At 36.6% G+C, this 226,914-nt stretch overlaps 3 protein-coding genes, 6 long non-coding RNA genes and 1 other non-coding gene across 13 annotated transcripts in view; 1 reads left to right on the top strand and 9 right to left on the bottom strand.

Moving 5' to 3' along the window:
• Positions 1-10,328: 10,328 nt before the first annotated feature.
• On the bottom strand, positions 10,329-119,123 carry col5a1 (procollagen, type V, alpha 1). Of its 2 annotated transcripts, none has more exons than XM_048166198.1 (66): positions 118,745-119,123; positions 89,556-89,723; positions 81,471-81,684; positions 80,734-80,896; positions 66,147-66,278; positions 61,068-61,181; positions 58,948-59,544; positions 57,656-58,090; positions 56,701-56,757; positions 52,383-52,424; positions 50,765-50,827; positions 50,406-50,480; positions 47,954-48,046; positions 47,811-47,867; positions 47,678-47,731; positions 47,501-47,554; positions 47,328-47,381; positions 47,080-47,133; positions 46,213-46,266; positions 46,060-46,104; positions 45,446-45,499; positions 45,214-45,258; positions 45,069-45,122; positions 44,926-44,970; positions 43,676-43,729; positions 43,383-43,427; positions 43,235-43,288; positions 40,997-41,041; positions 40,590-40,643; positions 38,472-38,579; positions 38,007-38,060; positions 37,630-37,683; positions 36,144-36,188; positions 35,985-36,038; positions 35,371-35,415; positions 35,220-35,273; positions 35,080-35,133; positions 34,945-34,998; positions 31,736-31,843; positions 31,526-31,615; positions 31,219-31,272; positions 30,029-30,136; positions 29,831-29,938; positions 28,735-28,788; positions 28,452-28,505; positions 28,251-28,358; positions 26,850-26,903; positions 26,645-26,752; positions 22,976-23,029; positions 22,756-22,863; positions 22,490-22,543; positions 22,345-22,398; positions 22,209-22,262; positions 21,999-22,052; positions 21,796-21,903; positions 21,049-21,102; positions 20,904-20,957; positions 20,602-20,709; positions 20,442-20,495; positions 20,044-20,079; positions 19,876-19,929; positions 17,873-18,134; positions 17,349-17,461; positions 15,329-15,397; positions 12,831-13,064; positions 10,329-12,740 (listed from the first exon to the last, which is right to left on the bottom strand). In XM_048166198.1, the coding sequence occupies exons 1-66, from the start codon at positions 118,845-118,847 to the stop codon at positions 12,594-12,596; spliced, it is 6,117 nt and encodes a 2,038-aa protein (XP_048022155.1). In that variant the 5' UTR covers positions 118,848-119,123; the 3' UTR covers positions 10,329-12,593. The 2 variants fall into 2 exon arrangements, with proteins under 2 accessions (XP_048022155.1, XP_048022156.1); XM_048166199.1 differs by lacking the exon at positions 15,329-15,397 and adding an exon at positions 15,208-15,276.
• A 1,303-nt stretch (positions 119,124-120,426) lies between these two features.
• Positions 120,427-129,641, bottom strand: LOC125252690. The gene is made up of 4 exons (XR_007181256.1): positions 128,600-129,641; positions 122,471-122,645; positions 122,063-122,307; positions 120,427-120,571 (listed from the first exon to the last, which is right to left on the bottom strand). It is a non-coding gene; the product is annotated as an uncharacterized LOC125252690 (long non-coding RNA).
• A 5,710-nt stretch (positions 129,642-135,351) lies between these two features.
• LOC125252993 lies at positions 135,352-138,087 on the bottom strand. The gene is made up of 3 exons (XR_007181321.1): positions 137,939-138,087; positions 137,145-137,213; positions 135,352-136,785 (listed from the first exon to the last, which is right to left on the bottom strand). It is a non-coding gene; the product is annotated as an uncharacterized LOC125252993 (long non-coding RNA).
• A 2,549-nt stretch (positions 138,088-140,636) lies between these two features.
• Positions 140,637-147,055, bottom strand: LOC125253385. The gene is made up of 3 exons (XR_007181428.1): positions 146,987-147,055; positions 141,110-141,222; positions 140,637-140,893 (listed from the first exon to the last, which is right to left on the bottom strand). It is a non-coding gene; the product is annotated as an uncharacterized LOC125253385 (long non-coding RNA).
• LOC125253386 lies at positions 146,904-154,110 on the top strand. The gene is made up of 3 exons (XR_007181429.1): positions 146,904-147,085; positions 147,632-147,718; positions 153,422-154,110. It is a non-coding gene; the product is annotated as an uncharacterized LOC125253386 (long non-coding RNA).
• Positions 147,109-151,592, bottom strand: LOC125253384. The gene is made up of 3 exons (XR_007181427.1): positions 151,370-151,592; positions 149,980-150,132; positions 147,109-148,337 (listed from the first exon to the last, which is right to left on the bottom strand). It is a non-coding gene; the product is annotated as an uncharacterized LOC125253384 (long non-coding RNA).
• Positions 154,111-171,821: 17,711 nt separating the features above from the next.
• On the bottom strand, positions 171,822-178,762 carry LOC125252113. 2 transcript variants are annotated; one of them, XR_007181157.1, is made up of 4 exons: positions 178,413-178,762; positions 177,339-177,460; positions 176,331-176,486; positions 171,822-176,222 (listed from the first exon to the last, which is right to left on the bottom strand). It is a non-coding gene; the product is annotated as an uncharacterized LOC125252113 (long non-coding RNA). The 2 variants fall into 2 exon arrangements; XR_007181158.1 differs by lacking the exons at positions 171,822-176,222; positions 176,331-176,486 and having other exon boundaries at positions 177,255-177,460.
• A 4,412-nt stretch (positions 178,763-183,174) lies between these two features.
• cenpt (centromere protein T) lies at positions 183,175-192,025 on the bottom strand. 2 transcript variants are annotated; one of them, XM_048167036.1, is made up of 14 exons: positions 191,055-192,025; positions 190,605-190,704; positions 190,375-190,516; positions 188,623-188,710; positions 188,408-188,550; positions 187,460-187,559; positions 187,116-187,264; positions 186,352-186,923; positions 186,006-186,177; positions 185,201-185,518; positions 184,676-184,775; positions 184,449-184,595; positions 184,241-184,345; positions 183,175-183,564 (listed from the first exon to the last, which is right to left on the bottom strand). In XM_048167036.1, exons 1-14 carry the CDS (start codon positions 191,141-191,143, stop codon positions 183,435-183,437), a joined length of 2,355 nt encoding a protein of 784 aa, XP_048022993.1. In that variant the 5' UTR covers positions 191,144-192,025; the 3' UTR covers positions 183,175-183,434. The 2 variants fall into 2 exon arrangements, with proteins under 2 accessions (XP_048022993.1, XP_048022992.1); XM_048167035.1 differs by having other exon boundaries at positions 186,006-186,923; positions 191,055-192,024.
• Positions 191,923-192,050, bottom strand: LOC125253658. The gene has a single exon (XR_007181520.1). It is a non-coding gene; the product is annotated as a U6atac minor spliceosomal RNA (small nuclear RNA).
• Positions 192,051-196,031: 3,981 nt separating this feature from the next.
• The window catches only part of LOC125253538 (formin-binding protein 1), an 80,881-nt gene continuing 49,998 nt past the window's right edge, over positions 196,032-226,914 (bottom strand). The window contains 13 exon segments of the mRNA XM_048167547.1: positions 196,032-196,710; positions 198,738-198,773; positions 201,787-201,945; positions 203,524-203,678; positions 203,979-204,106; positions 204,201-204,333; positions 205,665-205,774; positions 207,770-207,784; positions 215,867-215,933; positions 215,935-216,011; positions 216,014-216,055; positions 221,699-221,893; positions 226,577-226,723. Coding sequence (XP_048023504.1) covers positions 196,703-196,710; positions 198,738-198,773; positions 201,787-201,945; positions 203,524-203,678; positions 203,979-204,106; positions 204,201-204,333; positions 205,665-205,774; positions 207,770-207,784; positions 215,867-215,933; positions 215,935-216,011; positions 216,014-216,055; positions 221,699-221,893; positions 226,577-226,723 — 1,272 coding nt within the window. The 3' untranslated portion in view covers positions 196,032-196,702.

Raw genomic sequence — 226,914 nt, 5'->3', positions numbered from 1 at the left:
TAAAATAACACTGAAGCAGAGTTAAAGTTAATGAGATAATTAAGCTATTAATTCAGGGATGATTGGAGATTAATGATGAACACCTGCTGTTAACAAGCAGAATCACTGAAGAAAAGAGAAACACAAGAACTATAAGTGACTTCAGCCAAAACTATTTAATTGAAATCAACTGAAGGTAAAAGACATTAAATCTCTCAAGATATGATTTACTTATGACTAACCATACTGACTTTATTTCTGTCACATTTCTAAATAATTTCTTATTGAGAATTAACATAGGTTTAGATGTTGGTGTTTTATTGGTCAATAAATTATGCCACCATCGTGTTTTAGTTGGGCTCTTGACCTTTTTATGTTTTTTACAATAATTTGTGTTTGAGCAATTGCAATAGTGTTTCACAGCAAACACTTCCCAAATGTCCTCTTTGTAACGTTCTCGCATGACCATAAAATAACCAAAATAGAACGTCACCCTAAACTCATATTGGGAACGTTAGTAAATGACCAACAGAGGACCGTGTGGGAACGTTCAGTTAATGTCCCAAATATCCTCTTTGTAACGTTCTTATGTGACCATAAAATGAACCAAAATGGAACGTCCCCCTAAAGTCATAGAAGGAACCTTGAACTGCAGCACTTTCAACACCAAAAGAGGATGTTTTAGGAACGTCCCGAATGTTCTGTAAAGTTTCAGAATTTTCGTCACCTTTAGAGAACTTTTAGGCAAAGTTATTATTTTATTATTAAAAAATAATAAAGTTTGAAGTCACAGTTATTGAGGAGAGCATTTGCTTTAGATGGACTCTTGATTCTTGATATTTTAACATTAGATTTTCTCTGGCTTTATTAACTGTGTTTTCAAAACACGCTTATTATAGCAAAAAAAAAAAAAAAAAAATGCAAGAGAAAGTCTGATCAGATGAATTTGGTTATTTAGTGATTGTGATTCACTGATCCTCTCCAGAAATTAACTCTGAGTGTGTTAACTGTTAGTTTTTTTTTCTTATTTTACAGGGTTTTTTTTATTTTTTATAAATGTATTATTGAGTTTTGAGCGGTGTCTTTTAGACTCACACAGACATCATGAATCAGCGTATGATCCTCAATAATGGTGACAATAAACAAAAATCTTTTTTCTGACTTCAGTAGCTTGTTTTGTGATGTTCAGAGTTAATCTGTTTATCTGAAAATGTTGTCACCATTGTTGAGATTCATACGCAGACTCTTGATGTCTGTGTGAATCTACATGATCTTGTCTGAATAATTTCTGCACAATGATAAAAACTTTCAAAATATCAAAGCAGGACAGAATTTTATGCATTACCATAGATTTACAACATGAAAGAAATGCCACACTCAAAGATCAGTGAATCAGGCCACTGTATGGTGATAAAATCATCAGCAATCAAATCCATTTGATCAGACTTTTTTTCTCACAATATTTTCTTTTTGTAATAAATGCTTTAGAAACACAGTTACAACAATTGGTAAAAAATTAAAGTTAAAACATCAAGGGTCAGGAGTCCAACTAAAGGAAGCGCTTACCTCCGTAACAGTGACATTTATACATTTTGGTAAAACATCAACACCTCATTAAGAAGATTTGTATGAAAGAAACAAAGTCAGAGTGGTTTGTAATAAGTGAAGATGCAGAGATCTAGAGAGATCTGTTAGTGTTTAATGTTTCTGTTACCTGAGTTTTGTGAGGTTATCATTGTGCTGGAGAGTAGCTCCTGTGCTTCAGTCAGTGATGATCCACAAACACTGATGTTCTGCTGCATGCTGCTTTATTTGAAGACAATAACTGTGTAGTTGCTGATGCAGTGATACAGCAGTTACATTAGCTCATGCATGTGCTGTTGTCAGCTAATGACTTACTGCAAGAGTTTTGCGTTTTGAAGAAAAGGTTTCATAATATTAATCCAGGAATTACCTGTGAAGAGCTTTTTTTTTTTTTGTAAGACATTTAAGAAAAACTAGTTTTTGTTTGAACAGCCACTTTTGTTAGTCATGTTTCGCTCTAATTTTCAATTCAATTTTTTGACAAGGGCAGCAGGGACGTTCTGAGAACATTTCCAAATAAAACATGGTTCCCTAAACGTTCAGAGAATGTCTTGAATGTTCTGTGAAGGTCCACCAAATAACGTCCCCCAAACCTTAAAAGAACTCCACATCGTGACCGTCTCTGAACACTCTGGGAACGTTACAAGACAACATCCTTAACACCAGTGGGGATGTTCTGAGAATGTTCTGGGAACGTAAAAGTTCTAGCGGGGTAGATAGATAGATTAATGTGGTTTGATTGTAAATGAGTCTCTAAGTCTCCAGAGACAAACATCACAGACTCTGATGAATTTACACATCAGACGTGTCTCTCCTCCTGTATCTCTCTCTCTCTCTCTTTCTGAGTTCATCCTTCCAAGTTCCACAAGCTGTGATAGAGAAATGGTCTCTGGCTTCTCTTAATGTGAAGCACATTCCTTCAATTCACTTTCAAAGATACTCCTGCATGTAATATCGTCAAAGGTGCATTTTCCATTTCAAAGCTTTCCTCTGTCTTTGTGAGAGTGATCGCGCCCCAGTGTCCTCGCTGTGTGCATTCATTTCAAACACTCCTAAAGGCCATGTTTGCTGTTACAGCTTTATTCTTTCATTCATGCTGTACATAAATTATAGAAATCTTTATTTCTGGAGCTGTCCTTTATGACGTCCTCTCTGTTTAGATCACTAGCTGGACATCTAAAATGGCATTAAAGGGTTAGTTCACCCAAAAATGAAAATTACCCCATGATTTACTCACCCTCAAGCCATCCTAGGTGTATATGACTATCTTCTTTCAGATTAATATAATCAGAGTTATATTAAATAATGTCCTGGCTAATCCATGCTTTTTAACAGAAGTGGGTAATCCAGGGGTCAGAGAGTAAAAGTCCTGCCATATTTTTATTCCACCCACTGAAGCATTAATGAGATAAATAAGTGATTAATTGAGTGATGATTGACCATTATTGAAGACACCTGATGATAACAAGCAGAATCACCAAAGGAGAAAATCACAATTTTTAAGTTACCATCATCGAGGTCAGGGTTTGCTTTAGTTGAGCTGTTGACCCTTGACTTTTTAATACTAGATTTTGTTTGGGCAGTTTTAATTGCTTTAAAACCATCCAGACAAGCAAAGTTAAAAGATGATGGAGTTGGTTATGTTTTCACATAATCATTATTTGATCTGAATCACTGAACTCATTTAGAGCCCAATCTCTGAGTTAGATTTACATTATTGATTACAGCAGCACTGTGATTCTACAGCACAAGATCAGCTTTTACAATACAGAATTTAAATTTTTTTAAAAAGTTGTCCTTATCACAAAAAAAAAAATATTTTAGGCACACACAGACATCAAGACTCAGCGTATGAATCTCAACAACGGTGACAAGCAACAAATTCTGATAAACAGATCAACTCTGAACATTAAAAAACAAGCTACTAAAAAGTCACAGAAAAACAGCAAAATTTAAATAGTGAGAATAAAGAAAATTACTAAGACAATTAATCTCATAATTTATTCATGCAGCAATGCATGATGGGAGGCATGGATGAATTTTGATTGGTGGCACCCAGAATGCATTGCAACATGCTTTATTATTCTCACCATTGTAGAGATTCACAGACTGATTCTTGATGTCTGTGTGTTTAAATGATCTTTGTTTTTTTTAAATCAGAACTCTGAAAAAAAAATTGTATTGATCTTGTAGCTGATCTTCTGCTGTAGAATCACAGTGCTGCTGTAATCAATAATGTAAATCTAACTCAGAGATTGGGCTCTAAATGAGTTCAGTGATTCAAATCAAATAATGATTATGTGAAAACATAACCAACACCTGATCATTTTTTAACTTTGCTTGTCTGGTTGGTTTTAAAGCAGTTAAAACTGCCCAAACAAAATCTAGTATTAAAAAGTCAAGGGTCAAGAGCTCAACTAAAGCAAACTCTGACCTCGATGATGGTAACTTAAAAATTGTGATTTTCTCCTTTGGTGATTCTGCTTGTTATCATCAGGTGTCTTCAATAATGGTCAATCATCACTCAATTAATCACTTATTTATCTCATTAATGCTTCAGTGGGTGGAATAAAAATATGGCAGGACTTTTACTCTTTGACCCCTGGATTACCCACCTCTGAGAGTGAGTAATAAATTACAGAATTTTCATTTTTGGGTGAACTAACCCTTTAAGGTCTTTTTGATGAAATCCGACAGCATTCTGTCCCTCCATAGACGGCCTTCTCAACTGGAATTTTTACGCTTTAAAAAGTTCATAAAGAGATTGAAAAACTAATCCACATTATTTGAGTTGTTTAGTCCAAATTTTCTGGAGAGACTCGATCGCTTTATATGATGAACAGATTGAATTTAGGCTTTTACTCACATATAAACATTGATCAGCAAACATACACAGAAGCTCAACCGAACCTGAACGACGCACAAGATCCACAAACCTCTTCCGGAAGCTCAAACGTACAGCGTAACCAATAGGGCTTTTCCCACTGCGCTTAACCCCAGGTTATTGTCGTTCTAAACACCTCTTTTAACCCCAGGTAAAGGAATGTTTCACACTTGTAATTTAGATGTGGGGTTAGCACCGCTTTTTATTTTTATTTTTTAACCAGGGGAAGTCATATTGAGACTATAGTCTCTTTTTCAAATGATCCCTGGCCAAGAAAGGCAGCACTTAAAATGTATCAGCACCCCATAAACCATACTACAACACCTAACAATGACAAAAATTAAATACAACAGCATGACACAATAACATAACCAGGACAGGCAGAAAACAAAACAGAACAGAACAGCAGCCTATCACACTTATAGTTGAAGGTTTCTGTGACATAATTTAAAATCATTACGTGGGATTATAGTGCCAAGCTTCAACTGTTTCTGCAAAGCATTCCAGGTTGAAGGGGCATTGTAACGGAAGGCAATTTTACCAAATTCAGATTTTACAGCAGGTATAGTAAAAAGAATGCTATTTTTTGACCTAAGATTGTATCTATTGTTTTCTACCAAAGAAAAAACTGATAAATGTGGCGGCAACAATCCTATCACTGCCTTATAAATAAAAATAAGCCAGTGATGCTGTCTACGAATTGACCCACACAGCAGGGGACTCCTAGGCGGATCCGCATTCAAGTCGCCAAACCCGCGTGACTGTCACATTCGTTTTGACGCCGCCCAGAGGATCAGGTCCGCATCCGGGCGGTGCCATAAATTCTACTGTCAATCAGCGGATCTTGAGCGGACCCATGTCGGATCCGCGGACGCGCACGCGCCTTTACTGTTACGGTTGTATCAATTTGCGGGTCCCAAACGGACCCGCCACGGAGGTAAGGTTTTAATCGCGGATGCGGAGCGGATGCAGTGCGGAGCCAAGGCGGGGTCCGCGATCTGCCTTCGTTACAGATCCGTCACTGCGCGCAAGTGGACTCCGATACGGGTCCGTTCGTGGCAGAGGTGGAAAGTCCAGGGGTCAGAAAGTAAAAGTCCGGCCATATTTTTTTTCCACCCGCTTAAGCGCTGTTAAAGTTAATGAGGTAAATAAGTGATTAATTGAGTGATGATTGACCATTATTGAAGACACCTGATGATAACAAGCAGAATCACCAAAGGAGAAAATCATTTTTTTAGACACCATCACAGAGATCATGGTTTGCTTTAGTTGGGCTCTTGATCCGTCACTTTTTAATATTAGATTTTGTTTGGGCTGTTGTAACAGCCAGACAAACAAAGAGAAAAGATGATCAGGTGGTGTTGGTTATGTTTTCATATAATCATTATTTGATCTGAATCTCTGAACTCATTTAGAGCCCAATCTCTGAGTTAGATTTACATTATTGATTATAGCAGCACTGTGATTCTACAGCAGAAGATCAGCTTTATCAATAAAATATGAAGGATTTCTTAAAAGTTGTTCTGATCAAAAAAAAAAAAAAAAACAACCTTCTTTTAGTCACACACAGACATCAAGAATCAGCCTGTGAATCTCAATGACGGTGACAAGCAACATATTCTGATCAACAGATCAACTCTGAACATTAGAAAACAAGCTACTAAAAAGTCACAATTTAAATAGTGAGAATAAAGAAAATTACTAAGACAATTCAGCTCATAATTTATTCATGCAGCAATGCATGATGGGAGCCATGGATGAATTTTGATTGGTGGTACCCAGAATGCATTGCAACATGCTTTATTATTCTCACCATGGTTGAGATTCACAGGCTGATTCTTGATGTCTGTGTGTCTAAATAAGAGCTTTTTTTTTTTCTAAGAACAACTTTTGATGAAACTTTTGAATTATTTTGAAAAAAAAAAAACTGGATCTTCTGCAGCATAATCACAGTGCTGCTGTAATCAATAATGTCAATCTAACTCAGAGATTGGGCTCTAAATGAGTTCAGTGATTCAGATCAAATAATGATTATGTGAAAACATAACCAACACCACCTGATCATCTTTTCTCTTTGCTTGTCTGGTTGGTTTTAATGCAGTTAAAACTGCTCAAATAAATTCTAACATTAGAAAGTCAAGGGTCAAGAGCTCAACTAAAGCAAACCATGACCTCTGTGATGGTGTCTTAAAAATTGTGATTTTCTCCTTTGGTGATTCTGCTTGTTATCATCAGGTGTCTTCAATAATGGTCAATCATCACTCAATTAATCACTTATTTATCTCATTAATGCTTCAGTGGGTGGAAAAAAAATATGGCAGGACTTTTACTCTCTGAGCCCTGGACTTTCCACCTCTGCCGCGATACCTCCGCAGTGGATCCGCCACTGAGTCCTTTTGCTGTGTGGGGAGAGTGGAGGCCAACCTGATAAACTGTACAAACTACAATGATGTGTAGAATACTCGGCTTTAGTAACAAAGCGTAAAGCAGACTTTGCTGCATGCATGTGCAGAATATCTCCATAGTCTATAACAGATAAAAATGTAGCATTTTACTCAGGGTTTTGAAACCCTGATCCGCAACAGGGTTAGCTCCACTTTTGTTAACCCTGCATTGCGGTACAGTGTGAAACAATGCGGTGTTATAATGTTACAGCTAGATGCTTATCAACAGACAACCAATTCCATACTCATATTTGGACAGTCACAGAAACAGCAAATTCAACATTTTGAGAGGAAATAGTATATTTATTTTTGGAAATAGGTTGCATAAATGAGGAATTAAGCAGGCTTTGTAGTTCTGTGCTGGTTTTGTTGTTGATGTCATTTGAATGATCAGTGTAGCTAGTATATTTCTCAGCGGTTCACTTTGGATGTCAGTTGTTTGATATTTCAGAAGAATATTACGCAAACTATAAAACTGCATTTGAATAAATATTGCAAGTATATGGATTTTAGGCCCAACAAAAACACATTGTGCTTTTTCACCAGAGGTAACACTGGATAAACAAGATTTTTCAAGCATTAAAGGAATGCGATTAATTTCATTCTTAACTGTTGGGATCAGTAACAGCGAGCTGTGTGATTCTGGTCTTTCACAGCTGAGACCTGCTGACGTGCTGGATATGTTAATGTTCTCTGCTCCAGCGCTCCGGCCTGCAGTCGGGGCTGTTTGAGATGGATCTAGGCCAGTGACACGGGGCTCTTGAGAAAAAGACTCCAGTCACTGAGCTCTGGGTTATTACAGCTGTCTCTGTGCACTTTACTGTAGTTTAAAAATGTCTGGCTTAAAATGAACCCAAAATATGTTGGAACACCTAATTCCTAGAGGCAATCAAAGGGTCAACATTTATTAATAAGCAATTTAATAAATGTTTATTGTTTAATTATTATTCATTAAACACCCAGCATTCATTTAACCCAGCATTTTTTAGAGTGTACCTTCTTTTATAGAGAATTGATCCATTATTGATTTGATTTATGATTAATACTGGGCAAATAAGAAAGACTATGGAAGCTTGTTTCCACCATTAAATAAAAAGGTAATTGCAACTTTTATTTCACAATTCTGACTTTTTTTCTCAGAATTGTGAGTTTATATCTCGCTATTTTGATTTTATAACATTCAATTGCGAGTTATAAAGTCAGAATTGTTAATTCACAATTGCACATAACACGCAATTCTTTATATCACGCAATTCTGACTTTATAACTCTCAATTCTTACTTTATATCATGCAATTCTGAGAAAAAAGTCAAAATTATAAGATATAAACTCGCTATTGTGAGAAAAAAAAGTAGAATTGTGAGATAAAAAGTCGCAATTACCTTTTTATTTTTTAAACAAACTTCCATAAAGACTGTAATTATATTTCAGGCCAAAAAAAAAGAAAAAAAGTTTAAGGGGCTATAAATCGAATTCAGAAGCCATTGTTATTAGCGACACTTGTGGCCTGCTCTCACTTGTGCACATGCACTCAAAAAAATAATTTTTTGAGGCTGTTCACTTTATTTAAACAACTTATTTTGAAACAACACCATTGTATCAGGTTTCTGGTTCAAATTTAATTGCTTCATGTTAAATTGACTTGAAACGATTACTCTTTGACTTAACTTGATGTTTTCATGTTGGAATAACATGTTTCAATCAAATAAACTCAACCAGAACTCAATCAAACAGGACTTTCACTTCCCATCATGCTTTGCAAAGGGGCTGAACTGGGAGAGTAAATGTTGAAATAAAGTGTTATTTTAAGCAGTTTTTAGCAAGATGAGAAAATGGAGAGACTTTTTAATGTTTACTGTTCTGTTATGTTGGAATTTAAAAGTTTCTGCTATGTTAATATTTTTAGGGTTACGATTGTGGTGAAGTGTTGCACTTGTGCTTGGGTTGAGGACCTGCTAACAAAATTTCAAGTTACTTTAATAATAAAGTACTTACTATGGTAATGTTGTGGACTCTATTTCCCAAAAGCATTGTAAACTTAAGTTGATCGTAGAATCATTGCCATCAATGGAACTACAATCAACGCTACTTTGAATGAAAGTATCTACAGTATCACTTCTAGACTGCCATGACAAAAGTTATGTAAATCATAAGACTAAACAAGAAGCATTAATTGTAGGATTATTTGTAAAAAATCAATTTATATGAAAACTATTTATTTTATTTAAACTAAAACCATTCATTCAAGTTAAATGAACACAATTGATTCTAGTTAGTTCAACATGGTTGATTCTTTTAGATTTTTCTTGTTTCAGTCATGTGGAACCACTGTCCATGATTGAATTGAGTTGGTTGGACATAGCTATTTTACATAGATTCTTCCTCAGTCAGTTGTGTTGTCACAACTCGAGGATTTTGCGTAGAATTAAAATAAACCTTTAAGTTGGTTGTGTGGAACCACAGTCCATAATTGACGAGTTAAAGTATCATTTTTTTGAGTGTGTATAAATCACTAGACTGTATTTCTGACTATGTGAGACTATAGTTTGAATGAATCGCTATTCTTTGCATAACGCTCTTTCGCACTACACTGAACATTGTATAAGCATTCGTTTTATGCATCATAGAACAGAAGAGACTACCAGGAGTGCGTGTAAACATCACATCCCACCAAAAACGTCCTATCATTCTACAAGCTTACATAGGCAACCAATTAACATATTCATTTTTAACTTATTTCCAGAAATATTTCTGAAAAGTATTATATTTAGATATAGGCTACAAAAATGCCCACGGCACGTTCAATGATCTGGTTGTCAAAACTTACTGGTTTCCAAAACTGTAAGATCACGTCGCAAACTTTAAAAGTTGAACATTTTATGTTTTATAATGTAAGTCATCTAATATGTAAAATAAGAAATATAGATTTTAGGTGTCTAATCACACTCTTTTAGCCGGTCAGATTTTCTGATTTTGTTCATGTCAAAATACTTACCAGGAGGATTTCATGCAATGATCATTCCAGCTGAATGTAAGCCATTTTTTGTTGAAATGTGTTACCTCGATTTTTAAGAAAAGCTTTTTCAGGTGTGTATGAGCACTGATCATCTCTAAATTTCATTTCACATGCATCTCTACATAACGTATCACACTGATAACAGTTCAGATATAAGGATGTATATCTGATATCAGATATATATTTATCAGATATCAAGAACACTACTGGTATCAATTAACATTTATTATTTTTAAATAATACAATAAATATACTACAAAAGGAACATGGGCTTTGGTAGAGAGTTACAACAAACATCGCTCTCTCTCCATTTCACAATGAAGGACAGGCCTGTTTTCATCTGAGCACTGTGAGGATGTATCAAACCACTGATAAAAGAAATTGTGGCTGTGGGAAGAAACATCAAGAGAAAGCTTAACAATTTCATGCATACAGGAAAGTTTTAATGCTTCAAAAGACATACAAGGGTGGGTGTGGACACAGTAAACTTGAATTTATTGACAAAAAAACCAATATCTCTTCTATCTGCTCGTACACAGGTTTGACACGACTGCAAAAACAAACAAACAAACAAATAAACAAACATTACAAAGACAAAAAACAAAACAGAATAAACTTTATTGGCAGCATTACTGCTGGTTTTGAAATATACAGAAGAATCGGTTGAAATTCGTTTCGTTTCATACTGATAAAATTGTGTCAAAACTGCATATTCCATGTTGAATCCTCTTAAAAGAAAAACAGTTCAAGTCATATTTAATTAAAAATTGGAGAGCAAGATTTTGCAGTAGCAAGTCTAGTGGTCAAAAGCAGAACAAAAGGGTGCAGGAAAGTGTGGCAACAGATGATAGATGAATATCAAGATGGCTCTAGTCAATGACAACAACTCCTCACAATTCTAACAGGTGAAGAAGGAATATATGCTAGCGAATGTACAACATACTTGAATAATCACACAAGACAATCTGATTCTTGGTCTTCAAGTCTCTTAAGTTAAGAGAAATCTCTTTGGAAGGAAAGCTGAAATCGGCAGTGACGTTAACTATTCATTCCTCTAAGCGTTTTGGTTAAAATATTCACAGAACCCTCCAAAAATAGCTAATCAAAAGGTCCCAAGCTAATTCTCCAGAGCGGTTTCAAATGCTAAAACTTTTAGTACGTGAAAAGCTTTTGATTTTCATTTTCAAGCTAACTAGAGTAACACTTTACATTACAGGGTCCATGTTACACAACAGCATTAACAGTAATTGTGCTCCATTTAACCATTTCAAATGACAAAGTACTTAATGTAAATAGTCTGCGATATACAGTATGAACGTTGTAATGCAAAGTGTGAGCTAAAGCCTTTGGAAGACCATAAATTATCTTCATATGTAACAATCTGGACATTGTCAAATGTGCTGAGGAATGATAACAGAAGAAAACGTGTTCTCATCTATAAATGAATATGATTTTACGGCATGCATAAAAGTACTTCGCCACCTCGGGAAGCAAAGCTAGGACTTTGACAGAGGACGTGGAACCGCTTGGGCATCACCGCAGAGCCGTTTTCAGTTACAACAAACAATTACAGGAAAAAAGGTATATATTGGTAGCACCACAGACAGAAGGAAATAGCACCTAGTTTACCGATATTGTGTTTCCTCAGTGTGATGGTGTGCTCTTCTGATACAGGGAAGCACAGATTCATGAACGTCAGATCAAAGATTCCCCTCATGCACATGGGTCATGATCTCAACAGACCCACGGAAACCGGTTCAACATGACAGGTAGCAAATTAATGCTCACATTACGGCTGTTTCTTACTTTTATTGTCATTTTGTTGTTTAAATTACAAAAAGACGTTGTTTACATCTGCAAGAAGACATTTTGTTGCTGTTGCAGTTGCTTTTTTGTCATACTTTATTAATTTCCTTATTTCAGATTCACTGGAAATTTCCTCAGGCTCTTTATTTGGGAGGGTTCAGATATTTTGTATGTGATTTAAAAAAAAAAAAATAATAATAAAAAAATCCAATAACCAGCAGCTCTGTCCTTATCGCTCAATGGGTTCACATGCATGTTTTGAAGCCAGAACCAAAAAAACACTTCACCAGAAAAAAAAAATATACAGAAAGTACTTACAAACATAGAAAAAAAAATATTTATATATATTTATATATATAATCACCATTCCAGGGAATGGAAGACAAGTATGCACAAAAAACACAAAGCTTAGAAGTGGAAAGAGGAACAGCATAAAACCCAAGCAAACAAACCAACTGAAAAGGATTTCTCGTACGAAAATGCCGGACCGGACGTGCGCAGCGATACGAGTCCAAGAACAGGCGGGAAATAAAAAGATGGATCTATTCTGTCTATACAGCCTGTGGGAGGGACAAAGAGTCAGACAAGCGTAAAGTGGGCGTGGCTGGGAGAGACATGATCGATGACCTCATCCAGTTTCAAAACTTGCATGTGATGCAGAGGGTACACTGAGGTTAAAAAGGTTGCTCTGTTATAAGAACCCATTGTTTACACATCCATTCTTTCTTCAAATTTCTTTTATCCTTACTTGGTATCGGTTGGGTTTGTTTGGAAACACAAAACTTTACAAATAAGTCATCCTATTTCTTTCTTGTGTTTTGTTTTTTTTTTTTTGGGAGAAAATGAATATGTTTGGTTCGCGTGTGCTCGCTGAGCAGTCTTAGCCGATGAAGCAGGCCGGTCCGACCTCAAAGCCGAACTTCTGCGTTGCTCCGCCGAAATCGTTAAACATAATGTCAACAAATGGTACCTGCTCCACTTTAGGTGTGTTGATCTCAAGAATAGTCTTTTCATAGCCCTTTTTCAACTGCGGGAGGAAAGAAAGGGAGCATTACGAACATCCTTTATAAGAGATTTCCCTTTAAACTTGCTAAAAAGACGTATTTCTGGCTCTTACCGCGCAGCCGTCGACGGCGGCTCTGATGTACGGGTTGTTATCGTAAGACATCTCCTCATCGTTGGAGCCCAGGAAGCGGATGGCTTTATCGTAATTGTCGAGATCCTGGTCATGCCAAGCTACCGACTGGTAACAGTTGTAGGTCAGGTTCTGTCGAGCCGTGGCACTGAGTAAACGCAGGAATGTCATCTGCACCACTCCGATCGGATTGCCCTCCGCGTCCACGTACGAGAGCTGCACGGAGAAAAAGACAGCAATGTGGTCTAGATAACGGCTGGACAAACGCCCCCTAGAGGTTCTGTTGAAAACTACACATCACACCCCTCCGGTCCAATGGTACTTTATGGTCACTGACTTCCAGTGTTGGGGAGAGCTACTTCACTCCTGATTTCCCTCAACATGAGGACAGAACTTGAGTTACTTATTTGAAAAAGTAACTTTACTTGTTACTTGATTACGTAACTTGCATAACTTGTAATGCGTTACCCCCAACATTGCTGACTGCTGTTTAAGATTTGGGGTTAAAAGTCTACAATGGCTAAAAAGGAATATTTCAGGTTAAGAAAAAAAAAAAAACAATTACCAAAAAGGTTAAAAAAAAAAAGATATATTCTCTAAAAACAAGAATTCATATCTTTATATATTACAGTTTTGTAGTAAATGTATCTTGTTTAAAATATTTTGTAAATACTTTTTAAAACAAAAAAATGACATTTGTTCAAGTTATCATTTGAATAAATATTAGCTATAACAATTATGTATGTATGTATGCATATACAAAACTGTTCAAAAGATTCTGGGTTATCAATGTTGCATTTATTTGATCAAAAATACAGTAAAAACAATATGATTTTGAAATATTATTACAATTTAAAATAATTTTTCTATTTTAATATATGTTAAAATGTCATTTATTTCTGTGATCAAAGCTGAATTTTCAGCATCATTACTCCAGTCTTCAGTGTCACATGATCCTTCAGAAATCATTCTAATATGATGATTTACTGCTCAAGAAACATCAATTTTGAAAGCAGTTGTGCTGCGCAATATTTTTGTGGAAACTGAGATGCATTCCTTTGATGAACAGAAAGTTCAAAAGAACAGCATTCGGGCAGTCGTGGCCACATGTCACTTTCACTTCATTTTCACTTATTTGAAACAAATCTTTTGCAACATTATACATTTCTTTACTTTTATTTTTGATCAATTTAATGCAGACTTGCTAAATAACTTCCTCATCAAATCATTACCTCATTAAAACTTTGTTTCATCAGTCAGGTAAGAGCACAAAACTTCTCAGTACAGATTTGTGCTGCATGTATTAAACCCAAATTCATTTACACATTTAAACATGGATGACAAACTCATTTTGTTACAGACTCCACTGAAAAATATCGCTAATATATTCAAATGAGTTGTACTGGTTTGTATGCAATTTCTCCCCTTGTGGTGTGATGCAACATTTGCATTACGGAAAATATGCAAATGTTTTGTTTTCATTCTTGAATATACCAACCCATGTTTAGAAGAAAACTCCATCTCCTCTGATCCACAAACACACACATATGTGACTGACTGAGAGAGCGAGCACATGCTCCATGCACACACACACACATCATGATATACTTACGATTAGGAGCTCCGCCCACACACTCATATGCATTGACCTTCCATGCATGCATGCAACTCACCAAGAACACCTGCCCATGACCACATTACCTCATGATCACAGCTGCATGTCAAGAGAGGCTGAACCCAGAAGCTCAGTGAAGTGACTGAGATCCACCACAGACACAAAGGTTCTGTTCCAAATGCTAGTGAACAGCCTACTATCTAGTATCTACCTTCTAAGGCAGCAGCTTATGTGAAATAGATTCTCATAGTTATGGGTTTGAAACGCTCTTCCTCGGCAGCAATTAAAATATAATCAAAATAATCACATGAAGCATAACACAAGGACTTAGGGGATCTTCTTTGTACTGTCTTTTTCACCATAAATAGGTGAGTGTCTAGCATTTGGAGCAGATCTACAATGGACTCGGTTACTTCAAGCTGATTTTGTCAATCTTACAGTAACAGAAGACAGGTTGGATTCCATCAGTCAGACCTTTCACACATCTATCATCATCTATAAATCTAGGGTAAATTAGAGTTTAACCTTTTTTTGGGTCAACAGACTGACTGACGTCTCCGCCCACGGCCCTCAGATTACCCATAAGTCTGAGCAAAACACTTTTTGCTGCTGTTCTGATGATGACCATGCTCGGCCACGAAGGGATCCGAGAAGCATGCAGAAGCACGGGCCTTCAAGAGACCGATCACCCAGGATCCGTGGACCCTCGGCACCGGGTCCCTTCTCTCATGCATTCCTACTTACCATGGACCCTCTCTTGTAGCGACTATACCATGTGCCTGGACTGTCTTTGGGCCAGCGAGCCATTTTGCTCTGTAAAATAGGAGACTATTTCAGGAGGACAAAAAAGAGGAGTCACTCTTACCAGTTTACCACGTTTGAATTCACTGAACCACGACCCCGGATTCTCCTTCACCCAAGAGGTGAGTCTGGCCTGAGAGAGAGAGAGAGTTAACTGGAGTTTTACAATACTGAAGAGAGACGAGAGATAGACGAGAGTAGAAAAGACAGCCTATGGGAATCTGTTTTTCAGTGTAGTTGTTAATATGTCCGAGGCAGGGGCATTCACATGTTCCTGCATCCAGTTTGCACGTTTTAACTGTTGTGGACATGTAGATGAATGTCTTTGGCCATTGTGTTGTAAATGAACACATTAATCCAAAAGCCATACAACTAATACAGTGCAATCCTGTATGAAAGCAATCTCTGTATACACAACTATAATCTAATCTAATTTATAATCATAATATCTTTTGCTGAACCAAATTAAAGACCTAAAAATAAACCTAAAAAAACTTGTAAAATATTTACATTAATTAATCAAATTATTTTAATATAATATTATTATTTATATATTTTTTTGCATTTATATAAATAATTACTATATTATTAATTATGAATAATATAAATGTTTTGCAGAGAAAACTAATGTGAGTTAAATACCTAAAGAAATGTTTTTTAAAAATTATATAATAATAATAATAATAATTGAATTTTTAATATAATTAAATCATTTTTCTTGCTGAGCGAAGAAAAAAATGTATCTTAAAAACCTAAAAAAATGTATATATAAAATAATAAAAATATTTTAATTTTATGAACAAAAATTTGTTTTATGGAGTACACAGTAAACAAATAAATGCCTTAAAAAAAAAAAAAAAAAAATGTTATTATATAATTTAATTTGATAAAATATGTTTGCTGAACAAACAAAAATATGCTTACAAACCTAAAAAAAAATAAACATTTTCTTTCAGGATAAATTTTCACATCTGGTGGTAAGAGGGTCAAAACATTCATATACCAATAATAACAATATAATTTAAATTTTATGAAATAATTTGTTTTAGGAGTACACAGTAAACAAAAATGTCTTGAAAAATAAAAAAATGTAACAAAAACCTAAAAAAAATTTAAAAAATAATTTAATTATATAAAATATTTTTGCTAAACAAACAAAAATGTGACTAAAAACCTAAAATAAAAAAGTTTTTTTTTTTGTTTGTTTTTTTCAGGATGAATTTACATATCCATTGTTAACGGGGTCATAATGTTCATATGCTTTCATGCAAAACAATCACTTGTGTGAGGCAGATTTCACTTGCTCTCTTGCTGAGTGAAAAAATCCCACCCCAAAAGTTTGGCACAAAAAATTAAGCATCCAGTATGAAGAGGTCCATCGGAATGCAAAGGTTGGTTTGAATTAAAAGCTTGCCAAAGCAAATATTTGTTCTTGGTGAGAACAGGCCTGAGGAGGTTATTGTTTGTTGTTGGCTGCATCTGCTGGAGTGAAAGGTGAACCTGCGGAAGCACCGAAGTTCTGTTGTTTGTTTGTTAGAGTCACCTTCACACCCCACTGAGTGATTCTCCATCAGTGACGCTTCTGAGACTCATTAAGGCAAACAACTCGTCACACTTCTGTGCAGAATCTAATATAGAATAAATCTTTGAGTTGAGTTTCTGGTACAGACCTCATTCAGTTTGATGAGAACAAAAAATACAGTCCATAAAAGAAAGTACAGGACGTTCAATATGTCATTCTGATGTGCAGAGTACATCTTTCCATAGATTTTTAGTGGACAAAAAACCCTCCAGCAAATCTGGTGGAAATCAGATGTGACCTTAAGACAATGTGACATATTGAACAGACTGTATGTCTCTTCCTCACTGCATGCTAAGCTGAACAATTTCTCTCTGGAGGTTTTTCAGGAATCTATGGACTATACTTGAAATGTGAGTTGTGAAATGTTAGTGTGTTCATCTTAATTTTGAGTGTTGTTGTGCATTGCGATTCTGACATCAAAACTGCTTTACTCCAGATCTGGACTTCTATGAAGTCGTTCCAAGGTGTTTTGCTTTGTGGCTGTCAGGAGAACATTTCTTACCCCTTCGCTCTTTTTATCGGGGAAGATGCAGCTCTCGCCACCTGCTGTGAAGTTACAGTACACTTTGAAAGAGTCTCTGGAGCAGCCCTGGTTCGGATCAATCCAGTATTCACCTGAAATGAGGGAGAGAAGGGCGATCCATCATAAGCTACAGTATATGTACTAAATTGAATATTTCAAAGGAGATTCATTTTTTATACAGGGCTGTGAATTAAATTAATTACATGATATGCCAATTAATTCATAGTAATTAACTGCAAAGGTCAATATGCAATTAAAGCCTCCAAATGAAGATGACTTTAATTAAATAATTTTTTAAAAATGCATTTAATTTTATGTTGCTATATCTACAGTATATTGTTAGATTTATGTGTTGTATAATATTTTATTTCATTTTTTATTAGCATCATGGTACCTTCTGTCTATTTCTGTTATTGTTGTTTTTACTGATGCTTTGTGTAAAACAGTCATTAACACGCTTTGAAATTAAAAATTGTGTGTGTGTGAGAGAGAGAGATAAATACCATCTGGGAAATCTGGGTGGCACAGCTGTAGGTCTTTGCAGGTGCGGGCGGGGTTACTCTGTGTGCCCAGCGGGTGTTTCATCTGTTCAATCTCCAGTTTGAGAGAGTTCAGAGAGCCGAATATCTCCTCCATGCCGTCCTCATAGTCTTTGTAGTTGGCATCTGCAGCGTCGTCCATCACCTGGCTGGCATCAATGTTCCTCTTTGCCCGTTTTGGGCTGGACTGGATTGGCAGAGGGTGAATGACATCACCAGGTGGACCCTAGACAAGAAGACAACCGTTAATATTCACATGACATTCCGTTAGAAAAATATTAAAAGTACGGGTTTAAAATTCACAATGTTTGGATGGTTGCTAAGGTGTTGTTAGGCAGTTGCTAAGGTGTTCTGAGTGACTAGGAACTTCTGGATGGTTGATAGTGTGTTTCTAGGACATTTTGGGTAGTTTCTGGGGTTTTGCAATGTGGTTGCTAGGGAGCTATTAAAATGTTGGTATGTGAGTGGTTCTTACCCATACAAATTCACAGCCACAATGTTTGGATGGTTACTAGGGTGTTGTTAGGATTTCCTAAGGTGTTATATGTAGCTGCTAGGGTTTTCTGAGTGGTTGCTAGGTTGTTGCTGGGATATTGCTTGGGTTTTGGGAGATCTAGGGATTTACTTGGTTGTGTAAAATATGTTACAACAATGTTTGGGTGGTTAACAGGGTGTTGCTAAGGTGTTCTGAGTAAATGCTAGGGACTTCTGGATGGTTGATAGAGTGTTTTTAGGTGGTTGCTAGTGTGTTTCTAGGACATTTTGGGTAGTTTCTGGGGTTTTGCAATGTGGTTGCTAGGGAGCTACTAAAATGTTGGAAAACATGAGTGGTTCTTACCCATACAAAAATTCACAGCCACAATGTTTGGGTGGTTAGTAGGGTGTTATTAGGCATTTGCTAAGTTGCTCTATGTAGCTGCTAGGATTTTCTGGGTGGTTGCTAGGGTGTTCTAGGTTGTTGCTAGGACATTGCTTAGGTTTTGGGAGATCTAGGGATTTGCTTGGTTGTGTTTGGGTGGTTACTAGGGTGTTGCTAAGATGTTCTGAGTGACTGCTAGGAACTTCTGGATGGTTGCTAGTGTGTTTTTTGCAATGTGTTTGCTAGGCCGCTAATAAATTGTTGGAAAATATGAGTGTTCACAACATTTGGGTGGTCACTAGGGTGTTGTTAGGCTGTTGCTAAGGTGTTTTAAATAACTGCTAGGTTGCTAGGGTGTTCTAGGTGGTTGCTAGGCAATAACTAAATTGTTGGAAAACGTGCCTGACTGTGCAAAACTCTCTACTACAATGTTTGTTTATTAGGGTGTTGTTAGGCAACTGCTGACCATGCAAATGTTTTAGTGGTTGCTATGATGCAACTCTGTGCTTGCTAAAGTGTTCTGGGTATTTAAAAAGCCATCTATAAGCAGGTGTTTCTAGTGTGTTTCGGGTGGTTTCTATGGCTTTTCTAGACAGTCACTAGGGTTTTGCAAGTTGGTTGTTGGGGTGTTGTGGGTGATTGCTAGGGCATCGCATTCTTCACACTTCTAATTGTTTCCTGTTCTATTTCTTACTCTATAAGTAAATGTGGCAAAAAGCCCAATAATAAAAAGCACTGTAATAAACCTGAAAAATAACCATATTTATGATTATACATCTAAACAATTAGAACTTTACACTGACATTAACTTGCATTTCTCTCTGTGACCTGAAGTTGTTGTACTCATTGTATGGAAACAGGAACTAAAACAATTCGTAGATATGATATATCAGGTTTTCTCAAGAAAGCAATATCCACAGAATCTCTCAGAGGACTCTTAACAGATTCAGTTTACACTACATAACCTCAGACCTCAATTATACTTGCATAACATCTACTGCAAAATCATCAGGTAAAATATGCGGTTATCTCTCAGTGGAATAACACGTTTATGTGTTTAGTTTGGCTTGTTTTATAGTTCAATTTTGTGTTAAACCTAGTTACGTACAGGAGGTCCAGGAGGTCCCGGTATTCCAGCTTCACCCTTCGGGCCAGTCTGACCCTATAGAGACACAACCAGAAGAAGGTTTAGGTAATTAAAGATGATAAATGAACTGCTAATTAAAATCCAAATTAAATCAACAGGAGTATTTGAATAAGAACATGAATAACTTACAGATGATCCTTTAGCACCTTTAGGACCAGGAGGACCCTGAACAAAAGTGAAATTCAAACATAAATTATTATGGAGAATTTATTATTTTACATATGAAATAATAACATCTAATCAAATAACATCAAACCATAGGAGAACAGTTTAAAAGGATTTTACTCTCCAGTTCTTTAGAAAACACCTGCTGGTACTTTAAAGAACACAGAACTCTAAACAATAATATAATGAACATTTTTAATCTCCCAAGAACCATATTGCACCTCAAAAAACGTAAACAGTCATAAATGGTTACTGATTAGACGAAAGTTATATATGCTGAACCTAAGAATCAGGGAAGAACCTTTACTATTTCCATTAGTGTACACCATTAAGGATTTCAAAGAAATGTCAGAAAATGGTACCGGGAGACCAGGTGGTCCAATGGGTCCAATAGGTCCAGAGGGACCTGCAATACCCTGTAGAAAAAGACACAGATTGTGACGACTGCTTTGTAAAGATTTAGAAAATGTATAAAAGTTTTTTGTTTTTTTTTTGCTCTATGTGTGTAAACGTGTTCCATACAGTGTCTCCTTTAGGTCCTGAAGATCCTTGTGGACCCGGCAGCCCTCTGTCTCCCTTCTCTCCCTGTTCTCCTGGAGGTCCAATGAGTCCAATGAGACCAGGATGACCCTGAAACAACCCAAGTGATTACTAAACTCAGCTGTAATGAACATACTCATTCATAATCAATAACGCCAGCCAGAGTTCAATTAACATATAAAGTCAATGCTACAGCTCTATTCCAAAAGCTAGTAAGCTACCTACCCAGACATCATGACAGTCTGGTTAATTAGGAGTATCAAAGATGAATTTGCTTCTCTCACCTTTTCACCTTTAATACCAGTATCTCCCTTCAATCCAGGCAGGCCAGGAGGACCCTGAGAGAGAGAAAGACAAGAAGAGTGAGGACTGTGGATTGTCATTTTAGACTGTAATGAACTCATTCTCAGAGGAATAACATGTTGGTACCATCGGTCCAGGGGGTCCGTCAGGTCCAGGAGCACCGGGCAGTCCTTGTTCTCCCTACATCAGAACCAAAAAGATCCATTTATTAACACCAAATCAGAATCACTGCCATAAACAGAACTGTGTGTTATATCTTGGAAGCTGAAAGGATGATTCTTACTCAAATTGTCAGTATTATTTCAGCCGAAAATCCAAAGAGAAAAAAAATATGGCATTGGCATGATGAAAACATAAAAGCTGCAGTTGTTCAAAAATATTTTGGAGAATTAATATCAATTTCATGTTACGGTAATGAGGAAAATTAAGGAAAAAATGCTTCATTGATCTTAATTTAAAATTTTAATGGTCTTAAAAATAGGTTTTATTCATTAATACTACAAAATTTAAATAAAAAAATTAGAATAAAAGAATGCATACATTTAAAGAGAAAATTGAGAAGAAAGAGCTTCATTGATCTTACAATAAAAATCTTAATGATTAATTTATTAATACTATGGAATTTAAATATGTCATTTTTGTTGCAATATAGAAATGCAAACTTTTTTTTCATCATAAATCTTTTATAATCTTTAAACTAAAAATCTTAAATCTATGACTCCAATTTCTTTATGCACAATATATATTTGTTTTGATTTTGTAGTGAAATCAGTAACAGTTTTTGTGCGATTCACCAAATACATTTAACATAAAATCTGACGTTAGGATCTAATGAGCTGTGTATGGCTGTCAGGCTGGTCCATTATCACTCACCACTGGTCCAGGCACACCTCTCAGACCCTCAGGACCAGGTTTTCCAGGGCTTCCCTGAGGGCCAACTGGACCCGTCTTACCAGCTGGACCCTCCAGACCAGATTCACCCTGATTCAGAGACACACAAAACCAATGCAGTAAGGTTTTTGTGACTGTACTGTAATAGAAGTGCATGCAAGTGTGTATAAATGTGTGCATGTTACCTTGGCACCCTTCTCTCCCTGTCTTCCTTCAGGTCCAGCAGGTCCAGGAGGTCCCTAAAGAGAAAGCCATATATCCGTATATTATTTAAAAGTATATTAATATTAATATATATGGCTTAGTCAGAAGTATTTTTGGCTCCAGGTGTGGTTAAAAGTTAATTTAGCACTCTAGTTCAATGCATTTAAATGATGTCTTAAAGCATTACTCACTCTCTTTCCTGGAGGACCAGTAGGGCCAGTTTCACCAGTAGGTCCAGGGGATCCCTGAAAGAAACAAATAAACAGTATTATAAAAGTAGCAATCATTATGAAACACACATATGTATGCAGCGTTTAAAGCACTCACTGGCTGACCAGGCTCTCCATCGTCACCCTTATCACCTGGAGCACCATCCAAACCCTGTAGGAGGAAGAAAAAGTCATGTCACTTCCTGAAAAACAACCTGAAAATGTCTTTGGAACAACTACATCCAAACATTAATAGTACTTACAGATGGACCTGGCTCTCCAGGAGGACCAGGATCACCAGGGAATCCACTTGGACCCTGAAAATCAAACCAGTATTTAATCAGAAACATGGCAATTGCATGGTCTTATAAGTGTCTTTTATTCAACAGTAAGGCACAATGAGTCATGCTTATTGACCAATCAGCAAGCAGAACCTACATAAAAGTTCTTTACTGGCATCAATGAGTCCATGAAGAACACTGCACAAAAGGCTCTTATTGCATTAGATGTGAGCACAGTGGGAACTTACAGGACTTCCTTTAGGACCATCATCTCCTGGTGGTCCTTTTGGTCCTGGGGGACCAGCAGAACCAGCAGGTCCGGCCTCTCCCTTTTCTCCTCGCTCTCCTCTTGGACCCTAAACACACACAAGGTATGAAATAGGAACGTGTTATTCTGAGACTTTCAGCAGTGATGTTTTAGGGTGTTGCATGTGTGATTTTGTTTGTTTGTAAGTGTTTTTGCCGTACTGGAGGGCCGACGTCTCCCTGTGGGCCTGGTTCTCCTGCTTCACCAGAGTCTCCCTACAGAAAAAGAGAGAGATGTAAGTAAACATGGTATCACACACTCTTTTTCTCCCAAACACTGCAGAGGTTTTCTCCACTGGACAGAAGAGCACGTCAGCATCATTATTCACTGTCTCATCAGCAAATCTCCTTTCCTCCGCAGAACGGCACATTCTAGCATGAAAATCTGTGCAACATCAATATTCAGACAAACAAATGACCTTGACGATGTCCACTTCCATCAGCCATCAGATGAGAATGAAACTCATAATATATCCAGACAGTTTGGAATTGGAGCAATGACACTTTGACAATCAAAAAATATGAAAACTAGACTTGCACATTTTCTGAGTGTTGTTATTGGTGCAAAAGTAACTGCCATGAAGCTAAGCAGTTGTGGGTGGTTGATAAGTTTTTCTGAGTGTTTTTAGCACACTGTCAAAAAAGCCCATCCACAAGTTTCTATAATATTCTGGTATCTAAAACAAAAATACACAAAGAACAAAAATAAACAAACAATGAAAATTAAAATTCTATACAATTTTGTCTAAATAAAAATAAATAACTAAAAAAAAATACATAAATAAATAAACGGATCAAATTAAAAGTCTATACAATTTGGTCTAAATAAAAATAAATAACCAAAATTAAATATCTATACTATTTTGTGTAAATAAAAAATAAATAATTGAAAATAAATAAATAAATAAATGGCTAAAATTAAAATTCTATACTATTTTGTCTAAATAAAAATAAATAAACTGAAATTAAAAATCTATACTATTTTGTGTAAATAAAAAATAAATAATTGAAAATAAATAAATAAATGGCTAAAATTAAAATTCTATACTATTTTGTCTAAATAGAAAAATACAAAAAATGAAAATAAATAAACAACCAAAATTAAAATTCTATATTATTTTGTGTAAATAAAAATAAATAAACTGAAATTAAAAATCTATACTATTTTGTGTAAATAAAAAATAAATAATTTAAAATAAATACATAAATGGCTAAAATTAGCATTCCTTATTATTTTGTCTAAATAGAAAAATACAAAAAAAGAAAATAAATAAACAACCAAAATTAAAATTCTATATTATTTTGTCTAAATAAAAATAAATAAACTGAAATTAAAAATCTATACTATTTTGTGTAAATAAAAAATAAATAATTAAAAATAAATACATAAATGGCTAAAATTAGCATTCCTTATTATTTTGTCTAAATAGAAAAATACAAAAAAAATGAAAATAAACAACCAAAATTAAAATTCTATACTATCTTGTCTAAATAAAAATAAATAAACTGAAATTAAAAAGCTATACTATTTTGTGTAAATAAAAAATAAATAATTAAAAATAAATACATAAATGGATAAAGAAATTCCTTATTATTTTGTCTAAATAGAAAAAAATGAAAATAAATAAACAACCAAAATCAAAATTCTATATTATTTTGTCTAAATAGAAATAAATAAATGTATAAAATTAGAATTCTATACTATTTTGCCTAAATAAAAATAAATAAACTGAAATTATAATTCTATACTATTATGTCTAAATAAAAATAAATAACTAAAAAATAATAAATAAATGGATAAAGAAATTCTATACTATTTTGTCTAAATAAAAAAGAATGAATAAAAACTAAAAAAGAAATAACCAAAATTAAAAATCACTATTAAATTACTAATTAAAAAATACTATTTTGTCTAAATAAAAATAAATAATTGAAAATAAATGAAAAAAAAATCGACATTATTTTGTCTAAATACAAATAACTGAAAAATAAATAAATAAGAAATTAAATTCTATACTATTTTGTCTAAATAAAAATAAATAAAAAAACAAACATTTTAAATTCTATACTATTTTGTTAAAATTCTACAAGTGACATTATAGTGTACTGTACAGTATGAAATTAACTTTGAGATTTGTTAAAGATCACATTTAACAGTGTATTAAATTATTAGTGCTTTTAAAGATGATGGCAAAAGTACTATACAGGTAAAAGTAAGGGAAATGAGCTTGCGCAATTAAATATCCAATATCAACTGATACCGATAAATTTAAAGAGAAACAATAGTGATGCTTGTTAGCAAACCACTAATCAAAACAGTCAGTTTGTGACATTAAACATTCAAAAAACATCCGACCCTCTCTTCCTACGCCGCTATAAAGGAACTGCATCTGTTTACTGTAACTGCAATCATGCTTTCTCTTGTGCTTGTAAACATGTTTAAGAGTTATTCTCTGTGCTTTAGTGTGTGTGTGTGTGTGTGTGAAGTGTGTGTGCATGGATACTCCAGTGCGTCTGCCATATTGAGAGATTAAGAGTCTCTCAGACTGCTGAACTGCATCATTCATGTTTGTGCGTCAGACTGAGGTATCTCTCTCTCTCTCTGTAGTGGGATAAGAGGTCTGTCAGAGTGAAGTGCCGAGGTAAATCTTCCCAGACTAACACCAAACAGCCTTGTCTCCAGCCCTCATTCTATCATCTTTATCTGTTTTCTTTAAGTCCTCCCCTCGGGTGTGTTTTTCTGGGTCATTTCTCAGGGCAAAACTCCTCTCTAAGCAGAACTGAAATGGGTCCGTTGTTCTGTGGCAGAACAATAGTGCTGAAGTGCCATATTAAACAATATTGACAGCGGACAGTGCTGAGGTGATCGAGCGCAGTCAAGCGAATACGCTGTCTGTTTGCTCTGCTGAGACGTACAGAAAGATGCAGCACTCATGTCTCAGTGTCACACTCAATAAACACTCTCACTGCGTAAACACAACCTGAACTCCAGAAATAAAGTATATGGCATACAGTAATCAGAACGCTCTTTTGTAAAGTTCAGCAATGTGTTACTTGTTGAATTTATGCCATAATATCTTACTTTTTCCAGGCGAGGAAAGCATATTTAGTTAATTGATGAAGAATACAATCTCTTCCTTTCTCTCATCACACATGACAGGGCTCAAACTTTAGTTTTTGCCACATCTGCAAATGGCGACTAAATTGTGAAACGTTATGAATACTTTTTTTTTTTTTTTTTTTACAGTATTTTGCATTATTTTGTTAAAAATGTCTAATTTTTATGACAATGAGATTACTTACTGTATCTGTTGTCACAAAAACACCATCATTTTGTATTTTAGTAATGTATTTTCAGCAATAACAAGTTCTAAATAAACTAATATTAAATAAACAAATTTAACTAAAGGGATAGTTCACCCAAAAATGAAATTTCTGTCATCATTTACTCCCACTCAAGTTGTTCCAAACCTGAATAAATTTCTTTGTTCTGCTGTACACAAATTAAGATATTTGGAAGAATGTTTGTAACCAAGCAGATTGACTACCATAGTAGGAAAAAAAATACTATGGTAATCAATGGTGGGCAAGATCTGCTTGGTTACAAAAATTCTCCCAAATATCTTCCTTTGTAAGATGCAAATCCTGAACTTACAGAGCACAACAGCAACTTTATAACACACACACACACACACACACACACACACACACACACACACACACACACACACAGTGGGATTATTGTTGACACATTATCCCTGAGATCATTAAGGGCATCGGTTTCTAATTAAAATGAAATTAAAGGGTGTTTTGCACATGATGCTTCTTCACCTTCTCTCCTACTGCTCCTGGGTTTCCAATACCTCCCGGAGGTCCCTGCGGCCCGTCAGCTCCTGGGGGTCCAGAGGGGCCTCTGGGGCCCGGTGGACCGGGTGGACCCTGAAAGAAACATCAAGAAAATGCAGTGAGAAAACTTAGTTTCTATTAAAGTAAATGCACATTTTACCAAAATGATTTTATAGATGTGGAACTGTACCATTTGACCGACATCACCAGTCTCTCCTTTCTCACCAGGGGGTCCAGGCAAGCCCTGCACACAATCACAAACCAGTTACCACTTATTTTAACCAGTTAAATCCTGTGACTACATAAACAAAAACATCAACACATATTACATAAACAACATTTACAGTCAACCTGAAATGGCATTTGAAGCCTATTTTACTTCCACCAAATGATGAATTTCCAGGTCAAGACTTGATTTTATCCATCTTAAACAAAGCTTATCTTATGAAAGCTAAATGAGTGACAGCCAATGAAATTGCTGTGCTGAGAAGCCTTGTTGCTAACCGCCATTTTGTCCATCAAGCACTGTCGGACACATTCAAACCTTCCTTTTTATCTATGGTCAAAAGGTGTTGTTTTGGCACATGTAATTCAGATACTAGGTATCTAAAGTTTAATTGAGTTTTGTTCATTATGTTCCCAAAATCAGCCAGTAATCGTGGAAAATCCAAGTGCCGTGTCAGACCTTGAGCATCATTTATTTTAAACTTCTGTTAATTTTTTCCCATTTCATAAAAAGACTGTATGAACAAAGCTGGCTGGTTTGAGCAGTTTTCATCAACACTAGATGCAATTTAGGCAATTACAGGGAGTTTTATATGGCAGTGTGCTTCAAAATTGGGTATTGTTATCTACTGTTAGAGTGAACATCTCTATACTAAATGCAAATGAGCTTCATCTTATGTGTAGATTATTCGGTTTTATTTGAAAAACATCAGCATGCTGAAAGGCCTCTAGTGTGAATCTTTGTTTTCAACAGCTCTGATAAGCAAAAACTAAGGTGAAATGTGGCCAAAATTAACTTAATTTTAAGAAAAACACACTGTTTTTATTCACCGTTTGCATCTGCAAAATATCTGTTACACATTTCTCCATGTCAATTTTAATGACATTGACTGTCCGATTTCTTATCACTTGGGTGGATTTCCCCTTGTATTTCAATATTTTCTCATCTTCCTCCATCATATTTAGTGTTTCAACAACAACAAAAAAAAAAAATCAAAACAGCTTTTGCTATTTGCGCCGATAGCCTAGTGGGCAGCATGCCGATATATAGCGAAGTTGCGTTTCGGGCGTCCCGACTTTCTCGATCCCGCCCCCCTCTCTCTCTTCAATTTCGCTTCCTGTCAACTTACTGTTCTGTCATAATAAAGGCAAGATGCCCCCAAAAAGGTTGTGCTATCTGATTTTTAGTGATTTATTGCAAAATAATCAGGTTGCAAAACCGAATCGCACATTTTGTTTTACGTATTTAGAGTAACCGCTGTTATAAGTTCAATTGTGTGCTATAAGACCCGTAAAGTGTATTAGAAAAATATGTTTTATTTCATGTGGACTTAAAACAAGCAGAAACCAAACTTAGCATGCTAACCTGAAGGCCGACAGGTCCGGGTGGTCCTGGGAAGCCTCGTGAGCCCTCATCTCCCTTCTGTCCAAAAAGACCCTGCTGACCTCTGGGACCTTGCTCTCCATCAGCACCCTGCATGGAGGAAGTGACATCACTAACACTGCTTATACTGCAGCAAGACATACAGTTCAACATATGAGACATATATGATTTCAGAGTACTTACAGGAGGACCTGGCTGACCGCTAGGACCTTGGGGACCAGTAGGCCCTGGAGGACCCTGAAGAACAACAGAAAGAATGTGAGAAATATGAAAGCAAGAAAGCACAACTCATTGATTTTCATAACATCTATATTCATCACCGCACAGTGGTAATAACAGAACGAATGATCGTCATGGGAGAATGACACCAACAAACAGACAATTCCAAACGGGGACTTGTTGAATAAATGACGCTTTCAGTCTCAATTGTAATGTAAATGTAAACAGTAAATTTAGAGTGACTCACCTGCTCGCCCTTGTCACCTTTGCTTCCCTTCTGTCCTGGCTCTCCAATCTCGCCCTGTCACAATAACACGGTATTTACATATGCAAATTTATGCAAATAGGTCACATGATACAAAATACAAATACAAGTTTTTCTTGGTGTTGTCTGTCTAAGCTTAGGAGTAAAACATATATTGTGGACGATAGTGCAACAATGGTACCAGATGGTGATATTACGGTATTTTATGATTATCATATTCATATATACTACCATTCACAAGTCTGAGGTTGGTAAGATTTTTTAATGTTTTTGAAAGTAGTTTCTTCTGCTCGCCAAAAAATCAGCATCTATTTGAATAGAAATCTTTTATAACATTATAAATGTCTTTACTGTCACTTTTAATCAACTTTTCAACTGTAATGCACTCATGGAAATCCAAGGAAAATCAAATAATTCAATGATGCTTTCATTGTATATGTTGAAAAAAAAAAAGTATTAACATGGTACATGCCAAAAAAATATGGTATTGCCAGGGGACATGTTCAAAAAAGAAAAGAAACCCCACAGTAATACTTTTTGGTCCATTTTTGTTAGTGAAGACAGACATTAGGAAACTAGCACTGCTATTTATTCCTCTGACTATATTTCCCAGAAGGCTTTGCACCTGTCACACATGGCAGAGCTGACACGCACACATCCTTCAAATATCGCTCACACCTTAAAACTGCCATTGCTAACACATGTTGGTGTCACACACACCTACACAAACCCCAAATATGTGTGTGTAGGTGTGTGTGAGTGTCATGGTGATCTCATTTCCTTTACACATTCACCTAAGTGTTAAATCAGATCATTTACAATAAAGCTAACTGCATATTTTATTCCCTACCAGACCATCCATTCCTCAGTAGAAAATATTGATCTGACCACTGACTAGTTTGATCTATGTGTGTGTATGAGATGTGACCTTCACTTCTCCTCATCTAATCATCTAGCAAAACCTCCAGATTCAACCATGACCATCAATTACATGCCCACATCTTTCTATCTTTAATTAATTCATTTCTCTTCTCAAACTTTCTTCCCTCGCTTTCTACCACTTCATTTTCTTCTGTACCTTATCACCATCCTCTCCTGGGGGTCCGATGGGTCCAGCCGGGCCTGGAAGCCCCACAGGTCCCTGAATACCATCTCTACCAGCTGGGCCTTGAGGTCCTTTCTCGCCCTAATATGAGAGAGAAAGAGGTTATAGTGAATATTTTAACCATATGACAGTGCAAAAGGACAAAACAGATCATAAATAATGTGCACTCACAGGTCCACCTTTCTCTCCAGCGGGGCCTGGGGGTCCTTGAGGTCCAGGTCGGCCCGGGAGGCCGGTAGGACCAGCTGGGCCAGCAGGACCACGTTCACCAGGAGAACCCTATGAATGTGAATATGAAATTTCATAACCGATGTTTTGGCAGTGAATACCATTAGCTATTGATGGCTTGATGATGTTTGATTAATTATGCATTTGTTCTTGAAGAAATTCATATGGAGGCATAGACACGTATAAAAAACAGCTATTATTTTTAATAAGCACTGCATTTGTAAGTTATTGATTATATAACTAATATGCAGTATTATATAAGATGTCTATCAAATCTTAGTATTAAAAAATGTTGGCGTCAAGACTGTATGAAAAGAGAGAGGAGAGGTGAAAGGTGATAAAACTTTTGATAATCTATAATCATCTATGATTCATAAATATACACTAGTGAAACATTTGGACACAACTTCTTAATATTTGACTTTTTTCTTTATTTTATTACTATTTTCCACATTTAATTTTAATAATTATAAATACATAATATAAATATATAAAATGTATTAAATAAAATATAATTATTATTACATATACAACATTTATATAAATATTTGAGCTTATTCTTTCAAAGTTTGGGGTCTGTAAGATTTTTTTGAAAATTGTTCACCAAAACTGCATTTATTTGATCAAAAATACAGTAAAAACTGTAATATTGTGAAATATTATTACAATTCAAAACAGTTTTTTCAGGATTCTTTGATGAATAGAAAGTTTAAAGGAACAGCATTCATTTGAAATTAAAAAACTTAAACTGTCACTTTTAATTAAATTAATGCATCCTTGCTGAATAAAAGTATTAATATATTTTAAGAAAATCTTTCTGATCCTGAACTTTTGAACGGTACTGTATGTTGGACACTTGTTGATGCTTTTTCTACACTATTCACTCTAAAACATTAAATAAATAGTATACAAAACTCATTTATATATAAATAAACAAATTCAGTAAACTGAGTCCAAATGTTTGCCTGGTACTCTAGATATTAATCAATATCATATGCACTGAATCACTATACTCACTGAAAAGCCAGAGTGTGGAGCAAAAGGATAAAAGAAAAAGACATAACAAGGTAAACAAGCAATTAACAAAGCGGTTGGAGAAGAGATAGACAAAAAGACAGACAATGTCTACTTACAGCAGGTCCAGGTGGCCCTGGAGGTCCTTCACTCCCTTTCAAACCTGCTGATCCCTGCAAACAGACACACAAAAGTGCTGAATGTACACAAACACATCCATGTGCTCCTGCACGACTCGTTTGAAGGTTAGAGACGACACGGGGATGTTCTATTTATAATGAACAACAAACTAAAAAGCTCAGAGTTAAAAACAAAACATGAAAAAAGAGATACTGGCCTGTGCAAAATTTAAGGGTGAGGTACACAAAGTTTAACACTTAGGAATAGGGGTTTGTTCAAATCGCATGTTTCATTCTCGATGCTCACCACAGGGCCTGGTAAACCTCTCTCGCCTGGGAACCCTCTGAGTCCTGGAGGTCCGTCTTTACCCGCTGACCCTGCTGGACCTGGATCTCCCTGTGAACACAAAGAACCAGATATGAGGTAAACCACTTCTGACCAATAGATAACTGGATAGATTGAAGTGTATTTCTGTGTATTTTGGGTTTAAATGTTGAAGTTTGAATTTGTTTGCACCTTCGCTCCCTCTTTGCCCGCAGGTCCAGGAAGACCCTGTTCACCGGGTGGTCCTGGGGGTCCAGGATGACCTCGCTCTCCCATTGGTCCAGTCTCACCTGTTGGTCCCTAAAGAGAAAGAAAGATGGATTATAAGCAAGGAATTGGGGTAGATGAATCTTTGGGTTGATACTGAATCAATTCAAATGACGATTCATTAGTGAATCAATTTAATTCAAAAGCAATTTGAAAATTCAGAATGATTTAATTTACCTCAACAAAGCAAGTTTGCACAGGATTTATTTAATATGCATGTCACTACTTTAACAAAATAAGATTAATTCAAATTATAATATTTTTAATCTTGAACAAAAATGATTCTACGGAGCCCCGCACATGACATCCATGTCTTACTAAGTCATTCCCTCGATTTGCTTAATCGTGTGCACGATTTACTATTTCGTTCCATTGATTTGCTTAATCGTGCACATGATTTACTATTTCGTACCGCCGATTTCATTCCCTCGATTTGCTTAATTGTGCTCAGGATTTACTATTTCATTCCGTCGATTTACTAAATCGTGCGCACAATTTACTATTTTGTTCTGTTGATTTACTAAATTGAGCGCACAATTAACTATTTCATTCCCTCGATTTGCTGAATCGTCCACATGATTTACTATTTCGTTCCCTTGATTTGCTGAATCATCCACACGATTTACTATTTTGTTCCCTCCATTTGCTGAATCATGCACAAGATTTACTATTTCGTTCCCTTGATTTGCTTAATCGTGCACATGATTTACTATTTCGTCCCTCGGTTTGCTTAATCGTGCACATGATTTACTATTTCGTTCCGTCGATTTACTAAATCGTGCGCACAATTTACTTTTCGTTCCCCCGATTTGCTGAATAGTGCACATGATTTACAATTTCGTTCACTGATTTGCTTAATCGTGCGTACGATTTACTATTTCGTTCCGTCGCTTTACTAAATCGTGCGCACAATTTACTATTTCGTTCCCTCGATTTGCTTAATCATGCACGATTTACTATTTCGTTCATTGATTTGCTTAATCGTGCGCACGATTTACTATTTCGTTCCCTCGATTTGCTGAAGCGTGCACATGATTTACAATTTCGTCCCTCGATTTGCTTAATCGTGCACGATTTACTATTTCGTTTCATCGATTTGCTTAATCGTGCACATGATTTACTATTTCATTCCATCGATTTGCTTAATCGTGCGCACGATTTACTATTTCGTTCCGTCGCTTTACTAAATCGTGCGCATAATTTACTATTTCGTTCCCTCGATTTGCTTAATCGTGCACATGATTTACTATTTCGTTCATTGATTTGCTTAATCGTGCGCACGATTTACTATTTCGTTCCCTCGATTTGCTTAATCGTGCTCACGATTTACTATTTTGTTCCCTCGATTAACTTAATCATGAACACGATTTACTATTTCGTTCCCTCGATTTGCTTAATCGTGCTCACGATTTACTATTTTAATTATTATTTTCTTAATTTTCTTAATTAATTTCCAAATTCTTAATTTTGAGAAAACAATGAACTGTTGTACTTCTTGTTGTACTAATTATTTCATATTTCAAAAAGTGTTTTTACAGTATAATCAGGGAAAGCAATCAGAAAGTCTGGAAAGCATAATAAAGATGCTACAGGTGTTTCTAAAAGATAAGTGGATATGCAAATTATGCAACATGAAGAAAGAAAGAAATAAAAGAAATCAGATTATATGCTTCCATTTGCATGGCAGAGCATGTGCACTTGAATATCCATATGTGTGTGTGGCACTGTTTAAACCTGTGCCCACCTCAACATTTGCATAAAAAGTAGAATATCATGATTGCTTATGAATAATTCATCACCCAGCTAGCGCCAACATCTAACCGCATAAACAAAAGCATGTCAGGAGACAAAGCACAGACAGGCCAACAAACGGCCCATATGTAACCTAATGGAGCCATTATGATTCCCTGGTGACAAACTTAGGACACCTTTAAGATAATCTAATAACCGAGTGATGGCTGGTGACAGCCTCATGAATATGTATCTCATGTCTCTGGCCTCTGCCTGTGGTACTGATGCTGGAGAAACAGATGGGTGTGCAGAGTGCGCTGTTTTCTAAGCCAAATGCTTTATAATGTTTTATTCTTCTGTGGATAGTGCGTCTAATGCCTCCAGAGCATTAAAGATACAATAGAGTGAAGAAGCATCTTAAAAAGCTTAAAAACAGCTAAAATTAGCATAGCCCTGAAAAGCAGATTTTTACATTTCCTGAGGGATTCTGGCTTGTTCAAAACTCACAGTCACTTTGCTACGGTGTTGTGTGTTGTTACTAGGGCATTGCTATGTGGTTGCTAGGTGTTTGCTTACTAGCCCAAGTCAAAAGATCACAAGTCTTTTAAATATTGTGGTCCCGGATGAATGAAATGTTATTTATATACTATTATATTATTACTGATAATTTGAATTACTCTAGATATTATTGTAGTACTTTCAAAATGTTTCAAAACTTTCAAAAATATTTTCAAAATTCATTTTTAACTTTGTTAATTTTTTTATTTCAGTTTTAGTTTAGTCATTTTTGTACTTATTACTTAATTTAGTTAAACATTTTGCCATGGCAAAATTTAATCTTTTCATTTATTTTAGCTATATTTTAATTACCAAAAAAATTTATTAATACTTTTAGTTTCAGTAAAAATATCAACCCTGTTATTGTAATATTTCACCCTAACATTAAAAATAAAAAATAAGAAATATTAATTTGCATTAAGAAAATGAGACTTTTGAAAAATTCTTTTGCATTCTATATTATTTTCATGACAATTAAACTTCTTTTCCCCCACCCTACTGTCATTATTCTTAAAAAATTTCAGTCTCAATTCTAATACAGTGATTAAAATCATCATGTGTCGATATAAATATTTGTATTTTCTGTATTTTAGAGAATACAAATAATACCACAATAGGGGGAAATGTAATGGTCTTAAACAGGCTTCAAATTCCTTATGCAATTTTTTTTCAAATTAAAAAAAAAAAAAAAAGTTTTTGATGACCAAACATTTTTTGATAGTATTTGTGAGATTCATCCTCAGGTTTATTAACCCGTTTTAGTGGAATCTTAATAGTGGCACTACTCTGGAATTCTAGAATCATTCAGAAAATTGAATGACATCAGCATTCTGTGTTCTTCTTACCTGAGGTCCGACTACACCTGGGGGTCCGGGAGGTCCGGTTTTACCTTGGAAACCCTGTGAGAAGAAAACATGAGTGAGTTTATTTCTATAAGCGTGTGAAAGAAAATATTTGTTGTAATATCAGACGCAACTCACAGTCTCTCCTCTCTGGCCAGGGTGTCCGGGCAGTCCATCCTTTCCAGGAGGTCCCTGAAAACAGAGAGAGAGAGATAAATCAGAACAAATGATTGGATAATGAATATGTATGAGGAATTTCTAGTGTTAACATCACATACAGGTGGACCCTTAGGGCCAGGGAATCCAGCAGGTCCCTGTGGTCCCAATGAACCCTATAAATCCAACACAGAAATAGATGTTAAATCTCTCTCTGAAGCAATAACCAATAAGCAATACTTTGGAAGGATTCAATTATTATTTATTCCGTACCCTTTCACCGGGTGGTCCTGGGGGGCCATCGCTTCCTGAGTTGCCCTGTGGAGGTGGGGCGGAGAAGAAAATGAGAATGTTTGTAAATGCAGTATAAAATGACCATGCAACTGTGATCAATTATTAATAAAGTAGAACTTATGCTTTTTGCCTAAGGTAATGAGTGCCATTAAAGATTTGTTTGACTGATAGAGAATATGTAGATCTCTAAAACTCCTGTTGCATTTGAATTCGCTCCAGCTGAGCCGATGAGATAAATATTGCGCTTTAAAATGCAATAGAAGCTCCATTAGCTCCTGTCAATGTGTCTGCTTTTAGCTTTCACGGCACCACAAATAATGAAAGAGGATTAAAATATCCTGAAGCCAGAGACGTTTTCAGTCAGCGTGTAGTGTGCTTTTCCTAATTGAATTTTTATTTGCCAAACAATTGTTTTATGTATGCGTGAATGCATGTATGATATGTTTTACATTTACATATTTTTATTATTTATTTATTTATTAGGGCAGAAATCAATTGAAAAGGGGACTTGCCTCAATATCCCATCCTCTCATTTAATGTTACATTCTATAATATTACAAATGCAAAATAGTGGGGGAAAAGGACAGCCTCACCTTTGGTCCTGCTTTCCCTGTCGGTCCCCTTGGCCCTCTTTCACCACGGGGTCCCTATAGAGAGAATCACAAGAAGTGAGCAAATATGAGAAAGCAGTCCTAAACTGATCGTTAAAACGATACGTATCATTTGTTTTATTTCTATCTTTGTTGTCTTACCGTGGGTCCTCTCTGTCCTCGGGGGCCTGGCTTCCCTGGTGTACCCTGTGTGTGACAGAGTGAATAAAGTGAAAATCAAACAAAAGATTTTATTATTATTAATTATTATTATAAGATATTTGTTATAATTAATACATTCCAGTAAAATAAATACATATACATATTTTAAATAAACAATTATTCCAATATTAAACTGTGCATTGTGTGAATAATTATTAATTTAATATTATTTATTTTTCAAGGATATTTATAATATAATAAATTGCAGTAAATACCATTTTTAATTAACAATAATATATAATAATTAAACTGCACTGTGTGCATTATTATTCATTTAATGTTTATTTTTAAAGACATTTATGTTCAACATTTTGTTTTAATAATAATATTTTTTGATTAAAATTTAGGAGAAGGGGAGATAACTAAATAAATATAAGCTGTCATGATTCAGTTCCTGTTCAAATTCTCTTTTCCAGTACATTCAGTCACAAAAAGATGCTCATTATTTGCATAATTTCAGCAAAACAACAAGCAATATTTTCTTCAGCCTAGTAGAACATATTGTAATTAATTTGATTATCTGTATAATATTTTAGCATTTCATCTCATGAATACTTAATGCAGAGAGTTATGGCGGAACAAAGAAAGTTTTGCATCATCACATGAATCCAGTCTGAGTGTGTGTGTGCTTAATGGCTTGAGAGAATAAGAGGTTTTTGGATTATAATGTGTTTACGGGAGACTGCATTGTCTTCCTAATGGCAGCCGACTGCTGCTCTCAGCTTAAATGTGATGATATACAGCCAATAAAGCATCCATGCGGAAAGCTGTGAGTTTACTCAGGGCCCGCTTTTCTTGGCCATAAGGGCTCTGATACACACTACAGTTCAGAGACCTGTTAGCTTCTATACACTGAGACAAACCACTAAATTTGACTTCTAATATACACACAAGTCAAAATGACTATTATTATATACTTTTATGGTGTTGTTGTCATTTTGTCGTTTCCTAGAACTCAACTATTTTCAGTGTGCATAATATATTCTTATATTATTCAAAATATATATCTTAATTTCTTATTTCTAATTTTCATTTAGTTTAGGTTTATCCATCTAATTTTTATTTATTTTATTTAAATTACAAAAATGTTTTTAATAGTTAGTTTTAGTCACGATAATAACCCTTCATACTTCTGAATTGCATTGTAATGTATATCTTGATATCACATGACAGAGAATAAAAGTCTAACTGGAATAGAAGAGTTGATTTTCTTGCTCACTTTATAGGATTAATCAAATTGCATTTATTAAAAAGGCTTATATTACATCTGACATTCCATGTTATGCGATCGCCATGCATTTCTTTCTCAAAATTCATAAACTCGATAGAAAACCAGTGGGAACATATCTCAGCACTCATAAAAATAAGGAATGAGAGAAGGAAAGAGAGTGGTGCGTGAGAGAAATGGGATTTCTTTTTAACACACCCTTGTGCCTTTCTCTCCACTGGCTCCTTGGAATCCCTGGAATCCTTGAGAACCCTAAAGAGGAAGAGAGAGAGAGAGAGATTAATTCACAGGTCCATCAAAGCGAGGAGGGAGAGAAGGATAAAAAGGAGGAGAAGAGAAGAAAAGTGCTGCTGCAGCAGTGCATGCTGGGTCACGGTCAAACGGAAAGCTGACACCAGATGGCATTATGGGTAAATCCACTTAGCTTTGATCAAGAAGTTCAAACATGTCTGCCTTCCAAACCCGCTCTAATGCATGCGCACACACACAACCTTGTCCTTATATCAATACATGCACACACTTCAACACGGACGCTGTGGATGCTGGGTAATCACAGGCAGATCGGGTATATTTACCTTGGGGCCTTGTCTTCCTGGATAGCCTGGCAAACCGGGTACACCAAGCTTACCCTAAAACCAACGTACACAGTGGAAACATAACTAATCAGTTGTGACAAAACACTGACAAAAAATGTTGAATGGTATTACATCATTACCATATTCAAATACTACATATATATATATATATATATATATATATATATATATATATATATATATATACACTGAAGACTGAAGTAATGATGCCAAAAATTCAGCTTAGAATCACATGAATAAATTACATTTGAAATTATATTCAAACAGTTATTTTAAATTGTAATAGTATTTCACAATATTTACTGCTTTTACAATATTATAATCAAATAATCGCAGCCTTGGTGAGCAGAAGAGACTTCTTTCAAAAATATTACAAATATTTTGCTTTGCATCGGGAGTGTGCCTTAAAATACTGTCTAGTTAGGCAGCTTCAGTCACACTCACCTTCTCTCCTGATGGTCCGAGTGGTCCAGGATCTCCAGGCAAACCAGATCTTCCTTTGGGTCCCTCAGGCCCATCTTCACCTCTGGGTCCAGCAGCACCAAGTTCTCCCTAAAGACACCCACACTCATCAAGATTCATATGAGACATTATAGATTCCTAGAGATCAAGTTTCCTCAGAAATAAGAGGTCTTTCAATCAATTTAGAGGCCCATTCTGATGAACAACACAACTACTAACTAAATTATGACTTTTTGGTGCAAGAATCCTTGACTAACATTATGATTGGATGTATAATTAATATTATAAGTGACCTACATGGGGAAATACATTAAAAAGTATAGAATATTGTCCCTAAGTGAAGGTGTATATCACATGTGTCTGTGCAGCTGTTTATTAATTTGATTTAAGATGGACAACTCTGAATAAAAGATGTTGGAATTTGATTCTAAAACAAATTCATGTGGACAATTAGTGTGTGTGTTTGATATACCACTTTAAAGACATAATAGGCAAGCTGAAAATTGAAAATTGAACAGCATGAAAAAAGTGAAGTGCGTGTGTCACATCCACCAGCTGGAGTGCACTTGATCTCCTCCAGAGGGCACTCCTCTCTAGTCCATTGCAATCTCATCATGAACTGCATGTCCCATAACCCTTTGCCTGGACTCATTATGCTTCATTACTTTCAGCTGTGTCTCATTACCTTGTTACCTCTACCTTTATAAGCCTCAAGAGTCGTTTTGGCATCATGCCTCAAATTCGTTGCTATGGTATATGAAAACAGTTTTGTATATCGACATGAAATCCATAACTATTTGTTGCCATGGTCTGAAGGTGATCTGACTCGAATTTGGTGAAAATCGGACAAACGGTCTAGGAGAAGTTCGAAAAAGTAGGTTTTTAAAGATGGCGGACAGGAAGTTTGGCCAAATATGGCAACACTATGTATGTATGTTCTTGGCATGACCAAAGGAATCTCATGACAATAGGTTAAATTAATCAAAAGCTATCAGCATTTTTTAAAAATGTCATTATAACATTTGACCACAAGGTGGTCATGGGCATGGTGCTAATGACACAGAGTTTCGTAATGGAATTTTCTTAATGCATTTGTAAAGTATAGAATTTTATAATACTGTATTGTAGTTAATGGCGATTTCATGGTTTGTTCTATCATAGCGCCACCAAGAGGCACAATCCCACCACTTTTTTATATGTGTCCTCAGAGTGAGCCCATACATGTGTGTGTCAAATTTAGTGAAAATATCTCATTTAGTTTTGGAGTCATTCTTTGCAAAGTCTTGTTTGTTGTCACACTGTAGTTCTGAGTACTATCCTGGTGTCCTGTGTCTATGGTTTTGGCTCTTGCCCCCCCCTTTGTATCGTTTGCCCCGTGATTCTGACCCTTTGCCTGTATTTTGGATTTACGATTCTGGATTACCCTAATAAACAACTGCATTTGGATCCTCAACCCGTATGTATGAGCAGTTACGTGAGTAAAGGGTAATTTGGGACAATATCCACCTACTTTTAAGCATTTGCATATTGGCTTCTAATAACCCAGAGCAAGACATGCTTGCTCATTACAGACATTTACCCAATGACGCAGCTGAGTCAGCGTACTTTATAACACCCAAAAAATCTGATCAATTAGGCAGTGTGAACATGATATCCACTTCGGCTGAGGGGGAAAACTGACTTCTAGGCCCTCAATGACAAAATCTCTAGCCATTTTTGTGTGCAAAATGCATCATGCAGTCGGTGAAATGGACTCAGTAGTGTGTCATCTGAGGATATGTGATTGCTAAGGTGCTCTGAGTGGTTTTTAGCACATTTCTACGTGGCCAATCCCCAGGTTCTGGTCCTTAGGTACGGCTTGGGTTCTTTTCCTCAGTGAACATCTATATTTGTTCAAATCCTAAAGCGTATGAGCAAAAGTAATAGTGATGCACTACTAAATATAGACCCACTGAGATTTATCTGCTTCTTCAGTGATGCTCTGAGAATTAAACATCGACCCAAGTGAAAAGAGACAGAGAGGAAAGATTAAATCCCATAATTCCCCAGAGATAAATCCAAACACAAATAACCTCTTCAACCTGAGAATAAGTCTCTTACCCTGTCCCCTTTGATGCCCATATCTCCCTTAAATCCAGGAAATCCGTCTTCTCCCTGAAAAAGAAAGAGATGAAGATTTGACACTGAGAGCGTTGCAAACTTCCTTTCGCACATAATACCCCTTTTTTTGACAAATGCGAAGGGACCGATCTCCATGGCAACAGCTATTTCTGCTATTTGCCGGGGCCTGATCTAATTTTCCTGCTGCACTCTCGCAGGATAAAACTTTTTAATGACCAAAGCGAGAAGGTCAAAAATGCATCTTGGAGTATGTTATGGTTTCCGTATTCAGAAGCAGAAATGAAACATTAATGACACAGGAGCAGTGCATTAGCCACCGACACGCACACACAGACAACAGCTCGTAACCATACGGACACAATCACACGAACACACTCTAAAATTACCTTTTCACCCTTGTTTCCTTTCAGCCCGCGGACTCCATCAGCACCCTGCAGATAGAAAGAGCAAAAGAAAAAATGGACTGAGATCAACAAAGTCCGTCTAAACTTTGAACACCTGAGAAACCAAACCCCTACGACGGACTCACGGTATCACGAACGCTGTTCATAAACCATGAAGGTGATAAAAGCTCTGTTCCAAACCCTAGTTCTACTACCTAAATAGGAACCTCATAAGTGACCAATTTAGAATGCAAAGTGCATGGGAGATTCCACTCACAACTGATTCCAATAGACTTTTACATTAGAATGCTGCAAAGCTAGACAGGCAAACAAGCATCCTAACTGAAATGGAACCTCACAAGTGGTAGTTATAGGAACACAGTTATAGGAATTAGCCACCAGGGCGGTCCCCTGAGAACTACATTTTCCCCTAAGGCAATTTTCCTGGATGTTTTTGGAACCCCCAATAGGAACTCTGAAGTGACGTAACTGGAGGACACCATGATCGTAGCTGTGTTTTTGTTGTGTGTCGTGGGTTTCGTGACAACAGAGATGGAATGTAGAAGTATAAGTTATGCCATTGAAAGAGCATTAATGCGGGCTAAGAGGCTGAGAAAAAAACACACAATGCCACAGACAAAGGTGACAAGTAAATGCCGTTAGCATTAGCTTTCTATATGTTAGCTCATGGAATAAGTATATTTAAACTATGTGTTTACATGTCTTTTTAAAAATGGCAGGTGCCGGTGTTTCATACTGTATGGCATGCGTTCGGCCAATCAACGTACACTTACGTTACTGGTGAAGACTCTGAAGTTGGGGGCCGCACGATTAACCCCAATTAACCCGAAAATGCGCTTAAAATGTTTGGCTTTATGAAATTATGAAATCTCAAAGGCTGCGATTTTTTTTTTTTTTTTTTTTTTTTTTTTTTTTATGAGCAGGTTGTCTGGAAAGCATGGCTCTATGATCAGTAGTAAATGCTAGTCCATCTGAAAGCACTGCGAGTTTGAGTCGCTTACAACGTGCATTTGAAAAAGCAACATGCGTCAAACAACTTTCCAAACATGAGAAGCATTTATGAGCCTCTTGTCCAACATGTTTTTACTCCAATCTCACTTCTTAACATCATTTAAGTGTTTGAAATAACATCCTTCTGTGAGATGATGTGGCTTCTTACACAGAATAAGGCACACAACATATTATTTCCTAGTATTCTATACAGTGAAAAAGGCTATGTCGATTAGCATTGAAGTATAAATATACTTTATTATCATGAAAATACCCGAGATGGATTGAAGAACTCAAATAAACCATATATTGTCATAGTCGTGTGTTTATTAGCCATGTTTAATCAATCATAGTGTTTCAATTTTCTGTTTATTCAGCTAAACTTGTCCTGAAGGACCCCCAGCCCTGCACATTTTGTATGTCTCCCTATTTCTGACACACCCATTTCAGGTCTTGCTGTCTTTACTAATGAGCACATGAGTTGAATCAGGTGTGATAAATGAGGGAGACATACAAAACGTGCAGGGCTGGGGGTCCTCCAGGACAGGTTTGAGAACAACTGAGCTACAGCGATAGTATGGTGTCCATAGGGATTTCCTGGAACGACGTGCATTATCTTTCTTCTGTGGGGCATATTTGGAGTTTCTGCGTGAGAGCGCCACCTGGCTTTCAGATGGAGCAGCATTTAAGCGTACTTCACTGACAAGCTGCGCATAAAAAACATAATAATAATAATAAAAATTTGCCAAATCCTGTGTGGTTTATTTTTGATTAATCGTGCACCCCTACTCTGTAGTAGGAACTAATTTAGTCCCCCCAAAAGGCGTTCCTATAACTAAAATCCTTCCCAGTTCCTGCAGCGTGAACACACCAAAAAGCGGGTACCTCCGCCAATAGTAATAGGAACTATGAAAACATTCCTATGGTTCGAAAGCCCCTAATGATTTGGAACACTCTACATAGGCAGCAACTCCATGTGGGACTTCTTATATGAAGGACACAGGGAACTTTTTTGGAAGACATATAAAAAGTTCAGTTGATTCTGCCTCAGGAAAGTAGCAAAAACATTAGCAGAATGCTGTTTTTTTTTTATCAGGAAAAAGCTATGGGCAAAACTCAGTAGCGATTTGGGAGACATTTCTTATACTACAGAACTACACTTATATCCACTGACCAATGAGAGATTGTTTTGAGTGCTACTGTGACCAATGAGACACAAGAAACACCTACCTTGACACCTCGAGGCCCAGGATATCCGATTGGCCCTTGAGAACCAGGAGGTCCCTGTAAAATACAATCAGTTATCGATTGAGTTATTAATAATAAGCTACATTTATGCAAGAGAATTAGTGTTTATAAAAATGAAGGATAAACATACCATGTTTCCTTTCTCTCCTGATGGCCCTTCTTTTCCTGGGTGGCCCTGTGTTTGTGTCACAAAGATATGACAATAATTGGCATTATAAAACCACAGAATGTTTGTGTTGTGGATAGAAAAAGCTTTGAGAACGGATGTGAACAATGTGTGTCTGTGAAGACGGAAATGAGAAAGAACTGCCTGGCAGATCACTATACTGTAATTATTAATACAATGAAATCTCTCTGATCCACAAACAATAGAGCTTGAGATTAACAGACGTGTGTGTATGCGTGCGTATTTCCCGGACTCACCGGAGGTCCGTCGGCTCCTGGCATTCCTGGTAAGCCTGGTTTTCCAGTGGGACCCTGAGGAAAGGAAAACCAGCATAAGCACTCACAAGCCATTAACACTCAGCACATACTTCCTGTTTCAACACACATTCATAAAAACATTATCTAGCAGATCGATCAATAAGTCAAGGTGCCCAGTGTGTGAAAGGGTTAATGACACACGAGAATGTCCAGAATCAGGAAAATATTTTAAAAATCTGCATTAAAATATAAGTGCCAAATTCTTAAAAATGTAATCTTTGTACTCATGCAGTATTGAATTTATTTTTTATTTAATATCTCTAAAAACTGGAAATTGAAAAATTGATTTGTCAATTATTATTACTGTAATTATTATTATTATTATTATTATTATCAATAATAATCAATAATTTTTTTTAAGAAAATAATAACACAAATGTAACCAAACTAATTTTTTGAGAAGGTCTACAATCCTTAAGCCCAACAAAAACTATTTTAATTAAGAAATTAAAAACATACATCATTAAAGAGGTGTATTTAAGTCATAGTACACTACCGTTCATAAATATGTGGTCAGTACAATTTTTTTAAAGAAAATTCTTATGAATTTTTGAAAGAAAGACTTTTTTATATGTTTGATCAAACATACAGTGATGTTGTGAAATATTATTACTATTTAAAATAACTTTTTTTCTATTGTAATATATTTTAAAATGTAATTTATTCCTGTAATCAAAGCTGAATTTTCAGCATCATTACTCTAGTCTTCAGTGTCACATGATCCTTCAGAAATCATTCTAATATGCTGATTTGCTGCTCAAAAACATTTCTTATTATTATCAGTGTTGAAAACAGTAGTGTTGCTTAATATTTTTGTGATACATTTTTTTAGGAATCTTTAATAAACAGAAAGTGCTAACTGCATTTATTTGAAATTGAAACCTTCTGTAACATTATAAGTGTCTTTACTGTCACTTTTGATCAATTTAATGAATCCTTGCTGAATAAAAGTATTAAAACAATCTTACTAAGCCCAACATTTTTAACAGTGCTGTATGTATAAAATGCATTTTTAATAATCTTAATAGGTCCACACACACACACAATGAATATCACATCATTAACCCATAATTATCTTCAGAGAATTAGTGTCTGTCATAAAACATGAACATTATCAATAGACACATGCAAACTCTACAGTATATAAAGGCACTAATCAATTAACCAGATAACCATCGTTCCAATCTCACCTTCTCTCCTGGAGGTCCGATTGCTCCCTGAGGACCTGGAAGTCCCTGTGGAAGGAGGACAGAATTAAAGGATATTAACTGGTTAATGAAGTCAAAGAAGGGCAGGTTATACAGTGTCTAAGTGGGCGTGGCTTGATGAATACCTGAGCTCCGGGGTTGCCTTGTTGTCCAGGAGGACCTGGCTCACCTTGAGGACCCTGATGGGTGAAAAACAGAGGGATAATAAAGTGAATGTGTGTATACTTGTGCGTGTTTGTTTGTGCATGAGTGTGTGCGTCTCAGACGTACGATGTTTCCTTTAGGTCCAGGATGTCCGTCCATACCAGTCACACCCTAAAAAAAGAAAAGAAGGATCAAAATGAATTAAAACATACTTCATTCTTAGACTAAACCACTGCATTAAGAAAAAATAATAGAAATAAATGATAAAGCTTTTTTATCAGAGAGTAGGTGAATAAATAACATGGAGGTTGATGGAAACTAAGTAACTGAATCAGATAAAGATGAAGTATGTACTCACAGGAGGTCCTGGAGGCCCCTGGGGACCTTTGGGGCCCAACAAACCACGAGGACCCTGAACAAGAGAAAGCGGAGAAACAGAGAGTTGTGTTCAGCAGGAACTGTCTGATAATAGAGGCGTTATTCAGATAAAGTGGGTAGCATTCACCCGGTCATGTGATCTCTCTTTTCTATGCCACATATATCACTTTTCATCTCATGTGCTTCATTTTAAACATGTTTGCCTGAAGTACCATTTATTTCTAAGGTATAAAATTATATTTAATGCTGACTTTAAATGTATTTTAAATATCCAATCGGACATAACTGAGTGTGTTTACGTATATAGGCAAGAGCGGATAAAGTTGCTCTCAATCTAAATGGTGAATACAGAGCGCACCCTGCTGGAAAGACTGTTAAACTAGTGGTTAATTGACTCAACCTTTTTCATCTCCACAACAGTTTCTCTCACTGCCATAACGAGCAAAATGCCTCAAAAAAATAAATAAATAAATAAATGAGTGAAAAAAAGTGCGGTTTCATTACACTGGAGAAAACTTTATATTATGTAAACACTTTACAATCTAGTGACGGATTAGAGAGCATGCTGGGATACTAGAGGAAATATTAACTCACTGGTTCTCCAGGCAGACCCCTGGGTCCGACCTCACCATCGTCGCCCTGGGATACAGGAATTTATATCATTATTATGATCCAATTAGATAAAGGAAAAATGTACAGAAGATGAAGGTATTAAGCAGGGATTAAAATAAGTAAAGGAGCTCATACTCTCTCTCCATCCTCTCCTGGAGGCCCAGGCGGCCCCTGAGGACCCGTCTCACCCTACAACCCCAAAGACACACTCATTATTATTCATATAATGAATTAACCTACTGTTTACATGATTACTGTAATTTTTTTTTTTTTTGCATCATTAAAATGCCAAATAAATCATCAAATGGACATAAATGTTGATACTGAAGTGAGCCATTTAATAAAAAAAAATAAAAAAAACCCTCTAAAGTGTTCTACCTATTTAAAAATATTCAATATATGTTAAATAAAATAAAATAAAATAAAATATATAATAAAACAGCTCCAAAATGTTCAACCTATTTTAAAAGTAATAAATGTGTTTACCCTGTAACCCTTTTACTGTAAAATAAACTGGACATTAAATATTGAAAATCAGAATCACGCATTCCAGTCAGCCATTTAATAAAAAATAAAGTAAAATAAAATCAAATAAAAAAAAATAAAAATAACTCTAAAGTGCTGCACCTATTTAAAAATATTCAATATATGTTCAAAAAAAAAAAAAAAAATATCATAAAATAACTCCAAAATGTTCCACCTATTTTAAAAGGTTCATAAATGTGTTTATCCTGTGACCTTTTACCGCCAAATAAATAAACTGGACATTAAATGTTGAAAGTTTTGGCCAATCAGAATCATATATTTGAGTAAAATAAAATAAAATAAAATAAAATAAAATAAAATAAAATAAAATAAAATAAAATAAAATAAAATAAAATAAAATAAAATAAATAAAATAAAATAAAATAAAATAAAATAAAATAAAATAAAATAAAATAAAATAAAATAAAATAAAATAAAATAATCCACCTATTTTAAAATGTTCAAAAATGTGTTTACCCTGTGACCCTTTTCACCGGGCAAACCAGCAAGACCATCAAATCCTCTGTCACCCTGTGAATCACACAGACAGGAAACAGTTCAGAATTGCAGAATATTAACATTTTTGTTAAATAGGAAACAATTATTTCCTACTGTCTACGTGAAATAAAAATTGACCCTATTTTTATTCATCTTACTGTGCATAATTCATCATTGTATGTTATGATAAAAGATGTCTGTCCAATGTTAATCTTCTTCAGTTTTACCTTAGGTCCCGTCTGTCCAGGCATCCCTCTGGCTCCATCTGAGCCGGGTCGACCCTATGCCACAGAAAACATCATTCTTGTTCATAAATCCAATGATACAGAATTATCTAGTCAATAATAATCACTCAGGCTTCAGCAGAGACCCGGCGGTTTTGGACAAAACGCAAACTTACCCGTCTACCAGGCTTTCCAGGAGGGCCTGCGGATCCCAGTGGACCACGAGGACCCTACAACACACACACACACACAGGTCTCAGAACAGTTCTATCCTGCACTGAAATGCCTTTAAATATTATCTAAATAGAGTTGGCACAAATAGCTGAGGACTGTGGGTAATTTGTGATGCCTACCTGAGGTCCTGATTCTCCAGACTCTCCTTTCAGTCCAGGTACACCAGGAGGACCCTGGGAAAATCAAATCAAGCATGAAACAAAATCATATATCTTCTCATTTTGACAGATGATAATATAGGTACAGACATACCAGAGGACCAGGACGGCCTGTCAAACCCATCGGTCCGGTTGGACCCCTCATCGCCAGCTTTGTAATAATAAAACAGAGCGATTAGTTTGCATACAGATACATGTGTGTGTGTGTGATATAATGTGTATTAGTGTGTCTTTTACCCTGGCCTGCTGCATGATGGCTTGCATCTGAGCCTCTTGGGCAGAAACAGCAGGACCTTTTTGTCCACCGTCCCCTCCTGTACTCATGCGGAACTACAGAGAGAGAGTGGCACAAAACTATTAACATTCATACTAAAAACAATAAGTTAGATATGCCAGCAATAGTGAAGATAGATGTTTTTCATCTTAACATTGACTGGATGATTTGTTTGGATGGTCAAACAAATCATTCAGTTATAGAAATAAATACAGTTAATTTGAATAGAATAAAATAAAAGAATGTATTTTAAAATAAAATAGCCTTAAAGTGTTCCACCTATTTTAAAATGTTCTATATATGTAAAAAATAAAAATAAAAAAAATAATAATAAAATAATAATAAAAAATAATAAAACAAAAAAAAACAAAATAAAATGTATTTTAAAATAAAATAGCTTTAAAGTGTTCCACCTATTTTAAAATGTTCCATATATGTAAAAATAAAATAAAATAAAATAAAATAAAATAAAATAACCCTGTGTCCCTCTTCATCCGGAAAACAGAAAAATGACAAAAGCTACAAACAGTAGTATATGCTACATTATAGTTAAGTTGCATACTAAATGCAATGAGTGGCATCCATTTATAGCAATAAATACAGTTAATATGTCAAAAATCATGGTTGATTAAACTTCTTGGTCATTCATCACACTGGAAATGAAAGATTACAGTAGGTCAAGAGCATTGCATTATGTGACGCAGTGTTCCCACATGACATGTTCTGTTGTATAGTGCACATTTTGGAGAATGTAGATCATCAATAAATACCGTTGAAATGTTTGGGGTCTTCTTTTAGAGGCGGGGCGGGGCTTTTCTCTACTGACTTTCTATGATGTTTAAAGCATTTCTAAGGATGCTGATTTTATGGTTTGTGTAACTTTAGCAACACATTATTAGCCGTTTGATAGCATAGTCAAGTCAAATGCAAATCATATCAATGACCGTTTTGTGTTAGAGAGTGATACATAGAACGCATTACCATTCTGATACATCGACTTTACAGTAGACGACTGTGATTGAGTGGAGGCGGGGCTAATTTACATATTCTTGACTCTGCACATACGAAATGAGGTAAGGGTGTAGAGTTACATTCAAGGGAAAAACATTTAAATATGTAATTTTACTTATCAAAGATGCGTTTTAAGTGATAAAATCATTGACTGCAGGGGGACTTTAAATGTTTTTGAAGTCTCTTCTGCTCATGAAGGCTGCATTTATTTGATCAAAAATACAGTAATACTGTGAAATATTTTTTAAATTTAATTTAATTGTAATATATTTTAAAATGTAATTTATTACTGTGATCAAAGCTGAATTTTCAGCATCATCTCAAGAAACATTTTTTATGATTAATGTTGAAAACACTTTTTGTGCAAACCATGATACATTTTTTTTTCAGGATTCTTTGATACCAGCAAAAGGACAGCATTTATTTGAAATAAAAATCTTTTGTAACATAATAAATGTCTTTACTGTCACTTTTGATCAATTTAATGCATCCTTGTTGAATAAAAGTATTCATTTCTGACCCCAAACCTTTGAACGCTGCTGTAGTGTACAGTACATACTGCAAAAAAAGTATAAGTAGTATGGAATTCAGATTAGCATACTACTCTTAGTATTTCTTCCACATAAAATAAGGCAGAAATAGTATGACTAGTATGGTAGTATGCTGTTATGTGCGCGTCTGTGCTCTCATCTGTGTGCACGAGTCAAATTGATCAGCAGTGCCATCTGGTGGTTGAACTTAATCACTACACTTCCAAGAGTAAGACCGCTAGTTTTGAAGTGAACCATACCGTTGGTTGTTTCATGACCCTGTATTGGTTGTCAAGAGTATTTTTTCAGGGTGAGGAGGGGTAGTGTATAGGGTGGGGTTTAATTACAATCACATGTTGACGGTAAACAAATATACACCACGGACAACATCATTTTTAATGTGGTATTCTGGAACATCTGGATTTGCCATGGAAGCATTCCAGAACTCTCGACTGAAAGATATTGTGAAGTCGCTACACGTTCCGGAATAAAAAAAAAACTATAGTGGAGTAACAGCTGGGAAAGAGGAAATTTGGAAAAGCTGAGAGTATGTGGAATTTGTGAAATGTCTCACTGAATTCACCAGCGCATGATTGATAGGGGATCACAGCAGCTAAGGGACGATTATGTTTCTGATATCTCTCTGACATAATTATCACTGTTAAACCACTCTGAAAATAAATCAAGTCAGCGCAAGAACTAACGTCTCTTAACATTCATTATGACAGGCTACAGGCTGATCTTAGTACAGTTAAATGGGGCTTAAATCCAAGCTAAAAACCGTTTAAACGTGTATGAATCAGTTGTTTATGTGCAATTTTAATGTGTAGTTTTTGTAAATGTGATTGCGGTAATTGTGCTCAGAATTACATACAGGCAACATCAGGACAGTCCCTGGAGGTCCTGGAAGACCATCGGCTCCAGGCAGACCAGGGCGACCAGGAAGACCCTGTCAAGAGCAAAGGATTGTGGGTAATGCATAAAACAGCAAGCATCTTTAATGTAATGTATTTCAATTAGTGAAATCGGCTCTAAAAAGTTCAGATTACATTTAATTTTGTATATGAATCACATGAAGAAATGTCCAGATCATATTTCGTACTTTACAACTGGGACATTTTTCATAACACCCACCCTGTTCACTATTTAACAGACTTGGATGTTTTGCAGAACACAATTTTAAGTGTTGTTGAACATGTGCATTAGCCTGTTTATGTTGTCATGGTTACTTACCCTCTCACCGGGCTCTCCAGCGCTACCTGGGGGTCCCGTTGAACCTGGAGGGCCGGGGAGACCCTAGAACAACACAAAGGTACTGTCAGAAACACATATAAAGCCACTGCAAACACACAAACACACATGGGTGTTGGTCCAGTGAGTCTAGATCACTGCTGGACTCTTTTCATTGCTCGATTTCTCATACTCATGTTGTTATAGTCCCAATACAGCCATCAATTCCATCAATTCTCCAGCTGAGAGAAGAGTTGCTTTATAAAAAAGTAGGTCAAGAATGAAACTGAAGAAACAAAACAGACATTCTGCTGTTTAGCATTGTCAGCAAAAAAACAGTTCAGTTTTCCCAGTAACTAGTTAAGTTTTACAACAAATAGTGATGTAATGTGACAAATGCTACATTAGTATTTTTGTGTTACAATGTATAGTCTCTCTCTGGAGTAACTTTGGGCAGTACAAATCATTTAAGCAAACTGGTTGGTTTGGAAGGTGAATCATTTTGCTCAAAGGATTCAATGCAATGAACTAGTTCAAGAAAAAAAATGGTTGATTCATCACTCAATGATGTTCATTTGTATTTGTTAAATACTGTTGTTTATCAGCTATATTTTTTATTCTTTTATTTTCAGTATTATTTCAATACTATTACAATATTTATTAACATTTTTAAATTTGCTTTTATTTTTATATTTTCATTTTCATTTTAATTTAGGTTTTAGCAATTTTGTTGTTGTTTTTGTATAGTTCTATATAGCTTTAATTAATATTTATTAGTTTTAGTTTTAACTTCAACTTAATTTATTTTAGTTATTTGCCAAGGCAACATTTCTCATTTTTGTACGTTTTTTTTATTTCATTTTTTTTTTCATCTAACATTTTTATTTTATTTCAGGTTTCAGCAATTTTGCCATTTTTATTAATATATATATTTTTTTTTTATATTTCTATATAGCATTAATTTATTTTTTTATTTCAGTTTTAGTGTTAACAATTTTAGTACTTCAACTTAATTTATTTTAGTTAGTTGCCAAGGCAACATTTCTAATTTTTGTAAGTTTTTTTATTTATTTTTTTCCTCTCATATTTTTATTTTATTTCAGGTTTTAGCAATTTTAGATATTTCTATATTGCTTTCATTTTTTTATTTTTTTATTTATTTATTTTTTTTTTTTAGTTAGTTGCCAAGGCAACATTTTCAATGTTTGTAAGTATTTTAGTTAATTTTTTTCATCTAATATTTATATTTTTATTTTATTTCAACTATCGAAACACTTTTTAATAATTTTACTTTTAGTTAACAATAACAACACTGTTTTTTTTTTAAATAAGTATTATAATTTAAATATAAAATCAATATAATTCATATTGTTTTGTGCCAGAAAGATATAGTAATCTGGTTTTTAGTAAGAGAGATTGTCACCTTAAAAAGCTTTAGCATAGTTAGCAATTTTTTTTTTTTTTTTGGCAAACTACATAAAGGTATAGCTTGACTGTAGTTTAACTGGTTTAAATTATAAGTGACTTGTAAATTGGCAAGTACTAAAGTACTCAAAGTACTCAACACGTATGGAGAAACACACACACACACACACACACACACACACACACATACACTTACCGTAGGACCCTCTGGACCAGGTGGGCCTTCGACCAGCATTCCCTAAAAGACCAGAATAACACAAACACATTAAAATAACAGCATAAACACAACCTTCGACACAAATATAAGATCTCAAGTGTGAGACCACCACAGCTTTAGTCAAAGTCAATTTTAAATTACATTTCTCTTATACGTTTTTTATCTCAAGTCTGTAGGCTGAAACTGTGAGCATGTGAGACGTGCACTTGGCCACAGGTCGCTGTAATAATCATAGCAAACAGCATCAGGAAGTCTGTTAAAACACTGATGCCTGTTTCTCATGGCCTTGACTGTTTATGAAGCATTTGAGATGATCTTCAGATTGCAGCCCAGCTGACTGAACATTCCAGAACATTCATCAGAAAAACATCTAGAATAAATCTAATAGTTACAGTTATCCATTGTAAAACAGGCAATGATTGGTTGACAACGGGACAAATGGAAGAGTGAATGAATGTTCCCATTTAAACAACTCATTTGTGACTCTGTATAGATTTCAGAAGGATCCCAAATGTTTTATTTCAATGGCATTCCAGATCACGTCAGAGGATTATATGTTTGCTCGGAGCATTTTATTTTGTAAACGAGGCACAGTGTAATGGAGAGTAGAAACTTTGGTTGACAGATGAAGCAGTCAGTTGTATTGGATTTGACAGCAGCTGTAGCACAAACCATAAATAAATTATTTTATAACGCTCTGTCTGTAAATAACGGTTTTATACAGACAATGTTTTCAGAACACTTATATGCAATAGCGAGTGGGTGTTGACACTGTTTCCTTTGCAATGACGTTAGCCAATCATAACTGTTTACTGACAAGCCTTAAAGAAGACATATAATGCTTCTTTCATGAGATGTAATATAAGTCTCTGGTGTCCCCAGAATGTGTCTGTGAAGCTTCAGCTCAAAATCCCCCACAGATCATTTATTATAGCTTGTCAAATTTGCCCCTATTTGGGTGTGAGCAAAAACGCACAGTTTTTGTGTGTGTCCCTTTAAATGCAAATGAGCTGCTGTTCCCGGACCACTTTCCAGAAGAGGGCGGAGCTTTAACAGCTCGCGCTTCGCTTGCTCAACAACAACAAAGCTGGAGAATCTCACGCAGCCAAAATGAGGATTGTCAGTAACGGCGTTCAGCCTTACATTGTTCAAACCGGAGTCGACACTGATGGAGAGACTTAGGAAGAAGTTACAACTTTTAGAATGAAACTGGACGTTTCTGAATGGTTAATGGATAAATTTATGTAGTTGCTGTGGAGTTGATTCAACTCATTGACATTGAATTGACCCTCGTTTGTGAAGCGGTCCGGCGTAAAATGACGGCATGTCAACAACACTCTACTACAACTCTTCCTCTTCTCTAAAGCAGCCCAACATGGCAACCACCTCTTTAAAAATGAATTATTTCAGACAGAGAGTGAGAACGAAGGTGACGGAAGTGAACCTCAAGGAACATATTAAAATAAAAATTGTGGTGTGCTGTATCATATTGCCATAATGCTGTTGAAAAATGTGAAGTAAAAGTAATAATGCACATTTGATGGTGTTTTACATCATGGCACATATGCTAGGGAAAATCTTATTAAAATGGATCAGCTTGTAACCAAATTGTGATCTGTATCAGGACATACAAACTATTTTGTCTGGAAGTCATCAGTCATGATCAATTACTGATCAAAATGTGCTTGCATGAGTTGCGTCATAACCACAATACTGCAATTACCTCAAGCAAGCCTATGAAGATTGAATTATAGTCAGTGAGAGGTCCAGAGCCCAAAGCAGAGGAGCATTAGATACAGTATGTTAGAGATCAGGCTCATTAAGGTCTAGAGCACAGGGACTTTACTATTAGATAAAAAGGACAGTTGTTTGTTGGAACATCTTGGTCTAATCTGGCACTTTTTAAAAATGCTGTGGGTCTTAGCGATGTCCCGAAGACATCATCCCAATGTGCTGTCGTGGCAGTGGGCATGTTTGCTTTGTTTTGGGGCGTTCCTTACATGCCAAAAAATACAGAGTGGACACAGTTTGTGTGTGTAGAGAAACGAAGGAGAATGTGGGCCCTTGCAGAAAGAAGCATGTGATTTGAGCATTTTTCTTTCTCCAAACCACATGGTCATCCTTCATTAAAACCAGCTGTCCTGATCTGTATGTTTGTGCTTTTCCTCAACTCTGAAATGACACTGATCTTCTCATTGATTGGTTCTTGTATCTCTGCAACAGTACACTGTAAGACATTTTTTTTTTTAAGTTGTAAATAAAAACAAGGTTTGCTGGAGTACGCTTTATAAGAAAATACTATTTCAATTTTTCAACTTCTCAAAAAATTCATGTATAATTCAATGCATTACTTGTTGTTTCTTTTAATTGTCTGTGAAACTTACTAACAATTTCTCAGTGAAAATTGAGAATTGTTTTTCAGTGTACTGACTTCTGAATAGTATGGAAGCTTGTTTCCGCCATGAAATAAAAAATAAAAAAGGTAATTGCGACTTTTTATAACATGCAATTGCGAGTTATAATTCGGAGAAAAAAAACGTCAGTCTTTTTTCCCAGACAATTGGACATTATAACACGCAATTGCGAGTTTATATCACACAATTCTGACTTTATAACTTGCAACTGTGAGTTTATATCTTACAATTCTGAGAAAAAAATGTCAGAATTGCGAGATATAAACTCGGAATTCTGACTTTATAAGATGCAATTGCAAGTTTATTTCATGCAATTCTGACTCAATAACTCACAATTGTGAGTTTATATATTGCAATTCTGACAAAAAAAGTCACAATTACCTTTTTTATTTTTTTATTTAGTGGTGGAAACAAGCTTCCATAGAATAGCACATAAACCCAAACTTTGCATGGTCTTTCCCTGATATGGCTGTGAAGGTAAGATCCCAGCTAAAAAAAAAAAAAAAAAGTTCTGAGAACGTTTTGCTAATGTTCCCATTTGGTTATAAAAACGTTATTTCTGAATGTTCGGAGAACGTTCAAAATGTCCAATATTTAAAAAACGTTTTTCTTGGTTATCCAAACGTTAAGGGAACATTCCATTTGATCAATTTGCAAACATTATGGGAAAGTTACTTTTGAATGTTCTCTGTTAAGTTATAACATTTAAAAAACATTAGGCGAACATTCCATCCAACCGAACGTCTCAGGTAAAAACATTCCATGAACAATGTATAAATAAAGTTTTTGTGCTAACGATAACTTTAAACAAATGTTTTATTAACATCACTGGGTTACTGGGTTTGTTCATAACTTAGAGAGAAGCTTGCCACACGTTAGCTGAAGTTCTGAGAACGTTCCCTGTTAGCTGGGATCTAGCCTCTTTATACATCCTGATGTTCATTCACAATAAACCCAGATGTCTTCTAGTACTGAGTCCATGCTCTCACGCTGAGAGTGCAGTGACATCTGTTTGAAATCTCACAGCTGTTAGACATCAAGAGCCACGTGAGCAGTGAAGACTGTATGCAAAGACAGACAATAATGTTTCCCATTATGCAAATATTATAGTCAAATCTGAGACTCTTTTCAGACTCTGCGGAGTCTGAAACAGGACTGACTCGCTCTTTTTGGAATGCAAATGCAAATCAGGAGTGAATCCAGATTACTCTGAGACAGACAACTGATTCAGGAGATAAAGGACATTTGTTGATTGTTTGGTTTCTATCTCATTGGTCTAAAATCTCGCTCCATAAACTGGTATATTAAACATCAGACATGTTCAGAATGGCTGTGATAGTGACATTTTGCTCAGCAGTTTTACTTTCAGTGTGGACTAAGGTTGTCAGAAGTACTGAATTCAGTACCAAGTCATTACTGAAACTGAAAACATGTGACGATACCAGCATTTCCCGCTAGCATTTTGAGCAGACTCTTAAACACCTATGATTGGCCATTGTGTTCACGCGCTCAACAGATATGTTTGTGATTGGCTACAATGATCAACGCTTCAAAAACATGTTGTAAATTGACATCTTTGATTCTCTTCACTGAGTACTTACACAGATACACATGAGAGCATTTGAAAGCAGGCATTTATCTGTGGATATATTAGGGATCCACTGATAGACGCCTGCTTTCAAACGCTCCCGTTTTTAACAATCCGCTCAGCAGCACTCAAAATGCTAGGGGGAAATGCTGGTATCGTCACATTTTTAAAATTTCAGTACTGACTTGGTAATGAAGCCGGTACTTTTGACAACCCTAATGTGGATATAACATATCACATATATATATATATAACTTTTGACGAGTAGTGTACGTGTGTCATGAGCGCCACTTACAGGTTCAATGATCGCAGGCTCTCCTTTCTGGCCCTTCTCTCCTCTCAGTCCATCCACCTTTGGAAACAAATGAAATTTAATTTGAAAATTTTCCTACAAGTTTGCTTGATTTGGTAGGGCTGGGTACTGACACAAATTTCACGATTTGATTCGATTTCGATTCACACGCTTGAAATTCGATTCGATACCTATTCAATTCGACTCCATATTGATTATTGATATATATCAGGTACAGTACATGGCAAATTTTCTCAAGGAAAAAAAATCTCTCAACTAAGTCAGTTGGTACTACAGTACTATATGATATTGAAGGTTAAAATTAACTGATTTGTACTTACATTACACTCAAGGAAGTTTTTATAAAAATAAAGTTATAATACTAACTTTATGATCACATAATTATATTTCTACTCCAAATCATTTTTTGAAATATAAACATTTAAATGGTGGCCGTCGTAAAAAAATTACAGATTTATTTAAACATGCATTAAATATTGAAGAACATTAAAAATGATAATGAATATGTACTGTAATATGGTGCATATATTTAACAAAATGCTCCTATCTTGGGTTCATTCTAGCTGATTAACGAGTTTATGGTCACTGAATATGGTTTTTCTGAGGTAAATGTGATTGAACGATTACATGAGACATGATACGGATTTCAGTGAGTTGTACCGTATCTTTTAACATACCTTCAGATGTTCATTCATGTTTATTTCGTGCTGTAACTGGTATTAAAACGGAGGAGAGGATCAGTTCATGTGTGCTTTGCGCTGCCGCTTCTCTACAGCGATCTGTCATGCCACATTAAACAGCGCTGAATTTTGCAATAAAATGCTTATTATTGTGATTTATTGGATGAGAGGTGCACTACAATGTTCTGTTCATAATCAATATTTTTTACCCAGCCCTAACGTTTATGTTGCATTGCATTTGCGGAACTGGAGTTCACCTGTCCATAGGTGTCCACGGTCTCTGCAGGCAACTCTTTGTCGCTGTCTGGGTATAGATCTTCATAATTATACATGCTCTCCAGTTCTGCATCGGTGTAATCCGTGATAGACTCCTCCTTAAACTTGTCAATATCGATGGAATCTGCTTCTCCGCCAATTCCTCCCTGTCCTCCTGTGGCAACAGACCCCGCCCCTGCGCTGGCCCCAGCACTGACGGATCCACCCCCAACTGAGCCGCTTGAAGAAACAGACCCGCCTCCAACAGAAACAGATCCGCCCCCAACGGAAACTGAAGTGCTGGTGCTGCTGCTGCTGCTGCTGCCGCCTCCTCCTCCCACGGTATAATCTCCCTCTCCGTATCCTTCTCCATATCCCTCTCCATAGGTCAGATCATAACCCTCACCGTACTGGGTGTCATCATAACCACCACCAACCTGCAAAAACAGACATTCACAAGCCATCAGACATCATAACCAATCAATAACTCAGTGTTTGTGCACTGCGTGTACTGTATATACATCTATTGATTTTGAAATTTATTTTGAAATTTAAGTCCATTTCAGATGTCAACCCAAAATCAAAAGAAAAAAAACAATGAATTTTTGGCCTATTTTTAGTTCAGTCATTTTTGATCTGAGATATATTATATTTTTATGACAATAAAGCACATGTACATTATTTTTGGGATTTTCCCTCTTATTCTCAGTGGTGATTCTCATTATAGTCTGTAGTACAGTAATTTTATAGTCCTAAAAATGTTTTATTTTCTTTAAACAAAATTTAAGATGATTTTTTCTTTAAGAATTAAAGCATATTTGTTTTTGTTTTTGATTTTTAATCTGGGGTGAAATATATCCTGGACATGTTTTTCACAGGCTGCAATGAAACTGTGAATACTGCATTAATTGCAATAATAAGCAAAGCTTACATATGAAAGACATTTAAAACAGAGATAATTCTTTAAATATATTTCTATTCTTTATTAAAAGAATAGAAATTCTTTATTTCTATTTCTATTAAATTATTAAATATTTTATATATATTATATATTTATATTCTTTAAATGAAATAAAATAAAAAATAAGTTATTATTAAATGTTAAATAAAATCTAATATTTATTAATTAGAATGGACCCCTGATTTGAGTAAAATCCATTTCACTAAAATAGTGTCTTGATACACTATTATATAAAACACTGCAGTAATAATCAAAACTTTCAAAACATATGAAAGACATTTAAACATATAGAAAAGTCTTGAAAAATATAGTCAATAAAAAAACCAAACTCACTGTGGTAGAGCTAGAGCTAGAGCTGGAGCCAGTATTAACTCCAGAGCTGGAGCTGGAGCTGGAGCTGGAGCCGGAGCCGATATTGATTCTGGAACTGGAACTAGAGCCGGAACCGGAGCCAGTACTAATTCTGGAACTGGAGCCAGAACCGGAGCTGGAGCTGGAGCCAGAACTGATTCTGGTGCTAGAGCCGGAGCCGGAGGTTCCATTAATGATTGTGACAGTTGAGTGCACTCTTCCACTTCCTCCTCCTCCTGATGATGATGAAGACGATGATGTGATGATCCGCCTGTCCAGGTCTCCTCCCAATCCCATATCCACCTCACCCAGTCCAATATCTACTTCTCCGCCAGTACTTGTGCTTGTACTAGTGATCGTGATGGTCCGGGAGCCATCAGGCCTTGAGGTCGACTCGTCATAGTACGTATCGTATCCGTTTCCGTAACCATCGTAGCCGTCGTACGGGTCCTCGCCAGTATTGGTGGTCGAGCTGGAGGATGAAGAGGAGGAGGAGGAGGAGCTACTCGAACTGCTGGAGCCTCCTGTTCCACTAGTGATAACTGAGGTAACCACGCGACCGCTATCCGGAACAGACACCTGGTAAACACAGTAAATAGACACTGTTTTTAGAATAGACAAGCTGGGCATTGGTACTGATTTTCCAGATTCAGCTTCAATCCCAGTAAGGAATATTTAAATTACTGTGTTATCTTTTTAAGATCTATAAATTCTCTGCAAACTAATGCTGGAAACTGTACAAGTCCATCTACAGTACAATAACTTTGAGCAATAGTCCCGCTCTATCTTTTTTATTCATTATATATCTTTTTACTTGCAAATAAATATGGAACAGAAATGGCTAGCAAACTAGTTTAATGTTAATGTTAACTTTAAGAATACATTTTACAGGGATCATACAGATACTGTAAAATTAAATTTCAGGACTTTTCAAGCACTACTTTTCTGGTTTTCAAGGACTACAATCAGAGATCTCACTGATCAATCAATATATTTATTATTAAAATACGTTCATTCATTCTGGATCGAAGCAAGTTTCTAAACAAGGAAAATTATTTCTTTGAACAACACCTTATGAGGCACAACCGAGAAGCAAAGTGGCTCCGGTGTGAAGCTGAATCTGAAGCTTCACTTCAAAGAGATCAATCCATGGACCAGCGCTGTCAGTCATGGGAAATCCCCTTAACCATTGAAAGGATACTATGACAAAGATATCGCTTTCATTTTTTTCCCCATGAATATATAATTGACCTGAAGAATGAAAGCTGTAATATATACTTTGAAATATATGAGCAACATCATGCTCTATATTTCTATATCACTCGTATTGTTTTGAATTGGAGAAAGTGCAACGAGCAATAACTCCCGCCTTCTAAATAAGAGCCAATCGCCAATTGGTAAAGTCATTGCGTCACTGCAGCAGCCATTAGAAGCTCCGGCTCCTATAGAAACAGTCAGGTGCGCACTTTCTATAGAGATTAGCTTGATCCAGCCTGAAAAATTGGGTTTTTTTTTTTTGTCATGAATGGAGCATTTAGAAACAAAATTTATGATACAGTTGTTGTCAGATTTCATTTGTGATTTCAAATCTGAAATTTAATCGAAAGCTTGGCAAACAGCTTTGAAGAATTTGATGTTTCCTCATTCAAAGAGATAGGAGCTGCACTTGAATGCCTGAGAGGCATTTCAAAGATGGCCGACGAGTGAAATGACTTGTCTTAAAGAGACTTTGCTTTAAGCACCTTGTATGAACCCGGATATTTAATTTTAATTTATTAAAATCTATATTTTCACACAGCGCTGTTATGAATTTTTCTCATTTTTTACAAATAAAATTTGAAATTTGAAAATTTTGAAATATAAAATGAAAACTTTTTTTGGAAATGTTGCCTTGACAACTAACTGAAATAAATAGGTTTAAGCTGAAGTACTTAAAATTAGTAAAAAAATTAATTAATGATAAACAAAAACAAACAAACAAAAAACTAATAAAAATTAAAACTAAAATTAAAATGAAAACTGAACATAAATAAATAAAAACTAATTCAAAATATTAATAAATACTATAAATAGTACATAAATAATATTAAAATAACACTGACCGTTAGGTCTTCAGTTTCGGTTCCAGTCGTTTCGTCGGTTGTCGTTTCTCCAGTTTTTTCCGCATCCATGTCCTCATAGTAGGGATATTCATAATAGTAGTTATCCTCTGTGTTCTGAAGAGAAAAAATGTTGAATATTGAGTGTTATTAAATGCTAAAACACTGTTTTACCACCAGTGTTCCAAAAAAAAAAAAGGTAGAGTACTGATATCAGGTCACTGATAATTGTTCTAAAACATGACAGAACACCACAATAGAATTACAGAGTTGCTAATATGAATATTCTAGAGTGTGTCAGCATGCATTAATTTTTTTTTTAGCTTTCTTAGTTCTTTTGCAAGTGCATATGGGTAGCTGACTATATTCCATATACTGTAGTCTCTTGGAATGAGATCATTCGAGCTGCATGCATGATAATTATGTTAGAAAAAAATGCTGTTTAAAATATTTTCAGATGGAATATAACACGACACACCACATATGACCCATAAAGACATAATCCTGCACATGGATCCATTTTGGGCAATCTGAGCAATGCAAAAAACAAATTATTTCTGAGCCTGAGGACACAAACATGAGTTCAGTAGAGTCTCTCAAGAGTCTTTCAAGTGTTGACATCCTGTAATTATGGGAATTATGACATGATGTGAATGCAGCATATGTTAACATTATTTGTTTTCCTTGATAAAAAAAAAAAAGGAGCACAACCATTAGTACTTATTTTATATTCAAAATATTCAAATAAGAGCGAATGTATGTGAACATATTTGAATATAAAACACTGAATATCTTGAATATAAAAGTAATATATACATATAATTATATTTTAAAAGAACAATATTTGAAACTTTAATATTTGAGGTGGGACAAATGATTTGATAATTTTTCTTTTAATATTTTTCTAATTAAATTTATTATTTATTATATTAATATAAATAGATTACATTATATATATGTGTGTGTGTGTGTGTGTGTGTGTGTGTGTGTGTGTGTGTGTGTACATATATTTATTGAAACTTCTGAATATAAAACTAGCATATACATAAATATATTTACAATATTTGACACTTTAATACGTAAGGTGGGACAAATGATTTGCTATGTTTTCTTTTATAGTTTTTTTTTACATTATTATTTATTATATTTATATAAATATGTTACACTATATTTTATATACATATATAGCATATGTACATATATTTGAATATAAAACACTGAATATTCTTAATATAAAACTATTATATATAAATATATTTAAAAAGCACAATATTTAAGGTGGGACAAATGATTTTGTCTTATATATGTGTGTGTGTGTGTGTGTGTGTATACATTTTACTTTATTATTTAGCTTTATTATACTATATTATATTTTACATTATATTTTTAAATAAATAAATATACATTTATTTTTCATTATATTTATATAATAAATGTACATTATATTAATTGTACATTATATTATTAGTATATTTAAAATACACATTATTTGTACATATATATATATAGTATATGTATATATATATTTAAAAATAAAACAATAAATATTCTGAACATAAAAGTAAATATAAATACAGATTTTTCATTTTTTCATTCAGAAGTTATACTCATGGAATGCTAATTAAGCAATTCAACACTGGTCTTGATTTAATAGACTGACATTCCCTGAGAAGAAAGAGCAAAGGAAAAGAGGGATTCCCTCCGATCGAGTCCAGCGGAAATCCATGTTCTCTCTTATCTAGTGAGAAAGAGAAGAATGTGAGGAATTCCAGCCGCTCCGCGACCTCTCGCTCGGATGCACCGTTCTGCCTCTCCCTAATTCCCACACATTAGCAATGGATAACTCATCATGTTTAATCTGTAAAAAGGTTTCACTGATATTTAAATGATGCACTTGGCCTTTGAAGGACTGGTCAAAGGTGCAGGGGGGTTTTCTTTCATATTGCCCCCTACTAATGCCCCACACTCAGATTTACAGCTCCTGACACACAGATGTGAAAAAAGAGGTCAGCAGAGGGTTGTTTCCGCGCCAACACAGTGACATCAAAGCCCTGAAAGATGTAAAAGTCCATGCGTGGCTGAAAATGTGCCACATGCTGCATTCACATGCATGTAATTTCCTTTTACAGACATAACTCAGAGATAACTTTACCATATGTGGGCAACAACAGTTGGAAAGCTCATCCCTTTTATAAAGATCACTGACAGCTGTGATTTAATTTTGTTCATTTTTGTTCATTTATGTTCCTGAATATCGAATGGTAGAGCATCGCACTAGCAACGGCAAAGTCACGGGTTTGATTTTCAGGGTGGATTCATATATGCAGAATTAGGGTAAAACATTTCCAAATGCAGTCAAATTAATACATTTTTATTACCCAGCCTGAATAAACTGGAATTAAATATAGTAATTTATAACTATAATGTATAACTATAATGTGAAATGAAATTTTTCGCCTCTCGCTTGCTCGTTTGCATCTCCACATGTTTTGAAGCTCTCACAAGCAGTCACTCCCACAATTCCCTTAAGCGCGCCTTTTGCTTAGCTCCCATAGAGAATCAATTGAAAACGGTCGGTCATCTCCGTGTTACTCAGCTTAAACTATTTTCTCATATGTTTCACATGCTAAATCTCTCAATCTTTCATTTAATGCCTTCTCTTCCTCTCTCCGTACCGCACAAAGGATATTGGCATCTGAGTGAACCCAGATGGACAGAGACTGCATATGAACACTCGACTGTCCCCATGAAATAAAAAGTGTGTAATTTTTGATCTCGTCTGTTAATATACTCCTAATTGACCATATGCACGGTTTCCGTTAAACCAGCTTAGGCATTTCCGGTGAACTGTTAGCCGTCACTCGCTGTACATCAGCACAAAACCATCAATGGTCGACTTTTTAATGTTGTATATATTTCATGCAGTTATCACACTTGCCTAATTTGCCAATAAACCAGTTTTATTCATTGCAATAAAGACGAAGTTAACAGGAACGTTTGAATAAGAAACGCAGTGTCTGTAATTAGATTCACATGCAACATCTTTCCAGCACTTCAAATGATTTGTAAAAACCGAACATTTCAAGATGTAGGAAATCCAACATTTGATAGAAAACACTTTTATTTAAAAATAAAAAAGACATTAATTACCACTGAACCAGCAGATGGCGGCAGAGGAGCATTTATTGTCTCATATTAGTCATTTCCTGTAATAGTTTTTTCACTCAGTTTCGCTTTTGAATAAATATTAAACATTATAAAATCAAATCATTTTGTCAAGGTGAAGTATGAAGTACTCACAAAATCTCATGAAAAACAATAACTTTTCATGTGAGTGAATTACGCACAGAAAGCGTGCACCGCACTCTCCCCGCTCTCATAACCACAGATGCTGGCAGTCAGTGCTGCGGAAGCTCAATGATTTTGGCACACTTGTAAAATCTCACATTTTATTCAATGAATCCAACTAAAGTTCACAATATATCTTTAATTTACATTACAATGTGTTGATAGTATCTTGCTGAGACACTTCTTTTTTTTTAATGTCATCTCACGTTTGAATAACTAAATAAATGCTAGGCCTTACTATTTAAGTGACTATATTTTGATTATAAACTATAAGTATTACACTATTGATGTTGTTAAAGCTACCTCAGGACATTAAAGAGATACCGACACACGACAAGTGACATTCCACTGGAAGTTTTCCAGCTGGCTTATATTATTGCGGAAGTTCCGTGCATATGGTCCATTGTTGACAAAATAGAATTTTTTTTTTTGCACTTTACATGTATGTTATTTCTACCAGAATGAATCAAATATGAACTTAGCAATTTATTTTGTGACAAAACAATGTCTATTCCTTACATTTTTTACATATTATTAATAAAATATGTCAGCGATACAGAGCTCAAACGCTCTACAGGCCGAGACCTGCTCATTTCCTCCCTCTATCACTCTCTCGCTCATTCTTTCTGACTGATGAGGTCATCCATTCGGTCGGAAAAATACATTCTACACTGCCTGCAGCTGGGTCTTTTCCGATGGAATGGAAAGAGCTATAAAGAATTAATATGCCTTAAACTTAAGCACACGCACACACAAGTGTGGGCAGGTATTATTACTCCATTTTAATTCGTTTCTCATTCCAAAGACTGAATAAAAGCTGAATAAATGTAAAAATAGTCAGTGTTTTGTGCTGTCAGATATACCAACTGTAAAACCAAAACCAGATTTCTCAATTTTCTTAAGAAAACCTGAGCAGTACTTGCACTAATAATAAATCATTTACCATTATAAATCAAATTCTTAGCGACATTAAAGACTCACCATTATGACCTCTGGTCAAAACATATCTGTTATGAAAACTGTCATGGCTAGGGATTATTGCTAAGTGCTTGGCTAATGTGATGGTTTTATTTTCACAGGATTAAGATTTAAAAGCGCTTCGGCTGTCCAAACACTCAACAAGATGTTCTTGACTTCATTTGAGCTGATCTCGGCGAAGGCGAGGAGGTCGTTGCTCGAGCTATAAGAAACTGGTCTCTGTTTTGCTTTGGTTTTGTTTTGTTCAGACTGGGCCGAACAGAACGCCAAGGATTCTGGGACATCCTTAGGCCGTGTGTCCACCAAAGGCTAAGCGTATTTTTCCAACTGTTTTCAATGGGAGCATATTTAAAAACGGCAGCAGTGTGACGAGGCACTGATCATCCATTTATTTATTTTGGGATGCAGCGAGTTGAAAAATGTTCAATTTTGGGTAAAAAGCAGGGCTCATCACTGTCACTTTGTACCCAGCCGTGCAATCGCAGCGAAGGAGGGGCGGGACAAATACCACATCGACCAATCACCACATCCTGCAACTGATGACAACAACAAGCGCGACAACCGAGCAAAATCATTTAAATCAGGAGCCAGAGCAAATACTTTACATTGTACGACATTTTTTATCTGTGAAATCAGAACACTTAAACGGATATTCCATATCATAGCAAGCAAAGCGTCTCCCCTGAAAAAAACGCTGGACTGAAAACATGCTCTTCAATCTCTAAAGGGAATGTTGGAGGAAGTATATGAACTTACATATTCATCAGTGTTTGGATCTTGGTTCTGGGGCTGTTCAGGGGCAGGAACCTCACAGTCGGGGCTGTAGTGCTCACAGTAGTCAAACGCAGCACGATGGTCCGATACGATCATCAGTTGCTGGATGTCACCCTGGAAACAGAGAAATCAGCCATTACAACTTCTGAAAAGAACAGTGGATTGACATATCTTTATACTTGATCTAGGGCATGTAAAAGGAAACATAAAGTAGTGAACCAGCAGAGAGAGCAACATTTTTACTCCCTATAGACCACAGTGAATGCCAAATTTAATTTGAGGCAAATGTTATAGATTGAAGTGCAGTCCTTTTAATGCACCATACAAAAAGCAGTCATAAGACTCATTTTGACTCTACATACAAATAAATGCTAATTAAAAATCTATTCAATAACTTTAATAATAAATGTATTTATTATACCAATGTATTTATTACCAATGCACGAAGAATCGACAACCAGCAAACACACAATCAGGACGAGCTTGGCATTTAAATGAATCAGGAAGTTAAAAAAAATCATATCAAATTAATCCAAAACTCAAAACACACACAGAAACAGGAGAGATAGCTGGGCTTTCTGCAAAACAGCTGTACCCTTTCATTCAATAACCATGGTTTTTGGAAAAATAATGAATACAGTATGGAAAACGGATGAAACACCTGTTGCAATAGGACAGGAAACACACACACACACACACACACAGTGAAAGTGGGTCACAGTCTGGGAGGAGAGAGTTGAGTCAGAACCTGAGTGGACGCCAAAACTGTCCAATCGAATTAGGACACAATGGCCAGCACCTGTACACTTACACACACACACACACACACACACACACACACACACGTACACACTGAGGCAGAAACATTCCCTTGCCATTTGAAAAGGTCATTTTGTGTTATACCGACTTTACAATATGTGTTCACTTCAAAACAATAAACCACTGACCCTAAATTACTATCATTTGAGAGCATTTCTTTCTCATTCCCACATGCACACACACACACACACACACACACACACACACACACACAATACCATCAGTCATGACTGGTATAATCCGATTCTAATTCATTCTTCTGTAGAAGAACTGTTGAGCTTCACAATTTGTTTCATAATTGATGGATTTTACAACAGTAACACTTATTTTCCTGTTCATTAATGTAAAGCTGCATTGAAACCATCTGTGTTGTATAAAGCACTAGCTATATATAAAAAATGACTTGACTCACAAACAAATGACTCTTTTGAATCAGTCAAAAAGACTCACAAACTCACAAGTTAGCAGTCTGAATCAGTCTGGATGTTTTAATGACAAACATTAGCAAAGGGGCTTAATTATAATAAATGTTTTTTAATAAAATAATAAAAAACATTAAAATATTGTAGCATCAGCTGTGGCATTTGTTTTCCAACGATGCACTGCTGTGTAAGTTTATTGTTAATTCTTGTTATTAGATTATGTTATATTCAATGATTTTCAATTGATGTTCCTATAATTGTTTTAATTGGTTATAATGTCGTTTGACCCATTTTGTTTTGAGGGTTAAAGTCCACGTGCATGTTCAACTAAATAAATAAAGCAAAACTTCTTCAAAAGCCAGTGTTGCATCATCATTACAAAAAACTAGTATTGTTTAGCTTTGTTTGTAAATGTGCAGGAATTACCACACTGATTTATTATAGCAGTCGGATTCATATATCAGTCTAATCGCTGACTTTTCCTTGTTATACACACTCAAATACACATTTTTCCCACAGCAATCCAAGGAAACTTGTACAAGCAGGCGGAGAAAATGTGGGCAAAGTGAGTGTGAACTCAAGAAGATGAATGTCTGGAACTGACATGAGTTTAGAGTCAAACATGAAGAAACTAGCGCACACACACACACATGCACATTATCTAATGGAGGAGATTTAAATCATCATGAGAAAACAAGACAGAGAGAGATAGAGAGAGAGAGAGACAGCCGTGCGGAAGGCTCTCCAGGCTGTGTGGAGATTTGGCTGCGACCAGACAGAATCAGCAAACTAAACACGAGAGCTGCAGAACATGATCCACAGAGAAAACTGGAAAACAAAACGCTTGTAGTGTTGACCAAACAGCTGAACACTGAGTTTTAGAGGACACATTACATAACAGAGAGAATTATGGGTAAATAAAAATTCTCAGAGTAACTCTGGTGCAGGGTAAGATGATTTAAGTTTTATTTTAAGTGAAATACATTAGTTACAACAACTATGTTTACGTAGTAGTCATATAGTTCACCCAAAAATGAAAATTCTGTCATTAATTACTCACCCTCATGTCGTTCCAAACCCGTAAGACTTTCGCTCATCTTTGGAACACAAATGAAGATCTTTTTGATGAAAACCGAGAGCTTTCTGTCCCTCCATTGACAGCTACGCAACTACCACTTTGACGCTTCAAAACGTTCATAAAGAGATCATAAAACTAAACCATATGAATTGAGTGGTTTAGTACAAATTTTGAGCTTCCGCAAGAACCAATGAGGTTCATTCTCGTGTTACGCAGCACGTTTGAGCTTCCGCTAGAACCAATGAGGTTCATTCTTGTGTTACGCAGCACGTTTGAACTTCTGTGAGAACCAATGAGATTCCTTCTCGTGTTACGCATCACATTTGAGCTTCTGCGAGAACCAATGAGATTCCTTCTTGTGTTACGCATCACATTTGAGCTTCTGCAAGAACCAATGAGGTTCATTCTCGTGTTACGTAGCACGTTTGAGCTTCCGCAAGAACCAATGCGGTTCGTTTTCGTGTTACGCAGCACGTTTGAGCTTCTGCAAGAACCAATGAGGTTCGTTCTCGTGTTACGCAGCACATTTGAGCTTCCGCAAGAACCAATGAGGTTCACTCTTGTGTTACGCATTACGTTTGAGCTTCCGCAAGAACCAATGAGGTTCATTCTCGTGTTACGCAGCACGTTTGAGCTTCTGCAAGAACCAATGAGGTTCACTCTTGTGTTACGCAGCACATTTGAGCTTCCGCAAGAACCAGTGAGGTTCATTCTCGTGTTACGCATTACGTTTGAGCTTCCGCAAGAACCAATGAGGTTCATTCTCGTGTTACGTAGCACGTTTGAGCTTCCGCAAGAACCAATGAGGTTCATTCTTGTTACACATTACGTTTGAGCTTCTGCAAGAACCAATGAGGTTCATTCTTGTGTTACGCAGCACGTTTGAGCTTCCGCAAGAACCAATGAGGTTCATTCTCGTGTTACGCAGCACGTTTGAGCTTCTGCAAGAACCAATGAGGTTCGTTCTCGTGTTACGCAGCACATTTGAGCTTCCGCAAGAACCAATGAGGTTCACTCTTGTGTTACGCATTACGTTTGAGCTTCCGCAAGAACCAATGAGGTTCATTCTCGTGTTACGCAGCACGTTTGAGCTTCTGCAAGAACCAATGAGGTTCACTCTTGTGTTACGCAGCACATTTGAGCTTCCGCAAGAACCAGTGTGGTTCATTCTCGTGTTACGCATTACGTTTGAGCTTCCGCAAGAACCAATGATGTTCATTCTCGTGTTACGTAGCACGTTTGAGCTTCCGCAAGAACCAATGAGGTTCATTCTTGTTACACATTACGTTTGAGCTTCTGCAAGAACCAATGAGGTTCATTCTTGTGTTACGCAGCACGTTTGAGCTTCCGCAATAACCAATGAGGTTCATTCTTGTTACACATTACGTTTGAGCTTCTGCAAGAACCAATGAGGTTCAAACTCATGTTACGTATTACGTTTGAGCTTCCGCAAGAACCAATGAGGTTCGTTCTCGTGTTACGCAGCACGTTTGAGCTTCTGCAAGAACCAATGAGGTTCGTTCTCGTGTTACGCAGCACGTTTGAGCTTCTGCAAGAACCAGTGAGGTTCACTCTTGTGTTACGCAGCACATTTGAGCTTCTGCAAGAACCAATGAGGTTCACTCTTGTGTTACGCAGCACATTTGAGCTTCCGCAAGAACCAATGAGGTTCACTCTTGTGTTACGCATTACGTTTGAGCTTCCGCAAGAACCAATGAGGTTCATTCTCGTGTTACGCAGCACGTTTGAGCTTCCACAAGAACCAATGAGGTTCGTTCTCGTGTTACGCAGCACATTTGAGCTTCAACAAGAACCATTGAGGTTCATTCTTGTTACACATTACGTTTGAGCTTCTGCAAGAACCAATGAGGTTCATTCTTGTGTTACGCAGCACGTTTGAGCTTCCGCAAGAACCAATGAGGTTCATTCTTGTGTTACGCATTACGTTTGAGCTTCAACAAGAACCAATGAGGTTCATTCTTGTTACACATTACGTTTGAGCTTCTGCAAGAACCAATGAGGTTCATTCTCATGTTACGTATTACGTTTGAGCTTCTGCAAGAACCAATGAGGTTCGTTCTCGTGTTACGCAGCACGTTTGAGCTTCTGCAAGAAACAATGAGGTTCATTCTCATGTTACGTATTACGTTTGAGCTTCCGCAAGAACCAATGAGGTTCATTCTCGTGTTACGCAGCACGTTTGAGCTTCCCCAAGAACCAATGAGGTTCGTTCTCGTGTTACGCAGCACGTTTGAGCTTCCGCGAGAACCAATGAGGTTCATTCTTGTGTTACGCAGCACGTTTGAGCTTCCGCAAGAACCAATGAGGTTCATTCTTGTGTTACGCATTACGTTTGAGCTTCAACAAGAACCAATGAGGTTCATTCTTGTTACACATTACGTTTGAGCTTCTGCAAGAACCAATGAGGTTCGTTCTTGTGTTACGCATTACGTTTGAGCTTCAACAAGAACCAATGAGGTTCGTTCTTGTGTTACACAGCACGTTTGAGCTTCCGCAAGAACCAATGAGGTTTGTTCTCGTGTTACGCATTACGTTTCTGCAAGAAGTGGTAGTTGGAAATGCAGCCTATGGACAGACAGACATCTCTCAGCTTTCATCAAAATGATATTAATTTGTATTCCGAAGATGAACATAATCCTATTGGGTTTGGAACAACATGAGGGTGAATAAATATTGACAGAATTTTCATTTTGGGTGAACTAACCCTTTAGCATGGGAAATCCCAAAAGCATAATTGTTTTAATAAACAAATGCAACCTGGAGCATTACTTTTTTACACTATGAGAAAATCACATTTTAAGTAATTGTTTCAGTGAGACGGATGGGCTACAGATGACAAATCATTATCATTAAATGACTCATTTATTTCATTAATTTATATAATTATATTATTAGCATGCTGAGTTTGAGATCAGTAAGATTTTTAAAAAATAATAATAATACTCATTCTGTCACGGAACGAAGGCTGATTCACAATAAACAAGATTTAATATAATAAGCAGGTGGAAACGGAACAGCCTGTAACACACAAGCATAGCACACACAAACAATAACCGACAAGGGACCGAACTGAACAGGGAGAATATATACACAGAGTAAATGAGGGAACTAAACAGGAACAGCTGGGCAAGGATTAATATAATCAGACACCTAATGAGAATATGACAGACAACAGACCACACGTGACACATTCAGCAAGGATGAATTAAACTGCCAAAAGTGACAGTAATGACACTTGTAATTATTATTTCAAATAAATGATGTTCTTTTGAACATTCTATTAATCAAAGAATGCTGAGCAAATCACAGTTTCCACAAAAATATTAAGCAGCCCAACTGTTGTCAAAATTGATAATAATAAAAATGTTTCTTGAGCAGCAAATTAGCATATTAGATTGATTTCTGAAGGATCATGTGACACTGAAGACTTGAGTAAATTCAGCTTTTCCATCACAGGAAAAAATAAAATTTAAAATATTGTAAATAAATGTCTTAATGAGCACAAGAGACTTATTTCAAATAATTTTACCACCGCCAAACTTCTGAACAGTATATTTGCATTAGCACTTTCTCCAAACAGTGTAAGTAGCATCAGTGTCTTTCCTGGTTTCATTCCCTGTTTTTGTTCTATTTGTCACTCGAGACATTTTCCAAAGGCTTTACTGTAAGAACAATGACTGTAGTCATTTCTCGTTGGCTGTTGCTCTGGATTGTTTGCCAGTGTAAACATATGTTTGGACTTGACACCAGATTCAGATCCAAAATCCAGAGTTTCCTAAATCCACGCACACTTCAAACATTTTTAACTGGTCCAAAACACACAAAGACAAATCTACTGTCTTAATGTAAACTAAATATAATCACCATAGATCAGTGAGCTGTAATTTTAGCAGACACTCTTATACAAAGCATATATATCTGTGGACACAATGGTGACAAACCAACTGCGACCATCATTGAACCACTATTTCACACCATACAAAAACAATGAGCCCTATCCCTAAAATAAAACTTTTGGCATTAACATTATGTAGTTCTTCATAAATCCCCTTTTCCCATGAATCTATGATTAATCACAATCAAATGAACCCTTGAACTTTCTGCATCACTCCAGATTTTAACATACAATATTTCTGTTTGCACAGCAAGAGAAGAGAAGAGCAGAAAAACAGGCAAGACAAAAACAGAAACAGAAGAAGAGCGAGAGAGACACTGAGGTGTACAGAGACAACTGATCTATTCTGGGATTTCTGTGTCTGAAAGAAGTTTATCACATTAATGTGGGACAGAGAGAGAGAGAATAATAGACATTGCATTGTCAGCAACTTTGAAATACGAGCAGCTTTTTCGCCAAAACTCCCCACATCTCTCTCTGGAGCCTGGGCTAACTGTTTCAGCAGCTGCCTGTGGCGATGTACGCAGCCAAAACACTGCACACACACACACACACGTTTACACGCTTCAAAACGCCACAACTTTTTCGAAATTTAGTGTCACATGGCTGCAGTCAACAGAAGGGGGCGATAGATTGCACTGCTGCAAATTAGCAAAAATGGAGGAATGATCCCAAACTTTTCTGGTAGGGAGCCCAGAGTACAATACGTTCCCTTCAGTACTTGAAAACATCTCGATTCCTTGTTCTGTCCAGCAATATTTAATTTCAAAACACATACAACATGCTCTCTCACACACACGCATTAGATGAATCTCATGAAAATGTCATATTTCAGCCCAAAATCACAATATATATCAGGGCAAAATAAATGGAAGTAAATAAATGTGATAGCATTTACCCACAATTGCTTTTTCTGACAAAAACATTACCTATAAAGTCAGAGCAGAACTGTTGTGCATCTCCAAGCAACACACAGCGGTGTTTCATTTCTGAACGAATCAATCAGGTGAATTCAATGATTCAATGGCCAATTGATTAAGCCATTTACTTAATTCCTAAATGAATCAGCTGTTTGAACAAATCAAATGAATGAATGACTTACACATTTAGACATTTACTGCCACCTACAGGCAGAGTATAATTTCATTAAAAAAATAATGTAATAAAATTATGTGGATAGTTTGCCCAAAAATGAAAATAAATATGTTTTATATATTATAATATAATATATAAAACATGTATTAACATGTATGTATTATAATATATTATAATACATAAATAAGCATTATATATGCACATATATAATATTAAAATTATATAAAATTTATATATATATATATATATATACATATAATTATTATTAATTATTATTATTATATAGTTCAGCATGAATTAAAGGTAGTACATACCACAATGATATATAAATACTTAAATAAACATATTTAAATAATATTAATTAAATAAATGCATTATTTTTTGCATTGCAGTCATGACAATTTGTGAGGAAATGTGTTTAATTATCATTAAAATTATGACACAATCTAAAGCATCTTAATGGTCTTTAAAAACTGTTTAATTTCTACTGATTTTGGAGTTAAATAAGACCCAGACACCTTCTTGACAGGTTGTGTTAGTTTTACCCACACATACACTGTCCAGTTTAACTGGAGTTTCAAGGCTTTTGAGGTCTTGTACTTATTAGGTTTGTTTAAAAATGACATCATTGCAGCTGCTTATGACCTCATCAGCCCAAGACACAGGAAACCGACCGCATGTGATCCGCATTAGAACATGGACTCACAGTGGGAGAGATTACAAAAAGATTTTAATGAAGCAGCATGAAACTCACCACAAGAACGACTAAATATCTGGGCGAAATCAAGACCGCAATCGCCACATGCACACGTGTGACGGCGTCCACAAACACATCCAGGCAGTGTCTGGCCATTCTCAAGAGTAAAAAAAAAAAAAAAAAACAACCACAGAAACCAAACCATCCAATGACGTGAACACACACACAGTGGCGGCGTCTGGAGACCTTTAAGATCTTTGCCAAAAGCAACAGGCATGTCTACCACAGCATTTTCCCTACGTTCCTTTTGTCCACCAACCCTTCTACTTAATTTCTCCCTTTCCTCATAACTCACCTCCACTTTCACTTCTCCATTTGATTATAATGACATCTCCGGCCCGACAGCAAAAGATTCTTGGCTTTTTAAGATTAGCTTCCTCAAATGCAGCACTGAATGCTGAATTATTTAGACTCTGTTTCCACCAGGAACCATTATGAAGTTTCATTTGGAACTCTGAGTAACTACTGAACCAAATGTTCTAATGTTTCTTTAATGTTCTTGCTCATTCATGCAGGGAAAGTTTATTCATTCTATTTACATATACAGACTGCATTTTTAAATGTGTGATTTAAGCAGCGCCAAATAGAACTGCAAAATATTCAGACATACAAGAAACAAATATTTTTAATCATAATAGTTTCTTCAAACTGTAATAATTAAAGTTAGCCCTAATCATTTATCTACCTTTAAAACAGCTTTTTTTTATGTGTGCTGATGCAGATTTTTCTTGTTTTTGAAAGAAGTCTCTTCTGCTGACCAAGGCTGCATTTATTATTAGATTAAAAATGCAGTAAAAACAGTAATATTGTGAAATATTATTACAATTTAAATGAACTGTTTTCTTTTTGAACATATTTTAAGATGTAATGCATCATTACTCCAGTCTTCAGTGTCACATGATCCTTCAGAAATCATTCTAACATGCTGAAACGCTGCTTAAGAAACATTTCTGATTATTATCAATGTTGAAAACAGTTGTGCTGCTTAATATTTCTGTGGAAACTTTGATAAGTTTTCTTTTTTTTTTTTTTTTTGATGAACAAAAAAGTGCAGAAAACTGCATTTATTTGAAATATACATCTTTTTTAACAATTTAAAAGTCATTACTTTCACTTTTGATCAATTTAATGCATTCTTGCTGAATAAAAGTTACTGACCACATACTTTTGTACAGTACTGTAAACAGGAAAATAATAACCAGTCATATCTCAGCCTAACATGTTTCAGCCAATCAAATCCTGATGCATAATCAAGTCCCACCTACTTTATTTTCTACACAATATTTTGCTCCACTCGGAAATCCATCACCTTATATAAGTTAAATATCTAGTGAATGCAGAAACATTAAACAGAACATTTTCTCTTTCAGACGTAGAGTGACATGTGAATCATGCTGATTTCAACCTCAGAGGGAGAGATTCTCACACGCACACACACAAATGTTGGGTTTTCATGTTTTATGGGGACACTCCATAGACATAATGATTTTTATACTGTACAAACTATATTCTATCCCCTAACCCTAAACCTATCCATCACAGAAAACTTTCAGCATTTTTACATCTTCAAAAAACATCACTTATTATGATTTATAAGCTGTTTTCCTCATGGGGACCAAAAATGTCCTCACAAAGACAAGGATTTCAGATATTTGCCATCTTTATGGGGGCATTCTGTCCCCATAACATAGGGTTTACCTGAACCACACACAAGCATACGCACTTCAGCTGACCTGTACGTGTGCTGTGGAAACCCCCTCAATGATGTCATGACATGAGCCTCAAACTCCTCATCCTGACCAGAACTTTCCACAAAAAGCATCACTTTTGTCTCTCTATGATTGTGAGATATTTATGCTCTGTTATGAAGCAAACTTTTCCATCTGATGCAAGTCTAACACTGATAACAGTATGATGCTGCAGGAGACTGAAGATAAACATCAGCAGTGCTGTCTCCTGTCTACATACAGTATGTGCATACTTTCTAATCAATATTATAAATTAAATAGAAACGTATAAGTGTCTGATTTGGAGCTCTCTTCAGAAACTTGCTATACAAATATGCTTCTCATATGAAGCACAAAAGATAATCGACTGATTCCAACATAGTTTGATGTTAATATGAGGATAGCATAAAATAAACATATTGTGTGTTCTAGTAAGCAGTTGCTACATCACTACATAGTATATTTAAATCAGCGATGCCATAAATCATAATTTCAGAAATGTAAACTATCAACTGGAATATTATAACTGATTCCAATAGATTGCAACAGAGTTTGATGTTAAGTTTGATGACAGTAGCATAAAATAATAAGCAAAAACACATAAAACACACGAAAATTGGGTACAAATTAAGAAAATTTATAGTAAAAATGTCTTTTATCTGTCATCTTGAATGAAATCGGTGAGCTCATCCAAGTGCATTCTGGGACTGTCTATTCTATAAAGTACACATGCTGTCGATTTAAGCCAAAATGAGACATCTTAAAAGACAGCATAATTTTGCAACCTACTGTACAGTTCTAAAAATGATGCAAATGCTGTCTAAATAGGCAGCTCACAAGGTTTTGAAATGGAGATAATATGTGTGATGTCTTCTAAAGGATGCAATATTTTCTATTCATTTTTTTAAGAAACAATTTAAGCACTTAAACCTAAATTTAAACCGCATTAATAAGTAGATCTGCTTAATGAAAATAACACACTATCAAGTGTACGCTTTTTATTCAATGTCTATATGATTTTCAGATTCACCATTATTCCTCTCTGTCTTTGGTCTCTTCTCTCTCTCTGTTTATCTTAGAGGTCCATAGTGAAATTTGTCAGCATTTAAGGGAATTGAATTACATGTGCAGACCCTGAAATGAAATATGTTTTCAGTGTGTAGGTGTGTGTACACGGCAGAGGATTGGTTAAGGTTCTGTGGTGACTCGGTGTCTCGCTCTGTGGAAAAAAACACACGGCTCTTTCCATTTTCTCTAAACACTTCAACTTCAAACAGAAAGGTAGACCAAACCTTAAAAACACATCAGCATTCCACGAACCCTGTGTGTCTGCGGTCAAAGCCCTCGGGATGAACACTAACATTACCTACAGTTCTTCTGAATGACTCACATCCACTCATGGACTGTTCCAATCCCACAATCCTTCAGTTTTTGCTATCAAGACACACTGAGAAAACAAATTCAATGTACAAATTCAGCTGTGCTTTCTTATGCAAAACTCTGCTGCAATGGCAGGGTGTTGCTCTGCCACTGCTAAGGTCTTCAAATTAGTAATTAGAACGTTGCCATACAGTTGCTATGGTGCTTTGGATTTGTATATGTTCCGAATAGAACACTAACATATTGCTTACTACATTATAAAGGTTTTATACCTAACATTTTTTTTTAAATAATATGAAAGGAGTATAATCAATGATATTCACTACATTCATATGCAACTTTTCATTATAGAGTATATATAATTCAACGAGTGCCATGAAGTCATCATCCCAGAAATATAAAATATTTACTGTTATTTTTCATTTTTGTCCAATTTTGTGCAAAAATGTCTTAAATTTTGGCTGTCTAATCCAACTATTGACATCGTTTCTGGTTCATTCATCACATTGGAAATTAAAAGTCAAGCACATTGCATTGTGGGAAACAGAATTCCACCTAGTGTACTCTGGTTGTATACATCACATTTTGGAAATTGTAATAAGTTTTCTGGGTAATTCCATCTATGCATACAGAAAATGTGCATACTGTGCAAAGTTCACATGCTATGGAGGCCCTAAGGGGACATGGTGAAGGAAAAAAAATGAGACAGTAGGAAAAATTATTTTTCAATGCTTTCGCATTCAGTTGCAACACTCAAAACTATAACTTTGTGTTCACTCGCAAAATTATTATTATTATTAATTATTATTGCGTTCTCCTAGAATCGTTGCGTTTGTTCGCATAACATTTGCGTTTTCTCACCAAACATTTGAGTTCCCCCAGAAATTTTACGTTTGTTCGCATAACATTTGTGTTTTCTCGCTAAACATTTGCGTTCCCCCAGAAATGTTAAGTTTTGTTCGCATAACATTTTCGTTTTCTCGCTAAACATTTGCGTTCCCCCAGAAATGTTACGTTTGTTCGCATAACATTTGTGTTTTCTCGCTAAACATTTGCGTTCCCCCAGAAATGTTACGTTTCTTCGCATTACATTTTCGTTTTCTCGCCAAACATTTGCGTTCCCCCAGAAATGTTAAGTTTGTTCGCATAACATTTGTGTTTTCTCGCTAAACATTTGCGTTCCCCCAGAAATGTTACGTTTGTTCGCATAACATTTGTGTTTTCTCGCTAAACATTTGCGTTCCCCCAGAAATGTTACGTTTCTTCGCATTACATTTTCGTTTTCTCGCCAAACATTTGCGTTCCCCCAGAAATGTTACATTTGTTCGCATAACATTTTCGTTTTCTCGCCAAACGTTTGCGTTCCCCCAGAATTTTTACGTTTGTTCGCATAACATTTGCGTTTTCTCGCCAAACGTTTGCGTTTTCTCGCCAAACGTTTGCGTTCCCCCAGAAATTTTAAGTTTGTTCGCATAACATTTGCATTTTCTCGCCAAATGTTTTCGTTCCCCCAGAAATTTTACATTTGTTCTCATAACATTTGCGTTTTCTCACCAAACGTTTGTGTTCCCCCAGAAATTTTACATTTGTTCTCATAACATTTGCGTTTTCTCGCCAAACGTTTTCGTTCCCCCAGAAATGTTACTTTGTTCACATAACATTTGCGTTTTCTCGCCAAACGTTTGCGTTCCCCCAGAAATGTTACGTTTGTTCGCATAACATTTTGCGTTTTCTCGCCAAACGTTTGCTTTCCCCCAGAAATGTTACGTTTGTTCACATAACATTTGCGTTTTCTCGCTAAAAGTTTGCGTTCCCCCAGAAATTTTACGTTTGTTCACATAACATTTACGTTTTCTTGCCAAACGTTTTTGTTCCCCCAGAAATGTTACGTTTGTTCACATAACATTTGCGTTTTCTCACCAAACGTTTGTGTTCCCCCAGAAATTTTACATTTGTTCTCATAACATTTGCGTTTTCTCGATAACAGTTGTGTTCCCCCAGAAATTTTACATTTGTTCGCATAACATTTGTGTTTTCTCACCAAAAGTTTGTTCCCCCAGAAATTTTACATTTGTTCACATAACATTTGCGTTTTCTCACCAAACGTTTGTGTTCCCTCAGAAATTTTAAGTTTGTTCGCATAACATTTGCATTTTCTCAACAAACGTTTGTGTTCCCCCAGAAATTTTAGGTTTGTTCGAATAACATTTGCATTTTCTTGACAAACGTTTGTGTTCCCACAGAAATTTTAGGTTTGTTCGCATAACATTTGCGTTTTCTCTCCAAACATTTGTTCCCCTAGAAATTTTACGTTTGTTCACATAATATTTGCGTTTTCTCACCAGATGTTTGTGTTCCCCAAGAAATGTTACGTTTGTTCACATAACATTTGCATTTTCCCCCCAAACGTTTGCATTCCCCCAAAAATTTAGTTTGCTTGCATAACATTTTGCGGGGTTTTTTTGCAAAACGTTGCGTTCACTCACAAAGCTTTTGCTTTCCCCCTAAAATTTTGCGTTTTTTCTCCAATCTCATATTAATCCCAAAACAAAAATTTTGCGAGTGAATGCAAAGTTTCCCAGGGGATTGTAAAAGTTTTGTGAGCAAATGCAAAAGCATTGAAATAACTTTTCATCCCATTTCATTCTTTTTACCATCATCATGTCCCTTTAGGGCTTCACAAAAAGTATGCACATGATATGTCATCATCATTGAGCAATACAGTCTGAGCAAAAATACAAGCACAGCCAGACTTCAAATGTACTGTATACTTATTTTAATCATTTATTATTGACCTGACCATTACACATACATGCACACAGGACAGTTTATAACCCTTGTGGCACAGGGTAACCCTACAATCTTACATTAGCACTACATAACCACAACTAGGTCCTAAACAAACACAACCACGTTCCTCTCTCATGTCTCCACTTGACAGTCACAGAGAGATGCTGAATACTTAAACGCTCAGTGAAGACCACAGACACACATCCACAGACCCCTGCTAAAGACCATGAACACACTGACCAACAAGACCAAAGAAACACAGCTCACTGGAGTCTCCTGCTTCTCAGTTTTTTCTTTAGAGAGAAAAATTTCAAGTTTCAGGATAGATCCCAACAATGACTCAAACTGTGCTCCACCAAGTCTGCAATCGCAATATGAATTCAAACATTTCTCGTCAAAGTGTTAAAGACCAAATGATATATAGCCTTTTACTCAATATCTATGTCAATCATTTTTTTGCAATAATTTTTTTAGCATTTTTTTTTTTTAGTAATGGAAAAACATCAGCGACAAAGCTGATACTTAATTGAGACATACTTGACAGTTTCAATGGATAAAGAAAAAGCTTGTGGAGTTCCTCCTTACCTCAAAGACCTCCTCGTCCAGGATACGCGTTCCAAAGACCACGATGCCTTTGGTGTCGATGATGGGGTGAGGGCTTCTGGATAGTGTCCGTGTTACCTTTTTCTTACAGTCCAAAATCAGAGTAATGCTCTGTTTGTGAACGCTGATTGCCACACGATGCCACCTGAGTAACACACACACACAAATGAGAGTTTTAGAGTGATCATCTAACATCTAGTACTTTGCATGGCCTCCATGATTTTTAATAACAGCACCAAGTCTTCTAGGCATGGAATGAACAAGTTGGCAACATTTTGCAACATCTTTCCATTTTTCAAGAATGACCTCTTTTAGAGAATGGATGCTGGATGGATAGTTATCTATCTATCTATCTATCTATCTATCTATCTATCTATCTATCTATCTATCTATCTATCTATCTATCTATCTATCTATCTATCTAACAATCCACCCAAAGTTTTCCATAATATATGCATGTATATGTGTGGTTTTTCCATGTTTACATGGTTATATAGGATGTTACACCTGTGTCTGCTCACCTGTGCAGGTGTTGGCTTTACACCAGTGAGACAGATTACATATGTTGCACATCAAAGCTAATAATAAAACACACTGAATCATAACCAGACATTACGTAACTGGTTCTGTAGTTTCCAGTGTCAAGAAAAAAGCTTGCCTAATGCAACAGTCACCGAACATATTTCATGATTAATATACAGCTTGTGCGAGTGTCTTACTTTCCGTCTGCCAAGTTGACCCCTCTGAAGAGCGGGTAGTCCTCCGGGCCGGGTTTGCCCAGGTGATCCTCGTACAGGAAGACGGGAGAGCGTCCCACTTCCAGACCGAGTTGCTGGATGCCCTGTTCATTATACACCGACAGCAGGAAGGACTGACTGCCTTTATTTGGCCTCACCGTTGCCAAGATGGAGAAGTCCTCAGGAAATACAGACGCTAAAGAGAGAGACGGTGTTATTCTTGGAAATCAAATGGGTTTTGGGGGGTTTTCTGGGATCGAAAAACTGAGAATGGTGTGCAACAGAGCATTACATCACGTCTCTGAGCGGACAGATGCTGTCAGGTAACATAGATAAAGTATTTGACACGGATAAGAGCAGAATGGAAAACGGTTGGATCTCATGGGGAACTTGGCACATCTTTGGGAAACTCTGTAACAGTCTCAGTCTGTGTGTGTGTCTGTGTTGATAAGAGTCTTGGATCTACTGGGAGAGAGTAGAGAGAGTGAGAGAGATGGAGAGAGTAATGAGAAGAACAGCTGTTCCCTAAGAGACATTTTATTACTCTAATTCATCTAGCAGAAAGAGGTGGAGAGAACAAACAGAGAGAGAGAATCACCAGTACAAACAGAGAGAAAAATATATGAGCAACATTATGAAAGGAACAGGTCACTGAAAATGAATATTCTGCCATTTGTTTACTCGCCATCATGTCACTCCAAAGTACAACTTATTTTCTTGTGAGGAACATAAAACAAGAAGTTGACTCTTGGTGACCAGAGCTGTCAAGCTCCAATGCCAGGAAAGCATCATTAGTATCATAAATGTATGATTTGTGCATTATATTCTTCTTCTGAAGAATGAATACTTTCATTCAGCAAGGATGCATTAAATTGATCAAAAGTGACAGTTAAGTCATTTATGATGTTACAAAAGATTTCTATTTCAAATAAATGCTGTTCTTTCACATACAAAAAAATCTTACAGACGCCAAAACTTTGAACGGTATTGTGCATTTAACACCAAAATGTAATGTTATTTACTTAAAACAAAGTATATCTTAGCTCTCGTGTCTCATTTGTCAACACTGCCAAACACCTGAATCTGAATTTGACAGCAAACAAGACTTGAGAGTTTCATGGCACTTTTTGAGTAAACAATGACAGAATTTTCATTTTTGGTGAACTATCCCTTTAAGACTTTAAGTCAAGTCAGACTTAAAAAAAAACAAAAACAAAGAAAGAGAAGGAAAAAAATGTGAAATTAAACAGTCTCTTTCTAAAATGAGAAAAACAGACATGACTTCTCTTGTGTGCACACACACGACATGTGCCAAACAGATGCCCACCGCCAAACCTCTGGGAAAATCTGGGCTGGTTGGGCAGGAAGTGAGTTTTCCAGTCATCCAACAGACAAAGCATCCATACATCTGTGCAGTAAACACACCTGATGATTGGTCCTGTGTTCAGTGTGTTTATGCCATTGTGTGGAAATGCTTTAATCAACTGCACAAGTTTAGAGTCATTACTGGACTTCATAAAGTTTCTAATGGTTTGGAGAGAACATGTTACTATAACCCCACCTCAAAGACTTCAGACGGCTTTTCTGGGATCCTGTCTCCTTGTCTAACTCCTCCCTTTTGTCCTTTGTTTATGTCTGGAGATATTTTTTGAGTCTTCAGATGTGATTCTGCTCAAGTCACACCATTACAAAAACTGGGTTTTCGCAGCGATGCCATAGAAGAACCATTTTTGGCTCCTCAAAGAACCTTTAAGTGAACAGATTTTTTTTTTTCTTAGAATGAAGAACATTTTAAAAATCTAAAGAACATTTTCTCACTATAAAAAAAACCTTTTGTGGAATGGAAAAGTTAACGGCTAAAGGTTCTTCATGGAACATAAGATGACAATAAAGAACCTTTATTTTTTTAAATTGACACTAAGGCCCCTATTTTAATGATCTAAGCACATGGTCTAAAGCGCACGGCGCAAGTGCGCTTAGGGCGTGTCCGAATCCACTTTTGCTATTTTAAGGACAGGAAAAATTGTCGGGGTGCCCGGCACACTGTCTAAAAGGGTTGTCCCTATTCTCTTAATAAGTCAATGATGTGTTTTGGCCGTAACGTGCAATAAACCAACCAAAATCTCAAAGTGCCATGGCGGATTCACTATTTACATGGCGGATTTTGCAAGCGGAAAAACTGAACACTTCTCTAGTGAGGAAAACCCAGATTCCACCAAAGCATTTTTATTTTTATGCACATAATAATAATAATCATTGTTACATTGTAATCCTTTCATTTTTAATATTTGGCATGTTTGTGTGCTGCTGCGTGTTACGGTCTGTGTAATAAGCAGAGTGTACGCGCGTTATGCACCCGCATATAGGTGCATATTACTAGCGCGCTCTTTAAATAACAAAACAAATATTGCACCATTGACCTCGTTTTCAGACCAGCCGTCCTGCGACACTATTAAAACAACTTGGTGCAAGACGTGAAAATGATAACTGCGTCGGGCTGAAACTAGCAATAAACAGGTCTATGATAGGGCCCTAACACTCTCTTCTACATGTGCTGCATCTCTCACAATCCTAAACTTGTAATTCATGCAAAACACTGCTTATCTGAATTGTTTCATTCTAATTTACAAAAAAATTAATGAGGTTATTTGAGGTCTGATCAGCACAGATTTCTGAAATATCTTTAAAATGTTAATAATCTGAACCGTTCACTAACGAAGAGTTTCATTTGTGCTTTCATTTTGTTAACATTAAGTGTTTAATTTCACACACTGTGTATATAAATGTCATGAAATAAAGGGATGGCACCAGCCACCAGACAAATCTTATCTGACTGAAATGGAAATCCTTTAAATCAAAGAGAGGCGTTTCTCTAAAAACAAGCTATTCTGAGAGAACCGTCATTGAAAACAACCTTAATTCAAAACAGTCAATGAGCAAACATGAACATTGATTATATTCTAGATTGCTTTCAAGACCTAGACATATTTTACATTGTATTGTAAGAGACATTACTTTATTGCTCTGTAAGAGACACTCTAATCACCTCAGGCATTCATAAGCGATATTCCAGTTCACTTTACAGATTTAAAGGAGATGAACTCCTAAAAATAAAGATTTGAAAAGGTTTTTTTTTCTTTCCACTATTCTTTCCAACCTTTTTCCACTATAAATAAATAGTTCTTCTATGGCATTTTTGTGAAAGCCCCATTTATTTATTTGCAAGTGTGTATTCTAGATTGTTACTATTCCACACCTTCTTGCTTTGTAAGAATTATTGTGGATCTTCTAGAATGCTAAACCGCTATGTAAGAGATGCCTTAAAGCTACAATATGTAAATTTTTTGCTGCTAGAGGTTGCTCATTCAAAACAAAGGCGTAGCTTGATGACGCCTTGATTTCCCGGAATCATGGGAGGTGTTGTCTTCACGTCTACAGCCGGTGGAAAAGAATCGGGATGGGACTCGGGCAGAAATCATGTTCATGGATGAGATTATTAATGTTATTGTAGCATGAAGCAGAGCTGGACCGAGTGCTGTGAGAGCAGAAACGAGGCCACTGGAGTGATTGCTAATGAGAGACAAGCGTGACACACGCATCGAGAGCAGCGGAGCTTTTATTATGCCGCAGTCGCCACTTCCGCTTCTTGTGCTCAAGTGTTGCGCTGTAGCAGCGCTGTTTATCATATTAGATACAAGTTGTTGAAAGTTGTTATAATGCTACTCTGCGTTCGCTCGGTGGCTACTATGAGACACTTGTTGCACACTGCAGTAAGCTAGATCGATGTTAGGCATGGTAAAACATGGTACTCGCGGTAAATCAAGAAAACGAGCTTTAAACAATAAGACTTACTGTGTATGATGTTATTGATTGGCGATGCACGAACACTTCCCGAGTCCTGGTTAAAATTGCTTATTTCTCTGGATTTTAACATTCTTGAAATTATTTGGTATAATGTAAGTACACAAGTCAACAAAATATATAACATTGTTACACTGATTCATAAAATTATAGATCACTTTACGGCTTCAAATGAGATTTGAAATTTTATTAGTCCGTACTCAACATCTTGCTGTTCTTTCATGCTAAACTACTTTGTAAGAGATAGTATACTGTAGATCCTTGTAGTGCTTCTAACCAGTGTGTATATGTGTGTATATATATATATTAGGGCTGTCAATCGATTAAAAATTTTAATCTAATAAATTACATACTCTGTGATTAATTAATCTAAATTAATCGCATACATAATTTTGCTTTGAAAGTATTAAATATTTCAATTCAAATGAATCAATGAATAATCAGCATTAGTGACATTAAAGTTCAAAAACTCTATTATTATTTTCACTTTTCAAATAATGGCCATAACAATCAACAATATGACCTAATATGCTAAGGAAATAAATTCAAAAGTGCTTCAGGAAGAAGATTTGATGATGTGTGCTGTAACACCAAGGTAATTGTGATTGCTAACTGACGTCCAGTGATTTACATGTTAAGTTAATGCAAAGACGCGAACAGACATCCTGCGGCGCGAAACACATAAAGGAGCGGGAGAGCCACTGTTGTGAAGTGAGTTTCACGATCGAATGAAGTGAATAAACTCAAAATGTCCAAGCGTCCGACTACGCGTGAATAGCGCGTTTTATTCGCGCAAGTCGCGTCTGGTGTGAACAGTCGAATGGTGGCTAGAACGGCTCCAGGTTTAAAGGTCAATACGGAATGGATTAATCTGCGTTATTTTTTTTTATGCGTTATTTTTTCTCCGATTAATTAATCGAAATTAACGCGTTATTTTGACAGCCCTAATAGCCCTAATATATATATATATCTTGATCTGTCTGTTCCTGTGAAATATTATGACAACCAACTAGTGAAGACATTTTACTGGTCCTCACTATTTAAAAAGGATTATAAATCGGCCCAAACATGTTTTTATTAGTTCTGCACATGTTTCTGTGAGTTGGTAGGGGTTGGGTTAAACCTGGTATAAAATCAGTGGAAGTCTATGCAATGTCCTCACTAATACAGTGAAACAAATGTGTATGTGTGTGTTGCTTGTGTGTGTGTGAGTCAGAAATTAAACTTTACATTCAACTGATTTCATGAGGTTTGCTACATGTTCACACAAGTGTCATGTTCACATGCTTCACACACACACACACACACACCACAACAAGAGATACTCTGTGCTTTTGTCCTGGCTTCCTGTGCGTGTGTGTTAAAGATGGATCCAAAGGTCAAAGGGCAAGAGCCAAGGGCCATCACTCTGGAGACGAGGGCTACCCATCACAGGGCAATATGAAACAAAACCAGAGTTCAGAGAGGACGTCATATCTACGGTCTCATCTCTCTCTTCCCCGTGAGTCAGAATTAAGTCTTTATGCAGACGACCTAAAGGAATGCTGGAGTCTATGGACGCAGGGGAATCACATTACTGCACATTTAAAACCCTTCAGTGACTACCTGAATACATTTCAAGATCCTATTTTATAGATCATCCTACAGGTTGAAGCTATAAACAAGACTGAAAAGTGCTGGACTAGGCTACTAGGCTGCTTTTTAACCAACAAAAAAACTAACATTTTATTCTAGCTTCGTGGGTTCTTTTTTTTTAATCAACACTTGAATGTTTCATAAAAAAGCAACATTTCGAACAAAAAGCTGAGAAAATCATGATTTTTTTTCAAAGACTACAATGTGCATAAGCAATGCTTTTATTGCTTGTTTCTGCTTCTTTTTCCTGTGTTTTGATCCAAAGATTCTCAACTGTTTCAGAAGATGCATAATAGCACCCCCCACCCCTACAATGAAAACGTGGAAAGCCGAAAAATTCCGACAATGACGGGGAAAGAATTAAACTGGTCTCCCAGTCTGGCTAAGCTGACCCCTCTAAAACCAGTGAATTAGACCAGGTTTGGAGAGCAACTAAGGCTTTTCAAATCAGCTTTGGTACATATCCCTTTAAGGTCTGAAATATGTACATTTAAAATCTGAAAGAGCCATCTCTGTATTTACCGTTTTGACCTGGCTCTGTTCTTCATCAGGTCTGTCTAGAAATTTGACTTTCCACCATGTTTACAAACCCCTCCAGTGACCTATGACCCCTCTCTGTTACCATAGAAACACGGCACAAAAAGGGAGACAATAGCCTTATGGGAATGGATGAGGGGAGGAAAGAGACAAGAAGAGGAGGAGGAGTTATGAAAAGATGAAGAAAAAGAATAGGCACGTTTTGGCCATGAGTTTTTCTTAGCCAGCTGTGTGTGAGTGTGTGTTTGTGTATATATAAAATAAATCCTGAACATCTGAGTGAAAAGTGTACAAAGAGAAAGAACAGATGCATTGTATTTGGAGTGATAGATGATTAATTTCTTCCATTTGCTTTCACTCTGCCTGTACGTTTCTCAAGCAGTCAGGCGTGTGTGTTTACTTAGCTGTACAAAATCATATATCATATATCATAAATCATATATATATATATATATATATATGTATTTATATAAAAATTTTATGTATTATACTGAGCTATCTTCTAAGGACATTTTCATTCAAAAACCGCTACATGAAGCATAACAGAAAGGGAAGCTCTTGGAAAAAGTCCAAATAGATTTAGCTTTTTTTAAAATGCACAGTAGCACAATAAAATAAAATAATAAAATAAAATAAAATAAAATAAAATAAAATAAAATAAAATAAAATAAAATAAAATAAAATAAAATAAAATAAAATAAAATAAAATAAAATAAAATAAAATAAAATAAAATAAAATAAAATAAAATAAAATACTTTATGGGTTTTATTTTATTTATTTAAAAATAAAATAAAGTAAAATAAAATAATTTTACCTTTGCAGTTTTTTATTTATACAGTAATAAAATGAAATACTGTAAAATAAATAAATAAATATTTTTACCTTAAAATTAATTAAAATTTTAATTAGATTAAAATATTTTTTTAAAAGATTTTGCAGTGATGAATAAATATACTTCTGCAATAAGAAAACTTTGCTATGATGCATTCAGTTTTAGAAAAAATTAAGCTATCTTAGTAGGCAGTATAGTATGTGCTATATATGTTTCAAAAAAGCATTTGTGTCTGGAACAAACATATGAAGCTCAAAAAATATTGTCTATGTAGGCAGCTCACTAGAGTTTGGAACATAGCCACAGCCAGCTGAAGTGCTGTAACTCTGTTTGATTTAGCCTCATCTAGTTTAGTCTCATTACACTGGTATTGCATCTCTTTCCTCATCTGCCTCGTCTCTCCCTCCTTCCATCAAATTCTTGAGATTTTCAGAGTTCCTGCCAAAAGCAGAGTCTAGGGCATGGTGACTCTCCAGCCCATTATGTTGAAATGAGGTGCTCAGACACACACACAGACAGGTCAGAGAGCGACATGTACTGTACAGTAAGGCCCGAAATATACTCAATTAATAATTACATTGGTTTTTTTAGCTACGTAAACTTGATTTCACATGTCACTATCTTCTGAAATGTGTATGAATGCAATTCATAAGAAACACAAGAACATGTTGCATGTGCAAGAAATGCAAAGATTGATATTAGCATGTAAAATACAGTGGTGGCCACTGAGACTACTAGTTAAAATGTTACTATTTTGCATAAATGAAATTGAATAAACATGATTTTCAGAGTCTCTCAGTATTTTACTCCACTGAAAATAAAATAAATGTTTTTGAAATATTTTTCTGAAATTTGGAATATTTTTGATTTATTTTATGTCACAATTTTAATAAATTTTCCAGGTGAAATTGAAAAAGAAATCTAAGATTTCCATGTGGTCTCAGAATTTACATGCAATTTTTTATGTCTGCGTACTTGCATCGAATTTTTTTCTGGCTCAAGAGTGAGAAATGCACTCACATTAACAGAACTAATTGCATTACCTTTCTCGTTTGTCTAAATAGATTATACAGTGTGTCTGAAGAGGATGAGAAGATGGAAAAAAAAAACCTGCAGCCCAAACACATGCTGGAAAGAATGAAGAAAAGTAAACAGGTGCACCTGTGTGTTTTTATGGCTTCATGTGTGCTCATGTACTCACAGGGGTAGAGTTGTTTCGTAGGAGCGCTAAGCTGTGCATCTTTTGTGACTCTGTAGGCGACATCAGGCCCTTTTGATGACTTCCTGTGTGTGCAGAAGCCTGTAGTTTTCGTTACACCCTCTGGCAAACTGTGAAAATCTAAAATCTTTAGGAGATCGGCTGGCTCAGCTGCAAAAAAAAGGAGAGACAGAGAGACACAAAATTAGTTTACAGCCATTTCAAGTCACATATAAAGATTAACAGCTGTCTTTCATATTATATTATATTATATTATTATTATATCATTGATATTATTTATTATTTATCATTAAACCATTCAGCACCCTCAAATCTGTCTGTGATTGGCTAATTTTAAGAGCATTTTAATCATTTTAGTTTTATATTTTTAACATTTATTTTTATTAATTATTTGATTGGGCAGCAGTAAAGGCATCTTCAAATTACATTATATTTGCAAAATAACTGACTTTATTGAATTATATATGCAAAATAGTGAGGTCAGGTGACAATATAGCATACTACCACATGACAACAACATAGCATACTACCTTTTTAAAGGGGACCTATAATGCCCCTTTCAAAGGATATAATATTAGTGTCTGGTGTCTCCAGAATGTGTCTGTGAAGTTTTAGCTCAAAATACCCCACAGATCATTTATTATAGATTGTCATAATTTGCCCTTATTTGGGTGTGAGCAAAATCATGCCATTTTTGTGCATGTCCCTTTAAATGCAAATGAGCTGCTGCTCCCGGCCGCTTTCCAAGAGAAGGCAGAGCTTTAACAGCTCACGCTACGGTTTCTCAACAACAACAAAACTGGAGAATCTCACGCAGTCAAAATGAGGATTGTCAGTAACGGTGTTCAGCCTTACATTGTTCAAACCGGAGTCGACACTGATGGAGAGACTCAGGAAGAAGTTACAACTTTTAGAATGAAACTGGACGTTTCTGAATGGTTAGTGGATAAATTTATGTAGTTGCTGTGGAGTTGATTCAACTCATCGACTAGCATGTGCCGTCATGTTAATCTTTTGTGCAAATCCAGTGTTGAATTGACCCTCGTTTGTGAAGCAGTCCGGCGTAAAATGACGGCATGGTAACACCACTCTACTACAACAACTCTTCCTCTTCTCTAAAGCAGCCCAACATGGCCTCACCCCCTTTAGTGTGTGTTCTCAGGGGCGGGGTTTATGTAAATTTTAGTGTTAGTGATGTCACCAACCCAGGAAGAAGCTCGTTGTAGTCCCTACCAGCCATTTGTTGTAGTCCTTAAAAAGCGATTTCTGTAAAAGAAAATATGTCCCTTTGCATTGAACTTTGAGCGTCGTAACTTTGCAGATGTTGTTTATGCTCAAACAGCAATATTACACACTAACTAAAGTTAAAAAAGTGAAATCATATTCAAGGATCCCTTTAATCATGTCAGTATGCATGCTGAAAATAGTATGCATTATAGGCTACATTGCATAGTATGCAAGTATGCAATAAGCAGCATACTTGTATTTGTGCCCACAAAGCACCATCAGAACGACCATCAGAGCAACCCACCACAGCATATTAAAAACCCAGCCAAGTGATGAATGTGTTTAGAGGTCGGCTGACCATATGAACACCAGAAACACTACAGACTAAGTTGCATACACACAACCTTTCCGCTCGTGAAGATATATCGAGTGAAGACCACACACAGTTCATACGTCTACTTTGTGACAGGCTTTAAATGCACATGTACACACACACTTTTGTGGTAAATTGTTTGTGTGTGTTTAGGTGATCAACTTGAAGAACAATTTCATTGTCTGCAAATCACCTCCAGCTGCAGCTTGTTAAAATCACTCGAGGAACACACACACACACACACACACACACATCCCTAGTCATTATCCTAAGCATGTCTTATTTACACTGAAGACAGAGTGACAGAATGAAACAGACAGACGCTGTTTATCCATGACCTCTTGATGTGATTCTGATCAGGTCAGTCTGATTTAGTCTAAGAGAAGCGTTTACATTTTTCCTTGAGGTATTTATATGAAAGTCTGTCTGTTCATTTCACTGCCGCTCACAGAGAAAATAAAAAGAATATTTGGATCTGAAGCGTGCATCTTTAAAGCTGAAGTGTGGCATTTTTTCATTACGTCATCACGAAACCAAATTTGCTTTTTTAATACACGTTCCTGCTCTAATTCTGAATGATGCACGCTGCTCCAAAGAAAAAATGTCTGTCTTCATAATCGTTCATCAAAATGTAACATCTTTCTTATCCTTTGAAATATAGCCAAACAGATATTTAGTTATTGTTTTAGCAAACTCTCATTTGTATGGCTTTATGTAACGCCCACTTTTAACAGTCCAATCAACTTCCCGATGGACAAAATCAAGCACTGGCCCTTATATTTTTTATTGAATATCATGTTTGGCTCAGACATACATCACATTACAGATGTAAAATGGGTTGTAAACTATGGAAGCTTAAGGAACTTTTCTCTCACAATTCCAACTTTTTTTCTCGCAATTGCGAGTTTATATCTCACAATTCTGACTTTTTTCACAGAATTGCGATTTATAAAGTCAGAATTGTGTGATGTAAAGTGAGAATTGCAAGAAATAAAGTCAGAATTGTGAGATATAAACTCGCAATTGTGTGTTATAATGTCCAATTGTGAGGGGAACAAAGACTTGATTCTCAGAATCGTGAGTTTATAACTCTCAATTCTGACTTTATAACTCACAATGGGCAAGAAAAAAGTCAGAATTATGAGATAAGTCGCAATTACCTTTTAAATTTTTTTTATTTAGTGGTGGAAACAAGCTACAATAGCAAACAATAATTCATGTGAAGTATTTTCTCCAAATGGACAATCCATTTCTATGACCAATTAACTTTATTTAATTTTTACTTATTGACATAAGTACTAAAAAGTAAATACTTTTTGACTTAATAGTTAATTGACTTTTTATTTAATAAAAATAAAAATAAATAATACATAAATCATTTTGTGTTAATATTATAATATTTAAAAATATAAATATACTGTGTGTAGTATAGTATAATTGTTTTTTGTATTCAAATAAAAAAAAAAAAAATTAATATTTTTGTAAAAAAAAATGTTGTTGTATTATGGCTTTCCTGTAGCTCAAAGAGTAGAGCATGACACAAACAACACTGAGATCATGGATTCATTTCCCAGGAACTGCATAATCTTAATAAAATATTTCTCTTGAATGCAATGGATAAATGTAAAAGTAATGCAAACGTATTAAAGTATTACTCAGAAACTACAAAATGTTCAGGAATGGAAAGAGAAAGAAAACTAAAAATACTGTACATTATAACTATAATCTAAATAGGGATGTGCAACGATTAATCACGATTAATCGTTTGCAAAATAAAAGTCTGTGTTTACGTAATATATGTGTGTGTTCTGTGTATAATAATTATGTATATATAAATACAGACACATACATTTATATATTTAATAAAAATGTTAGATTTATATATAAAATATTTATATTTATATGTAATACAAAATGTATATAAATATATATATTTATTTAAACATGCATATATTTCTTAAATTTATACATGTATGTGTGTGTATTTATATATACATAATTATTATACACAGAACACACGCATATATTTCGTAAACAGAGACTTTTATTTTGCAAACGATTAATCGTGATTAATCGTTGCACATCCCTAAATCTAAACTCATGCAACTGATCTAAATAGCAATATTACAAACTTAATTCAAATTTGGCAAATGGACACAGAACAATATAATACTTCAAAGACTTTCATTTCAGATCAGTTGATTTTAGCCAAGATTAAGTCACATCAATTGTAATCTGCTTATTTTGGCACACGGCAAATCTCTTGTATTTCACTTCGGTAAGCGGCTGATATGAGCATAAATGTAATATCAACAGACAAGTTTATGTATATACACACACACACACACACATTTTCACTGCCTGAGGAATTTGATAGTACACATCATCACGAACGGCGCACTATAATCAGAGATGTGCATTTGTTTTAGGCATACATACTAAAATTATACAGCTACAGCGGTAATTAAACTGATTACACTATAATGACATTCTTCTTAGCACCTGTGGGAACTGCTGAGACAGACGGAGGCGTCAGAGATGCGAATCACTGAACCACGCTGAGGTTCTCTGGTTAGCCAAAGCTTTTCAGCAGTTCCTGTCAAAGTAGCAATGAGGTTTTCTAAGGTAAAACACAACGCTATGGTTTAACGATAAGGGAATGCTCCAAGGGCTTCCCCAAAATGAGCTGTTTTATAGATAGCTCTTAAAATGACACACTTTAACCGCTCGATGATAATGTGGTGTGTCAGTCAAAAAATCTTAATTTAGACAGCAGATTACATATCGTTATCATTTAACCGACTATGGGAAATAAAAGCATGCCTGAAGTTTACAGTCACGGAAGATGCTTTGTAAAACGTGTGTGATCGCATACTAGCAAATTAGGTGGTTAGCTATGAATAAATGTGGTAATAGTTGCAAATATGAAGGATTGTCACACATCTACTGCACATAAAAGACCGAACGCTTGGCTATAGTGTGTATATAATGAACTATCCCTCATGTAAACAGGCCCAGATGCTGCTAGAATCAACATTTCGCTCCGCGCTGGAGGAGAAAACTTGAGCGCTTGCAGGAAGAGCTAATATTTACCTCAATAAGCATTAGCTACGGGTCAAACTTTCACAAGAGTATATATATGTTTTCTTAAGGATGTTTAGGGGAAAAGCTGTAAATGGAGGCGATGTTACAGCTGTTTTTCCACACAAGCACCTCCGTCCACCAGCTCTAGACCCACAGTAGGGAATCAAGACCTGCAAACACAGTGTGACCCAGTAACCCACTTACAGTCCAGCATTAAAAAATAGACATGAGAACTCCATTAGACAGCACAAGAAATACCAACACTCTTACAAATAATGCAGTAGTTTTTTGTAGCACATTTTTGCTGTATGGTTATCTAAAGATTAAAAATGTTGATTATAGGTGCTTCGGATCGGTTTGGGGTCGGTAAGATTTTTTAAATGTTTTTTAATTAAGTCTTATGCTTACTTATACCAAGGCTGCATTTATTTGATCAAAAATACAGTAAATATTATGAAACATTATTATAATGTAAAATAACTGTTTTCTATGTGAATATGAAGAGTTTGGTTCCAAAACGCGATAAACGCCATTTTCAAAAAAATCGAGTTTCCGCCAAAATCAGTATTGTATATGGTCAGTATTGAAAAGTCATTTATTAATTTTGCGCAAAATGCGATATCCGTCGTGTTATTCTGTCATGTTCCCTCCCTTTCTTTCCAAAATGCGACAAACGCCAGTCTCCTTTTTCTCCAAAACGCGATATATCCTCTCTCAACCAATCACAGCGCACCATTCCACCCACTGTAAACATTGAAGGCTTTTTAAAAAGCCGATTTTAATAACAATGTACTTGGCAAATGTGTTTATTTAACAGTGCGGTGGCGCAAGATACTCTTTAATCGGTAATGACAAATAATTTATAACATTAACAAGATGACCCGTTGAATTCATTTTGGGAGCGACGGCTGAATGTATTTTTAGTAAAATGTCTGTACATAAGATAAATATTGGCAAAGTTTAGACTCTGTCATATATGTGTGAATCAACTTACTTTGTTGTGTATTTTCAATTTGAAAAATAACTTTTATATTGATGGATTAATTGCATTTTGAAAAAAAAGTATCATGGATTTATTGCATTTTGGGGGAAAAAAATAACATGTTTTTATAATAAACTTTTTAAAATCAAAATGTAGATTTGAACTTTTAATGTTTTTATAACCAAAAGATGCTATGTGAAAGTTTGAAACAGAAAATAGTGGTTTTCATCTTGCCACTTTCTTGGTAAAGAAAACACCTTTTTACTCAAATTAATCAAAATGGAATTATTGCGTTTTGGAACCAAACTCTTCATATATTTTAAAATGTAATTTATTCCTGTGATCGAAGCTGAATTTTCAGCATCATTACTCCAGACTTCAGTGTCACATGATCCTTCAGAAATCATTCTAATATGATGATTTACTGCTAAAAAAAAAAAAAAAAATTCTTATTATTATTATCCAAGTTGAACAGATTTTTGTGAAAACCATAATACAAATTTTTTTAGAATTCTTTGATGAATAGGAATGTTTACGGAAGAGGATTAGAGCCAAGCAATAATAAAAATATAAAACCATCTCGAGATTAAAGTTGTTAAATTTCGAGAAAAAAAATAAAGTTGTTAAATTACGAAAACAAATTCGTTAAATTATGAGAAAAATTTTGTTAAATTTCGAGAAAAAAGTCGAGATAAAATGTTGAGAATAAAGTCATTAAATTATGAGAAAAAAGTTGTTAAATTACAAGAACAAATTCGTTAAATTATGAGAAAAACGTTGTTAAATTACGAGAAAAAAGTCGAGATAAAATGTTGAGAATAAACTCATTAAATTATGAGAAAAAAGTTGTTAAATTACGAGAACAAATTCATAAATTATGAGAAAAATGTCGTTAAATTTCGAGAAAAAAGTCGAGATAAAATGTTGAGAATAAACTCGTTAAATTACGAGAAAAAACTTGTTAAATTACGAGAACAAATTCGTTAAATTATGAGAAAAATGTTGTTAAATTTCGAGAAAAAAGTCGAGATAAAATGTTGAGAATAAAGTCATTAAATTATGAGAAAAAAGTTGTTAAATTACAAGAACAAATTCGTTAAATTATGAGAAAAATTTTGTTAAATTTCGAGAAAAAAGTCGAGATAAAATGTTGAGAATAAACTCATTAAATTATGAGAAAAAAGTTGTTAAATTACGAGAACAAATTCGTTAAATTATGAGAAAAATGTTGTTAAATTTCGAGAAAAAAGTCGAGATAAAATGTTGAGAATAAAGTCATTAAATTATGAGAAAAAAGTAGTTAAATTACAAGAACAAATTCGTTAAATTATGAGAAAAATGTTGTTAAATTTCGAGAAAAAAGTTGAGATAAAATGTTGAGAATAAACTCATTAAATTATGAGAAAAAAGTTGTTAAATTACGAGAACAAATTCGTTAAATTATGAGAAAAATGTCATTAAATTTAGAGAAAAAAGTCGAGATAAAATGTTGAGAATAAAGACATTAAATTACGAGAAAAAACTTGTTAAATTACGAGAACAAATTCGTTAAATTATGAGAAAAATGTCGTTAAATTTCGAGAAAAAAGTCGAGATAAAATGTTGAGAATAAACTCATTAAATTGTGAGAAAAAAGTAGTTAAATTACAAGAACAAATTTGTTAAATTACGAATTTGTTCTCATAATTTAACGAGTTTTTTCTCAAAATTTAACAACTTTAATCTCGAGATGGTTTTATTTTTTTGTTATTGCTTGGCCCTTGGTCCTCTTCCATAAATGTTCAAAAGAACAGCATTTATTTGAAATAGAAATATTTTGTAACATTATAAATTAATTTACTGTCACTTTTTATCAATATAATGCATCCTTGCAAAAAAGTATTGCCCCTTCCTGACCCCAAATATTTGAACTATAGTGTAAATAATATAAATATCTTCAAAAATGAATTCTCAGCAGAAATACAAATCACTAGAACAAACAAAGATTTATTCAACAGATAGTTCTGGTTTTAGTTCTGATTGGATGTTCAAAGCTGATGTAAATTCTACATTACATTAATGCAGCAAATTGCAATAAACAGCCTAGAGGTACAGAACAGAACTAAACTTTATTACCATACCTGCCAGACAATTATGATCGTTATAAATACATTAAAAAATGTACTAAACATTGGTGCCTTTTATTTCTTTTGCCACAATTTAAAAAAGCAAAAAGGGCCACTAGAAGCAGTGCATTATAGCGATTTTACAACAGTTTTAGGTCTTAAAATCACCACTTACTACAGTAAAAAAAAATCACGGTAGCATGCTGTTTCAGGTGTATTCCTTATTTACTGAACCAGATATAGGATTGTGTACATGTATGTGGTGTTATTCTGTTCTCAGTTATGTGCCAGGTGTGTGTACTCTGTCAGTTTTTTACCCGTTCAGGTTACTTGTGTACATATTTAAGCTGTAAGTGAACATGATGTTTTACAACATACTTCACAGCTCTGGTTGAGTGGAATCTATCAACATCCTGTAAAATGTCATGTTTAAAATCAGCCACACATACAGGACCTGCTCAGGTGAAGCACTCGGGTTCACCTTACAACCACTCAGCAGGAGTGTTTACACTGTGTGTGTGTGTTTACCCTCCTAAAGAGGCGTCCCAGAGGAACAGAAACATCACCTGTTGAGATTTACTCAGTCACCGCAGTATTTCCCTCTGCAAACACCCCACAGACCACAGCTCAGGTGTGTGTAAACATTCCCATTCACGACTTATTAGGAGCAAGAATTGCTTTTCCTAAACATCGGCTGCCACACACACATTTCCTGAGATTATTATACTCAGATAAAAATGTCTGCAATTAAAATACACAGGAAATAAGCATAAATCAAATGAACATGACTAATCTCTCCATCTCTCTGAGAATTAAACGTGTTGGGTTTCAGTGCCAACTTTTAATTACATATCGACAGCAAAACAGATGCCACACACACGCACACACTGCCAAACATAAACACATCAAAACAACCTCATCCAAAACCACACAACTCACTAAATACACACTGCTTAACTTACTGCACAACACACACATACACAACTACTCCTGTTCTCAGAGATCTGACACTATTTTAGACAGCTGACCGAGATATAGATGTTAAAAGCTAAACAGTTAGTGACTTGCTGCTCTAAAATGTTAAAATCAGCTGTAAAACACAAGTATGATGAAGAACTTTGGGTAAATATGCATAATATAAACCCTAACTCAAGAAACAGCGAGCTCAGCTGAACATGCCTGAGCTTTAACTCAACTCTTTAACACCAAACAGCCCAGTTGAGTTTATAACAGTTCAAAACTTGAGTGTTTGATCACATTATAAATGTTTAAGCTTTTCAACAGCTTATTAAACCAAATCATACTGAATTAAGGAGCTTTACTGTAATGCTAATACTAGATTTGAATTTCCTGAGGAAAATAACACCGCTTCCAGAGCAGCAAAAATAATGTCTGTCTGTTTTATTTTTTTTTTAGTTTGTATAAATGAAATGTCACTGAGGTTAAAAAGATGTAAGATAGAAAAGACATAACACAATTCTATATGCAAAAAAATACAAGAAAGTTTTCAAATATTATATACCAATAAAAGGTTTAGGTTTAGTAAGAATTTTTTAATGTTTTTGAAAGAAGTCTCTTATGCTCATCAAGAGCATAATGTTTTTTATCAAAAAAACAGTAATATTGTGAAATATTGCAATTTAAAATAGCTGTTTTCTATATGAATATATTAATATAATAAATGTAATTTATTCCTGTGATCAAAGCTGAATTTATAGCATCATTACTCCAGTCTTCAGTGTCACATGATCCTTCAGAAATCATTCTAATATGCTGATTTGCTGCTCAAGAATAATTTCTGATTATTATCAATGTTTAAAACAGTTGTGTTATACAATTTTTTTGTGATAACCATGATACATTTTTTACCCTAGAAACATGAAATAGATATGTCTTTACTGTCAATTTTGATCAGTTCAATGCAGTCAATTCCTTGCTGAATACTTTGCAAAGTATTAATTTCTTTAAAACTCTTACTGACCAATCATTTTGAATTGTAATGTATACACATTAATATTATTTACAGATTGTGAACACAGTGAACATGGCCTATGGGAGATTTTTTTTTTTAATTTTTTGAATGTAGGATATAAATTTTACCCCCCAACCTTCATTAATAATTTCATTAATAATTTCATTGAAATTCATTAATAATTTCAACCTATATGTGCTTTAGAAAGCACATATAGGTTGAAATTATTAATGAAGTTTGAATGACTTTCTGTACCTTAAAGTTGCCGTGTGTAATTTCTGTTCTACTAAAACTCTTTAGTGGTTAACCTCTAATTAAGGATGGGTAATTAACAACAAACTGATCACATGATCACAAGCCTGGATCTCCATCACAGCATCATGAGAATCAAACAAATGTTCAATATTCAGTCAAGCCACCTTTATTTATATAGTGCTTTATACTGTACAATACAGATTGTTTCAAAGCAGCTTTATAGTGATAAACAGGAAAACAACGATTCAGTGATGCAAACAGAATTCAATTCAACTGTAAGCAGCTCTAAAAAGACAAAAGTAAAGACTCAGTTGAAATCAGTTCATTTCAGTGATTCAGCACAGAACCAAGTTTGCTTTCAGCAGTGGGCGGCCAATGAGATTCAGCTATGTTGGGGTCACTGAGGTCGTTCTGTATAAAATGAATCATCATTTTGACCTCCACTTCAGCATGACATGCAAATACTTCCAATATGCAAGCAGGGTTTGGAAACAATTTGGACCTTCCTCACTGGAGTTGGCTGAGTCCAGTTGTGCAGCTGCTCTTGAACACACAATCATGTGGCAGAGAAACTAGCAAACACACACCGGAAGGTGAATGGAGGAGACACAGGAAGACTGTTGGCAAGATGAGTTCTCTCTCTTTCTCTCTGTTCCCATCATGAGATAGTGACCAGACTGACTAATTATTATTAAATCGCAAAACAACAGGAAATGGACAAGATAAGAGAACGACATGCACATATTTATTTGACATAAAACATCCAAGTTAATGCAGTTATATTTTTACCGAACCCCAAGTACCATCACTACAACAATCACATAGACACACAGAATACACACTAGAAACTGCATATGAACATGCTACACTGTCAGAAAAAGGTACGGTGCTTGTCACTCAGGCAGTACCCTAAGGTACAAAGGTAAAATGGTACTAATATGTACCTTTAAAGTACTAATACATACCTTTAAGGTACTAATGTGCACCATTTAGGAGTAAGTAGGTACAAAGATGTACCTTTCCACTTTTGTACCATAGGGTACTGGCCCAGTGGCAAGCACCATACCTTTTTTTCTGACAATCACTCAGCTGCATAGAAACACCCTGGCAACCACCCATAACACCCTACCACAGGCAAGTTTGCATATAATATACTGTATATGTTAATTATTAGGGATGTCTCCAAAGCCTAATTCCGAATTCAGAAAGTCACGGAAAATGAATAACCCATTCTACGGAGCCCCTAAAGGGACATGGTTAGGCTTGCTGCAGCAGTCGGTTACAGGATGATGGTGGAGGATTTGGTGCACAGCAGATCATGAGCGACAAATATCTTATCTTATAAAACGTGTGGTCAGTACCAAAGCTCCCTATACACCAGGGGTAGGCAAGTTCGGTCCTAGAGAGCCGCTGTCCTACAGAGTTTAGCTCCAACCCTGAAAAAAAACCTTCAGCTGCCTATAGCCTCAGTAATCCTGAAGAGCTTGATTAGCTTGTTCAGATGTTTGATTAAGGTTGGAGCTAAACTCAGCAGGACAGCGGCTCTCTAGGACCCCTGCTATACACAGAGTGCACGTGATTGCAAATTCGAAAGTAAAAGTAAAAAGTGATTTCAATACCCCACATATTGATAGAGGCTCCCTGACGCCCGCAAATTATATACAGTATAATTCCCCAACAATATAATTGTGAGAGAATGCACAAGCATTGAAATATATTTTTTCCTCCCATCTCATATTTTTTTCCATCACCATGTCCCTTTAGTGGCCGGCCACCGTCAGCATTTTCACAAAACTTTCATTGGTAAGTTTCATAAAAAAGCAACATTTTGAAGCAATGCTTTTATCACTTTTTTCTGCTTCTTCTTCACCTGTGTTTTGATACAGAGATTCGGTACTTTTTCAGAAGACGCTTAATAGCACCCCCTACCGTATAACAGTGAAAACAGAGATTGCTGGAAAATCAGTGGTGGATTGACAGAATTTTCCAGCATTGTCTCCGCTGTTGTCTCATAAATGATGTAAAATTCCATCAATGGTGGGGAAAAAATTTGTATTTTGAGTACCAATAGGTGAGCTAAACCTCACAAAATCTCCCAAAACCTCCTTTTGGGGATGTCCTTATTTGCAAAAATTGCCTAAAAGTAAATACAGTTTTTTATTTATTGTAAAATGGCAGACAGTTTTCTGGTGGTGTTAGGGTGTGGGTTAGGTTTAGGTTATAGCATTTATAACTAGCTGGGTATAAAAACAATAGAAGTCTGTGCAATGTCCCCATTTAGATAACAAAGTAAATGAGCGCGTGTCTGTCTGTCTCTCTCAGAAACACACACACACAGATAACACACTGTCTGTGAGATGGAAAAATTGACTCAACACAAGATCAGCACTTTAAACACAACCAAACTTCTCGCTCTCCTTCTTATTTCGCAAACATTCACAAACCGTATACAAAAAAATATATATTTTCCTAACTTTTGGCATCTCACTGTTGTATAGTAACTCAACATTTTCACGGTTTCCACAAAAATATTAGGCAGCACGATGTATTTAACATTGAAGACTAGAGTAATGATGCTGAAAATTCAGCTTTGCTCACAGGATTAAATTACATTTTAAAATATATTCAGAAAAAAAGTATTTTTAAACTGTGATAATTTTCACAGTATTACCATTTCTACTGTATTTTTGATCAAATAGCCTAAATGTAGCCTTGGAGAGCAGAAGTGACTTCTTTCATAAAGTGACTTCATCCACAAAATAATACAGAAAGGGTCTAGAATAAGTTGTGACATTTACCAGCAGGGGCAAACTGGGCCATGCTAACCAGCTAAACCTTTATCCAGATGGAATCACATGACTCATTACTGTTAATGAACCGCTAAGGTAACCTATTTAGCTTTATATAGAACAGTACTTAACATTAAATGTATTAAAAATATTACTATATTAATACTATTAACACAAATAGTCACAACTAGTAGAATAAATTTCCCACAATGCAACATTAACCCACAGACCAGAAATGGTTTGAGTTCCTTTACCAAACGTAATATCTAAAGCACATCTGGAGCAAGTGAAACGTCTCTGTTCTGTGGATTTTGCACCAAGACAGGTTTCGAATGTTCTAGGATGCCTAGAATGTGCCATATATCAGAAACACATGTTGCATTCAAATACAAAACCACATCAGACCGCAATGATGGAGAAATTACTCATATGCGCAACCACTTTGGATGAATCCATGAAAATCTGACCTTAAATAACCTTAAAAAACGTGTCAATCACTGATTTAAATCACACTGTGATGTCATTGTTAATACAGTGGCATTTGATTCTGACACATTTGAGAGGTTTGGAAGCATGTCAGGAAAATGTAAGATCTGTGAAGCAATAACTTCGGAGAAAGAAAGACTTGCATGCATAAGACAACAGTTTAAAGGCTCTTTCTGAAATTCATCCCTCATGTTCAAAGCCGCAGGGCGACACTGAGTGTCTGTGTGTTTTGAGGGGCAGCAGCACAGATTTTCTGCCCATTTGCAACCCTAGCTAGGACATGGCTAGGTGGTTCCTAAGGTATTCTGATCAGGTAGCACGTTGATATGACATTCTGAGTGCATTGCTATCCTAACGCTAAGCTGTTCTGAGAGGTTTCAGGAGGCCGGTGCTGACAGTTTAATGATAGGTCAATCTGAGTGATTGACAGCTCCTCAACCAACAGCAGCAAATCAAGCGGGAGGAGCGGCCTGTGGCTGCACGGATGGTGATGGCCATCTATATTACGACCTCACTTCTTCCGTATGCAGGAGGTCACTGTCCAACAACTGACCTTTGACCTGGACAGAGCTGTAACGAGCAGGATGGCAGGGTTCTGAGGGCTAAAGGGTAAAACTGCAAGTATGCCGACCAGGTGCTTTGAGCTTCTTACGTGGCTTAAAGGGATAGTTCACCCACAAATGAAAATTGTCCCATGATTTACTCACCCTCCCTCAAGCCATCCTATATATGACTATCTTCTTTCAGATGAATACAATCGGAGATATATTAAAAAATAACCTTGGTCCTCTAAGCTTTATAATGGTTGTGAAGGTGGGGGGGGGGCATATTTTGAAGCCAAAAAAAAAATGCATCCATCCATCCATCATAAAAGTAATCCATACAGCACCAGGGGGTTAATAAAGGTCTTTTTATATTTGTTTGAACCACGAGAGGCATCTAAGATTTACGCAGTATGTGTACAGTCAGAAGCTAGTTATTTTAGTTTATAAAGATTTAAATATGGATATTTTTCTTACAAAAACACATTGCTTTGCTTCAAAAGGTCTTTATTAACCCCGTGGAGCCGTATGGAATGGGGTTTCTTCAAAATCTGGCACCCCCTTCACTACCATTATAAAGCTTGGAAGAGCAAGGATACTTTTAAATATATCTCTGATTGTGTTCATCTGAAAGAAGATAGTCATATACACCTAGGATGGCTTGAGGGTGAGTAAATCATGGGATAATTTTCATTTTTGGGTGAACTATCCCTTTAAGTACGCAATTAGACCATTATAATTTTTTTTCTTCTCTCTCTCTCTCTCTCTCTCTCTCTCTTTCAGTGGGCTTTTTGAAGTGCACTATAATGCTATGTCTGGTTTGGTGGTTTGGTTAGACTGTGTGGTGTTCTGGTTTCCACTAACTAGAGCAGCAATCAACAACCGACTGATTCAGCAAAATCTATTTCATCTGTCTGCATCATTCACAACACTTTTCATCGTTTTTTATTGTCTATTAAAGTTAAAACAGCTTCTCTTTCAGCAAAGAGTGTGTAAAGACTTTCCATGTTAAATGGCTCACGTTCTCTGACTGAATCGCTGGCTGGTGTTCAGCGTGTGCATTAGACACTGGAAACGGTGACTCATGTGCTGCTGTACCACAACCCAATCACACACACAATTCATATACAAATGCATCCAATTCCTTCAGCACACGCAGGAACAACTGCACACTTAGGGTGTTTTCACACATAGTTCGTTTAACCCTTTCAAACGCTCTCGGAGCGTTTCAGCGTGTACATGTGAACAAACCAAGTGATCTCAGACGACCCCCCCTAAAGGACCCAAAAGCAAACCGTACTCAGACCACCTTTGGAGTACATTTCGTTTGTTGGTCCGCTTGTGGTTTGATTGCTTCGTGATATGTGAAAGCATCGCTTTCCGTTTCGTTTCAACAAGTGTACCTTCAGGCTCGCCATTCCCGCTGTTCCATCTTTTCAGTCATTACTGACAACAAGGTCTGATCGCATTCCAGGGGGAATGCTTAATACATTTGCGATATAAAATAAATATCGCATACCTTTGTTACACTTAATATAAACTACTAATGATCACTAGCAGCATGTAATCTTGGTTAATGTTAATATTTACTAACCCATTACGTTTATATTTCATGTAGCCCTAGTAAGTTCCATAGGATTTTTGTATGCATAGAAAAAGTTGGCAATATTCAGCCACTATTTTGTTATGATACCTAAAATAATTACCAAAGGTAATTAATAGAACCTTATTGTGAAGTGTTATTATTGTTATTTTTCTGGGCGACAAAAGATTTACAGCAGACATGAAGATTATACTACCAAATGAGGTTGATTAGGTTGAGCCAGTCATGTGATGTGATAAACTTGAGATAAGCCTGAGTTCTTATGTAAGTGTGTGTGAACAAGAAAGGGTGTGAGATCACTTCAATGCTGAAGAGGACCCATCTCTTTTGAGTCCACTAGATTGTGAACACCAAAAGGACTGAGGTCACTTTTGGCTGATTCCCTTTCTGATTCACTTTAAGTGAACTGGGTTTGGTTCTTTTAAAATGAACTATATGTGAAAACACCCTTAGAAGAGAGCGGCATACATCCCTTCCATGAAATCAAGCACACATTTATTACAAAAGAAACACGCATGTTAAAAGCATCAAAAAACCAACTACAGTTTCATCCAGCCCCATGCTAAGATCAAAGCAGAACAAAACTCCAGCACAACCCTGACAAATGAAGTACTGAGATGGTACCATGATACAATGACAGTATCAGATGGAAATACTGTGGTGTTTTGATTTAAATCATGTTACTAATATGTACCATGGTATTTCAAATGCATACTATGGTACATGATATAATAATGGCATTATGTTCAAAAACATGGTATTATCATAGTACACTTCCAAAAAAACACAGTATAAATATATGGTATTATCATGGTAAATGTGCAAAGAAATCATGGTATAATTATGGTACATGTATAAAAAAACAAAAAAAAAAACACAGTATTAACATGGTACCATGTACAAAAAACAAGGTATTACCAGGGTAACGTACAAATATATGGTATTATCATCGTAAATGTCCAAAGAAATAAGTGTATAATCATAGTATATGTAAAAAAAGAAATCAAGGTATTAACATGGTACCATGTACAAAAAACAAGGTATCACCAGAGTAATGTACAAATTGTATTATCATGGTAAATGTCCAAAGAAATCAGTGTATAATCATGGTTCATGTAAAAAAAAAAACAATATTAACATGGTACTATGTACAAAAAACAAGGTATTACCAGGGTCATGTACAAATATATGACCTTATCATGGTAAATGTCCAAAAAGCATAGTATTGCTATGGTAAATGTAAAAAAGCAGTATTATCATGATAAATGCCAAAAATGCATGGTATTATCATGGTACATATATGAAAACAGTATTACCATTGTACCATGTACAAAACAATATGTTAATACCATGGTAAATGTCCAAAAAGCATGGTATAATCATGGAAAAATAATGAATTAAGAATGGATGCATGCAGAATTAGCATAATAGCATGCACAAAAAACAAGGTATGTTCAAAAAAAACATAGTTTAACCAGGGTAATATACAAAAAATACCAAAAAAATCTTGTAGAAAAACACGGTAATACCATAGTACTGTAATTTTTCATTTAACTCTAATAAAATTGCATTTTATGTTTATATTCTGTTGCAATAATATCTGCACTATAAAATCAAAATCTTAAATCTGAAAATCATAAAACAGCTCATCACAGTTTCTTTAAAATGACTTCAATCACATGTGAGACGACATACTATTGTACATATGGTATCGCCAGATTATTACAACTCTGGAACAAAAGCCTCTCTGTCCTGCACTGAAGCATGAGTGAAGTGTGTGTGTGTGTGTGTGTTTAATTCTTTCTGGAGAGAGTTGAACGTTTCTGTGGTTTTTGTGGCCAGTTCATAATGTGCTACTGCAGAGAGACAGACAGAGAGAGAGAGACATTGAGAGAGAGAGAGAGACTATTTTATATTCTCAGTATGAGGCCAGTGGAAGGAATGTCAGCTTTCCGCACACCGCTCCAGAATCCTAAAGTTCTTCTCACATGTCTGGACCTGCAGGGTTCCCTAAACATCTCATGAATAACCCAGTGAACAATATTAATCCCTCATTACTGACTCCACATAACGGCAACCCAGGAAAACCTGCAAGTATCCACAGAACACAAAAGCGTCCAATAGCATGAGCATATTCCAGGTGCGCAGGGTCAAGAAGGAGCTGCTGATGTCATTGTACTGTATTCTACTGGATCTACATGTTGAACAGCATAAAACTCACTCGCTATAGTATTTTTGCATTTTATGTGCACTAGATATGACACATAATTTGTCAATACCATAAAATTGTCAAAATTACAGCCAATGATAAAATAAAATAAAATAAAATAAGGTGCATATGATGTCACCTCTAAGATGTAAAATAAAATAAAAAATAAATTAAATTTGGGTAAACATGATGATCGCCTCAATGATGTAAAAAAATAAAAAAATAAAATAAAATAAAATGTGCATGATGATCACCACTAAGAACTAAAATTCAAATAAAATATGTAAAATAAAACACGATTTATTGGTCCATCTCATTGGTCCACAAATAATATATATTGTACACACACACAGGGATGTGTGTGGTTGATTGAGATGCACAGTATAGTAAAGCTTTGTAAAAACACACACACACACACACACACACACGTGAGAGAGTCAAGCACGTAACCTTTAGCATACTGCTCAAATGAAGCATTACAGGACCAACTGCTGCCCTCAAGTGATTCCTCATCCACAGGATAATGAAAACCTTATGAAAGCTCAAAGAGGCTTTGAAAGCTCATGTGTACTGACCCTTACAAACATTAACCATAGTCATAGTTTCCTTAAAAATACCATAATTACTACAGTTATTGTTCCTACAATTATGGTAAACTGGTATTTGTGACTACTGGCATATGAAAATATACAGAACAACAGACAGATTCTGCAAACATCTTACCCTGTTAGAAAGAGGTCCCTTTATCTTGCAATAACAATAGTACAGTAACTATAGTATTTTAACAGAAACTATGGCTATAATAGTATATTTTAGTGAGCAAACAAAAAAAATTGTGGGTCATTATTTGGACGAGGGATCCAAGCATCTGATGTTTTGTAGTGATGTGAACATCTGTGGCATTTCTGAGGCATAATGAAACTATTTGTCACACAAAAAGTCTCTTCTTTCCATGAGATGGAAAGATAGATCAGCAGTCACTCACATAAAACCCAATAAAGAGCAAGAGCAAGCATGTGTTTGGTCATAAACCCTGGGCAATCCCATAATTCCCTTTTTCAGGGTCATGAATGTGGCATGTGAGATATGTGGGTTCTTAATTGCCACAACAGAGGTCACCACACACACACACACACACACACACGCCTAAACACACAGTCATAGTCAAGAACAAGCATCTCAGTAACGGGGCGTTCATAATGGCAGAAGTTTACAGAGACGAACCGACAGGAAGTCACTGCTTGTCATAGTTGGCAATTTGCGTGACGAGTGACAGAGTCTGATGGCCATGCAACAAACCTGATCAGAGTTTAACTTTATGCAAATGCAACTCGATGACAGGACTACCAATACATATAATTTTGAAAAATTATATGTGGAAATCCATGTCAGAAATCATTGCCATTCATATGAATCTGTTATAATAACCTATTTGTGATCATATTTTCAAATGATAACATCGCACAGCAAAAGAAAAAAACTATATATATATATATATATATATATATATATATATATATATATATATATATATATATATATATATACAGTACAGTCCAAAAGTTTGGAACCACTAAGATTTTTAATGTTTTTAAAAGAAGTTTCGTCTGCTCACCAAGGCTACATTTATTTAATTAAAAATACAGTAAAAAACAGTAATATTGTGAAATATTATTACAATTTAAAATAACTGTTTTCTATTTGAATATATTTCACAAAGTAATTTATTCCTGTGATGGCAAAGCTGAATTTTCAGCATCATAACTCCAGTCTTCAGTGTCACATAATCCTTCAGAAATCATTCTAATATGCTGATTTGCTGCTCAAGAAACATTTAATGTGTACAATTGTACAAAATATTTGTGTACAATATTTTTTTTCAGGATTATTTGATGAATAGAAAGTTCAAAAGAACAGTGTTTATCTGAAATCTAATCTTTTGTAACATTATAAATGTCTTTACTGCCACTTTTGATTGATTTAATGCATCCTTGCTGAATAAAAGTATTAATTTCTTTAATTTCTTTTCAAAAAAATAAAAATAAAAATTCTTACTGACCCCAAACTTTTGAACGGTAGTGTATAATGCTACAGAAGCTTTGTATTTCAGATAAATGCTGTTCTTTTGAACTTTCTATTCATCAAGGAATCCTGAAAAAAAAGTACACAACTGTTTTCAACATTGAAAATAATCATAAATGTTTATTGAGCAGCAAATCAGCATATTAGAATGATTTCTGAAGGATCATGTGACACTGAAGACTGGAGTAACGATGCTGAAAATTCAGCTTTGCATCACAGGAATAAATTGCTTTGTCAAATATATTTAAATAGTACACAGTTATTTTAAATTGTAATAATATTTCACAATATTACTGTTTTTTACTGTATTTTTAATTAAATAAATGTAGCCTTGTTAAGCAGACGAAACTTTTTTTAAAAACATTAAAAATCTTAGTGGTTCCAAACTTTTGGACTGTACTGTATATATATATATATATTTGGCAAAGTATATTATATTATATTATATTATATTATATTATATTATATTATATTATATTATATTATATTATATTATTATTTAGTCTATACATTTAACATATAATTCATATTTTATAATTAATATAATTAATTAATTAAATTAATTAATATTTTTATTAATTATTAAAGCTGCTTTGATAGTTCTCCTGGGGAAAAATTATTTAAAAAAATTAATTAGAACATTATTTTTTTGCAGCATAAGTCATCTAGTAGGAGGAAGAAAAGAAAAGAAACTTCTCGCCCTCTCTTACAAAAAAGCACAAAAAAGCAATCTCACACAAGCACACATGCATAGACACACAAATAAACAGATATGCATGCATAAACCTGCAAAAAAGAGTCAGGTCAGAGGGTCTGCATGGGCATAACCGCTTAAAGAGCAGGATATGTAGACAAACAAACCGCTTTGTGAATTCGAAGCGCATTTTGCAACCCTCCATACCAACAAACGCACTCGTTTCCTCACTGAGAGGACCATGTATTTTTCTTCTGTCTTAATGAAACAGTATTTTATTCCTCTGCTGTTCCACAGTAAGGGGAGGGGAAAAAACATCTGGAAGACATTTTTTCTTTTTTCCCCCCTCTTTTTTCCTTCTTTTTCTTTGGGATCAGCAGACAGCACAATGACGGCTATAGCTTCCAGATGTGAGAACACAAACTCTCGCTCTCACTCGCTCTTATTTCTCCAATCCCAAATGCCAAGAAATAAAAGAAAACCATCTATGCTGGTCCATCTGTGGCTTTTTGCTCCAAAAACACACATATCCCATGATGCTCTGGGGTGCTCTAGTCATGCTGACACCGAGTTAGCAGCTCTAGTGCAGGTATGTAGGGAATGTTATTTTAGAGGAAGTGTGTGCACATGTGTGAGCTTCATGACAGCCCTGGGGAACCTCAGGATGCCGTAGGGGTGCTTAGAACTCCAGAGAAGTCAGTCTCACACACACACACACACACACACACACACACACACACACACTGACCCCCCCTCCAATTAATCACAACAAAGCCTCAGCAAAGCCCAAACATGGAGTCCGTTTAAAAGCTCTGTGAAAGAGTCCATTCATACAGAACAGAGCAGACAGAAATACAATACTCGAAAACTTCAACTTTCAAACTCTGGGAACCAGAGATCTAAACACACACACGCATGCATGGCAGACAACAATGTGTGTGTGTGTGTGTGTGTGTGTGAGCAGCAGGGGTGGCAGGCTGTATCAAGACCAGGTGTAATCCGAAAGACTAAAACCCCGTCCACCCCCCACAATACTGATACAACTAGATTCACTTTCTGAAGAAAATGTGCACAGAAGCCCATGCAGAACTCTCCACTGCAGTGCTATAAAGTTGCTAAGTTGTTCTGAGAGGTTTAAGAATGTTGCTATGGGATTTCTAGGCTGTTCTATGTGGTAGCTAGGGAGTTGCTATGCAGTGAGAATGTTGCTATGAGGTTTCTAGGGTGTTCTATGTGGTTGCTATGGAGTCACTCTGCAGTTGCAAAGATGCTCTGAGAGGTTTTAGAATGTTGCTATGGGGTTTCTATTGTGTTCTATTTGGTCGTTAGGGAGTTGCTATGCAGTGAGAATGTTGCTATGGGGTTTCTAGGGTGTTATATGTGGTTGCTATGGAGTCACTCTGCAGTTGCAAAGATGCTCTGAGAGGTTTTAGAATGTTGCTATGGGGTTTCTATTGTGTTCTATTTGGTTGTTAGGGAGTTGCTATGCAGTGAGAATGTTGCTATGGGGTTTCTAGGGTGTTATATGTGGTTGCTATGGAGTCACTCTGCAGTTGCAAAGATGCCCGAGAGGTTTTAGAATGTTGCTATGGGGTTTCTATGGTGTGCTATGTGGTTGTTAGGGAGTTGCTATGCAGTTGCTGAGGTGTTCTAAGAGGTTTCAGAACATTGCTATGGGGTTTCTAAAGTGTTCTATGTGATTGTTAGAGAGTTAATATGCAGTTGCTGAGGTGTTCTGAGAGGTTTTAGAATGTTGCTATGGGGTTTCTATGGTGTGCTATGTGGTTGTTAGGGAGTTGCTATGCAGTTGCTGAGGTGTTCTAAGAGGTTTCAGAACATTGCTATGGGGTTTCTAAAGTGTTCTATGTGATTGTTAGAGAGTTAATATGCAGTTGCTGAGGTGTTCTGAGAGGTTTTAGAATGTTGCTATGGGGTTTCTAGGGTCTTCTGTGTGGTTGCTAGAGAGTTGCTATACAGTTGCTGAGGTGTTCTGAGAGGTTTTGGAATGTTGCTATGGGATTTCTAAGGTGTTCTATGTGGTTGTTAGGGAGTTGCTATGCAGCTGCTGAGGTGTTCTGAGAGGTTGTATGACGTTGCTATGGGGTTCTAGGGTGTTCTATGTGGTTGCTTGCTAGAGAGTTAATATGCAGTTATACTGATGTGTTCTGAGAGGTTTAGAATGTTCCTCTGAGGTTTCTAGGGTCTTTTATGTGGTTGCTAGGGAGTTGCTATGCAGTTGTCAAGGTGTTCTGAGAGGTTTCAGAACATTGATGTGTGCTTTCTAAGGTGTTCTATGTGGTTGCTACAGAGTTAATATACATTTGCTGAAGTGTTCTGAAAGGTTTAGAATGCAACTTGCTATGGAGTCACTATGCAGTTGCAAAGATGCTCTGAGAGGTTTCAGAATGTTGCTATGGGGATTCTATGGTGATCTATGTGTTTGTTAGGGAGTTTCTATACAGTGAGAATGTTGCTATGGGGTTTCTAGGGTGTTCTGTGTGGTTGCTATGGGGTCACTCTGCAGTTGCAAAGGTGTTCTGAGAGGTTTCAGAACGTTGCTATGTGGATTCTAGGATCTTCTATGTGGTTGCTAGAGAGTTGCTTTACAGTTTCTGAGGTGTTCTGAGAGGTTTTAGAATGTTGCTATGGGATTTCTAGGGTGTTCTATGTGGTTGCTAGGGAGTTGCTATGCACTTGTTAAGGTGTTCTGAGCTGATTTAGCATGTTGCCATGTGGTTTCTAGGGTGTGCTGGGTGGTTTCTAGGTTGTTGCCAAGTTAAAAGAGCCCACTCACAAGTCTATATGATATTCTGGTCTATAGATATGGTACTTCAAACAAATCATAAGATACTTCTTTCAAAAACATGAAAAATTCATTTCAACCCCAAATGTTTGAACGGTAGTGTATGAGCAAAAATAATAGTTAGGCTTCATTTAACAAGCACATTAACAAGTCACCAACTATGACACATTTTAAGTATAAAACTGCCAAACAGTTTTTAAGTCAGTTTTCACGTCAAAACTGTTTGAAATGTATCCCAACTTTCTCCCTCCACTCAAAGTGATGTGTTTTCCAGACGTTATGTCTCGGGGTGGGGCACTGTAAACCTCTGGGGTGGTCATAATCTGAAGATCACCACCCACAGTATGCCACCTTTAACCCCTGACCCAGTGACCTCATCTCCTGTAGGTCTGCTGTCATTAACTACTATAACTCACTTTCCTTTCTCCCCTCAATCACTTGCTTTTTCACTTTCCCCTTTCTTACTCTGGTATTTTCTCTCTGAAACACGCACAGACCTGAACACCTCTCAACCTCCCTTCTCACTAGAAGATTCGTTTTAGCAATTCATACCATTTGATTCAATGAACTGGTTCAGAAAACGATTCACTGATTCTCACTGAAATAAACATTTTGTTAAATACTGCCGTTAATCATTATTGTTAATAAGTTGTTTCAAATATTGCATTGATTACAAAGAAAAACTTTGTGAAATCAATTGAAAAAAGTAATCTGTTCTATGTATATTTACATTAAATCTTTCCTGTAAATTACTTTTATTTTTAAAAAATCCCATTTGCTATCTCATCTTCAGTATGTCTGATAAAACACTAGTTCAAAATAATGATCCATGAGAAACTATCTGCAGTAATGAAGCAACTCCACTGAACTTTATGTGTTTGAACTCAACAGACATGTGGGTCAGGGTTTAGTCCTGATGTCTGAAAGAGGCAATATCTGTTTTTTATAGTGTGTGAACTGAGACCTTGAAGGTTTCACCAACTATCACCCTCCCAAATGTGGCTTTAGATTGAAGGGAGACTTGAAACACTTTCAATCATAAAACAATGCAACTCTAAAACACACGCTATAAAGCCCAAACCACACAAACCAAGAGGGAAAAAAACGTTACTTCTTCGCTTGGCCTCAAAAACAGCACTGTCTAATACAGTACAAAACACAACATTTCTGTCCTGTGATCCCAAGCTGGACCTCCTACACACTGAAGGCAAGTACAGGGCCAAGGGCTGGTCTGGTCTTACGTAATACACACAATATCATAACTGCTGACACGGTAACTACTGAACTACCATCTATTCGCATACTTCTACTATTAATTTGCAGACTTCTACTAACTTTGAAAAGTACACACTGTGCTCGTAATGAAAAAGTTTGTGCTTTTAAGTATGTAGCAAGCCAGCATTGCAGACAAACATACTAAAATTATGGATTGATACAAATCAAACATTAGCCCAAAAAGCATACACATGCTTTAAACTGGATGTAGTATGTCATCTGAGTACGTGACATACTATTTTCAGCATAAAGTACAATTACTTTTTTATATGACTTGGAATGCACAAATCCTAATCTTGAATACTATGTAATACCATCAGGTGTAGTATGCTATCTGGACACATTTGTCTATGATTTGGGACAGGCTAACTTTATCTTGTATACTATATAAGATCAATTAAAACAGAAGAATACTTCAAAAACCCATTGTAAATAGTATACCATACATTCGCCCCTGAACATATTATAGTTTGAGATGCACTAGTCTTGACAATAGCACGTGAACAGATGCATACTTCAAAACTCCATTGTCAGTACTATGCCATCCAGTCACTTTTGATATACTAATTACAGCATGTGCTAATCCTAATCTTGAACACTATTCAAGATTGAAAGTATGTAAAAACCACACACTAATCTATATCTTGCATACTATGTATGATGTTTAGTATGCACAAAGATGCATACTTCAAAAATCCACTGTAAATACTACACCATTCATTCTCCTAATATTGCAGGCCATATAAGATAGATAGTATGTCAACAGATGCACACTATGACATCCAGTCACTATTGACATATTGACTATTTCCTGCATACTATGATTTAGGATGTTTACTCTTAATCTTGCATATTTATTTAGAAAATCCATCTTAAACAGCATGCCATTCATCCAGGCACCTTTAACATTACATTTTCAACATACCATGATTTGGGATATACTAATTCTAATCGTGCATATTGTACAGGATAGCTAGTATGCAAAAAGGAATTCTGGGAGTTTGATTAGGAGGGAAACCCTTTATCCTTTTCCTCTTGGAACTGGACTGGTAGCTTTTAATAGCCAGAGGAAGACACCGCTTGTTCTGTTAATGGGCCCAACAGAGCCAAAGGCAACACGAATTTGATTTCTTCACAACGTTAATATTCCTCTATGATTCTTACTAAATCAATCGCTAAATGAAGAGTCGGAACAGCTGAAATGGACATCTTGTTTTCATTACACTAGAAACATTTTTGAAAGGCTCCAAGGGTGTGAAATTTTGGCTCCAAACGTTACTAAATTTCTCCTCTGAAGGCTTTAAGGGTCTCCAGAACACAACAACAAGAGTAACCAAAACCAGAAACAACACACGTGGGCAATAAACAATCGTTACGACACGCCATTTGTTAAAAGGCATTCGTTTACTCTCAAAAGTGAAGCACACCCAACAGGCAGAATGAGTGATGCAGGTCTGCCGAGAGTGTTCGTAAAAATCTCATAAAACAGCACTTGTGTGAGTAATAAAGCAGAATAGCCCTGCACAGGAAGTGCGGCAGCATCACCGTTGGCCATTTTTGCCTTTACAAGCTCCTGTCTACTTTGACGTATAAGCTCCCTTGTATCCCACAATGCACTGCTAGTCCCACCATAAACTTTGCTACGACAGCACGTCATTCTCTACCAGCAGATCATATTTGATTAGCCCCGCCCACTGCATGACATCACCCGTCAGACCACGTGTCGTGAAAGCAGTGAGTGTTGCCAACTGACTCAGCTTCGCAGCTCGATGAAGTGCATCCTTGAAAACTTGGGAGTCTGGCTCCAGATCAAATCCACCATCTTTTCTGCATTACCCAGCTACACGTGTACGCTGGAAAAAAAAAAAAAGGCTATACACTACATAGGGATCGTGGCTGTATTCAGAACAGAGCCCAAAGCATTCTAGATCGCGAATGAAACCAAATAACTCATAAATTTCAATCCAATTTGACTCTAATGAGCATCATTCTAGCAGATGCTCTGTGACAGATGTCAAGTCAATGAATCACTCTAATGAATTCCTCCTTGACTCATGCAAACTAAAGTGATTAAGCTGATAAGTGTTCACTGCTCAACACTTAGGATACACTCTTAAAGGGATAGTTTGCCCAAAAATGAAAATTCTGTCATCATTTACTCACCCTCAAGTTGTTCCAAACCTGTATATATTTCTTTGTTCTGCTGAACACAAAAGAAGATATTTGGAAGAATGTTTGTAACCAAGCAGGTCTCGACCCCCATTGACTACCATAGTATTTTTTGCTACTATGGTAGTCAATGTGGGATGAGATCTTCCAAATAAAGAAATGTATAAAGGTTTGGAACCACTTGAGGGTGACTAAATGATGACAGAATTTTCATTTTTGGATGAACTATCCCTTTAAAAATGGAAATAATTGGTTCTCAAGCACAACAAAGAACGCTTTTTTAACAAGAACCACTTCTGACTGTGGTTTTCACACCTTATGACCAATATATTTACACAATTTTTCCAGCCGTTCATGATTATATTACATTTACAAAGAGAAATTTCTAAGAAAGAGCTAAAAAAAAGAAAAAAAAAAAGAAAAATATGCACTATTTTGGAGGTTCCTCAGGTTTTCCATGACCGTGGAAACCTTGATAAGGTTCTTGAGTTGCTATATGGTTCTTTGAAGATTAAAAACGCTCCTGATGTTTCATTATAGGTTCTTCAGATTAGTGTTTTGCATTATGGGTTCTTTAAAGCACCGGTACATGATGGTTTTCAAAAGAACTGGAGAATAAAAAGTTTTTTGTGGATGTTAAAAATCAGATTATGAAACTGTTTGAGGTTCTGATTGGAATCTTGATTTTAAGAGTGTATATATCATTGCTTTAAGTACACATGTTCTTGACCAAAGTTCATGTTCTTTGACCAAAATGTTCTTGTTATAATTAAAACAGCTCAATAATTCCAACACTATATTGAGCAGCCAAGTGGCCATGACCAGACACGAATCTAATCACACATGCAGAGCAGAATTTCCAACCCCCCTTCCCTCAATCCCTCCCCCTCCTTCTCGCCCTCCCTCCAGCCTGGAGAAAGAGAGAGAGAGAGAGAGAGAGAGACAGAGAGAGGGGTACTCCCTGGGACAGGCTGGAGAAACCTGAAGGATGAGAATGAGAGATCATATCCTGTCTGCTTTGGCTCCGTCATTACTGTACAAACCACAGACTTAAGTTCACAACTAATAAAGTCCACACTATCAAATCCGAGTGTGATATACAGATAATGACGGAACACTAAAACCAGATGTCAAACAACTGCAAAGGGGGATATTGATTAAACAGCAAATAAACTCTTGACTTTTAACAAATGCCATTTCAAAATGCATGTGACTTGATGAAAGCATAAACGTTGCTTATAAATATCTCTAAAATAACTGCCGGGTAATTCCTTCTATAAGTGGTTTACGAGATAATTGCGAGCTTCACCTCGAGCATCTCTGATCTACTAGAGAAGACACGCGGCGACTCCACCCTGACCCACTGATGTTCTTCATTACAGACCTCTTCGCTGAGACTAACGTGCATTTATTTACATTTATATATTATTTTTTATCCGTCTTTCGCCAAACAAAAGGAGAGCCAGAGTGATGGGTTCGTTTTTATGAGCCTATGGAAAAACTTAAACTCTCTGTCGCTCTCTCTCTCTCTCTCTCTCTCTCTCTCTCTCCTGGTGTGTTTCTCATCCTGCATATTTTTCCAATTACGTTCTGCAGTCAGCGCGCCTGCTGGAGGAAAACTACTTTCTGCCAGATCCCCTAAAAAGCATCTGAAACATCTTCCAAAAAGTCTACAAATCCCAGTCTAGGTTGTATTGTTTATTGTTTGCGTTGAAAGCGTTTCATATAGTCTGAAATGAAACGGGGTCCTGATGTCGTACACCCCTAAAGATAAACCTTCTTCAATGGTTCTTTGAAGTCCTTGAGATTTTAAAACACTGTATAGGGTTTAGGTTCTTCAGGTCAGCGTATTGGTTCTGGTAAAGCATCAATGGTTTTCAAAAGCAAAACTTGAGAAGGTTCTCCTGTAACATTGATTCCTACTTGAATGTTTATTGTTAAGAATGTAGGAGAACATTTGCAAGTTCCACCAACGACTTTCTATTCTCTAGTTCTTTAAGACTATGCCATCTATGCTGCTTTGAAGATGCCAGAAACCAATATTCTGAAGTGAAGAATCTATCATGCGAAATGCAAAAAGAGCCGAAAAGAACCACTGCTTTTTCACACATGGAATCCTGGAATCCAGATTTCTACTATGAGGTCTTTATTTGCTCATTTGCATAAGAACAGTTGAGTGTTGCACCAACGGGGAGCAGCTTAAACGGGTTTGATGGTACAATAGATGGTGCATCACGATTTCCTCGTGCAGCTGTTTCCTTGCACGGGAAAACTTCTGAGTCCGTTATTCGTTGCTGCTCGAATGCTTCCCTGACGGAAAAAAGTGCAAAACAAAAGTCACGGCCACTGAACTTCGGACGCGAAAATCCCACTCTAGGGCCCCCCATTCCCTCCTCCGGTCATTCCAGTCCCGGAGCGGCGGACTGACCGTGGAATGCGCTCGCGCAAAGAACCGCAGCCCCGGGTGAGCGCGGCCCGCGGCACAAAGTAACAGTTTGGGAACAGCTGATTCGCCGCTTACCTGCGCTGACTCGTGAGGTGACAAACATCAGGAATACTAGGAGTACCGACAGCCGCACCTCCTTAAACCTCCGCTTTACTTTCCATCTGATAGGTGTATCCATGACCACCTGCGCCCGTCCTGACGCGTAGAGTTTGATTATATTATTATGACAACTGCTTGATATCAGGACAGAACCAGTAACCCAACAGTCCCGGAGAGAGAAAGCGCGAGAGCTCTAAGCCTCTCATGCAGCCATACGTTAATAAAGTCCTGCAGGAAAATTCAGTGGATGGATAGATGGATGGATGGGGCACCTCTCTCCCTTCTTTTCCCTTCTGTTCTTTCCTTCCCTTCAGTGCGCTGCAGTGATGCCCCCGTCACTGAAACTTCGCGGAGCCAAAGTGGGAAAAAACTTCATTCACACAGACTGTCAGTCACGAGGCGAGCAGCCAATCGGAGAGCAGTACCAAAAATGCTCGGTTTCTGATTGGTTAGTACTTTGGGTAGGCGGGAAGTTTACAGTGTGGACTTCATTTACTCTCTCTCTTTTTTGTCTGCGAGTTTTTAGTCCATTGCAGACTGTCTTTTAGTATTTTTTTGACTCATCCAATTTGATGGGTGTAGCAGCAGAAAACTTTTTTAGGTCAATCATCCAGTTAAAGGACATTTGATGGCCCTTGTTAAGGTAATATCATAAATAATGTAGAAAGAAAGATGTCTAGTATCATCATTTAATATACCATTTAATATATATATATATAGGCTATATATGTAATTTAAAATGAATTTTGCCAATAATGACAATCTGACTGTACATTATCCTGCTTACAACATGCCTGCTTACCAAATAAATAAACAAATGTACATTAAATACTAGATACCAATCAGAATCAACTAATCCTTATAATGGACCAATGTAAAGCACCTTTAATCACCATTGTGTATAAAATATATAAATAAACTTGCTTTGTCTTACCTTCTCCATGTGAACTATTCTAGCATAGGAACAGCGTTGTGCATGGAAGCCAAGGGTTATTCCGAGTTGTTCCTAAAATTAAAGTTTGCATACTATTTTAAGGCTGAAACGATTCAGGACCTCCTGACGTATGCAACAGCTGGTGCACACAAGGCCACAAGGGTGATGACCTTTTGACATGGGTCCGAATGTATGGAGGGGAAGGGACTCCTGTTCAGGTTACATTTAAAACAAAATGAAGCCAGTTAATTCCCTTGCAAATCAATCAATCAATCAATCAATCAATCATCAATTTTTTTTAATGCATAAATATAGATTTAAAAGTATATTTGATAAAAGAATTGCAGTATCACAATAAACTCAATTGCATGTGGAAGTTCTCCTTTGGCTTGTGTTTATCAAAAAATACTAACCAGGTTATATGGGTATTAAAGGGTTAGTTCACCCAAAAATGAAAATAATGTCATTTATTACTCACCCTCATGTCGTTCTACACCTGTAAGACCTTCATTCATCTTCAGAACACAAATTAAGATATTGTTGATGAAATCCGATGGCTCAGTGAGGCCTCCATTGAGAGCAAAGCCATTGAAAATCTCAAGGTCCATAAAGTTACTAAAAACATATTTGAAACAGTTCATGTGAGTTCAGTGGTTCAATCTTAATATTATAAAGCGATAAGAATAATTTTTGTGCACCAAAAAATAGCGCGAGAGCTCTAAGCCTCTCATGCAGCCATACGTTAATAAAGTCCTGCAGGAAAATTCAGTGGATGGATAGATGGATGGATGGGGCACCTCTCTCCCTTCTTTTCCCTTCTGTTCTTTCCTTCCCTTCAGTGCGCTGCAGTGATGCCCCCGTCACTGAAACTTCGCGGAGCCAAAGTGGGAAAAAACTTCATTATATGGGTATGAAAGGGTTAGTTCACCCAAAAATGAAAATAATGTCATTTATTACTCACCCTCATGTCGTTCTACACCTGTAAGACCTTCATTCATCTTCAGAACACAAATTAAGATATTGTTGATGAAATCCGATGGCTCAGTGAGGCCTCCATTGAGAGCAAAGCCATTGAAAATCTCAAGGTCCATAAAGTTACTAAAAACATATTTGAAACAGTTCATGTGAGTTCAGTGGTTCAATCTTAATATTATAAAACGATAAGAATAATTTTTGTGCGCCAAAAAATACAAAATAACTTTTCAACAATATCTAGTGATGGGCTGATTTCAAAACACTGCTTTATGAAGCTTCTGAGCTTTATGATTCTTTTGTTTCGAATTAGTGATTCGGATCTTCTATCAAATGGCTAAACTGCTGAAATCATGTGACTTTGGTGCTCCGATTCACTGATTCGATTCGTAAAGCTCTGAAGCAGTGTTTTGAAATCGGCCCATATAGATATTGTTGAAAAGTCATTATTTTGGAGCACAAAAAGTATTCTTTTCGTTATATAATATTAAGATAGAACCACTGATCTCATATGAACTGTTTTAAATATGTTTTTAGTACCTTTATGGATCTTGAGAGTTTCAATGGTTTTGCTCTCGATGGAGGCCTCACTGAGCCATCGGATTTCATCAACAATATCTTCATTTGTCTTCTGAAGATGAACGAAGGTCTTACGGGTGTAGAATGACATGAGGGTGAGTAATAAATGACATTATTTTCATTTTTAGGTGAACTAACCCTTTAAGTCAACAAAGTCAATGTGAAAATGCCATTTGCAACCCGTTTCAATTCCGTAATATGACTTATTGGAGTTCAATAGAGATACAATATTTACATTTATGCATTTAGCAGATGCTTTTATCCAAAGAGACTTAGAAAAGAGGAACAAAAGCAATTTGTCAAACGGCCAACAATGTTCATAATATACAATTCCAGGTTTATTATCCAACTTGGATGCAAGCTTGAGAAGAGTAGAAATGCAGAGAAGAAAAAGAAGTTTGAGTATTTGGGAAGGAATTTTGAAGAATGGGAATTATATTGGAAGTATAAGGGAAATCATTTTGTCCTTTGGGAACTGAGTGCATCATGAAAAGTGGGTGTTACATACCAGAATGAAGCAAAGTGGTTAGAAGGGAAAGAATTTAAAAAATGTAAGAGGGATTCGTGATGTCATTGAAAAGGAAAGTCATTTTAGAGGCGGAGCAACTGATGAATGATTACAAAGACTAGAGCCTCTCTCGATGGCACTGATGCACTAATGAATCATGGAATGTCTCAAGAAAGTAAACAGGGTCAGTTTTGATTTCATGTTTACTTTAATGAGCAATTAAGGGAGGGGTGTGTTTGTTTGGGTTGATTTCAAATATCAACATTGTTCAACAATGATTTTCAGAAATCGCTTACTTCACCTTTAAGTGCATGTGCCAGAGGTGATATGACATCATATTGTAGTTCAGCTCAGGTTTACAGTACAGAATGACGTCTTCAAGGAATACCAGGCTCGGAGAGCTCCAGGTTACACACAGGTTGTACGGACTGATGTCTCACTCCACCTCAGGTTACAGGAACTCTCCTCAGAGGGAATGTGAAGAATGCAGCTTCTTTTGTGCAGGGTGTCCCTGAGCCAGCGGGGGGCACACACTCCTGCACAGGCCTGTGAAACACACGCATGTACAAAAGGTCCAAATTTAAGACTTGCCAAGTGCCAGATGGGACTGCAAATTGGCTTTAGGTAAATAAAGCATTCAGTTTGCTGTTATCTTTTTTAGAAGAACTAGATTTTAAAATTTCTGGAAGAAAGTGTAAATGATGCTCACCCATGCACAGGTCACCGCTTTGATGCAGTGCACTTCTATATGATTGCTAATGAAGTATGAAGCATTTTTTTATGGGCCAAGCACCGAAGGTGTGTAGGCACCTATTGTATCCATTAGTCGTCATCTTCTTCTTCTTCCACTTCCTCTTCCTCTTCTTCTGCTGAGGAGACCATGGCTGCCCATAGAACCATATGGAAGTTGTAAAATTGGGCACAATGATAGAGGACAGTCTGAACATTAACCACAGCAATTTTGGAGTCTCTAACTCAATCCCTCTAGCGCCACCAACTGCCCAAAGTTGTACTCATGTTTATGCTAATAACTTTTGCACCTCAAGCATAAAAAGAATTGGCTCAATTCCTTGATTCCTTACATCAAGACAATTCGATTGCACCCTATGAATTTTTTAGCCATTTTAAATTTTCTGAAAAACCTATTTTCTCGAAATCCTCCTATACTGATGGTCTGATTCAGTGTTCGCTTTAGTCTGGCTCTTGTCCCTTGACTTTCTATGTTAGATTTTTCTCTGCAACAATGCATATGTTGTTGTAAAGCAGTGAGGTCAGTGCTTTACAGTGAGCAGATATGAGCTGTTTTTATATGATGGTAGAGCAGAAAATTCAAGCTGATCTGCCCCTTCAGTCTTTTGATTCAACAAAGTGTTTGTTGTGAAACACTATTGCAATTGCTCAAACTCAAATTATTTGAAAAAATATAAAAGGGTCAAGAGCCCAACTAAAACAAACCCTGACCACCATGATGGTGGCATCATTTTTTGACCAATAACACACCATCATCTAAACCTCAATCTGGTTAGTAATAAGTGAATCAGATCTTTTAATCAGATCTTAAGAGATTTAACTTCTTTTATCTTCAGTTGATTTCATCTAAGGCTGTGACTGGAGTCAGTTGTAGTTCTTGTGTTTCTCTTTTCTTCAGTGATTTTGCTTGTTAACAGCAGGTGTTCATCATTAATGTTCAATCATCACTTAATTAATTGCTTAATTATCTCATTAACTTTAACTCTGCTTCAGTGTTATTTTAACACTATTTAGAGAGGGACCATATGCACTCTGAACAGAGTTGATTTAACTGATTTTACTGTATAACTTCTGAACGGTTTAACCACACACACACACACACACACACACACACACACACACACAAAAAAAAAATAATAATAATAATAATCACAAAATTGGTCTCTTTAGATTTGGTATAGCATGCCGAGTCAAACAATACCCAATTTTGCCACATCGGCCATTTTGGGCATCAGACGTTTTGAATTTTTGTCATAAAATGCTATATTTTATGAACACATTGGCATTTCATTACGAAACTCAGTGTGTGTCATCGGCACCATGTTCTGAAGATACTCATAAAATTTCAGGGCAGTGCCACCTTGTGGTAAACAATTTTAATGAAATAAAAAAAAATGCTAATAGCTTTTGATTAGTTTTGCCTATTCTAATGAAACTCTTATATTTTTTCCTTGGGTAATGCCAAGAACATAGACAGCAGTTTTGCCATAGTCGGCTTCCTATAATTTCGAACTCCTCCTAGACCGTTGCTCTGATTTTCATAAAAATTTAATCAGATCATCCTCAGACCTTGCTGACAAAAAACAAACAAACATGGAATCAGTTGGAAAAAACAAAAATAATAAGCAGAAATCAAAGAGACACTAAAACACTATATCATAATTTGTATTGTGTTCAAATTTCATTGTGTAAACTGTTAAAGGAGAATGTTTATGGGTAACAGACAGTATAAGACTGAGTCCAAAACATCACTGTCTAAACACACACATGGCAGAGATTAGTGTTTGGATTATGACATATACAGTACAGCTTTCATGATTGCACTCAATGACTCCTTTCTGAGAGACATCCTCCATCTCCATCTCTCTGTACTACATGCCGGGACACACCTGTACACATTCCTTGGCTCTCATATGTTCATCATTCAGCAGGATTATGGAACATCACACATACACAGGGAACATACATACACGCCATATACACACACACACAGGAGGAGCCACGTTTACAGTACACAATGCACATACATTTATGCACATACAGACACATGCATTCGTCCCCACGCCAGAAGTCACTGCTGCCTGCTCATCATCCATCATAACGCCTGGAATGAGAGATTGATGAACAGCCATCCACAGCTGCCCAAGCATGCACAGACACACTAGAGCAAACATCACACACATATTTATCAACATATTAACACTAAAACACCCAACACACTCTCTGAGAATCAATCAATCTACTCACTATATTCATTTGAAATATGGGGATTAGTGATGTCTGATCACCTGTTAGAACACTATTATTTATACTTAAACAATAGAATAAAGGGTTAATTCAGGCAAATTAAGCCCCTTTTGATCTCAGTTTCAAAAAACTGGCCATTGTTGTAACCTGAATTTACCTTACATGCTCTGCATATGTATTTAAATATATAAACAAATGAAAAAAGTTTGGGGTCAGTATAATTTCAAATAACTCTTTTCTATTTGAATATATATTAAATATATTATACCAGCATCATTACTTTAGTCTTTAGTGTCACATGATCCTTCAGAAATCTATTCTATTATTCTAATATGTAATATTATTCTAATATCAATTCTAAAAATTATCAGTGTTGTGCTGATTTTTGTGGAATCTTTGAATAAGATTTTTTTTAAAGAGATTTATACTTTTATTCAGCACTTTTTTTTTCTTCAAAAGAACAGCATTTATTTTCAATAGAAATCTTTATATATAAAAAATATAAACGTCTTTACTTTCACTTTTGATCAATTTAAAAAATCCTAGCTGAATAAAAGTATACATTTATTTAACATTTTATTTAGTTACAGTTGTGGCCAGAATTATTAGACCCCTTCAAAAATATGATCAAAGATGACTATAAAAATAAATCTGCATTGTTTATCCTTTTGATCTTTAATTCATAAAATTAGCAAAAATCTAACCTTTCATTGAAGGAAAAGAATTGAAAGTGGGGGGAAAATAACATTAAGAAATAAATGTTTTTCTCCAAAACACGTTGGCCACAATTATTAGCACCCCTAGAATTTTTTATGAGTAAAATATCTCTGAAGTATATTCCCATTCATATTTAAAAAAATTTAGCACACCAGGGTGATCATGAACATGAAATTGTCCAGCCATGACTTCCTGTTGCACAGGAGTATAAACATGAAGAAACACAAATGCCAAATTCCCTTAATCATTCATCACATTGTGAAAAACCAAAGAATATAGTTCTGATGTGCAGCAAAAGATTGTCGAGCTTCACAAAATAGAAAGTGGCTGTAAGAAAATAGCTGAAGCATTGAAAATCCCCATTTCCACTATCAGGGCAATAATTGAGAAGTTCCAATCAACTAAACATGTTACAAATCTGCATGGAAGAGGACGTGTGTCTAAATCATCCTAATGCACAGTGAGGAGGAAAGTTTGAGTGGCCAAAGACTCTCCAAGGATCACAGCTGGAGAATTGCAGAGATTAGTTGAGTCTTGAGTCTCAGAAAGCCTTAAAAAAAATAGTCAAAAGCACCTACATCCCCACAAGATGTTCGGGAGGGTTTCAAGAAAAATCCTCTGCTCTCATCCAGAAACAATCTCCAGCATATTCAGTTGTCAGTCAAGACTGGAACTTCAAACGGGACCGGCTTCTATGGTCAGATGAAACTAAAAAAAGAGCTTTCTGGCAGCAAACCCACCAGATGGGTTTGGTGCACACATGGATAAAAAGTGCCCCATGCCCACGGTTAAATATGCCGCTGGATCTTTAATGTTGTGGGCCTATTTTTGTGCTGGAGGTCCTGGACAACTTGTTCAGATACATGGATTCTATCAAATACCAACAGATAAAAAAATCAAAACCTGACCGCTTCTGCTAGAAATCTTATAATGGGCTGTGGTTGGATCATCCGTCGGGACAATGATCCAAAACAAACATCAAAACCAGCACAAAAATGTGTCACTGAGCACAAAATGAAGCTTCTGACATGGCCATCCCAGTCCCCTGACATGAACCCTAAAGAGAATGAGTGGAGTGAACTGAAGAGAAGCACCACCAACATGGAGCTGGAATCTGAAGGATCTGGAGAGATTCTGTATGGAGGAATGGTCTCTGCTCTCTCCTCAGGTGTTCTCCAAACTCATCAGGCATTATAGAAGAAGACTCAGAGCTGTTTTCTTGGCAAAAGGAGGTTGCAAAAAGTATTGAATAAAAGGGTGCTAATAATTGTGGGCAACGTGTTTTGGAGAAAAACATTTATTTCATAATGTTATTTCCCCCCCACTTTCAATTCTTTTCCTTCAATGAAAGGTTAGATTTTTGCTAATTTTATGAATTTAAGATCAAAAGGATAAACAATGCAGATTTATTTTTACAGTCATCTTTGATCATATTTATGAAGGGGTCTAATAATTCTGGCCACAACTGTATATTGACACCAAAACTTTTTATTTGTTTGTTAACTTACTATATATATGATTTACAGACTCAGACTCTGTTTTGTATTTGATTTATTATTATAAATAATTTATTATATTTTACATTTAGCATTTTAAAATTTAATAATTTATTATTCATATTAAATATTTTATTTCTGTTGGCATAGTTCTCACTCATTTTTTCAGTTTCCTTTCCCTATTATTTCTAATCAATGCAATGAGTGCAGTTTGATAGAAAATTCTATTATGCAACTAAAATGCTGCTATTTTCAGAAATTATAAACTTTTTCATGTGAAACACATGCCAGACATATGTCATGAATACTTCATGCTAACCCACAACCCAACATTCATCCATAACATTGGTTAAAATGTTGCAATTCATGGCACAAATCTGGGCTGTGATTGGTGTAAATGAACATGAAGAACATTCTACTGCTTCTGTGGTTGTGGTTTAATAACACATGCTTGAAAGAGAAGAAAACAAAATACTTATGAAAACACAAAGGGTTGTGAGAGAGAGAGTGAGAAAGAGAAGGAAAAAAGAACAAGTAATGATGAGAATAAAGAAAACAGTGATTAGTGCGTATGTGGAAAGAATCATTGAAGAGAAAGAGTGTGTTTGTCATCGGTGATTGATGCAGAGGATTCTGCCAAAGTACAATCTGACTCTCTCCATCGTACACAGATTCAGATGCACGTGTTCTTCACTCCAGCGATTATTAATTATGGAAAAGCGGGAGTTACTAAACATGACCGTTAGAAACAAGCCAGTACAAAGCTCATAAATGTAAACAGTATTCATCACTGGATTCAGTGTATTAAGTCACTAATGCAGCTGCATTTTGCTTGAATAAAAGCAAAACATTTCGAATCAGTTCAGATTTACACTGCAAAGAAAACAGTATTCATTTTCTTAACTTGTTAAACATGTGGGACACACTTCTCAGCTGTCATTTTTTATCAATCTGCATTTCCAATTGGAAGGACTTTTAAAATTACATGTAGGGCCTACATTAAAATTGTCCGAAAAAAAGAAAGACATGTTGAAGCTGCTGTAGGTATTTATGGCTGCACTACAAATTACTAACAAACAGCAGCTACACTAGTGGCTAAATGGCAAATTTCATAATTTTGATTGAACTGATGATATCTGGATACAGCAGGCAGAATTAAACATGCTGCATGATAAGGTCATGCAACAATAATTGGAAACAGCTGTTTCAGATTGCATACTGTTTACCACTTAAATAGGCAGTATACGGTATTTACTATTCAGTAAGCAGTAAGCAACAAGTTAGTAGGCTACTGCATTCTGAGCAAAATTACAGGTTGAATTTGTAGTTTGACCATGCTGATTAAGGTTTGAACCCTCTCAAACTGAAGATGGCAGGAAAAGGTACTAATCAGTTTTAATTCGACATTATTCATAAATGTTTTCAAACATTTCAGTAATCGGTTTTTACACCTTGTGGCATAGGTGCAGCAGATCCCATGAGCACCCAAGCCGAACAGCTTACGGAAACTCTTTGATTGGTGGATCTCACGTCGGGTGACACAAATCCTTGTGCTTTCTGTTTATGCACAATGATAAATTGCATTTTAAAGTGTTAGGTTACCCTATGAAAATAAATCATTTACTCACCCTGGTGTTCGAATGCCGTATGCCCTTCTTTCTTTTATGGACCTCAAAAGGGAAATAAAAAATTTTAAAAAAGCCCATCCATATAATGGCAGTGAATTGACCGTTAGCAAAGACCCGCCCCCTTTAGTTACTGTTGTTATGTACAACAAGTCATGTAAAAATACATCGCGGAGCAAAGTGGACACTGACAACGTGACGACAGACAAAACAGAGCAGGTTAATTTAATAGGAAACAAAGTCTCAAATTTCAAATTTCAAATTTTGTCATTTTGTCAAGAAATTTAAACAATAAATACCATTTTGTGACTCTTTAATGTCCCGTGAAAGATCGCTGTAGTGCCTCAAGCGGCTCGTGAATCGATCATCTATTCCTACTAGTTAATAACGATCAAATAAACATGAATTAACATCAGAAGAAATTTTGTTTCATCCGCGGAAAGACAGTACACGCCATTTTTCAAGTCCACCAACATTAATCTACCAACTGTGCCAAAAATACTCTTCCAAATCCTCATAAATCTTGCGATCTTTTTTTCGAGTATGTGCCTGTGTGACATCAGAAAGGTCGGAATTCCTGGTATGGCACTTCTCCTGGAAGAACGCGCGCGCACACGTCGACCAGAGCCAGAGAGCAAGAGCACGCCCATCAACGTGCATTCGGGTTTACGGAAGTCGTCGGCAGCACAGGTCACAGGACTTCACAAAAACTACTATGTCATCAAAGAAGTGTGTTTTTGGTTGTGAGTGAAAGATAACCTTGCTTCCCAAAGTGGAGCCGAGAGATTTGTGTTCACGCATTACATTGATGCGCTCTCGATATTTGTTATTAAAATAACCATAGAAACTGATAGTTGCAATCACTTTTTTTATTGGTTAAAATGAATGGAGAATATCTCGTGTTTTTCCGTGGCAGCTCGGGCCTTCAGGATCGGTGCTTATGGTTTCATAAACAAAGTCCCAGTTCCACGCTGGATTTACAGATCGTTTGAAACTGAAAGATGGAGCGGTCACAGCGGTAATGATCCCGGTCATGAGTCGGAACTGCAGGTGGTGAGTAAAACTGCATCAAATGTCTGTTTTGTTGGCAATAGGCTCCTAAGTGCATATAATGTAAACAACACGAACATAGTGAGTTCCTAAATTCATTATGCATCATTCACTATACGCTATATTCATTATAGTGATTAAAAAGTTATCCAAGGATAATGCGATGGTATATTGTGTGTGTTTAAATACATTTGTTTAGTTGACCATTGATAGCTTGCAGACGATACGCAAAAGCTGTGCGTGCTCATCACTCTTTAGCTTCGCTCACAGGACACCCCTGAAGGATGAAGGATGCACTACTACTCCATAGGTACTCAAGATTAACATGAGATTGGCAGAAACTGTGTGTGATACCCCCCCCCCAAGTAGTTTTTATCACATAGCCTACACAAAAACCTGTAACTTTTAAAACATCTCAGATAGTTGACATTTGACTAACTGTGTTAGGATCGGCAAAAGATAAAGTGAAAATGAATTACGAGATGAAAATGACCTATAAATGTCAATCATACATGAAAAAAATAAAGTTTAATATTATTAGACTTTGATATCCTCCATGTTCTTATGTGCTTATACTCTCATTTCTCAGAAAAAGAATGCAGGAAACTGTTTCCAAAAGAACACCGAAAATAATAGTGATGGACAGATTGGCAAAGTGAGATTTCTCTTCGCCCAGAACATCAGTGGCTCATCCTGCACATTCCCTCGGGTGCCATCAGTCAATATAAAGGTATTATGAATCAGTGCTTATTAATAAATCTGTATTTGGCTGCATAAACTCAGAAATATGAAAGGTAAATTTTAACATGATGTGCAAAGTAATCAGGGACGAGTATTTATAGAATAAGTTGGATCTTGATCAAAGTTTTCACACATTTTCCATCCCACGAACATGTTTCTGAGGTGCGAATTTGATTTGGACTCTACACTTTTAGGACGGGATGGTTCATACATGCACGGACACAAGAGTGTTTCTTCAAAGCATACACTTCTTATTTATATCATTAAAACAAACCAAATTAATGTGCAAACATTAGGCAAACAATGTGCAAAAAAATCTGCATTTAAGAGAAGCTAACATTAAAAAACTACATGTAGTTACTACATGTAGTAAAACATTAAAGTGCCCCATTACGCTATTTTAAAGGTGCCATAGAATTGAAAATTGAATTTACCTTGGCATAGTTGAATAACAAGAGTTCAGTACATGGAAATGACATACAGTGAGTCTCAAACTCCATTGTTTCCTCCTTCTTATGTAAATCTCATTCGTTTACAAGACCTCAGAAAAACAGGCGAATCTCAACATAACACCGACTGTTACGTAACAGTCAGGATCTATCAGGATATGTACGCCCCCAATATTTGCATATGCCAGCCCATGTTCAAGGCATTAGACATTCAAAGCATTAGACATTAGACGTCTGGATCTGTGCACAGCTGAATCATCAGACTAGGTAAGCAAGCAAGGACAACAGCGAGAAATGGAGCAATAATAACTAACATGATCCATGATAACATGATATTTTTAGTGATATTTGTAAATTGTCTTTCTAAATGTTTCGTTAGCATGTTGCTAATGTACTGTTAAATGTGGTTAAAGTTACCATCGTTTCTTACTGTAGTCACGGAGACAAGAGCCGTCTCTATTTTCATTTTTTAAACACTTGCAGTCTGTATAATTCATAAACACAACTTCATTCTTTATAAATCTCTCCAACAGTGTGTAATGTTAGCTTTAGCCACGGAGCACCATGAAACTCATTCAGAATCAAATGTAAATATCCAAATAAATACTGTACTTACATGATCTGATGCATGCAGTATGCATGACGAACATTTTGTAAAGATCCATTTTGAGGGTTATATTAGCTGTGTGAACTTTGTTTATGCAATGTATTATAGAGTCGCGAGCTCGGGGCCGGGGAGCACGAGGATTTAAAGGGGAAGCATCCTGAATCGGCGCATTTATAATGATGCCCCAAAATAGGCAGTTAAAAAAATGAATTTAAAAAAATCTATGGGGTATTTTGAGCTGAAACTTCACAGACACATTCAGGGGACACCTTAGACTTATATTACATATTGTGAAAAAGCACTCTAGGGCACCTTTAAAAGTTCCTAATTTTGCTTTGGAGGTCTCCTACAATAGGTTTACATGCATTCAAAGTCAAAAAAACACTTTAATTTTCTCATTATATACATTGCATCACCTCCTTTCTCGAAGAGTCTGAAAATGTTAGATGATTCAGTCTCTCTAAACCCCTCCTTTCCGAGAGCTACTCTGCTCTGATTGGTCAGACGGTTCAGTCTGTTGTGACATTTTGCTACGGTTTCCGGGTTGAACGACATGTTTCCTGGAAATGGTATGCAACAGGGTTTGAGATACGTTTTCTCTTGTTTGGTGGGTGTGTCAAAAATGTCAGCCCAATCAGCATCAACATGTATATAAACCACGCGGTATTAAAGAGACAGCTCACACAATGGGTCCAAGTAAAGTCGTTTACAAATGTGTCCACTGCAGCTTGGAATATGCAACAATTGAAGATATTAGAAGACAAGTTTGTCGAAAGAGTTTTATAGTAAAAAATAGCATATCAATTCTTCAAAAAGAACACAAAGAATGGCCTTCCCAGCTGCCACAGTTGCAACTCTTGCGTTATCAGAACAGGCTGTTCAATGCGTCTCCGTCTGATTGGTCAGATGGCTCAGTCTGTTGTGATTGGCCAACCTCTTGCATTGTCCCACTGAGCAAATTACGTCCAGAAGACGTCTTTTTGAGGTCTTGTCTCAGGTTGAAATGACATCCACTGAGGGGCCAGAATGAAAGTTTTTATGACGTCTTTTTTTGACGTCTTCTGGACATCCGATATAGACGAACACGCAGAATCACCAAAGCAGAAAAATCACAATTTTTAAGCCACCATCGTGGAGATGAGTGTTTGCTTTAGTTGGGCTCTTGACCCTTGCCTTATTAATATTAGAGTTTGTTTGGGCAGTTAACTGAGTCATAACAGCCAGACAAGCAAAGAGAAATGATCAGGTGTTGGTTATGTTTTCACATAATCATTATTTGACCTGAGTCACTGAACTCATTTAGAGTCCAATCTCTGAGTTAGATTTACATTATTGATTACAGCAGCACTGTGATTATACAGCACAAGATTAGCTTTATCAATATAATATAAAGGATTTCACTTGATAAATTTTTTTTTCTCTTAGGCACACACAGACATCAAGAATCAGCCTGTGAATCTCAATGATGGTGACAAGCAACATATTCTGATCAACAGATCAACTCTGAACATTAGAAAACAAGCTACTAAAAAGTCACATAAACAGAAAGGAAATTACTAAGACAATTAAGCTCATAATTTATTCATGCAGCAATGCATGATGGGAGCCATGGATGAATTTTGATTGGTGGCTCCCAGAATGCACTGCAACATGCTTTTTGATGGTCACCACTGTTGAGATTCACGGGCTGATTCTTGATGTCTGTGTGTGCCTAAAATGAGTAATTTTTTTTTTTTTGTTCAACACACCTTTTCTGAAATCATTTGAATCATATTGTAAAAGCTGATCTTCTGCTGTAGAATCACAGTGCTGCTGTAATCAATAATGTAAATCTAACTCAGAGATTGGGCTCTTCATGAGTTCAGAGATTCAGGTCAAATAATGGTTATGTGAGACCATAACCAACACCTGATCATTTCTCTTTACTTGTCTGGCTGTTATGACTCGGTTAACTGCCCAAACAAACTCTAATATTAATAAGGCAAGGGTCAAGAGCCCAACTAAAGCAAACACTCATCTCTACGATGGTGGCTTAAAAATTTTGATTTTTCTCCTTTGGTGATTCTGCGTGTTCGTCTATATCGGATGTCCAGAGGACGTCAAAAAAAGACGTCATATAAACTTTATATTACATTATAAACATATAAACATTCTGGCCCCTCAGTGGACGTCTTTTCAACCTGAGACAAGACCTCAAAAAGACGTCTTCTGGACGTAATTTGCTCAGTGGGGTGTATCAAAAACCAAACACTCTTTAACATATCTGAATTTCAGCTCCTGATCTTCTTCAGCACTTGATACACAGTGATACGAACAGTAACGATGCCATTGGTTTTACTGTATCAATTCCAGCACAAGTCCTCATCCTTTTGAAGTGCATGCAAAGTGGATTTGCAGTGCTGAAAATAACATATTCTTAACATGTCAACAACACAAATCAAACTTTTCTAGGCCTCAGCTACAACTAACACATTTAAAGGTGGGTCAAAGTAGACAACTTTAACAGCAGCCAATGAAGAACACAGGTGGGTATACATTTTTTTACATTGTTATGTGCGTATGCAACAGGAAGTGAGACTGGAATAACTGATGACTCATTTTGGCAGTTCAGAATCAATTTTTTGTTTTAGGAGACAATAACTTCAATCGTCTTTCTCTTTGAAACTTTGCAGACCTTTTACATTCACAAACAGCTATTACACACTGCATGAAAGGTAATATTCAAAAAAGCATAATAGATGGACTTTAAATATTCCAAAACATTACTCATTATTTCCAAAATATCATGTAAACCAGCTGAGTTTGAAATTTCAGTAGGCTTTAGAAGTTTGGTGTGGATTATTTTGAGGTCAAATCAAAAAAAGCATTTCTTATCATTTCAGAAACATGTTTGAAGAACCTTGTGCAGATATAACATCAAATATAGCTTCATCTATCAAAAGGAGAAAAGTGTCTGTACATGTGGAAACCGTCTGTGCCTTTATCCTTCACAGCAACTCCTTTAATTTCTGCTCAGTGCTATCCATCACAGGCCTTCGAGGGAATCTCCAGCGTGTTTGGCAGAGATCGTTCAAGCTGAAGTCACTCCAAGTGTAGAAAGGCTTAGTCTAAATGTTGTTGAATTTCCTGATAAATGTCGTCAGTAAATGACCTAATCTCTTGGCAATAACCCTCAATCTCTGTTTGCAGAAGGCTGTGGACATGCAGATGGATCTTGAGGGAATTTTTGACTGGAAATCTTCTCTAAAGACCAGTTGGATTTAAGCACTGTTTCATTATCTTCTTGTTTAAAATGAGTCACTTGTCATAGCACCTGAAAGAAAGAGATAGTTCACCCAAAAATGAAAATGATCCCATGATTTACTCACCCTCAAGCCAGCCTAGGTGTATCTGACTTTCTTCTTTTAGACAAACACAATCGGAGTTATATTAACAAATATCCTTGCTCTTCCAAGCTTTAATGGTAGTGAATGGCGCTCCTGATTTTTATGTCCAAAAAAGTGCATCCATCCATCATAAAAATAATCCATACGGCTCCAGGGGGTTAATAAAGGCCTTCTGAAGCAGAGCTAAAAGAAAATTGTCCATATTTAAAAAATATCCTCCAATATTTCTCTTTAAAAATTATCATTTAGACTTCTAATTCGTGACAGGTGTTTTTTTTGTTTGTTTTTTTGCTCTATCCTCTGCGCTTCTGCGTTCTTCATTGCGTCAAGAATCGGGTCAGGGGTTACTCTTCTGCTGTAAGTCAATTTGCAAAGGCTGTCTGCTGGAAGCTAGCTATATTAGTTCATAAAGTTTTAAATATGGATATTTTTCTTACAAAAACCCATCGCTTTGCTTCAGAAGGCCTTTATTAACCCCCTGGAGTCATATGGATCTCTTTTATGATGGATGGATGCACTTTTTTGGACTACAAAATCAGGAGTGCCGTTCACTCCCATTGTAAAGCTTGGAAGAGCCAGGATATTTTTTAATATAACTTCAATTGTGTTCATCTGAAAGAAGTCATATACATCTAGGATGGCTTGAGGGTGAGTAAATCATGGGATAATTTTCATTTTTGGGTGAACTATCCCTTTAAGGTTCTATAGAATCTTTTCTTATAAGAGTGTATCACCTGAGGTTCTGTGCATATATCTTCATAGTGAAATTCACAATCAAAAGCAACATCAGCGTCTCAAGTCGAGCAGTTGATTTTTTTTTAGTGTGAGCTGAAAATCTTACATGAAAGCATAGAAAGCTGTCGCCTGTGATGTTAACTGAATATGTCTCACTGACTGCCTGTCTGCACTCCACCCTGTGTGTCCTACAGTGCTGATCTGAATACAGTTTATGTGTCTGTGCTAATACATATGGCTACATAAAACTGATCCAGAGTCAGAATCTATGTATGTGGTTGTTGTTAATTTTGTGTGGCCACAGTAAGTGTGTTTTGAAGGGCAGATCTGAGGCTGTGTGTCGAGTAATTCGGTTTCACACAAACTTCATGTTCTTGAATAATGAGAGACCATTAAAAACATGTTAGGAGATTCCCAGGAATAGTCACGTCTGGGTATTTTTAAACTAAACAACTCAAACGGGAAAAACAGAGGGAATTAACTAAGACTATAAGACGCGTTGTTTGTGTTGTTTTAGCACCCAAGCAACTCCATCTGAAGTTTAGCTATAGATCTATTAACTGTCCGGTCAAATAAAGGTTCTTCATTGGCATTGGTGGTTCTGTGAAGAACCTTTAAGATCAATTTAACCTTTTTGATGCACAAAAGGTTCTTTATAGTGTAAAAAGGTTCTTTAAGAAAGAAAAAATGGTTCTTTAAGCACTGTTCACTGAAAGGTTCTTTGAGGAACCCAAAACGGATGATCTTCTATGGCATCACGTCAGCTTTTGGAACCTTAATTTTTAAGAGTGCATAAAGAAATGGCTTGAAAACAAGAAAATCTGGAATCTGGAACTATTTGAATCCAGCTGAAAATCTGCAGTATGACCTGAAAATTGCAGTCAAAATAGAGAGCGTCTTTCAGAAGTGGAGTTTGTTAGTCAGTCAGAACACACGTTGGATCCATTAGATTTTCTTTTTGAAACAGAACATTGAGTTCCTGACAGTAACTCCAGCTATAGACAGTCTAGTAATACATGTTTGTGCTAGTAATACATGCTAAAAAAAAAAAAAAAAGAAAAAAAAAAGTAGTCCACATATCCAGAGCTTCATCAGCCTTCATGAGGGAGCGTGAGAGGTTTCTCCAGACCTGGTTTGAAATGACACATGTTCTTCCACAGTGAGCGGTGTGGAATCTCTTAGTCTGTTCTCTTGCGGTGGAAGGACCCCGGGGAGACGTGACTACATGGAACAAAGCCACACATTGACTGAGTCAGCATTATTTCATTCAGCCGCATTCCAGAACCATACGAGATGTTCTACCGCAGCTTGTTACTCTGAAGATTCCAAACAATTCCAGAAGTGCTGCTGAATGATTCTGACAATACGCAGTGATGAATAAACATTTGCTAAACACAAAGTGTTTGTCAAAAACTCCTTTCTGCATGATGTTTTCTTTAAAATTATGTTTTATTAACAAAATTCGGGAGGAGCAACGTTCAAATAATCTGACTAATCATCACGTCATTTCAGCCAGCTGTTAGCAATCAGTAATCAACATATCTACCCAATCAGCATATATATAGACACAGTCGACTCACCCATATTCCTCGACAGTTTTACAGCATCCCTCCACCACCACGTCTCCTCACACTTGCCTGGTTACTTTCCTAATCAAAAATATGGGGGGAGTTCTCTGGGTTTGAACTCGTGAATAGTGTTTGTGCTCTCTTTAAAATGGACAACACTTAGCTCAACATTTTGTTGTTTAATACACTGACATTCACTGTTAAGTGTTTTTAAGAGTATATTTTTTGGAGCCAGCCACTGCATATTTGTATTTTAGGCACTTTGTGTCTTCAGCACTTCTGAACTGCTTTAAGACTGCAGGAAATAATGACATTAATCACCTCAATGAACATTAAACCCACCGTAAGATGAGTTAATATTGTTTTAAATGAAATAAACAAATTCAGATCATCCTAAAATCCTTGTTTTCTGTCATTTTCACAGATAAATGGATGAATGACAAAACGACCCCTGCTGAAATGTTCCAGAGCATCTGCTTCATAACAGCTCAAGACTGCGGTCAGATAAACTGAGAGCACATGCTGTTTGGAGGAATGTCTGTGACTCAGAGAACATGCAGAGCCTCCATATCATTCAGCGCAGACAGTCTTTCACAAACAATTACCCATGGTCCTTTAGTGCTGCCTGCAACTCACCAAACAAACATGTTCTCTCAGTCAGTTTAAACCCTTTAATTGAAAATCAGTGTGGGAGGTCAAAGGTCATATTCATGGTCAGGAAAAAGATCTGATAGTGAGTAGATTAACAGCTGAAATGTTAAAAGTCATGAATTTAGAAAGCAAGGCACTCTGGGAAACTCACTCACCGTACAGCACATGTGCCCAACAGATGCTGTGTGTCTCTTCCAGAAACTCTCAAAGATTCTCATCATCCTGCTGGAGAAATATTTGTGTAAACATGACAGACAGATGGACAGATAGATGGATAGATGGACGGACAGACCGGTAGGTAGATAGATAGATAGATAGATAGATAGATAGATAGATAGATAGATAGATAGATAGATAGACAAACCAACGGACAGATGGACAGATAGATGGATAGATGGACGGACAGACCGGTAGATAGATAGATAGATAGATAGATAGATAGATAGATAGATAGATAGATAGATAGATAGATAGATAGATAGATAGATAGATAGACAAACCAACGGACAGATGGACAGATAGATGGATAGATGGACGGACAGACCGGTAGATAGATAGATAGATAGATAGATAGATAGATAGATAGATAGATAGATAGATAGATAGATAGATAGACAAACCAACGGACAGATGGACAGATAGATGGATAGATGGACGGACAGACCGGTAGATAGATAGATAGATAGATAGATAGATAGATAGATAGATAGATAGATAGATAGATAGATAGATAGATAGACAAACCGACGGACAGATGGACAGATAGTAGATGGATGGATGGATGGATGGATGGATGGATGGATGGATGGATGGATGGATGGATGGATGGATGGACGGACGAATGGACCGACGAATGGACGAATGATAGACAGACGGATGGACGGACAGATAGACAGACAGACAAATGGATGGACAAATGGACAGATAGTAGACCGATGGATGGATGGATGAATGGACGGATGGACAGACAGATGACAGATAGATGGATAGACAGACAGACAGACAAACCGACGGACAGATAGTAGATGGATGGATGGACGGACGAACGGACGTATGATAGATAGACGGATGGATGGACAGATAGACAGACGGATGGATGATAGATAGACAGACAGACAAATGGATGGACAAATGGACAGGTAGACCGATGGATGGATGGACGGACAGATGATAGATAGATAGATAGATAGATAGATAGATAGATAGATAGATAGATAGATAGATAGATAGATAGATAGATAGATAGACAGACGGACAGATAGTAGATGGATGGATGGATGGATGGATGGACGGACGAATGGACGTATGACAGACAGACGGATGGACGGACAGATAGACAGACAGACAAATGGATGGACAAATGGACAGATAGTAGACCGATGGATGGATGGATGGATGAATGGATGAATGGACAGATGACAGACAGACAGACAAACGGATGGACAGATAGTAGATGGATGGATGGATGGATGGATGTATGGACGGACGAACGGACATATGATAGATAGACGGATGGATGGACAGATAGACAGACAAATGGATGGACAGATAGTAGACCGATGGATGGATGGATGAATGGACGGATGGACGGACAGATGATAGATAGATAGATAGATAGATAGATAGACAAAGGGACGGACAGATGGGCAGATAGACAGACAGATAGATAGATAGACGGATGGATAGATGGATGGACAGATGATAGAGAGATGGATGGACGGACAGATAGACAGACAGACGGATAGATAGATAGATAGATAGATAGATAGATAGATAGATAGATGATAAACAGATAGATGGATGGACAGACAGATAGACGGATGGATGATAGATAAATTGACAGATAGACAGACGGATGGATGGATGGATGGATGGATGGACAGACAGACGGACAGATGATAGACAGACAGACGGATCGATGGATGGATGGACGGATGATAAATAGATAGATGGAAGGACAGATAGTAGACAGACGGATGGATAGATAGATGGACAGCCAGATATTAGACAGACAGACAGATAGACAGATAGATAGATAGATAGATAGATAGATAGATAGATAGATAGATAGATAGATAGATAGATAGATAGATAGATTTATAGATAGATTTATAGATAGATAGATAGAACATCCAGCCACATCTCTCTGTGATAGTGTAATGTGTGTTGGTTAGTGAGTGTGTGGTATGATGTATGGTAAATGTCTTGTTAACTTTTGGCAGCTCACACTTGGAAATTCTGAATACAGAAGCCTCAAGCGAACACTGTGAACTCTAAACACAGGCAGCATTTATCTCTCCCCACTGAATGGACACATAATTACATGGCAAAAGAGACATTCACACAATTGTTTCCCCCCCAATACAAACCCACTTTTGATTACGTTATTCCCACAAAGGCACACTGGGCAGAGCTGGACACTGGGCCGGCTCAGACTGCTCCATATAGACCTGAGAGGGAGAGGGAGGGAGGGAGGGAGGGAGAGAGAGAGAGAGAGGCTTGTTCTCCTTCTGTACAGAGGGGTGATGAATCAAAAAGGAAAAGCCATATGGTCTGGAATCTTCTCTAACACACAAACACACAGAGAGAGCAAAATAAAAAGGAGTACATGAGTACTTTTTTTTTTACATTCTTTCTTTAAATCAGTTTTAGTGTATTTTATGTATACCCAGAAGCATTATTCTAAAAGCACGTTCCAAAAAAAGAAAACCATCTAAAACACTTTAACACAAATCATTCATTTAAATTCAATCTTTTACACTTTCTGGTCTAAACTGGAATTCTGTCATCATCCACCTTGAAACCCATATGGCTTCTTTGTGGAAGAAAAAAAAGTTATCAAAATATCAAAGCTTTTCTTTTTCATAAAAGTAGGTTTTATTTAATGTAATATCCAGACTAATTATATTACCACGTCTACAGTGGAAGTGTGTAGCATTAAATGATTATGTTTACAGTTAATATTTATATACAATAATCACATATTTGGACATTTTAAGCACATTGTATTGAGAATACGTCAGAGTAAAGGTCATCCGCACTCTCTAGTCTCGCTGTGGTGATCTTCAGACCACCAGTGTGGGGGTCAAATTACTTCAAACTGGAATCACCTTTCAAAGAGTCAAAGGAGATAATAGCAGATTTAAAAGTCATGCGTTACAATATTGCGTTAAAAAGTAACTAATTGCGTTAGTTACTTTTTATAGAAAGTAATGCATTAAGTTACTTTTGCATTGCTTTTTCTCGCCTGAGCTGTGCTTACTTTTTATAATAAACAACAAGAAAAGTTATATGTTTGGCAAATATAAAGCTATTTAGCATTTTACCTTATAATATACTTTCTTGCTTGCTTTCTTTTCTCCAATCTTGTATGAACTAGTGATTTCAGTGTCACTCATACACTCAAACCCAGCATGCCCTGCCCGTGATGATGAAAGCCCTGGATGAGACAAAAATAAACATTTATTAAGCACACTTAGGGGATATAAACCATTTACACACACACAGCCATCACCTACATGTCCACTGGCAGATGCTTCACTCACACACACACACACTGAAGACGGTCTGTGTCTGATGTGGCAGATATATCTCTGTTCTCACCGATTATTATTTTAATCAGACTGTCTAAATGAAACAATGTGCAAAAGAGGGATGGAAAGATCCACAGGACAGAAAAATCTCAATCAACATTTCAGCACAGTTGTTATCAATCAATAAAGCACATTTCCTGAAACTATTAATCATTTTCTCAAGACTATAAACATGATCTCAAAATTTATACAAAGCTACTTCCAAGACAAAATTAAACATATCATTCAAAAATTCTTCCATATCCTTCATCAAAACCAAACTTTGGCTTCAAATCAGATTCATATGACGTATAAAACCCATCAAATAAACAGATTGCTATTATATAATACTACTACTTTAATAAACTAAAAAATAAAGGTTTAATGAAGCTGACAAAGCAATAAAATAAAAATTTAAGTTTACAATGCTTTGAGATAGCAATAAATTATAACACTACACTTTTTAATAAAATAAAATGTATGAAGAATACCATTTAGGTTTCCAGTATGATTAAGTGTCTCTGTAGCTCATTGTGTTTATGCTGGTTTTTCCTAATGAGGTTATATTGAAGCAGAGCTACAGTAGGTTTGCGAACAGAGTTACTCATGCTGCTGGGAAGCTGGTCTGTTCCCACTGACTCTAACATTTAAGGGTAAATATGAGTAATACGTGGTTTGTGTTTTGTGTGTGTGTGTGTGGGTGAGAGAGAGAGAGAGTGATTCCTCACGGGAGAACACCACGGAGCAGCTCCGCAATGAGCCCAGTGAGGCCAGTTACAGAGCTGCGTGAGGGGGACTACATCTGTAACATGTAATGCACCAGCTGAAAAACCACATCAGCAATTCCTGTTTGGAAAAACCGTGTCATACAAACTTAAGATGGTCATAATATGTGTTTGAGCCTATACAGTGGATCAAAGATCTACACCAGCTTGAACCAGCTAATGAACCGCTTGGACCAGACAGAAACTAACAGCAACCACCTTAACTGGCAGAGATGAGCAATATGGTTGAAGGACATTCATAACGTAATGGTGTTGCAAAAATAAACGCTCTTGATTCAATTAAAATGTGCTGCATGTGTGTTTATTTCATTGAATTACACTGTGTTTTCTCTTTCTCTAGTGACTGTTCAGGGAATACTGAGGACAGGCATCTTTCACACTTATTTAGTTTAGTTGTAAACATGTGTCATGTCATGTTTGTGTGTGTGTGTGTGTGTCAGAAACAGGAAATGAATGTTTTTAACAGTGTTTGCAAAAGCTAATCTTAAATTATTGTCCATCAGGTTTAAAGTCTGTTTCACAATTCGCTAAAGCCTCTCACTTTTCTGACATTGATGAGAACGAATTTAAATTTTCATTAGCTGAAATTATTATACATTGCCATTCAAAAATTTGGGGATGGTAAGATGTTTAATTTTTTTTAAATTAAGTTTAACATTATGCTTGATAAGTAGGCTATATTCCTTTATTTTATAGTACAGCATATTTTAATACATATTGCATATTTGCATAAAATTAAACGATATACAGAACAATAATGAATTTTTGAATTTTTAAAAAAATAAAAAATAAAACATACACAAACTTGTATTTTACAGAGGATGTGCCAATTTAATGAAGCTGCACTGCTCTCTCCTGAAGAAAGGTCACAAAAAATATGCAGTGCATAACTTAACCCCTGGATTGTTATGTCTGTCCCAGGATCAGGGTAACTACCCAAAACTACCCAAACACTGGAAAAATAACCCAAATAAAAATACAAAAGGCTCAACCCAGGACTTATATATATAAGGATATATATATATATATATATATATATATATATATATATATATATATATATATATAGTGGGGCTTATGATTAAAAATATAACTACACAGTAACTATATATATATATACACACTAAAAAATGACCGTGATTTTAACAGTAAAAGACTGTAAAAATGCTGCGGTGAAAAACTGTCAATTGGTTTACAGAAAGTTTCCATACTATATACGGTGAATAACTGTAATAGATCTAACGGTACATTTAATGTAATTTTACGGTAAAATACCATTAAATTCACAGTTTTTGGAAGTGAAAAATAACAATTCATTGTAAAATTTACAGTGAAAAAAACGTACATTGACATTCCCACAATTCCCTGCGTGACACTTCACATTTGATATATTTTTGTTGAAATAACTCTGTTTCTTCTTAGTTTTTCTCATTTTTTTCTAATCAGTTATGTACATTAGGGTTTTATGTTACATCTAATGTTGTTAAATTAATGTTTACTGCATTTTTAAAATTTAATGCATGTTACTATGATGGTGTTTAGTGTGTGTGTGAATGACACTGTGTGCACCTTCTATACGTTAGTGTTGTTCTTCTCAGCGCTTGTGGAAAATCTGCTTGTGATGAACTTTGATTAATCATGTGACTCTTATCACCACTGTGTTTGGTGACTGTCAGTGTATTATAAAGGTACAAAACAGATATTAGTACTTCATTAGGTTGGTAAATTAACATTATATCAGTTAATGAAATACGTTATTTTACCGTAAATGTAACAATTTTTTTTTACGTTGCTACTGTATTTTTTACGGTAAAGTTCTGGCAACCACAGCTGCCGGTTTTTTACTGTAAATTTTACTGGGATTTTTTTTACAGTGTAGATATATATAGAAAACAGGAATACTCCAGTGCATAATAAATAAATAAAATAAAAATAAAGGCAAAATGTTAATTTTGGGTGTGCAATCTGTGTTATACTATAGCATAAAGATGAAGGCCTGTGTGACATCACCTCACACAAATGTACACACACACACACACACACCCAGCTCTCACTTGTACTCTTTAGGAAAATTGCCTCTGGGTTTTTGAACTCTGCAATCTGAAGCTTTGAACAGCTATATTTCAGTGTCGGTGAAACATTTCATCATTTTATCCTGTGCTTCTAAACATGCAAACAGGGTCACACAGCCAGCGTGTGCAAACCTGATGGTGCACTAAACTAGTTAACCCAGTACACTCTGATTGAGTCTTCAGATGTCTGCATTTGTTTCGTCGTCGTCTTAATGAAAACAGGATAAGTGCAACTAATTATTGTGCATGTTATGCGACGTTTCCTTGTGGTGAATCATGACGAGGGGAACATGAAAGAGTCACCAAACTTCAAATCATTATCATAGCAAACACCCAATTCATAACAACCATGAACAGTTCAATGAGCCGTAAATCTCTGCCATAAAAAACAGCTGCTTCCCTCCGGATCCCCAGTCAACACTCGTGAAGACGTTTACAAACAGACCACGTTCCTAAAACTTTCTCATGGTCTGGACGGATGCAACATGGACTGCAGGATACAAAGAGACAGTTTTGAAGACATTAGAGAGGGTTAAAGTCCAATTTTGTTCTTTGTGTGTCTGTATTTATAAGAAATGCAAAAACAAGACACAAAAGAATGCATAAGAAATTAACTTGCAAAAGTGAGACAACTAATGTATGTAGCATAAGAACACCTCACTAGTTTACAAACAGATTTGCTAGCAGCAACCTACAGCACTTTATCAAATGAGGAAACAGGAATCACACTGATAGCGAATTGCAGCAAAAAAGCAACCGGAAGTCATTTGTTTTCATTGAGAGTTGCTTTGAGAGACAGCAATTTAATTAAGCTTAAAGGTACACTGTAATAAAATGCAACATGGCTAATTTTGTCACAATGTATTGCTTGGGCAGCTTTACAGCCAAGTTAACCAGTGCAAGTGAATCTGTATGGTTCATTTTAATTTGTCATTCAAAAAAAGATTCACTGAATCAATTGAGTCTCTTTGAAATTCACATATATTAAAGGGTTAGTTCACCCAAAAATGAAAATGACGTCATTAATGACTCACCCTCATGTCGTTCCAAACCCGTAAGACCTCCGTTCATCTTCGTAAGTTTAAGATATTTTAGATTTAGTCCGAGAGCTTTCTGTCCCTCCATTGAAAATGTATGTGCGGTAGACTGTCCATGTCCAGAAACGTAATAAAAATGTCATCAAAGTAGTCCATGTGACATCAGTGGGTTAGTTTTTGAAGCATCTAAAATACATTTTGGTCCAAAAATAACAAAAACTACGACTTTATTCAGCATTGTATTCTCTTCCGGGTCTGTTGTTCATCCGGTTCACGACTCTCTTAGTGACGCTGCTGACGTGTTATCTGGTGCGCCAGAGTTTCGTTTACAGTCTGAGGGAGACGCACGCTGTATTCAAGCTATTTTTTAAAATGGTGCATAAGTGTGCATGTCGCACATGTCCTAATCGCCAAAAACAACGACGTAAAAGTGCATTACCAACGCCGACAGATGAAAGGATTCAATGGAATCAATTCAGTGGAATCAATTCAATGGAAAGGATTCCGGAAGAGAAGACAATGCTGAATAAAATCGTAGTTTTTGTTATATTTGGACCAAAATGTATTTTAGATGCTTCAAAAACTTCTAACTAACCCACTGATGTCACATGGACTACTGTGATGATGTTTTTATTACCTTTCTGGACATGGACAGTCTACAGTACATACATTTTCAATGGAGGGACAGAAAGCTCTCGGACTAAATCTAAAATATCTTAAACTGTGTTCCGAAGATGAACGGAGGTCTTACGGGTTTGGAACGACATGAGGGTGAGTCATTAATGACATCATTTTCATTTTTGGGTGAACTAACCCTTTAAGTATATCTTTCAATATATAAATGTAATTTTAATTGTTATATTATTGTTCAAAGCATAAACCTCACACTAAATATCAATAGATTTGCCAATAGGATAAGAAATTCAAGATATGTTCTGAAAACAAGTCTTTTTATCTTATACAATTCGCAGTACGAATTGACTTGAATTGTGTTATTCCTCACTGTTTTCAACTCAATTAAGTACATTAGGATGCTTTCTAGTTTTATTTGTGCAAATTTATCTGTTCAAGGTTAATAAGGATTATGGAGGAGCAAAGTATTTAAAATGAAGTGTTTAATGAATAAATTATTTAATAAATAAAAATAAAAACAAGCTTATTTATGTTAAAATTAAATACAATTTTTAAATAAGTGAATAATTATAACAATTTATCCATGAAAATGCTATTTTATTTTTATTTGTTTTTAACTTGATCACCAAAATGACACATTTAAACATTTTTGCCAGTGAAAAAAAATCTTCATGCCCTAAAATAGTTTGAATGTAACTTTACACCCTTGCTTCATTTATTATACGTGGATCTATGAATATGCTAATTAGCCCCGCCTCCACTCACTCTCACGAGCTTAGAGATCCACTCGCTCAACTCACTGAGGTAAACACTGGTCTCGCTCTTTACAACGTCGGACACATGACAGTAATTAATTTGATTAGCCTTTTGCTTGACTACATTATCAAACAGCTAATAATTATGTGTTGCTAATGTTACACAAACCATGTTCACGTTCGCGAGTCAGACAGCTGCCTTCTAACAATCGGTATCCTTACAAATGCTTTAACAACTCAGAACGTCAGTGGAGAAAAGCATATAGTTCATCATAACATTGTAATATACATCATACACCCACTATATTGCTAAATCTACACAATTTTTTACATCAACAGGAAAATATACCGGGATAACCTGACTTCTCTTGAGACTCCCCTGCTTCAGAGCGGTTATTGTTAATGATATGCCAATGGCCGCCCACACGTTGACGTGATTGGTTACAAGGTAGTTTGTGACGTCATAAACACCAGCGATTTCAGATTTTTTTGTCTTTAGATCACTACAGTTTTAAATAGAACATACTCAGCAATGGTGCTGACTTATGAATTTGCACAAGGGTTGTCTTAAAGCACATTAAAACACCACATAGACATATAAACAACATTAAAAACTTGATTTTCACCACAGGGGATCTTTAAAATGTTTTATTTTTAAATACTTTTTGTCCACTATATAAGATAAATAGTACAAAAATAAACTATATCAGATGCAATCAACTACTTTTAACTATACCTCAAATTATAAGTAGTTTGTAGTTAGAAAGATTGTCAAAGTATCTTCCCCAACACTGTAAAGAAAAGACAAAAAAGAGAGAGAATTTCCTTCCCTTTACATTCAGTGGAGTTTTTAAAAACAGGCGTGGCTTATTGAAGAGAGGCGTGGTTTATCACAGACAAGATCCGCCCAGCCCCTCCTGTCTCTGATAACTCTTTTTTTCTCCTCTCTCTCCTTTCTTCTTTTCTCTCCCTCCCCCTTTCTTTCTCCATACAGTTGCTGTAACAGCAGAAACATATGTGCTCTCTCTCTGACATCATCTGAGCTCACTGCATGGTCCAGCAGGAGGGTGGGGGACGCATGGTGAACGCACAGAACAAACTCCATTCCTTCTTTCTGACTATTTCATCAATTTTCTTTCCTCCACATGCGTCTTTGCCAATGTAGTTTCTACTTACTACTGGTTTAGATTTTGTGCAATTAGCATTTTTCTGTGTGTGTGTGTGTGCGTGCATGTGTGTGTGTCTTTGCACCTTTAAGCATGACTGGAGCCCTGCTATTTCACCTGGAGCCTTATGTTAAACCGAGCCAATGAGAGCACACCTGAGCTGCCCGCAACAGCCAATCACAGCACAAGGGAGGGACCACAGGAATGGACGAATGAAAAAGCACCACACGTGAAAGTTCTAAAAGAGAGAAAGACCGATCGACAGACAGGATTCTTTCAGACAAAATGCATCACGTGGCGTTAAATTTGTGTCAGAGCTTTTTAACTGAAATATTTGCACGTTTAACACGTTCCACTTCTGAGGATCTGGTTGTGTCCAATGGGGACTCCTCTGAGGGGGCTGGGATGTGATGAAAGCAGTGTGTGGGTGATGGAGGGATAGACCCCACACCCCTCCTCTGGTGCAAATGTAAAGAGTTTTCCTGGAACTATTGAGAATTTCCAACTTTTTTCCACAGATAAATGGGAACTGGTCTGGAACAGAGAGAAATAAAGAATTAGGCAGGCAGAAAAGACAAATAAGAGGAGGATGAGAGGAGAAAGAGAAACAGGATTAGATTACAACAGAAAACTACATTTCCTACACTACATAAAAACCGTCCATTAATCAAATCAGGGTGAATCTTACAAAAAAATCATATTCCGCAAAACTAAATTTCTTTAACATTGTGACATTATTTTAATGTCACAATTAATGTAAAAATGTATCTCTAATTACTGTAATAATACCAGAATATAAAAATATAATTTAAATTAAGCATATACACCAATCAGGCATAACATTATGACCACTAATGAAGTGACAACACTGATGATCTCTTCATCACGACACCTCTTAGTTGGTGGGATATATTAGGCAGCAAGTGAACATTTTGTCCTCAAAGTTGAAGTGTTAGAAGCAGGAAAAATGGGCAAGCGTAAGGATTTGAGCGAGTTTGACAAGGGCCAAATTGTGATGGCTAGACATAGCATCTCCAAAACTGCAGCTCTTGTGGGGTGTTCCCGGTCTGCAGTGGTCAGAATCTATCAAAAGTGCTCCAAAGAAGGAACAGTGGTGAACCGGCGACAGGGTCATGGGCGGCCAAGGCTCAGTGATGCTCGTGGGGAGCGATTGCTGGCCCGTGTGGTCTGATCCAACAGACGAGCTACTGTAGCTCAAACTGCTCAAGAAGTTAATGCTGGTTCTGAGAGAAAGGTGTCAGAATGTCAGTTTGTTGTGTATGGAGCTGCAGATCAGTCAGGGTGCCCATGCTGACCCCTGTCCACCACTGAAAGAGCTAACAGTGGACATGTGAGCATCAGAACTGGACCACGGAGCAATGGAAGAAGGTGGCCTGGTCTGATGAATCACGTTTTCTTGTACATCACGTGTGTTGGTCGGGTACCTGGGGAACGCATGGCACCAGGATGCACTATGGGAAGAAGGCAATGTTGCTTTGGGCAATGTTCTGCTGGGAAACCTTGGGTCCTGCCATTCGTGTGGATGTTACTTTGACACGTACCACCTACCTAATCCAATCCAATTGAGCATCTGTGGGATGTGCTGAACAAACAAGTCTGATCCATGGAGGCTCCACCTCACAATTTACAGGACTTAAAGGATCTGCTGCTAACATCTTGGTGCAGATACCACAGCACACCTTCAGGGGTCTAGTGGAGTCAATGCCTCGACGGGTCAGGGCTGTTTTGGCAGAAAAAGGGGGACCAACACAATATTAGGAAGGTGGTCATAATGTTATGCCTGATTGGTGTGTATATATATATTCAGGGTTCCAGGCCCGGGCAGAGTGGGGCGAGTAGGACCTTGGTAGAGGGGTTACATATATATACATATATATATGAGCTGTTTTAACTGAAAGCAACTTGCAAGTGCAAGTTTCTTTCAGTTAAAACGGCTCATAAATGCATTTTAGTCTGGGACTGGATTTAAGCCTTGTCTGTGAAACTGAGGGATTATATTTCTGTCAGTAGTGGAGTCAGTTTGCTTCAGTTATACCTGTTTATCACCTTTTAGTGTTCAGTAAACTTTGGCAGTATCCAAAAAAAAAAAAGCATGGGATTATGCACATAAAACCATGGTATCTGTAAAGACAGTGAAAGTGATTGTTGTAATTACGAATGCTGCATCCTTGCTGTTTTTTTCCCATGATGGATGCTGAATGCTTGTTTAATGCAAAGACTCTGTATTCAGTCTTTGTCATTGTCATCTGAGAGAGTGTTTAATGTCCGCCTGTGGTGATGTTAGTCTGGAATGTTCTGTCAGGTCTCACTGAAAGGGAAAAACAGCAGAGGAAAGTTGTACTCTGAATTAAAATATCATAAATCAGGATTAATGTCCCACCTGCTGACATCCAAATGACACACACGTCCCCAGGCCTTTTGTATATGGCAGTGCTTTAGTGAACGTGTGTGTGTGTTCCCAGGCCGCAATCCAGAGGAATCTGTTCAAACCTTTCAAAACTGACCTGCTCTTCATCTGAGCTGTGATTTACAGAGCTGTTGTGTCAGTGTCTCTGAGCGAGAGGACTGACAGTGGCCATTACAGAACCCTAAACGAGCACACGCTCTCCCACCACACCGCAGCCCCAGCGGAGAGAGGTCAGCTGATTACAGGTTTGCACCGCAAACGCGCCATGTTTTCTTTACTGATGGCGGTAAAGTTTCCGTCTGCATAAATGTGGATGTTTGTTTTATGGTAAAGAGTGGTGAGGTATAGACAAACAGTGTCTGTCTGACTGAACATATCATTCACTCAGAGATCAGTGTTGGGTGCAGGGCCGTGCACAGTCCTTTTGAGGGGCATGTGCTGAAACTAAAAAGGGCACCCCCCCTCCCCCCAATTAGTCTCAAAAGCTTTATATTTATTCACTATTAATGACAGTATATATATATATATATATATATATATATATATATATATATATATATATATATATATATATATACAGGGTTTCAGGGCTTCTTTAAAACTAATTACAACAGCAATCTTCTGTGAGCCATGTGCTTGAAGATGTTTATGACTTCACTGTGATCCACTGGGATGTCCCTCTCAACACATTAATACACACACATTACATTCTGCATGATAAAATATAAAGAAGCACAGTGACCTGATGATTCTGAAATGTTTTTTAGTTACTACAACATACTACAAAACCATGTTTTACTATGTTTATACATGTGAAGACGATCGAGGAGTATACAATACTAGATTAAAAAAAAATATTTAGCGAGCAAATACATATTAACATCGTAAATGTTTCATTAAAACGACGGCATCACATTAGGCTACGTCATCATTAATAGGTTTTTCCAAAATCTCAATTTATAAAATATGTAATACTACTGTATGCACAGGCTATTTAAGGCTATTTGTAGACTATTGGCAAATGCTAGCCTGTCTCTCCGCCGCTGCATAAAATATGAAACTTTATAGGCATACTAGTGTTTCCTTCGTAAAGACAACGTTGTAGCCTACTTGTTCAAACAACAAGATATTTATTTACCGTTGCAAGACGTTCAGCTGCTCTGCTGTGGAACTTCCGTTCGCTGCACTCAGGGGGCGGAGTTAAGAGGTTTGACTGGATCCAAAAAGATTTTGTCACAAGCTCTTTTTAGTACCTTTTATTAGGCTAAATATATTTGTACAGACAGACATACGTAAAAGGTGACCAATAGCATTGATTTATTAAAGAAAATAAATAAATAAAATAAAACACCTCCAAAAAAAAAAAGGGCACTTCGGAGTTTAAGGACAAAAAGGACATGTGCTCTGCACAGGTTGAGCCCTACCTGTGCACGTGCCTGGTTGGGTGTAATTAATTATTAAGTAATCTAATTACTGTAATTTAAAAAGTAAAGTAAGGGATTCCTCTTAATTTAATTCCTCTTAAACTTACTTCTGATGTAATTGCATTAAATACTGTATAGACTATAGAACAAATCTATATAAAACAATAGTGGATTTAACATTAAATTTAATATTAAAATCTATGTTTTTAATGTAATTTTCTCCCTTTACACACTGCAGTCAGTTCAAGAATAATTTATTGTTTATTTGAAAGAATTTCAAATAAAGTGCAGTTTCGTGTCTATCTTTGTATTGTTCAACTGGTCGAGGTTGATATAGGATTTACAAAGTAATTAGTAAAAAGAAGGGTCAGCGTACAGTTTGCGTAATGTGAATTTTGTCATCAGATGAGTATGCGCCGGATTTTTGTAAGGTGCATTTATTTATTTGTATATATATATTTTTTTTTTTTCAGTAATTAGTTTATCCACAAGGTGGCAACCGTGCCCTGGGAGCGTAGATTCACAAGGTAGTCAGAGAAAAACTGCATAAACAGAACAGACCGGAACACATGCAAGCTACAGCGACAATGGAGGCCTACATTAAAAAGTGAATGAAGTATACTTTGCAAGGCTGTGCGTTCGACTGTGCAAGTGTACGCATAAAAAAAACAAAGTATACTTTGGGCTTTAGGCCTAATCCTGGCTTAATGTAATCCCTGTCTGTGAAACCAGGCCCATGTTTTCTTAGACCTGTACAATGGTGCTAGCATGTTTTAGGACATGTCCCATTCAGTGTAGCACCATAAAATTCTTGTTACAAACAGTACTACTATAGTTGTTTTGTACATGTATTATGGGTATTTCGACATGCACCATGGTACTATCATGGTATTTTAAACATGTACTGTATGATTCTCAACATGCACTATAGTACTACCATACTATTTTTGACATTTTGGACATGCACCATGGTACTTACATGGTATTTTAGACATGTAATGTATCATGCTACTACCACGGTATTGTTGATATATACCATGGTCCTATCATAGTATTTTAGACATGCACTCTGGTACTATCATAATATTTTAGACATGTACCATGGTATTTTGAACATTGTGGTACTATCATGATATTTTTTTTACATCATAGTATCATAGTATTTAAGACACGGACCTTGGTATTTTAGACATGCACCGTGGTATACTATCATGATATTTTGGACATGTACTGTACCATGGTACTATCATGGTATTTTGATCATTGTGGTACTATCATGACATTTGGACATGTTTCTCATGGTACTACTATGTTATTTATTTATTTTATTTTTTTACATCATAGTATCATAGTATTTCAGAAATGTACCTTGGTATTTTGTACTGTGGTACTACCATGTTTGACACATTGTAATACCATGGTAGTAAATAACAACCATGGGCATGACACATACATTTTAGTACTATAGTTAAATAATTTGATACCTTTTTGCTGTAAAATGGAACCACTACAGTACGTTTTTGTGGCGTAAGATGCAGTTTGAGTACACTCTAATCTGTTTATTTCTTACCATTATACTTACACGGTGAAGCTTTAAAACAAAAAGAAAAATATAACTGCACAAAATATATCTTGTATGTGAGTGTGTTGTTGTATTTTTCTTTGCATTTACAAAATGATCATGATGTTGAAGGATCTCTTTCTTCAGTAGACCTCAGTTGTCCTTCTGTTCCGTATACGTCTTAACCTCTCTCTCTCTCTTTCAGTCCTTAGGTCTGAGATCCGCAGGAGCCAAAAATCCATGGAGAATGTCCAAGAGAGAGAGAGAGAGAGAGAGAAACACAGAGAGAGGACATTCAACTTCAATGGAAACAAGACAGTCAGAAATAATAGATGGAGTGAGCAAGGGAGAGAATGAAACAACAGATTTTCATGTTTTCTCCTACTGTATAAAGACAATCAGATTCTTTTCAAATATTTTTTCTTTCTTTGCGCCCTCTCTCGCTCTCTTTTCAGCAGACAGCCTGACTCACTCCATAAAATCACTGAGGGCTCTGGGGTTTTGAGAGCTGGAAAATATTCTCTGGCTTTTTTTCCATTATTAAGCGACTCCTAAAACCCCAGGATCAACAGAGATGGAAGGGGGGAGAAGCATATGGAAAGGCAATGAGATAGTGGAGAATTGTGGGGGTAAATGCATGGAACGCTTTGGTTGATGTGTCAACGTCCGGATATGTTCTGATTTACTGCCAAACATTGTTATTTTACAGTCCAGTTTTGCTGAATTGCTTCATTCAGCTGGTTGTCTCTAGGTTAGTTTGTCAGGTTACTGTGTGTGTTTAGCTTTGCAGTGATGGATGACTAATTCTTTTTCCAGAAAGATTCTTCTGTAAACACTAACAAATACAGACACACACACAGACACACACACACATACACACTGACCTATCCGAAATCACCCATGAATGCTGAAGGAGGGCTGCTGATGTGGAACCCTGAGTGGGGATGTTTTGCTGTTGAGTCATTCCAGACAGAGGGATCATGCCCTGGGACGCAGACTTCCAGCCTCCCCCTACCAGCCTCTTCACCCTCAAGCTTAATCTTCTTTCCTTTTCCAAGTGAGTGATGTGCAAAAAGGAAGAAAAGGAGTTCCAGAGGTTGGAAGGATTCATGATGGAGGGAATTGGGAATTGTTTTGGGGATTATTTATTTATTTATTTATTTTGATTGACTAGGCTGGTTTGTACAGAACATAACTCGTAAATATGATGGGAGATCAAGCTGGTAGGTCTGGAAATGACTGCTGGCAAGTGGTTAATGCACAAATAAGTAATAAATGGTCAATGTTTTACAGTTCTTCTAGAATTCAAAACTATTTTATTCCCCCCCCCCCCATATTTTTGAGATTCTGCATGATGTTGTCCAGTTTGACATAAATAATTTTTGCAGAGGACGGACTGAAGCACCAGCTGAACACACTTTAGCCTCATGAACTTACCCCGCTAGAAATATTACGTTCAACATTCTCAGAACGTCCCCACTGGTGTTAAGGACGTTGCCTAGTAACGTTCCCAGTACATTCACAGACGGTCACGATGTGGAGTTCTTTTAAGGTTTGGGGGACTTTATTTGGCGGACCTTCACAGAACATTCAAGACGTTCTCTGAACGTTTAGGGAGCCATATTTTATTTGGAAATGTTCTCAGAACGTCACTGCTGCCCTTGTCAAAAAATTGAATTGAAAATTAGAGCTAAATTGACTAACAAAAGTGGCTGTTCAAACAAAAACTAATTTTTCTTAAATGTCTTACAAAAAAGAAACAGATTATCTGAACATCACAAAACAAGCTACTAAGAGACGGTCACGATGTGGAGTTCTTTTAAGGTTTGGGGAACGTTATTTGGTGGACCATCGGGGAACATTCATAATGTTCATATTCATATTTCATATTACTATAGGACGTTCTGGTAACTTCCTAAATGTCCTCTTTGTAACATTCTTGCGCGACCATAAAATAACCAAAATAGAACGTCCCGCTAAACTCATATCGGGAACATTATTAAATGACCAACGTCCCCCTAAAGTCATATAAGGAACCTTACGTTTTAGGACCGTCCTGGATGTTCTGTAAAGGTTCTGAATTTTCGTCACCTTCAGAGAACTTTTAGGGAACGTTGCACAAGGTCCTGAGAATGTCGCCTTCTATGTGGAAATGCACGGACAAAAACCGTGTTCTAGAACTCAAACAAAGAGCTGAAAGTTCTACATCAGACAGCAAGATGTGTGAAAACTCTAGAACCCACATCCATTCTGAAAGATTTAAAATGAACAGCAGCAACACATCATCTAAAAGTTTTTGAACTAACAGCGAACAGTGTGGATGTTTTAGACCCGAATCCAAAAGAGATTCTCTCTATAGCCCAAATATTGAAAAGTTTTAGAACTGAGAGAGGATCATGTGAATGTTCTATACCTCACACAGCCATCTGTAAGTGCTAGAACTGATAACAAATGTGAAAGATCTAGAAACGACATACATGCTTCTGACAGTTTTAATCATGTGAGCATTCTAAACCTGAGAAACCATATTCATGCCACTAACAGTTTTAGAACCGACAGTGAACCATCAGAATCTTCTAGAATTCAAATTAGACAGCAACAAGTGTGCAAGAAATGGAAGCAACATATATCCCACTGACAGTTTTAGAATGACAGTGAACCATCAGAATATTCTAGAATTCAAAAATCAACTCAAAGTTCCAAATTAGACAGCAATAAGTGTGTAAGAACTGGAACCCATATGGATCCCACTGACAGTTTTAGAATGACAGTGAACCATCAGAATATTCTAGAATTCAAAAATCAACTCAAAGGTCCAAATTAGGCAGTAATAGGTAAGAAATGGAACCCACATGGGTCTCACCGACAGTTTTACAACCGACAGTGAACCACTGGAATGTTCCAGAATTCGAAAAAATCTAATCAAAGTTCCAAATTAGACAGTAATACACTGCCCTCCAAAAGTTTGGAAACATCCCTGACAAAGTGTGGTTTTGGACAATATCAGCATAAATCCTTATCATTTTTTGATGCAAATACATTAAAGTAACTTGACATTATCATTGAAGACCAGCAATAATAATTTTCATTTTGATTACATAATAATGGCAATATATACATGTCAAAGTCAGACATGCCCCTTTGCCAGCTGTGATGCCTGGTTACTGGTTTAAACTTGGCCCAGGTTTGTAAAGATTTTTGGGTCAGCACACCTTAATAGCTTCAACAACTGATTGCCAATTATACAATGAACCAATCAGAACCCAGTTTAGGTCAGATAGCTGCTAATGGTGGATATTTTGATGAATTGAAAATTTAAGTTTTTTCTATGTATAAACTGTTTATGTAATAAAATGTGTTTTTGTAGTTTGTGTTGTCCCTTATCAGTGCAAAATTATCACAAATTAAAAATGATTCATGCCAGTGTTGTCCAAAACCCCACTTTTCTAGGGCGTTTCCAAACTTTTGGAGGGCAGTGTACGTGCATAAGTAAGAAATGGAACCCACATGGATCCCTCTGACAGTTTTAGAATGACAGTGAACCATTGGAATCTTCTAGAATTCAAAAATCAACTAAAAGTTCCAAATTGGGCAGTAATAAGTGCATAAGTAAGAAATGGAACCCACATGGATCCCGCTGATAGTGTAACAAACAACAGTGAACCATTGGAATCTTATTAGAATTCAAAAATCAACTCAAAGTTCCCAATTAGACAGCAATAAGTGTGCAAGAACTAGAACCCACATGGATCCCACTGTCAGAACTGACAGTGAACTGTGTGGATCTTCTAGAACTCACTGCCAAGTACCAACCACCTGAAAAGTGCAGAACTCAAAGCCAACAGGCTAAATGTAGAACACAGAACAAAAGACACAGGGGAATCCCTGCTTGGAGCACGTCTGGAGATGGAGGGCTTCAGCTGGGCACGTGGGCACGACTCTGCCCCTCTCAGAGGCGACATGACAGAGGCCCCCCGGAGCGAGAAACAGACGGAAAAATCAGACAGAACGAGTGGGTGAGATCTGGACTGGCGGCTAGATTGGTCACAGAACAAGAATGTGGAAAAAATGACACAAATAAGCAACCCACCCCCCATTCTGCTTATTTCACTCCCTCTTTCTCTCTTACTCTTTTTTCCCTCTCTCCTCTTTAACGTGTTGACCAGCTGTGGTACATTCTTTCCACCTTATCCCGTGGGTCAAGCAAATCATTTCACCATCTCTCTCCCAGACTACAGAAGAAGTGCGTGTACATTCACGTTTGCGTGTGCGTGTGTTGCCTTTGAGGGAGAGAAAAAAAAAACACAGAATCATGAATGAGTTAGTTTATCCAGAAACGTGCAGATTTAGAGAGGTGGAGAGAGCTGAGAACAGATAAAGACAGAAATAAAAAGAGAATGCAATCGTTATTGTCATCCGAGCTGTCTACATGCTTGCTGTGGAGACAGATTCGTTGCTTATGCTTGCAGTGACTAATTTTATTCTCTAGTTTTTCCCATGTCTTTCATACACAAACAAAGAACAAGAGATTAAAGTTTGTTGGCCTATTCTAAATATATAATCATGTAAGGGAGTGGATGATGTGTCTCATGAGTAACACTGGCCTCAAAAGCACCCAAACACAATTATGAATCATAAAAAAAATTTTAAAAAATAAAAAAAATAAAAATTTAAACAAAAGAGGCTTGAATGTTAATTATTTTAAGCAACGGAAGAGAAATGTAAAAGTATATATGCACTTCACAGATTTGCATTACAATTATATTTGATGTGCTATTTACAGGTGTTGAAATCTATTTAAAATGCTCTTTTTTAAAAAAACTTCTATGTCCTTTTTACAAATAAATGCATTGTGGGAAACCCAGTAAAGTAAGAGAGAGGCAAACTCAGATGCTGCCTGTGTGGTAATGATTTCATTTGCAGAGCTTGTCACGTGACCCCTTTGTGGAGTTTGAGGACGATCTGCCCACTAGTGGCCATGGGAGTCAATGCAGGCAGACGCTCTCCTGGTCCCCATACGAACCCTATTACTCACAGTTACTGAGCGCACTGCTACAGGATGTGAAAATACACACCAATTTCGCTATTTATTTTTGGATTGGTTTTCAATTTGAGTTGGTTTTAATGGTGCATGAATAATTTCTTTTATTTATTTAGGCCTATTTTTAAATGACGCCTGAGTTGGTGTTTTTTTTTTTTTTTTTAGTAGTAGTTTTAGTTTGCATCCCTTAAAACTCAAACATCTCAAATTGTTCCATCTGGGTATGATGGCACATAACTGCAGCACCATACTGCAAATAATACGAATTTAATATGACAAATTCACAACAACACAGCAGTACTGCTGCACTTTTGGATGCATGCCACATTTTTCTTAACGATAACTTTGGTCAGACAGAATTGCAATAAGGCAAACACACAGATCAGTACCAAATGAAAAAAAAAAAAAAAAAAAAAAAAATCACAATTCAATCTAAAACGTTCTTGTTTATGAAAGCAGAGTGTGTCTGGTTTCCTAAACTGGATGTCCTCTTGAGTTAATGGTTTCCAAATGGGTGCGAGGTGTGCATGTCTGTGAAGGTGAGACGAAAAAAAAACAAAAAAAAACATGTCGACTGGAAACAGGATTTCCTCCAGCCAGCTGTCAGAATTCCCACCCACCCACCAACTCCGAGACACTCCAGAACCGGGTTTTAGTTCTGGATTCGTCACATCTTCGGTCAGTCTGTATTTTAAGGAGCAGAATCAGTCGTGAGAATTTGGAGGAGGCATCTTTGCTTCCCGTCACGAGTCCATATTCGTCCTCCCACTTCCGAAGAATCAGTGCCTCTATTCCTAAGAATGTGTAATAGTTCTGTCAATTAGCCACACATCTTAAAACCGAGATAAAACTTTATATTTTTAAAATTATGCAATAAATATTAAAAGTATGCAATGAATATTAACAGTTTGTTTTGTCACTGTACACTGTAAATGATCAATAAATCAAGGCAACATATAACTTTATGTAGCCCCGCCTTTTTTCAGCGCTGCACTTGTGTCTTTTGACTTCCGGTTTGTATTTTCACATCGATCTTACATATTTATGAATAACTGCTCGTTTTAAAATCTTCACAGTCTACTGACATTTGTTAAGACATCTGCTTTAAACATTACAAAACTCATAACTTTTGTTAACTCTACAATAAGTAAATCCACTTCACTAATTATTCTTTGACAGCGATGCCATAGAAATATACAGGGCTACTGCAAAAACGGAAGTTCAAAGATAAAATTCTGTTAAAGATCACTTCATCTGGAAAGCATCTGCTAGACATCTTTAAGATGTCAGTTTTACATAGCTAAATTCTAAATCATAAACATCTTAAAGACATCTTCTAAACGTCTATTTGACATCTGACAGGAAACGTCCGTATTGCAGATGAGCAAACGCTCTAAAAAATTATCTTCCAGACGTAAACACAGACATCAAATAGACGTCTCCGAGATGTACGTGTGCTATCAGGGTAAGGTCTTTACAATATTAGTCTTGAGTCAATTTAATATAAGTTGAAATGAATATACAGCCCAGCCAATTTGCTTATAGTTAATAATTTGAGGCAGCAACTTAACTTAGTTGAATTAGGTTTTACCATACCATTCAATAATAATCCTAATGGAAAGTGTTCATGTGGCTGGATTCCTGTTGCTATGGTTACCTCAAACATCCACTTGGCAAAAGTAAACATAAAACCTTGCAGTTAAAACCAAATTCAAATGAATAAATGGACAAGAAACATTATTTTGAGTTCAATTTCATTATGTAAGAAGAAAGACTACGTGAAATGTTGCCTGGGACAACGTCAATTATACAGTTTAGTGTCATTATACAAAATACAAAAATCTTTGATTGCAGAATTCTATGATCGACCAATCAGAATCAAGTAAGGTTGTATAATATGAAGAGTTTGGTTCCAAAACGCGATAAACGCCTTTTTTTTTTATTGAGTTTCCGCCAAAATCAGTATTGTATCTGGTCAGTATTGAAAAGTCATTAATTTTGCGCAAAATGCGATTTCCGTCGTGTTATTCAGTCATGTTTTCTCCCTTTCTTTCCAAAATGCGACAAACACCACTCTACTTTCTCTGCAGAATGCGATATATCTGCTCAACCAATCACAGCGCACCATTCCACACACTGTAAACCATAATGGTCCGAATAGACCCCTTAATCGCCTACGTCACTGTGACGTCACCGCTCTAGCTGGAGGCAAAACATTAGGAAGAACTCATTGCAGGCGCGCTAAAAGTTTAAGGTTTTGACTTTAAAATGTCGTCTTCATGTGTTTTTGACAGCCAGAATAGAAGGAACAACACTTTTGGTTCAAAACTAAAGTTTTACCGGATCCCGGCAGACATTCCTTCACAGAAATCAAGAAGACAATTGTGGTTGAATGCAATACGTCGTACAGACTTGACGGAGACGATCATAAATAATGCTCGTGTTTGCAGTGCACACTTCATATCAGGTAAAATAATCAATGCATATGTAATGGTGTGTTGGCTTTATCAGTACAAATCAGCAAGTTTCTGTTTTATAGGTGAAAAGTCGCCAACCTTCAGCGCACTAACTAGCTTAAATGTTAAACAAACATACAGCGATAGATGTGTGTGCCATCCTTTGAATGGTCTCTTAAAATAATCCACATTGCTAGCCATAATCATAGTTAGCCCAGCGTTAGGTTACATTAGACAATAAGCCTTGAAAAAATTCCCCGAACCACCCGAAAGTAATTCATATGTTGTTTAGGAAATATCCAAAACTTAATTTAATTTACAAAAATAGCTGTCACGGTCCGCAGAGTCAGTGACTGTACATATTCGGACAGTTCAGCATTGATGCGCCTGTGGTGGTTTTTGCGGTGCATGGGGAAGAAACGTAAGCCATCGAAATGTAATCATTTAAGTGAGAAGATGAGGCACTCGAGTCGGGAGGAGGAAAAATGCCGGCTGTTGCTTGTTCCACGACAGCATCAAACTTCTGTCACGGTCCCCAAAACTGAATCATGGACAGTTTTTAAAAGCCGTTTTTAATACCAATGTACTCGGTAAATGTGTTTATTTTAACCGTGCTTTGACAAACGGAGACATAATTCATTTATAACATTAACAAGATGACTCGTTGAATTCATTTTGGGAGCGACGACTGAATGTATTTTTAGTCAAATGCCTGTATATAAGATTAGTATTGACAAAGTTCAGAGGCTGAACAACTTACTTTGTTGTGTATTTTCAATATTAAAAATAACTTTTATTGATAGATTAATTGCATTTAAAAAAAAAAAAAAAAAAAAAAACGTGTCATGGATTAAAGGTGCCCTAGAATTAAAAATTGAATTTACCGTGGCATAAATAACAAGAGTTCAGTACATGGAAATGACATACAGTAGGTCTCAAACACCATTGTTTCCTCCTTCTTATATAAATCTCATTTGTTTAAAAGACCTCTGATGAACAGGCGAATCTCAAAATAACACCAACTGTGACGTAACAGTCAGGATCATTAATATGCACGCCTCCAATATTTGCATATGCCAGCCCATGTTCGAGGCATTAGACAAGGGCAGGACGTCTGGATGTGCACAGCTAAATAATCATTACTAGGTAAGCAAGCAAGAACAATAGCGAAAAATGGCAGATGGAGCGATAATAACTGACATGATTCATGACAACATGATATTTTTAGTGATATTTGTAAATTGTCTTTCTAAATGTTTCGTTAGCATGTTGCTAATGTACTGTTAAATGTGGTTAAAGTTACCATCATTTCTTACTGTATTCACGGAGACAAGACTGTCGTTATTTTCATTTTTTAAACACTTGCAGTCTGTATAATTCATAAACACAACTTCATTCTTTATAAATCTCTCCAACAGTGTGTAATGTTAGCTTTAGCCACGGAGCACTATCAAACTCATTCAGAATCAAATGTAAACATCCAAATAAATACTATACTTACGCGATTGGACATGCTGCATGACGAACACTTTGTAAAGATCCATTTTGAGGGTTATATTAGCTGTGTGAACTTTGTTTATGCTGTTTAAGGCAAGCGCGAGCTCCGTGGGCAGAGAGCACGAGAATTTAAAGGGGCCGCAGCCTAAATCGGCTCATATTTAATGATGCCCCAAAATAGGCAGTTAAAAAAATTAATAAAAAAAAATCTATGGGGTATTTTGAGCTGAAACTTCACAGACACATTCAGGGGACACCTTAGACTTATATTATATCTTTTAAAAAGAAGTTCTACGGCACCTTTAATTGCATTTTGGGAAAAAAATAAAAATTGAATTTTTAATGTTTTTATAACCAAAAGATACTATGTGAAAGTTTGAAACAGAAAATAGTGGTTTTCATCTTGCTGCTTTCTTGGTAAAGAAAACACATTTTTACTCAAATTAGTCAAAATGGATTATTGCGTTTTGGAACCAAACTCTTCATTTTTACAATTAAATCTGTTTCAAAAACCTTCAGCATTTTGCTTTTGACTTCCTCCAGAGAGGTTTAAAACTTAAATAGGAGGTCCGACCTTCCCATACACTGTTTCTCTCCAACAGCCCACGTCCATTTCTCTCTCGTTTCATATTCTCCCATCCTTCTTTCCCTATCCGTGGTGGTGGTGCAGATATGCCAAGATCGTTTGTACTCTTCCCTCACGTTCTTGCTGTTCTCTCTCTTTCTGAAACTTGAGCGTTTCCAGATGTGCATTGGAACAGAGGCTTGGTGATGTCATCATGGGCTCTGCTTCCTGCACTGTCTCTGCATCCAAAAATCAGACTAACACACACACACACACACACACAAGCCAAAGAGGAAGAAATAGAGGGGGAAACATTTGCCTTGGATGTAGAGTAGGGGAGGAAACAAAAAGAGAAAGACTGATAGATGCTTTTGAAAAGCAGTTAAGGGTGTGAAAATAATGTTCTCTCCCACAATACATCTACAAATACAGCACTACTGCTACAACAGCACCTGAAACAGCCTATAAATACAGTGAGGAGCTATTGTTTATGTTGGGGGTTTGTTGCCATTGGCTCTTTGACCTTCCACTCAATCACTCCTACAAATAAAAGTCCTTCAGTGGTTCAAACATTTTAGATCTAAAATGAAAATCCAGAACATCCTACTAACTGCACAGCAACACACCAACAGCTCAAAAACTCATCAAATGCACAACCACAAAGAATACTTTAGCACAGTGGTCTCAAACTTAATTCCTGGAGGGCCACAGCTCTGCACAGTGGCTGCATCCGAAAACTGTAAAATGCTGCCTTCGGAGGACACATTTCAAGGTAGGAAGGCATCAAGGCATGTCCGAATCCAATCCGTTTGCTGGCCAGTTTGTGAGTAAATGTACATTTTTGACCAACATTTTCCACTGTAGTAATTAAATATTTGTTTAGTTCTCACCAAAGCTTGCACTATATTATGGTAGATCATTAAACTTTTACACTGCCTCAGAAGTCTGTCCGAAATCCATTTCATGAGGTGCCTTCGTGCACAAACACTGCCTTACAAGTCATTGCTTGATAAGGCAGTGAGGCAGCAAGTCAGCTACCTAGGTTTTTGGACGCAGCCAGTTTTGCTCCAACCCTAATCAAACACACCTGATCCAGCTAATCAAGGTCTTCAGTGTTACTAGAAACTTCCAAACAGGTGTGAACTGGAGCTGGTTGGAGCTAAACTGTGCAGAGCTGTGGCCCTCCAGGAATTGAGTTTGAGACCACTGCTTTAGCAACTGCATACCACTACTATGATATTAACTCGCACTCACCGGCCACTTTATTAGGTACACCTGTTCAACTGCTTGTTAACACAAATATCTAATCAGCCAATCACATGGCAGCAAGTGAATGCATTTAGGTAGACATGGTCAAGACAATCTGCTGAAGTTCAAACTGACCATCAGAATTTGGAAGACAGGTGATTTAAGTGACTTTGAACATGGCATGGTTGTTGGTGACAGACGGACTGGTCTGAGTATTTCAGAAACTGCTGATCTACTGGGATTTTCACACACAGATATCTCTAGAGTTTACAGAGAATGGTCCGCAAAAGAGACAAGATCCATTGAGCAGTTCTGTGGCTGAAAATGCCTTGTTGATGCCAGAAATCAGAGGGAAATGGCCAGACTGGTTCAAGCCGATAGAAAGACAACAGTAACTCAAATAACCACTCGTTACAACAGAGGTCTGCAGAAGAGCATCTCGAAGAACACGCAACATGTTGAACCTTGAAGCAGATGGACTACAGCAGCAGAAAAACACACCGGTGCCACTCCTGTCAGCTGAGAACAGGAAACTGAGGCTACAATTCACATGGACTCAACAAAATTGGACAATAGAAGGCATGAAAAACTTTGCCTAATCTGCTGAGTCTCAATTTCTGCTGTGGCATTCAGATGGTAGAGTCAGAATTGGATGTAAACAACATGAAAGCATGGAGCCATGTATCAATGGTTCAGGATGCGGCTATAGTGTAATGGTGTGTGGGGATATTTTCTAGGCACACTTTGGGCCCCTTAGTACCAAGTGAGCATTGTTTGAAAGCCACAGCCAGCCTGAGTATTGTTGCTGACTTCTTCTGTTGGCTACTTCCAGTAGGATAACACACCATGTCACAAAGCTCAAATCATCTCAAACTGGTTTCTTGAACATGACAGTTGAGTTCACTAAACTCAAATGGCCTCCACAGTCACCAGATCTCAATCCAACAGAGCAGCTTTGGGATGTGGTGGAATGGGAGATTGGCATCATGGATGTGCAGCCGACAAATCTGCAGCAACTGCATGATGCTATCATGACAATATGGACCAAAATCTCTGAGGAATATTTCCAGCACCTTGTTGAATCTATGCCATGAAGAATTAAGGCAGTTCTGAAGGCAAAAGAAGGTCTAACCTGGTATTACCAAAAAGTTCCTAATAAAGTGGCCGGTGAGTGTGTATATAGATAGATATATAAGCACCACTCACTTTTATTTAGACAATGTAAAAATTTGTTTTTTAGGAGTGTAGTAGTAATGGATTGACCATTGAACATGAACTCTCTCTCATGCAGACAATCTCTCTCTCTCATTCACTTCAAACTCCCAACTGCACCTGGACATCCCAAAGGCATTGAGCTCCCTCAGTCCAGATGTGTGTGTGTGTGGAGTTAAATGGGTCAGCAGCATTTATAGGCAGCGCTGATGGGGGATTCTGTAGAGAGGGGGCCGTGTTTGGATCGTCTCTCGGCAACACCACTGTAAATAAATCTGAGTGAAGGATGCACAAAGAAAAGCATGCACAGTACAAACACACATGTACATTTTTAAATGACATTTTCACTTTTTTACTAGTCAATACGAACACTTAATTTAATGGCAAAGAGAACATTGTGCCAGTCAATCAACTGATGAAATGAACACGAAATCAACGAACAACTCAATAGAATATAAATAAGCCTTAAACAAAAATATACTATGGAACAATAGGAAATATCTTACTGTACAAAAAGCTATTAAAATACAATGGTAAATGAATAAAGATATATAATATGCTACTAAAATGACTTTACCACAGTATTTGTACCATAGTATATGTCCAAGAAACCTACTTCTTTGTAAGTGAACCAATACTTTTTTAAACTTAAAGGGAACCCCTGGTGTTAGGACTTATATGGCTTAATATAACGTAAATGATGTCTCTTACTGAAATATGTAGTAGAAAACCCATGAAAGATTTACATTATTTAAAAAACCATGACAAATTTGGACAATGGGCGGCGCCATTTTGTTTGCGTTCTATGTCGATGACGTCAAATGGTTGCACTCTCTGAGCTTCTGACACTGTCCTATTGCTATTTTTAAAGCAACACAATTCGTAATATTATATACGATGCCACATTGTGCAGCTTTTGGTTGTAATTTTCAGTCGTTGAGCCACAAGAGAAGTGATGTAAGTCTTTACTGCTTTACTAGCAATAAGAGGAGAAAAGAATAAAACTTCCTAAAGATCTGCATTTTTGTTCTCTTCACAAGCCCTGGTGCCTTTGAGGCTTTTAGAAGACCACAGCTGAAAGAGCTTACAGTTGCCGGTGGATATAAGTGTATGCTTTAACCAAATGCCACGCCTGTTGTGGAGACTGATGAAGGAAAGCCTATAACACATCTCGACTGAGACAGACTGTCTCAAAGCTCACATGCGCCATCATGCATGGGATATCTGTGATCGCATAAAATAGTAGCATCTTCTCAGCATGTTTAACTGTGTGTAATGCATTCAGGTGATCAGATGACTTTAACACTTCAATTATACAACATAGTTCGAATAGCCACAGAGACATTGCACGTCTTCAATGTTTTCATCCTCACTAATTTTGTGCTCTGGCTCAAATTGAAAAGGCTGATGGAACACTCCACTTTTTTTGAAAATAGGCTCATTTTCCAACTCCCCTAGAGTTAAACAGTTGAGTTTTACCGTTTTTGAATCCATTCAGCCGATCTCCGGGTCTGGCGGTACCACTTTTAGCATAGCTTAGCATAGTTCATTGAATCTGATTAGACCGTTAGCATCTCACTCAAAAGTGACCAAAGAGTTTCAATATTTTTCCTATTTAAAAGACTCTTCTGTAGTTACATCATGTACTAAGACCGATGGAAAATGAAAAGTTGCAATTTTCTAGGCTGATATGGCTAGGAACTATACTCTCATTCCGGCAGAACTTTGCTGCCGTACCATGGGTGCAGCAGGCGCAATGGATTCGAAAATGGTAAAACTCAACTGTTTAACTCTAGGGGAGTTGGAAAATGAGCCTATTTTTTTAAAAAAAAAGTGGAGTGTTCCTTTAAAAGGAACCCCGCGGATATTAATACCTGTATGCATTACTAGATTACTGTTGCACCAAAACATAGATAAAAAGCCTCAGTCATCAGGGCTAAAGTGAAGAGAACAAAGACGCAGTTAGGAAGTTTTATTCATCCACATTCTGTACAACTTCCTTTTCTTTTCTCCTTTTATCGCTAGTAAAGCAGTAAAGACTTACATCGCTTCTCTTGTTGCTCATCGACTGAAAATTACAACCAAAAGCTGCACAATGTGGCATTGTATATTATATTCCAAGTTGTGTTATAAGTTGTGTTGTGTTGCATTATAAAAAAATAGCAATAGGACAGTGTCAGTAGTGAGTGCAACCATTTGACGACATTGAACGCAAACAAATGGCGCCGCCCATTGTCCAAATATGTCATGGATTTTTTTAAATAACGTAAATCTTTCATGGGTTTTCTACTACATATTTCAGTAAGAGACATCATTTACGTTATATTAAGCCATGCAAGTCTTAAAGGATTAGTCCACTTTTCCTGATAATTTACTCACCCCCATATCATCCAAGATGTTCATGTCTTTCTTTCGACAGTTGAAAAAAAATTAAGGTTTTAGATGAAAACATTCCAGGATTATTCTCCTTATAGTGGACTTCAATAGCCTCCGGACGGTTGAAGGTCAAAATTACAGTTTCAGTGCAGCTTCAAAGGGCTTTAAACAATACCAGACGAGGAATAAGGGTCTTATCTAGTGAAACGATCGGTCATTTAAAAAAAAAAAATACAAATGTATATGCTTTATAAACACAAATTATCGTCTTGCACGTGCTTCCGCTTTACGCATTCTTCAAAAAGCTTACGCCGTATATGTCCTATGCCCTTCCCTATTCTACTTACGGAAAAAAACGCGTTCGTTCCGTAAGTTGTTTTCATCAAAAAACTTAATGTCTTTTCAAATGAAGAAAGAAAGACATGAACATCTTGGATGACATGGGGGTGAGTAAATTATCAGGAAAATTTTATTTAAAAGTGAACTAATCCTTTAACACCATGGGGTTCCCTTTAAAAAGTACCTTGGAATATGAATAACCAAAGTAGTATAGCATTTCCATAAAAGTATTATGGGACTACCACAGTACTGCATTAAAAAGAAATAACTGTCAAAATGGGTCAATTAATCAATACAATAATGAATAACAATTAAAAACAAAGACTGTAAAATTAAAATATTTAATAGAATTATATTTTAAAAATCGCAATTATGTATGATCCAGCTCTGTCATGCTTGAAACAAGTGTCTTTTTAAAAGCAATATTAAAGCAAATGTTATTTCAAGGCAAATCAGAGTCATTTTTCAGCAGAGTGACTGGACCATCACACAGAAAAACCTCACACTGTATTTATTATAGCGGATGCGGGTGGAGCGAAGATTGACAGCTCAGCAAAGAAGCAGCCCATCATTGAGAGTCAGAACCAGTGGCCAACACCAATATTCATGAAAACACTTTCCAGCATATTGCCATGTTTGAACCTCTTTCTCTCTCTCCTACATGCCGCCCATCCTCACTGACGTCTCTGGACGATTACTCAATATTTCTCCATTGGCAGTCTCCACCGCATTTGAAAATACTTTGCGAGTGAGCAGGGGCCATTTATTTCTACTGGGCAACAAAAATGCATAAAGACTACACCCTCAATGACCTTTTAAGGGGGTCTTCCCTGGTTTAGCATCAAGATGGTTTTAGCTCAACTGTATTCGTGCGGTTCTGCCTTAAAAAGTAAGTGAGATCTGGGTGTCTAAAGATTGAGAGGTTTTCTTACAGGCCTCTGCAGCATGATCAAACCTCATTTGTGCCTTCAAACACACCAACAATACTCAAAAGACACAATACACAAAATACACAAAAACTTATGAACATACATAAATCACTCATCAACAGATCTCATTAGTGAAGTCGAGCATCACTTTAGTATTTCTCATACTGAGGGTTAGTGATTTGGACAAACCTCTAAAACTAAATATTAAACTTTGGCATACAGCCCTGCACCGTTTGCGCTCCAGACATAAATGATTCCACAAATCATCTGGCTTATTTCTATTATTTTCTAAACTTATCCTTATGACTAAGAGTTGGATAAAATGAGGGAACCAATTAGCAACAACCCAGAATACCCTGGTAACTGGGTAAGTTATATGTAAGTTATACATGGACAGATAACAGAATTTTTTTTTTTTTTTTTTTTTAGAAAATGTGCCATTATAATATTGGTGGCACATTACCTTTTTCATATTTCATGCTATATATTAGTATCTATGGAGCCTCCTAAAGGGAAAAATAATAAGGCAATGCTTTTACGTTCCCCTGAGAAACCTTTGCGTTCCCCAGAGAAATTTCGCATTCGCTCCAAAAACATTTTGCGTTCCCTCACAAAACCGTTGCATTGTCCCGAGAAACTTAGCATTCGCTCGGAAAATGTTTTGCTTTCCCCCCGAGAAACCTTTGCATTTGAAATCGTTTGCAAAACGTTTTGTGTTCCCCCAAGAAACTTTGCATTTGCTCACAAATGTTTTGCGTTCCCCTGAGAAACTTTGCGTTCTCTCACAAAACGTTTTGTGTTCCCCCGAGAAACTTAGCATTCCCTCGAAAAACGTTTTGCACTCCCGAGAAACCTTTGCGTTCCCCCGAGAATCTTTGCATTCACTCAAAAACGTTTTGCGTTCCCCTGAAAAAACATTGCATTCACTCACAAAACCTTTGCGTTCCCCTGAGAAACTTTGAATTTTCTTGCAAAACGTTTTGTGTTCCCTTCAGAAACTTTGCGTTGACTTTCAAAAACCTTTGCGCTCCCCCAAAAAACTTTGCATTTGCTCGAAAAACATTTTGCACTCCCGAGAAACCTTTGCATTACCCCAAGAAACTTTGCATTCACTCGAAAAAACGTTTTGTGTTCCCCCAAGAAACGTTGCATTTGTTCAAAAAAACGTTTTGCGTTCCTGTGAAACCTTTGCGTTCCCGAGAAACTTTGTAATTGCGCGAAATACGTTTTGTGTTCCCCCGAGAAACTTTGCGTTCACTCGCAAAACATTTTGCATTCGCCGAGAAACCTTTGTGTTCCCCTGAAACTTTGAATTTGCTTGCACAACGTTTTGTGTTCCCCCGAGAAACTTAGCATTTATTCGAAAAACGTTTTGCACTCCTGAGATACCTTTGCTTTCACTCAAAAAATGTTTTGCGTTCTCCCAAGAAATTTTGCCTTTGCTCGAAAAATGTTTTGTGTTCCCCCCGAGAAATTTAGCATTCGCTTGCAAAATGTTTTGCACTCCCCGAGAAACCTTTGCGTTCACTCGAAAAAAATGTTTAGCGTTCCCCCATGAAACTTTGCATTCACTCAAAATATGTTTTGCACTCCCAAGAAACCTTCCCCCGAGAAACTGCATTCGTTTGAAATACATTTTGCGTTCCCCTGAGAAACTTAGCGTTCACTCACAAAACATTTTGCTCTCCCCGAGGAACCTCTAATTCCCCCGAAACTATGAATTCGCTTGCAAAACATTTTGCACTCACCGAGAAACCTTTGCATTCCCTGAGAAACTTTGCATTTGCTCAAAAAAAAAAAAAATGTTTTGCTTCCCCAGAGAAACTTCGCATTCACTCTGAAAATGTTTTGCGTTCCTCTGAGAAATTTGGTCTTAGCTAATGTATTGTTTATAAGCCTTTTATGTATTGTGTGTATGTTTGAAGGCACACATGAGGTTTGACCATATAAGACCAGTTCAATACTATATTGTGAGAAAAATGAACAGCAATATTTAATATTGTATTTTTTTTTTTTGGAGCTGTACTATTTGTGAATACATCATTATTTCCATTGAGAAGAGTTGTGCTGTTACTTATGGTCTGTATTACATGGTTCTAAAAGTAGTGCGGTTTTGGTTTAGTGTCTTTGTGCCAGTATAAACATGAGCAGAACATTTCCCCCACAAACAGCCAATCATACAAACCGACCATCAACTAATCGCAGCTAATTAAATCAATGAGATATTGCTGGAAAGGTAAACACCAAGACTTTCATTGGAGTTAAGGCCCTTGGAGCGGTCAGGCCGAGGTAAAACACATGAATCTGGCGCACACAGACACATGTGGATGGAGCCAAAAAACAGTCTGATATACCCACCTAGAAAATCAGATTTTCCTATTAAAAGAGTACATAGTGAGAAAAAGGTCATTAGTGTAAATGTGTCATCATACAGAGATCCTAAATTACTCCCAGAAAGGAAACCATCAGGACTTTTCTCCCAGTAAAGGGACATCATGCAGCAATTGCAGTAAAACTGTCGGCAGAGAGCCACAGCCTGTAAGAAATTTATGTCCAGAATGGAATACTAGTGTACTGCTCACTGCATACTGCAAACTTTGAGTTTGAGGTCGGCATCAGTTTTTAAAAGTTTTTGAAAGAAGTCTCTTCTGCTGCATTCATTTCATCAAAAGTCCAGTAAAATCAGTAATATTGTGAAATATTATTACCATTTACAATAACTGTTTTCTATTTTAATATATTTTATAATATAATTTATTCCTGTGATCAAAACTGAATTTTCAGCATCATTACTCCAGTCTTCAGTGTCACATGATCCTTCAGAAATCATTCTAATTTGCTGGTTTGCTCCTCAAGAAACATTTCTTCTAATCAGTGTTGTGCTGCTTAATACTTTTGTGGAAATCATACTTATATAGGTTTTTTTTGTAACATTATAAATGTCTTTACTGTCATTTTCAGTCAATTTAATGCACACTATTTCTTTCAAAAAGAAAAATCTTACTGACTCCAAACTTTTTAACAGTAGTGTGTATACTAAATGGCTTACACATGATCTCATCATGTTGCACGTTGTTAATTCAGCAAGTGCTGTCAGCAATATTATCTTGGAAATGAGAACTGTGATTTTGCATTTTTAGTCCAGTTCTGTGTAAAAAACAAAACAAAAAAACAATTCAATGCAGTTCCCTTTCGATACTTTACTCATACTGTGTCACTAGACGCAGTGGGGAAAACTCCTTTTCTCTGATTACTGAAGCCTTTTTCAATCACAGCAGTGCATCTGCTCTGCCATTGGTTCAAAAAATGTACAGAAATGAACCAATGACGGTGCGGCTGAGCTGCGCGAGCCTATGGCGAAGCGCACTGCGAGAGCAAGCACAGCACTGACAGCACTCAGCTGAATGCTGAATGCTGAATGCTAACAGCTCGTTAACGTATGACGTTCTCCCTTATAACTAAATCGAGACTCATATAACTATTTTCTCTAAAGAGCTTTTCTTCATGAATTTTTATGCCACCTAACACCCTGTTCAGTTCCGGGTGCTGGAGACAATGTGTTTGTTAGCACTGGGTCCACTCAAGTTCCCGCGCCCATGCAACTAATCGCTGTTATAGCAACAAGATAAAACAAACATATCACAAGCGTCGGGTCCCCTCGCAGCGACCCATCACTCAAACCAATTTAACCCCTTGCCACATGGGCCCGAGGCCTGGCTGGCCATACCCGGAGTGTCAAAATGGGTATTGGGTATAATAAAACGAGGTTATGTACTCCAGCTCGCTCAAAGGGCCCCATTATTTAATGGCGTGGTCCTCACCTCCATGAAGAACGAGGACATTCCCGTCCTGCACTCCGAGGTGAACACAATGCCGGCAAAAAGAGCCATAGAAGTGGTTCCCCCAGCTCAGAGCAAGTCAGGCTTCTACAGCCGTTACTTCCATGTCCCAAAGAAGGACGGTGGTCTCAGACCCATCTTCAACCTCAGACATCTGAACCGGGCCCTGATAAAGCGCTCATTCAGAATGATTACTGTGAAATAGATCCTCTCACAAATACGCCCAGGGGACTGGTTCTTTTCTCTGGATCTGAAGGATGCTTATTTTCACATCCAGATAGCCCCCCATCACAGGCGCTTCTTGAGATTCGCCTTTGAGGAAGTGGCATATCAATACACTGTCCTTTTGTTTGGGCTGTCCCTGGCCCCCCGCACTTTCATGAAGTGCATAGATGCAGCTCTCTCCCCTCGGAGACAGATGGGAATCCGCATTCTGAATTACCTCAACGACTAGCTTGTGTAGCCCAGTCAGAGGCCAAGCTACTATCCCACAGATCATTGCTCCTCAGCCACTTAGAGCGCTTGGGGCTCAGGGTCAATTATGCCAAAAGCTTGATGATTCCCAGCTAACGAATATCATTTTTGGGGGCTGTCTTCAACTCAACCCAAATGAGAGCTGTATCCTCGCCAGAATGTGTCCTGGCTATACAGCAGCTGATGACCGCCTTCAAAAGGAAGTTCATCTTCACAGATGTGTCAAACACGGGCTGGGGAGCCCTGTGCGACGGTAGACCAGCCTTTGGCACATGGTCGAGCGAAGAGACAAAGCTGCACATCAACTGCCTGGAAATGCTGGCAGTATGGCAGGCCTTACAGTCCTTTCTACCACATCTAGAAGGATGGCAAGTCTTAGCCCGATCAGACAACATGACGGTAGTATCCTACGTAAATTGTCAGGGCGGCCTTTCCTCCCCACGCCTCTTAACGATGGCAAAGAGCCTTCTGAAGTGGGCACATTGTCACCTGCGCTCTCTGAAAGCAGCGCACGTGCCAGGCAAACTGAACCGGGGAGCAGACATGCTATCTCGGAGCAACGTTCCCTCTGGCAAGTGGATGCTCCACCCCCAGACAGTTCAGAGAATATGGGAGATATTCGGGGAGGCAGAGGTCGACCTCTTCACCTCAAAAGACAACTCTCACTGCCCAGTCTATTTTTTGAAGGAAAGGGATTGGCTGGCCCATGATTGGCCCAGCCTTCTCTTTTTACACTTTCCCCTAATCGCCCTGATCCCTAAGGTTATCAGGTGAATCAGGGAACAGAAACACAAGGTTCTTCTAGTGGCCCCGCTCTGGAGAAACCAACGCTGACTCTCAGAGATGTCTCAGCTGCTCATGGCAGCTCCGTGGCCCATTCCCCTGAGACGGGACCTCTTCTCTCAGGTGAACATGACGAAATGGCTCCCACAGCCTGAGCTGTGGGCCCTACACTTATGGCCTCTCGATGGGAACCTATGAACCTCCCAGAGGGTGTCTTAAATACCATTTCTCAGGCTAGAGCCCCATCCACAAGGCGCCTCTACACTCTCAAATGGTCAGTCTTCACCACTTGGTGCACAAACCGAAGTGAAGATCCACCCACATGCAACATATGTTCGATATTGTCCTTCATTCAAGAGCTGTTGGATAAGGGTCGCACCCCCACCCCCTAAAAGACCCCCCTTTGAACCGCTGCAATCAGCTGATATTTGACCCCTATCGCTCAAAACCGCTCTGCTATTAGCTTTGGCATCGGTTAAGTGAGTTGGAGATTTACAGGCGCTCGCTGTGAGCCCCCTCCTGCCTTAAATTCGGGTCTAACGACTCTAAGGTCGTCCTGAAACCTAGGCATGGTTATGTACCTAAGGTACCTACTCTGTTCAGAGCACAAGTAATCACGCTCTCTGCGCTCCCTCCCTCACAGGAGGACCAGAAGCTAAATCTGCTCTGTCCTGTCAGGGCATTAAAAATCTACATTGACCGCTCTGCCTCTTTTAGGCAGTTGGAGCAGCTCTTTGTATGCTTTGGTGGCCACACCAAGGGGCTTTCGGTCACAAAGCAAAGACCATCCTGTTGGATAGTTGACACAATAGCTCTGCATACTCCTCCTTGGGCCTTCAATGCCCCATCGGGGTCAGAGCACATTCCACGAGAGGCATGGCCTCATCCTGGACGTTGCCCAGTGGTGTGTCCATTGCAGAAATTTATGTGGCAGCTGGCTGGTCCTCGCCATCCACTTTTGTCAGGTTTTTCAACCTGGACATCCCTGCTTTGCAGGCTCAGGTCCTTTCTGCTTAACTGTCTCTCTGAGCTCAATGCTCCGGGAACCATATTCCCGCCCTAAGGCTGGATTTAATCCTTGCTGGGTCTGACTATGTCTCAAACCCGCTGAAATTCCCACATCTGGGCTTAGCTTCCTGCACGCTCTCTGCCCTATCTAGTTCCGAGGCTGTGGGAAGCTCTAGAACAATTATATGAGGCCGGGCTCAACCTCTGTGAGTTAGCCCGTTTTTTACCTTCTCTCTGGCTATGGCCTGCTCCATTGTAGCTGATCTACGGGGCCCCTTCTGGACGCCCTGGGCAATTACTTATAAGTCGTTCATTTACCATAGCACGGTGTGATTGAATAGGTTCCCCACCGTGTCTAGTGACGCAGTACGAGTAAAGTATTGAAAGGGGAAATATTCGGTTACTAATGTAACCTCGGTTCCCTGAGATACTGGAACGAGTACTGCACAGTAGATGCACTGCTGTGATTGAAAAAGGCTTCAGCAATCATTTTCTCTGTTGTATACTGAACATACTAGTAAACATAGTATTCCATGCATACAGCAAACACTGTGCACAGTATGCATACTACATACTCTTTTTTTCAAAAGTAGTAGTTAGTATGCCATTCCAATCTCAAATTAACTGTAAAGGTGCTGTTTCGCACAGAGAGAGAGAGAATCTTTGTGGATAGATGAAAATGAAATGCTAAAAAGGAAAGATATGAACAAGAAAGGGAAGGAATAAGGACAGGAAATAGAATATAAGACAGGAAAAAGAGGGATAGAAGGAAAAAGAACATGAGAGAAGTTCCACGTGTGCATTCAGGCAGGAAGCTGTATATCTTCAGCAGGACATGAAAGAAAGACGAGGGGAGGGGGGAAAACATGGTGCGGAGAGAGCGGAATAGAGGAAAAACAGCCATCATCCTGACTTTCCATCCATCACCCCATCTTTCTGAAAGGGGGTGGGGGGATGTGGTCATTGGCCAGGACCGCTCAGTATGCAAGGGTGGCCTGACTGTCTACTGCAAGATATGATGACACAGATACTGTGGTCTGAAACACACACATAAACATTGAAACACTCCAAGATGTCATTAACCTCTTAAAGGGATAATTCACCCAAAAATAAAAGTTCTGTCACCATTTACTCACCCTCATGTTGTTCCAAACTGGAATTGCTTTTATTCTTCTGTGGCACACAAAAGATGAATTTTGATGAATATCTTGTTTTCAATACAGTGAATGTGAATGAGGACTGGGGAGAATGAAATCCAAAATGACAAAAAGCATCATAAAAGTAGTCCATTCAAAGGCATATGATGTCTTTTGTGAAGAGCAGATGAAAATTGAAGTCATTACTCACTGAAAATCTTGACATGTGGGATGGATGCATTCAGGATAAGAGTAGTGATGTCCAATTTATCAGACTGGTTGATCCAATCCATGAAACTTGCCTGAACCATTTGTTTATAAATCAGATTGCTGCAGTTCTCAAATTCAACTCACTGACTCATTCCGACTGCAAAGACAGATTCCCAATGAAAAATTGTTAACATTTCAGTCTGTTCCTCACGCAAAGCTATTTTATGACTTCAAAAGACTTTAAATATAGTGCATTAATCATACGGAGCACTTTTATGATTATTTAAATATATTTTTAAAGTACTTATGCATCATTTTTTGGTTCTTGAAAGATCCGGTCTCCATTGTAATTATGTGGAAAACAGTGACCATTTCCAGAATTTCTCTTCTTATTTTTCATGAAAGAAACAAGGTCATACAGGTTTGGAAAGACATAAATATTGACCGAATGGACATTTTTAAGTGAACTATTCCTTTAAAGAGGGATAAACCTCAAAATGGAAAAGAATGTTCCGGACTAGGACCAGTGAGAGGGAATCTGGACCACGGCATCTCTATGAGAGGAAACGTAATGTATAAAGACTAAATATGTCGGGACACTACAAAGTGAACTCGGAGAACAGAGGCCACATTGTGCTCTGGTAAACCTGGAAATTACTCGTTTTTGTGGCTTTTGAGACTTGGGATTTTAAACGTCATGGTCCGTTTGCCAGAAATGTAGGAAAAAAATAGTGTGTGTGTAATTAAAGCCATATTAAACCATTAGTATATATTAGCTAATATTGCCAGAGGATAGTATGAATAACTAGATTACATTTTCTGAAGAAAACACGAGTGGTACTAGCCTGTGTGCAAAGGTCTGACTAGAAGGCCAGACCAGAAAGCAAGACTTTTCTTGACCCTTCTAAATCTTTTTTTTCTTTTGTTCTGTTTTGCTATTTACTGTTCACTTTATTTCCATCTGGTGTGTAGTATTCATGTATTTTTGGCAGAGCAGATTTTCTCTCACTCTCTTTGCTGAGTAGCAGTGTGACTCAGTCACACATTGATGATGAAATTGGTTCGGGTCCACAGGGTCCAAGTTCTGGCAGGAAAGGATGAGAAAAAGTGCCAGAAACACGGAAACTTCCCCTGCAGCCAGTAGAGCAGAAAACATTCACACAACACTGCAAAAACAGATACAGACCAACACGAAAACATCCGCGCCTAGTGACCAGTGCTGGATGAGAGACCCCACAACTCTGCTTGAGCTTCACTTGTTTGTTTTGGATAAGTCGACCGATTGAGATTTATGACAGATAGCTGGACAAAATGTCTTTTCTACAATGTCCCAAAAAAAGCTTTAGGCTGATGTCACCCCTCACCAATAGAGAATGTCATAAAATGTCCCACAAGACTGTCTACAGGAACAAATCTTCAGTGTTTACTTGCCTACAAACCATGTATGTGCTATTTTATGTGCTATAAAGGCTGCATCCAGAATTGCATACTTCCCTACTATATAGTAGGGCGAAAAAAACAAAAGGGACAAAAGAAGTATATTCCGAATTCACAGTACTCATAAAAGAACAGACAAAAAGTACCCGGATGACCTACTACTTCGGCAGAGATTCTGAGTGGCGCATATGATGGACACTTTACTATCTCGTGAGGCCACAGTAGAGGATTTGTAAATGGTAGTGAAGCAACGCAACTGATGCTAGTGGTCACATGATAATGACAACATGGCGAATGTAATACGTCCGGATTACATACTACACACACCAATGCTATATAGAACATAGTACAGTACTTTTTTAGAGGTCGTGAAGTAATTACTTATTCAAAATAAGTACCTGTGTATGCGATTTTGGATGCAGCTTAAGTGTTTACAAACAAAATATTGAATATTCAGCTTTATGAAGCGAAATGAGATTCCATGATGGGCGGGTCTAACTAGCATGGCTTCATAGAAAACAAAACTGCGTCCGAATTTGAATACTTCTCTACCATATTGCACGAGAAAAACAGTATGTGAATGAGTAGTATGTCCAAATTCATAGTGTTTGAGAAACAGCAGGCAAAAAGTACCCTGATGACTTACTACTTCCGGTGAGATTCTGAAGTGCGCACATGATGGACACTTTACTATCCCGTGAGGCCATAGCAGAGGATTTGTAAATGGAGTTGAAGGGACTTAACTGATGCTGGTAGGTCATGTGACAGTATGGTGGATGTAGTACGTCAGAATACATTCATACTACACGCATTCCTACTATATAGAACGCACTTTATCAACGGTCGTGAAGTAAATTTAAATTCAAATGTAGTACCTACTCAACAGTATGCGATTTTGGACGCAGCTCAAGTCACCAACAAAATGTTCCGTCACATTAGTGGCCTAGTACAAAGAGGCCATTCACAACGCGTTTTTGCGAGACAGACACAGTGTACAAAGACTATAGAATAACACAAGACGTGTCACTCGTTTTGAATGGGAGAAAGTGCAACGTAAAGTCCCGCCTTCTAAATAAGAGCCAGTCGCCGACTGGTAAATCGACATCGCGTCACTGCAGCGGCCGTTAGAAGCTCCAGTTCCAGTAGAAACAGTCAGACTCGCGCCTCCGAAATGAGACACAGGAGACGCGCATTTAGGACTGCGCATGCGCATTAGATTGATCCAGCCTGAAAAATACCGTTTTTTGTCATGATTTGAGCGTTTAGAAACAAAATTTATGAGACAGTTGTTGTCAGATTTCATTGGTGATTTCATATATGAAATTTAATCGAAAGCTTGGCAAACAGTTTTGGAGAATTTTGATGTTTCCCCATTCAAAGAGATAGGAGCTGCACTTGAATGCCTGAGAGGCGTTTCAAAGATGGCCACCGAGTGAAATAACTTGTCTTATTTTTCACAGAGTGAAATGTCTTGTCTTATTATTGACTTTGACAGTGTAGTAGTGGATTGAAAAAAGTGTAAGGTCTAGAGAACGATGGCGTCATTCGCGTTCTGTGTGAACAGCTTCTTACAGTGCGTTCCAAATGGCGCTTTTGCAGGGCACTTTGAAGGGAGACACTCACAGCAATAATTTCGTAGAGGTTTTCAATTCGGAATAGCATACTAACATACTGTTACTATTTCTGCCATATAAAGATATATTCGGTATGCTATTTCAAATAAGCCATAAGATTGGTCCCCTCAGTAGTTGCCCACTGTGTGTAAGATCAGATGACCAAACAAAAAATATCTTAGAAAGGTCAACATGAAAAATCTGCAAGCTATTTTACTCTCATGTAATGTGAGATTTCTTTTTTATCAGCAAGAACTTAATGTTTTTCCATCAGGAACTTATTAGAAGGTTAATGGCAGGTAGTTGAAGGGGAGGGGCTAAAAAAAATAAGAGGTCTTGATGATGTCAGCCGCAAATAAATTTGTTTCAGAGGCGGAGCAAGTTGTTACACTTGAAAGACAACCTTTTTCTTTAGAATAACTGTTTTAAGAAAATAGATAGCCCTGTTGTTGATGTTCAGGTCGACTTGATTTCACAACAGCAGCTCTCTTGTTTCACATCACTCATTTTCATCGCTAAAAATCTCATCTTAAACAATAAGTCAGCTAATTTCACACACGTGTTCCCTCGCAGATCCAGCCACATTGAGGATCATTTCTCACCCGGTGAGTCATGCACTAGATGACGTGAGCGTTCTGGCTGCTGCGGCGCTGTGTGACCCACGTTTGTGGTTTATGAAGGAGACAGAGAACAGATTGGCTTGTCAGAGGTTCGTTTTCAAGCAATGTTTGGTTTAAGTGCTACATTGTAATGAAACTTAACATGATAGATGGAGTTCGCTGGAGCGGCTGCAGTGCTGACTCATACTGTAGAGAATGTGGAAGGGTCACTGCAAGCAGGAGGAGGAGAGGAGGAGGAGGAGGAGGAGGTTGGGGCCCCTGAGGGCCACAGGGACCCAACATCTGGATAGTCGGCTCAATCTATAGCGACACCACAATGAGAATGGTGTGAAACATGAGCTGCATCTGGAATTGAAAGATTTGGATCTAAATCCAGTCTGACAGCAAATAAAGACAAGAGATACTGAGAGTTTTAGAAAGAAACAGGAATCCAGCGTCTGTCTGGGCCCGCAAATCTCAAAAACAGACTTGGCCTTGTAAAACTCACACATACACGTCTGCTTCGGTCATTAGCAAAAGGAAAAATGCTTCAGGGAATGATTAAGAAATTCACCCAAACTCTTCTATACACCATTACACCATATTAAAGTGATTATTTAACAATAATGAACAAGAGGCTGGTTTGGCTGGATAGCTGAACTGAAAATGTTTGAATAATTAAAGATTGAAAATTTCTACTCAAACTTCTAATCAGCCAAAACTATATTCACATAATATTGTCTTGTGCGTCTTACTGCTTTCATATAACAGCCTATGCGAAATAAAAATATTAATGTCATACTTCTGATTTAAGAACTACAACTGAGGCTAATAGCTGGTCTCTTCTAGTGCGGTGTAGTGATATAGTCTATACTAGATATTTTGCAACATAGTATTGACCAGTTAGCATTTAAGATCGGATTTATCCATTTTATAATGAAAAATGCTGGTGTATAACTCCAAAGCCTGCAACAGACACCATTATCACGCCTATTAACCTCCTCTGTGATGGAATGCGACTGCCACCTAGTGGACACTGTACGCAAACACATTTCTAGATCTGGTATTTTTGCATATTATATTAGTCTTTATGACTCAAATATAAGGAGTGACAGAATGTACAGAAGGCAGCACATCATAGTAATGATTCTGACTACTTCAAACAGTAATATGCCTTCAATTTAATATTAATCTTCTGTGACTTTCCAAGTGACAGAAGAGATAGGGTTGGGCATAATCAGGCAATTGATCAGTTAAGGACAAAAATATGTTGTTTTTCCTATTCAATATGAATATACAATTATAATTATTATTCAAAATATTATTATATTGAATGTTAAAAATCAGTAAATACAGAAATATTGAAATTATACTATTGCACTGTAAAATAAAAACAAGTATTTTTTAATCTTAATAATTATTTACAGAACAAAAGTAAAATTATACAGTGCCAGTTGTAACCAGTTGATATTGTTCATTGAAACTTACTGTATTATGTAGAAGAGTATTGTGAGAAAGAGATCGATTGAGCGAGTTTATTACCTGCATTCAGATTTAGCATTTTCCTTCAGGTCAGTCCTATGTTCATAATAAAAAATCTGTTTAAATGTCTGATGTATTATCTTGTCCATTTAACATTTAAGGGGTTTTCCCATGACTGACAGCGCTAGTCAAAGCATTTGTCATTTGTGTCTTGTTCCGTTTTCAAAACAATTCAGTCTTTTCAATGTAAAAGTCTTCGCTACTGATTGACACACTCATAAAGACAGTCTTTGCCGCCATCTAATGGCGTAATAATGTAACTTCTGTTGCTGTTCACGGTCAGGGACTATTTTTTCCGTTGGAAGGAATGCTTTAGTGAAAGTTTACTTCATTAATGTTGCATTGATACATATTTCTGGCTTTAATATTTGTATTGTGTGATAACCGTTTTATAAAAGCAATAAGGTACTCGAGGCTAGAGCTGTACCGTGAATAAGTCACGGCTGAAGGGTGGTGTTAGGCACGACTCGAAGCGGAGTACAGCACAGCCTCTCGTACCTTATTGCTTACATATATATATATATATATATATATATATATATATATATATATATATATATATATATATATATATATATATATAAACTGGAATAAACAGAAAGCCACCTTTTGCTTTAATTACAGTCATTAATCTCTTTGGATATGTCTGTACTGGCTTTGCATACCTAGATTGGGGAATATTTGCCCGTTCTTCCTTGAATTCCAGAATTACGCAAGCTTTTCCCTTCAATCCAGGCCAATCGCTCAGTCCCCACTAAAAAGAAACACCCCCACTACATCATGTTGCCACCACCATGCTTCACAGTAGGTATGGTGTTTTGGGTGGTGTGCTGTGTTTGCTTTTCGCCAACTGTTGCTTTTTCTTAGTTTGATGTTTTAAGGCAAAACTGGTAAATAAAGCTAGAAAAGGGTTTCTTGGAATAGGTTTTTATTTCAGGCTGTATGACAAATAATGTAACTATTTCAAAGGGGTATAATGATCTATATTGTAATACAAATATTTATGGATGTCATTCTTTGCTTTCAACATCATAGAGCTTTTATTTTGCAGAGACCTTAAGCCAAGCTTATGCAATGCTGTCAGGTCTCACATCTCAGCTCGGAAAATATGGAAATCTACATAAATACGTTAAAAAAACATCTCTGCTTATTTTTTGCATGTATAACTTGCACTGTATATTCCATACTGTATGTATAGAATACCCCGTATTTATCAATTAATGTACTACATTTGCCAAAATGTGCAATATACGATAAGAGAGTGCGCAGAAAGGTGTATCCCAGAATGCAATACACTTCCACCTCTAGTGTGGCAGATAAAGCATTTGCTGTTTACTAGATGAGAATAGGAATAAAATCATGCAAAACATAGCATACTACTAATATTATATATATATATATATATATATTATATATATATATAATTAGCATATGGATTCACATCCTAAAAAACTTCATTGAATAAGGAAGTATATACAGTATACTGCACAGTATGCAGTAAACAATACTCTATTCCAACTAGTGCATTTTGAATAATTTCCAACACAGAATCAGAATGATGATTGTGGTTTGTATTTTTCCATGGCAGAAACATTTTTGAGGCTAATTATTTTGAGGAAAGCTTTCTGTGCACGGATGAATCATGCACAATCAATTTCAAGTCCATGCAGTTTTTAATGTCTGTTTTGAAAAACGATTTGGAAAATATACATAAATGGCTAAAAATACAATGAACTGAAAGTTTATTGGTTTTCTTAATGGTGCTGCATAAAACAAATAACAGATATATTACATAAATCTTTATTTACAAAACAAGGCATTTATGTTTTAACATATAAACATATTTACAAGAGCACATGCAGACATGCACAGCTGTCCACTCCAGTGTTTAAGGAGGGCGTCACATCTGCATGTTCACCTCCTTTGTGTTGGGATGACTTTATTTCCGCTGGTGGCCACCGGGATGAGAAGTTTCCGATACTCGAGCGGAAGATATTTCTCTATCAGTATATTCACAGGCGTACCATCTGTCACAAAGCCCTGCCTGAGAAAAACAACAGAAACAAGTAGTTTAGCATGCAAAATTAAACATAGCCAATATGACTAAGAGTGGAAAAGTCTGCAAAAGTTTACAAAAACAAGTCATTCAACTCCATTAAACTTAGAGGACATATTACGCCATTTTTCAAAGTCTCGTGGGGTCTACAGAACATGCTTGAATGTTCAAAACACAATATATATATATTTTTTTTAACTTTACATATTTTACACTGTTGCAGCACCTCTCTTCCCAGACTGTCAGTAATGCTTTGTTTAGTTCCTTTCTCTATAAAGCCCATCCCACCAAATAGCATAATGTGCTCTGATTGATCAGCTGGATTAGTGTGCTGTGATTGGTCGTATCTGAAAAATGTCACACCCCTTACCACAAGTTTCAACACACTACTAACTAACTCAACCAGGCCCTGGCCTTTTTTTTTGGCGTATACCTTGGGCAGGAATTATTTAAATGAGGAATAATGTGACGTATTCATTCCTGGAAGAAAACGCAAACCTATAATGGAGGAGTTTCAGGGAGTTTAGAAACCGTGCGCACTGATATACAGAATTTGGAGTGACTTTATACTTTGTAATTTGCAGACCTTTTTCATGCTCAAACAGCAAAATTACACACTAAAGAAAGTTGAAATTTCTTAAACATCATCCTCTTTAATGTTTACCTTCTCATGAGGAGCTCAAAATCTTCAACCTCTATGGTTTTACGTTTGGCGTGAGTAGCGTATACTTCCAGATCATCTGCTAGCCGTTCAAAGTACTTCTTAAGACTAAGAGGAATAATAATTAAAAAAAAGCAGAGAAACATTGCAGGAGACATAACTTAAAATGTTCATGTTGCATAGTAGAAATAATCCTTCCCTGAGCACTTACATTTCATTAATGGCAGGGTAGACGTCACTGGCCACCTTGGTCTTGGCGAAATGCTTGAACACGCTCATGACGTAACTCTTGGGAAGAACATCAGCCCCCGCCTGACGCTTTTTTCTGGGGGCTCGTTTGGCAACCTGTGGGGCGGGACTGAGATAAATGGGTTTTAAATATGTATTAGGATACACTATAAAACAAACAACTAGAGGAGGAATGTTGTTACTAAATACCCAGCATTCACTTCTTTAAGGACTGTGGGCGTGGCCTGCGCACTAGGACTTGCGAACACTCTCTTCTGTCTTACGAAAGCAGGTGTTTTCATGGAGAGTTCTGAAATAAAAGAAAATACACTTCATGCAAAAGCAAACTAGCTAAATCTGATTTGCAAGCACATCAACAACTGATTCTTTTTAATGATTTTATAAGACTGACTCGAACGATTCACTCAAAAACTGTAAGAAAAAAATTAACAATCAATATATATATATATATATATATATATATATATATATATATATATATAATTTCTTTATTTTAGTACAAGAACAAAGGCATCTGATTCTGTGCACATTTTTAATGCACTGGTTGTTGAACCATTTCACTGAAATGATTCATTCAAATGAACTGATTTGCTAAGATGAATTTGACATAATTTAACCTGTTCTCTGAACTGATTCACTCAAATGAACTGATTCACTAAGACGAATTGGACTTCTCAAAACTGAGACATAAACATATATGAAAGCGGGTGTCACCTTCACTAAGAGCGTCTTCGTCATCATCCTCTTCCTCCTCCTCTTCCTGTGGAGGTTCAGGGCTCTGATTAGCTGGCTCAGAGTCCATCAGCTCCTCCTCCTCCTCCTCCTCCTCCTCCTCCAATTGGTTCACTTCCTCTGGGGCATTATGATGCTCTGCAAGCTCGGGCAAATCTTCCTCAGCCAGACTAGCCTCATGTTGCAACGACCTCTGCTCAGGTGTGGTGACCTCTGCCACAGGGCTGCCCGCTTGTTCTCTTTCTTCATCTGGAACGTCCTGCAAACTCTCTCTTCTCTCGTCAACAAAATACAGATGATCTGAGCAGAAACACAAACAAACAAAATCTGAATTATCAATGAATTTTAGTCATTACCATTAAAGAACTGCACACTTAAACAGGAAGAGACCATTCCGTGTAAAGCAACAGAGCACAGTTTGCTTTTTAACAAGATATTCTGAATGTCTTTCAAAGATTTGATGCCAGGAACCTTACAAACTTCATCAAATCCAACAATTATTGGTTGATATTTGGCATCAAGTAGCATTCAACATTGATGATAAAAGAAGTGTTTCTTGAGCAGCAAATCAGCATATTAGGAGTAATGATGCTGAAAATTTGCCTTTGATCACAGCAATACATTTTAATATATATTAAAATAAAAACATTTTTGGAATTTGTATTAATATTTCACAATCTGACAGTTTTTTCAGTATTTTTTTTATCATATAAAATGTATCTTTAGAAAATCTTACTGACCCCAAACTCTGTGATTTAGTCATTTCAGGCAGTCTCATTGTCCTCACCTTTCTCTCTGGGATTCAGTCCAGCTCCAAAACTCTTTGTGACTCTCATGGAGGCCGGCACTTCCAAGACAGCTCCTCTTCCCTCTGAGCGGTGAGCTCTGCGAGTTATTCGCTCTGGATTATGCAATGCGTCTGGGTTCTCTTCAATGATCTCATCTTCAGCATCCTCATGCTCAGTTTCCACAATGTTCTCATCCTCAACATTCTCCAAGTTCTCATCCTCAACTTCCTCCACGTTCTCATCCTCAACTTCCTCCACGTTCTCATCCTCAACTTCCTCCACGTTCTCATCTTCAACGTTCTCATCCTCAACTTCCTCCACGTTCTCATCTTCAACGTTCTCATCCTCAACTTCCTCCACGTTCTCATCCTCAATTTCCTCCACGTTCTCATCCTCAACTTCCTCTACGTTCTCATCCTCAGCTTCCTCTACGTTCTCATCCTCAGCTTCCTCATACTCAACTTCCACAACGTTCCCATACTCAACTTCCACAATTGACTCCCGATCTTTTAGCTCCACGTACTGAGATTCAGGAAGTGATTCTGTCATTGCCTGTGTTGGAGCAAGTACAATATCATCTCCAGGACTCAAAAAAACATCATATCCTCCTCCTTGGGATGAAGGCACCACCTCTTCCTCTTCCTGTGATGGTGCCTCAATCTCATGGTCTTTTTCTTCTTGAAATAAAATCTCTGAATCCCTAACATCAGGAATTTCACTGACATGATCCTCTTTGTCATCTTTTTCTTGGTTTTCTCTCTCAAGCCCATGTTCCCTCTCCATCTCTGCAGACGGCCCTACTGTGTCATCTTTTTTCGGGTGGATGTAAAGCTCTGTGACATCATTGAGGCCAAGCGTGAACTTCTGCCATGAAGAATCTTCTAGAGTTTTTCCATCCTGAACTACAGAGTGAACATCTAAAGGACAGAGAAACCATTTTAGATACAGAACAAATAAGATGCATATTATCAGATTCTGTGTATATTAGGGCTTCACGATTTTGGGTTAATCTAATTGTTATTTTTCCGATAAAACTTGCCATTGCAATTTAAATTGCATTCGATTTTGGCTTCATTTCGATTAATTGTGCAGCCCTAGTGTATATAAACCTTGGTTTAGGCCCTGCTCCAAGCATTTCTGAACGGCCTCGTCAAATGAATCCACAGACAGCACCCTCCGATTGGACACCTTCCGCTGGAGCCCCGCCCTCTCGGTGCGCTTCTCCACAAATGGGGTCTTCAAGGTCAGGTTCAACCCACTGACAGAAAATAAACTTGAATGAATCACACCCAAAATGCCTCAATCAATCATCTCTTACAATTCAATTTCAACCATGTACTTCCCATACAGTTCCTAATACATTTAATGACAATTTAGCAATTTTTATTTACTTTCCATTGCCAGTTTTAGTGACCAGGCCCGTTTATTGGAAAATAATGGACAACGCATTTACCTCTTTAAGCCAGCAGACAAATCCAAATCATGAGATGCATCCGATTTCTCTTGAGGGCCATCACCTCTGTGAGAGACATGTGAGACGTCCTCTGTGTTGTCTGAGAACACAGAAAAAGGTCAGATGATGCTTTATCAAGAGTGGTCTGTTGCACGTGACATCATGTGCCGATATTCCGATACATATGCTAGGGATGCACCGATCAGGAGTTTTTATAGCCAATTCCGATTGCTGATATTTTACAAGCAAATGGGCCAATTCCGATACCAATTTTTTACATTTATTTATTTGTCGTTTATTTGCTCTGCATGAGCAGTTGTTTTTTATTTAAATTAGTTTGTATAATTTGAAGATTTAAAGCAAAAACAAAATGGTCTGATTGTGAAATGATGCTACATAAAACATACCTGCACAAAACAAAAACAGCAGACAGACTGAATGAAGATGCAAATTCACTCTCTGTCAGTAGGTGGCGTTTATAGAACAGCAGCGGAATAGCATTTCCTTGGTTCTAAACACTATAATTATAGGAAAAGAAAATGCCATCGAAACTTTTCTGAAGACAGTTCCCTTCAGAGATACATTCATATAAACCCCCAATTCAATATTTATATTTTTGTTCCAATATTTTGAGCATCGCAAACAGCTAGCTGCGCCTGGTACAGAATTTTGTCTCCTCGTGTCCGTCTTCAGCCTGTGTTAACGTTCTGTTTACAGACTTTGTAATATTTCCACACAAATGACATTTTTGGGAAATGATTGCAATGCAGTTTGTGTGCAAGTCCAGAACAGAGATCAGCCAAAATAAAACAAAAAACTAATTGATGGCCGGTCGACCGGTGCATCTTTAGCATATGCAGTACGCCCGCTTTCAATTCTAAACACAGACAAACTTGCTGACAGAATCAAAGGAAACAGGTGTATAACAGGTTAGAATGGGTGAAGCACCTGGCAGCTGATCAAACTGTCTCTCCAACGCAGACACATTGAAGGTGCGCTGTGGTTTCCTGCGGCTCAATCCTCTGACCACATGCGTCAGGGGTTCGGTGTTCAGGGTCAGATCAGACAGTTCCACTCCAGACAGACCTTCACTGAGGAAAACACAGGCACATGAACACAACGTGTCGAGAACTACAAATACACGAGACTGAAGAGCTACTAACGTTCTCTCTCCGGCACTGGACTCGGCTGGATTCGGTTCTGCTTCTTGCAGTGCAGGCTGACCCGACATCAGCAGCGATGCTTCGGTCTCTGAAACACACATGGGTGAAACATCAAAAACGGGTTTTCTGCTTCCAAATTTTTTTTTAATAATATTTGATGCAAAGTTTTTGCAAAATTAATTATCATTACAGTCACATTAGTACCGTCATCTTCTGATTATTCAGGTATTAGTTATTTATACAGTGATAATAGGTAAGCATTAAAAACCTGTAACTAGTCAAAGACTGTCAATTATTTAGACTACATAAAAATAAAATAAATATATATAAATAAATAAAAAATAATATAAGAATATATATAACAAAAATATCTCACTATATTAGTAAAGATAATTGTATATAAATAATTATATTAATCATTAAAAATAAAAATAAAAATTAATTAAGCTACTGGACGGTGTATCCAGAAACATGCTGAAATAGTGTGTAAACTTACAAAGACAGCTCAAGTGAACTAAATATTGCAACTAAAAGGAAAACATGAAATAAAACTTAGTATTGAGTATATTCCAGTGTTGTAAAACTATTAAAAATTTTCGTTTATTTGAATAAATCTGAAACCAAGTTATAAATATTAGATGAATAACTTAAAAATTAGAAAAGTTGCCATAAAATAGGTTTAAGTTGACAAAGACAAACAAAACAAAATTTAATAAAAATGATAAAAGCACATTACAAAATTACTAAAACTTGAACTAAAATTAAAGCTAATTCAAAATATTAATAATTACTGTAATAGTACATGCAGATTCAAATGTTCTGCTGTGATTTTGTCAAAGTTTAAAAGACATTGCCATTTAGGAATGAGATCGTGTGGGTGTTTGAATGCAGTTCTAATAGTATATAAATAATATTTGTACTTTCCATGGCTTTTCCATGTTTGGAAATGAAAAATTCCCTGATATTTCTAGGTATTCCATAGCTATAATATCTCAGAATCTCTCTCTTTATTAATTCATCCATCTGCGTTTCTTGACATTATAGGGTTAGTTCACCCAAAAATGAAAATAATGTCATTTATTACTCAACCTCATGCCGTTCCACACCCGTAAGACCTTTGTTCATCTTCAGAACACACATTAAGATATTTTTGTTGAAATCCGATGGCTCAGTGAGGCCTGCATAGCCAGCAATGACATTTCCTCTCTCAAGATCCATTAATGTACTAAAAACATATTTAAATCAGTTCATGCGAGTACAGTGGTTCAATATTAATATTATAAAGCGACGAGAATATTTTTGGTGCGCCAAAAAAAACAAAATAGTGACATATATTGATGGCTGATTTCAAAACACTGCTTCAGGAAGCATCGGAGTGTTATGATTCTTCTGTGTCGAATCATGATTCGACACGCTGATTCATTGTGCTCCGATGCTTCCTGAAGCAGTGTTTTGAAATCAGCCTTTAAATATGTATTTAAATATTTAATAATTTTGTATTTAATAAATCTGATTTAAATATGTTTTTAGTACATTAATGGATCTTGAGAGAGGAAATGTCATTGCTGGCTATTCAGGCCTCACTGAGCCATTGGATTTAATCAAAAATATCTTAATTTGTGTTCCGAAGATTAATGAAGGTCTTATGGGTGTGGAACGGCATGAAGGTGAGTAATAAATGACAGTATTTTCATTTTTGGGTGAACTAACCCTTTAATCAGTTCATTCCTGAAACCCTGAGTTTCCACTCACCCATCTGAATGATTCCCCTGAGCAGACCACGAGTCGTCATGTCCTCGTCATACAGTTGGGACGGGGCTGCGACAGGAGGGTCCGTCTTTGCCACTGTTGACCTCCGTCGTTTAGGTGAAGGGAGGGGTGACAGAGAGGCACTCTGGGAAAAAAAAGAGGAAGGTATTAAGGATGTGATTATGTAGAATACGCAGCTGTATATATAATAATTCATTAGACACCACACATACCTCATGGAGCTTCTTCTTGAGTCTCTGGCGTAAGGCAGATCCAGGACTCTCCAGACCAGGGGTATTTTTCAGCCTCGCGCTCCGCCGTGTACTGCTTGAACTGAAACACATAACAAACATTGAAAAGCAATACAGAAAATTATGGAAGTTTTGTATTGTTGTCTGTAATGGTTATAATTCACAATTTGTATGATTTTAAAAGATAATGCTAAATAGAAAGTTAATACTACAACCAGCATACAGATAATAGCTGTCCCCTTATGTCATATTTGTATTTAGTTGTTAAATTCATAATTTTATAAAAAAAAATATTTTTAGGTAACTATTTGTTTATGTATATGTGTGCATTCCATTTGCATAAACTGATTTAAAAGTAAGCAAACACATATAAAATCATGCTGGGCGTTTTATATGTTTACAAAATGCAAGTGACATTTGAAATAAATTCACCTTCTGGTTACAGGAGATCTGGGTAACTCCGTGTGCAGGACTTTCCTCAACAAAACCCGAGCAGATATGTCCTCTTCTGTTGAATCCATCGTTTCTTATCGTAGTTTATCACAAAATTATATTTTCACAAAAGCCACAAACCCTAAACTACATTAAAATGAAATGAAACAACAAACAAAAACATCGTCGACTGCGTCTGGGGTTTGAAATGGAAGTCACTCCCGCTCGTTCGTTCAAGTGAATCTCGCGATATTTTGTCGATCGCTTTCATTGGCTGTTAAGTTTACAGTAATTTCGTACATCCTCAAGGGGGCGCACGACGGCTCAGAAATCTGAATCCTCCATAGACCTCCATTGAAATTTCAGTGCGATTTGTTAAGTATAATAGTCTAAATGTAATAAATTGATACCTAACATATACATTAAAATAATCTCCAATAATCTATATAAAATTATTTTAAACGTTTTAATCAATGATCAGAACCAGAACATCGTTGAGAAAAGTACCGTAAATCACGTGGAAGGGCTAACTTAGTCCTGTGGTTACGGTTTTGTTAAGTCTAAATAATAACACCGAAGAAATTACCAGTACTGAATGCCAAATTTCGCAAAAGTCAAGTTATAAATAAGATAAATATTTTTTCAACCGCCATACCTAACCCACCAGAGCACGTCCTGTATGTAAATCACACCCCATCAAGGAATATATTTCATTCTAGCTCGCATTTCATGTTGAAGAAGCTACATAGAGTCCTCTTTCTTCTAATAGAGCATTGCATTAACACGTATTTTACCACCGAGAGATAGCTTTGTATATCTGAGTTTGTGTTCTGCATAATGCAGTACGCTATGAGACAGAAATAACAAAAAAAAAACTTGGTTAGAGATGCCACGAAGTAGGTGGCAATGCCTTAACCGTATGTGTGTTGAAGGCCACTAGGACCTCTTCCATCCTTGTCAAGGGGAGTGCTAACCTTCTCTCCTTTCATACAACACATTGGACACCGTTGCTTCTCAGAGAATATATAGGCCGGTATGTGCCTGTAATTCGCAACAACGGTGATAAATTTCAAAATGATTTGTTTCCCCTCCCCATACTTTATATATCATATATTGTTGTATATACACGTTTACAGAAACATTATAAGCTTATTAGTTAGATTTATCTTTGATTTGTTTCTAAAAAGTTGTTTTTGCGATCCTTAGGCGCCTTGCATGGCATTCTCATTTGCATCTCGCACATGCCGACCAATCATAACGACGCAAGAGTATACGTCACAGACCCTTGCCCAGGAAGTAAACACAAGCGCATGCGGTAAAAAAGCCGTTGTTGCGGTACGTCTTATCTTTCTGTTATGTATCTTACTACATCATTTTATTAACTTTTAAATGTCTTCCCCATTATTTATCTGATCTTCTGCATTATTATTCTCCTTCTCGCTGTCTCCGGACATCTGACTTAAAACTGCTTAGCCTACCGTACCTCGGCGCGTTTTCGTCTCTCAACAACAGTCTATGGTGGTAGATCATTAGGTGCTGTGGCTCCTAAACTGATACTATATCCTCATTCAAATCTCAACTAAAACCGTATGTTTTCTTACAGTACTTCCAACCCTCCCATTTAGTATTCTGCTGTTTAGTTACTGTATATTTGTGTGTATGCTATCTATCTACTATATGATGCATACATTTATTTGTCCCCAAGATGTGATTGAATGGGTACACACACACACTCATGTTTGTTTCACTATAATAGAGAGGACACTGATATTCTAATGATAATTTAATGATATTTTCTATGGCCTAACCCAAGTTAACCCAAATTTACCCATTACAGAAACTTGCAAAACACTAGAGTAAAAACATTTTGGCCGATTTATAAGCCTTTTTAACTAGTGAGGCCCAGTAAAATGTGATCACTAGTCAGTTGCCATAATATTTCACTATATAAGTGAAGAAATTTGCCCCTTACAAGTACAGCCAACCTGTACACACTCACACTAAGACAATAATTCTTTGATTTCCCCCCTCTATCTTTAATTGCCACAGTTCACACACACACAGGTTTGTATTGCTATCTTAGTGAGGACATTGCATATATTTCCATTGATTTTATATCAGGTCAATGATATTTTCTATCCCCTAACCCAGTGATTCTCAGCCTTATTTAAGTATTGGACCCATCCTCAAGGACCCCAGAATAAAATCATTGGTATCATTAATGTCTTTGTGACGACCAAATGCAATAAAGTATAATTTACTACTACGTTAGTTGACTTGTCCTATATTTAGTCATATCGTCAGTTATATTATACATATTTTATCTTCTTCTTTTATGGGAACATGTCAAATGTCAAAATATACAAAAAATCATATTCAGATATTTTATAAGGACCCCCTGGCATTATGTCAAGGACCACTAGGGGTCCATGGAGAAACACTGCTACTCCTAAACCTACCCATCACAGAAACGTGCACATCACTAGATTTAAATTTTGGTTGATTTATAAACCTTTTAAAATAGTGAGGACCAGTCAATGTCCTCACTAGTGGGTTGTGAAAGTATTCCACAATATAAGTGAGGACATTCGGTCCTCACAAGTATAGTGAAAACAAGTACACACACACACAGTGATACACTGAGACAATAATTCTTTGATTTTCCCCCTCTATCTTTAATTGGCACAGTTAAACACATACAAAGTATTCAGTGCTCCAAAAACACAAGCATAACAAATAAAACACAAACAAAAAAGTGCAAAACAAACATTTGGCAGACCTAACCAAACGAGACAAAAAAAAAAAAAAAGTTTAATTCATTTAGCAAAGCAGAGAAAAGAAACTGGGACATTTTTATTAATCAAAATTTAAAAATAGACTCTTACCATGGATTGGTAGTTCACTCTTATTTATAGACTTGTACGCATAGATATACATATGTATATATTTATATTTAAAATTCTCTGATTTGGGAATGGTGTTTTGAAGCCCCAAAGAGAGCAAGCAGGGGCCGAGGGCAAATGATTCTTATCGCTGATAGGTCAAATAAGACAGCTGTGAGTGTATATGTCACATGGTGATAGCCGGAAGAGAATAACAATGCTGAAAAGGCTGAAATGTTAAAGTTGTTTTGCAATTGTTTTGTTCTCAAAGAGAAACCGAGCACTTGAGACAGTGCGTAAGTTCGGAAGACAGACATAATGACGCTTTCCTCTTTAAGATGGTGAGAAGTTCTCCGCCTTTCAAAACCTTCTCTCATTTATTACAGTTTCATATTCATAGGTTCATCAATAGCGAGTCAGTCAGTTATGAGGAGATGCTGCTCAATTCATTCAACATAATTCATCAATAAGCGCTTCATTAAACATAATAAAAGCATTCAGCATTAAATAGCAGATTTGTGGGATGAGTGAATTTTCATGTCCATGATGCTGCCTGTAGAGATGTAGATGTTTTGGGCTTCAAACCTACTTAAGAATCAAGAGATAATGAAAAAATTTAAAATATCTAAAACCTCTCCTGGACCCAAAATGATTGTGTGAGAAAACGTAAAAAAAAAATATATATAAAGAAAAGTTAAAATTATGTGCCTCAGGGATGGTGAGTAGTCAGTGGAAGATGATGAAATTAAAAAATATAATCTCTTCACAACAGACATTGCAGAAAGAAAAAAAAAACTCCCCTTTCGTCAAACCACAGTGATAACATTATAAGGGAAAAAAAAAAAAAATCATTTAAAAACCTCAAGCATGGAGTTCAATCTTCAGGTTAAGACAGCCATACAAATGCCAAACACAGATCACATGATGCATGTTAAATGTCTGGTTAACCTGTACATTTGGCTCAGAGTACATTTAAACCCTTACACACACACATATATATATATATACCTTGTCGCCAACCAAAACCGAGGTTGCGGTATTCTCGGCTGGGTTCTCCACAGGGTAAAACCATGAAGACATGAACAAAACAGCTGTCACAATAAATACATACCCATATAAACAGGACATTAGCATATTCATGTATGTAAATATAGCCCCTCCCCTGCTGGACAACAAAAAACTGCACTTGAGCGTGACGACTGGACGGTTAAGGTAAAGCATGAAGTCATTAAATGAATGGAAATGTGAATCACTGAAGGGACGTTAGATAAAAATGAGTTAGATGGCAGACAGAGTATTAGTAATTGCACTGGAAGGGCGGAGACAGAGGAGGTGCCAGGGCAAGCAGACATGCTATTGGCCAGTGAAGCCCCGCCCCTGACGTGTGTGACCAGCAGCTGTTATCTTTGGGAGGTGGAGTCAAAGGTTCTAAAGGGGTGTGGCCTGATAAAGGAGCCGGAATGAGTGACATCATGAAGAATTCTAATGCTGCGTTCCATTCAACTCGGCGAAAATTCCAACTTGAAACTTGGAAAAGTGCAATAGAAGGGCACTTGAAGACATTTCACATCATACAAACAAAGCGGAGCATGTGGTTAATGTTAAACGAGTGCTTTAAAGCAAATAAAATGCAAGAATGAGTCAACGTTCCTATATTATATGTTTTTAGATGTTTAAAACATAAACCTGTAAAATGTGCTTGCTTTGCCATTTTGTTTCTTTATTCACTATCGACCAAAAGTTTGGAATAATTATGTTTTTTATATATATATATATATATATATATATATATATATATATATATGAAAGAAGTTTATGATCACCAAGGCTTAATTATTCTTCAGGTATCCTTCAGAAATCATTCTCATATGCTGATTTTCTGCTCAAGAAACATTTCTTGTTATCAATGTTGAAAACAGTTGTGCTCTCCACAAAAATATTGCGCAGCACAACTGTTTTAAACATTGACAATAATCAGAAATGTTTTTTTGAGGAGCAAATCAGCATATCAGAATGATTTCTGAAGGATCATGTGACTCTGAAGACTGGAGTAATGATGCTGAAAATTCAGCTTTGATCACAGGAATAAATTACATGCTAAAATATAGTAAAATAGAAAACAGTTCTTTTAATTTGCAATAATATTTCACAATATTACTGTTTTTACTGTATGTTTGATCAAATAAAAACAGCCTCGGTGAGACTTCTTTCAAAAAAACATTCCAAACCGTTAGCGCACATCATCTTCCGAGCATCAAGATGTAGATGTCAAGTAGGAAAACGGACGGAACGCAGCAGTATTGTGGTACCGCAAATTCAGCTCCTTTTACAGACCACGTTCCCAGTTCAGGATAGGTCAGGGAATCGGAAGCAAGACCGTTTCAAGCTGTTAAAGACATACATACACACACTCATTCGCACCAGGCTGAAAGAAACGTTAGCGCCGTTCAGCAGCGATGAAGAGCCGTAAAGCAAAATGATATATGTAGATCATATTCACCTCATTATAAAATAACAGACAGGTAAGAAATCTAAATGTCATAATATTTTTCTCTGATTTGCTGTTAAAGTTCCTCTCTACAGCAGGAGAATTTAGGCCGAGAGGTCTCTATAGCCTCTTCCTCTCGCTTCTTTCACTGTTCCTCTCTTTATTTTGTGTCTGTCTCTCATCTGTCTCACTCTAGGGCGGTTCATGGAGGGTAGGCTGTAGTTTTCCCCACATGTGGCTGCTGTTTGCCCTGCACCACTGAGTCCTCCTTCCATACTTTACGAATCTGCAGTCATACAAACAAACAAACAAACAAATGAAAAACAAAAGAAAAAACATGTTAGACTTGGTGAAGTGATGGATTCATGCCCCCTATGAATGGCTTTTCACACTATACTTAAAGGGATAGTTCACCCAAAAACAAAACCTTTGTCATCATTTAATCACGTGCAAATTGTTCTACACCCGTATGAGTTTCTTTGTTATTTGTTTGAAGAATGTGGGTAACCAAACAGAAAAAAATACTATGGAAGTCAATGGAGACCAGAAACTGTTTGGTTACCCACATTCTTCAAAATATCTTCTTTTGTGTTCAGCAGAACAAAGAAATGCATACGGCTTGAAGAAATGTTACATTTTCGGGTGAACTATCCCTTTAACTCTGGGTTTTCTACTTTTTAATTTTAGGTCATTTTTATCCATGGGTTAAGCAACATTTAATGCCAGTGTTATTTTAATATTATTTGTATACTAGCATAGTGTATATTAATATTTAGAATTAGCTTTTATTTTTATATTTTCAGGTTACATTTTCAATTTTGAATAATTGTTATGTGGGTTTGTCATTTTTATTAGTTCTTTAAATATTTATTTTTAGTTTAAATAATTTTTTTTTTTTTTAAGTTTTAGCCATTTTAGTACATAAACTTATTTCAGTTGGTTGCTAATGCAACATTTCAGATTTTCATTTATGTTCTTTAAAGGTCCAGTGTGCAATATTTAGCAGGATCTATTGACAGAAATGCATATGTATATTATATATGTATATAATATACATAACTATGTTTTCAGTGGTGTATAAAGACCTTACATAATGAACCGTTATGTTTTTACATTTCTATCTCATACACCGCAGGTCCCCTTACATGGAAGTCGCCATTTTGCACCGCCGTGTTTCTACAGTAGCCCTAAATGGACAAACTGCTCTACAGAGTGTGTTTGCTTGACTGGCTACTCTCTGCTGTCTCAGACGATGACATCTTTGTCCTGTGTCGGCCACCGTAGCTTCTCTATATGCTTCGAAAGGGAGGGGTGAGCAGTGGACTGAGCCATTGGTTGCAATTCGCAACCTCACCGCTAGATGCCACTAAAATTTACACACTGAACCTTTAAGTTTAAGTTTTTCATCTAATATATATATTTGACTTTATTTCAGCTTTATTACTATTAACGACAATTATTTTTAAAGTGCCCATATTATGCTTTTTTCGAATATTACAAAGTTTCAAAGATTAAAGTGCAGATAAATTGAGTTATTTTCTCCTAAAAGAAAGAATCGATTCTGAACTGCTGAAACGAGTCATCAGTAATTCCAACCTCACTTCCTGTTACATACCCACATAATCTAACAAATTTGCATAATGCCAGCTAATCACAACAGACTGGACCATCTGACCAATCAGATCAGAGTAGGCTCTTTGAGAAATGTACACACTGATTAACCCAGGATAAACAGTGTGAAATACGGAACAAGATAATCCAAGGTTAAAAATGACCATGATTACAAGAGTGAAAAGCCCAGTTGAATGCACCCCCCAAAAACACACACGTAACATTATGCTTATATGAGCTGTACAATTACAAAATGGCCTGGAAAATGACAACATAAACACATAGGATTGTGTGTAGCATGATTTATAATATGCATGATTTGCTGGTAAGAGTAATTCAATTTTCTTGGTTGAATTCAAGAACAAATGTGGACTGAAACACACTCAAACATGCATTTATGCAGAGCAAAACCGGCAAAAACTCACTCAAACAGTCAGGTTTGCAGAAACAGAGCACTCAGATGAAGTTTAGTATGTTTTTATCAATAATTACATCAGCATGTAGGTTATCTCTCTGTTGGTTTGTGAACTGGATGTTTTTTGTGTGTGTGTACACGTCATTTTGCAGAATTTTATAACTTGTTAGTAGGTTCATGCTTGTTTAAACTGAAATACTAAAGGTCTAATTTCAACACTTCAACAGCTTGATTCAAAATCTCTTCATCACACACAGTTAATGCACTCAACTAGTACTCCATCTCACCCTCAGAAAGATAAACCCTTCTCCAGGAAAACAGCTCTGTGAGGAAACATTCAGAAACGTTTCATACGTCACATTTCATAGCTAAAATGGCAGCTCTCAGTCAGGAATAAAGATCAGGAGCACCAAACCTGATCGAGTCGTCGTGACTCAAACTGTGTGATCGTGATTTTTGTTATGTGATCGATGATTTTACGAAGCAGCAACCTTCTGGTCTCTCTCTTGAATCCAACACAGAAGTGACTTAAACTGCAATTCATCGACTGGCCGCTAGAGACAGGCTCCAAAAGGGAGTCAATCCCATAGACCCCCTATGTTAAAATGCCCAACTTTACAGCAGAAAAAATGTTTACTACAGCCTGATACAAAAAATGGTTTTGGTCTGTAGCTATAGCTAATTTTGTCCTTCATGACAACTGTGAAGGAGTGAATTTTTTTAATAACAACAATATTAAGCCTTAAAGTTCTGCATAATTAAGGGTGTGGCCACTTGAGTGACAGGTGGATTGTCACTTCTAGCCATTTATCTGCTGTCTGTTAGCCGTCACATCACCTCAGCTAATTCAACCCACATCCTGGCTCTTTGCCCATTTTCAAATATCCGGTGATGCTCTGCCAAGATGGCGACGGCCGGCTCCGCCCACTTTGGGCTTCAAAAATGCTCTTCTGAAACCTACGGGTGACGTCATGGACATTACGTCCATTATTTTATACAGTCTATGGATTTTACTCATTTAAATAGTTGCATTTTGTATTTCCAGGGTCATTTCTTATTGTTATGAATATCTATATCATATGGAATCTTGTTTCTGCCATGAAATAAAAAATAGAAAAGGTAATTGCAACTTTTTATCTCAGAATTGCGTGATATAAAGTCAGAATTGCGTGATATGAAGTCAGAATTGCGAGATATAAAGTCAGAATTGCGAGTTATAAAGTCAGAATTGCGGATATAAAGTCAGAATTGCATGATATAAAGTCAGAATTGCGAGTTATAAAGTCAGAATTGCGGATATAAAGTCAGAATTGCGAGTTATAAAGTCAGAATTGCGGCTATTAAGTCAGAATTGCGAGATATAAAGTCAGAATTACGAGTTATAAAGTCAGAATTGCGTGATATAAAGTCAGAATTGCGGATATAAAGTCAGAATTGCGTGATATAAAGTCAGAATTGCGGATATAAAGTCAGAATTGCGAGATATAAAGTCAGAATTGCGGATATAAAGTCAGAATTGCGAGTTATAAAGTCAGAATTACATGATATAAAGTCAGAATTACGTGATATAAAGTCAGAATTGCGAGTTATAAAGTCAGAATTGCGAGTTATAAAGTCAGAATTGCGTGATATAAAGTCAGAATTGCGTGATATAAAGTCAGAATTGCGGATATAAAGTCAGAATTGCCTAAAATAAAGTCAGAATTGCGAGTTATAAAGTCAGAATTGCTTGTTATAAAGTCAGAATTGCGAGTTATAAAGTCAGAATTATGTGATATAAAGTCAGAATTACGTGATATAAAGTCAGAATTGCGAGTTATAAAGTCAGAATTGCGTGATATAAAGTCAGAATTGCGGATGTAAAGTCAGAATTGCGAGTTATAAAGTCAGAATTGCGGATATAAAGTCAGAATTGCGAGTTATAAAGTCAGAATTGCGGATATAAAGTCAGAATTGCGAGTTATAAAGTCAGAATTACATGATATAAAGTCAGAATTACGTGATATAAAGTCAGAATTGCGAGTTATAAAGTCAGAATTGCGAGTTATAAAGTCAGAATTGCGAGTTATAAAGTCAGAATTACGTGATATAAAGTCAGAATTGTGAGATATAGTCAGAATTGCATGATATAATGTCAGAATTGTGATAAAAACTCGCAATTGCAAGAAAAAAGTCGGAAATCTGAATTTGTATCTCGCAATTCTGATTTTATAACACAATTGCGAGTTTTAATCTCACAATTCTGAGAAAAACGTCAGAATTATGAGATGAATGTCTCAATTACCTTTTTTATTTTTTTATTTAGTGGCGGGAACAAGCTTCCATAATATCATCTATACACAGTAAAAAAAGATTTTTTGAACCTTAAAGATTATTGAAGTCTTACTACACAATTTCATGTTTACTTCAATGTGTTATAGTACTTAGCAATTTCAGAGTGAAAAATGTTTCTACACCAATTTTTTCAGTGTAAAGTATGTACTAAGTTTGAACAAAGTGTGAACAAATAATACAGCTAAAGGTCCATAACGGCAGTCTCTAACACGTATTAGCAAATGATGTGCTTTTCACAGATATATTCAAAGGCATGATGATGGTTTACTAAAGTAATTCTACTTATTTATGCTACTTGTAAACTGTTCATTATTACTGATGTCAATGTGTGATGATCAACACCAGCATAAGGGCCGGTTCACACAGAACGGTTTTTGCGGTTAAAAAAGTGAGCAGAAAAAATGGTCTAGAGACTCGTTCTTTAGGAGTTGAACTTATTTTAACCTGAGCGCCGTGTTTTTACGCCATGTCATATGTGAGATGCTGCAAAAGATGTGAGATGTCTGTCTAGCATGGGTTTACATTTAAAAACAATAAAAAAGTAGAGCAGTGGAATGGAAAAATGCATTCTGTGTGAACGGCCCCTAATTTGACATTTTTCTCCATGATCTAGGCTGGACCTTAAGTTAATTTACAATTACTTTACATATGAAAACGGTACAAAAACTTGCATGTATCTCCTCGTATATGTGTGTTTTTACACATTTTACTGGAGTTATCTAACATGCACTGCTATTCAATATGACAAGATACTACCGCCATATTAAACTATGGTGGACTAATATCTAAAACCATCATGTGCTAAGACACATACAGTACAATCATTTAGTCATTCAGTTTCAGAAAAAAGTCTGCCCATTAACAAAAAACAGTCACTTTCTTAGCTTGGAGAGAGTCAGGATTAAACACACACCCTAGATGTGTCCTTTAGTGTTCATATACACAAACACACTCATGAGATCACAGGACCTAAAGCTCTCGGTCATATGTAGGTTATGGCACCTTTGGCGTTGGAGTCCAGAAAGACCTCGACGTAGGATGTGGGGACGTAACCCTCCTCTTCCTCGTTTCTTCTAACACGTGTCCATCCGTCACCTTTGTCTTCCTCTATTACATACAACAGCTCACCCTCTGCTACTGCGATGGTGCCTTCATTATGACCTACAGAGAAAAGTGAATGAATTACATTTTAAAATATATTCAAATAGAAAACAGTTCTTTTAAATTGTAATAATGTTTCATAATATTACTGTTTTTACTGTATGTTAGATCCAATAAATGCAGCAAGTACAATCCCCATTCCAAAAAAGTTGGGACACTGTGCAAATTGTGAATAAAAACAGAATGCAATGATGTGGAAGTTTCAAATTTCAATATTTTATTCAGAATACAACATAGATGACACATCAAATGTTTAAACTGAGAAAATGTATCATTTTAAGGGAAAAATAAGTTGATTTTAAATTTCATGGCATCAACACATCTCAAAAAAGGCCATGTTTACCACTGTGTGGCATCCTCTCTTCTTTTTATAACAGTCTGCAAACGTCTGGGGACTGAGGAGACAAGTTGCTCAAGTTTAGGAATAGGAATGTTGTCCCATTCTTGTCTAATTCAGGCTTCTAGTTGCTCAACTGTCTTAGGTCTTCTTTGTCGCATCTTCCTCTTTATAATGCGCCAAATGTTTTCTATGGGTTAAGGATCTGGACTGCAGGCTGGCCATTTACCCGGATCCTTCTTCTACGCAGCCATGATGTTGTAATTGATGCAGTATGTGGTCTGGCATTGTCATGTTGGAAAATGCAAGGTCTTTCCTGAAAGAGATGACGTCTGGATGGGAGCACATGGTGTTCTAGAACTTGAATTTACCTTTCAGCATTGATGGTGCCTTTCCAGATGTGTAAGCTGCCCATGCCACACGCACTCATGCAACCCCATACCATCAGAGATGCAGGCTTCTGAACTGAGCGCTGATAACAACTTGGGTTGTCCTTGTCCTCTTTAGTCCGGATGACATGGCGTCCCAGTTTTCCAAAAAGAACTTCAAATTTTGATTAGTCTGACCACAGAACAGTTTTCCACTTTGCCACAGTCCATTTTAAATGAGCCTTGGCCCAGAGAAAACGCCTGCGCTTCTGGATCATGTTTAGATACGGCTTCTTTTTTGACCTATAGAGTTTTAGCCGGCAACGGCGAATGGCACGGTGGATTGTGTTCACCGACAATGTTTTCTGGAAGTATTCCTGAGCCCATGTTGTGATTTCCATTACAGTAGCATTCCTGTATGTGATGCAGTGCCATCTAAGGGCCTGAAGATCACGGGCATCCAGTGTGGTTTTCCGGCCTTGACCCTTACGCACAGAGATTGTTCCAGATTCTCTGAATCTTATTGCTACCTGTCCCAACTTTTTTGGAATGTGTAGCTCTCATGAAATCCAAAATGAGCCAATATTTGGCATGACATTTCAAAATGTCTCACTTTCAACATCTGATATGTAATCTATATTCTATTGCGAATAAAATATGTTTATGAGATTTGTAAATTATTGCATTCCTTTTTTATTCACAATTTGTACAGTGTCCCAACTTTTTTGGATTCGGGTTTGTATAATTTCACCTAAGATGCTGTCTTATCAGGAATCTCCCTAAGTAGACAGCAAGACAACTCACTAGGTTTGAAGCAAAGCCCTTTTTTTTTCCTATAAATATTTGTTTATGCACATTTTATACATGAAATACCTTCAAACGGGTAGAGGGCTTTGCAGGTGCCGATGGTCGGTAGCATTTCTTCGTCTGGGTCATCAAATTCATCTCCGGACTCCGCTGGTTCTGGTTGGACCTCTGGTTTACTCTGGACCTCAGAACTCGGTTCCTCTGTATAACTGCCATCCGGACTGCTCCATCACACACACGCACACACGCACACACACGTAGACAATAACTATAGCAACTGTTTTGAAAGTATGTGCATATATTTGCTTTATTACACTCTTAAGGGACCATTAATATTAATGTTAAAAGTCAATGAGAATAAAATATAATTCAAAGAGTAACTCAATAAAATGCATAGAACATTAAGATAAATACATATTTAATGGATTTTAATGAAATGAAAATTCCATTGTGGGCGGAGCTAAGGTAGTCCTCACAAGTACAGGTACACAACGTGTGTGTATGTGTGTGTGAGTGTGTACCTCTCTCTATCCTGTGCACAGTTGTTGTTGGTGGGTGGCGTGCTGTTCTGGGTCTCGTATAGGACGCTTGTCCGCCGTGGAGGGTCACTCTTCACCGGCATCCTTCCTTCGACCTCCGCTAACCAGCCCTAGAGCACACACACACACTCATTTTCACTGAACTGAACTACTCATCCAGGCCTGTGCTACAGTATATATTTGAAGATGTTCATTTACACACACCTCAAATTTCTGTGCCTCCGCTTGCAGTTTCTCAATGTTTTGGGCGATCTCTCCTAACCGAGGATCCACGCTGTTGGGATCCCCCATCTGTGGGTTCTTTATATACACTTCCTTCATTTTAGTCAAAGCATCTCTGCCAAGAAAAAAAAAAATACACAAAAAAATACACATTTTTGCTGAATAAATCCTATCAAACCCTAGCCTAGTCAAAATATATATTTTTTTAAATCCCAACAGAATCAAATAAAAATCCTGCTAAAGAATCAAATAAGATCCTAAAGGATTCTTTATTCTTCCTACTGAATATTGTTTATTGTCTTTATCAAAACTCATTTCATATTTTATTGAGTAATGCTGTGCTGCTGGAAAATTAAAGATGGTTAAAGAGGAAAAAATAAAACCATCTCGAGATAAAAGTTGTTAAATTTCGAGAAAAAAGTCGAAATAAAATGTTGAGAATAAACTCATTAAATTACGAGAAAAAACTCGTTAAATTTCAAGAAAAAAGTCGAGATAAAATGTTGAGAATAAAGTCATTAAATTACGAGAAAAAACTCGTTAAAATATGAGAAAAAAGACGTTAAATTATGAGAATTATGACTTTTTTCTCATAATTTAACGAATTTGTTCAAACATTTTATCTCGACTTTTTTCTTGAAATTTAATGAGTTTTTTCTCGTAATTTAACGAGTATATTCTCAACATTTTATTTCGACTTTTTTCTTGAAATTTAACGAGTTTTTTCTCATAATTTAACAAGTTTATTCTCAACATTTTATCTCGACTTTTTTCTCGTAATGTAATGAGTTTTTCCTCGAAATTTAACAACTTTAATCTGGAGATGGTTTTATTTTTTTATTATTACTTGGCCCTAATCCTCTTCCATATAAATAGGTTTTAAAATCCCAAAAGATTTTATTTAAATACAATTGTGTTGTCCAAAAGAGGTATTTTATTCTTTTGGTTATAATAATAGTGCAATTGGAAACCATGTATTCTTAAAAATGATGTCATGTTGGAATCCGATAAGAAAATTCCCAGGGATCCATAGAATTTTTTTTTTTTTTAATTATACCAAAAAATCCAATTGGGTTCCTTTAGGGTTTTTTTTTTGTGCAAATATTAAAGTTTTAATTCACTTCTAAATTAAATTTTCCTGATAATTTACTCAAATTTGAAGCTGCACTGAAACTGCAATTTGGATCTTCAACCCGTTGTACCCCAGTGAAGTCCACTATATGGAGAAAAATCCTGGAATGTTTTCCTCAAAAACCTTAATTTCTTTTTGACTAAAGAAAGAAAGACATGAACATCTGGGATGACATGGGGGTGAGTAAATTATCAGGAAATTTGAATACTGAAGTGAACTAATCCTTTAATACTCTCAATGTATCCTTTAGGATTTTTTTTATAGCAAGATATACGAGTTTGTGTTTCTGTTATTTGTGTGTTTGGCCAGTATACCTCTGGTCCATCTCTTTCTGTATGTCTTTATTGATGTCGTCAATCTTCGCCTGAAGCTTCTTCCTTCTTTGCTCTGGAGGAAGATGACTGAAGTCCTCAGGATTCGAACCCTGAGAGGAGACAGAGAAGGAAGACAGACAAACCTTAAAAACACAACACTGTACTCTTAGAATCTGCAGATACATAAACAAATATGCATATGTATAAATGGCACGGGTCAAACCAGGCCACATCCAATCACATCAACTGACTAATAAAGATTCTTCTGCTCCTGTCATCTGGTTGGCTAGCAGACTTTGGTAATGAGCCAATCAGCTGTCAACTCAAATGTTTATCGAAGGTAAACCAGATGAGCTACTTAAATCTAAGATCAATGATTAACTGAACCTATTCAGTCCAATGCCAACAACAACATTAAATGGTTCTCATAAAACAAACTGTTATCTTGCATGGCTTATCTTTAAAATCTGATTCTGGTTGATCTGAGAGATGTGGTTTGCATATGTCCTTATGTGCCCTCTCTCTCTCTCTCGCTCTCTCTCATATCCTGTTCCTGTCTACATTAATGTATCGATCCTCTGAACACTCGAGCTGCTGTTTTTTCCACATTAGTTCTCTCTGACAGCCAGTAGTTTCCATGCTGATCTTAATCACATGGTGGTGCTAAAGAGCTGTGAGTTTGTGGACATTCTGCAATACTTATTCTAGCCTAAAATCGGACCTTATTTATTCACAGCATTTCTCTAATTTGAGCTTGGACTGAATAGGTGCGTGGCTGTATCTTTCCTCTAATTCCACCCACTGGTCAATGTAAACATCTCACTAAAAGATCAAAGGTCACAAGGCAGGCACAGCAACCTTACCCCTTCGTCCACACCACCATACTGTCATGCAACAATAAACATCCAGATTTTACTGAGCATGCATTGCATTATCACTCCAAAATACAGTTAAATTAAACCAAAAACTCACCCCAGGCAAACTTGAAATATATAGTCAAGATCTACACAATCACAACAATACATGCTACACGCACTTTATACTCACCCTCTTCAAAAAAGACAAAATGTTAAAATAAAATGTTAATTGTGTAACATTTGATTATTTAAAAATAAAAATACATGGTTTTTAGAAAATAAAATAGATAAAAAATCAATTATATGGATCAAAATACATATCTCATTAAAAACAAACATTACTTGTAGTATAATATTCAACTGTAAATCATACTACACTATCAGTAAATGAGTGATTCAATAATCACATGTGAAAAGTTTTGGGAGGAGCTAAAATAGTAAGACGCTCTATGATTGGTTAAGATATTTGATATATTCTAATCACTTATAATTATTAATAATACTTGAAGACATAGTTCATAGTTCACATACACAAAAAAATATTTTTTCTCACAATCATGTCATGTAAAAATGTGTTTGACTTCAGTGAAATGCAAAAGAAGATATTTTGCAAAATGTTTATGCTGCTCTTTTCCATACAGTGAAAGTGGCAGCAAGCATCTGCTTTCGCATTCCAAGGGGAAAAAAAATAAAGTCAAACGGGTTGAGGATGACATGAGGGTGAGCAAATGAAGACTTTGCATGTGAACTATCCCTTTAACTTAATTGATGAAAAAGAATCTCTAATATACATTCAAAATGATCACATTTCAGCATATTATGCCACAATATCTGGTTAGGGATCAAAATTAATCAAGTTGTTCGAAAAACATAAAGACCAAATCAGAGAAAACTGGACATATAAACAAACACGAGGACAAAAAACGGGGTTCAGATCACCTCAATAAGGTTCCGCACGTGGGCATTGAGTGAGAGCTACACAGAGGGACAGTCACCACAGCAACAAGGCAAAACAAAACAAAAACAGACATCAACAAAAAAGATAAATGTGACAACAAAACGGTTTTAAACTTAAATACACACAAAGGTAAAATTATTTTAAAAAAGAGACCAAAAGTTTTGTTAAAGAAAATATTGATACGGGTTGAACACAAAGGAACAAAGTGATGTTAAAGGACCAGGTGTTACTACAGCGACGGACATGCTACGGCCATGCCGCTACGAATATGCTACTGAGGTCATGCTTACCAGCTTTAGAGAGAGCTTCTCATGGACGAAAAGAGAGAGCGATCGAGGGAAAGAAGCCAGAGAAGAGAGAAAACATCAGAGGGAGAAACATCAGACCCCTGTACACGTCATACACATATACATGCAGGTGTGTTCGTGAGTTATAATGATGTCACCGGTGAAGCTCACTCCATCACCTCACACAATCACAGTTGGCTGGCCGCCGGTATTTTGTGCTTTGTCATAAGACAGATATCTGCTGGCAGAGCCACTTGAAATTTAGTTGAAAGCCTCACTTTGGCACATGAACGAGGAAAATATTACATTAGTGGAAGTACAAGCCGTCTAAATACATTTGGTCACTTAGGCAGTGTGTCCACCAATGCATTCTTCCTAAGGCCAGCATGTACTTTCAATTGTTTTCGATAGGAGCGCCACATATTTAAAAACGGCAGCAGCGTGACGAAGCCCTAAGCATCTATTTATTTTTTTCTGGTTGCCGAGAGTTAAAAAATGTTAAACTTTGGGTAAAGTCACCTTTTACCCAATCACATTGGAGAAGGGGCGGGACAAATATCACATCAGCCAATCGCCACATCTTGCTTGTAGAACGACGACAAATGACAGCGACAAGCACAACAACTGTCGACATTTTTATATTCAGAAACTATCTGCGACAGTAGGGCCTAAAACTAACTTTTTGCCACACCTGCCAATGGCTGGTGACTTAAGAATATGTACCACTTTAAATTTATCTTAAAGTGACAGAAGCCTAATAAACCTGCTGCTGTTTTGATGTAGTGTTGTCAAAAGTACCAACTTTGAAACCAAGTAGGTACTGAAATTTTAAAAAATGTGACGCTTTGAGCGCTGTTGAGCGGATTCGTAAACACCTTCAACATATATGTCTGTGGTTGGCTACAATGATCAAAGCACAGGAGAGTTTGAAAACGTTTTGAAAGCGGGAGCGTTAGAAAGCAGGCGTCTATCAGCAGAGAGCCCGCTGATAGACGCCTACTTTTAAAAACTCCCGTTTGTATCTGTGTAAGCACTCGGTGAAGAGTGTCAAAGATGTTTTTGAAGCGTTGATCATTGTAGCCAATCACAGACATATATGATGAGCACGTGAACACAATGGCCAATCAGAGGTGTTTAAGAAGCTGCTCAACAGCATCACATTTTCAAAATTTCAGAAGTCGGTACTTTTGACAACACTACATTGAAAACAGACAGCAGCAGGTTTATTAGGCTACTGTCACTTTAAGAGCTACTGCACGGATCTAATATACTGACACTTATACACATGCGTTTTCTTTCTCAACTGTTTATGTTCACTCAAACCATAACCGACTGTGATACTCAGCGAGAAAATTTTGTGTGAATATGTCTGTTCAAGTGCAAGAAGATGTGAAACAGAGCTCATTTCAGTATTTGCTCGCTGAGATGTTTTTTTCTGTGCGCACTTTGGATGTGTGCACACACTAAACTTCCCACACAGCGTGTGAGTAACGAATTGAGTTCCTCTTTGTGTCTTCTTGCGCTTGAATATTTAAATTGGGAAGTCTTAAACTTTCATGATGATGCAGCACTGGCCTGTCAACTGTCCTGAACGTTGTTATCGCTCTGCGTGAGGAAGATCCGTTTAGATCCGCTCTGATGAATAGATCCGTTTAGATCCGCTCTGACGGACAAAAAAGTTGAGTTATCCCTCCAGCGTGAGGAAGATCCATTTAGATCCGCTCTGATGGACAACAAAAAACTCCCTGAAACTTCCTAACTCTTCCATCCAATTCTCTGTTTTTACTGTTATTTCTATTTCTTATGCGTTCCATTTTTATTATGCATTTGGTTCTTCTTTACCATTGTGTATGAAATGTGCTATACAAATAAAATTGCCTTGCTCACATTTGTTCACGTTCATATTCTCAAAATGTTACCAGCCAACTGGCGATTGACACCATTTCATATACTCGACACGACCGATTTTTACTCGATTTTGGTACTTGGCGAGTATTAATCTTAGGCCCTAACACTAGTAACACTAGTATTCTGTAATATAGCTACCGCAACATCTCACCTGAAAAATACACTGTGCCATCAAAACGCTTTCAAGGTATGTGCTGGCGTTTTCATCTGGCTAAAAATGTTTTGGTGGACACACAATCTTAGCGAGGGAGTTTCAATGTTTTCTGAAACCTTTCAAATATTCCAGAAAGTTCTAAATATTTGTTGAAATGCACACATGAGGTTAAGTTGATCATTTAAAAAATGCAATACTACAATTTTTAGCAATATTGTACCTCAATGATGCAACAAAGTTCAAAAGCATCATTCAAGTGAAACTGGATATACAATGAGGAAAAAAAAATAGGATGCAATTTGATTTTATTCCATCAGGAATTGACTGGCATTTTCTTCTGATGCAGTGAACTTCAGCAGGTACCAATGAACCAATTATTATGCAGAATGTTACAGGGTCACATGAGGATGACATCATCAGTCTCAAGCAATAGTCAGCCAACAAATAGAACACGACAAGGATGGGTGTACAAGAAAGAAGACAGAGGAAAGAGAAAGAGAAACAAAACTGAAAATATTCACAATAGATAGGCTTGTTTTTGAGACGGCCATCTCAACAGAGAGGATTCTGGGTAATCGTACCCGAGTCGGGATCTCAAATCAAAAGAGAAAAGGCAAACGTGTGGTAAAATGTGAAGTCTAGTTTTGACTGTGTAGTGTGAATAATTACTAAATAATTACTTTAATCATAGAAAATAAAATGAAAATAATTTAAAAATAAGCATGCAGATTATACAAAAAATATATATATATATTTCATAAAAACCTGACATGAAATGATAAAATATTACAATATTGTGCACCTTGGAAGAAAGTGAGCCGATTATGCAAAAAACAACAAAAAAACAACTCTAATTTTAGTGAGAGCAACACCCTTATTGTGAAGCTTCCTAAGACTTTTCTCTGGACATTTTCATATTTTAGGGTGCTCAAACTATGGAGCTATTTTGACAAATGTATTTTGACAAATGGATAAACGCACTGACAGGACGTACAATTGAACATGTTTAAACACTTCTCAAACTCATGAATGCACCAACAGGATGTAGAATTCAAAGCGTCTGTAACGGACATAGATATCAAATACAGACGGGATTGTTTGTGTGAACGTGATGTACATACAGAGATAAACATCCAATATATCAAAGCAGCGAAATGACACCAAAAGGGGTGAATTCTGAACGCATCTTTGTGTGTGATAAAGTGTTACGAGCACCGGAAGGGTCAAAGTTGATCGCGAATGCGCTAGGCTCGCATTCAGAAGTCGCACTCGTGACACTTCGAGAATTAACCCCTCCCACACAAGCTGATTTGCTGCCAGAGCACAGGGGCGGAGCCAGGCTGCTGGGGTTGCACATGAGAGGCGGGGTCAGAAGCCAGAGGAGCCAATGAGAGAGTCATTTGATGATGATGCATCTTTTTTCAATTACAGATGTATTTGAATTCCAAATATCAGACATTAACCTCATTCAAGGAGATACAGATTAATGAAGAAATTCAGATTATTTAATAATGTTACTGAATATTACTGAACAATATCAATTACATTAATTTAAACAAACAAAAAAAAAAAAAAACAGTAAATGAGGTTAAGTCTGTATTTTTACTCTATATCTTATCATATAAGCACACACACACCACTAAATAACATAGACATCTATTGCTTTAAAATAAAGATAATAATAATTATCATAAACTGACCCTAATAGAACACATTTTAATAAAAAAATAAATTTATATAAATTAGGAATACATTTATAATGTAAATAATATATATACTTATACAAAAAAAAAAAAAAAAATCAAAATAAAGATGAGGTTTTTGTCATATTTAGCTCACTTCTTTGGATAAATTTGTATATGTAGTATATCTAAATAAACCCACACACACTCTTGCCTCCTCTCACACACTTACGACATATTGCCTGGCCTCGAACGCATACGTAGGCCGACCCAGAGTCCTCTTCATGATTTCTTTATTATAATAGAGAGACTGGGCAGACTGCAGCAAAGAATAAACCCTAATTAAACACACACACACACACACACACGCAAAACTATACAAACAGACACACACACTCTTGCACACACCCTGTGACTCAACAAACACACTTTATACAAAAATACACACAAAAAAACTTTAGCACACAAGGACAAACACACATACTTTTTGCTTCAATAAACCTTCAAACACACAAAAAACACACACACAAACACACCTAACTGACTATCAGATACCAAAACACACTCACAGACACAATGACATTATTCTTTACGATATTCACTGATTATTATGGTCTTACATCATTAAACGTATCCAACTTCTTCAATAATAATGCTCTAATACTAAACTGTTCAAAAGTTTGGGATTGGTAAGAAGTGTACCAAGGTTGCATTTATTTAATCAAAAATACAGTAAAAACAGTAATATTGTGAAAAATTTATTACAATTTAAAAGAATTGTTTTCTATCTGAATATATTTTTTCAGCATCATTACTCCAGTCTTCAGTCACATGATCCTTCAGAAATCATTCTGATTTGCTGCTCAAGAAACATTTCTCATTATTATCATTGTTGAAAACTATTGTGCTGCGCAATATTTTTGTGGAAACATTGATGCATTTTTTTCAGGATTTTTTGATGGATAGAAATTTAAATAGTTCAAATAAACATTTATTTGAAATTTTAAAGGTTATAAATGTCTTTACTGTCACTTTTGATCAATTTAATGCATCCTTGCTGAATAAAAGTATTCATATCTTTAAAAAAAAAAATCTTACAGTCCCCAAACTTATGAACGGTAGTGTACATTAAATCATGTCAACCATAAACACATACATTATATACAAGCCAGGAGCACAAATGGAGAGAATGGATGTGTCAAAAACCTTAATGTTTAGTTAAAATCCTTTAAGATGTTTCCATCTGCCCTCTATAACTCTATATTTAACCATTCGTGTCTATAACATCCTTCTATAACATAGCTCTAATGTTGGTTAAGCTAAAAAGAGTGTGCATGATATGGAAAACAGAAAACAATACGATGAACCTAACCGGGCACTTCCTGTCCTCAAAAAATAGGAAATGCTAAATCTGTTTTTCTGTTCACTGACCATAGATCCTTGTATATCTGTGAGCTGAACGGTATCTGTGTTCGGTGCAGTGTGAAAAGATAAAAACGTCTGAGATTTGCACAGGCACATGGGAAACTGGGATTTGCTGCGTTATCTGTTGTTTTGCCTCTGTTATCTAAGAGAGTCATTCAGAAGTCAGAATCTCTGCTCATACACACGGAAACATGCGAATGGCCTTCCTGAGGGGAAGGTGAATCTGGTCAGATTTGATCAGAAAGTCACATGTCAGCGTGTGTGTAAATACAAGACATTGTTTCTGAATGTTTGTGTGTCATGTAATCACAGTACTCCAGATAAACCTTTATGTTTGAGCACCCGTTTTTATTTTATCTGTCACAGCAGGGTCTCTTCGAGGCCTCCTGACTGGCGCCCCTGCGTGTTGAGTGCATAAGTGTGTTTGTACGTAAGACGTGAAAACGTGAGACCATGATAAACGCAAACAACGAAACATAAAAAAGAGAGAGAGAGACAGACTGACAGAGAGAGAGAGAGAGAGAGCCAGAGTGGATTTCATTGGCTGCTTGAGGTGGAGGAAAAAGGAGCCGAAGGATATAAACAATTCCACTGCTGCTTCCAGAATTAAGTCACTGCATGACATCATCGCCTCCAGAATCTGAGTCACACTATGACATCATCGCTTCGGAATCTAATGCTGCCGTCAAGTCGTAATTTAGTAATGTGCGGTCAAATTTTGGTAGGGAAAAAACATTTCAATTTCATATTTAATTCTCACATTTCCTCTAAGACAGGAAGATTTTTTAGAACTAGAGTAACAAAATAAAGAGCAAAGAATAATATAATTGAATAATTTATTTTAATTTAATATAATATAATGTTCAAATTTAAGCTTTTTTTGTAAAAACTCAAAATGCTTGGCGTTGTTATTGTAAAATGTTATTGTTAACTAAAACTAAAACTATTAAAATTTGCTTTCTTTAAATAAACTTGAAATAAAATAAGATGTTAATATTAGATGATAAGCTTAAATTGAAAAAACTTTAAATAAATAAATAAATAAATAAATAAACAAACAGAAATCTGGCCTTAGTATATATATATATATATATATAAATATATATAAACTAATAAATATATATAAACTAATAACACTAAAACAACACTGATTGTAGTTCCTTTGTAATAAAAAAGATACAAAAAAAAAAAATACATACCAATAATAAATACCAAATACCAAATGTATTCAAATCTAATTTAAGGTTCTTAAGAAAAGATTCAAAGAATTTTCCTGATTTGAACATTTTATTATAGAAGGGATGCTAAAAGGTCTACGTAGAAGACCAGTGCAAAATATAGTTAAATTATGAAAATGTACAGTTATTAAAAGTAAAAAAAATTAGGAAAAACATTTAAAGAAACAAAGTTAATAATATAACCATTGTATTCTATCCTTTAAAGGTGCAGTAAGTGATTTCTGAGAAATGCTCTTGTAGTGACTAACAACAAACTCTTGCTTCTCTTGTGTACTGTATGTTAAAGCTACGGAAGAGGATTAGGGCCAAGCAATAATAAAAAATAAAACCATGTTGAGAATAAATTTGTTAAATTACGAGAAAAAAGTCGTTAAATTATGAGAACAAATTCGTTAAATTACGAGAACAAAGTCGTTAAATTACGAGAAAAATGTCGTTAAATTTCGAGAAAAAAGTCGAGATAAAATGTTGAGAATAAAGTCATTAAATTAACGAATTTATTCTCGTAATTTAACGACTTTGTTCTTGTAATTTAACGAATTTATTCTCGTAATTTAACGAATTTGTTCTCGTAATTTAACGACATTTTTCTCGTAATTTAATGACTTTATTCTCGTAAATTAATGACTTTATTCTCAACATTTTATCTCGACTTTTTTCTCAAAATTTAACGACATTTTTCTCATAATTTAACGAATTTCTTCTCGTAATTTAACGACTTTTTTCTCGTAATTTAATGACTTTATTCTCAACATTTTATCTCGACTTTTTCTCGAGATTTAATGAGTTTTTTCTCGTAATTTAATAACTTTATTCTCAACATTTTATCTCGACTTTTTTCTCGAAATTTAACGAGTTTTTTCTCTTAATTTAACAACTTTAATCTCGAGATGGTTTATTTTTTTATTATTGCTTGGCCCTAATCCTCTTCCGTATAAAGCTGCACTATAACTCTTTTGCATTAAAATTTTACAAAATTTATATAATGAGCAAGTACATCAAGAATCCATTTTCCAAACCGTGTTTTTGTCTTATCCTGAATCACTACAGTACATCTATAATAAGTGTTTATATTCAGAGTATTTTAGACCGTGGGTTTTAACTGCTAGAGCGCCAAAAGTTCCATGGTGTTGCTTTAATTTTTTGTTCTTCCTTGTCATTCAGTTATCTTCTCTATATTTTTTGTGAAGCATTATTTTGCTTCACTTCAGCTATGATAAAGAGACATCCACTCTTGCATTACGTGTTTGTGAATTTTGGGGGCGGAGCAATGAATGGAGGGGCGTGTTTGTTTGGTTTGATTTCAAATATCAACAGTGTTTATCAGATATCGCTTACTGCACCTTTATAAATACAATGATCATGTTATATATATATATATATATATATATATATATATATATATATATATATATATATATATATATATATATATATATATATATATGATAATTCAGTCAAGACTTAAAGGCAGCATTTTTCACATTATGACATCAATAGCTTGTTTTATATTTAGATTATGATGTAAAAAAACACCTTAAATCATCATTCGGCTCCTTTTTTTTCATTATGCAAACATTAACTGATGTGAGAGCACAGGCAATGACAGGCAAAGAGCGGCGCACGCACGCGCACACTTACATAAACACACAGTTGTGGAAGACGTGGAACGCCAGCATGCACGGATACTTACCCCTCGCCGGAGGCTCCTGAGGCAGTGCATTTTGGGCTTGGAGGTCATGAGGTCGTTGAATCGGTGGACAGGGGCTCCTTGGACTGTTTGGGGTCTGGGGAGTGGGGCAGGGGTCAGGGGTCACAGCAGAAGGTGAGGGAGGGTCAGGGGGGGCTGGCGAGGTACGGGGGATGTTAACAGGGACATAAGCTACCGGTAAGACACGTGCCACAGAGCAGCGACCAGTGAGAGAGAGAGATTTACAGAGAGAGAGAAAGAGAGAGAGGGTGGGGACGAAATCGATCCAGAAAGAGGTAAACAAAAAAGGAGGGGGAACACAAAACAAGAGAAATAAGGACCCAAAAATGTTACAGAACTAAAGCAACGAATTAATCAATTAATCAATTAATAGAACAAAGGAAAACCAAAAATAAAACAGAACGTAAAACAAACGCCAACGGAAAGAAACACGCTGCAGCTGTGGTGTTATTAACCCTGTGAGCGAGAGAGTTAGTGCGTTAAACTCGGGTCGGTATATCAGGGGTCACATGCAAGGGTCAAATCACTGCAGAACCATTTAAAGGGACAGTACACCCAAAAATGAACATTCTGACATCATGTCAAGGACGTTCGTTCTTCCCTGGAACACAAAAGAGGATGTTTACGCTGCTTTTTTCTCAATATAATGGACGTGGATGGGGACCATGGGTTGTCAATGGCAAAAATCCCTATAAAAGTTGTACATATGATATGACTATATTTCCATACAACAGATTTATGTAGGGAAAAAAAGACCTAAAGTCGTTATTCACTGATAATCTCTGACAGTTTAATTTAAAGTTCTTTATTGGCATGACTGTGTTTATATACAGTATTTTCAAAGTATTATACACAAAACAAGTAAGTAAAAATGTAATATATCTGTCTGATTATATTGAAGGTGCCCTAGATTATGTTTTTAAAAGATGTAATATAAGTCTAAGGTGTCCCCTGAATGTGTCTGTGAAGTTTCAGATCAAAATACCCCCATAGATTTTTTTTTATTAATTTTTTTTAACTGCCTATTTTGGGGCATCATTATAAACGCGCCGATTTTATGCTGCGGCCCCTTTAAATCCCGTGCTCTCCGCCCACAGAGCTCGCGCTTGCCTTGAACAGTGCCTTAACAAAGTTTACACAGCTAATATAACCCTCAAAATGGATCTTTACAAAGTGTTCGTCATGCATGCGTCGGATTATGTGAGTATTGTATACTGTTATATTGTTTACTTCTGATTTTGAATGAGTTTGAGGCTATGCTCCGTGGCTAACGGCTAATGCTACACTGTTGGAGAGATTTATAAAGAATGAAGTTGTGTTTATGAATTATACAGACTGCAAGTGTTTAAAAATGAAAATAGCGACGGCTCTCTCGTCTCCGTGAATACAGTAAGAAACGATGGTAACTTTAACCACATTTAACAGTACATTAGCAACATGCTAACGAAACATTTAGAAAGACAATTTACAAATATCACTAAAAATATCATGTTATCATGAATCATGTCAGTTATTATTGCTCCATCTGCCATTTTTCGCTATTGTTCTTGCTTGCTTACCTAGTCTGTTGATTCGGCTGTGCACAGATCCAGACGTTAATACTGGCTGCCCTTGTCTAATGCCTTTTATAATGTTGGAAACGTGGCTGGCATATGCAAATATTGGGGGCGTACACCCCGACTGTTACGTAACAGTCAGTGTTATGTTGAGATTCGCCTCTTCTTCGGAGGTCTTTTAAACAAATTAGATTTATATAAAAAGGAGGAAACAATGGAGTTTGAGACTCACTGTATGTCATTTCCATGTACTGAACTCTTGTTATTTAACAATGCCAAGATAAATAAAATTTTTCATTCGAGGGCACCTTTGAGGAAGGCAGTAGTTGGTTTCTGAGGGTGTGAAACTGAAAAAATTTATTTTGCTGCAATTGATGGGTAATTTTCTTCCCCGAAGGCGGTAGTTGGTTTCTAAGGGTATGAAACTGAAAAAAAAATATTTTTTATGGGTAACTATCTTCCCCTAGTAACATCTGCATTTGATCAGTTTCTAAAGAACTGAAAAACATGAGAGTTTGTCAAAGAATTTATCGCATTTTTGGAGCTTGACAGCCATGGTGACCATCTATTTCCATTATATTGAAAACAGCAGAATAAATATTCCTGACATTTTCTCTTGTTGTGTTCCATGGAAGAAAATAAGTCAATGAGGGTGAGTAAATGATGACAGCATTTTCATTTTTGGCTGAACAGTCCCTTTAATAATCATTGCATGCACAGCACACACACACACACTCCTCTAAAGTACAAAAAACTGATTTCAGGTCAACCATTTGCTCTTTTTCTCTCTCTCTCTCGCTTTCTTATTAGCAAGTTCCCTAAAGCGTAATGGAGAAATTAATGAACATGTGTTCTGGGAGAGCTCACATTAACGGTTCAGTTCCCAACAGACTAGAAAACCTAAATCTGTCCTTTAAGGCCGTGACACACCAAGCCGACGTCAAGAGAACTAGCATTGACGAAAGCGTTTCCTCTCAGCTGCGTTTCGGCCAAAAAGCTGCGCTTGAACATACCAAAAGGACTACAGCTGACTGCCAACTAGCATGTGCGTTCTGCGCCTGCGTGTAAGGAAATAACTGTCTGTATCAGCAGCAGGTATCAATAGGCTATTTTCATCATTCAAAAAGAGAACCCAAAACTAGGACTGCAGATAAACAAACCATAAACAAAGCAGCGCCCTCTTACCATTTTGAATATCAATCATGCTGATCACTTTCTTCATTCCGGGCGGCTCATGTTAGTGTGAAAATATTTTTGCACATTGTAATGCTCAGGTAAGATGGCATTAAATTAGCACTGCCTTCTGTCTGTGCCGTCTCGACTTCTTTGCTCACTTTCATCACTTTTGCTTTTATTCTCGTTCGCTAAACTGAACAACCAATCAGAGCGATCTCTCTCACCGACGGCCCCGACATTGGCCGACCGTCGGCTTGGTGTGTCACGGCCTTTATGCATTAGGAAACTAAATCCACACAAATGTACTGAATACCACTGGAAATCATTACGACAAAAATGACGTGTGCAGTATTGCACTTACAACGGAAGTCCACGCAGCAATGTTACAATAACCAGTAGTCACTCCACTAAAACTCAAATTACAACTCAAATAACATACTTTGTACAAAATAATGTAATCACTTAAATATAAAGATAAATATGAGCTGCATATATTTTGCTTTTAAACCCTCCAGAATGTATTGCCCCATTTTAGAAGTATTTATTTACTATTATAGTATTAATTCATTTTTTTAATACGCTTTTGCTTTTATATATTTTAGTTTAAATGGGTCCTTGATTATGATTTCACTTTTTTAACTTTAGTTAGTGTGTAATGTTGCTGTTTGTCCATAAACAACATCTGCTCAAAGTTCAATGCAAAGAGAGACATGCTAGTGGATGAGTTGAATCAACTCCACAGCAACTACATAAATTTATCCACTAACCATTCAGAAATGTTTCATTCTAAAAGTTGTAACTTCTTCCTGAGTCTCTCCATCAGTGTCCGACTCCGGTTTGAACAATGTAAGGCTGAACACTGTTACTGACAATCCTCATTTTGGCTGCGTGAGATTCTCCAGTTTTGTTGTTGTTGAGCAACCGAAGCGTGAGCTGTTAAAGCTCCGCCCTCTTCTGGAAAGGGAGCAGCAGCTCATTTGCATTTAAAGGGACACACACAAAAACGTTGTGTTTTTGCTCACACCCAAATAGGGGCAAATTTGACAAGATATAATAAATGATCTGTGGGGTATTTTGAGCTTAAACTTCACAGACACATTCTGGAGACTCCAGAGACTTATATTAGATCTCGTGAAAAGGGCATAATAGGTCCCCTTCAACTTTCAGTAATTTAGCTAAAAGTTGCTTGTATGTGCTTTTTTCAATGTGTATTGTATGTGCTTGTCATTTTTATTAGTTTTTTTAAATGCAGCTATTTAGCATTACTTTATTTTGACTATGTTTTAGTAATTTTAGTACTTATTTAATTTAATAAGTCAGTTAGTTTCCGAAACTTAAGTTTTTTAAGTTAAGCTAATATTTATATTTTTTCTTTCAGGTTTATTTCAACATGACTTTTAATAGTTTTAGTTAAGAATGACACTGGCCCATAGACTTCCTTTGTAAGTGCATTACTGTACACACTGTTTCTGCTTGTTTTTACAAACCGAGTTAAGATGATTTCCTGTGGTAATCGACAACATTTTACAGATGCTGCCAACAGAGCTTAACCTGCATTGAACCCAGAAGATTCCTGTAATCTTTACCAACATACATTAACACAAGAATGATTTCTAACCATCTAGAACAATCTAATTTGGTCATATCATCTGCTTTTAATATGTATTCATGCATAAACACCATTAATCTGATAAAGTTTTCCATGAGATGTTTGTGTGTTTAGCTAGATGACCGTATTAATGAATGTGGTTTCTAAGAAAAGACTCTAAAAGTCTCCTAATACTTGTTTTGTGTTATTTCTGACCACAAACAGATGCTACACACACAAAACACACACAGAATAGACAAAAAAATGACAAACATAGGCTATGATTGGAACAGCATACTACATACTACTCTTACTATTTACATGGTATTTATACTATGTGCAATATGCAAATCTAGAACTCAGATGGCCTACTTCATTTGCCAAAATGTGCAGTATACAACAAAGCACACTACATGGAGAACGATATCCCATAATGCAATGCGCTAGAGTTCCATTTTCAGTGTAAATTATAAGAACTGTAAGTGATACCAAATGCAATATCTGCCAAAAGTTTAAATATTTATTTCCAATATAACTGCCATTGTGCCATTGCCAAATTAAACATGATGTGATGAGATCATGTGACAACAATGTACATTTCGGAACTACTGTATCATCACATAATGTTTCACATAAATATACAAATTTATTAAGAAATACACTACCATTTGAATGTTTGGGGTCAGTAACTGTAAGTAAGTTACTGTTTTCTATTTGAATATTATATATATATATATATATATGAAATATTATACACCAGACATTTAAACGGTACTAAAAATAGTAGGCAGTATACAGTAATACTGCACAGTATGAAATACGCAATACAGTAGTTTCCCATTCTGCCCATAGCCATACAGACACACACCTCATAAAATATGTATCACAGTGTTAATGCTTACATCCTGGTCCTGCGAGGTTAGGCGGGGTTTGGACTGAGCATGCTCAGTAAGAGTGGAGCCTTTGACATAAATGTCAAAGGTCACAAAAAGACAGAGGAAGACGAGGAGAAGGAAGAAGAATGTGGTTACCATGAGAACAGCAACGATGAGTGGCCAAAGAAGGAAATTACTCTTGGTTTGAAAGGACAACACAGGAAGGAATAAGGGTTTAGGGTTACAATTCTCTGCGATGTCAAAGGTCAAAGGTGAGGCCTCTTGGGCCGGTGCATTAGTACGTTATCGGTGGAGCATCAGGATGAATGTGGAACATTTGTATTTTCGTGCAGGGAAGGGAAAGGAGAGGAGAACGATGGTGGCAAACGAATAACAGCATCTACAAGAACTACGATAAAACTACACAAATACAAACAACCTACACAAATGAAAATAACCAGCACAAAGTAAAAACAAAACTCACATAAACACATGAAACATTCTTTCTTATGAGCTTTCAGATCAGTCTGTCTCTATTTTTGTGTTCATATTGATGTAAATGAAGTTTTTCGGTCGAATCGGAGTAACTGCGAGCGAATGCAGTGACTGTGTGTGTTACCTTGTTTTTCTTAATGAAAGGCCATAGAGTTTTGCTCTTGCCCTTGCTGGAACGCTCGGCTTTGTTGTCCGAGCGCGAGTTATTGAGGCTGGTCTCGGACACCGTCCTCTTCATCGCCTGACCGTAGTCTTCAAACTCCACATCGCCAGGAGGCTCGAACCCAGACTTGTACGACTCTATGACCTGAGAGGAGTCCTGCAGGAGAAAGAGAGCGCAGATAGTCTCTGAATGGGGACTTCACAATGATTTCTACTGCTTTGAAAATAAGCTAATTTGTATTGCTATAAAATAAACCTATTGACATTTTAGTTTTTAAGGTTGAGGATGCCTCTTAAAGGAGGTTTTGTCAAATTTAGGTAATTTCTGGACATGTTATAGTTAGAGTCAATGGACATTTGCAGTATCGCATGCAGAAAAAGAGAGAGAGTTAAATATTTAGGGCTGCTCCCTAACAGTTGAATAAACGTTAATCGGCGAGAAGAGGCTTAGTCAACCAAAATTCTATTAGTAAGTTAATCGCAGAAATATAATATATATATATATATATATATATATATATATATATATATAAAACTTGAAATGTCTACTTTTAAATGAACCAATTCGAATCGGAAAGAACACTTAGAAAACACTAGTTTATTAAGAAATAGTTAAAATGTTTCCATGCTATTTTTTGCATGAGATGTTTGATGACATTCATATTAGGGATGTGCAACGATTAATCGTTTGCAAAATAAAAGTCTGTGTTTACGTGCTCTGTGTATAATAATTATGTAGATATAAATACACACACATACATGTACATATTTAAGAAAAATGTTAGATTTATATACACTGCCTTCCAAATTATTATGCAAGAGACAAATTAGTAAGATTTCTGTACAATAAACATTCAGATTTTAGTTTTTCTAAGAAAATGTTTGTTCGTTTATTTATCCATGTCTTTTTAGATAACTGGTATCAATCTCAGACAAAATAATTTGCCAGGTCTATGGAAACCCTACTTAGAGGTTGTTCCACATTATTAAGCAAGTCACAGATCTCATGCAATATGGAGAGGAAGAAAGATCTTTCTGAAGATGAAAAGCATGAAATGGTGCAATGTTGTGCAAAAGGCATGAAAACAACTAATATTGTGTGAAACTGAATGGAGATTATCAAATTATCATAAGATTTGTGAGTGATTTAGAGCACAGCAGAACTCGGTCAGATAAAGGCTTATTGAGGAAAGTTCCTGTCAAAAAAAATGAATTGTATTAAAAGGGCAGCTATAAAAAAGCCAGTGTTGAGCAGCAAACAGGTATTTGAAGCTGCTGGTGCCTCTGGAGTCTCAAGAAGCTCTCCATGCAGGCTGGCAGTTGTGCGTAAAGATGCATTTCATCCACCCTAAACCAAACCTCACAAAGAGAAACATTTACAGTGGGTTTAGAAATACATAAAGACTCATTTTTAAATAGTTTTATTCACTGACTAATGCCGTACTTCAATGGATGGTCTAAATGGATGGATTTCTGGATGGTTGGTGAATGGCCACCACGTTCCAACAAGACTGTGACGTTAGCAAGGAGCTGGCGGGTGATGATTTGGGGTGGAATATTGGGAAGTGAGATGGAGGGTATTAAAATGACTTTTGCAAGATATGTTGAGTTCATAACTGGCCATTTTCAGCTATGGTATAAAATGGAGGATAGTGCATAGTACAATGCACTATTGTACAATGCACTATGCACTATCCCATGCTGCAAAAAAACACCACAGCAATAAAACTGTTTGAAAATGTATTTCTACACCCACTGTAAATGTTTCTCTTTGTGAGGTTTGGTTAGTGGTGTCTAAAATGTATCTTTACGCACAACTGTCAGCCTGCATGGTGAGGTTCTCAAGACTCCAGAGACACCAGCAGCTTCAAATACCTGTTTGTTGCTCAACACTGGCTTTTTTTATAGCTGCCCTTTTAATACAATTATTTTTTTTGATAGGAACTTTCCTTAATAAGCCTTTATCTGACCGAGTTCTGCTGTGCTCTAAATCACTCACAAATCTTATGATAATTCGATAATCTCCATTCAGTTTCATACAATATTAGTTGTTTTCATGCCTTTTGCACAACATTGCACCATTTCATGCTTTTCATCTTCAGAAAGATCTTTCTTCCTCTCCATATTGCATGAGAACTGTGACTTGCTTAATAATGTGGAACAACCTCTAAGTAGGGTTTCCATAGACCTGGCAAATTATTTTGTCTGAGATTGATACCAGTTATCTAAAAAGACATGGATAAATAAACAAACAAACTTTTTCTTAGAAAAACTAAAATCTGAATGTTTTTTGTACTGAAATCTTACTGATATGTCAATTGCATAATAATTTGGAACGCAGTGTATATTTATATTTATATGTAATATAAAATATATATAAATAATTATATTTATTTGAACATGCATATATTTCTTAAATTTATACATGTATGTGTGTATTTATATATGCATAATTATTATACACAGAACACACACATATTACGTAAACACAGACTTTTATTTTGCAAACGATTAATTGCGATTAATCTTTGCACATCCCTAATTCATATTCATTACTTTTGTCAGTGCATGCACTTGAGCGCAAAATAGGCTATATATTCCATCCCCCAGTATATTTTTAAGTAAAATAAACGTGCGATTAGTCGACTAATAAATGACTACTTACCGACTAGAAATATTATTAGTTATACTCCTAAAATAGCCATATAAGCTGTTTCCATTCAACTATTTTTATGCAGATTTTGGGATATCGCATAAAAAATGCTGGATGGAAATGCCAAGATGCGCATAACTTTTAAAAATGCACATTACAAAAAAAAAAAAAAAAACGTATGCAATCAATTGAGGTGGATAATTTTTTTTTATCCGATAAGAAGACATGAGGATAAACTACGATAGAAGCATTTACCGAATTAAACCCTCAATTCACAACAAAAAACGTTTGATTTTGCCTCAATATATCATATTATGACTGGATAACTGGACTAACCAGTGGATCAATTTCACTGCACAGCATGGGACATTCTAAAACGCTTAACGTGAAAAAGGCTTAACGTGGCTTAATGTACTAAGACAGTGATTTTAACAGACCAAACTTACTAAATATCATTATAATAAAGTATACTATGTGCAAAAAATCATATGAGCCCAAAATATGATCTTAACACGTTTTATAACACGTTAAGCTTTTTTCTCCCATAGAAAACCGTTATAAGAAAAGGCTTAACGTGGCTTAATGTACTAAGACAGTGATTTTAACAGACCAATCTCACTAAATATCATGCTAATGAAGTATACTATATGCAAAAAATCAGATGAGCCCAAAATGTGATCTTAACACGTTTTATAACACGTTAAGCTTTTTTCTCCCATAGAAAACCGCTATAAGAAAAGGCTTAACGTGGCTTAATGTACTAAAACAGTGATTTTAACAGACCAAACTTACTAAATATCATGCTATAAATGTTATAAAACGTGTTAAGATCATATTTTGGACTCATGTGATTTTTTGCACATAGTATACTTTATTATAATGATATTTAGTAAGTTTGGTCTGTTAAAATCACTGTCTTAGTACATTAAACCAAGTTAAGCCTTTTTCACGTTAAGCGTTTTAGAATGTCCCCACAGCATCTCAAATGTTGGTTTTAGTTTAGTTGGTTTTAGAGCCACAGTGGCTTCCCTAATTACAGCAACTTCCTTTTTTATTACAGAGATTTTGTGCCAGTTTCCCGGGAAGGGACAATTTTGTTTTCTTGAACACATGGGATGGGAACACTGCTTTATTCACAAATGTTTCATGTGATATTCCAAGTTAAAAAGGATGGACTTAAAAAAACACACTCTTGGAGCTTACACAAAGATGAAAGCTCTGATGGAGCATTTAACGGATATAAATATGTCATATCTCTTTTTAGGATGCCTCTAAAAGGAAGTTTTGTCAGATTTAGGTAATTTCTGGAGAAGTTTTGTCCCAAAAGCTTTGTTAGAGACAACGGTCATTCACAGTATCATCTGCAGACTATTATTATCAATATATAAATACATAATTTCTGCAACTTCATTTTCAGTAATCAATTAAAAACACAGAAAATATACAATCAAAACATTTTGTGTGTGATTTAAAGTCCTTAGTTGGAGCAGACACCATATTTAATTTGGCTCAAATAATAAGGCAGTGAAGTACCATTCAAAAGTTTGGCTATGTACGATTTTTTTAAAATGAATACTCAATTTAATTTAGCAAGGAAACATTAAATAGTTTTTTTTTAATTACATTTATAATGTTACAAAATACTTCTATTTCAATTTAATGCTGTTCTTTTGAACGTTCTATTCATCAAAGAATCCTGAAAAAATAAAATAAAATCACATTTTCCCACAAAAATATTAAGCAGCACAACTATTTTCAACATTGAGAAGTCAGCATATTAGAATGATTTCTGTAGGATCATGTGACAATGAAGACTGGAGTAATGATGCTGAAAATTCAGCTTTGCATCACAAGAATAAATTATGTTTAAAAAATATATTCAAATAGAAAACAGTTCTTTTAAATTGGAATAATATTTCACAATATTACTGTTTTTACTGTATTTTTCATCAAATAAAAGCAGCCTTGGTGAGCAGAAGAAATTTCTTTCACAAACATAAAAAAATCTCACAGACACCAAACTTCTGAACAGTAGTGTGTGACTTTTAGGACATTTCACAGCCTTGTTTTCTGCATTTCCTCTTCTATTAAAAGCGTACCACAGCAGCAGCACTTGCAAGAGGTATTTCAGACAGGAGGCGGCGCTAGACCCTGTCATGAATGAGGCTGTATGAGTGTGTTACTAACATTCTTGGGTTCAATGGACTCGGCCGCTTGTGTCATTCCATCCAGGCATTTCCCGATGATGGGCAGAATCTGTCGGTCGACCTCCGCAAACGTTTTCAGCGACTCGCCCATTCGCTCTATCCTCTTCTCCTCCATCACCTGGATCTTCTGCTCGCAACACACACACAGATGTAAAGAGTTAGTGTGTGTATTTCTGAGTAGAAAGCTGCAAGATCAGGAACTGCACCATGCAAATTGCATTCAGAATTTTGGGGTGTTTTTACTCAGTTACTTGATTTGCATAATTTAGTGTATTCAAAAACAATGCAGCCAGTGCATGCAAATAAACAACAATATTA

The sequence above is a fragment of the Megalobrama amblycephala genome, linkage group LG18, assembly GCF_018812025.1.
Source record: "Megalobrama amblycephala isolate DHTTF-2021 linkage group LG18, ASM1881202v1, whole genome shotgun sequence".
Classification (NCBI taxonomy): domain Eukaryota; kingdom Metazoa; phylum Chordata; class Actinopteri; order Cypriniformes; family Xenocyprididae; genus Megalobrama; species Megalobrama amblycephala.
This window is presented reverse-complemented; position numbering and strand designations above follow the sequence as displayed.

Bases quoted from the DNA above. Each gene is read 5' to 3' on its own strand.
- cenpt (XM_048167035.1), bottom strand. From the start codon at position 191,143: ATGGATTCAACAGAAGAGGACATATCTGCTCGGGTTTTGTTGAGGAAA. The intron at 188,711-190,374 runs GTGAGTGGAAAC...TGTGTGTTTCAG, and splicing joins CAGGGGAATCATTCAGATGG to AGACCGAAGCATCGCTGCTG. The intron at 188,551-188,622 runs GTTAGTAGCTCT...TGTTTTCCTCAG, and splicing joins TCCAGTGCCGGAGAGAGAAC to TGAAGGTCTGTCTGGAGTGG.
- col5a1 (XM_048166198.1), bottom strand. From the start codon at position 118,847: ATGGATACACCTATCAGATGGAAAGTAAAGCGGAGGTTTAAGGAGGTG. The intron at 50,481-50,764 runs GTAAGTAACCAT...TGCTCTTGACAG, and splicing joins CTGGAGAGCCCGGTGAGAGG to GGTCTTCCTGGTCGCCCTGG. The intron at 26,753-26,849 runs GTACAGTTCCAC...TGTTTCTTTCAG, and splicing joins CTGGTGATGTCGGTCAAATG to GGTCCACCCGGTCCACCGGG.